This window comes from Epinephelus lanceolatus, chromosome 12 (genome assembly GCF_041903045.1).
Source record: "Epinephelus lanceolatus isolate andai-2023 chromosome 12, ASM4190304v1, whole genome shotgun sequence".
Classification (NCBI taxonomy): Eukaryota; Metazoa; Chordata; class Actinopteri; order Perciformes; family Serranidae; genus Epinephelus; species Epinephelus lanceolatus.
In genome coordinates, this window is record NC_135745.1 from 27,585,608 (window position 1) to 27,824,241 (window position 238,634).

Here is a 238,634-nt window from a genome sequence, read left to right on the forward strand (position 1 = left end):
GACAGTTAGGCTTCAGTCATGGCTCTAAGTCCCTCTTCAGTCTCTGTGCGTCTTTTTCTGTCTGCTGCTTTCTGTCTCCTAAAGCCCTCCTCTGTTTGTGTGCTGTTCTATCTATGGCTCTCTGTGTCTCTTTTCTCCCAGTGCGGCTGTTCCCATGCTTTGGCCCAGCTGAGCCTGAGAAACCGGCTATAACTCAGCAACAGTGTGGCACCTTCAGGGGACACAAAAGTGCATTTCTAGTATATATTTAAAGACTGGATTCTTCATTACTTCATATTGTGCACCAAATGAAGCCCTGACCTAATTTTTATTGTACGTCTGATCTGTAAACTGAGATTGTAAGATACACTTGTGCGCTTCTTTTCACTGTGGCCACTCCAGGCCTCTGAGTACAGATCATCTTACCCCGATGCAACCCCGCAGCCTCAACCATTAGTTTGTTTAAAGTGCTGAATATCGCACAGGCCCTTGGGGGAGAGCAAGAACCCGGCAATGTTGTGTGGCCCCACGCTAACAAGTGTCACAGTGATCCGGGCCGGTCCTCCCCCTGTGTGAATGCCATGTGAGAGGCGGCTCCATCCATGCCCCTGCCACCTCCGCACAAGGCCCTCCATTGACTTCTAACCTGTTGAGGGACCACGGGAGACAAAGAGCGGCGGGGCGGGGCCCGTCCCTCCGACAAGCCTGTGAACAAACGTTAACACGGCTGCAACTGTCCACCCCCTGAATCACTGAATTTATTGACCAACCACAGAGCCCATTCAGGCCTGGAAGGACTGATAAAGGAAGGGGGACAGGGATGCCATGAAGGCCCGGGGAAGAAGCCCATGCTTTGGGGACAGGAGGGAGGAGAGGGGCTTTGTGACCGTCTGGTGGGTCACAGACCTTTTACCAGACGTGGGTGCCTTTGTGTCATCTGTAAAATGAGGCCAACCGTAAGTGAGCATCAGGTTGGCCTTGTGTCCCGACTATAAATCAAGACGAGGGCCTTATGAGTGTCCCACAGCCTTCAGAGAAGCTGTGTCAGACTGATGTCCGCTTGTGGACTTTATGAAGAATAAAGAGAATATGTGTGTACGAACAGACATGTTGAGAAAGCAACTGAAATGACAACTTTTGGCGCTCAGAAGTGTGTAACAGTGGCCGTTACTCTATTCTAAGCAGGTCTGATCACTCTGCGGGGACTGCTGTGGGCAAAGACACAGTAAACAAAGACTGTGTGCACAGGCCCAAATCTTGAAAGTACACGACTCAGACAAAAAAACGTATGGGTAAAAGAGAAAGGAGATGAAGTCCAAAATGTTTGAAATAGCACACGTCTGAGCGCAAGCTTGAGAAAATCTTTTTGGGCGAGTAGCTGGCTGTGAGGAAGAAAGGCTGTGTGTTTTAGCTTCTTTATGTCTCTCCACCACTCTCCATCTGTTGCTCTAACGATACAAAAGGAATACAGCGGAGAGTACACAAAAACCCATATTGCTTTGTGGAGAGGCAACACTATCCACCAAACTACATCGCAAACACAGATCGAAAAGCAAGACATCTCCCAGGCTCTGTATACACATCGGTGTTTACTGAAAAGATGATCCGTGCAAGTCAGAGAGACACACATGAATTCATGATGCCTCCTCATCCTCATCATGAATATTCCCAAAAAGGCTCTTCCCTGATCTGTGGGAGATTCTTTTCTCTTTGGTACAAGCGAGGACCCCCTTCCCTTATTCACAGTCCCCCCTAAATCCACCCATTCACTGCCTATAGGCCCTGATCTCCACATGAAATGATACCCCTCTTTCTCCTCCACTCTCGCGCCTTTAAGCGCCCATATGCCAGGCAGCGAGGAGGCTGGGAAAGCCCATAATTGATCAGTAAGTCTTGGCTGAAAAAGTGTGACCAGGGTCAGCCCCCCACGAAGCACGCAAGAGTGACTTAATACACAGATTTATTGGGAAATGTAATGGGAGTTCTGCAGAGCAAACACAGGGGTACCCGGAAACATTTTATTGAAGTAAGAAAATAAGTACAATTTTGAAAAAACATATTCCCTTGAGAAAAAAAATGCTATTTTTAATAGTAATTAAAGAGGAAATTTAGGCGACTAATTCTCATAGGTTTTCACATTTATTTCATTTTTAACCTTAGCTAGAAAAATATGTATACAACAGCTGTAAACATTTTAAAATATATAAAAATCAAAAGTTAAAATCAACTGTTATAAAATTGTCACAGCAGCAAATGTTTCATTGATTTGTTTTAATTCAATTGCTTTAATTAATTAATCAATTAAAACATTATCTTAGTGATGTTAAATGTTATTTTTCCTCACAAACACTTAATTTATAAAGGCAGTCCTACTTGGGAAAACGAACATAAAGATTTAACGATGCAAACACACACACACACACCGACAGTAAAAACATTTTTTAAAAAGGGACACTGCAGGGAATTTCTGCTTCTCTCTTCCACAGGAAGAATTTCAACTGAAGCGACTCTCAGACAGAAATGCAGCAGTAGAATATTTTCTGCCTTAGAAATTCAACAGTACCAGTTATGTTCATAAAATTGCAAAAGACACAAGTCTCCCGTGTTTCTTTGAATCCATGTGACCTAATGCTGTTTTGCAACTTTTAGATTTTAGCAGCAGCAAATGTTAGTGGAAGACTGAATGTGTTTATTCACAGTGAAGAAGAAAGATTCGTCCAGTGATTTTAGGTCTTAAATGGACCTGACTGAGCAAAACAGTGGCTTAAAGGGATAGTTAGGATTTCTGAAGTGGAGCTGCATGAGGTACTTATCCATAGTCAGTGTATTACATACAGTAAATGGTGGTCGGCATGCTCCAATTTGGAGAATTGAACAGGAGTAGCACCACACAGCAAAACAGATTTTAGCCACATAAAAAAAAGTGTAAGTGGACACTATATCAAGAATATTTCTACCACTTTACCTTGCTGTCAGAAGGCCCCTGTCCTTCGGGACTATGTTTTCTAAACCTTGTGCAACTGTGCCATGTACTGTGTTATGCTGCAGGTCAGCGGTTTATGAAAGCTGTTTGCATTACTTTGTTCCAGCGACTTTGGCTCAGAGGTAGAGTGGGTCGTCAACTAATTGGAAGATCAGCGGCTCAATCCATGGCTCCTCCAGTCCACATGTCGAAGTATCCTTGGGCAAGATACTGAACCCCAAAGTGCTCCCGGTGGCTGTTCTTTCAGAGTGTGGGTGAACGTGAATGGTTACTGAGTAGCAGCACCTGTGTGTGAATGGGTGAATGTGACATGTGGTGTTAAAAAGCTCTTTGAGTGGTCGGAAGACTAGGAAAGCGTTATACAAGTGCAGTCCATTTAACAGCCCGGAAAATCAAAAGCACACACCATTTTTGATATCCTGTAAAAAGGTAAAGTTTTGTTTCTGTCTGATTGCGGAACTTTCTGACCTGACCAGCTGACCTGCAAAGAGGGGTTCTCTAACAGCAAGGTTTATGTAGGGAAAATTTCTAAATATAGTGTACACTTACACTCATATTGATTTTTTTTTTAGGTGGCTAAAATACACGTCGCCCCATCCACAGCAGTACATTGCTTAGCTATTATACTCCAGCCTGCTTCTCCAAACTGTGGGCATGCAGACTGACTTCTACTGCAGGTAATACACTGACTATGGATAAGTACCTCATATAACCACACTTTACAAGATCTGAACTATCCCTTTAATACTGGATCTGTTTGATGTATCTGATCTGTCAGACTGAGACAAAAAATAATGGGTCAGCTAAAAGCTGTTTAAAACAATGCAAAGACTCGTCTGACACTCATATACCTTTCTCAGTGTCCAGTGTTGTAGTTTGATTTTGTATGCCATTGGTAGGACAGTATAACGTAGTTAGTAAGACATCCATTCATCATAAAGGAACAGTTTAAGATTTTGGGAAACATCTTAATGTGTTTTCAAGTCCGAAAGTTGGAAGAAAAGCAGCAGGTGGTTAGCTTAGCTTAGCACAGCTTAACAGCTAACCTGGAGCCTGGTCATCAGTACAAGCTTGCCTGGCAACCAGCAGAGACTTTACCACCTGTAAAACCTCAACATATTGTTTTTACACTTTGGTTTAAGTATGGGATAAACCAAATAAGACAAAATGTGGTGATTATTGATCCTTAGAAAAACTTTACCTTTAAAAAAGAGCAATGCTGGCTGTTTCGCCATTTGTGCTAAGCTAAACTAAGCCAGCCTGTGGCCCTGTTAACATCTGGTATTAACATGTGTCTTGGGTGATCCGATCACAAGTGGACAACTCTATGTCTGTTTAGGCTCGGCGTCAGAATGCACTTCCACATGCGTCTCAACTGACCAATTGTGATCAAATCTCACTTTATCGCTCCATGTGCAAACAAACATCTAAATCATTTCCATTTGCAAAGACGAAATGCATTGTTGTTTTTAGCTGGCAGGAAGTTTATCATGCTTAAATGTCCTGACACACCAAGTTGATGGTCGGCCGTCAGTCAATGTTGGGCCATCGGTGAGCATCTGTGGCCCTCGATATATTATAATATTATGTTGATATATAATATTTCTGCTGATTCAGCAAGTTGAATTGGCGTCGGCTATTGTGGAGCCCGTCGGTGAATGAAATCACTCTGATTGGCAGTTCACCTCAGCGCACAAGTAGAGAAATGGAAGTAAGGAAAGTAAACAAAGAGCTAAAGTCAAGAGGTGCACAGTAAATATGCTTTGTCCTTTCAACACTGGATTGCGTTGTTAATGTGCTAACTGGCTAACCAGCGTCATGATGGTCTTTTGGTTTCCCTTTTCGTATGACGAATACAGATGACCGCTGTCTGCTGGTGTGGAGAGTTATATCTTCTTGTGAAAGCACAGAACATACATGCTGGTTGGCCATCAGCTAAAGTCTTTGTGGCGTCTTAGTGTGCAACTTTTAGCCAAGACACAGACGACGTGAGGTGACGCAGCAGGGGGATTTCGTTGATGCTAGTTCTCTGAAGTCGGTTTGGTGTGTCTCGGCCTGTACACACGCTTCAGCAGCAATTTATTAGTTTGCCTCAAGGAGACAGACTATGGGAGCTTGTGGATGGCTTCAAGGTGAGATGGAGTTCCCCCACTGTTGAGGACCGATAGATGGCTCTTACATTCCCATCACTGCCCCATCCAGCAATGCAAAGGATTACTTCAATCGCAAAGAAAGTCATTCAGTCATCACATTAGTGTCCTGAAAGTGCTGAAAGAGTGTGGCCAGACCAACTCTGAATGTATTCTGACCAATGACATTTCAAGACCCATTAAAGACGCATTCCTACCTGTACTTTTAGCTGGCCACTAACAATCCAATCATCCAAGACATATGTTATTACCAGGTGTAAACAGAGCCTGTAACTGCCAGTGGTATCACTCAAGCAAATAAATGTACCATATTTCCCAAAATGTCTTTAATAGAGGCCTCTGGCTCAAGTTTCAGCAGTGTGACAGCACAGTACGGCTAAAAAAGGTGCAAAGTGTTTGTCCATTCTGATGAGGTGAATCTAAATGGAACTTTATGTTTGCAGTTCACACAGTCAGTCAGACATTGCAGCAGGAGGCCTCACCTTAATGAGGCTCCTGGATTGATCACTGGCGTCCAGCAGGCTCCACGTCCCAAACACATCTGAGCATCGATCACACCTCTGAGCTCAACTCAAGCTACGTCAACATGAAGGCTCGTTGGGGGTTTTAGGTTAAGTCTGTGCAGTAGTTTGCTCGTTGGTCACGTCGGTGTCAGAGGGGGGCAGAGATGTGGGATTGTGAATCACTGGCGTAGGTGACAGTGGAGGGTCTGGGGGGCCAGTCACCGTCCTCCTGCAGCTTCAGGGCCAGGTGCATGTAGCGCACCTTTGGGGGCTTGTTTTTCTGACAGAACAGCCAGGAGAGGAAGGGTGCGCCCCAGCGGTCATTGGTCTCCTGGGAACACGTAAAGTATGAACATCAGAAACTAGTCAGCGGCCGCACACCTCATTCACTATGGAGGCGTGCGGCAAAAGTTTTCTTCACATATTCAAGATAACACAGGGTGAGAAATTGAAATACAAATGGTCATTTAGGGGGTTACGTATTACATCAATATCAAGAGCTTTGCTATATTATTTTAATATAGATAGATAGATAGATAGATCTATTTTTTGTCATATGAATTCTCAACACAAAGACCTTAATGAAATGTAGTGGAATAAAAAATGACATTTCAAATACTGTCTGTTTTTAATACTTAGTTCTATCAAATTTAGTCTCTATTGATTATTTATACAGCAGTCACAACATTTTAAAAAGCCATCAGAGGAAGAAAGAAGCGCAAAAAAAAATAAAGTTAAGAGCTAAGAATGTGTAGAAGTGCTTTCCATAAAGTGAAGCCAGTCATAAACTCAAAAGCATCCCAACCTGAGGCGTGTCAGCAGAGGGCGGTTCTGTGGGGCGATTTACCCCCTGATTGCATCTGAAAACTAGCCTCCACAAGATGATGTCAAGGATCAAAATCTACGGGAGATTTCAGCGTGAAGAGGAGGAGAGGAAACTGGTCATAAAGATTGGGTTAAAGCCACAGAAATGCACAGAGAAATAACTCAAAATGAAACTTAAAAAACACGATTCATTGATTTCATTCATTAGGCAGTGTTGCAGTGATGCACTACTGAGCACCGATTCAGCGGGGGGGAAAAAAATCACTGCATGCAAATCACAGTTTTCTAATTGAAAAAAAAAAGGGAGCGATCAGTCACAGAGAGCTTGATGTCTCTAAAGCGTACCTCCAGCATGAAAGACACAGCCGCATTCACTATGACAATGATGACCAGTGTAACGCGCCAGTCATGGGGAACACACACGATCTGGGTGGAGGCAGAGCAGCAGGATGAGAGCACTCAATGCAATGCAACACACACACACACACACACACACACGCACAAACACACTCCATCAACTTCATGCAGCTTCTCAGCCAGTGTTACACCTCTACTCTGCTTTCATGTTTCTACTTTTTTAATCTACAGCCAGGACATTTGTTTTTTTTTCCTTTTAGAGCAGCCAGTGCAACAACAAATGTAAAAAAATGTATAAAAATAAAGTTTACCTCCAGGAAGCTGTCTATGGCAGGAACAGGATACAGCATGATGAAGAGAAGGAAAGTATACAGGCCGATGCAGGACAGCATGAACGGCCCTGATAAAATTAAACCACAGAATTCAGTGACACCAGATTAAATGGTTATTTTCAACTTGCAAAGACATAACATATATATGGGCAGTGATGGAATGTAATGAAGTACATTTACTCAAGTACTACTGAAGTATAATTTTAAAGTACTTGAGTTTTTCCATTTTATGCTACTTTATTCTGCTACTCAATGACTTCTCAGAGCCAAATATTGTACTTTTCACTCCACTATATTTATTTTAAAGCTTTAGTTACTCAATTTATTTACATTTTATTGCAAAAATCAAAAATTGCAAACAGGTTATATCAATATATCATCACACTTAAGCCACCCAGCAGTTTATAGATTAATTTAAATTAGCCCCACCTTTACCTGCTGCAACATTAAAGTGATGAAGACATGAATGCATCAATTTTTATAATTCAATAAAATAATACATATAATTCTAAAATGGACCATTCTGCAAAATTAGGTGTCTATAGGCATCAGACATTTTGATTTAATGCTTTTTAAGACCTTTACAAGATCATTTTTAACCAAATTTAAAACACATTTTTGGACAAATAATCTTTTTCTTATTCAAATATTGCAGGTAAGTTTAAAGGTGAGTAGTATATAAGTAGTCGTGTAGGTTTTATATAGGAATTTGGTTATTAGGGTGAGTTAGGTTAATCTACATTTTGCCAACAGATGAGTGCAAGTATAAAGTAAAAAGATTTGTATCATCAGAAATGTGGGCTTTCACTTACATGAGCTTGACTCATTTTAACACAAAGAAATTAAAAGATGGATAAATTAAATTACATTAAATGTTTGTGGCAATTAAAACCTCACAAATTCAAATTTAGGCTATTAAATGACTTTTAAGGCCTAATATTTCAGACTTTTTAAGGACCTGCAGACATCCAGATATAGAGTACTTTTACTTTTTGTTTTTTTTTAAGTATATTCAGGTGCTTATACTTATACTTGTACTTCTACTCACCTAAGATTTTGAATGCAGTTCTTTTACTTGTAATGAGTATTTTAACACTGTAATAATTTTAATATTATTGTACTCAAGATCTGATACTTCCTCACCACTGTATATGAGGTAATTATTGCCAGCACAGTAGAGATTGGTATGTTACGTTTGTATGTCATACTCATACTGAAGAGATTTAGAAAAGGGATTGATGCATTTAGGAAAATGAATTATAATTTGGAAAACTGATTTGGAAAATTACAGTTTAGAAAAAACGTCTCGAGGAATTTCATTTGCTTATCTATCAGCTTTCTATATCTCATTCTATTAATTTTTATAGGCACAATAAATAATGTGCCTGGCAAATTTAAACTCAGTCTGTGCTGACAGTAATCTTTCTTCATACGCATCATCGCTCCAACACGACTTAACGAGTCTTACAGTTCTTGTAGCTCGGTTGTCTGAAGGGCTTCCCTTTGGAGAAAACGATGGCCACAGCCAAGTACTGAAAGGAGGAGACGTAGAAGAGGGTGGTGTTCTCATAGTTCCTGATGTTTTTGTGGTCGTGGGGGGTGGTTACATTCACGCTGTGAGAGGGACTGGAGCTGGACACGTTACAGGCACTACAGGGGAAGAGAGGAGGGAAGCAGACAGTTAATGCAAACCTTCCGTCTTTTTGTCTACTGACCAGTTTACATTATATAAAATGTGTTACTGAATACAGCTACAAATTTCCAGACAGATAATTGGCAGTATAAAACTCAGAGTTGTATTTTTAAACTAATTGGAGGGACAAACAATAGATTTTACAGAGATCAGCAGGGACAAAGCTGGAGCGCAAGCTGAGACAAAAGACTGTCTGCAGTGGCATTTACATATATTTACCAACCAGTGATTTACTGATCAGTCATTTAGCAGGAGCTCATTTCAGACGTGTTACTCACTCTGACTGAGGCGTCCATATCTCATACCAGCTCTGCTGTCGTACTAAGAGGAAAGCCAGAACCTGGAAGACCAAGCAGGTGAGGATCTGGGTCAGAACTGAGCAGAGCAGCGGGCCAGAGATCAGACTGGACGGAGGGCGGCGCCACACCAGTTCCTTCCATGCAGGGTTCAGACTCACTGAAAACATAAGTTACTGTGAGTTAATGGAATACATTACCAAAAAAATGATAATTTGCTTGTCAATTAGTCAGCCCGTGTTACGTTGAATTTGTGAAGAAGGCTTTTTCTTGCATGTTTCAGTGGTAAACGAAGAATCCAAAAACTGAGAAAAATTAATTGGAGTCAAAGGAAGTCCTAGTTTCCTATTAATTTTTGAGTCACTCTGATACACCACCTGACCTGGCATCTCAGGAACCTTTAATGAAAGGCGAGTGTGCTGAAGTGAGTGTGGAGAATGGAAGACGCCACAGGGTTACAGTCTTTAACCGCTGCCTGTTTGGTTAGTCTTAGTTTTGATCTTATTTGGAAGCTGCAATACTATTTATATATAAGAAAAAAAAAAAGTTTACAAGCTCTCGCACAACTCCTGCAGTGTAATCCAGGTCTCATTTATCCAGTCGTACGCTCAGACGCATGAATTTCCACTAAAACTTTATAATTTAAAACACTTCAAGACTGCCCAGGCGAGCTACTCGAATGCAGAAGTGTTTCAGATAGTAAGGTTTTAACGAAAATGTAGTAAAGTCACACAATAAAACAAAGAAACTACAGATCAAGGCAGCATTAGACTAGCAGCTTCCATGATCAGCAATGGAAAGTTTCTGTTTTTGTCAGTGGAGTCTGGCTTCGAGGAGAGCATAGGTAAGTTTCCATTTAGATCCCTGCTAGAAGGGGCTGTCTGTTTGGAAGTGCTAAGCATACGACAGGATAAATAAGACTTGGATTATACTGCATGAGTTTTGTGAGAGTTTATAAACGGATGTTTTGCTTATGCTAATCTTTTTACTCCAATTCATCAAGAATTTTCTCCATGTTTGGATTCTTCGTTTATCATAGAGGTACGCAAGAAAAACAATGTTTTCTTCACAAATTTAACGTAACACGGTTTGAGTAATCAAAATACAAATGATCAATTTGTGGGTGAAGTGTTCCTTTATTACTGTGAGTTATCATATTTGATTTCAAACTCAACCACTGATTAAAAGCATTTTACTCTTAGTGCTGCTCACTTGTGAAGGCAATGATGAGAATGATGGTGATGTCGATGAAGAGGAACTGGAAGTCTCCCAAATTGCTGAGAATCTACAATATCAGAGAAGTTGAAAATTAACAGTCACGCAGAAACAGAGGACTGGATCAACAATGTCTCAGTCTATAAGACTCACTGACTTCAGCCCAAATGTAAATCAGTGTGATCACATTACATCACAGTTCATGTATTTTACTATACTTCCCTTTTCCTGCTCATGAGCCCTCTGTATGTCGTGTAGGAACCGTACCAGTGTTTGTAACTGAGGCAAGCTAACAAATGCAAGACCTTAAATAATATGTCAAAAACATATTGCTTTGCCTCATGAAGTTTAAAACACCAAGGACATTAATAAAACACCATGAATTATGTCCATTGTGTTTTTGATGAAGCTTGAATAAAACAATTCTCAAAGGTAAAAAATAAACTGTTACACTAAAATATTTTTCTTTTCCCTTTTAAAGAGTTTTATTCAAGGTAAATCAAATAAGACAATGTTGTTTCTCACCAAGTGTTAAAAGAAAAATATTGGAACTGAACTGTGAAGTGTAACACTGAGAGACAGCAGGGTGTTTACCGAGTACAGCAGGGTGACACTGAGGTACTGGATGATGCTGTACAGAGCCATGAACTTGAACACGCAGAATGATGTGATGAGGGCAGCTCGGCCCTCCCTATGGAGGACAAGAAAATCAGAGATAATCAGAGAGCTCAGTAGAAAACCTTTAAAAGGATCAGTACGCCCCTGGTGGTGACAGACAGAACTGATGTGAAGAAGGTTTAAACAATTTGTAACAAATCTGAAATGTTAAATTCTCTGTTCTGGATGATTCTCTGTTCAGGAATGAGGTGCTACCTGATGAGGTTGGGGACGCAGGAGATGTTGGAGGTGGAGGAGGTGAAGGGTGAAGCAACAGAAGCCTCCAGCTCAGACAGCGAGATCCCACTGTGAGCTCTCTTCAAAGCCTGAAACAGAGAGAGCACTCAGTTAGTATGAACTGGTGTGCTACATGTTTATTTCAGTAACTAGATTTTTTTCTTCTTCTATATTTTAGGTGGAAATATTTTACATTTTTGTAAGGCTCTACTAAATATTGAGAAAGCTTGATTCAAAATTTATAATCAGCTATTTTTTTGTTCTGTATGTCTATTCATTGTGTTTAAATCTGGTATTTCAACACACACTATATTAGTGTGAAATTATATTATAAGTATTATACTATTTGTAGACTTAGATTCCAGTGTGATGTGCTTAAATATTCTGTTTCAATCTAGATTTCTGTTCCAACGCACAAAGGGAGACACGCACTTGTAGTAACAGGACGGTCTAGCAGTCATCATAAATAACATTTATTCATTAAAGAAAATCAATTTAACAGAATCACCTCAAGGGGCCAAAATGTTTTGTCACAATGGGTAAGGTAATATTTTTTACACATTCTATCACTGCACTAAAACTATGTTTTACAATTGGTTTGTTTACCTGTTATTTCTTTTAAAAAATACAATCATGAAATACAAAGCCTGCTACATGGATATTATTGTAGCCGAACTTGTGCCGAACACAAAAAGTCATGTGACTTTGAATATGCTGCTTACATTTGTTCAAACTGACACGAACATCAGGGTGTACCAAAATCGTCGGAGTCTGAAAATACCCTCAGACCCAAAAAGGTTATTGAAAAAAAACCAAACTTATTTAATCAGATAAATCTCTTTATTTGAACTGAGGATTTTATTCAAGGATTTTTTTAAGGTGATGATGTCATAAAATATGATGACAATTATTCAAACCTTCATTCAAAAACCTCAACAGAAGCTTTGAATGTAAATAAAAAGATATTCAATATGCTCTGTGTTTTGGATGCTAAAAACTCAGAGCAATAAAGTTACCTGCAACACATTATGTATAATAAACTCATTACAATCATATTTTCTTAGCATTTTAATTACCCAACAGTATGTGGATTAGGCTTATAAACCAGCTATTAAATTTAATGTATCCAATATTTCAACACTCACAAAAAATTTACTTGATTGTTGGATAGTTGACTATTTTTCAAATGTGATAATAACAGACTTTTTAGTGAAGGATTTGAGCTCTTTCACCTCTGTGTTACATGTATTTATTTTTGTATTTATTCCTGAGAACCAATCAGATACTGCCATGTAAGAGTATTTTACAAAGGCGACATCAGTCTAATATGAGATGGGATTAAGTGTGCTGTTATGTTATGTTTGTGCACATTAGTTAAAAATAACCCAGCACTTACTCCACAGTCATTTGCACCGTCACCACACATCCCGACAGTGTAGCTGGAAGGAAAAAAAAAGGGAGTGAAATTATTTGACAATGATGAAACTGTATAATCAGGTGATCTCCCACAGATTTAAATTAAGCTCATCATCAGATTTAATCAAATGAGAGACTCACTCGATGCCCTGCAGGACCTCCACCAGCTGAGTCTTCTGGTCTGGAGCCATGCGGGCAAACACTGTGGCTCTCAGCATGAGCTGCAGCACCCCCGTGCGGAGAGACAAGGAATTACAGCAACATCCAACAACATGATGCCAGCTTAGTATTACTGGAACTTAAACTGCACCTATTTATCCATAAAATAGCTTTAAACTTTATGCAAACGTAATATTATTCTGAATATGTAGATGTTTATGTGTGTGAAGATGAGCCTGTACCTTTTGGACGAGTTGAGGGAAGTGCTCGGTGATAACAGCGAAGGCTCTGCCACTCACAGCAAAGTGATAGGTCTGCTCCTGCTGAGTCATGTGCTTGTCATATAACCCGTCCTCCAGGTTTATCTCCACAGTCTGAAGGAGAAAGGATCAATCAATATCACTAGAGCACCAGAAAACTACCAACTTATCCTGCACGACTTTTTGAAGATTTAATCGGAAACCTCTCTGTGCTCTAATCTGACTGACACATGTGTAAATGGGTTATCATACAAGTGTGTGTAAAAGCAATAATGTGTGCCTTGTGTTTTTCCTGCAGTGTTCATTCCTTTACTTTACTTTTTGACCCCCCCCCCCCCCCCCGGGTCAGTGTCACACACTGGTTTTTAAAACGACCAGCTTATTAAGTGTCAATATAAAATATTAAAAATGTACAAGATATAAAGTGTTTAAGGAGCAAAAACAAAAAACAGTGCCTAATAGAATAAAAATAGAAATAAGATAAACACAAGAGCTACTAGCAGATTGAGCCTGATAATCAACATTATATTGTAAATGATATAACAAGAAGATATAACAATGATGTAACAACATGACCCCCTCTTCTTTCCAGCGGTGGAGCTGATGAGTTTGAGTTGTTGTTTTACAATGTGAAACTATAAGAAAAACATGCCAGCATCGATAAAACTAATAGATAAGCTCGGAGGCATGCGATTCTGATGGTTGTACAATTTGGAACCGGTTCTTGATTTCCATCCCTAAAAGTTATGGCACTGAATTATGGCCAGGAAAGTGTTCTTAGCAGAACATTTTGATGGCAATGCGAAGTTGACCTCTTGGATTTAAAATGTCATCACATCATTTTGGGTGAAAATCTATCATAATTAGCAAATGAATTTTTGAGTTATGGCCAAAAACATGTCTTGTGATGTCACACTGTCCTTGTCATTTAACCTTTGACAAAGATTTTTGTCAAAATCTAATAATTCATTCTTGAATCCAAGTGGACGTGTTGCCAAAATTGAATTCTCTAAAGGCATTCCTGAGATATCACGCTCATGAGAACGGGACGAAAAGATGAACAACCCGAAAACATAGTGGCCGAGCCACAGCTGTCCCTGGGGCAGAGGCATCCACACCCCCCACAGCCTATCATGATTAGTTAAAATTGTTTTTGAAGCAGTATGTGGCAGCTTTCCCAGGCTGACAAAGTCTCTACCCCTGATAGAAAATACAAGCAGACCACCTATTGTGTTTTTAATACTGATTTATTTATCACTCAGTAGCTCTCAGGCTTTCTGTCTCACCTGACTGTCCTTGTCGGTCTGAGCAGGGTTTTCAGTGTAATGCCATGTGATACTAGCAGGGTGGGAATCCTTAGGAGGCGCCGCATCTGCAATAATGACCCTCTCATGTGAGCGGACCATCCCGCAATCCCGAGCCACCGATATCGCCGTCAACATGTTGTCACCTAACAGAGAATGAAAGAGCAAGAAAGTTGAAATTCACGAGTGTATTCTTTACCAGGAGACACTGCAATGATGATGACACATTAAAACATGTGGAATACGTCACTGAAGTGATTTACCCGTGACCATCAAAGTGCGGATGTTAGCTTGGTGTAGTTCCTGTAAAACCCCGGCAGTCTCCTCTTTTATTTTGTTCTGCATGATGACCAAACCGAGGAACTCCATGTTGGTTTCTATCAGGTCCCTAAATGCAACAAATCAGACATTTTATCATCATAGACACCTTTTATTTGTTACTACTATCGTATAAAATTCACTTTATTGAATCAAAAAATATTTTTTTTGACAGCTAACCTTTCTTGCCTGCTTCTACAGAAGTTAAATATTCCCTACATTTATCTGAAAGACTGTAGAACCATCCACAAACAATCAACTGGTCATGTGAGCTTGTTAAAGGAATAACTTGGATCTAGGCAGCAGTAGACCAGCAGCTCCCGTATTCAGTGAAGTTGTTAATAGCTTCCTTGTGGGAAAGGGTTGTCTATGTCAAGGTAAGGCAGTAAAAATTTAGCGTACATTTAAAGTGACACTGATTTTTTTAAGTGGGTTATGCACATATTGCTGCAGCCCTGCCCACATCAGTACAGTGCTTCAAAACTGGGGCATGTTGACCGGCATTTATTGTAGATAACCCTCTTCAAAAGATCTAACCTGTCCCTTTAATCTAGCAAGATAACCAAACACTTAATTAATATTGGGCCAATTTCCTGATTGCAGTTAAGCCCTTTAACTCAGATTGCACCATATCTTGTGGTTGTGTTGCATTCTGATAGGTTGAGGCTCATGTTGGTCGAAAAACTATCAATACTTCTTCTATGATGTTGCTGTGCGTGCAAAACTATGAGCCAAGCAAACATCTTGCAGTTTGATTATGAGATAACTGACACCATGGCTCATGTTGTAGAGAACTGGAACATTTTCTGCTTCTGTAGCAGCACTGTAAATATTTGGACATGTCATTTGATCCGTGTTTGTCCAGCTATCAGTGGAATGAAGTCCTACAGACATCTATATGGGAAAATACAGGCTGATTTTTGAAAGTTGCAGTATTTGAGAGTCTCTGTCAGTAGCTGCGTGTACAGTGTTATCTATGGAGGGAGGGAGTACCTGCTGAGGTTCTGGACTTTGTGCCAGGAGAGTTTGGACTCCAGCTGTCGATGTGCTAGGGCAATAACCCTGAAGCCCTGCCTGGTGTAGGTCTCCAGAGTCTCTGTGAAGTTCTGTGGGACTGAAGAGAGGGACAGAGCTGTGTCAGTCTGGCCTTTTTTAGAAGAGTGTGGTATTTGTTTAATGAACAGGACAGAGATAAAGACGCTGTACCTAAAGACACTGAAAGATTTTTTAAGATTTATTGTCCACCCACAACCTTTAACCCACAGGAGAAGTGTCAGACCTGTGTGCTGTTTGCAGAGGCTGGCCACAACCTCCGGTGCTCCTTTCAAGAAAGCGTTCATGTGTTTCTCCCCCAGCCTCCTGCCTACCACACTCATCCTCTGCAGGGCTGAGGAGAAGGGGAACTGACGCATGATACCAATCTCACAGGACTGAGGAGCAAAAGACACACGTTGCAGTGTAAAAAAAACTTCAAATCAGTTGTTGTTTCACTTCAGGTTTTGAAGATTGGTTCAACATTTTAAAAAATACGCTCTTTTTCCTTTCTTGTCGAGTCTCAGATGAGAGGATAGTTTTTGAGGATGGTTAGCTTATCTAAGCATAAAGGCTGGAAAAAAGGGGAAACAGCTAACCTGGCTCTATAAAACAATAACAGAATCTGGCAGCCAGCTCCTGGAGTATTTCATAACTTTAACGTTGCCAGGCAACCAGCGGAGACTCCAGGAGGTCGCTGCTCCCGACTAAGAAAAAATAAAAGTGCATTCCCATGGCCTGGTAGTTCCCTGCAGAGTGGACTGCACAGGGAAATCAGCCCTGTTAAGTAAGAGTCCAAACCGTAGAGAGGACACAATGCTCAGTTCAAAGGGAACTGTGAACTATGTAGTGAAGAACTGAACAATCATTCATCAGTTCACAGGAAGTTGACAAGCAATATTACCCATCAGTCATTGCGGCTCGCTGGAACAGCTGTTGTGATGCTGTTTAACCATGCTTTCAACACCACTGAACCCCAAGAGAAATGTTTACTTTGCATTATTGACATCATTTTTTTTTATCTTTTCATGAAAAAAATAAAAATGGACATAAAGAAGGTTTTAATGATATAATAATTCTGAGATCATGCAAAAACTTAAAAATATATTTCTTTACAGCCAAAAACAAATATACTGATCACACAATAATGACAAGGAGAGTTACTGTACCATGTTCTGAGTTAGTGGATTGTTCTGATTGGCTTCAGGGAAGAAGTGCTTTGGAGGTCGCACAACTGTGGGCATTATGGGATTGTGGAGCGCAGTCTCTTTCTCCATGGGCTCCTCTAGGATCTAAACAAAAATTAGATCATGTAAAGTTTTACTGGTGTGACAAAAAAATCAACCTTAGCCCCAGCTTCCTCCTGAAAGGAAGAGGCATTTTCTGCTGGTCATGCTGGCGTATCCATGGCACCAGACTTTAACCATTTTAGCCAAGAAGAATATGTTCTGCCAAGGCAACAAGTGTGTTGCTGCAGTGACAAAGCAGGGCTTGACACTAACTTTTTTCCCAAGGAGCACATGTGCTCCTAAGTTGAAAAAGTAAGGAGCGCACAAAGAACTTTAGGGGCACAATGTAAATTGATCAAATAATGTGTTTTCCGCAATTAACGTGATACAAATAGACATTTACAAACAAAATTATTTAATGAATTTGTATACAAAATGTACAGAAAGGTGAAATCATCAAGTTTTGAAAAAGTATTGCAATTTAATTTTGTCTTTAATGTTATTATCTTATATGTATTATCTTTGCAATATGATTATCTTATATAATGTTATTACTATCCTAAAACATTCTCCAGGTCCTCTGAAACTCTGCAGGACTTATTTCCACCCTGCCCAGCAGCGGTACCGTGGCGAACGGTCCCTAACTGCGGGGAGAACAGAGCAGGCTTCCCCGGAGGTCCGCCGCTTTTCCCGGTCCCTCGTCTCCTCCACACATTGACTTATTTCCATGCTGCCGACAGTGGGACTTATATTCATTGTGCCAACAGTGGCTTGGAAAACCACCCATAACCGTCTCACACAGGGAAGAAGGTTGGTTAGATTATCATATTTTTTTATTGACAAAAATATAGGCTGCTTTGGCTATTTTTTTAATGCGTTCATGTGCCCCTAAATATTTTTTACAGTTCGCACACACCTATTTTTAGTCGCAAATGCGAGTGAAACGCTCACACTGTCGAGCCCTGCAAAGTACGCCAGGTGTAAACATTAAAAGTCTTTGCTTACCCAGCCTGTCGCGTTGAACATTTTGAGGTCTAAAGGGTCTCCGGAGAGCTCGCCCTCTATCTTGGTAAGTGAGTGGCAGGTAGCCATGCACGCCACAAACACAGTGTTCACCAGGGTTTCGTTAGCTGCATCAGACTCAGGGGGAGAAAAGCTGTAAGAGAAGAAGAAAGTCATACACAGTTATGGGGTAGCTCGTGGAGTCAAAGCACAGTCAGGGCAAGGACTCCCAGCCCTGCGCAGCTATATGGATGACATCACCATGCTTCTTCAGACAGCTGCATGCACTTACCAAGCTCCTGAAAAGGCTTAAGGAACTGCTTACCTGGGCCCGGTTAAGAATCAAACCAGCCAAGTCCCGCAGTCTCTCAATCTGGAAGGGGGTCAGGAACGACAACATCTCCTTCCTGGTAAATGGCGAGAAGATCCCTCTAGTGGCAGAACATCCAGTCCGAAGCCTTGGCAGGCTCTACACAGCTGATCTATCCAATAGGCACATGGTTGCCACGGTGACAGCCCAGCTGGTGGATGGCCTGAGGAAGATCAACCAGAGCGACCTTCCAAGGAAATTCAAGGTCTGGTGTTACCAGCACACCCTCTACCAATGGGTGATGTGGCCAGCTTCAGCAGCAACGCGGATGGATGCCAAAGCTAACAATTTCATCCGCAAATGGCTTGGCCTTCCACGGTGCCTGTCCAGTGTGGCACTGTTTGGCAAAAACATGCTCACGCTACCACTGAAATCCATCAGCCTGGGCTACAAACAGGAGAAGGTGAGACTAGTGTTCCAACTCAAAGGCTCACCCGATCCAACCGTTAGAAAGGCCAGGGCTCAGGTCCGAACAGGACGTAAGTGGGATGCAGTGCAAACAGTGGATCAAGCCATTAGCCGATTAAAGCACCAGGAGATTATGGGAGTCTTGCAACCAGGCAGGACTGGTCTTGGCTGGGGTCCCACAGCCAAGATGTGGTCCAGAGCCAACGTGAAGGAGAGACAGGACCTGGTAATCTCTGAGGTGGTGAGGATGGAGGAGGAGTCCTACAAGATCAAGGCAGTTGGCCAGCGTCAGCAAGGGAGGTGGACAACCTGGGAGGCGGTGATAAAGCGATCTGTCACCTGGGCAGACATGTTGAGGATACCACAAGCACGCCTCAGCTTTATGATCAGGGCAACTTATGACACCCTTCCAAGCCCCCAGAACATCAACCTCTGGTATGGTACTGAGGAGAGCTGCCAGCTGTGCGGCTCCCAGAACCCAAGTCTGCAGCACATCCTCTCCAGCTGCAAGTCAGCATTAACGCAGAGCCAGTATAGATGGCGCCATGACCGGGTCCTCCGAAAGATCGCTGAGATCCTGGAAGCACGCAGCCTTGAGGTGAATAAGGACAGCACAGTACCTTCAAAAAGACACATCAATTTTGTTAGACAGGGAGACCAGGGCCTGTCCAACACCGCTAGGGCTTAGTCCCTCATGACTCCTGGAGCGGAGTGGAACCTGATGGCTGACCTCAACCAACTGCTTAGGTTCCCTCAGGAGATCGCCCCAACCTCCTTGTGACCTGACATCGTCATCTGGTCGTCCCTCACCAAGACAGTCTTCATGATCGAGTTGACCATCCCGTGGGAGGATGGAATGGAGGCTGCCTTCTAGAGGAAGAAGGACAAGTATGCAGAGCTGGCAGCTGCATGCTCACAAGCTAGGTGGAGGGCGTTCACATTCCCAGTGGAGGTTGGGAGTAGAGGCTACACAGGAGTATCAGCCCAGGGCCTCTTTAAGTCCTTGGGCATTAGAGGTGCCAAGCAGTGATGCCAAGCAGGCAGACCTAGCACCTACCTGTGCTACATACTGGTACCATAGAAAGTGGCTGATGCTGAATTGGATATATAGTCGTGTGTACTATCTACAAAAGCACTGAGAGGCAAGTGAGACAAAAATATCATGGTGATCCATTTTCTAAGTCTAATCTAAAATGTTTCCAGGCAATGTTTTGCCAGGAGAATGTGTCTAAACTACTTTTTCCCATCAGTGAAAATTGGTGAAAAACGGTTTTTTTTGTCCTATCTAGAACATGGGGCAGTAGACTCACAAGTCAGTCTTCAGAAGCTTTGCTTATCAGAAGGCGGCGATCTCTGATTGACTGGTGGCGAGACTAATGGGGCAGTGGTGCGCTACAGCCTCTTGTGGCCAAAATGAGTATTGCAACAACAGAAACTAATACAAAAAAAATATCTGCCAAAACTTCCTTTCATTTTACAGACACAGACTTCTTTTAGATCACTAATGTGTATAAATTAGCACACATTTTCTGAAAATCAACTGCGAAATGGTTTACAGACAAAATAACTGGACAAGAATATCTGTTTTTGGCGGATCTAACAAAGTAAATATCTGACAAATCATCACATTCACACAAAAATCACATAAAAATCCAACTCTGCCATAAAGCAGTTCTGCTCACTGATTAACTTCCCATATTGACCAAACTTAACCAGAGTTGTTAAAGATATTGTTACGACAGCATGAACATAATGCCAAAGTCTCTGATGACTGATACATTTATAATGTCTCACTGATATATTGTCAAATTGCCCAACCTCAGGTCTTGACCTCTAATTGACTCTAATAATAACTTTATCTACACTCTAAAGCACCTTTAAAAACAGAGTTTACTAAGTGTCTTGACAAAGAAAGCTGGAAACTCAGGGGGCAATATGACAGAAAGCTAAACAGGAGCAAGACAAAATTACTTATAAAAGAACAACAGCAATAAAAAAACGATAAAAGTAATAACAAGATGACAATAGAAAGAGACGCCGTCACATAAAAACGAGTCTATAGAAATGTGTTTGACCTTTGAACAGCCAGAGAGTCCCCACCTGAGGATCTGAGGTTACGTTTCAGAATACTGAGGGGAAAAAAACAGCAGGATTTGCTATTAACAATTTAAGAGCCCTACAACAACATCTGCCAGTCACATCCTCGAAATTTTAGCTTTTCGTCTAGTTTGCGGTTTCTCTCAGGAAACTAATTCAAAGAGGATTACCTGCCATCTTCAGCTCTCTGAACACCCCACAGGTCCAAACCATCTTCAGTCAGGGTACCAGTCTGAGGGAAAACAAAACATATACAGTTAACAAAGCACCAACCTGGACTGTAACAATCATCATCATCACACCTCAGAGCAGGAAATCAATTCTAATACCCCAAACTTCTCAGAGGTAAACCAAATAACATTCAAATTAATGTTAAAATGAAAATGATCAATGCTTGTTAAAGACACTGCGTATTACAGCAATGAAGCAGAAAACAAAAAAATGGCTTCAGAAATCATGTCCCTTACGTCATATACGAGAGTAAGATTAATGAATAGTGTGGTGGCAGAAAGGTCTAGAAATGTCTGACAGTTAAGACTCTGGGGTGAAGTCAAAGAGCAGAGTGACCTGGCAAACATTGTGATGGGGAAACAAGTTCCGGGAAAATGGCAGGAAATCACACACGCATGGAAAGGTAGGTGTGATGTTTGCCTGGAGGAGTATAAGAATGTTTGGTGAACTGCTCTACGGTGCTGTCTCATTGTTGCGGCACTGTCGTCTCACAGCAAGAGGGTTCCTGGTTCGATCCCAGGAGGGAGCCCTTCTGTGCAGAGTTTGCATGTTCTCCCTGTGTCAGCGTGGGTTTTCTCCGGGTACTCCAGCTTCCTCCCACAGTTCAAAGACATGCAGGTTAATTGGTGACTCTAAATTGTCTGTAGGTGTGAATGTGAGTGTGAATGGTTGTCTGTCTCTATGTGTCAGCCCTGTGATAGTCTGGTGACCTGTCCAGGGTGTTCCCCGCCTCTCACCCAATGTCAGCTGGAATAGGCTCCAGCCCCCCGTGACCCCTAACAGGATAAGCGGTTACAAAAATGGATGGATAGATGTTACAGACGAGCAAGAGACCTATGAAATATTCACATTTCACATAAAAAGTGACTTAAACTATTATTCCGTTGCCAAAATTGTTCCCAGTTAATTATCTCTCGATCAGCTAATCAATAAACCGTGCTAGCTCTACTCTGACTGTTCTTTTTGCACTAACAGTAACTTAACTCAGTGCTCACAAGATGTGATATAATGAAAGAAATATATCAAGCTATAGGAAGCTTTTTTAACAAGATATTTCAAAGCCACAGTAACTTGCACAGAATTATAGCTCCAACTATAGCACCAAGTGAATCAATACCATTGCATTACCATATTTAAAAGCATGATGCTTTGTGTTTCGGCCAAATGGCCTCACTGGACAAAGTTACAGCACTGCCTCAAGACATCATGAGTCATTTTAATTTGTGGTTTTAAAGGTCATATAGCTATTAAGTCATTCTCTTCTTGCATGAAGTGGAAGTGGGTTTGGATGCCTCATTACTAATTTTCATGTACTCTGAGTCAGGCTCAGAGAAATGATCGCTGGTGAACACAGACCTGAAATCCAGTGTTGTGCACGGACACACTACAAGAGAGCGCTTATTGAATGTGCTATTATTAAAATATTAAAAAGCTCTACTGTAGTGGCTTAATCATTAAATCATTGCAGGTCTTCGTTGGGGCTTTCGTTCCTTAGGTTCAGTTCCAGCTTATAAACTTAAACACAGGCATTATTTACTCTTGCAACATATGAAGCTGGTTTTATGGCATCTGGCATGCCAACACAACACTTTTACTGCTGAAGCCAATTCATGTGGATAATTGGAGGACTCAGGAAGTTACAGTTTCCAACAACCTCTAATTTTATGCTTCTCAATTGTGCCCGCTGAAGTCCCAACGTCAGCCACATTGACATTTAATTTGAAACCACACATCCAGTTGAAGCATCTGATCAGTCTTGGGGTGACTGAAAGATGATCACAAGATTTCGTTTTATTTTTTTTAAAAAAGGGAAGACTTGGATAAGCTAGTTCATTTTAATCTATGTAAACTGAACTTTGAGTTTGCTCTTGTGAAGTGTGAACATGCACACCACTGCTAGATTCCACCATACAACCTGCATTCTCTGAATTCTTAACAAAAAATCACATTGCAAGAAATGCAAACTGAGGTTAGGACTACCTTATCAAAGCAAACCAGGTTCAGTTGACCACACATGTTGATCCTCTGAGGACTGATGCAAAAGATGCCGACGCGCTTCAGACGACGCTGCGCATACACAATACCAGCTGTCATGGCTGCAGGTAGGGCTGGGGGCACAGTGATGGTGATGATGTCCAGAGATTCAATGATGATTGTTTTAGCTGGAACCTGGATGAGATCGAGGAGGAACCATCAGTAACTGACATACAAGAGGATTTCTAGAGGATGACAGAATCCTAAAGGCTCTTAGAGAAGCTGCATACTTAGTAGGGCCACCCCCTTATAGTCGACCAAACATTAGTCGACCAGAAAGGTCATTAGTCGGCAAGATTTCATTGGTCACTTAGTGGGCGACTAATCGACTAATGGCCCTAAATGACGACTGTTAGTCGACTAGGAAAATTCTTAGTCAGGGGCAGCCCTAATCCTTAATACATCAAATCTGAGCTTCTCCTTTCATGACCCAGAAAAAAAAGACACCTTGTTCATGATGCTGAGGACGATAGTGTAGATGAAGCCGATCCCTGCCACTCCCACCAGACACAACAAGAACAGGTAAGCATCTCGGTACAGCTTGAAGTCTGTGGGTTTAGGATGGAGGATGGAGCGCACGAGTTGGCCTTTCTCTGTACTGAAGCCTGTGGGAACACATGGCATTGGATTATTTTCTTGTCAACACTTGTAGTGTCTGAGTATGTGCAGCTCGAGGGGGGTCAGTCTGTGCCCTACAGCTAAATCATCACAGCTATTTTCAACACCAAGGCTGCAAGCTGTTCTCTTCTCTGTCACCTGTTCGGACCACAACAGCCTCCACAAGTTCTCCAGCGTAGAAGCGGGTCTGGATGACACGGGTTCCACAGAACAGGGTGTGTCTCTTGTGCTCCTCAACATCGTAGCTCCCAGCCGCGTCCTCGCCTGCACTGGGCAGACTTGTCTTGGTAACTGGCACGCTCTCTCCTGAAGATGGATGGACACCAAAATTCCACTGAAAACCACACCTCAAACAAAACAACAGCAGCAGAGTTGTACAACCATAATTAAAATTAATCAAACGAAATGTTACACCAAACCAAGAAAGTTCTCATGGGATGTATCAAATGCTTTCTTTTGCTCACTTTAATGAGTTTTACAGTTTTGTTTTATTCTGTGTGAAGAACTGATGCTCTATTCATATTCATAAGACGTCACATGCAGCACACTGTCGTACAGAAGTAAACATCCAGGCCACTATAGTCTGAGTTTATGGTCTCATCTATACATTTATATACGGTGGAAGACAGTGAAGCAGATAATTACAAGGATGTGGAGAAAGAGAGCCAAATTTTTAATCATGACTTTTTGTGGAGCAACTTCTGTACAGGGGTGTGTGTGGATGTGTGGTCCATGTGTGTGTGTGGTGGGATCGTGACATGAATAGCTTCGCTGAAGCAGATTTAATCCGAAAATTCAGGAAGTCAGAAGGTACTTTTAACTACATCTGTCAGGGCCTCTCCACAAGACTTTCCAAAGTCACATTTATTCCTATATGACTGCTCAGACCTGAGGTCGCATTGCAAAATATCAGACTTGTTTCTTATCTAGGACCACATATCACAGAGTCCCAAGTCAGAATTAAAAGGATTAGATTCCATGTCGTTTGTGCTGTTCACACTGATATGAAGAAAAAAAAAAAAAAAATCTGAGCCAAATATGAGCAAAAAAATATCAGGTTTGGGACACTTGTACCTGCAGTCTGAAGTTAGTAGTTACATGTGTTGGATCATTATTTGTGATGCTGGCTATATCAGTTCATGCAGTAATTATTACTAGTAGCAGCAGTGGAAGTACAAAGACACATTGGCTGGCTATATCAGTTATGAGCACTGGTCAATAGTACAGTGAGGGCAGAATATAATATTTATATAATATTTAATACGACCTGTCAGCATGCTCTCATTCACGATGCAGGCCCCGTGGATGAGCACGGCGTCACAGGGCATGATCATCCCATTTGCTGGAATAATGATGACATCACCGGGCACAAGATCTGTTGACATGGCCTGCTCAATATCTAGAAACAACATTAAGAAGAAAGGAAACTGTGAGACATCAATAATGTGATTCATGTATTACAGAATAGCAGAAAAATAATATGTATTGTACACAACATTAAAAAAGTTAAACACTATAACGTCATCAACATTAGTCACTCCTGAATGATGATGGACAGTTCTGTGACAGTAGTAAAGACAAAGTAAAACATGCCTTTATTTCCTCTGCACACTGACACACAGACCACGCTGTGTGCTGCCACCATGTCGTGCAGCATCACATATTGCTGGAATAAGAGAGACAGTGCATCAAAAAAGTGGGAAACATACTTCTGGAAACACACAAATGGACAGGATGCTGAGAGCAGACATCTCTGGAAAGATTATTAAGATTATTTGGTTGTGCTATAACTGCATGACTCACCTTTTTAATGGTATACAGTGAGGTAGCTATTGAAATCACAGACATGAACACTATGGCTGAAGCGTAATAGTAGTAATCTTCCGCGCTCCACAGAATGACACTGAAGAGCTGGAAGATGTAGAAAGGATTCAAAACCTGATGGAGACAGAGACATACAAGATTAACAGTGATGCTGTTAGTTTGCTCAAAGAAGTGCCAGATGTGATATTACTCAAAGAGCTCTAAACTCACTTCCTTTATGAGGAGCTTGAATAGAGACGGCACTCTTACAGCAATCTCATTCTCCCCGAAAAACAACCTCCTGATGAGAGAAGGAATTTGTAAGTTTAATATGATCACTTGCCTGTGGAGGAAGTACATGTTCTGATGTTCCCTCCACAGTCAACTTTTTTCTATATTAGTAAATGAGATGAGAGACCAATCTGTAGGAAACATGAAATATGCGTATGTACCTGTAGTCCTGCAGTGTTTTAGAAAGCCCAGAGCTGTGTTCAGAGTGGATGCTTGCACAGCTCACCTTCACATCCTCCAAGCCTCTAGAAAAGTTGCACACATTCATTTCTACTGTGCAGAGCAACAGATGTACATGCAAATAATTTAGTTTATTTTAGGGATGCACGAAAATATCAGTATGTCATCGGCATCTGCTGATAAAGGCTTTAAAATAAAAACTGCCATCAGCCTGAAATGAACATGTGAATGACGCTTTAATTGTGCAACTTCAATGAGCTGAAACAGGTCACATTTGTCCTGGTTGTGACTTTTGGCAGGACTGTCTCCTGGAGGAGAGCTTTGTCTAAGCCTGTTAATGAAATTTTGATTTGAAAATGTCCGTCTTTACATCTACATCTGTCCGGACACATATAATATAGGTAATGAGACTTTAAAATAATTCAGTGTATTTTTTGGCTAACTAACTCACATCTTCCCCACAGTAACACAACATCTATACAATCAGCACAGTTTCAAAGTGGACACCCAAGATTAGTGTCACCAATTCAGTATCTGACCAAATGTCTCCTCTTCTGTTCCTGAGTTATGATGTTGAATAATGGTCAGAAAAGCATTGTTGTAGGACATTATGATCATTGACATTATGTCATCACTTCATCAAAATATCCTATAAGACATTTGTGTGAAATGTTGTCATAATAAGCTTATTAATTCTTGAGGTATGGCCAAAAACATGTTTTTGAAAACAGAAGGACTCTTCATCTCCAACATATGGACACTGGATCAAGGATCTTATGTATCATTTACAACTGGAGAAAATCTGTTGTTTAATTAAAGGATCACCTGCACCTGGAAACAATTTTTTATTTTTTTGACAAATATAGAAGCTGAAAAATTGTAATGAATGCTATACGCCCCTTACTTATCATACAAGTTGATTAATTTGTCGGAATTTTTCCCTTTTTTACATATCCACATATTTATTTATTTTTTATACTTTTTTTTTTTAATTTTTTATACATTTTTTTATTTTCATTTTTTTCTTACTTTCTTGTCTATTAGTTTTCCTTTGACTGGTCTGGCTTTCTCTGTTTGTTCCTGGGTTGATGGGTGGGCGGGGTTATCTTTTTGTCCTTACTAATTCTTCATTTGTTTATAATACTCTGTACATCTTTATTGAATTACCAATAAAAATACCTTGTTTGGAAAAAAAAAGCAAGTGGATATTTGCGCCAGGTGTAATGAAATTCCCACCAGGTGTTACCGAGATATCGCATTTACGAGAACGGGACAGAGGGACGGATTGACATACGGACAGACAGAAAAACATAATTCCTCCAGCCACAGCAAAATAAGACATGTTTTACATGTAATCTAAATTAAATTTGTTTCCTGGTTTGCTCAGTAAAATGTACGCAGTTTTGAAAAGCATTGTATTCTATGTCTGCATCTGCCAGTGGGGCCATCATGATAAGAGTAGCCATAACAATTATGTAAATCCCACTATTGTAGAGACTTGGACTAAGTGGAAAAATATGTGCATATATAGGTATCGGTGTCTGCAACTTGCCAAAGTGAGTAAAAAATGTAGAATATTGGAAAGTATCAGATATCAGAAAAAAATTAAATATCATGCATCCCTAGTTTATTAAGCAGAGATAATAAACTATTTCTAAATACAAACACAATGTTTTTTAGTGGGACTCTTACTTATAAAATTCAAAGTTCTGTATGACATCATTCCAGTAGTATTTGGTGCTGTGGTGGGTGAAGTAGAGGATCTAAGAGAGAGGAGAGAGAAGGTCAGATATCGACTGTGTAACAACTATACAGATTAAACCAGCCAATTAAAAGTGTAGACTCCAGACTTAAATATCTTAAAAACCAATCAATTACTCAAAAAGTGATTTATAATAGAATATAAATCTAGAATATTGCCAAGCAACAAATGATGACAAATAAGAAACAGTTTTCCTCTGATGTACCTGAGCGGGCTGTCTCTGGGCAAATTTCCCATGATGCTCCTTGTGCGCAGCACTGATGCCCTGGTCTCCATTTGGCGGCTGAGCCGTGGACTGCAGATCCAAGCTGTCAAAGGGTTTCATCCCTGGTGCTGACATCACATGTACTTTGGCTCGAAACCACTGCCTGAACTCATCCTGTTTAATGATATAAAGAAGTGCATTTTCCCTTGGCTGTGAGATGACACTGAATTCATCATTTGCAGTGTAATTCAGTATGTGTGTGCCAAAGAATTTAACATGTGTCAGGATGATTTATGATCAGCAGCAGAGGGAGCTTAAAAGCCTGTGATGGAGAAATAGATTCATACACATATAGAGGTACAGTAAATCTAATTTGTGTTTGTTTTAGCAGGGGAATACAGCAATTTCCTACTTTACAGATGATGAATTTACATGTGTCTCCTGCATCATATATTTCTCATATGAAAACAGCAAACTAGAAAAAATTGCAATACAAATCCACTGGATAGAAAAAAGAAAGCAATTTCTGCTGTTCTCCTACCCTGGTCCTAAGCAGCAGTGTGTGTGCCTCCCTCAGCGAGGTGTGTGTGCAGGTGCCCTTGACGCCCCACTCAGGCAGCCAGTAGAGTAGGAGCAGCAGGAGACCCCCAGAGCACACAGCACCTACACCCACCAGGATCATCTTCCACAGACAGGGCTGGTAACCCCACACCTCCTGCACAGGCAGATACTCATATTAAAGAAGTATTTCACTGCTGGAAAGATCTTTGCATAAAACTGGGCTGTCTAAGCAGGAGAAAAGCGCCAGTACTTTTGAAATTGATGCTACATGACCAGAGAAAACAGAGACAAAGGGCTGTGGCATTTGCATTTGCTCAAGATGTAGAAAACCTACAACTACCAGAAGGCACTGCACCACAATGGTCCAGTAAACGCCCCTGGTGGTAGCTGACATAGGCAGGTAGGACATTATTTTCTTTAAGGTCAAAAGCAAAGTTTCAACATTTTGCAATTACATAGTCTGGGTGACATGGAGTTAATATCGGAGAGTCTATGTTAAATCACAAGTCTCCACCCCACCTGCATCAGACTTTCAGTGCCCACTAGATTATAAAACTCCACCCTTCGTGCCTGTGACTCTCTTTCTCCCTCCAAACATGCCAGGCAGGACAAGGAGAGGACTGACATGAGTGACACATAGACTTTTCACCTTTATAATGTTTTACTTTGCTAAATGTATTACTTCAAGTTACCAGATTATTTTGTGTTTATTGTTCTACGATTCCTGAGTTTAAACAGTTGTTAAGAAGAAAAAAAGAGAAATTATAGCTGCTGCGCAGCGATGGGTGAGGTCTAGGCATTTTTAGGCAATTCTGAGTAACAAGCAGAAGAATTGGAAGACATTTAGGAATTTAGCAGCACAATCAGCCTTTTTCATCAGCTGAGGCTTGAACTCACAACCTCTGAGACTAAGAATCAATTTCTATCTCACTGAGCTAATTAGTCAGTGATAATTCATGTGTAGCTTCACAAATTGACTAAGCCAGACGTGCAGGTTTAGCAGGCGTCCATGCATGGAAAAGCAGATTTCAAACCACTGTAAAAAAATTCATGAAAAACTGATGTTTAACTAGTTGAGCTATGTGCAAAGTGAGAAGCCTCAGATGGTTTCACACTGAAGTATTGACACTGGATCTTTGTGCACAGTTTGGTTTATTTTCAAGCATGAGAAGGCAGATTTTCCAGCAGAAAAAAGACTTGAAGATGCTGCACAGTGATCAGTCACGCTCAGGCAATTTTAAGCAATAAGCTGGAGCACAAGATGACGTTTACATTACAATGTGGATTCTGCACCAGTTGAGGCTCGAATCCACAACCTCTGGAACCTAAGACAGTCATCCACCGCTCTGAGCTAATTGGCAAGTAGCAACTCAACAGTGGCTTCACAAACTGAGTAAGCCATTCACTGTTGTGTAGGAAAGCAGCCATCCGTGCATGGAAAGGCAGATTTGAAACCACTGTAAAAAATTCAGTTATCGAAAATACACATATTGCATCTAGACAGCATGGAGATGTTGGTAATTTGTTTGTAACAATGATTGATTTGCTCCATAAGTGAAAAACTGATGTTTAAAATTGCCATTTTTACATTGACTCCAATTGTTCACATTAGAGCAAAATTCAAAATGCTGTCAAAAATTCAGTTTTTGAGATAAAAGTCTGAAATTTGCCACACATCATCTACCATGACTCTAGAATTTTGTCATTTTTTCATGAACATTGAAGATTTATTTAGCAAGAATTTGCATGTATATGTTTACAGTACCGTTTACAGTCAAACATTTTGATGCACTGTAGGCTCAATTTTTGATAAATCAAAAATCTCAGTCTGAAGATGCTCTGTTGCAAGTTTGGTGTCAATTGAGCAAAAATTGTGGGAGGAGATAGGTTTAAGAAATTTTACAGTTTTTGAAAAAAAACAGAGTGCTGAACTTCATAATTTTTAATAGGTTTGTGTGTACCAAAGTTTCTTCAGGATTGGGGCTACAGTTTGATGAAAGTTGTGAAGTTGTAGCACGTATGGTTGATTTGTTATGAATTTTCAAAGTTTTGAACTTTAGACGCTTGCTGTAGCGCCACCATCAGGACTATTGGCTTGAGTTTACAGCTGAGGATATCTGGCATGAGACTGGACCTTTGTGCAAAGTTTGGTGAGTTTTCACCCATGGGAAGTATGATTTCCTCGGAAGAAGAAAGAAGAAGAATACCTAGCTGCCCGGACCCTAATTACATAGTGGATGCACCCAAGATGTGAGTTAAAAGATTAATTTACTAATACTATTTTTTATCAGTATTATTGTTTAACACTATACAGAGCTGTAATGTTTTCTTTTAATAATTCCTTTTTACAGAAAAAAACATCTGACAACCACCTGAAAACTGCACATCCACCATGTCTACAATTAAGAAACAGCTCCCTGGATACTGTGTTTGAATGTGCACCCCAACGTCAGATGTTCTGTGAGCCAACAGCAGCGTAACTATGCAGTTTTTTCCGGTCTATGTACACCTATCTAATATAAGTGGTGTCTTTTCTTAAGTTTTTTGGGTCAATCTTGTCAACAAAGAGCTTTTGAAAATGATATTTTTATGTATTATACCTGTATTTGGGGTACTACTACCTCACACACATATTCTTTTGCTTAAGTTTCCTCTTACAGGAAAACTTATAGTTTTTCTTGACAAAAATGAGGAAGTACAATCTGTAGTTCATGCAACTGCCCTAGAGCCAGCAAAAGCCCATCGGATGACGCGAAACACATCATTGAGAGGATCTGAGATATGAGATGAGCAGGGAGATCTGGCTGCTGGTAAGAAGTTTACCACGGATAATTTACACACACTACCCGCATTTTTATGATACAAAGCTGGTTGAAAATCTGCCAAGTCTTCCTTTACCAAAACTTTTTAAAAGCAGACATTTTGATTTGTCACAGTAAAAATTTAAGTGTTCCAGTAAGCCATGGCAGTGTGACAGTGAGTCAGCATGGAGAGTACCTGGACCCTGAAACTGAAGCAGCTAAATGAATTCAGCCATCTTTGCTTTTTATTTTAATCTACACTGATACAAATGACTTATGTCCTCTAAAGGCAACATACTATGATTCTCTAGTTATGTTTTTTGATTGACATCCTCCATTTCCCTCCAAACACGTCAAAATCACACATCAAACTTTAACAACACAAAAGGTGAGCGTTTAATGATACACTGTTCATTAGAAAAGACAATTATATGGTGAAAGAAGCATTAAAATTGGAAGTGATATTTACCATCTCATCCTCCAGACCCTGGTTTATAATCTTCCCCTCTCTCGTCTTCATTCTGTCAGAAGTGCAACAGCTGCAAAGAAAGAGAGATCAACTTCATTAACTTTACTTTACTTGGCTTGGGCTTTCTTATCATAGATGTCGCTGACTCTGTCTGGTCAGCAAAGATGTCGCAACTTCAATATCGGTCAATTCAGTTTTATGACTTCTGAGGCAAAAACAAAGCCCAAACGGGGAGAGGAAGTCAGTGATTCATTTACTTTGTATAGAGCAGGTCATTATTCCTCACTGGAGACGAACAGAAGAAGTGGAGTGTGTTTGTATAGCATTAGACATAAAGACTGAATTAGGGGAAAAAAACATATCTACTTTGTAAATAATGAGCTGGAGAGAAAGAAGATCTCTTGCAAGTAACAACCTGAGTAAACCGCAACACCTACCTACCTTCAAGGCAGCCACGTGAACAGGCACTGTGGTCAAAGCCTCTGGTGATAACAAGAAAACAGACTCAAGATGGAGACTGAAGTACGGCCTCATTTTGGCTTGACTGCACTGACTATATTCAATGTAATGTCCGATCTGTAGGATTTTAACTGAGCATAACCTAACAACTCCATCTATCTGCACAGAGTGAGAACAAGTCATTAAGGTGATATGGTGTTGTGTTAGGCAACAATCCAGCGCAGAAAGGCTGTCATACATGAAAACCTTTGCACTGTGCTCACATGTTTTTGTTCAATAACTGTCACACCTTCAGTAATGTTTGACTCCCAGTCAGAGCGACCTGACTCCTTAATAAGCACCATCATGTATGAGGTAGTTTAGTAAAAAAAACACTTCTAGGGCTTTTCTCCTTTTCTCCCATCATATTAAAACCAGGAGCAGTGTCCCCTCATGAGGGCTGACGGTGGTGGCAGCATCACGTAGTGCTGCTGATGCTTCTCCACCGCAGGTTCAAGGAAATAAGGCAGTAAAACAATTGCAACAAAAATAAAGAGAAACCCTGTTTGAAAACTTGCTGCAGTCTGCACGCCAACCGGGACTTTGGATAAGATTTATTTCCCAGGCAGACAAAGACCTCAAACATAAACCCAAAGCTACGCAGGGCTGGCTTCCAAACAACTATGTTAGAGTCCTAGAGCGGCCAAAGGAGAGTCCAGATTTCAATCCAATCCTGAAATTAAGGCAGGGTCCCCACTACAAATCAGGAACATTTAAAGCTGTGGTGGAGAGGAAAAGGACACTGAACAAACTGTTATCCATGAGGCATAATCCTGTCCACCCTCTCCACCTCCTACTGGACAGACACTGGAGCGCTTTCTCTTTCAGACTGGTCCAGCTTCAAAAGTGAAAAATAGCAAACTGCAGGAAGTTTGTGCAATTTGGATGAATTGGGGGCAAATTTACTGTGAGTATTATATTAGAGATGAGATTTCCTGTTATTTTGAGTCACTTTCATACAATTTTCTGTCTGTATTATGTTATTTTACATATTCAATAAGCGTCTTTTATTGTTGTTATCATTTTATTGTTTTAATAGCTCACGTACTCTAATGCAGGACGAAGCTGTTTAGCAGAGAGTGAAGGCTCTGTGATCATAGCTTGTGTTCTGGTCTTCATTGTGCCTTTATGCTGTGAGATTTTCTTACATTTTAAAGTTAAATAACGTCAGCACAGTGGTGCAGTGGTTAGCACTGTTGCCTCGCAGCAAGAGGGTTCCCGGTTCAAACCCCCCATCCAAAGACATGCAGGTTAATTGGTGACCGTAGGTGTGAATGTGAGTGTGAATGGTTGTCTGTCTCTATGTGTCAGTCTCTATGTGACCTGTCCAGGTGTACCCCTCTCGCCTAGTGACAGGGTCCAGCTCCCCTGTGAACCCCAACAAGATAACCGGTTATGTAACACGAATGAACGAATGAACTAAAAAAAAATAGGAATTTCATTTAGTTTTCTTAACAGAAATGAAAGCAATTCTGAGATATCCCTTAAAGTCATGATGCCGTTGCCCCTGTGAACCTTTGCAACACATGGTGGGGGTCAGGACTCTGAGGTTGGGAACCACTGTGCTGAGGATTTCTTTTCTATTGACACTGATAGATATACTAATATGTGTACTACTGTGTTTTTACTGCTTTTGTGCAATGCCTAAATAGTCTGCTGCTGTAACATAAGACTTTCTCAGAGTTGTGTCAATAAAGTATGCCTACATCTGTCTGTCTATCTATTTCAACTGGATAGCACTTTATACCTAAGTTTACACATTACAGATTCCAGATGAGCAAATTTATCTGCACAGACTCAACTGTAACTGCTGCAAAAGGTGCCTCCACTACATACTGCCTTCAGGGAGCCAGTACAAACACTGTTTTTTGTGCTTAAGGTTCAAGGTTCATTATTTATTGTCACATTACAACACAGGGTGACACAACGAACTGCAGTTATAGTCACTTTATGTAACACAAGCAAAGTTACACAGAACTCATACTGCACTCCTGCAGTGTGTGCTTGTGTATGTAAATTCAGATTAGAGTTTTCACACCTACAAATGTTGTAAGTGTCTGCAAATCCCATTAAACCCTACATAATCAGGGTGTCTACAAATATAACCAAGTTAAAGACTTTTAAGACCTTTTTAATACCACTTTATATTAAATTTACGACCAAACCTGCAATGGAAATACACATCGTGTGTGTGTGACACATGTGTAAGTTCTCTTTTCAAGTAAGCAACAGTTGGGTGAGTTTAAGTATAATGTGCTTATAAAAATGCTATTTCATATTGCAGTTCTTCGGTCCGTCCAGTGATTGTAAATCTGAACTCAACAACTGAAGACCTTTTAAAGCCTTATGTTAAAGAAAACTTAATTCAAGACATTTCAGGACTTTTTAAGGACCTGTAGACACCCTGGTGATTCAAAGCTGTGAAATAGTAAAACACAGAAGGTGGATACTTTTTAAAGACACTGATCAGCTCCTGTGCTGTTGGTATAATGTTAGTAAGGACACGCTTTAAACCCGAAAACCGTTAAGTTAGACGTGTCCCTGCACAGGGGAACACAAACATTTGCACACAGTTAGAACACTGGACCTGATCGCACCAAATAGTAACTGAGGATGAAGCGCAGTTACTCTCACATCACATAGAACAACAATCTATACAAACACCGTGTCAATAACTCATGTGCATTAACTTACCGATGCCTCTCCGCTTCTCTATCAATGCATGACACGTTACATAGTCAGTTAGGTGACTGCAGCGTTGCGTTACCAGTTTGCCCGCGTGCCCTCTGCAGCCGTGCAACACTGTGGATCTTCACGTGTGTCTGAAGACACGCGCCGACACAACACAGATCCACGCTGCGCTGGCACCGGACCGTCCCAAACCGGTCCATTCAGAAGGAAGTGGGGAAAACAGGATGTGAGGTCACTAAAGGACACCGTGTTTGGGCCCCAATTTCTGCACTAAACACTCGGGGAGCTGCAGCGACATGTGCAAGAAGCAGAAGAGAGACAGGCTACATGTAGGCCTATCCTCCATTCTCCTTTTTACTGCCTCTCTGCCTAACAATGCAAGATTTAGTAATGGGCGCCCACTGGTTGGAGAGTACGGGATGTTTAGCTGTGGGACTGGTGTTATTTCAGGTCAGTGGCAGAGAAGAAATAGTGTGTGAGTTGGCTGAGATTTCATCAAGTCCTGGGATAACCTTTTGGGACTTAATCACAGATGTTACAACAAAACTCAAAAGACACAGCTGGTGTGGTTTTAAGGTATTTTTATTTTCATATCAGGAATAAATTTAACCAACAAGTCAGTGTTCTTTCGTGTGTTTTAATAACAATCATGAAATTATTGATTTAAAGTACAAAATAGAACAGATTAAATTACAAGGTGTCTCCTGTCCTACAAACAGCACTATACACATTTTACACACTTGCACACACCAAGTGAGACTTCACCAGGTATTCAGGGGTTTGAAGCCATTTTTCTTTTTCTATTATGTTGTTAAAGATTATTTTTTGGGCTTTTTTTTGCCTTTAAGGACAGAACAGTTTGAGGCATGAAGGGGAGAGAGAGAGGGGGGGTGACATGCAGCAAGGACTGCATACTGAAATTAAACCCGAAGCTGCTGCAGCAAGGATGCTGCCTTGGTGCATGGGGTGCCCGCTCTACCCACTGAGCTACTGAGCGCCTAGGAGCCAATATTCATAGTGGCCAAACAGTGGAATGACAACTTCTGGGTCCGTCACGTGTTGCCATGTGGCCCAAAAAGACTTTTTCCCCTTTGACTTACATGGGGAAAGAGATGTCTGTGAGTTAGTGGATACTAATTTAGTTTACATTAGTGGATACAGAGCCACACAATTGAATTATCTTATCCCCAATCACACTAATGGAGCAGTAAACTGGAGGTCGCAGGCTCAGTCAGCAGATTGCAGAACCAATGTGCCACTGAGTGACTTTCATAGGAATGAACTGGGCCCTATCACCAACGCTGTATCCAGTTCTCTTTATACATCCATGATTTTCACAAGCATAAACTACTATCCCTATTTAATTTTTTGTTAGGCGGCTACCTCTAGTGGCCATTATAATTAATAAAGGAGCAAAGGAGGAGGTCAGCAAATGAAGCATTGGACATAGTGCTAGAGGAGGAGCCCTGTTCATTTCTATGAAAGTACCTTAGTGCCACATGAAGGCAAAAAGTTCAATTTAAATTACTCTGACGTCTGGGGTAAACAACATACACAGAATGAATCAAACCCTGATAGTGTAACGGTTCAAATTTGCAAGGGTTGTGGTTGTGACACTTAAAAAAAAAAAAAAAAAAATTTCCCATACCCTTTTTCCCATAGAGTAACATGGGGGAAGAGACCTCTGAAAACGATAAACAGTTTTTTGAGCGTCACAACGCCACCAAAATGACTCATTTCACTATCACAATTTGATCCATTAGGTCTGATGAAGTCTACAGGAGCCATACAATTACATCATTTTCATCCCCGTGATGAGTCCAACAAGCACTTGACTTTCATCCAGGAGACTGGTCTTCATGTCCCGTGTGAAACCAAAAGTCAACATAGGGTTATTTTAACAACAGTAAACGTATGTCATTCGATATATGTCACAAACTTATTTTAAGGCAAACCACGATGTTTCCTCGAAACCTAACCACGCAGCTTTGGTGCAACTGCAACCGCTTCATAACGTCACCCACAGGTTTTAAACTGCAACCATTAACTGTCACGCGAGCTACTCTGTCATCCACTGGTAGCTGTGATCATTTAGGAAACATTCCTGTGGTTCATTTACAGAGGAATGAACGGAGGACATTCGGGGGTGGAGGACTTGTTATTTCCCAGCATTTTAACAGCTTTCTTTGGCATGCGAGCTGCAAGTCCTTTATCTGGAACAAAAAAAAAAGATTATTTTTACTCAAAAACCATCAAACCAAAACAGCCAAAAGTCAAAGTCAGTTCAATGGCATAGAGTAACAGTCTCGTGCTATTTATGGAGTTAAGAGAAAATAAAAGGAAAAGAAAAACATAATTCTCTGTGTTCATCAACATAACCAACCCTTTCACATCACTAGTGGTCATTTAATCGATTGTTAACACAAAAAAAAAAAACAATAACCAGTGCAGCTCGAAATCTACATTTATATCAGATTTTACTCCCTGCCAAATGATTTGGAAAAATACAACTGCAATGAGACTTTGATACACAAGTTAGACTCAAAGAGTTACCTCCTCTGCCGTGTCCACCTTTGCCTGTGCTTTTCCGCCCACCTTTGTCACCCGCCAGACCTAAGATCGGTCCACGACGTGGCTTGCTGGGGCGTCTTGTACGGTTTGCGCCAGGCATTTTTGCGTAAGTCACAGTCACTTTGCTGCCGTCTATCTCACAGTCCTCCATGGCTTCTTTGACAGCTTTGCAAGCGTCTTCACTATCAAAGTCCACAAAACCGTACCTGGGAAACATGTAATGTGACACAAGTCAGTGTAAAGCAGGCTTCCAGAATAACTAAAAAACATTTAAGTCCCCCTCTAGACATGATTTAAAGTATGTGACAATACTCTGATATGATTCATATTTTGTTTAACATGGTTTTCCGGCATAAAGTGGAAAAAAAAACAGTGACTGGCTTTTGTATTAGTGATGTGCCTAATGTAGTTTGCCCAGGATACATCTGAATCTCAGATTTTGGGGAAGTACACTGACATCACCTCTCGAGTGACAAACTCTGCAAGTCATTTTAGGGGACGTAAACAGAGGAAAAACACATTTTGGAATGGAGCGGGACCTTCAGCTCTTTATAACTATGACAATAAAAGGTTAACTTTGGGCTACCCACCTTTTTGAAACTCCTGTGTCTCTATCTACACTGATTCTTGCACTCACAGTGCCTTCAAAAACACTTTTAAGAGTCTCTGCGGTTGTCTTGTCAGAAAGGCCCATCACAATCAGTGTTGTCTTGACTAAAGAGGGGGAGAAAACATTGATCATGACTCAAACTGACTTTAGAAACACTTGAGATTATTTTGCGATCAAATATTAGATGACAGGGAATACCTACATGAATAATATGACATGAACAATCCCACATACCTTTTTGTGTCTCTGCTTTTGCTTTCATTGCAGCGAACTGTACTCTGATCAGCTTTTTGCCCATCTTTACGTTTTGGGTCGACTCCAAGGCCTTTCTAGCCTCTGCCAAATTTGCAAACGTGACAAATGCAAACCTGCAATGGGTTACAGATATTTCTTGAGATTAGTCGAATACTTTCTTCATTGGGGAAAAACAATAACAAGTAAGCCAGTGTACATGTACGTACCCCCTTGCCTTGCCCTCGTGCTTAGGTAAGCTGATATTTGTGGCATTCTGAAAGAGTTTATTGAGGGTTTTCTTTTTCACATCAGGAGGCAAATTATGCACAAATAAGGATTTATTTGGAGGAGCTGCAGCTGTGAGAAAAAGGAGAAACTTTTTGTCAACGCATGTAATCTACAAATCTAGATTTAAAGAAACAGAGTATTCCTTTAGTTGACTGATGTTAAGATAAAAAAGAGAACAATTCAATAGTTATACTATCATATCAGGTATAGACAGTAAATGAAATATCTAGTGATTTACCTTTAGTGACTGTTGCTCCAATACGGTCCACAGTCAAAATTCTGCCTTGGAGCTGGACTCCTTGTTTTCGCTGCCATAGTCTCCTAGCAATAGTTTTATTCTGAAACTCCACAAAGGCAACACTGTTGAAAAAAGAGGACATTTCATTCAGTATGGATTACAAATATCAAACAAATGCATACTGCTGTTTTTAACAATCATCATACCCATGGCATTACTAAATATAATTAATAACGCTTGTTTTGCATACATTTGTATATTTATGAAGGGAACCCCAAAGGGACAGTTCACCCCAAAATCTAATATACATATTTTTCCTCTTACCTGTAGTGCTATTTATCAGTCTAGATTGTTTTGGTGTGAGTTGCAGAGTGTTGGAGATATCAGCTGTAGAGGTGTCTGCCTTCTCTCCAGTATAGTGGACTAGATGGCATTCAGCTTGTGGTGCTCAATACGCCAAAAACGGCAATCTGAGCACCACAAGCCAAGTGCCATCTAGTTCCATTATATCGGACAGAAGGTAGACATCTCTACGGCTGATATCTTCAAACAATATGCATTTTTGATTTGGAGAACTGTCCGTTTGATGCAGGTTTTTAAAACTCTCACCCTTTCTCTGGCCTCTCGGTTCCACCAAGAAACCTCACGTTGATGGCCTTGCGGAAGATATTGAGAATGTCGTCTTTTGTTGCCAAGTACGGGATGTTCTTCACAAACAAACATTTTCCATCTTTGGCTTCTGAAATCAGGACAGTCCTCAAGTCAGATATTCAATCTTTTTCAATCTCCTTGGACTTTGTAATGTTAAAAACTCTCAGATCATCTCGTCATTAGTCCATTGTTTTAGCAGTTAATAAAGAAAAAAAACATAGAACTTAAATGTGTAATGAAACTGTTATATTCAGCTGAGTTACCCTTTTGGTCCTCAACTGAAGCTTTCACAATCTCCTTAGTTACGACCCTTGCTCTGGCGATCTCCATTGGCTTGCCATCCAGCATTTCTCCATTACACTTCAAGACTTTGGTCAAGTCCATCTCTGAGGCCAAATCTACATATGCAAATTTTCTACAACAGCAAAACATTACCTTTGAGTTAATTTAATATTTTAAGTAGCAGCAACATTCATTCCAAGTAAATGTGACAATCAATGTCAAGTGACAAATTTTAGAAACATTTCCATGACTTTTCAAGGACCCATAATGAAATTTCCATGACCACTCACAATATATAACACAAACAGAACTGTATAGTACTTATATGGTATAGTACAAATGTTAAATGATCATAGGTGGTCCACAGACAGTGAGCAGTAGAGCTACCAGAGTGGAGGAGTGACAGTCAACAGTTTGGCCCATAAGTTAATCTGCTCCGTACCTTCGAACTACCACACTCTACTTTCAGAACAGTTAAAACAAAACTGAAGTGTGCACTGGTGCTTCAAGGGACAACTGAGCGTCCTAACCCATGTCAACATCTCACAAATGTGGTACCATTTAAAAATAGTGTGAGGCACGTGTATGGAAGCGTTGAATCACACTATCACATTATTTATCTTGCCCCACTTGCTTGGCGTTATTTAAACATATCACATTCAAACTCGACTGTAGCAAGCGAACATGCTCTCTGCGGTCATTTTGACTTGACCAGCAGACTTCACTACAAGTCGACTGGCTGTTGATCTGCGGAGCTAAATGGAATGTGAGCTCGCGAGATCAGGATGGTTTCACCAGGCTAGCATGTGACACCATCAGCCGGCTTGAGTCGAGCTCAGACCAGCCAGTCCACACCTCTGCAACTTTTCTCTGCAACATTCTAAAACTGTTTTGTCTCGTAGTGAATCTTTGGTCTGAACTGGGCTTAAGTCTTTGCACTCAAGCGTCAAATCAAGTCAGGCAAGTCACGAATCAAATCCCCAGTCATAACTAACAAGTCCCAAGTCCTAAACTTTGAGTTTCCAGTCTTGAACAAGTCAAAATGTGCTCTTCTCCAAATGTAATGCCATTTTTAGAAGATTTAAGTTGTTAAATCAACTTTATTTAAAGAGTTGCTTAGTTGTTAACCTAACGTTAGCAACAGATTAGATTACTGTGTTAACATTAGCATCTACTGACCGTTCTTTGTGCAACGTCAAATGAAGTTAGAATTTGTTGTGTCTCTGTCTGTAATTTTTGATCTGCAAGTTTAACTTACTCTAATTCGTTTTTTGCTGACCGCTGCTAGGTTTTGTTTGCGAACAAAATTATCTTTGGTAACAATATCATTTTTCTAACTACTGCACAGTAAAACAATTTTGTTTGTTAAATATCATACATTTTAATCTTTGGGCCTGGGGGAAGATATCAAGTATTTAATTCAAGTCACAAGTCCACCACTCATTGGTGTTAATGTCTGAGTCAAGTCTCAAGTCTTTTCAGATTTTGTGAAGTCGAGTTTAAAGTCATGGAATTTGTGACTTGAATATGACTCGAGTCCACACCTTTGTGTGACGGTAAACCAGATGTCACCTAACAGCTACAGGAAATAATTTCACGTTTACGTTACATTACACGGAAGGTTATCCACGGACAATTACTCTAACAATTTAGTTCCTCTAATTCCACGTCCTTTCCGGGGTTTCCATGACCATGAGATCCATGCTAGTGTAGGATGTCCTGCCCACAGCACCCTCACAATAAAAACTAAGTCAAAGAACAAACTCACCTGGACTGATCTACTCTGATGCCATTGACCAGGACACTTTGTGTCATGAGGTACTTTGCTAACGAATCTTCGACTTCTGCACGTTTTTTGGATTTATCCAAGTTGCCAACAAAAAGACAAAAACCTGCAACGAAATAAGACAGTTAAATGTGTGAGGGCACAAATATATCAGGCACCTTACAGAACAAAGCATTTAGCTTTCTGTATTATTTTAAGTTCATACCTGTATTGATACATTTCTTGTTCTCTGGTTGGGGGGTCTCAACAGCAGCATGTTGCTTCTGTTTCCCTTTTACTGCAACTGAAAGAAAATGTTTTAACTATGTCATAAATACAAAACACAAGTCAACTCAAATAGCAGACTGTGCAGGAAATCTTGTCTCCCCTTTTTTGGTCCTACACACCCACTGAACAACAGCATTGAAAGTGTCATACCTTTATTGACGGGCTTGGTTTTCTTGGATGGGGAGGTCTCAGCAGTCGAGTGTTTCTTCTGTTTCCCTTTTACTGCAACTGATAGAAAAGAAGTCAGTACAAATAGCAGATGGTGTGCAGGAAATCTTGTCTCTCCTAACTTTTTTGTTCCTGAACACCCATCATTAAGACTTAATGCTGTTTTTCAAGACATGATATGTAATCTGCCTCACTGATCTTTGTCTTGAAAGTGTCATACCTTCACTGATGACCTTAGTTTTCTTTGATGCGGAGGTCTCAGCAGTAGAGCGTGCCTTCAGTTTCCTTTTTGCTGCAACCAAAAGAAAATGTTATAACTGAGTCGTAACTAAAATTAAGCACAAATGGCAGACGGCATGTAGGGGTCTTGTCTCTCCTTGTTTTTTTTAGTCCTACCAGCCCGTCATTAAGATTCAGATGTAATTTACATTTATCTTTGACATAGAGTGGCATGGTTATGGCCAAAATGATAATCCCAATTATTATGACCAAAACTGAGATCACGATTATTCATTGAATTTGGGGACAAAATATCTTTATTGCACTTGACATTTAAATAAACAGAGAGCTGCTTTCACTTCCATGTTGTACTACATTCCTACGTTTTTGCTTCAGAGTATAAGGTTCTTCTTCACCTGAATTCTGTGCATCGCCTCGAAGTAAGGTGTTTATTTTACACACATCTTTGGCCAAATGGAATGTGAGTGTTGTTATTTCAGTCTGCCTTTGGGAGCTGGGCTGACAGGATGTTATGGATGTCTAAGTTGATGCTGGACAAGCATGAAGATTCTGTGAGGTAACTAGCAACATTAGTCCTCTTGGCCTTCATGCATTCATCGTACTGCAGTTTGTGGTGTTTTTTCAGGTGTTTGAACAAGTTAGTTGTGTTACTTTGCGGCACAGACACAAGTCTAATGCTGTCTAAATCCATAATACTAACAAACAACGTATAATGATCATACACTATGTAAAATAATGGATACAGCCTCGTGTTGTCACCCACTGGTTTGTGGCTAGAAGTGACTGTATCTGGACAAGAAGGAGGATTTGACTCGCGGGCTGTGGTGACACCTCACAGATAGTCAATAGTCATGAATGTTGAAATTAGCTATAGAGACCAAACCACTTTCTGTACCAGGCTGTAAACATGTTAATTTTTGCTTTAAAGTTTGGCATTTTTACATGAACTTAGGTACACCTGGGTACATCTAATTTTTGTTTTGCCTGTCTGCTCTCTGTTCTATATCAGTCTTCTACTCTGAACTGCAGCCACAATGTTCAGGAAAGTTTTTCAAGAGCTGCTGCTGCAGGGTGTGCACACAGCGACATGACAGCTGCCATTTAGCAAGTGCTTAGAGTTTTCTGTAAGTGGAGGATGCATTTTAAATGTCAATATTGCAGTTGATCATGTTTATATAATTGTGGGAAGCCAATATCAAGATTGAATATTTAATAAAAAAAAAAAAAGTGCAGCCCTACTTTGTCTCTGAAATTAATTTCACAAGGATCAGGTAAATTATGTCTCAGATATTACGGAAATGTTTACAGTAGTATTTACAGCGAGCCAATCTTGTCTCAAAATTACCTGTTGAAAGACCATTTATAAGCAGTTTTTATGACATTTTAACAAATTGTGGAAAATGTGAAACCTTGCATTACTTTTTTGGTAAAATCAGAGAGACTGACTTCCTAGTGTCTGAAGGCTGCAGAGCATGAAAAACTCCCTTTCCAAGGACAATTTGGTAGAACATTAAAAGCCACAGCACATACTGCCAATTTTAATTACAGTTTAGAGTTTTAACATTTTGTGCATAGTGCAAGGTGCAATGCTACAGCGCCACAAGGAGGAGACACATCCCCATTACACATCTTTTGCTGCTGTGAAAAGTTGTGATGATTTTGTGTGAGTAGGACAGAGACAGGAATAACTAACTACTTGACACTCTTTGAAAATCCTTACCTGCTTTCTTTTCAACAATCATCTCTTCACCTCCGTTGGTTTCCTTTTCAAGATCATTGTTCTCTCCCTCCTCATTCTCCTTTTCCAGGCTTTCAGTTACTCTGTCCGTACTTTCAGCGACAACGTCCATCTGAGATTCTAAAGAGAAAGCACTATCACTGGCACCGCTCAGATTTTCACTAAGACACTTTTGTGTGGTGTCGTATTTGCAGTACCTCCAGATTCCTGGATCTCTTGCTTCATCTCTCTCTCCGCACTCTCATTGGGAGCGTCTTCTGTGGAGCCAACTGCATCAGCTGAAGAGATATTCTGAGTCATGATTCAATTTAAAGACTAAAAACCAGTAATGCCATTTTCTTTGCAGCCTCCATTCCAGCTTAAAGGTTAATTCAAGTGTTTTTTTAGCCTGTACTCTATGTTTCATGTTTTGCATCTACGGAACTGATGAGAACAGCAATTTCTGAAACTGGTCCAGTACTGAGCAAGTTAGCAGCGGCGAAACAGGCTGCAATGTGACCTCTCAGGACATTTGGCACTATCAATTTACGTCCACTATAAGTGCTTGTTTTTGGCACCGAATGACTCAGATTGTTATTCAAAGTGTCTGACAACATTATGGAAAGGCTCCCTAAAGAGTTAGACCTTTTTGTCAAAGAATAAGACCAGAAACAGCCCCAAAATCGCTATTGCCAAACCCAACAGACTTCATTCAAATTCATTTTAACGTGCATAGAGCCAGCCTATTTTCACATCTAACTGGGCAAATTGATGGTTTGTTTCAATCAAACCAGAGTTAGTGGTTGTTAGAAAAGTGGAAAGATGACACAGACAGTTTTTGTGAATTTTATTTTGTTTCTGTCGACTTTGAACAAAGTGGGATTTACAATGATAAAATTATTGTTAATTTAAATGTAGTCTGGTGGGTTTGGCAATGGTGATCTTGGGGCTGTTTCTTGTTAAACAAAAAGGATATTGTTCCATGACAAAAAAGTCTATCTCTGTAGGGATACTTCCATAATGTTTTCAGACACTGAGAATAACAATCTGAGTTTGTCAGTGGCACAAACAAGCACTTTTAGTGAATGTAAGCTGTAAAATTCCCCATGTGGTGTAAACTGACTGCCAAGTTCCCCATGTGGTTACATTGCAACCTGTTTCATTGCGGCTGACCACAGCAGTCTTTCTCAATACACAAAAACGTGGGAAAATTGGGTCCCGGTTGAAAAATGCCAAAGTCACCCTTTAAGGAAATGGAGCATTGCTTTAAAACTGAACGAAGTGCAGCCACTTTTGGTCTCAACACACATATTTAAATACAGTATAACATTACATCTTAAACTTAAATGACAAGAAACACATTTGATTAGGAACAAATGACAGTAAGTGTAATTCATACATGACTAAAGACATGTAATTTTGAAAATAGAAATAAGAAGCAGAAGAAGAATGTGATGCAACAGTGGGTTTTGATTCTTGTAAACATCCTTACCACTATCCATCATCTGATCACTTCCGTTGGTTTTCTTTGCCGTCTTCTGGTCCCAGGATACAGTCACAGTGGACACATTTCCTTTAACTTCGATGACAGTGTCCATCTGAGAATCTAAAGATGCAGCTTTGTTATTGGCACAGCTCAGACTCTCAATCAGACATCATGTGTATGTGTTTGCAATACCATCTTCATCTTGGTCCTCCTTGGGAGCATCCTCTTCTGTCCCAACTTGTTCTTGTCTTGGAGAGACGGTCTCTGTCTGTCCTTCTGAAACAACCATGAATGATTTAACATTGTCTTTATTACGTCCAAACAGTCATGTTTAGTGTAGATTCTCAGTTGTTTAAAAGAAATGACTTACCAGTTTTAGCGCTGTCCTCTTCTTCTACAACTTCATCTGCGACAGCTTTGCTTCGTCTTTTGCGTGCTTTAGCCTGAAAAAGACAAATACATTTGTTAAGTTATGACCCTGTGTGACTGTGTGTTCGTGTGAGCAAGGCTGCAACCCAACTTTATTTACAATATTAATTGAATTGTCTTTTTGTTTAAGATTTCTCTTTAACATCGCTTAAAACACTGTAATATGCCCATAACCATTTCCCAGAGCCCAAAGTTATATCTTCCTATCACTTGTGTTGTCTGACAAACTACCAAAATATTCAAATTATTAATGTGCTAATACAAGATAAGATTATCCTTTATTCGTCCCACAGTGGGGAAATTTGAAGCTTATCCAAATACAGATATGGCACATGAGCAATGATTGAATGTCCATGGTTTTAGTATGTGTGGTCTACTGTGGGAGCAGTGCTGGTTATAAAGTCTGACAACAGCAGGAAGGACCTGCAGTATCTCTCCTTCAGACTGTCAAGAGTGTCCTGCATGGGGTGGGACATGTTGTCCATAAGGGATGATAGCTTGGCTATCATACTCCTTTCTCCCACCACCTCCACCGGGTCGACGGAGCATCACAGGACAAAGCTGGCCTTATTTAGCAGTCTGTTGAGTCTCTTCCTGTCAGCTGTCAAGATGCTGCTGCCCCAGCAAACCACTCCATAGAAGATGGCTGCTGCCACCACAGAGTCATATAGAAGGTCCTCAGGAGTGTCCCCTGTCCTCCAAAGGACCTGAGTCTCCTTAACAGGTAGAGTCTGCTCTGTCTACTCTCAAACTCCTTAAACTAGGTCTGGTATTATGTCTTGATAACTAAAACTTTCAACTGCTTATCAAAATTGATTTTAAAGTAACTTCTGTCAACTAGTCAACCAGTCGACCAATAAATTAGCCCTACATGAGTGTACATATTTTACCTTTATTTAACCAGATAAGTCAACTGAGAACTATTTTATAATGACGAGTTACGTGTAATACCGTTACTATGAATGAGTACTCACATGCTAAGCAACAGTTAGCTTGTTAGTTTGCAGCTAATACGACCAAACAGCAGTTAGTATGAAACACTCTACTCAGTGCACGTTGGAGCCTGGTTTATTTAAATGTAAAGTAACGTAGTCCTTACGTCTGTCTTTGCCATGGTTCGTGTCGCAGCACCCAAAGCTTACAAGCAGATGTAGCTTCTTGTAGCCGGTGAATGTGAGCACACGTTTTTTCAGCTAAAAACATCCACATGCGGCTGTTTTACACTGCGCATGCGTACTGTACTACGGAGGCCGGCAGGGGTATCAATTTATGCGATTCAGCGACAACAACTTACTTTCGGATTCTCCCCGCCGACACTGGTGTATGGACTTGACTGCTATGAGCACAACTTCGGTAAATATGGGGTCGCAGCGGTTGATTTTAAGCATTATTTGGAGTTTTTTGAAGCAAATAACGGCTCAATTCGGCTTCATTTTGTGACAGCTAGTTAGCTAAGTAGCCAATTAGCTTAACGTTAACTACACGGTTGAGTTGGTCAACTCCCATTTACAGTTATGTGTTTCAGCTCTCCACCAGAGCCGACTTTAATCTCTGTAAATCTGACTTTAAGAATAACTGAGCCTCGTCACGTTGTGTTTTTCCATATAGCACTGTGTTAACTCTTAGCTTCAGTTTTACGTGCGTAATTTTCCTAGTTTATACACATTAAGTCGCGTTGTTGTAGTGAACCTGAGATCATGTCATTACCAACGGCTGTTTCTATATAAGTGACATTAAAGCAGCTGACACTTGACTCAAACAGGTAGAACTGGAACTGGGTTTTGAAGAACTGGCTGTGCAAAGGTTGAGTTGCAGAATCAACACGACGTTTCACCTGGTGCAGATAAGGCATTATCAGGTCAGGTCATCCATACAGGGTGTAAACAGCACCAATATGAGCTGACCATGGAGGATGTGGGACTGATTTGAGGAGTAGTAGGATAAACGTTTCTACAATGGGGAGTCAGAGGAACGGATTCAAGAAGGAGACCTTCATTTTGTCGGTGGATGTGGGAACTACGTCAATCAGATGTCACGTCTATGATAAGGAGGCAACAATCAGAGGATCATGCACTACCAAGGTACCCGTGTTCCTCTTGCTGTCCTTTTGGTTTAAACATTTCTCAAGCGCACCACCCACTTGCATCAGTCTATGTGTGACACAAACACAAACTTACTCAGTTATTTTGAGGCTGATTTTGTGCTTCTTCTTTTGGTTAAACTTTCTCCAGATTGTCCCTCTGTATCCAGAGGTTGGATACGTGGAGATGGACCCAGATGCGCTGTGGAAAGGGTTTATTACTGTGGTCAAGGGAGCTGTGCAAGGTACAGTTGCGTAATTTCCTGTTGCAACATCTATCTACAGCCATTCCACGGAATTTGACTGAATGTGAGTCATTATTCATGAGAATAGGCACATCCTTTGACAAATGCCTATTTGAGAAAATACTGTTAGTACTTTAATTCATGTTTAAATGCCCATTTTGTTTTTTTCAAAGAGAACAAATACAACTTAAGGCTGACAAACATATTCTGAGATGCAACTAATTTATTTACACCTGGCTACTGCTCAGTGAAATCCAAATAGCAGCACTGCAATCACCCTTAATAGGCACACTATACTTGTCAGAAAGGTGTTCATATAAGTCATTGTTTATTTTCGAGGCTTCATCCTGTTTTGTGGTTTTAATGGATTACCTTATGGTGACATATGAAAGGCTGTTTTGTCCACACTACATTAGAAACCCTTTTGTTTCCTGGTATAGGAAAAAAATATCTTTGCATGTCATTTTTAATAGTTGACAAGGCTCAAGTTGTTATATCACCATTCTGTTCAACTCTGTCTTGGTTTTATTAAGAAAATTATTAACTTGGGAAAGTTGTGTCTGTCCTCAAAAAGCATACAGTAAAGTGCTATGTTGGGGCTGCAACTAACTATTGTTTTTGTTGTTGATTCATATGTTGATTATTTTCATAATTAATTGATTAGTTTGGTCTATAAATTGTCAGAAAATGGTGAGGAATGACACGCAAGATGGTGTCCTCTAATGTCTTCTTTTGTCCACAACCCAAAGATATTCAGTTTACTGTCATAGAGAAGTAAAGGCAGCAGAAAATATTCACATTTAAGATTTACAATCATCAAATTAGTTCATGATTGATTAGTAACTAATCGATTAATTGTTGCAGCCCTACCCTACGTGTGAGTCTCCGTTTCAAAAATCTCCTCCTGTTCCTCACCACAACCATGTTAATGTGTGTGCCTGTGCTGCTCATGATGTAGATGCAGAGGTACAAATGCATCAGATAGAAGCCCTGGGCATTTCCACCCAACGAGGCACCTTCACAACATGGGACAGGTAAAATTAATGAATTATATTAATCAAGTTACCTCCAAAGAAACCCGCATGACTTGTAGGCAAACTTGAGAACTGCTGTAGCACACCTGTTTAACCTGCTTTCGTATAGCACAGTCTTTTTCTCCATCCTGTTTCCATCTCAGGTTCATTTTACTTCCTCTCTTTTATTTTGACAGGAGAACTGGGGTTCCTTTCCATAACTTCATCAGCTGGCAGGATCAGAGGTCTGCAGACCTGGTGAAGTCCTGGAACAGATCCTGCACAATGAAAGTGAGTCTTTGACTGCATCTCTGCCTGTCATGTAGTTTTAGTGAGTATGTTTGGAAGTTAAAGGAATACTTCACCGACAAAATGATCACTTGTATATGAATTACTCACCCCGTGTTATGTTAAATTTGTGAATGCCACCATGGGAAAAGTCTTGATGAATTGAAGTCATATAACAACAGCAAAACTGTATTCAAAGATCTGTTTACAAACTCTCACACAACTCATTCACTATAATCCATGTCTCGTTTATTCAGTTGTATGCTCAGTACTTCCCAGACAGTCAGCCCTTTCAGACCGGGAACTAAACTAAAAGTGAAACTTATCCATGCTCTCTTCAAAGCCAGACTCCATTTCAAAAACAGGGATTTTACCTCGCTATCACAGAAACTGCTGGTCTACCGCTGCCTCGATCAGTAGATTGTGTTATTGTCTGACTTTGGTGAATCTGAAATAAATTAGACTTGGCTTATACTGCATGAGTGGTGTGAGAGTTTGTAAAACCATATTTTCATACAGTTTAGGTGGTGTTAAATACTGACCCTTTTCACTTTGTGTGTGTGTGAGAAAAGTTTTAAAGTAATTGATATTCAAAAGACCAGTTTGTCGGTGACGTATTCCTTTAAGAGGCAAGATGAAGGAACTTCTTACTTGAGTGCAGTCTTGGTAAAAATTTAGTTCAACAACAAGCAACTCTATCATGTCCCTTCATACTGTTTTTACAACAACCATAGACAATCCATGGTGCGATGAAGGCGGTCTACTTCGTGACCAGAGAGAAGCGGTCACTTGCAGCAAGTCTTATCGTCTTCTCCACTCAACATGTCACCTTCCGCCTCGTCTGGGTCCTAACACACTGCAAGCAGGTGTGTGTGTGTGTGTGTGGCTGACATTTAAACCATTTCAACTCAAACACCTAGATCAGGCCTCCCAGGTGGAAAAACCAAAGCATACCACTGTACCCAGATGGCAGAGTCTGTATCAGATTATCACCACATCCTTTCACCTTTACTTCTCTTTTCAGCCTTATCATCTTCATTCTTTCAGGTTTGTCAAGCAGTAGCTGAGGGTAACTGCTGCTTTGGAACAATAGACACCTGGCTCCTGTTCAAACTTACAAAAGGTGTGTGTGGTATTTGTTATGTGAAGCTCAGGAATGTATCATTTGTCCAGTCGATTGCATTTTACACTGCCAGACCACCTAACAGGATTAAAAATCCTGGACAAAATGTTCATTGTGTCTCCAATCCTGCTGCATCACTGATTGGCTGAAATGTTTTAGCTAACCCCAGTGGGAGAGGAGGAGTTTTTTTGGGGGGGGGGGGGGGGGTTGGGGGGGGGGGGTGGGGGGCTAATTCAAAAGGACTTTTTTTTTTTGTGGTTTTACATTTTCTGATTGTTTTTATTTATGTCACCGAACCTGTTTTAGGGAAGGTCCATGCCACAGACTACTCTAATGCCAGTGCAACAGGAATTTTCGACTCCTATCAGGTATGGTGTGTGTAGTGTTCATTTACTTTTTATTTCTGTTTTTGGTGTTTGTTTTGTTTTTTCATATCAATGTCATGTGACCTTTTTTCACAGATGTGCTGGAGTGGGTTTCTCTGCTCTCTAGTTTCGCTGCCTCTCTCTATTTTCCCTAAAGTAGAAGATACAGGGTGAGTAACCATTTCTTTCAAATTCCATGTGGCACGTGAGTCATGTCTTAGCCAGTAAAAGTCTTTAAAAGGAATATTTCACCCCCAAATGATCATTTGTATATCAGTTGCTCACCCCACGTGACTTTGAATTCTGGAAAAAACTTTTGATGAGTTGAAGTCATAGGGAGTCATGTTTAACCACAGCAAAATAAAGCAAATATCCTTTACATACATTTACAAATCTCACACAACTTGTTCACGTTGACAGCACTTTACAGATAACAACAATGGCACAACATGGCAATGAAAATAATTTCCTGTCACTGTTATGTGGTGGCTGATCTCGTCCTCTGCCTGGAGGGAAAGGAGCTCCTGGGCATCCTTGTTGTCCAAGTTTGTGAACATTTTCAGCCGCTTTTTTTCTTCTTTGAGTTAGCTGCTAACTTCTAACAGCTACTTTTTAAATCTCCTGCGGTGGGTCACACAAATAACACGTCATTAAAACGTCACACCTGTGCCTCCCATAATCCCGTCCTGCCAGCTGTCCCTTTCATACAGACATTGTTTCGGCACTATTACTACCTCTGATGCTGGCGTAAAGGCGAGACAACTCTGTCCCCCCATTCTGTGAATGTACCTTTTATACAGAATGACACGGTGGAATAAAGACTTGAAATGCCCGCTTTGAACAGGAGTGTAAAAGGTTTCTAAAGTCTCATTTATCCAGTAATATCCTCAGTACTCCCCAAACACATGCATTTTTACTGAAACCTTACTATTTAAAACAAATCTGTGTGCAAGACTGTTCATGTAGAAGTATTTTAAATATTGTTTGGGAAGTACTGACCATACAACTGGATAAATCAGACTTGGATTATACTGCACCAAACAGCTGTGTTGATATAGTTTTGCTGTTGTTAACTGTGGTTGCCTAAGACTTAAGTTCATGGATAATGTTTGCATTTTTTGGATGCTTTGTTCACTGTGGAGGCATGTCCTCACAAAGTCAACATAAGACAGGGTGAGTAATTGATATACAAATGATCTTTTGGAGGAGGAGTATTCCTTTGATATAAAAGCATACATTTATTGCATTTGCCATAAGTGTACTTTACATAGTATTCCACAATTGTTGACTTGTTACCCAGATGTCAGATGTAATGTAACACTTAAAGTCAGTGTGTCTTAATCTGGGAGTCACCCATGTGATTGTGAGATTCATCTAAGCTGCTGCAAGACGATTACTTGAGTCAGAAATGAGGGAAAAAAGTGAATTTTGCGTCACATAACTATCTTTTTTTTTTTTTGTCATCTTTTTTTTTTTTTCTTCGACTTCTCCAAATACTGTAAACTTGTACTTCCTCAGACCTCTAAACCTGAATACATTTCAGGTCAAAAGTGCTTTGTATTAAGGGGTCATAAGCAAAAAAAAAAAAAAAAAAAAAAAAAGTCATGTGTCAGTCACATTATATGAATCACCAGTCTTAAGAGTTGCATTTTAAGCTGCTTTGAAAATGTCTGACTGGATACATCGTTTATTTGTCATTGAAAAAAAACTGACAAAAGCACATTTGTGTTTGCATGAGAGTAAAACAATTCACAGAAAAAAAGACAAATGATGTAAGACAAAATGCCAAGCAGAGTGAATCTGGGGTTGGCTTTCACGTTCTCTGGCGATACTGTCTACAAACAGTTATGGACAATTCTGTCTTAGTATACCTTTAACATAGTGTCAAAATTAATACATATGCCGAAGATTTCCACTCATGAGTGACATGATATTTGTAATCATTGCAATTATGTGATGTTGTGAATAAAGTGTGTGAGATGATGCATTGTCTCTGGTTTCTTCCTCATGATGCATCAGCCATGACTTTGGTTCCACAGACCCGTCCATCTTCGGAGTGTCCATTCCCATCATGTCAGTGGTAAGTAGTCAACAACACACTCTGTTATCTGTGTGATTATGATTTAAAAACATTGATTGCCACATTTATGCCGGCGTGTCCAAGTCACTGTGACTCACACTGTGCTGTAAAAGGGAAAGTAAGCCAAGTTATGTCGTTAATCATCATCAGGGAATGTGTGGCAGGACGAGAACATAACACAAAGTAGAATTCCTGGTGGAAAGATGCCTTGTTTGAATAGTGACACATTGAAGTTTTTTACTCACACAGGGTCTTCCTCTTAGTCAAACTTGGATTATTAGACACAGTAGGTGTTTCCAGTGCTGCTCAGATGAGACTAAACCTGTTCTACCATTTTGTTTTCACAACACATGCCCTCTGTCCCTCTGCCGTAGATGGCGGACCAGCAGGCAGCCATGTTTGGAGAGTGCTGCTTTGACATTGGTGATGTCAAGATCACTATGGGAACAGGCACCTTTATGGACATCAACACCGGGAGCCAACCACATACATCCGTAGCAGGTGAGGCAAGATGCACAAGAATTTTAAGGTTATTCTATCCAGATGTGTCCATACAGCCACATTACAAGTTTCCTCTCTGCAGGTCTGTATCCTCTGGTGGGCTGGAAGATCGGCTCAGAGGTGGTGTATCTGGCGGAGGGCAACGCAGCAGACACAGGCACTGCCATCAAATGGGCACAGGAGCTGGGTGAGCAATAAGTAGTGTACAGTCACTCCGATGGTAACATCTTTTTTTATCTTATTCACAAGAATGTTGGCAGGTAGGTGAAAGGTTTTATGAGGTTGTATTCATCAAAAACAAAATGCAGGAATCAAGTTATCCATGTTTAAAGTAGAACTCATCTTTATACTCTTCAAAGCCAGACTCCATTGACAAAAACGGTCATTTTAACTCACTGAACGTGGGAGCTGCTGGTCTACCACTGCCTTGAACAGTTAATTTGTTCGTCTTATTGTGTCCTGGACCTCATTGTTTTCCAAGTTAGCGGACATTTTCAGCTCCTGTTCTTCTATTTTTGAGTTAGCTGCTAACTGCTATCAGCTACTTTTTTAATGTCCTGCTTTGCTTCACAAAAATAACACGTCATTTAATTGTCACACCTGTGCCTCCCATGATCCCGTCCTGCCAGCTGTGTTCATACAGACATAGTTTCGACACGGTTACTACCTCCGATAATGGCTTAAAGACAAGACGACTCTGTTACCCCATTCTGTGATTGTGCCTTTTATACAGAACAGCGTGGTGGCATAACAACGTGAAGTTCCCACCTTGAACAAGACTGTGAAATTTTCCTTCTTTAAATATTATTGTTTGGGAAGTATTGAGCATACGACTGGGAGTGAGACTTGGATTATACTGCACAAGCTGTGTGAGTTAGTACGTAGACGTTTTGATATGGGTCGCCCATGACTTCAGTTCACCAAGAATATTCTCCATGATGCAATGTAACACGGGGTGAGTAAGTAGTATACAAAAGGTTATTTAGGGGATGAAATATTCCGTGAAAGTTGTCTGTGTGTAAGAAATAATCCTCTTTACTCTGAGCAGCGACTGACAGATTCAGAGGGAGTGTGTTAAACCTGCGTGTGTCGTTGCAGAGCTCTTCTCTGACGTCCAGGAGACCAGCGCCATGGCTTATAGTGTCAGCGACTCAGACGGAGTGTGTTTCGTTCCTTCCTTCAGCGGCCTGCAGGTAGATGTGTACAATGTGCATGTCAGTGTATCTGTGTAAAAAAAAAAAAAAAAAGTATTTACTTTTCTATACAGACGTGCACACAACCATATTCACTGTAGCACATGTAGTTTGAAATGAATGCGGGCATTGATTTACCTTTTTACTTTCTCTGTGTAACATGGTTTTGTGTCTCTTTTTTTTTCTCTGCCCTCCATTGTGATCTGGCCTTTGTAAGTGTGTCCTGAATGTTTAAGTTTATAAGCATGTGATTACAAATCTAATGGTTGCACAAATAGGAGCTATATACAGTAACCACGTAAAACAGTATAGCTGCACTCTTGCTGACCAGAGGCCTGTAAGTTTCACTTGAGGACCATTTTATAGATTTTTTTTTTAACCAGGTCTGTTTTTCACTGAGATATTTGACACGTTTATGTATTTATTTATCATCCAAAGGCTCCTCTGAATGATCCCAAAGCTTGTGCCTCACTCATGGGCCTCAAACCTTCAACCAATAAAAGTCATCTGGTGCGTGCCATTCTGGAGTCTATTGCCTTTAGGTGAGCTGTTCTGTTCAACCTTCCTTACCATCATTCTCATTCATTCTACTGACTACTTACATGCTCATATTGTAATGTGATAAATAACATTCATTTTCATTAGCCACATAAACAGCTTTGTAGGACTATTGTCTTTTTCGGAATAAGGGCAAAAACCAGAATATTTTGTGTGTGTAAACGTAGTCAGTGATATTGTCTCTTGTACTTATTCTTTTTAGGAACAAGCAGCTCTACGAGACGATGCTGAGAGAAACTGACATTCCCATCACCAAGATCAGGTGCGGTTTTCCTAATCCACTAAAGTGTATCTCATTGTAGTAATGTAAACTCGCTGCACACATGAAAAAGAGTCATGTAAGCATTTAGCTCACGTCGTCGTCTCCCAACTCTTTGATATCCCAGCTTACAGTGCAGTATCTGATTTGTAGGATTTTTGGATTTCAGCCAGCAAACTGGACATAACAGAGTGGACTCCTGTGTACCCTGCCTCCACTAATGCAGTTCAGCTTTTATTGGCAATGCATTACAGCTCTATATTTCTCTGATACTGTTACAGTAAAGTGAGTTTCTATGTAATTGAGTGTGCTATCTTTCTTTCTTTCCGTCTCAGGGTGGATGGCGGTGTTTCTGCCAACGACTTCGTCATGCAGCTGACTGCAGACCTGTTTGGCAGGAAGGTAGCCAGACCTCAACACTTGGAAATGTCGTGTTTAGGGGCTGCTTTTGTCGGAGGGCTTGGAACGGGTATGCAGACACGCTCGCACATGACGTGACATGCTTTTCAAATGCTCAACATTTTTGCAGTTCTTCTTGGCCAGTTGTTTGAACCTGTGTGTCCTGGAGATGTTGCTCAACACAAAGAAGAGAAGCAGCTCTGTCAAGCAGTTAGACAAAGACCAGACGCTTAAATGTTACTCTTTACTTTCAATATGATTCCTTGTTTTCCTCTAAAAATATCACAAATCCTTGTCCTGACAGTGGGTTGCATTTGAAAAGTCATGATCAAAAGTCCTATTTTTATTCCTGGCACTGGCAGGAGAAGCAAACTGAAATGCTGCTCTTTGTTATGTAACCTGTTTTCCATTTAATTATTCACATTATGTAATTAGATTATTATACATTAGTCAGTGTTTAATTAAATCAAACACAGACGATGAATTTGTCCGTGTTGTTTTATAACAGGACAGAAGCAGGTGGTGCTGATGACTGAATAATAATGTGAATCATGTGTTTGAGAACCATTAGTTCTTATTGGATCAGCAGCCAGTAGTGTTGGGTGATGTGAAAAAAAAATTCTGCAGCACTTTCAGCCATTGATTAGCGATGGGGGCATAGGCTCATTTGTATCACTCAGAGTGCCACATTCTGAATTTATAGGACTTCTTGTGTCACACAGGCATCTTTTTTTAAGGCTTGGTGTTTATGTTGCTTACCTTCTGTCCTCCACTGTCACTGCAGGCTTCTGGAGGACCAAGGAAGAGCTGAAGAAGCTGCAGAACACAGACGAGGCATTCTTGCCCAAAGGAGTACCCCAGGGCGGTGCTTGCAGCCCAAATCGGGAATACATCCCCGTTGTTCAGAGCTGGGAGAAAGCTCTCCGACGCTCCATGAATTGGTACAAGCCTTGACACTGGATGCACACACCAGGAGATCCAGGGTTTGACCGAACGGGAAGATAGAGACATGGGTTTTGAGTCCTATATGACAGCAGATGATCCTTATGAAACAAAATAACTGTTAAGATGACAACCATCAGCTGTGTCTCTGAACTATTTTAAGGGGAAATTTTTAAGTGACACAAAGAAATTATACGTACATGATTTGGCATCTTTCAACCTTTTGTGTCTAAGTTTCTAATGGGAACAACAATGTTGTCCAGTACTGAGCGACAGGGCTCCAGCTGGTTGCCACATAATCACTTGGGGCATGTTTGCACAGTCAGTGTACGTCCTCTAAAAGTGTTTGGTTTTGCTACTGACAGGCTCAGATTGTTAATATATAGCTGTGTTTCCGCCAAACACTTTCGGTACATACATACCGAAGCGATACATACCCCATACGGACATATACTTAACCTTTCTTTTTTTCACCGCAGACAGTACTCTGCTGCTCCGTCCAGCTCTCGCTGTATTTCCTGTTCAGGAGTGATGGAGAGGAACATCTGCACCTCGCTGATCGTCCATGTAACAGGGTTTCACACTGAAATTTTTTAAAACAAAGACTGGAGTGTTTCTCTGTCGCAACTGATGGGAAATTGAAAAATAGTGGCCGTGTTCATTGGGTCGAGAGAGGGGTTATGAAAAAACAGAACTAAATGGAACAGATTTATTGGTACCACCCACAACTTTTGACACTGGAAATGCAAATGTAACCTTTCTAATGTGTAACCAACTGAACTACACCAGACTGCTTGATGGAAATGAGACAGTCAGACAACAATATAGAAAGTATCCCTACAGAGATAGACTTTTTTGTTAAAGAATAAAGTCCTTTTTGTTTAAACAGAAACCCCTGAAGCCCTGAAATCGCCATCACCTCACCCACCAGACTCCATTTAAATAAACAGTCATTTTAACGTGCATAGAGCCAGCATTGTTTCACATCTAACTGGATGATTCAAGGGTTTATTTTAACAAAACCAGAGTGGATGGTTGTTTGAACAGTTTAAATACAAACTGAGACTGTTTAGTGAGTTATATTTTGTGTCTGTCAACTCTGAATGAAGTGTGTTTTACGATGATAAAATTACCACTTATTTAAATGGAGTCTGGTGGGTTTAGTGATATTGATTGCGCGGCTGTTTATGTTTAAACAAAAAGGATCTTATTCTTTAACCATAAATCTATTTCTGTACTAATGCTTTCCATAATGGTGTCAGACACTTATAATAAAAATCTGAGCCTGTCAGTGGCAAAAACAAGAACTTAAGTGAAGGTAAATTGAGGAAAATGCCCCGAGTGGTTACATTGCAGCCTGTTTTGCCGCTGCTAACTGAAGCCCTCCCGCTTAATAGTGGACCAGTTTAAAAAATGTTGTCTCCATTAGTAACTCAGACACAAAAACATGAGTAAACAGGATCCACCTTTAAAAATATATATATAAAATTAAAGGAAATAACACAGCTTTCTTCTACTGAAAAGAAACACAGCTGAAGGTCATACTCTTTGACATCATGGTACAGCACTGATAACTGATTGAAAGCAGGGTTGTGGGAATGGTCCAGTACAGGTCTGATCCAGGCCAGAGCGCTGTCAGCCTCCTTCACAACCTTGAGTTGTGGTCAACATGCACAAGTTACTGCACCTTTTACTTGATTTCTTCACACCATCGATACCTTATTCTGTATGCTTTCCACATCTCAAGCCACTGGTGCCTCTTCATGTCACAGTCTTTCATCCAGCTGGGATAATATTGGTACTGTTTCCCACATGGGGGCGCTAATGACTGGCTTTACAGCTCTTTAATTTATGAACGCCATAGCAACCACATGTCACATGATAATAAGGATTGAAATCAGTGATACCAGATTGACACATGATCCTCTGTGAGGAAGAAGAACAGCACTTGGCCCTTCTGTTTGTGACACCTCAAGATTTGTAGAGCTCTAAATAGGAAGCAGAATTTCAAGATGTTGTAAAATTGTGCCAGACTCTGAACTAACGCAGTTTAGTATTTGCCTTTTTGACTAACTGTTTCTTTTCGATTTGACAGTATTTTCTTGTTTTCTTTTCAAGGAAAAGTTAGGCCTCTGGAGAAAATCTCCAGTCACACATGTTGCCATTTGGAAATCTGGAGCAGCTTTAATTTTATAATGATAAATTCTGGCTGCACGCTTTACAAAGGACTTAAACTCACCTTCGATCAAAGTACAATAATTAAATGTGATTGAACGTGATGATAATATTGTTTAAATATGACTGGAACAAAAACTAATTATCCATGCTTTTCTCTGTGTGAGAGAATCCCACTGGATTTTAGTATTTTAGCACCTTGTTGTCAGAAATGATTCTCGCCTTTTTGATGCATCTCACAACTCCGCTGGAAATGATTGTGGCTCTGTTTACACCTGGTATTGATATGCGTCTTGGGTGAGTGGATCACAAGCAGACTTCACTAACGCACAGGTGTGAATGCACACAATGAGATCAGATCCCTCAGACCACATTCAGACTCAGACAACTTTATTCATTCGGAGGTGGTCTGGTCCGCATATGGCCACGTTCTTTCACCAGGGTGAGCGCTAATGTGTTCTGGGCCACATGAAGGACTGCCTGCTCAGCTGACGTCCTTGAGTATCAACTCCTCGCCAGTACACGCAGCGCTGAAGGACCGTCTGCTCTCCTGGCAAACGGTCAGTTCAACGTCTGCCCAGTTAGAAGCAGCTTTAAACAGTACTTAGAAACTCACACAAACACTAAAATGGCTCTACTCTTTCTGAGCTGGGTAACGCTGTGTGATGCTAACAGTTAGCCCTGGCACTGTGTGATTATGGGCATACCCTCCTACTTAGCCACAGTGACACATTTAGCTTTCGCAAACAAAATGATGTATGCGTTAACTTGCATATAGAGCAGAAGACTGAGATCTAAATACAAGTGGTCTGTTGAGAGGCATGGGGAGAAGCATCCTAATGCCAGGTTAAAAAAGACTTTGAACTGACTGCTTGTGGTCAGATTGTCCAAGACGCATGTTAATACCAGGTGTAAAGCTCCGTGAGGGGGATTTTTATAGGTATACATGGGGATTCCAACATTTAGCTTTACTGCAATAGCCTTCATTAATCTCAATTTTTGCTATCAAACAAGTCGATCAGGGATCAGGGTTGATTTAAATATTAGCTGGACTGACCTAAAATGAATTAGGATACATAAAAATATGTATTTGAGTGTTATTTCTTATCCATGTTTTGTATCCATCATTTCAGTTATTATGAGTTAGTGTTATTGTTGAATTGTTCTGTGGTGGACAGCCGTGTTGATGTCATATGATACTGTTTTGACTCAAGTCCTTTACCTGACCTGATGAACTCTGATGACGTAATCTGATCGTGTAATGAAAAAACAAGTTACTAAGAAATGTAAACTGTGAATGTAATTCTAAATATATTCTACTTGCTGGCTGTTGCTAAATGTTTTGCCTTTCACAATACTGCAGTATCTTTTTTTTTTCTTTTAAAGGTCTGTTATGCAAAGTGACACTATGCACAAAATGAACACCTCAGAGTGAAATGACATTCCATTTCCAACACTTCATTCAGTTCTTGAATGGCAGATGTCATCCCAAGCTGCTGGGACATAACTTAATTGTGTGATTATGAATTCTGCTACCAAATTGCATGAATGTCAGGAGTATTAAAAGTGTAAATTATCAGCAGTTGCTTGTGGTGATTTGAGTGTCTCCTGCCTCAGTGGGTGTCACCGACACGCTGAGTGAACAGATGCTGCCTAAAGGGTTTTACCTCCACGTGGACTCAGGGGAGATGCCGTTGTCTCATCCCTGGGGAATGATCAGAAACACAGGCTGTTGGATGAGTGTCGGGATTGCTTCCCATTGATGTGACCAACCTCGCTGTGAGGGTTGCTATGGTAGCTTGCGGATGGAGTGACTGAGAACAAACGGGGTGTGTTTTCCTGCTCATGGTGCTGGTATGCTGGTATGGTGAAGGGGGCGCTAATTGAGTGCACGGAAAGGGGGTTTTCCTAAACAATGGGAGGATTGTGTGCCCGTCCCCCCTCAGAGGAAGAGCAGAAGTTTGGTGGACATCACACAGATCCATACCTACCATATCTGCGATGCGTCAACTCCCTTCCTGCACCCAAACGCTTCCTGAAGTCGAGTTGTCAATCTCGGCTTTCTCACTCCAGCATGGGTAGTTTTTTGTGCCAGTGGGCTTGGCTTGCAGTGGGATGCCTTCACAGAGAAAAATGTGCTAGAGTAAGTGAGACAGACAGGACTAGCCCATGAATCAGTGCTGCCGGCTCTCACACTAATCAGTAAAATGGGTGTGTGTGTGTGTGTGTGTTGTGGTATTGTGCCGCATTGTATGAGTTGTGGTGGACCCTGCCTTGCAACAAATTCAATCTGACAGCAGGAACTGGATGCAATGCGACCACTACTCCGGTCCCCCTCCCCCATACGAGCTGAACCCTGCATCAAGGGTCGTTATATAACTCCCTCCTCTCTTTCCTCACTCTCAGTGACACACTGGGATTGTTCGTTGGAGTGTCGGGGGTTGGAAGTTAATCTCTTGTCCTTTTTTTTCTGTCAGTGTCTCAGCCTCTCCCCCTGCTGCCTCAACTCCGCTCTCACTTCAGTTAATTTCGGCACGACATGCATGCATACAGACCGGCAGTGCAGAGGCTTGAAAGCACATTAGCTGTGCGGGTAAAGCGCATTTTATTGATATGACTGTAGAACAATGCTGGGATAAGATAGCATCCTCGCCTTATTTGCCAGGAAAATAAAAAATGTTCTGTTAACTGTGACACATCTGTTTACAGTCATGCACTCTATGTACTCTCTCACTCTCACAGGCACGCACACACATTCGAGTTTCAGTGGTGCTCAATTGCCATAGCAACAAGGATTGGCAAATGCTCCAAATATCTATGCTCAACCAGTCAGTCACAAATAGCATCCTCATGGGCTTCAAATATGCTGATCACCGCCATCTTTGCACTTATATAGTACATATATGAGACTGAAAGTGTGTTATCTTTCTGCAGTGCATGCATTACTGTTGAAATACACACGAGCCCATAAGATTGGTAATTGGTTTGATGACTCAACTCACACGACTGGTACGCAGATGAGCTGTAGTGAACCTATAATAAACCTTGATGATGTGATACCATTAAACAAGAGTGTAGGTTTCGTTTTAACGTTGGTAAGGGGAACAAATATGAAACAGGGTGACTGGGGGTCTACCAGAAAATCTAAGCATTAGACACTTAAAGGAACAGTGTGTAAGATTTGGGGGGATTTTGTGACATCTAGCAGTGAGGATTGCAGCAAACTGCTACTTGTTAGATTTCCTTCATTGTTTGGGAGGTTTTTTATCAGGAGCCGAATTATCCACAGAGGTCTCCTCCTCTCTAAAACAAACAGAGCTGGTGATTAAAACCAGTACAAACTCTAAATGAAGCAGTTTCATGTTACAAATCAGTGTTACTTTAACACTGTTTGACACATCAGAGTTGGTCCACTTGTCCAGCACCTGCGAATGTGTGCTCACCTTATTTCTGATCCAGACGTTGAGGAGGTTTTTACCATGAGACGAATTATGTGCAAAGGTCTTCTCCTCTCCAAAACAAATGGAGCCGGTGATCAGAAACACTGAATAAGGCAGTGTCATGTTACAAATCAATATTTCTCCAACGCTGTTTGGCATGATGGAGACGGGCCACTAGCCTAGCGCCTGCTAATGTGTGCTCACCTTTTTTCTCTGGTAACTTAAGCTCCTGGGGCCAGTTGCACAAAGCACCTCAAGTTTGGATTTTTCCTAAAGCCAAAGTTAAGGCTTCCCTAAAATAAAATCGGTTGCATAAAAGTCTTTTCCTTATGGTTTCCTTAAACTGTACTTAAGGACTCAAGTTCTCCTTATCTTGGTTTTATGCTTAAGGAATTGCTTAAAGTTTGTTAAACCCCTGCATAGTAACCAAAGTAAGGACAAACACATTTGTACCTCTGACTCCATCTTAACCACAACATGGCTGGGTTTATGGAGATAAATGAGAAAAATTAAGGCATCCCGAGAAGATTGTTCTGGGAACAGGAAAACCCGATGGACAAATTTAATGACGACCAGTTGATTTTTCATTACAAATTTGGCCGCAAGTCAGTTTGTGATTGTGACCATCTGGGATTGGTTCACTCAACTTTCTGTTCAGTTTTATGCATTGGGATCTTTTTAGTCAGTTATTGGTGAGGTATTTCATGTAAGCCTTAAGTGTTATACTTAGCAAACTTAAGGAGCTTTGTGCAACCAGCCACAGATTTTTAGGAGGTTTTTACCTGGTGCTGAATTATCCACAGTGGTCTCTTCCCCTCTAAAACAAACAGACCATGTGATTTAAACAGCTAAAAAAAAACCCCGCCAAATTAAGCAGTTTCGCGTTTAAAAGGTTTTCCTGATGCTTTGTTCGTGGATGAGCTCCCAGATGGTGGTTGACACAAACATGCAATTGGCCCTATCTAGAGCCATTTTTGTGGTTTGTCTGTTCTGGGCTACTGTAGAAACATGGCAGCGCAACATTACCCTGGAAATCCAGAGTTCTCGCAAGAGCACAATTTGAATTTGCTCATTGCAAGATGGCCACGGTTGAACACCAGTTGTTTGAAACGGCTTTGGCCACTACAATGAACGAGTTAGACTTGGCCTTTTCTCTAAAACAGGAACAGAAAACGGCGCTCGAATCTTTCCTTTGCAAGAAGGGCGTTTTTGCTGTTTTGCCGACCGGATATGGCATGAGTCTAATCTACCAGTTAGCTCTGCTGGTAGCTAAGCATATATGTCACCCCGTGTATTGTTCTGATTGGTCATAGTGTTATCCAATTGTGTGCAGTGATATTTTCAAACGCATGCTTGGTGCCGCCCCTTGAGTTGGGCCATTTTCATTACTCATAGCCAGACCCTAAATCTTTCTAGATTTGGGTCTGGACTTCCAGGCTAGTGCAACATGGCAATTTCCATAGATAAGGACCCGCTCCCCATGTAGATATAAAAGGCTCATTCTATGGTAATGAAAACACACTATTCTTATTTTCAGCTGATGATACACTAAATAAAATATACGCATTATGTTATATTCCATTTCTGCCAATATGTCCCCCTAAATCCTGCACACTGGACCTTTAATTTCCTGCATTCTGGTGAATTTTTATGCACCAATGTGTGCCTTTCCTGCATCAGTTTGTGGTGTAAATGTCTTTAATGTGGTCAGAACCTTTCATGTTTTATGGAGGGGGCTGGCATGTTCTAAACTTTAAGGATGGCGTCCCTCCCCCCTGAAATCTACACCCACACATGCCATTGAAGGCGAAAAATACCTTTTATCAGGCCCATAGATTGCCTTGAGTTTGGTTTCACACTGAAAATGGGACATTTTATTGCGTTTTCTGAAGGATCCCGCATTCTATTATAAAATGGATATCCATCCTGTTCCCAATCGCATGCGGCCATTATAATATAAATGATGATAAGAAGGATAAATGTGCGCTCTATTTATAATTTCTGCGCGTAACGGTGCGTCTCCGTGCGTCTCTCCGTCATTAGCCAATGTACATCCATCTGGTCGCACTGCATCAGCTGCCACGACGGGGCTTGTGTGGACGTCACTGATTTTTTTTTTCTTCTTCTCTTTCCTCACCTTCCCCTTCTCGGCTTTTTTTTTTTTTTTTGTTCCACCAGAGCATCTCTCTCCTTCGGCTCTCCCTCTCTCTCTACACCGCCCACTCCACTCACCGCCGCCTCGCCGGCTTCTTCGCCTCATTACATCGCCCGCTGCCCTTTTCTGCAATTTTTTTTAAAAGGTAGAAGACACCGCGCATTTTGGGAGCACACAAATATAATATAAATATCACCATGGCGAGCACCGAAGATAAACCGGCCAACAAGGAGAACACGTCAAGCTGGAAGGACTCCTTCTACAACCCGAGGACCGGGGAGCTGCTGGGTCGCACGGCCAGCAGCTGGGGTAAGGATCCCCGTTATACAGCAGTCAGTCAGGAGATGTGCGATGACATTCACGGGGCTTTCACCTCATCTGATGTCTCCTTCTTGTCATTTTCAAAGCATTTAAAGATGTGAATGTATAGCCTTTATATATGTCTATGCATGGATGATTTAAAATGACTGCCATATAGATATTGGATTAGCGGAGGAGCCATCATAGGCCTACATGAAGGTGTAAAGGAGAAGCCTGTACCAAGACGAATGATGCTATCAAAGGTGTGCACTACTCTCTGTTTGCTGCATAGGCAGAAATGACCAATCAGCTGATAATCAATCATAATACCAGAGATTTTTTTCATGTTTCATCTGCATTTATCAGGATTCACAGTGCAGACTCCAGCTGTTAAAAGCCCTCATTACCTAATCAGATTTGAGGAGTGAGCCACAGCATTCCTGAGCTGTATCCATAGCTGATCAGGCCATACATTTTATGTAATGATTCCCCAGTTATTTCCAGAGTGAGGTAGTAACACAGCACCCTCCCTCCAGCAGCCAGCTCCTATAGGCTAGCGCGGGCTGTCAGGCTGCCTGGGCCCCTGTGCTGCTGTGCAGTGGGATGCTCCATTGCAGTTGCATGGCCGCCCACATTAGCATGCCTGTCAAGGTCAAATGGGATTCCCTCTCTCCTCTTTCTCTCCCTTTCACGCACTAGGCAGGTGCATTGTGGGATACTGTTGGAGAGGAATGAGAGGAAGGGGGGATGTACAGCAGGAAGCTGAGGGGTCCATCCCTTTTTTTTTCTCTTGTCAACTTAGAGGGCATCTGTGCTGTGCAGGCTGGATGGTGGTGAACCATTTTGAGTCAGATGTTTCCATGAGCGTGCCTCCTTTTCTTCCCTCTGCATTGTGCCTAAATGAGATGCTCTCAGCACTGCAGCGTCATCCCTAAAGCCTGTGTGATTTGACACTGAGGGGTCTCCTGTGAAAAAATGGCCTCAGATTTGTTAGCAGCACATTTCCCCCCCTTAATCCAAAATGGTTTCTCTCAAAGGGATTGCACACTACAAATGACAATTTCCTCCGGCACGCAGACGAAGAAACTCACAAGGCATTTGTCCGTGTGTAGTTAAAGCTCCTAGTTAATTATGCATGACCCCTCTCTGTCTCTTTCTCTCATTATGTCTTCTTTCTTTTCTATTTCTGCTCCTCTGACTTCCTCCAGCCCTCATCCTGCTGTTCTACCTGGTTTTCTACTGTTTCTTGGCCGGTATGTTCGCCCTGACCATGTGGGTGATGCTGCTCACTCTGGATGACTATGTGCCGAAGTACCGGGACCGCGTTCCCTACCCAGGTTGGTGTCTCTCAGCAGCACAGTGGAGGAACAAGGCTTTCAGCAACTGTAACTGGCAGCATTTCTGTTTGGAGCATTCATTATTCATACTCGCACCAATGAGATGCTGTCACAATAATGTGCAACATTACAGCTGCTTTTTGTATCGATCTATTTTGAAGTCTCTTCCTGTATAATATCAGCCATGGAGCTTGTTTTAGAGAATCCTCTTCGTCAGGCTGTAACTCGAGACAAACCTCGATGATGGCTGTGCATTAGTTTGTCCAGCTGGGAATCATTTACTCTGTTTACTTTATGCCTTTGTTGCAGGGTTGGTGATTCGTCCGAATTCATTGGATATAGCGTTCAACAAATCTGACCACAACAAGTACGACCAGTATGTCAAACACCTGGAGTCCTTCCTGCAAAGTGAGTGCACTTCTCTCAAGAAATTAATATTAAAACATATTGAACACTGGCTGTAATAAAACAAATTCCACTCTCCTTCTCCCAGAGCTTTTTCCAATCATTCTTTCCATTCACCCGAATCTATCTCCGTTGACTTCTCTCTCTCAGGATATAATGATACAGAGCAGGAGAAGAATGAGGACTGCCCCAAAGGAGAGTACTTCCTGCAGGACGACACCGAGGTCATGACAAAGAAAGCTTGCCGCTTCAAGAGGGGCGTTCTGAGTTTGTGCTCCGGCCTCTCTGACAGCACCTTTGGATATGCTGAGGGAAAACCCTGCGTGCTGCTGAAAATGAACAGGGTAACACCCGCTTTCACCGAGCTGAAAATCACTGGAAAAAATTGCTTCACTCCTTTTCAAATCTTTTTATCTCTGTCTGTCTTTCAACCTTTCCTTCCTTCTAATCTCCATTCGTTTACTCGCTTGCTGACAGTTCCCAAAATAAACGATTAATTTGATTAATTTCTAATTTTGGTGCCACACATGCAGCAGCCTAAACCTCTCCTGTTTCCCTCACCTCCTAGATCATTGGCCTGAAGCCTCGTGGGGATCCCTACATCAACTGCACAGTAAAAGTAAACGTCTTTCTCCACACTATACTATACATGTTCTACTTGCTTGTACTGTATGTCTATTTTTTTCATTTCTTTCATAAAAAAAGCCCTGATAACCATAACAGTGTCAATGTTTTCTTTCTGTTGATCTGTCATTTTTTCCCTTCTTTTTGTTTGTGTTTTGTGTCCGATTTCTTTCTGCATGCTGTCACTGACGGCTTTAGGGTAAGATAATATGTAAATTCTCAGGATAAGGCCAGTAACACATTTATGTTATGTAACGAGTCATTACACAGGTGCCTCTAAACCCATCCTAGTGCCATTTCCAAGTCATTTTAATCTAATAGGCGCAATTTTCAGCCACAAATGTCCTCTCGCAGATTAACACAGAGCACATCGTGCCATTTAAATCTCTTCACTAACAAACAGAGGGCCATTGCTTTTCCTTTTTTTCAAGTCCTGTCTCATGTGATCTTGGAAAAATGTCTCACTTGCTATTAATTTAACATAATAAGCATTTCATTTAATGTGAAATTCACACTGACTAACACGTGTTCTTCCATGCAGAGAGAAAGCGCAGTTCAAATGCAGTATTTCCCCAGTGAGGGGCGCATTGATAAGATGTATTTCCCCTACTACGGCAAGAAAGCCCATGTAAGTATTCATCATGGTCAGATGGCAGCAAAGGCACCAGAGGGAAATGCTGGCACTGTACGTCTCTGCAAACCACAAATGCATTACAACACTGTTTGTGACCAACAGACCACTAGACTGGTTATTTTGTAGTGAGTCATCGCAGCATTTACAGCGGCTTTTGTCACCAACCAGGGTTTTTTTGTAGTGAACGTCCAGTGGCTTTATCAGCATCCTGCAGCTCTCTGATGTCTGCCAATCTGCAGAGCACCGCAGATCACTATTTGAGACCAACAAACAAGACCTTTTTTTGTTTGTGAGTCACGACAGCGTATATAGTGGCTTTTAAAGCATCCAACATAGGTGTTTTGTAGCAACCGTCAATGTTTTTCTAGCTATTTTATTAGCGTCCTGTAGACCATAGCAGACCACAAACCTGAGACTGACAAATAAGGAGCCTTTGTTTTTTTTAGGGAGTCGTGGCAGCATTTCCAGTTGCTTTTTAGGCACCAAACATGGGTGTCCTGTAGTGACCCATTGCTGTTTTCCAGCTGCTTTTTTAGCGGCCCATCACAGTTCATCACAAGTGTTTTTTTAAGCATGTGATCCCTGCCAAGCTGCAGACTATTGCAGACCTCGATTTGAGAGACTGTTGGTTTTTTTGGTTGGTCATGGCAGCATTCCTACACCAGACATCAGATGTGGGGGTTTTGTAGCGATCTGTCACTGTTTCTACAGTGGTATTTTAAGCGACCTGTCGCAGTTTTTCCAGCAGCTTTTCAGGCATGAGATGCCTGCCAAGCTGCAGACCACTATTCGAGACCAACAAACAAGACCAGTTGTTTTTTAGCAAGTCACCACAACATTTTTCAGTGGGTGTTTTGTGGCAAACGTTGCTGTTTATCCAATGGCTTTTTTTAGTATCTTGTCATAGTTTTTTGGGCACGAGATGCCTGCTAAGCTGCAAACCACTCTTCAAGACCAAAAAATAACAAAATAATGTTTTTTAGTGACCCTTTGCTGCTTTTCCTGACGGGATTGTGCTCCCCAAATGAGTATTTTAATCCAAAAGCTGATATTTGCCTAACCATAACCAAGTGGTTTTTGTGCCCAAACCTGATCACACATTGACCACAGCGTTGGTGAAACAAAGTGACAGATCTGTGATTTGCAGAAACGTACAATGGCAACATTGATTCTTGAGCCTGGGTTGCAGATCATGTCGGCTTACATCCTCACCTCGATGTATTATTGACAGCCGGCTGTCTCTTTCCTGATGCAGGAGACTTATGTGCAGCCCCTCGTGGCTGTGAAGCTGCTGCTCACCAAGGAGGACTACAACAAGGAGCTGCAGGTGGAGTGCAGAGTAGACGGCTCCGACCTCCGCAACAATGACGAAAGGGATAAGTTCCTGGGCCGCGTTACCTTCAGGATCAAGGTGGTCGAGTAAAGGAGAAGACGGTCGGTAAAAAGGAAACCAGATGCAGAGGCTGCCGACATTTGCTAAGGATTTATGTTTCAATTTTTTTTTTTTTTTAATTTTTTAAAAAGGAAGGAAGGAAGTGTCAAATACGTCACAAAGACAGGATTTTGGGGATGTGGCCAAATAGTTTGATGCAGATATGAAAGCCAGTCACAGATATTGAATGTTTTGCTTTGCTGACACTATTGACCCTTCTTTCCTTCATGATCTCCTCAAAGATCAAAGACGCAGGCTCTGTTCCTGACCCCGTCCATCCTTTCATTCACCTGTTGCACTGCTCATCCTTCACTCAGTTGTTTATGATTTTTATTTTTTTAGTTTCGATGTGATTAGATAACTTATAGCCATTGCAACCAAGCCATGTGGAGCTGTTGTGTAATTGCTGACTTTTTTTTAAAGATGTTTTTTAGATCTTTCTGCTGTCAGGAAGAGAGTGTTGTTCTCATCTCTCCAAACTGTATGAACGACTGTATTATCGCTGGTAACGAGAGAATTTTTATCTTGCTGTGTAGTATATCTGAGAAAGTAGAACATTGCCAGACACATCCAGAGTATTTCACATTATCACATCACAAAGACTTCATAGGAACGTACCTTGATAATCAAGTATAGCCACTGTATCCCTGTATATGAAATGCCAATTCCCTTTCTACATATAAATACATTGTGAACCTTACCATATTTAGGGAATTATAGATAGATCTTTGTGTTGTGGTCCGCGTAGCCACAACCCAGTCTTGTGCCGTCTGTCTGTCCGTCTGCATGTATGTCTGTCTGTCCGTCTTCCTGTTTACTCACCTCTCCACTGCAATAGCCAACAAGTGGGTGAGCTGTCCAGGACTTAGATAAGTTGTCTCGCTCCACCTCGCGGGGGTGCTGCGTAGTGATGGTGGCTGAGGCAACACACACACAGGAAGGTACAGTGTAAAAAAAAAATAGATTTAAAGGCGGAGAGGCGCTGGGAAAGCGTCTGAAAAATAAAAAGTCCACTGTAACTATGTACTGTATATCTCTACGTGATCTGTATATCTATCTGGGTCTCAAAGATTGTTTGTTAGTTTTCTCTCTTCTTCAGCCTGTCTGATCTGATTGTCTGCCAATCTATTACTCTTCAATGTATATATATATACACTATCTACCATATTTACTTAATTCACACTGTATTTTTGTCACACAACACAATGTCTGTGCACTGTAAAGAAATAATTTAAGCAAAGATTTACAGGAAATTATCTTATTCAAAGCTATGTTTACACAGTCTTAAAAGGAACCCACATTTGAAAGACCAACTTGTAACATCTCTTCAGGGTGCCTTAAGACCTGATGAAATAAATTGTGGAATAAAAGTGATTTTGAAGATAAAAAAAAAATACTTCTGTGTGTTTCTTTGAGTCAGTATTATTCAGCTCCTTTTACGTAAAGGAACAGTTCATCCCAATACCACAAGAGGGCATTTATCATTGAGTTAATGAAGCTTTATTAACTGCTTGTATAATGAATTTATGATGTCATGGTCTGGGAATTTAAACATTACAAAGTCCAAGGAGATTCATAGGCTGTAAGTTGAATGTCTGACTTGAGGACTCTCCTGTTTTCAGCAGCCAAAGATGGCTTTTTTGAAGAACATCCTGCACAACACAAACTGTATATTTTTCCTTTTTTTCCCCAAGTATTTTTATTGAGCCAAAGATGAAACGACATATATCATGAAACATGTGTATATTAAATGTGCATTAAGTAAATAAAGGGAATCTAAGTCCAGATACAGGACTTCCCTATTCCCTTATCCATTCCCCTTGTCTCAGTCAGAATGGGATATTGTAGAAGAGCAGGTTACAACTCAGGAACTGTACTTTGTGCAAGGTGTGATATGAGAGGTTGCCAGATTGTGATATCCTCCTGAGACCTGAACTTTTGTTTGGTAGGCATTTTTAATTTCTCCTAGCTATTTGGGATCAGTAGTACCCAATAAGTATAAAAAAATCAACATTGTCAATGATAATTAAGTCCTCAAACGAGACAACACTAAAGTCCCAATGTCTTCAAACGAGTACATCCTAATTAAGAGCATCTTAGCTTGTTGCTAAAAATGGCTACATTTGTTGCCATATCAAACTACAAATATTATTAATCATAAATAAACATGTTTTAACCATAAAGTGTGATCAGGTTTTGTCCACTTTTGGGTCGGGATCAGTATAATTAAGTATAAGGTCAAGTAAACCCAAAATGTGATGTCCTCATATGAGGACACAGGGTCTCTGGAGGATATATTGTGGAGTTATGATATGTAGCATGTGAAATAGAGTATGGTGAATGTGCTAGGAAAGGTAGTATTGGCACAGTCACTACCTGGAGCTCGCATAAACGGAGCCTGGGTTTGTTGAAGGTGGCAGTGCTGTTTGGGCTGAGAAAACCTGTGAGTTAAGCTTCTCTATCTCCTTTAACTTTAGCTTATATTGGAGTTATGCTATGTAGTGTGTGAAATAGGGTATGGTGAATGTGCTAGGAAAGGTAGTATTGGCACGGTCACTACCTGGAGCTCGCATCAGTGGAGCCTGGGTTTGTTGAAGGTGGCGGTGCTGTTTGGGCTGAGAAAGCCATGTGTAAGTAAGGTAAAGGAGGTTGTTGGGTTGGTGCGGGGAGCAGTGAGAGCTGGCATTAGGAGAGTGTCTCTGGGACGCCAGAGAACACTGTCTAGCCTCCTGGAGGTGTCGTGGGACCAACTAGATGAAACACTGGTGAAAGAAGGTTCCCACCTGATGACCCCAAAGACATGCTAGTTATCACTGCTCACTGGTCTGTATAGTTAAGCCTTGCCATAATATCTTATCATAGGGCTTAGGAGGTTATTCACTGAGCGCTGATCCTTTGTCTAGAGCACAAATTTCTTGTGTTTATTTGAACTGGGAGTCTGCCCTTTAGGACATATCTTATCCATTCCAAGTGTAGTGTGCTGGTTTTCCATGACATTACCGATAGCTTTTTTGCCGTAATGATGCAGTAGGAGAGGAATTTTTGTTGGGCAACAGAGAGTTGTTTTAATGCTTGAGATACACCCAGAATGATAAATATAGGTTCTGCCTCTAGTGAAATATTAATGATCTCTGAGATGCTGTTGAAGACATCGGACAAAATGATGCAACTTTAGGGCACAAGACAAAGCTGTGATAAAAGGTTTGCTTCTGAGGTTTGACATTTATCACAAGTTGGTGACACATTTGGATATATGTTGTGTATTTTGGAGTCTGAATAGTGTTTCATATTGTATGAGAAAGTGTCTGGCATTGTTTGAGTGTCATCTGATATTTCTTTTTCCCAGTTGGCTTTGTAACTTTCAGAGGATGGAGAGACTTATGATAGTAGGGTGTCATATTTTTCCTCTTACCTGTAGTGCTGTTTATCAGTCTGGATTGTTTTGGTGTGAGCTGCAGAGTGTTGGATATATCAGCCGTAGAGATGTCTGCCTTCTCTCCAGTATAATGGAGCTAGATGGCACTCGGCTCGTGATGCTCAAAGTGATAAAAAATACATTTGATGAACTCAACAGCAATGACTCTTTCCAGACATCATAACCCAGTTACTCAGGATAAGCTACAGTTTCATCTTTCTTTCTTTCATTGAATTATACCCGTCTGTCATGCATCAGTTCAGAAAAGGACCCCAAATGCAAACAAATCATTCAGGGCTGGAGCCCCAGAGACAGCACAACGTTGTAGCACAAATCTTCAGCCACAGGAGGGAGCCAGAAACAAGACAGGCAGAACAAGCTGTCAGTGGAACATGGTGCTGCCAAAGGGAAACAAACTGAGGGTGTTAGCAAGGCTTTTAATTCCCTTTAATGCAGTTTGTGGTTTCCCTGCCCACACAAATCGATGTCAACAAATCACATAATTCAACGTGCCACTGGTTTCAGCAATATCAGATGACAGCCACTGAGAAATGAGCTCAGTAGGTAGATGCTGAGATTTGTTTTGTCCTTTTCACCTGGCTCAGGTACACTGACTCAGTTGTAATTATTTAGATGCTTACTTAAACTCAGACTATATCCTCATCATTGTGTGGGTAGCTGTACCTGTAACTGAACCCCCCAAAGACAACATAAGCTGTAGAGGTCAGTGTAAAAAAAACGTCTGATCACACCTGTCTGCTCGGATTTCACAGCACCTCCATCCATCCAGCTCCCACAGCGCCCTGAAGCAGTAGCAGCCGCTATGTCCTTCACTGCCAACAGCAGTCTGTACCCGAGTCCTGCTAAGATAATCTCTCTCGGGGTTTAGCTGCAGCACGAATCCACCTTGGTGTCTCCTTAACTCTTATTGTCCTTGAGTTAGACGGCTGTAAACACATAGTGGCAAACAGATATTTTCATCTGTCTGTTTGTTAGACTGAGAAGCAAAGAAAATAAATTGGGAGATGTTGTAAATGTTGAAACTACTTAGGCATGAAAGTCTGAAAAGATCTCTTGTAGTCTGTGTTTTATGTGTTTGTATGTTTCCACTATTTTGCAAAGATTTGCTAAAAAAAAAAAAAAAGAGGAAACATCAGTAGGCTCACTTTTCCCTTTTTCAGCACTCACATCAATCGGCTGATTTTTGGATTGAACTTTAATTCATGCAGCATTTTCTTTCTCAAAAAAAAAAACAAAACAGAAAATAAATAAAAATGTGGTATAATAACATTTCTCAGGTCAGCACTGCAGCTCTTCTTTCTGCTCATACCCGTCGCTTGGCACTAACACTGAGATGCTTCAGTACCTGAGGGGATTTGAAGCTGGTTTAAGCAAAGAAGGCGCAAGGATAACACTGGTTATCGCCTTATCAGCTAAGAGTTGAACTTGCCAATTTGCGGCTGCCTGGAGCACAGCCTGGCTGTAGTCAGCATCCTGAAAGGGATTAATGCAGCTGATATTTTTAGGTTTTACTCCAGAGCCCTCAGCAGCACTTTCTCTGTGGTTATAAATAGCACAGAGAACAAGCAGTAACATGGCACCGTTTGGTACATGTGCTCTTAAACCTCGAGACTACAACAAACATATTGAGACAAACACGTTTTAAAAGACATATTTTAATTCATTCAAATGATTCAAGATTCAAAGAAATCTCTGCTTTACATCTGACATTTCTACAGTAGCAATTCCTTTCATCTTATATTTACAAGTACATGTATCATATATATATATATATATATGTATATATATATATATATATTTATATCTTATTAACATTAACGTAAAAACTCAACTCTGTCCAAGATCTGAAAATTCAAAAAATTAAGCATTAATTACCCTGAGACACGTAAACAAGAATAACAACGATTCTCTTTTGAACTAACCCAAGTCTCTCTACTCAGCTTAACGACCACAACAGTGGAGTGTGTTTCAGGTCTAGTTTGAGTGATTCACACTCATCTCAAACTAAAAAACACAGCCCTGAAGTGTCACCGCGTTTCATGGCCGTGGACGGGGCAACCTGCATGTTCCTGGTCCAGGAATTTATTGTCCAGCTCCTCTAAAGTTTTCTTCCTTCATATGCAGCGATTAACTTCCTGCACTTATCTTTCTCCCAGCATCCCAGGACTAAACCGTCTCCATTTCTCACTAAGTTGAGCCTCATAGCACCAACAGTAGAGGGACTCAGTGAACTGTATCATTTTCTTTAAAATAAATCCTAAATTTCAGATGACTTACATCTTAGCCTTTCTCTCATTGTGCATAGATATAGATATACTTCGTTATTTACAATACATACAATCGCTTTTTATAGTTTTTATAAAACTAATGTGTCGGGGCAGAAGGAAAACCAACTGGATGTAAATGCCGTGATCATCCTTACTGATGAAATTTAGGATCATAACATGCAATATTAGACACTAGATCTATCTCTGCCACAATTGCACTGTAGAAACATTGTGACTGTATGATGGCATCAATAAAGGGCATAGTAATGCTGTAACTTTTACATAATCCATTATAGGTTACTAAAATGTATTTCCACGTGTTTTTGTTCCAATTTGTTTAAAGCTCAGTGTTGAATGCAGCAGGTAATACTACTGCAAACACTGTTAGAAACAGTTTAAGTAATATAGTAATCATGGCACAAAGGCCTTCGACTAACTAATCTAACTGTAGTATCTTCAATGAGTAGGTTGCATAAATTACTCCTAGCTGTAGTTGCAAGTCTACATTGTTAGATATTTGCAAAAGAAGCTGAGAACCATGATGCTCAAATTTCATCATCACATCCTCCATATTTCACCAAACCTTGCCTCCAAAGCTGTGCATCTCTAAACCTTGGGCATCCTTAAAAGAGAAGGGATGATACATGTTTCTCAACAAGACGATCATGCTCGCCTCTTTCCTGATTCATCTTTTACATCAAGGATCAGTCTGACTGAAACAAATCATGGAGGATTATCACTGGTATATCAAACGTGTGGCTTCTCACAGTAAAATGCATGTGCCGGATTTCTTCTCGTCGTCAGGATCTCCGCCGCCCTCTTTCCTGTTGGGATCGTTGAGTTCATCGAACAGTCCAGTGTCAATCATCTCATGCTGCCACTGAATGGGCACAGCGCCTGTGCTAAACTCCTTGAAGAATTTATTGTCATTGGCGTCAAACTCGATGCCCTTGATCTCGGAAAACTCGGCGATATCGTCGGTGTCCTTGGCGTAGACGACGTTGGGCTTGGGCACCCATGGAGGATCAACCAGCCCAGCCTCCAGACGGGGGAAGTTGATGGTCTTGAACCACTCGTGCTTCCTGGGATCCTCCATGTTGTTTCTAAAGAGAAGGTAAAAAAAATAGGCTACTTTCAAAACTACTATGTTAACTTCTTGTTAAATGAAACAAGAAGTGGCCACATGGTTAGTCTAATCTCAGTATCCTAACATCCAATGCACCAGAATGCCAGTAAATATCTACCAGTTAAAGTATTTGAATCCCAAATTATACGTGGAACTGATTTCAGATGTCATTTTGAAAAATATACTATTACATAAAAACCCATTTGACACAGAATGTTGATGAGAAAATCAGATTCACTAAGCCGCTGTTTGTATGTGGGTTGCTTGTGGCTTAAAAGAGTAGTAAACCTCTTACTTCATGCCCAGGCGCTCTTCAATTTTCTTCTTCAGGAACTGCTGGATGATGTCCTTGGTGGCAGCATCAAAGCACCTGTGCTCCCACTTAGGTTCCTCATTGAGAATGCGGCGCTGCACCTCCTCCTTCTCCACCTTCTCCTTCTTGCTCTCGGGGCCTTTGAAAGGCGTGTAACCGGCCACCATCTCGTAGATACTGCAGCCCAGGGCCCACCAGTCCACTGATGTCCTGTACGGAGTTTTGCTCAGGAGCTCAGGGGCCATGTATGCTCCGGTACCAGCCTGGAGGAGAGAGAGGTGGGTAGATTTTCAGTTTTCACATTCACAAAAGGAAAAGGAAAGGACACAAAGAACAGAAAGAGATGTCTTGTGGAAGAAGACATCACTTAAAAACTGGGAGACAAAAGCATCCCCATTGACAAAGTCTTACACAGAACGGCTGCCTGGGTTACTTAATGTTTTCTCTTTCTGGCTTTTTACTCTATATAACTTTCACCTTTCCCTCTGTTCCCCTGCTTCCCTCCCTCCCTCCCTTTGTATGACCTCACCTACAGCCCTAATCCTAATGCTAAGCCTGCTACCTGTCAAGAGTCATGTGTGTCTACACACTGACAGAGTTGTCCAGCCTCTTATATAAAGGCTGGCCATTTCTGGATGCTACAGCCACTAGCGGAAGTACGTAAGATCCAGACAGCACATCACCATGCCTCTAATGTATAATTAATGCACAGACACAGCAAACTGGCACTGAGCCGAGAGCTCGCCCTTTACTACTGTAAGCAAGTCCTGAAGGAACCCTGCTGCAGAAACCTTTCTTAGGAGATCCACAGCTTACACGTGAAGTGTCGTGTTGGTATCATGAGGACAGTGAGCTTTGTTTAACAAGCTCTTAAAACTTTATTTTCTTATTGCATGACAGATGGTACAGGTGGTGCTTCAATAGCTGAATTTTAACATGGGACAAGACATGAACCCTCTGACTGATTAGTGAGGGCATGTTACTCCAACTCCATTGACTAAATCTAAGCAGGTTTGCATGCAAAACTTTTATGTCCCAATACTTTCATTCATGTCCCTTAACATGCAAATCTTTAGATCTTTATTATTTTCAGCTTTTCCTGGTGGCTTTTTGCAACTATGTTCTGTTCATCTGAAATGTGTTGATGAATAAAGACCCTACACCCTCTGGTCAACCACAAGGGGTAAATCTCTTCCAGGTATGATCATACACGTTACAGAAACATCACCCAAATTAATCTGATCTTAGTTTCAAGGATCAGATTCCTTCTTTTGTTTTTTAAGCCTGGTTAAAGTCAACCTGTTGCAAACTGACATGTCTAAACATATTCAGCATAGGTTTTTACCTGGATCTGTCAATCTAATCAGGGACAGACTTGTGTAATGCCCACTAAGAAGATTAGGGGACCAAGCCAGCCCAGTCACTTCAGCTGGCTGAGGAGCATCAGAGTACTGGATAATGAGCTTACTGGACTTTCATGGAGCTGAGGGCTTACTCTTTGCTACCCCAAGTAAGTCCTGTAGAAACCCTCTTGCTAAATTCTCCATCTTTTTTCAAGTCATCCGTAGGTGAGTGCAGGTGAGGTGTAATATACTGGAGGTATTATCAGACAAAAATAGGAAAAAAATTGAAAATAATAATGTTGTGGTCATCCGGTCATTCTTAGATTCTTCTATCAGTAATCAGTAACTTTATTAGCTTGTGATCATGCCCCATCTGTATATTAAGTTTATATAATCTATATAATACGTTTCTACATAATAAATTTCTGTCAGCAGCTGATTTTAAAGCTCAGTGATTTATCTGACAGGCCATCGGGGTGTTCTGTCAATGATAACTTTCTTTGTATATCATTGAGTGATTCTCACACAATTACTAGAACCCCTGCAAGAACTCATTGATGATATGTTATCTGTGTTACTCTTTCTCGTGGCAAGAAGACCCACAAGGCTATAGGCTTTGTAAAGTGTCATGGGGACACACTACAGCACAGCCAAGGCAACTCTCTGAAGGTAACGCCTTCACAGGAATAACTAAATCTCTGCGACCAAGTGGCTGAGGGGAAACCCTCTTTTATTTATTGACTGCTACTTTAACAAGTGCTGGACCTCCAAGGTCTCTGACACAGCCCCTAAACAAAATGGTGGCCTATAAATGGCCAGGCTATAATCTGGCTGCTAAAGGATCAAATGAGTTATATAATGGATTCAAAGACTCATTGCACAGATCTTTAAGCAATCCAGTAATCCCTGTCCGGATTTAAAGTGAAAACCCCACCAGGACAGACAGCCTGTCCAAGCCTGGTACAGTTTTTAGCTCCGGCCTCATCCTCACACAGGTCAACACAGACAGGGTGGAGATGAGGTGATCTCTCTTTCTTTGTATTTTCTTTCTGTTGCAGTTTGTGTAAGAGTAAATTTAGTCATACCATGTAGATGATCACCTGACTAAATGTTTGTTGATTTAAAGATCAGAATCAGGGGAGAGTCCTCATCCGCCCTTTGTTGTGTGCAACTTAAAAGACTTTGAATAATAGATGAAATGGCCCTTTAAGGTAGACATCTCTTGCCATGACGTAAAATCTTAATATTATTCTCATTATCATTGCTGACATCATCCAGCTAAGTCATCTCATGTTAACAGCATCCTAATGGCTTTGAGAGTGCAACATGGGATGGTATCACTGTTGTGTGTACATCTACTCACCATCTGGGTGACGGTTTTCCCTGCAGGAAGCTCTATGGCCAGACCCAAATCTGAAAGTCGGCATTGGCCCTGGCTATCCAGCAACACATTCTCCGGCTTCATGTCACGGTATACGATATCCATCTCATGCAGATGCAGAATGCCAGTGGTGATCTGCGCCGTGTAGTGGATGATGCGCTTCATCTCAATGCCCTTGTCCACGCCCTTGCCATCGTAGCCCATGTTGTAAATGTGGTACCTGAGGTCTCCTCCGTTCATCAGGGTCATAACAAGGCACAGGTGGGTCTTGGTGTCATAAGCGTAGCCCAAGTTGACCAGAAACAAGCTGTTAACCTTCTCCAAGATCTTCTTCTCCAGCAGGGCCATCTTCTCTCCACCCTTCTTCTTCAGTCGCTTTTTACACAATTTCTTGCAGGCGTACATCTGCCCTGTGTTCTTCACCTGAACAGCGCACACCTGGAGAAAGACAGCTTTGTTAAAAAACAGGACTTCTTTATTACTGATGTTCAACAAGTTCTCTGAAATTAACTAGAATCCATTTTACATGGAAACAAAGATTGGTCTATGGGTATCAAGCTGAATATGAACGTTGCATATCCGATAGTGTCATGGGAATGAAAGCTCCTATTGGAAAAATTGTGACAATAAAAATGATATCTGCTTTAGTATAAATTTTAAAAAAAAAAACAGATTTGACTGATACTTTTTATCATCAGTCTTGCTCCATAACACCAATATAGAATCACTATTGAGACTAAAGGCAAGAAAGTTGGTTCAAGAAGTCAGTCAAGCGTGACCCTTTCCAGCTGTGTCTTGGCACCCTATTTGCCACTACATCTTTAACTAAACATTTACTTGTTAAACTCTTTTCACCTCTTATTTTTTCTTTTGAATATAACTTAATTTTTAATTCTGCCCCCTTCTATTTCCTGTATTGTCTTTTCCTTGCATTGTCATTTATTTTAATTGTATAACTGTATTTTCTTTGCATTTTTGATTTTTGCTCAGCACCTTGTATTGTAGATTTGCACAAAAGGTGCTGTATAAATAAATAAATAAAGTTTAAGTTCTGGTATCATTCATTCCCTGTGTACAGATGATCAGGTTCATCCACTGCGTGGCACTGCTTGGTAGATTACATTAGCAGTTTAAAAATGATTGCCCAGTATCAAAGCTATTTGTCGAGTGAAGTTTTTTTTGGCTGCTTTGAAAGAAAACAGTATTTCAAAGTTACAGTAGATTTACACAGGTAATAGTAGCAGCCTTCATTGTCGTTTTAACTAACAATATACTGTTACAAACATTACTGTAATATTTTTTTATGTCTACACTGCTTTCTACACTTCTATCACAGCACTCATCTTAGTAAGTTGCCTTATTTTAGGTTGTATTCTTAAGCTTGTTGCTACAGGAAGAGCTCGACAAAGAAATGAGGTTCCTCAAGGCTCAGTTGTGGGTCCACGGTATGTGCCATGAGGAGATAACAATTTGCTTCTGATGTTCATCAGGTATCTCTTATCAATGTCAAGTCTTTGAGATGACTATTACTAAAAACTCATACTATTTTTCATCTCTGTTTTACACAGTTACTGCTCGTTGATATATTTACACTGCAGTTTCTCTTTCAAAACAGACAACATTGAAACAATGCTCTTAGTTGCTGACATGTTTGTTTGCTTTTTATCTAGTGTCGTGCTTACATCTGAATTAAAAAAGAGATCTTGATCTCAACAAGACAACAAGATCTTCTACAGTATTAGTCAGTATTTGAGCGATTGTAGCACATAGCTAGTTTTATCAACACAAGCCCACTACTTCCTGCATTCTGAATTTGTATTTGTTACTATATGAGACAGAAGCCATGATTTTCTAAAATTCATGAGGCAGGCCTTCATGTCACGTATCTTCATGATCACTTTGAGACAAGGGGAATCCTCATGGTTATGTAAGGTATGATCTCTTGCCCTACAATATCCTTTCTTATGCTTCATAAGACTGAAATGACGCTGTGTCCTAATACTCTACTGTAGCACCATCATTACCATACCAAAAGATGTTGAATGCATTTTTTAAATATATATTTTTTGGTTAATTTTTTGCACATATTATACAAAATCTAATGAAAATACATATTTTTTAAATTGATAACATATCGTATCGAAGGAGTCCTGCAACTAAAAGAAGCATTAAGAGATAAACATATTTCAAAAGGCTTCTATAAAATTTTATGTAGATGTGTGTGTCTGCGCTCTTACCTCCCCGAAGCCTCCTTTGCCAAGAGTTCTAAACTCATAGAAGTATTTGTCACTGATAGGCTGTTTCTCATACTCTTTCCACTGGAGGAATTTATCAAAGTTAGGGCTGGCCTGGTAATCTGTGAAGGGTTTGCCTTGAAGAAATTCTCTTACACCGTCCTGGACTTTGCCTTTCATCACCTCCGAAAAGTTGGCATCTGTCACAGACTTGAGTTTTTCAGCCGGCTCTCCAGATAGAAAGGTCAGGAAGCTCTTGGAGTCGGCCTTGCAATATGTTGTCATTATGTGTTTGCGTGCCTTCTCTTTTGCTGCATTTTCAGCCAGATCCCAGTCCAACAGGTCATCCAGGAAATCAGCGGCAAGCTTAAACTCAGCAGTATTTGACAGGAAGTCACGGAAAAACTTTTTGCCAATAGGCTGCTTTTCACAAAGCGACGTAAAGTCCTTGTCAATGGACGCTCGTACTGAAGCACATTGCTCCGGCTTGGGGAGAGACAAGCTTCGACGGCGCTTTTTCATCTCCTTGTCATCTCCGCCCTGGGCTTTTAGGTAGGCCGTGTTGGCCACCAGGTTATCCAGTCCCCCCATGTCACACATCTTGGCGCCTGTATGTGGTCTGTTCCCCCTAAGTGACTGGGTTCTTCAGTGGCTCCCCACGGATACCCTCAGCGTCTTTCAGAATGAGTGCGTCTGTGTGAGTGCAATTTGCTCCAAAGCCAGCGCACAAATGAGCTCCTTCACTCAACCTACCTGCAAACCTAAGACACACTGACACACCCAGTAATTACTAATTTAGAATTAAATACCAGGGAGGGATTTTGGCTTAAGGATCTTTGTGTGGACTATTCAGGGATGCTGTGCACGGAAAGGGAATCGTAAGCGGGCTCTGTCCTAAGAGGCTTTGTAGACCTCTATATTTATTCATGGTGTTCTGTAGTCTCTAACAGTGGACCAATGGGTTCTTTGACTGTGCAGTAAATTGTAAGACACAGTAAAAGACTCAAAAGAAAGCAGAAAATGTTCTGCAAAGAGCAAGACACCTTTAACAAACTGTCATAGTACTTAACGGAGGTTCCTCTAATAAACGTCGTGAGAAAATAGAGAACAAAGACCTGTTTGGTTCGGCATTTACATGGGTTTTTTGTAGCATGTGAATAGATAATAAGATTGCATTTGGAGCCTTGAGCAGAATACTGATGAATATTTTCACTGAGGCAGTCCATATATTAAACCATGGGTCTACAATCTAACAACCCATCTTCTCTTTTTCCTCCCAGTCTCAACAGAGCAGGTATTTCAGAGAGCTTACTCCTAATCTGCTCTTTCATTCTCATCGTTTACCTTCATTCATCACTGACCACCAACTTACAGTAACAACTCTGAACATTTCAGATATTCTAACATTATTGCTACGTCCCATTAAAATGCACATACGATGTAAAGGCCATCACTACAAGGTAAGCTGCGAGTATATGCTAATTTGGATGCATACAGATGCCAGATTTGGCTGATTTAATGACTACAATACGTTGTAACGTTTGCTCAACTTGTTTCTCTGATAACTTAAGATCCAGATGTCCAGTGACTTGAAATCCTTTATCTGGTTAATATATATAGTGCTGTGCTGCTTTCAGATGCCTTTTACAAGTATTTAACTTTTGAACCCTGAGCAAATTGGTGCAATTTCTTTCAAAAACATGGGAAAAGAAGGTAATGAGCAACTTGGTAAGAAATGTCGGGAAAACAGGGAAAACAGAAAAAAAAGCTAAGGAAACACTATATTTTTAATTATTATTATTAGATATTTAAAATAATGGTATTATTTTTTAAATGATTTTTATGCAATTTTCCCACGGCATCTCCTTGTTTATTTGTTTGTTTTTAATTTTCTCTTTTTACTAATTTCTTGTAATTTTGGGGGGTTATTTCTTCTTCCGTTGCTTAATGCCTTATTCCCATGTCCTTGTAGAAAATCAAGCCAATTTGCTCAGGTTTCAAAGGGTTAAAGAGCTTATTTTCCTAGGTATTTGCAAAATGACCTAATTAGTAAATGGACTTGCACCTACATAGCACCTTTCTAGTCTTCCAACTACTCAAAGCCCTTTTACACTACTTGTCACTTTCACCCATTAACACACTAATTGCCCAGGCTACCGTACTAGGTGTCACCTGCTACTCAGTTAAACATTCACACACGGAGTAATCCAAAATGCTATTTTACACATCACCGAATCGAGTGATTTCACAATAAGCCGCTGTGTAACAGATATGTGAATTAGAGTTATTGAAGAGTAATGCATTTATTCTTTAATTATTTTTTAAAAAGATTATTTACTATATGAGAGCTATATATACAAAAGGACGTTAAAAGCATTGACAAACCATATATAGTAGATCATTTATGTTATTTCTTTTGAGAACTGGGCAGCCAACAAAATATCTTTTTTCTTCTCACTGCTGCTTTTTGGTCACGTATGTTTTAGATTGTAGCATATATTTAGCATTATATTTGTTTTTTAATTTTTTAGCATTATTTTTAACAGTAAAATGTTGTGTTGGAATTGTATAATGTGTGAAGTGTAAAAAATAATGAAATAAATAATGACATGAAATTAGTAACATTAGGTGCTCAGTGGGATGTAGTAGGTGACATTACAAGTAACTGATGCAGTGCTCAGTGGTTACATGACCACACTAACTAGTTTCCCCACCGTCTACCTACCAAGTACAGGTAATCTGCTTCTTTCAGCAACTGAATTGCATTAAACTGACTTAAGAATACCATAAAAACTGCAAGTTGATAATGTTCTTTTTCACTGGTGTTGTTAAAATCAAGAGTTAACACAGACTTGGAGGTTCAGCTCAGTGGTGGCACCAGAGCTTCTTTCTACTAGTCAGTTTATAAAAAGCCTAAGGAATTAACCTCAGTCATGTGACAGAAGTGAGGTTAAACTAAGAACCAGTGATACACCTGATACCTAACAGTGATACTACACTACACACAGGAGAGGAAAGCCAAAAGATTCCAGGCAAACAGGTATGTTTCTGATTGAGCTTGAACATACATTAGCTTTCTACATCAATCTGTAGTCTCATCGTATCACAAGTCTGATATCAGACTGCATAAATATATACATATACTGTATTGTACTGTATACACTATATACATTAAGTTAACATTGGCATTTCACTGTTGCAGCTCTGCACTAAATCAGACAAGTGGTCTTAGCTTTTGAAACAAAACCCTTTCTTTCCTTTGTTTGTGTTGGTAGTAACCCTACACTACAGCTACGGTGGTGTAGGCTAATTCAGTACGATAAACCTCAGATAATATTAGCTCATCCTTTCTCAAATAGTCTCAAGCTGTCAGCGCCCCGCACAAGATCAAGGGCTTTGCTTGCCGTCAGTGAGCTCCGAGCTCAAGACCTTTTGACTTCAATACCAGGAAGACACCAACACCTAGCGACTGGTGTGGAAGTGGAAATTAAAAAAAAAAAACACAGCAATCAATGAAATTAGATCATTATTGGTTGGATTTGCCCCAGAAGGAAAAAAATACTGACAGGTTACATTAAGAAAGGACAAACTATATTGTAACTTCCATTATTTGACTAATATTCCACCAAATTACAATACAAGATTTAATTGGGGGGGTTTTCGAGGAGAGAAGCACCTTGCCATTTAGAGACGTGCCATATTAAATATGTTAAATGTCAGTCATGTTGTAAATGGATCACAGTGCTAGTAAAGCACTTAAGCCTCCTGAGTGGATGAAAAGAGGTCATAGGCTTCATCTTTTACCAGGTCAGGGAAAGCCAAGGGTGCTACGGTGAGAGCTCACACGTCACTCTGTGGGTTTTCCTGTTTCCTCAATGGAGGATCCCAGCTGAGCCGTGTAACTGTCATTGAAGGCCCATCAAAAATTAATTAAGTCATTCAAGAAACGTGTTTGGCACCAGCCTTACTGTTGTAAAATGAAATATGTGATTAAGTGATATGGTAGCAACAAGGGTGATTGAGAGTTATTGAGAAATTGAGCAGAAGCACATACTGTACAGACATGAGAGGCATTTCAGTGACTCTTCTTTTCCACTCTTGACCCTTTCTGGTTTGGACACTTGCTTTTTAAAGCAGCCTGCTGCTCTAACCTTGGGAGGATTAGCCTGGCCTGAGGAGGGAGTAAAGGTTAAGATGGGCAGAGCATACTCATCCTATCTTCCACATGGTTTACTACATGGTCTTTACGTGGTCTGGCTCCATCCTCTTATGGCCTCTCTCAAGCTTTGCAGAAAAAGAGGCAATGGATGTAGAGTATTCCCAGCAGAGCAGGAAGGTGTGAATACAATAAACAGGGATTTTTCTGTGAGTGCTTATCAATCAATACCCACACAACTGCAGTGTCTCTCAAGGTTCCTGTTCTCTCTTAATCAGTATCAAGAGAGGTATGTGGTTATGTCACTTTAAACGAGGTTAAGGAGGAAAGGAAATAAATGTAAATACAAAAAAACAGCATGAAAAGACACAGTAGTTGGATGCAAAGAAACTACAAGCAAGAACACTAATATCCTACTGTGCAGTAGCAATACATTTTCTTCAAGCAGCAAACTCCGGGGCAGAAAAATTAAGCCAACGCTAAATGCCAAAAACTGCAGTTCCCTGAATGGCCACTTGAGGCTGGCTCCAAAAGCGAGTCAATCCCCATAAACCCTCCTGTTGAAATGCTCAGCTTCACAGCAGAAATAAACAGCCTGGTACACAAGACTGTGTTGATCACTATAGCTTTTGTCTTCAGTCATGATAACCGTTTTATTCATTTTATTAAGGCTTTAATTTGATTAGCATTTAAAGTTATGCATAAATAAGGGTGGGGCTGCTTTGAGTGACATGCTGTCTGCGAGGAGTCACCACAGTCTATATGTCAGATTCAACCCCCTCCTCCACAGCTCCAGCATCTCGTCCATATATATTATCACTTCTGGCACCGAAAATCAAAGGCAATGACCAAAATGCCAGACTCAAGGCTTCAAAACAGGGGTCCACAAACCAGTGAGTGACATCACAGAGGCTACGTCCAATATTTTTACACAGTCTATGATTTCCTACAGATCTGAAAATACAGGACACAGGCCAAAAACAGAATGTGGGACCTCCATCTTTTTGTCTTATTCATGCAAAATGAAGGGTTTCAATTGGTTGTAGAGCTCAAGGGCTGCTGCAGGTGTGTAAGCAGAATTTGAATTTAGGGTTAGCCTCTCTGCAGCTGAACAAAGGGAGAGGAAGCAGCCAGATATGGAGTTACTTCCCAGATAAAAAGGTCTCATTGGTGTGCCAGCTTCTATTAGAGAGGGAGACTGACTGACTGTTGATTGCTCATTACAGTGAAGCAGGTCAGGAGTTAAGGACGGTTCGGCCTGGTGGCTTCACGGTGACACTGGAAGACTTCGACCCTTATTCTACAAAGGACTAGAGTAGCTAGAGGGGTGTGATTTGAGCGACTCGCCTCCCTGATCTGACACTCAGTGGTGAGTGAGTAAAAGGCCAGTGATTGCCTCTGTAGCTCTGTCATCAGATCTGAGGTCATATGCTCTAGACCCTCAAGGAAATGAGCTCACCTACAGATAACCATCTGGCAGTGAGCAGGATCAGATAGCAGGTGAGGTTCCTACATAGAGCAGCAACCAAACATGTGGAGAGAGATACCTCATTAAGAGGGCATTGTCCATAATTTCAACCATCATGTCACAAAAATTTGGCAAAGATTTGTGGACTTTGACTCAGGTGGGATCTTGTTCAAAACTTCGTGTAACGTCCCTCCAGACTCAGTAGGGAGGTGCAGACATGCCAGAAAAGTCAGTGACTAAAGTAGTTGCAGATATGAAAGCTTGGGTATGGAAAGAGGAAGGTGACTTCTAGGTGGCCTTATCAAAGATTCATCCTCCTGGCAGAGCCTAGCTATTTTAAAAAAGAGTGGTGAAATGCTCCCCATAGCTGGGGATATTATTCAGAGGTGGTAGAAGTACTTTGAGGACATGAGACTTTGAGACATGCTCTCTGGACACAAGGCAGAACTGAGAGAATCATGGGAGTTGCCAACACAGACTACATACAACCACAATTAGTTTAAAGAGATACAGTAGAGGCCAGGAGCACAGGTGGCCGCCACTCACATCTGCCTAATCCCTGCTCACACTGTCTCAAGCTGACAGTTTTCTGCCTATCAACATTGAAGCTTTAGACATAAGTACAGTAAAAAGTCCCAGTTAATTATTGGATATTTCTGGGAAAACTATCTGAATCCAGTTTTGGTTATGTCTTTAATCAATGCTTTTCAAGCATTTCAAAATTTGCCCTCTAATGTAACACTCTGTTTTCAGTGTAACAGAAAATTCAAATCAAGAACAGAAAATTGTCACTTCAATGCAGCATATTTGCTAACACAAGCAAAGCAAGACACAGGCAGGCAGAGGAGAGGACACTGATGATGTCAATATGAGCTGAGCACAGGATGAACCATGAACACTAGCAGCTAGTGCCCCCTAGGGGACAGTTTGTTTCTGTTTGCACAGACATTATGTATCTTTTGTCTGAATCCAGATCATGAGGTAATTGTAACAGACCTGACAGTATTCAAGGTGATAGATATCACATTTCTGCATTTTAATTTTTTTTGGCATATTTTCTTTTTTTTCTGCTTTGGAGACACCTTTTTGTGCCAGATCAGAACATTGTGTTTATCTGAACTTCATATTGTTTCAGTTTAAACAATTAAAAACCGAAGAGTAGCTTTTTCTGTGTTAAAGTGCTACTCCTCTACTAAAAGATGAATGAGCTTGGGTACCTGGTAAGGATGACAGAAACGTCCCTTCTGCAGTGTTGTGGGCACTGGTTGACAGGAGGGAGCAACATCTCCTGACTTGACTCATAACATGTCGCAATTTCTCAGGAGCTGGAGCAGCTCCTCCTTGTTAAGAATACAAAACTGACCTGGTTCAAAAATGAAAATATGTATAAGTAAAAGGGTCAAAGTTAATAATAACAAAACAAAGCATGCATTATCTCATAAACACTTCACCATTACTTACCATGTTTGTGTCCCTTAAGTACAGCTGTGTCTCATTGTTAAGTGGCCAGTAGTTACTGACTCAGAATTAGTTCATGAATGGTGCCACGGACAGCACGACTGCATATTGTTTATTAAATGTATATTAAATCTGCAACTTACAATATTTTAAAATATGTCTGAATGATTAATCTGATCTACAATGTCCTGTTTGTATTTTTGTTGTTGTTATTAAGGTGTGCTTAGTCAGAAAAGTCATGGCACAATCAACATACAAATGAAAACATCCCCAAATATCCTAAGATATTTTAGGATTATCAACAAAGGTTAAAAAAAAAAACAATAATAGATTTGACACTCTTCAAACTCCTTGCAGGCTGAGGAGTGTGTATAAATGGCATATCGATACAACATTAAGCCTGACACACAGGCACAAGAGTTAATTCAGTGTCTTGTCTGGCTCTGCACAGAAGTCTCCTCTACTACTGCCCACTGCATCGTCCTGCACCGGTGATGCCACAGCACACTTCTTCCTGTCCTCGATCACTTGGCAAGGTACAAGCACGCTGGAATCAGTGCCAGCCTGTGGTTCAGGGTTAGGGTCAGGGTCAACATCACAGGAAGAGCTAGTGTCAAAGCCAGCAACAGGATCAGTGCCAAGGCTTAGATGGGGGATAATGCCATGGTGAGATTCCTCCTCAGAACCAGATGTCTGGTCTGTCTCTGAGCTTTCATCAGGAGATACTTCAATCTTTGCACATGGCTCAGAGACCTGTCTTTCTTGTTGCTCCTTGGTCTTCAGCCTCCTGCGGCTGATCAGCTTCTGCAGCTGCAGCTTGCTGGTGAAGAACATGCTGCGCCAGCCCACCTCAAGCGCCAGAGATGCTTCCTCTGCTGATACTGTGCAGCAGCGCTGCCGCACTGCCTGCTCCCAAAACTCCTGTGAGCCACACAGCTGAGGAGCAGAAGTGGTAAGTATAATGAATTCAACAATAAGGGCTGATTTTGTTGCACTGATATAATGTCCAATCAATTAAAACAATGTATGAATAGAATATTACTTTAGATTTAATCACTGATTATTTATAATGATGTGTTCACATAAGAGCAGATAAAATGTACAATGGTGAAATCTTTCAATAATAGAGTTAATGTTTCTTATCGCTGGATACAGTTTATCTTTCGCAGCATCTCTCTTTGTGTGTCTCTGGAACTCACCTGCCTGAACCTGCGTGACGTTCGTCCAAGCTGACCCACATCCTCTAGTTCCAGATAATTTATTATCCGCAGAAGTATTGAGTCAGACAGGCGCTCTAGATAGTCATAATGGCCTTGGCACAAAGCCTTGGTGTACTGCAAGATTCCACGACCAAAAACCATACTGATCTCACCTGGGAAGAAGCCCATTATTGTACCTGTCATCCATATTGAAACAATCAATTTGCTCTCACATACAATATTCACAAGACTCTATATGAAAATAAAGTGATAAACATTGCATTGCTCACTGGCATGTGAGCAAGCATGTAGAAGCATGATGACCAGCAGCATGCAATATGTGCTCACAGTCCTAAATATGAAGTCCTTACTCTGCAGCCAAGCATCATCCAACAAGTCCTGGTGAGACTCCTTCACCTCCCCAGGCCTGGAGTTCCTGTCTACAGCTCTCGGAGATATCTTCCACCATCTCCATATCACCTGGTAATGGCCATTCAAAGGATCACTGGTGTTAGATATTTTACCAGCAAGCTAAGGAAACTCATAGCTTTCTTTTTTGGTGCATTTTTGTTAAACTCTCAACACCAGAGCAGTTATTTATATTTTAACAAAGAAAAGATTAAGCATGAAAATTTTGATCGTTGATCGATGTATTAAAATCCATGTTACTGAGCATTTCTTTTCCAAGATAATGCATTTACCCTACAGATGTGGCATATCAAGAAGCTGATTAAACAGCATGATTACTACATGGCTGGGCCTTGTGATGGTAACAATGAAAGGCCACTCTAAAACTTGCAATCTGTGGCTGTCCAGCTCAGTTGCATTGGTGTGTGAGTATCTCCTCTGCCATCCTTTCTTGTCTATTGTACCGACATACCCAAGACAAACCTTTTTGTTGCCCCAAGTAGGCGCAGTTTCACAGTAGCCCTAAGAGATTCATTTGGCAGTTCATCCAAACTGCGTCACAACTGCAGACCATGTTGAACCACACCAGCTCAGGACCTCCACATCAAACATCTTCACCTGCAAGATCACCCGAGACCAGCTATCTAAACAGCTGATGCAACAATTTGTTTACACAGCCAAAGAATATCTGCACAAACTGTCAGAAACCTTCTCAGGGAAGCTCATCTGCATGCTCATCTTCCTCACCTAGCTGCAGTTCATTTTTGTAACCAACTTGTGTGGTTGTGAGGACAATTGGATGCACTTCCAAATTCAGGGAAACAACATTGGAGATGTCTTATGGTAGTAAAATGAACCTTCAATTTACAAACAACAACTCTGGTGGACATTCCTGCAGGCTGCATGCCAATGGCACGCTCCCAGTGATCTGGCACAGGAGTATACAATTGAGCTTCTCAAACCATAGTGTCCAATAAGGCCCCTGAGGTCTGCTAGTCTGGGTCTTCTAACTGTTCCAGAGTCCAGGGTAAAGAAAAAGGGTGATCGAGCCTTTTCAGTTCATGCTCTTCCTTTGGAGCAGCCTCCCACTGAACATCAGATCTCTTCAAGTCTCATCTGAAAACTTCCTTTTACAGATTGGCCTCTCCTGAGAGTTGATATGACTTACTGTGTGTATGGGAGTGTATGTATGTATGCAACCATGTGTATATGAATGCATGCTTACATGTATGTAAGTGTTGAAGTTAGTGTAGGCATATGTATATGCTTATGTTTTATTGTCACTTTTGTATTTTCTTCACCTTTAAGTGCTCTACAAATTAGGTTATAATTGTGCTGTGTGATCAAACTGCACATTTTAGAGTGGCCTTTCATTGTGACCATCTCAAGGAGCACCTGTGTGGTAATGATGCTGTTTAATCAGCATCTTGATATGCGACACCTGTCAGGTGGGTGGATTATCTTGGGAAAGTGCTCACTAACACGGATTTTGGAAATCAACCAAGCTTCATGTACATCGTCTTTATTTTAAAGAACTGTTAGCTGAATTCATTTCTGTTGTTAGGGTGGCCAGAGCCTCTTATTTTAAAAATCTCATCATCTCCAACAAGAGAAATCCCAGGGTCATTTTTGACACTATAAGTAGCATTACTGGTGTGCAACAGCCTGCTCTACCTGTGTCCTCTGATGAGGACTGTAGCAATTTTTTAATGTTTTTTGTGAATAAGGTTGCCAGTGTCAAGGCCAGTATAACACCCTCCTCCTCCTCCCTTCCTGATCCTCCCAAACAACAGTCAATTACTGACAATTTCTCACCTGTCTCCTTACAAGACTTAGCAGATCTTGTGTGCACTATGAAGATCTCTTCTAGTCCGCTGGATATCCTGCCCACAACTTTGCTGAAAAATGTTTTCAGCACTATTGGTCCATCTCTGCTCTCCATAATCAATAGCTCACTGGTTTCTGGTCGTGTCCCGTCCCATTTCAAGCAAGCGGTTGTTCAGCCGCTTCTCAAAAAGCTCAATCTGGACTCCGCTGTTCTTAGTAACTACCGGCCCATTTCCAAGTTGCCCTTTGTATCTAAGATTCTAGAAAAAGCAGTTGCAAACCAGTTAGTGACAGCGTTGAACAGTTACAATATCTTAGATAAATTTCAGTCCGGTTATCGTCAGTTACATTCCACAGAAACTGCTCTTCTCAGGGTCTCCAATGACATCATGATGGCCTCCAATGCCGGTAAATCCACTATCCTGGTTCTGCTTGATCTCAGTGCAGCCTTTGACACTGTTGATCACCACATCCTTTAAGACAGGCTGAGGGACAGGGTAGGCATCTCAGGGACCACCCTTCATTGGTTTAAATCCTATCTGTCTGATCGATCCTTTTCTATGGCCGTTGGCCCTCATAAATCAGAGTTTGCCCCCCTTTCTTGTGGGGTGACCCAAGGTTCAGTGCTTGGGCCTATCCTCTTTACGCTATACATGCTCCCTCTCAGAGATGTCATCAGCAATTTTGAAGGTATCTCATACCATATGTATGCAGATGACCTCCAGTTATATTTTTCTTTTAACCCTGATAGGACCGATGGAATTGACTCACTTTACGATTGTATGAATATAATTAAGGACTGGATGGCTACTAACTCCCTTCAGTTGAATGCAGCTAAAACTGAGATTTTAATTATTGCACCTGACGCCTCAGCATCTAAAGTGGCCAGCTGCTTAGGGTCCCTCAGTACAAATGTGCGCCCCAAGTTGAGAAACCTTGGGGTCACATTTGATCAGGCCATGCTCTTCGATGACCACATCAAGATTGTCACTCGCTTCTGCTTTTTCCACCTCAAAAACATTTCCAAACTCAGATCCATGTTAACTTATTCCGAGCTAGAAATGATCATCCATGCTTTTATTTCCTCACGTCTAGATTACTGTAATTGTCTTTTCACCTGTCTCAATAAAACTTCATTAGACCACCTCCAACTAGTCCAGAACGCTGCCACCAGGCTTCTGTCCAGATCTCATAAGTTCACTCACATCCCTCCAGTCCTGGCATCCTTGCACTGGCTCCCTGTTAATTTCAGGATCCAGCACAAGATTCTAACCATCACTTACAGAGCCCTCCATGGTCAAGCACCTGCATACTTGACGGATCTGGTGTCCTTTCACTGTCCTGTCAGGTCACTGCGGTCCGCTGAAGGCCACCTACTTACTGTCCCTCACACAAGATTAAAGACGAAAGGTGATAGAGCCTTTAAGACTGATGCACCGAAATGGTGGAATGCACTACCTCATGAGCTGAGAGCGGCCTCTTCCGTGGACATTTTCAAAAAGCAGTTAAAAACACATATGTTTAGGCATGCGTTCCATTAATTGCCCATTGTATCATCTCTGTATTTCGCTGCACTTTACTTTTTATTTGTTTTTGTGTATTTTGGATTGTTTCTGTTATTGTATTTTTTGTATTTTATCTTGTGAAGCACTTTGTGAGTCCTCTCTGTGAGAAGTGCTATATAAATTAAATTTACTTAACTTACTTAAGTGTTATTTGTTCAGTTACTTTTAATAACGTTAGTTTATTTGGTGTACTTGTACTTATTCTGTTCACACTGCTGTTGAACTTATCCTCGAAAGTTCATAGCAATAACAAAACATATCTAAGTTAACCAGCTAGCAGCAAACACAAGTTGTATTAAAATGTCCGTTGGCTAGCTTTAACTACAGCGGTTTAGCTAGTTAACGTTACCGTTAATTAACGTTAACGTTAGGTAATTTAAGCTAGCACCGCCCGTAGACATTATGACAACTCACCCTCAACCTGCTTGTTAGACAGCAAAAGCTTGTAGCGTTAGTTTTTTAACCCAAAGTAATCACAGATCGAAAATATTACAAAAATACTTACAGCTGACTTGGTGATAACAAAATGATAATAATTCCTGTTGGGTGGAGGAGCGTTTCCAGATATCTCAAACAACGGGTCTGTTAAAAGGGACGCCATGTCAAAGTTTCTGTGTTGTCATGGCAACGGAGGTTTTTCAAGCGGAGAAGACGGTTTGAGGTTCACGTAGCTACAGGGGAAGAAAATTTAATATTTAACTCATTTTAACCACATGGAAATTACATAAATAAAACTGTATGCAATATAATGGTGAACAGGGCATGAAATTATAAGAGCTATATATACTAGCAGGGTCGTAATCGTCTATTAACCTTCATCCTGAATGACTTTTTCACCTCTCACCTTCTGGATTTTCTGTTGTTGACAGAAAGATGGAGTAAACCAGGTGACAACAGTGCCTTCTCTGAGCTCCTCCCTCCCAAATGTTGGTTCTTTAGTTCCCCACCAGCATCTGGTAGAGGAGGGGGCCTTGCCTCTGTGTTCAAGGACAATTTTAGCTGCCGACTCCTTCCCACACATAACTACACCTCCTTTGAGCTACAGTTATTTGTGATGGAGCTTACATGTTCTGTCTTATGTGCCGTTGTGTTCCGCCCACCTAAATATAATAAGAACTTTATTCAAGAGTTCTCAGAATTTTTATCAGAGTCTGCTTCTGTTCATGATCAACTCTTGATCTGTGGAGATTTTAACATTCATGTTTGTTGTCCCTCTGACCAATTTGCTACGGATTTTAAAAACCTCTTAGAGTGTTTTGATTTAATTCAATCAGTCGATCAACCAACTCACCATCTTGGACATATCCTGGATCTGGTTATCTCCCGTGGGCTCTCAATCTCCATTAGAGAAATGTCTGACACTGCGATCTCAGATCACCTGCCCATTATCTTCGAGTTCACAGCCCCTCCTGTAGCCTGTAAACCTCTTGCCCAGTCTTGTCAACGCCGCATTCTCACCTCCTCAACAGCTGGGGAATTTGCCACTGCCTTCATGGGATCACAGCTTCTCAAATCCAGTGATCTGATGCATCTTCTGTCCCCAGACATCATCCTCTCCTCCTTTTACTCCACCTGCTCTAGGATACTGGACTCGATCGCCCCATTACGACATAAATCAGCGAAACTGAGAGCAGACCCTTGGATAAATAACTCTATTCGTGCCTTCAGACAATGCTGCCGGCAGGCTGAACGTCGCTGGAAAAAAGACAAATTACATGTATCCTGGGGCATACTGAGAGATAGCCTCACTGACTATCAAAGGGCTGTGAAAGAGGCTAAATGTCATTATCTGTCCAATGTCATTTCCAGGAACAGTCATCAGCCCAGAGTTTTGTTCAGTACAATCAACAAAGTTGTTAACCCATGCAGCTCTGTCTTGGCTGATGCCTCAATCAGCACTTGTGAGAGTTTTCTTCGCTTTTTTGTTGACAGTTACTACTGTCAGACAACTTGCCAGTACCATTTCAAATGTCGATCTGTCCATTGCTCCGCCACACTCTGCTGTGTTTGAAAAGTTTGAACCAGTCTCCATCTCAACCCTCACAAAAGTGGTGCTACATATGAATCCCACAAACTGCCCCTTGGACATTATTCCTACTAAACTGTTGGTAGAGGTGTTTAATATTGTTGGTCCCTCCTTACTGACTTTTATTAACTCTTCTCTTAGCTCTGGCTCTGTCCTGGCCGCCCTGAAACATGCTGTGGTTTGGCCTCTCCTTAAAAAACCTCAACTCGATCCCTCAATTCTATCAAACTTTAGACCTGTCTCCCATCTGTCCTTTTTGTCCAAAGTTCTAGAAAAAGTTGTTTTCACACAACTACAAGCATTGTTAGAGAACAACAATATTTTTGATAAATTCCAGTCTGGCTTCAGATCTCGTCATAGCACCGAGTCTGCTTTGCTGAAGGTACACAGTGACGTTGCTCTGTCTGTTAATGCCAAATGCCCTATGATCCTAGTACTGCTAGACCTCACAGCAGCCTTCGATACTGTGGACCACGCGATCCTGCTATCTTGCCTTAATGAATATGTTGGCATCAGTGGCACTGCACTTAAGTGGCTTACTTCCTACTTAACTGATCGAAGCTTTTCAGTAATGATTGGTGACCTGTCCTCCTCGAGCACCTCTCTCTCCTGCAGGGTACCACAAGGGTCGATCCTCGGTCCTACTCTTTTCTCTCTTTACATGCTGCCACTTGGTTCAATTATAGCGAAGCACGATCTGTCGTTCCACTGCTACGCGGAAGACCTCCAAATTTATTTACCGTTGGGCCTAACGGGAAGCGGGGCACATAGGAGTTTGACTAATGCTATTGCTGACATTAAGCAGTGGTTGTCATCCAACTTCCTACATCTTAATGAAGACAAGACAGAGTGTATTGTGTTTGGGAAAACAGAAATGTCTAATTTCACAGCAATGAAACTCAGTCCAACGGTCAGAAATCTCTGGGTTATGTTTGACAGTAACTTCAAGTTCGACAAACAAATTGACACTGTGGTTAAAGCTTTTTTCAATTGCACCTTCTGGCCAAGGTGAAGCCATTCCTAAATCGTGCTGACCTTGAAAAAGCTATTCATGCCCTCATTAGCTCAAGGCTAGATTATTGTAATGCACTTTATGTTGGCACTTCCCAGTCATCCATCAGTCGTTTGCAATTCGTGCAAAATGCAGCAGCCCGTCTTTTAACGAACACTCCTAGACGCGAGCACATCACTCCTGTCCTTTACTCTCTTCATTGGCTTCCTGTCCATTTTAGAATCGATTTTAAGATTTTAACATTCGTTTTTTAAGCTCTAAACGGACTTGCTCCACCCTATTTATCCGACCTTCTCACACCACAAGTCAGAAACAGAACCCTAAGGTCGTCAAACCAGGGTCTGTTGGAGGTCCCAAGGTCCAATTACAAACATTGGGGTGACAGGGCTTTCTCGGTGGCCGCACCCAGACTGTGGAACAAGCTCCCCCCCCGACATGCGCACCATCACTGACCTAGGTCTTTTTAAATCAAAACTTAAAACCTTTCTTTTTAAGACGGCTTTTAACACTTAAGATTGTTATGACATGTTTATTTTGTGTTTTTTTATTGTTGTCCTTTACTGTTGTTCCTTTGCTGTTTTATTTTATTTTATTGTAAAGCACTTTGGTCACCCTCTGGGCTGTTTTAAAGGGCTATACAAATAAACTTTATTATTATTATTGTTATTATTATTATTACTATTTAATATTGGGAGGACCATTTTTAATGTGGACCTCCTGGGGGGAATTCTTCCTAGGATTTTTTCCCCAGAAACTTAACCACTAAACTGACTTTTTGAAAGCATTTTGAAACAAAAATCTGAGATGATAAAACGATAAACGATTTACAACCCCTGATCCAAAAAAGTTGGGATGCTGAATAAAACTTATAATTATCTTGCAAAACCTTTTTGACCTATATTCAATTGAATACATAGAAAGACAAGATATTTCATGATAAAACTCATTCATTCATTTATTTTCTGTAACCACTTATCCTGTTGGGGGGGGGGGGGGGGGGGGGGGACCATTGACGTTCACATTCATATTCACATCTATGGTCAATTTTAGTCTGACTGCAGGCATACCAGTCTGATACCCACACTCTTAAACAATGAAGCCACATTTGTGGATGCCATCTAGATGGGAGCATGTTTCTCCAGAACCTGTACGTACCTTTCAGCATTCATGGTGCCTTTACAGATGTTCAAGTTAGCCATGATACAATGGGCTCTAACACTCCCCCATACCATCACATATGCTGGCTTTTTAACTTTGAGCTGTTAACAATCTAGATGGCCTTTTTCCTCTTTAGTCCGGACACAACATCCATTATTTCGAAAAACAAAATGAAATGTGGACTCGTCAGCCCACAGCACTAGCGTACTCAAGTCACCTCTCTGTCGGGATAATCAAAAGATATATATACACACATCCTAACTGTAGTTAAAAATCTTTTAATTTATTTATACATATATTTATATATGTACACAGTTACTTACCTATTCTTGTAAAGACAAGAAACACATTGTCAAATTCATTGTTAGTCATTGGTGGCACAATTGAGACACTAGTTCTCCAGAGTCCCAGGCTGAACCGGTAATGTAATAATCCCTAAATTAATCTGTTCTGTCCCTCGCCTTACTCTAAAGCAAACTGAAGGGAGACCAATTATTTCTCCTCACCCTGCTCTTCACTCCATAAGCTTTTAAATCAGAAGGCAAAGAGGAAGACAGATCTTAAGGGAGTGTAGTGAATATAACATAACTAACATTTCATAAATATTTTGCTTTAAAATGTACTTTTTTTTTGTCTAGGCAGGGTGTGGTAAACCTGTCATTCCCTGTCAAGAGGACAAGTCACCCGCAACCATGTGAATAACTTCACTTGTTTTGAGGCAACCCAATTTGGGTCACACCCACAACCCTGAAGCATTCTTAACAGTCTTTCCTTTTGTCTTTACCATATTCATAAAATACAGTGAATATCTGAAAGCAGGAGAGGCTACTTAGAGTATATTAAACCATTTTACCAATATGTATAGATTAGGTAGGGCGACAAGACATAGAAATACACATCTTAAAGCCTGCACTTCTGGTCTCTTTCCTACATTTGTGCTCTAGTAGACATGTCTGTCCCTTCACCTGGTGAGCTGAAACATCTGCTGGCCTCATATTCAAGGAGCTGCCCTTCGTTTCAACCCAAATTTAGCTCCTACCCTTTCTTTACACCATTTCACAGATATTGGCAATATTAATAAAAGGTGGTCCAGGACCAACGTTGTATCCAATCCACCTGCTTGGGATGTCACTCTGATTTAAAAAGACGTGGGTTTGGTTGCTTGGGGTTATAGGCAAATTGTAAGTTAATAAATGACATTTTGCACCTTGGTGCCAGTATAGTTGCAATTATGCTAACGTAACAAAAAGAAATCCCTTTTGAGAATGAAATACCTGCATCATCATGGTTGCTTCAAACCACAGGAATGGATTTGGATGGAACCCTGTTTATATTCTTAAAGTCTATACCCTTACCTATGTAGATAGTTTGTAGTGGGGGGTTTTCCCACAAGGTATGTGGATACTCACCTTTGTTAACTCAGTCCTTGTTATACATAACATGTACTTAATTGTGATTACAAATGATGATATGCACAGAGCTTACAGTCATAAACAAAAAATAAAAAGCATATAATGTATATAGTCCAAACAGTACATTTCCCCCTATAACAGTCCCTTAGTCTTCAATGTAGTCCTTTGTACTCCTCCATAGTGTTGTAAACTTCTTTTATGAAAAACAAAACAAAAAGTCTTTTTAAAAAAAATGTACTGCCACTAATTGCATGACGGAACGGGTGCGTTGAATATGTGCTGCATGCTGCCCTCTGCTGGCAAGGAGTGGAAGTTGTGCTACAGGAAAGGGTTGGTTGAACCGCCTGAAGGGAATGACCCGGCCGGAGCTCCCGCCTGAAATAAGAGAGAGTCAGAATTAGGGCACCAACAGCTAACAGTCTGAGATAATAATCCCTTTAAATCAAATGTTATTAAATACAATGTTTTCAATGAAATCAATCGGTACAATTGTTTTCTTGAATGGAAAGTTTACCCCTAATTAAAAAATACATATTTTTACTCTTACCTGTAGAGCTTTTTGTCACACTAGATTGTTTGGTGTGAGTTGCAGAGTGATGGGGATATCAGCTGTAGAGATGTCAACCTTCTCTCTTATATAATGAAACTAGATGGCACTCAGCTTGTGGTTCTAAAAGTGCCAAAAGATCACATTTGGAAATCTAAACAGCAATGTCTCTTACCAGAAATCATGACCTGGTTACTCAAGATAATCCACAGACCTTGTTGTCAGCGGTTTCATGTAGGAACTATCTTCTTCCTACCGAACTACACCTGCCAACCATATCGCCGCAGAGAAGGAAGTGTGCATCTACTCAGGGACAAAAGGGTCCTGCTTATTGACAGCCCGAGATGTAAACATTTATGGTGTCCTCCTCAGTTGAGCTGTAATGTTAGCTAGCTCAGTGGTGCTAGGTGAGCTAGCAGAAGATACATGCTTCCTTCTGCGTAGTGATACACTTGGCAGGCATAGTTCAGTAGAACGAAAATAGTTCCTAAATGAAGCTGCTCACAACAAGGTCTGTGGTTTATCTTGAGTAACCAGGTCATGATTTCTGCAAAAAGACATTGCTGTTGAGTTTTTCAAATTTATTTTTTGCACTTTGAGCATCAAGCTGAGTGCCATCTAGTTCCATTATATTTAATAGACGGCAGACATCTCTACGGCCCTTATTTAGATTGATAAATAACACTACAGATAAGAGGAAAACCACGTATTTTTGATTTTGGGTGAACTGTCCCTTTAAACCGAGAAAGCCCCCATACTTCATCCTTTATTTCCTCCACAAAGTTGGGAAAAACAAAAGACAATGCATGCTCACCATGAATGGGTTATTGGACATGCCAGGGCCAGCCATGGGCTGCCCAAAGGGCGTCATGGAGGGCTTGTTCTGACCGTAGACTGGGAAAGCAGGGCCTAGGGGTGATACAGGGAAAGGGATTTACAACAGGTCGAGTCTGCTCTCTCCAGCAGTTAGGCAATGTGTAATAATAATATTTCATTGCAACTGTTATATCAACAAGCCATAAAGAGCAGGCTATAAAGAGTCAAAGATAAACAGTTGTTTTCCACTGAACTACATTATGAGTTAATTTTTAAAAGCTCTAGGGATCTGAGACTGTAAAGAGGAGGAAAAAAATCAACAAGATAGCCAAGCCCAGCGTGTCAGATTGCATTCAGGCGTGAACAGAGCCTTATGAGTGATGTCAGATTTGTTAATTGTGTTTGTGGTCCAGAGCTGTGCACGGAGCAGAACCCTAAAGCTTTGTAACCTAAATGCAACCTTAAATCAATGTACAGTAGCTGCCATGGACAAGTCACACTTAATTTGCTGCAGCAAAACTTATACACAATTCCAAATGCAGATGGCCATCATGTAGATAAAGATAACAAAATCATGCTGAGTGTGACCTAAATCACTGACAGGTACTGCACAGGTGGACCAGGGTGAGAGGACAGAGGGATGTGGGAAGCCACTAACCATTAGACTGAGGGTGGTAGGCCCCAGGTTGAGAGTAAGGGATGGGAGCCTGGCCAGGGAATTGCTGCTGGAAGTTTCCGCTGAAACTGGTCGGGAGGCAGTAGGAAGACGCATTCCCAAAGCCGGCGGGCATGCTCATAGAGCCAGTGCCAAAAGATGCTACGAGACACACACAGCATGTGTGTACACGAATGTACACGCACACCCACAACACACACAAGGAGGAGTAAATTCTATATACTTTTGCAAATCACAGAGCTACTTGGCAATGTAACTGGGTTACATCAAAGTAACACAAATTTCTAAGACGAAAATGTGTCTCATTAAATACACTAAACTTTAAATACACACACACACACACACACACCTGCAGCTGGAGCTCTACCATTGGTCTGGAAAGGGTTGGTGGCCATCTCCGGGGCAACGGCTGCAGCAACGAAGGGATTTGTAGATGGGACGGCTGGAAGACATTCAGGAGGCAGTTGCAAAATCAGTCTTCAAGCTATGTTTGAAAATGTACAGCTCTGAAAATGGATTTTCATTCTGTATGCGTCACTGTAGTAGTAATCACTGTTAGCACCTCCAAAGCCAGGCTGCATGCTGGGTAACACAGGCTGATTCTGGGCTGGTGATGAACCAAGCACAGGTCCAAATAAGTTCCTGTAAAGGAAATGTTCAGATTAAATATTTTTACATGTGTTTAACACATTCAGTACACATGACAGGCTTTAATTAACCTTTCAAGCTGATTCACTGACACTGTGAACATTTTGTTGGCTATTTCTTAAAGCAGTTTAGCTGTGAGATGAATTCTTAACATTCCCTCTGGGATTTGGCAGGCTTGTTCTGGGATTGCTGCAGTCTAAAATACCTGATTTCACAGCACAGCATGTTTTTTTTTTTAAATATTGCAATGCTTGTCGCAATGTTTTTAGGCGTTTGCAATGAAACCTCTCTCAGCATGTGCAACAGATGTGGATGCAATAGCTTCTGTCATTCTTATTTATCTTGTCTGTTGACCACACATTTCAGCCATTGTCTGGCTGTGTGTTGCAGCAGAAGAGTGTTTGTCAGTTGATGTTGTTTGAGTTCCACCACAATGTGCCACATGGTGTAAAACAGTTTATCCTCCCTTTCATGCAGAAGACCAGTAAACTGCCTTACACGGTCTTCAGCAGTAATTTCTGTTGGTAACTGAGATGTTCATGTTGCACATGCCTATGTCTTCACAACCAGAAACAAGGAAGAAAGTTTGGTTTGTACAGGAGATTATGAAAAGTTGCAGAGAAAATTGCAAGGTCACGCAGAATTCACAGGGACTGGTTGTATTTGCATCAGTTGTTGCCATCACCACATCGCATCATCCTGGAGGGGCTGTCTTATAGACTTTTCTGAGTGGAAAATGTTGACTAGAATTTAGTTGGGATTTAAATTCAAGATTCAAGATTCAAGAGACTTTATCGTCAGTTCTACAGTTATGTAACAGACATACAGAGAATCAAAACAGCGTTTTACTCTGAACTGACTCACGGCTCAGACAGTGCAAAAGGATAAGTCTAAATAAGGAAGTCAAAGAGAATAGAAGACATGATACAAAAATAAAAATAAATAAAAGCAATCAAGTAGTGCAAAGATGTAAAGATGTAAATGCAATCAATCTATGCATTCTCCTAGTGTTTAAGTCATCATCAATTACTCAACCACACTAACTTAATCAAATTCATGTAGTATCTGTCCAGGCTATCCAGGTGTACAGAGGCACTCTTCATAGACAGTTAACTGTTTGTGGTGAATATTTATTAGCAGTGTGTGTGTGTCTCTCACCCTGGCACATTACTGGCCGTGGTGGCAGAGGAGCTGAGCTCGTTGTCCAACTCAGCCAGAGCAGCATAGCGATCCTCTCTGCTGCTCCCTGGCTGGGACTGGGCGGGGACGGCACTAGACATTGACGGAATTGGCACACCTCCCCCTTTTGACAAATTTTGGGGAAGAAAAAGATACTCAAAGACCAAGTGCCACATTCATACACACAGATACTCAAAAATAATAGACAAAGAATTAACTAAATGATTGAAGGAAAAGCGTGCTGTATTGTAACAGGTTTAGGGCTAAATGTCCACTGGGTGTCTCCCTTCAAAGCACTTCTGTAATAATGTATTGGTGTGTTTCAAACATGGCTTACAACTTAGCATGTCTTAAATTGAAAAATCTTTAAATCTTATCCAAGAGAAAAAGGGCTTGCCCAGTGGACACACTGGGTAAGAAATGAACGAGTGAAATACTGAGATGAGGGTGAGTGTGTGGATAGGGTGGAGGAATGAAAATGGTGAGTGGGGTACCTGATGAAAAGGACTGTGAGGGGGGTGACGTGCTCAGATGGGATGGAATTGCAGTGTTTCCAAATGCCTCAAAGTTGGCAAAGTTGGTATCTGAATTACCCTGAGGTGCTGCAGCCATACACAAGGAAAAAATGAATACAAATATGAATGAATGTGGAAATAAAAACAATGGCAGGGCAAAGCATGGGGTGATGACAAACCAAATCTGTGCTGAGTGTCTGAGTGAAATGTTTGACCTTCTGGTTCCTTTGAGAGAAAGCTTTCTTACCCGACTGGCTGGGAAAATGTGCAAAGTTGGCAAAGTTGGTGGAGCTGGAAGTTTGAGTGGGTGGAGCAGCAAAAATGTCTCCTCCCAGGTCAGAGAGCAAGTCAAACTTCTTCTCCTGAGCAACGCTGTGAGCCTGGGAACGACTAAGCGCTGGAGACTAGACAGTAACCAAAAAAGGACAAGTTAAAACTTTTTTCCAGCCGAATTCCAAATGATGTGCACTCACAGGCTCAGTGTCTATTTCTGTTACCTGGCGGAGTGGGGTCTTGTTGAGCTGCAGTGTCTTGAGGGGTTGGACTTCTGGGGTACTACCAGTGCTGCTGGCCGAGGAGCCAGAAACAGAGGCCTGGACACTTGCTACTGCCCTTGCCTGATCTGGAGGAACATACCTAAATAATGTAGAGATATTTTTTAAAAAAAAAAAAAGAGGAAAAAACAGAAGCAGTTTTTTGTAACTGTGACCCACCTAAGCACCATATGAATACAAATGGAAACTTGCTTCATAAAGCACAGTTGCACCCTTTCCAATGACAATGAACCAAGAGAGTAAAGTGACACATAGACAAAGAAAGTCCAAGACAATGACTGGCATGCTATCAACCTAAAACACATGGTTAACCAAATCCATAACTGCCAAATGTTTTGGGGTTTTTTTTTTTTGGCAGAGGCAGCACTTAACTCTTAGCACTCTAGACTTTTTAGCACTCAGTTTAGCATTTCACTGCCTTTCCAGATAGAAAGCTGTATGCACACAAATGGTTAAGGTAAACTATGCAGGAATTGTCAGCTACTGTATGTAAACAGTATCAGCAGCAAAAGCGAGAGCCAATCCCAGATTCACTTTCATTTTAGAAACGAGCTTTGTTTGCTTGGAGTTTTGCCTCGCTATATTTGCATTTTTTCAGCACGGTGTTCACAGTTTTTGTAGCTTCTTCTTGGATGCGTGCCGCTTACAGTGTGGCACCTGGTCACTATGCTATATAGCAAAAGGAGAGGAAAATAAGAAAATACAGGCAGAGCAAAGGGTATCTGCAGATAAATACACCGCCACATGATTCTGGCGAGTAATAAGAAACATTGACGCTACAAACAGAGGCCTTAAAAACGCTGTTGGCCGTGTTTTAGTTTGAAAACTACAGGCTTGTGATTTAGTCTGGATGAGTGAGAATTTGGAAATTACTGCACAGACACAAGTGTTTGATTCCTGATGGGTCTTATCAGTCACAGCCTGTAAAGTCAAAACATTATAGCTAGCTCTATGTACTTCTTTTTCCATTGCAGTGGCTTTCTCCGGCAATGGATAAAGCTCCTGGTGCCACTCCGATATGTCGCCGTATTTGCTTTAAAATGGACTCCCAATCTATTTCCCACTGCCTTGACTGCCTTATACTCATCATGTTACTTTTAGTAACAGTTCCACCTCATCGTTGGTCCAAGCAAAGAAATCTTACTTTATACTGTTTCTGTAGTATTTTCTGTAATTAAGCAACCAACCACAAAGTAGACAATCTTCCCTTGAACCACCAGCACACACATGCATGTATAAGGTCATGTGACAGACCAAGAGTACAGAGATCGTTTTTGTTTCAAAACGCCATTTTAAATCAAGTGTTTGTGTGGATGTGTCCTTAGAGGGATTACTTTTGCAGGAGTATATACAATGTTTTGTTTCCTGCATAGTATACCTTTAATGCATTTATACAATGTGCATCCAAAGGGTGAACAGCTGAAATGAGAATGGCCATGGAAGTTGGTTTGTGATCTTTTAGCAACAGGTTTTATTCTTCCCCTAACAAAGAAAAAAAGAAATCAGACGTTAATATTACCATCTTTTCTTTTCGTATTTTTCCTGAAGGAACTCTTTTACTTTCTGTGGTTCTCGGAAATCTGGAACAACTAATGTCCTGTCGTCATAGAGGCCCAACCAGATGTGTTTACAGACCTACAGGGGGGGCAGAGGAATGAGGAGAGTGGGAGGTAAGGAGGGGAACGGGGTGGGGGTGGGGTGGTGGCAAAGAACGGAGAGAGGTGAGAGAGAGAGAGTAAAGGGAAGGGGGGAGGGGATGACGAGAAATGGGAGAAAAAGTGGGGGGAAAGGAATGCCAATAAAGTTGACTGTGCAAGGTTCAGAAAAATGCCAAGATGCTTCTGACTCACAGACAAAACGACTGTAAAAACAGTGTTTAACAATGTGAAATATGGTGCTGACTCCTTTGTTGTAAAGTGTGCACGATACCTCGTTGCTGTGTTTCTGTAGAAACTCAATTTCCTGATGTGTGAATGTGGTCATAGAGATGGACTTCACTCTGTGTGGGGGGTTCAGTCCTCGCCTGTGGGTGGAGGAGGTATATGTTGGCATAAGAACAAGAGAAGCAGGATGCAACCCAGTGTTGTTCACGTGACATGAGATGAGCAAACAACAACCACACATGCACTGATATATTTTCTGTGCACATGTATGAACATTTGACAGACATTTAACAGCAAACATGAGCATTTACTGCTGATTAAACATTTTTAAGACCATAGACTGACTGGTTTTTGGGTTAAATCCCAAGGAATGTCTCAGTAAATATGAATTCCCGAACATCAAAATAAAAGGCACAAGTTAAAAGGGATAGTTCAGATCTTTTGAAGTGAGGCTATATGAGGTATTTATCCATGGTCAGTGTATTACACACAGCAGATGTCTGCTGGCATGTCCCCAGTTTAGAGAAGCAGGCTGGAGTCCAACACGGAAGCTAAGCAATGTACTGCTGTAGTTTTCACTGCTTTACGTTAACATCAGACAGCAATTTCTGATGGAGAAATGAAGCCTTTATATTACTCTCTTCAAAGCCAGGCTCCATTGAGAAATACAGTGATTTAACATCGCTGAACACAGGAGAAGCTGGTCTACTGCTGCCTTGATCAGTTAGTTTGTTTGTGTTATTGTGTAAGTTTGGTGTTTTAAAGGGTTAGCTCAGATTCACCAAAGTCATATAATACCACAAACTAACTGACCAAGGCAGAAGTAAACCAGCAGCTCCCGTGTTCGGCAAGCCAAAATTGCTGTTTTTGTCAATGTAGTCTGGTGGCTTTGACAAGAGCATAGATGGGGATGTTAACTCTAAGATATTTTTAGATGGGACCATTTTTAGATGGCTAAAATACATTTCGCTGCTGCCCCATCTACAGCAGAACATTGCTTAACTTCCGTATCAGCACTCGAGTCACTTCCAGAAAGGGGAGGCATGCCGACAGACATTTACCGTAGGTAATACACTGATGCTGGATAAGTACACCATACAACCCCACATCAAAAAATCCAAAGTATCCCTTTATTTCAGAGATATTTGTGACTGTTCATTTGATTAGAAATGACCAGGACCTAATTAGAAATGGCTGAGATTGTGCTCGATGTTATAGACTTACAACAGATGCCATAACAATGTTTACAGCGTCAGTAAAGCTGTAAACCCAAATACATTTCTTCATGTTTCATTGCTTCAAAACATAAAATCACAGTGAATTTTGAAATGAATCCACAGAAAACATACTTGAGTATTAAAGTTAAATGGATCACCACAAACTGGCCAAGCACAATTCCACAAACTACTTAAGCGTATAAGTATTTGCAGTTTGTGACATATTAAATTCACATTGTAACAGCAGCCAGCTGTTTTTAAACACCACATAATGAGCCACATTGAAATCACCTGTGTGTAACCAAGGTGTGACAAGTGACATAAGGGTAAATACACTTTAAAGAGGTGGAAGGTGCAACAGTTAGTTGGGCGGTTTTCTGGCAAAAGCTTAATTGTGAAGACACAGGACCTTAACAGACAAATCTGTGACAAGATTACTGAAGGACTGCTTGTTCATATTGCACAGAAGCACATGTTTTTGCCTTTAACCTTACAGTCTCAACACTGAAAAGGAAATTAATTACACAAACACTTCTGAGTATAGTTAGGTCAATCATAAAATCTTTTTTTAAATGGCTGGAAATTTGCCTGGAGCAAGCAGCAGTTCTCAACATACGAGGGTATGTGCAGGAGGGATAACAGCGAGAAGGGGCACCATGGGGCCTTAGACAACCCCAGATGAGCTGTGCGAAAACAACTGTTGCTTCACCAGCTGCAGCTTTGTGGCAGGTTGGCAAATACAAAACCGCTGTTAAAAATAAAAAAAAAATCACTTGACATCCTGGGCTAGTGTTTGCCACAGGGGATGTGGGCTCTATAGTTTAATGAGACCAAAACACATCCTACCATCACCACCACAAATCTTGTGATGGCAGCATCATGCTCTGGGGATGCTGCCGCAGGCTGTGGAGGGCTTGTGGGGGTTGAGGATAAAATGATGTCAGACACTCAAGACACATCCTGGAGGAAAACAATGCAGTCTGTAACAGGAGTGGCTGAAAACCAAGAACCAAACCAGAATTCTATGGCAGGATTTGAAAATTGCTGTTCACTGCAACTTGATGGAGGTTTACCAGTTGTGCAAAGGAGAATGAAGACAAAAGGCAGTGTTCAAATGTGCAAAGCTGATACAGACCCATCCACATCGACTCAAGGTTTTAACTGCTGCCACAGACGCCTTTACTAACTCTGATTTCAAGAGAGTGAATATGTTATGTTTAAATTTGTACTTAAATGTCAAACTTCTACCATTTCAACTAAATTAAGTGTCACTTATTATGAAAAATAAGGGTGTTTACATGTATTAGAAATTCAAATATTATGCTTATTAAGATTTTTCAAGATTATTTTAACCAAAATTGGACAAATCATCTGTTTTCATTCAAGCACTGCAGGTAAGTAGCATAGATGTGAGGAGTGAGATTAATCTACATTTTGTCAACAGGTAAGTGTAAGTCTAAAGTAAAAATACAGCATTAGTTTCAGTGGTAGGTTTAAAGATTCCTAACATTATAAATATGAACTTTCTCATGTAGACAAGCTTGACTCGTTTTGACAAGAAGAAATTAAAATATGGATAAATTAGATAAATTGTTTTGGGCAATTAAGACCTCACAAATTCAATTTTAAAGGTCCAGTGTGTAGGATTTAGGGGCATCTATCAGCAGAAATTAAATATCATTTTCATAACTTTGTCTTCATTAGTGTATTATCACTTAAAATTAAGAACTGTTGTGCTTTTGTACCCTACAACAGGGCTTTATATCTACATATGGAGCAAGTCCTCTTTCAAACCAAGCCAAACACTGGCACTAGTTAGTGATATTTGCATTTTTGCTTTGGCCACTGTAGTTCTCCTACATGCTTGGCACACGGGAGAAGTTTAGTTCTGCAAACTCATCGCTACATGCCACTAAATCTTAGACGCTGGACCTTTAAAACTATTTAATTACTTTTAAAGGTCCAGTGTATAGGATTTAGAGGGATATATTGGCAGAAACAAAATACAATAAGTATGTTTTCTTTAGTGTATAATCACCTGAGAATAAGAATAATTGTGGGTTGTTTTTTTTTTTTTTTTTACCATGGCATGAGCTGTTTATGTACACAGGGAATGGGTCCCTGTTTATGGAGACTGTCGTGTTTACCGCCATATTACAGTAGCCCAGAATGCACAAACCAAACACTGGCTCTTGATTGGGCCATTCGCGTAGTTAGAAGCCTATCTGCGACAAGCAGCATTAGAACAACACTGATTTATAACATGAAGCTGCTTTATTCTGTGTTTCTACAAATTTAAATCACTGGGTCCGTTTGTTTTGGAGAGGAAGAGACCTCTGAATAATTCAGCTCCCGGTAAAACTCCCCTGAACGTCTAGATCTCAAGCTATCAGAGAATAAAGGTGAGCACACATGAACATGAGGTGGTCAAACCACTAGTCTTCGACATGCCAAACAGCGTGGGAGAAATACTGATTTGTAACATGAAAATGCTTTATTCACTGTTTTTACTGGTCTAAATCAACAGTCCCATTGTTTCAAAGAGCAGGAGACCTCTGTGGATAATTCAGCTCCCAGTAAAAACCTACTGAACGTCTGAATCAGTAAAAAAGATGAGCACTTTAAGTTATCAGAAATGGTGGGTGAGTCGTCAGTCTCAAACAGCATGTTGAGAGAAACACTGATTTGTAATGTAAACCTTATTTATCAAGTGTTTTTTCTGGTTTCAATCACTTGGTCTGTTTATTTTGGAGAGGAGGAGACCACTGTGGGTAATTCAGCTCCCAGTAAAACCCTCTGGGACAATAAACAATGTTGAAATTCTACCAGGGAGAAGTTTCAGTTGGTTGCAATGAGCAGTCCTCATCGACATGTGCCACTAAATCCCCCTAAATCTTACACACTGGACCTTTAAGGCCTAAATATTATTATATATTTTAAGACAGTTTAAGACTTCTGAAGGACCTGCAGACACCCTAATACTGTCCATGCATTAGTCCAAGCAGTTAGTTATAGTAATTTCCCCAATTTCACTTTTCCTACCTGATGTGCTACTCTGTGCAGTATGGTTATTAGGGATGCACGATACAGTGTTTTTTGCTGATATATGACACATTATTTGGCAGATAACTGACACCGATATATCCCCCACCTAATTTTAGGGATCATCAAGTCTCTTCTGTAGTGTAATTAACATGATATTATGCATGCATACTCTTATCGTGATAGCCCATCAGCAGATGGAGATATGAGATACAATGCTTTTCAGTGTATGTGATATTCATTCATTCTGCAATACCAGTGCATCCCAAGTTATTATGGATCTGTGCACTGAGTCATACAACTGGTAAGAATAACACACTACATGATCATATCAGTGTCATTACAGGTTAAATGTTGATTAGTTATATGCATACTATTACATAACACAATACACTCACAACTAGCTCACAATAAAGGGGTAAATATTGTACTATAATGCACTGCAACACCATAGGTGACAAGGAAAACACTTAATAAACTATCAGCAAGATAAGCAGATATGTTTGCCTCCCTAAAAGGGAGTGGACAGTAATAGATATTGCATGAATCAGATTCATTGCCTAAATCCCGGTTTGGATTTCACAACACTTCTTCTTGAGGAAAAAGATGTTTCACCAGTCAGCAGCTAAGGACGACCCACTGCCCCACTTCTGCTTTCAACTACTTCCCAAGGTGAGACCCACCCTGCTCCTTCTTATCTGGAGGTGTGTGTATGTGTTTGTTTGCGACATGTCGGAGGTCCAGCTAAACTTCAACCAGAGGAGGCTCCCCTGTGACGTGTTTCTAAACAAGGTGGTCAATATTTAACTGAGGTATATATGAAGCTTTAGGCGTGCTAACCTTGACCACACAGGCAGTAATAAACCACTGAGACCCGCACACACTCAGCCGACATGTGAAGTAAAGCTGGAAGCGAACCAAACCGCCGTCACTAACCGGCCCAGCCCAACGGCCGCGGGCGGAACCGACGTTACCTGTCCTGACTTCAACGCTAGCTAACAAGCTAACGGTTCCGCCGAGTCAGTTACGGACCGGGCATGTCCATGACCGACAGCGGTGCCTTGTCTTCACCTGGTGGAGGCTGTAAACAATACAAATGGCTCTTTAGGGTCAAAAGGAAACTCACAAGATGCCGGAGCAGGTGGTGCAGACGAAGGAGCCCACTGTCATGTTGACATAGGTCGGGCCGCGCTGGTCGCAGTCGAAGCATTTCCTATTCGCGGGCAGGCTAGTCATTTCCCGGAGCATCTTCAGATGAGTCTCCTCCTGCTTTCGCTTCGCACTCGTCGCCATGGCCGAAAACAGCGGGTCGGTATCACCGTGGAGGAAGTTTGGTCAGGGGACCCGAGACAGGGCGGGTGTCTTCGGGGTAGACTCGTCGCGTGTGACTGTGGCGGCCGGGTAGACACCTTTCTCCGGTCTAGCGGGGAGACTGGGCGACTGACAAACTACTTCTTCTGCAGGGAGCAAGTGTGAGACAGAGCGGCCTCACACGCACAGGCGCCATCTGTTGGTTTGGAATGGTGCCTCGTGTTTTCATTGAAAGTAACACTCTTCATTTGGGAATATTTCACACAGAAATATTGAAAAAAGGTGCTGTGAAAACACACTTGCACAGTTTGCAGTGTTTGACCCAACCACACTTTCATAAGAACATCACACAAATAAACTTAAGCATCATTTTAATTAAAAACACCAACAGCATTTCTATATAACATACAAATGTAAAACATAAAGTGCCTGTATTTACAATATTTTTCAAAATAAACTCTTCTTAATAAACATCTCAGTGTCTCTTTCAGACATGACACCACTTTACTGCATGTTTTAAAATTCAAGTCTTTGGTCCCTGCCTTGGCACCCTTCAGACAACAGGTGCTCATTGAATATCTAGTGATGAGACATCCCCTGTCTCCAGTTTTGGCCTGGTGTAAGGCCTCCCTGACAGTGATAACACTGTTCTCTTTCATAGCCATCCACCGCCTGCTCCGCTTTTCTTGGTGGCTTTGCAGGAAACTGCTGGACACGCTGAAGAACTGCTCAGTGAACTGCATTGTTGCAGACATTGCTGTTAAGACAGGATCAGATTATTGTATTGTCAGTGGGGGGTAGTGCTCCCATGCAGAGACAAATGACTTTTAGTCAGTGTCTTGCGAGGCGCTTGTTTTGGCTTCTTCTGAATTTGGCGGTGGAATAAAAGTAGAAGGCACTTGGAAAAGCACAGTCTCCTCCAAATGTGAAACCATGATCCAACAAAAACTGGTGAAGTCTGTTGATTATTAGCGCTACAGAAGGTAAAATCAAAATACTTGGAACATCATTTAGTCACTGAAATGGAGTCTCTCAACAGAACAGGAATGAAGCATTAGAGCTTGAAACTCAAAATCCAAATCACAGATTTGTCTGTTAATGTCGTTTCATAATTGTTTGAGATATCTGGACTGCATTGAAAACAGCTTCCAACTTCAATGGTGGAGGCAGCAAGCAGGAGATGGTGGTGGCCTTATTTTGACTTTGGTCTCTTCCTGTTGCTGCTTAAAGGGTCTGCAACTTCCACGGGCTGGAGGAAGAAAGAGAGAACTGTTCAGACAAATCAACACACCACATTTGGAGCTACTGAAAATTAAAAGTGATTGTTTTCGTCAGGTCATAACTGACTGCTTGACTGGAGTAGAAATCATGATTGATCCAGACATTTCAAAGGTAGTTATAATAAATTTTTAAAGGAATAGTTCGCCCTTAAAATGTTATGTTGAACTTGTAAAGAAAACTGTTTTTCTCGCATGCCTCCTTGGTGAAAGAAGAATCCAAAAATGGAGAAACTTCATGTAAAGGAAGTAAGTTAAAGGAGGCTCAAAATAAATCAAAATATCTGTTTAAAAACTCTCACACAACTCATGCAGTATAATCCAAGTCTGATTTATCCAGTCGTATGCTCAGTATCTCCCAAACAGACAGCCTTTTCCGACGGGGAACTGAATGGGAAGTGTAACTTATCTATGCTCTCTTCAAAGCCAGACTCCATCCACAAAAACAGTAATTTAACCTCTTTATTCTTTATTCAGATCCCCATTAGCTTCCACAAGGTAGTTGCTAGTCTTCCTGGGGTCCAATCACAAAACAACATTAAATATAAATTAATTTGAAATCACACAGTATCAATGAGACGATAACATTCAACATCAGTCCAAAATTAAGACAAAAAAAGGAGTAAAAGAGCAAAATTGTCACAAACTCACTGTACCAAATAAAAAAATAAAATAACATTAACAAAAATGTTTCAGAACAGAACTGCCATAACCAAATTTTCACGTGATTCATCAATTTTAGTGTTATTTTAAGTGCCAAACACTTGATTTCCTGCATTGTGGTCAATGTTTTTGCACCAAGTTATGCATTTTCTGCACCTGATCGAGGCAGCGGTACACCAGCAGCTCCTGTGAGGTAAAATAACTGTTTTGGATAACAGATTTTTGAACTGGATAAATGAGACTTGGATTGTACTTCATGAGTTGTGTAAGACTTCTTGAACAGATATTTTGATACAGTTTTGCTGTTGTTAAACACAGACCCCTATAATTTCAATTTTTCAAGAATTTTCTCAGTTTTCTGATTCTTGATTCACCTTAGGCGAGAAAACTGACATTTTCTTTATGAATTCAACGAAACACAGGGTGAGTTATTGCTATACAAATGATCATTATTGCTTTCCTCTAATTAATCGAGCTCTGAATCATTGTAATAAGCTTTAAATATGCCATAAACTGAAATATATTTTTGTGGATGATTGTGTTATGCTCACCCGCTCCCTCTTCCTAGTAACTCTAAAGAAGTCCTCCATGCGAGTCTGCCTGCTGTGTCCTGCTGCTCTCTCCTTTTCCCTCTCCTCCCGTTTACCTTCCCGCATCTGACGGAACTTCTCCATCCGACGACGGATTCTGTCCTCCCTAAAACCATATCAGCATGTACACAGTTAAAACTGTCTCTGAAAGAGACAGAGGAGCATGTGAAATGTGAAAGCTGAAGCAAAAACTACACACTTAACGTATGTGGCGCGACAGAAGAACCCGACCAGGGCTTCCTCATCTGGCTCAGTCCAGGTGAGTTCAGGAGCTACTGTCTGCGGTGCATCCAAGAATATCGTCCGTGCTTCTTTGTACTTCCAGAAATGTGGCACAGGGTGGGTCTGAGGGGCAGCAGATACGAGGGTGTTATCAGATCTTACACTTTTTTGTAAAGCAACATACGGAGTGAAGACCAAAGACCACTGGTTGTCCATTTAGTACCTCTCTGTTGACATGCAGAACCACGTTCTCAATAGTGCGATGCTTCTGGATCAGTGTCAGAGCTCTCTTAGGACCCAAACCTGCTATCTTGTCACAGTAGTCACAGCCCAGCAAAATACACAGGTCGACAAACTGGTGGAAGGAAATGGCAAAAGAAGGAAAGTTCGAGATATTATTTGCACGAAGTGATATCACAAATACCAACTGAAATATTCAGTACTTTCAAAGACAATGTTAGAGTTTCAGTCTCACCTCCTTGTGACTAATTTGGAGTCTCTCTAGCAGCTTGGGTAAAGAATATTCAATGACTTCACTGTGAAGAAAAAGAGATTATATCAGTTCACAAACCTTCCAGTCCCTCCTTTATTTAAAGTGATCATTTGGATTGTTGTAAATAAAGTAACATGAGGAAATCACTGGTAGTGGTATCAGTGCAACATGACTTGAGGCTACAAATCCCGTAACTGGAGATCTGTCAGCCAGCCAGTTGCTTGTCAGACAGGAATTAGACAGCCACAGAAACATTTTAAGCAACAGCACAACATGAAAAAAAGATGCAACTATCAACAACAGAAGAAAACATGTTTGGTGTATTTCCAGGTTTTGACCTCACTCCAGGTGAAGCTCATTTGCAAAGTGATTTCCCTGGTAACATATAATGGCCTGCATGCAGCTAATTTCTGTCCAACAGGTCACTGCTGTTGTGACCTGCTAGATATAATAAGAAGCTTATAGTTAGTCTTCTTTTGAGAGTTTACTGTGGCTTAAATTATCTCTGTCAGCTCGGCCCAGTTTGCTGCTGCTCATTTTTATCTGGAGAGTCACCAGCTGACAGGATGATGTTTGACCACAGATTTCACAGCCTCGGGTGGTGCCAATGCATCAGTATTATCACAGATGAGCAATTTAAAGGACAGTTCACCCCTATTTCTCTCTACTAACTAAACCCACCAGCTGTATCACTGCTCAGAGGAGAGGCTAGTGACAGCGTGAGATGTAAACATTAATGGTGTCCTTCTCTGCCAAGCTGTAACGTTAGCTAGCTCAGTGGTGCTAGGTGAGCTAGCAGCAGATGCATGCTTCCTTCTGCGCAGTGAGACACTTGGCAGGTGTAGTTCAGTAGAAAGAAAATAGTTCCCACGTGAAACTGCTCACAACAAGGTCTGTGGATTATCTTGAGTAACCAGGTCTTGATTCTTGGAAAGAGACATTGCTGTTGAGTTTATCAAATGTATTTTTGGCGCTTTGAGCACCACAAGCTGAGTGCCATGTAGTTCCATTATATTGGAGAGAAGGCAGACATCTCTACGGCTGATATCTACAACCTCTTCTTAAGAGTATTTAAATGCACCAGCCCCAGAAAACTATAGAAGAAGAGAGTAAAACATAACATAAGAAAACTCCAGCACAATCCTTACAGCAACACATAAATTGCAATATTCTTACCTGTCCTTCTTGGCGTTCAGCTGGCAAATGAGAATACTGGCTCCAAACGGCAGTGTGTCCATGTCCTCTGATGACACGGCGTCCACAGTTCCGTCTCTCACCAGGTGGGCGCACATGGCCTCAGCATCCCCTGGAGCCTGGAGCATAAGACAGAGAGAAAGAAAGGGGGATCAAAATGAAAATGCAGGAAGTGAATGTTCGATATGAACAAAAAACAAACAAACTTGGACCTGGATGACAGGTACACCCAGAAGCTTCAGGAGCTGGAGACAATCTTTGGTCTGGGATGATGCTGCAAGGAGCACAAAAGAGTTCACTTCAGAAGACTTGACGTTCAAATATTTCTCCTGAATGTATAACTTCAAAACCTGTGCCTGTTATCAATCTGTGTAGATGTACCTATGCCTGTGCGGTTGTGAGACTTCCAACCAGCTGCCTCAGCTCGCTTCTCAAGCTGCAGGTAAAACAGGAGCTTCAGTTAGCATGTGTGGGAGTCATCTGCATCACACTACAAGTGTTAGATGTCTTTATCGTATTCCACTGGCTCATTGAATTCCCTTTCACATCCTTGTTTAAGATATTTCCTTCAGTCAACACATGTAAGGAGAGCAGTTCTACCATCATTAAGAACACATGGGGGAAGCAGTCAGATAAGTCTCCCTGACCTGTGACTGTCGCACACACACCAGGAGGGTATGTTCGGTGTCAAGTTGAGTCAAAAGATACAGAGGTGTCACTTACAACAGCTGTCTTTTCCCCAGGAGGCTTCCCGTCAAACACAAAGACAGGCTTAATGTCATGTTCCAGGAAGGTGAGTGTGCGGAAGAAGAGACCTGTCAGGGGGCTGCGGAGAAGAAATAGGAGGACATTACACACAAATACTCTGGCCAAAGGATTGAAACCCTTGTAAACATATCATTTGTAACTGAACTTTATGGCTGTAGTGGGTGTAGTGATTGTAATATTTTTGCTCATATGCAAATAAGATGATAAAGATATTAGAAACACTGTCAAATATAACTCAGTCCAATGCACCACCAACACAAAGTCCAGCCTCATTAGTCAACAGAAGTTATTGCAGGTTATTACATTGGACTGCCGCATTTTACTGGTGTTCCTTATTTTCTGGACATTGACTGAACTGGGTTGGAAATGGGGAATCAATATATGTAATACGCTGGTCGGAAAAAAAGAGGAGCACATGAGAAAAAAAATATACTGTTGCTCCACTTCAGCGAAACAGATCAGATCATCAGTCATTGAGGAGCTCACCTTAGTGAAGGCGTCGCTGCACGGAACTGGTTCACAACAATAGAGGTATCCAGTGCGATCACTTTTCCTGTGGGGTGTAACAGAGCACCGGCATCATCAGCACCATATGATACAATTTCCATGCAGATAATTTTTTTTGTTGTAAAAGTAATACAAAAAAAGTCAATAGCATCTATAACAAAATTGTGCATTTATTCTAGAACTTTAAGTCAATTATTGTATAACTATAATTGTTAAATTAAATTAATGATTTAGTATATGGACACTGGGTTAAGGATGTTATGCATCATTTAACACTGGAGAAAATCTGTTGTTTTATTAAAGGATCAACTGCACGCTTCTTTCTCACGTGGCAACCATTTTTAAGCTGAAAAATTGTAATGAAATGCGCTACACTCCTCTACTTGTGTCACACAAGTTAATTTATTTGTCGTCATTTTTCCTTCCCTTTTTTTCCAATTTGCTTATTTCTTGTTCTTGTGTATTGGATTTACTTTCACTGGTCTGGCTTTCTCTGTTTGTTCCTGGGTTTGTGGGTGGGTGGGTCTTTTATTTTGTACTTGTTGGTGTTATGTTCGTTTGTTGATGCTCTGTGCATCTTAATGAATTATTAATAAAAATACCTTGTTGATGATTGGTGGGTAATATGTATGTGTATTTAACCCTTTGACACCTGAGCAAACAGCAAATTGGCTTAATTTCTCTTAAAAACATGGAAAGAATGCAATGAGCAACGAAAGAAAAAAATGACCCCAACAAAAAGCAAGAAACTAGTGAAGAGAGAAAACAAAAACAAGAATATTAGTTTAAAAAAAAGAAAGAAAGTAAGAAATAATGGATGAAATAAAGTTAAAATGACCTGGAGAGAGTGCTGAAAATTCTAATAAAAAATATTATCAAAGTAATAGAAAATATTATAATAATAATAATAATAACAACATTATTATACAAATAAATATATAGAGAGAGAATATATAGAGGATATTTATAATATTATAAAATTATAATAAATCTGTAATAATAATAATAATAATTATTATTATTAAAAGTTTCTTCCCTAGCTTTTTCTCATTTTCCATAATTTTTAAATCTCTATTTTTCTTTTTTTGCAATTTTTCCCCCATGTTTTTTTTTTTTTTTTTTTTGGTTAAAGAAACCAAATTGGTCAAAGCTCAAGGGTTTAAATACTTGCGAAAGGTGTCTGAAAGCAGCACAAGAAAACTGTTGCTCCAGATTTTTAATGTTCAAAGGTACAAAAGCAGCAGTAAACACAGATGGTTAGACCAGTTAATACACACTGTCACTGAACACTTGTTACAGGTTACTAACACAGATATCCATCAGTGAATACTTGTGGTTAGTTTTAATGCTTTAGCAGTGGTGCTATTCATATTAATTTACTTGAGTACAAGTAGTAATACAGCAGGGTGATTACTAGTTGTAGACCTATTGTTATAGTCAAATACTAATGTACACAATAAGCATGGTCAGGAAAATTAGTAGCAAAGTACTCATTATGCAGAATGGCTTTTATCAATATCTTAATATTACGCAAAATTTTAAAAATCTGACTGAAATAATTCAGCAAACGTTAGTGTTACTTTTAAAGATGCTTGACATGTAGTGTTAGAAACAGTTGACGTCAAAGTTAGCTAAGCTAACTAGCAGTCAGGTGACTGTATGCTAACGTTAGCTGTTAGCATTCGCTGTTTATTATGACACAGACTGACCGTGCTCGTGAAACAAATAGATTGATGTAAAGATCAGGGATGTTATTACCTGTGTAGTCACTGATGTCCTTATGAAATATAGCACCAGGAGCATGGAGTCGGATCAGATCTGCCAGTTTGGTGATCCCCATTGTGTCACCATCAGGTTTCCAGCACCACTGTTCCTCTGTTTACTTCCGGTATTAGACGAGCCACAAACTACTCCATTCTGGTTTGATCCAAATTAGCGTTAACTGTCATGTGATGAGGATCTCTGTTCGTACAACTGGACTTGAGCTGTAGTTAAATGATATCGCTCTAAGATGATGCCCAGTTAAAATTCCTGAAACATCTTCCTGCTGCTGCACACCTGCTAACACACCAGCAGGGTTCAGCATTGCACACAAACAGCCTGGCTCTGGAGGAAATTCACATCTGTCATTTATTACAGCAAAAAAATATTAACAAACAATGAATGTATTCATATATTACAAAGAAATTAAGATATATTAACTTAAACTCCAGCTTTAAGGATTAAATTCAGTGCTTAACAGAAAAAAATGGTAACTGCAACATGTTGATGCCGCTGTGATATGTGATGAATACACCTCCATTAATTACATTATTTAAAATAATGACATCAATATTTTATATACATATCCATCTATAATGATCATACAGATAGTAGCTCTAGGATGTATACCACAGTGCATGATGAATAAAAGCACACAGTCCATGCTTTTAGTCTTGTAGGTAGCTTAGTGGAAAACATGAGTGGTCAGATTCTCTGGAAAAATGAGCTAACTGTAGAAACAGCATGGGAAACATTATCACTGCACAGATTATACCCTTAGTAGCCTAACCTTAGTTTTGTTGACACTTCATCCAGCTTTTAACGTAATCAATAGGCATGTGACTGCCAAAGAGGTAAAAAAACATGAAGGACAAACTACAGCTTTTACAACAATAGGCTATTCAAGTACCGTATACAACTGTTTTGGGGTAATGCTCAAGCGAAAACAGGGCATTCAGGGTAAATGTTATGGCATCTCCAGATTTACTCATCTTACTTTGACACTTTAAGAATGATGGTTTTTGACAAAACTGACGAACCTCAATGTCAAACAGACAAGTCAGTTCTGAGGCTTGGTCCTGTAACAATAGTCCCAGCTCGGGGTTTGGTTCCCAAAACATTTGTTGCGTAAGTAAATCCTTGTCTCCCCTCAAATCAGTCTTCTCCTTAAGCTAAAAAGTCACATTTACAAATCTTGTTTACTCTCAAAAAGATGAATAAGCATCCGTGTAACATCTGCTGTTGCTGTGCAATGGATTTATCAAGCTTTAAAGGTGCAATCAGTAATATTTTCCAGTATAACCAGAGTATATCAGAAAGGGTTTGCAGTTCTTGCCAATTTCACATTATCTGTGTCACGTTCGGTTTCTCTTGAACACAGGTGAACATCAGTGCAGCATTAGAGACGTGGAGAAAGCCTCAGACTCAAACTTAAAGGTTAAGTGTGTAATATTTAAGGGGATTTAGTGGCGTCTCACAGTGAGGATTGCAGATTGCAACCAGCTTAAACTTCTCCCAGCTAAAATTCCTTCAGTGTTCATTGTTCAGAAGGCTTTTTACTACAAGCCAAATTATCTGGAGAGGTCTCCTCCCCTTCAAAACAAATGGACCCAGTGATTTAAACCAGTAAAAACACAGAATAAAGCAGTTTCACATTACAAAGATATAGCTGACACTTTTTTTTCTGATCCAGACATTCAGGAGATTTTTATCAGGAGCCAAATTATCCGCAGAGGCCTGCTCTTCTCCAAAATACACCGACCAGGGATCTCATTTATGAAACGGTGCATAGGATCCACACTAAAAATGTATGCACAAACAAAAGCCAAACAGTATTCAACAGTTCCGACTGTAAGGCTTCCACCTCATCATCTGCATTGCCAATTTCCCATCTCCAAAATGTTTGTAAGCATGGGTCAAAGTTTCTCTCATCAATCTGTTTCTATAGATCAGAACTTTTGCGTGGGAAGTGGCATACACTTGTTTCAGGCCTCTTTGTGCGCATACATGTTTATAAATGAGATCCCAGGTGATTTAAACCGGTAAAAACACTGAATAAGGGCTGTGTCCACACCCAGTGTCTTTTTTCAGAGTGCTCTGCCTTTTTTTTGCAGCCACTCCAAGCACCTCTAGTTGAAAATCTCTGACCTCTTCAAAAAGGTACGGGTGACATGACATCACTGCTGCTTCTTTAGCTAGGCTGCCGTTGCCTACTGTCACAAGAAAGACAGAAAAGCTTGTTTTTTGGGAGCAGATCAGCTGGCGGACTCTGGATGTTGCTGGTGGTGAGCGTTGTGCTTTTATCACCATTTGCTTTGTAAGCTCGTTGTTGACTGTGTAGTCAATCCTGTTAATGTAGCATTATGTTAGCTACCTAGCTAATGTTAGTGTCAAGATATTGCTGTCATAAAAACATACCCATAACCCAGTGCTTTTTTATGAAGCACTGGGACAAAGCGTTCCCCAGCGACCTGCCACTGCTATTCTGCTGAAGACAAACACTACGTGGACAGACGCCCTAAAGCAGTTTCATGTTATCCAAAAGGGTCATTCTATGACAATGAAAACCCAAACTGACTATACACTTCAGAAAACATACTTATTATATAATATTTCTGCCAAAATATCCCCCTAAATCCTACACACTGGACCTTTAAACGCTGATTTAGAGTTGACATTTTATTTGTTGGACAGCAGCCTATATTGTAGCTAGTTTTACCTAAATGAGGTAACCTCTGTTTGCTGTTGCTGCAACATGGCAGACCTCGGCTCGCCACATCAAAGCAGTTGCAAACATTTTGCAAACATCCACCTGTAGAGTCATTGTGCTTTGTCTTGCTAGTTGTTGAATGGAACACACAGATGAATCTTTGAATGTGAGATACTCTAAATTTCTAGTGGTGTTGTACCCCACAAAAGCAAGTTGATGGTCAGATTTTAAGGTGTGAATACCAGCCAGTGTGAAATTTAGCAACATTTGGTTGCTTCAAGTTTTATCTCTACAGTGCTTAGTTTGAAATTGTATGTCTAATCCTACTGTAGGATTTGCTATAGAGTCTCAGAACACTGTGGTGGACATTTGCCAGTGCTGTTGTTGTTTTCTGTGGCTGCAAAGACTTGTATTGTATTTTAATGGTTGCACCTTTAACAAGGACTTGCTTTGGCTTCCAGTGTTTTGGGAGACGCTTGTCAAATCTTAGCGACGGAACCAGATCCAGGTGTTAATAAGCCAGAATGCCACCGTAGCAGAGTACAGGATCACCTCTCGCTTGGAACGTTCTTTGTTTTCCTCCTCCAGCAGCTGCAGGCGCCGGTTCAGCTTCACAATCTGAATGGGCACAAAAACATTTTCTCTCAACTTTCAAAAGGTGAGGTATGTACAGTAGGATTACCACTATCTGGTTTTCAATTTAAGTTTTAAGTATGCAAGACAATGTCAAAAGCAGCTGTACATTGCTTATCTCCCATAGTGGTACTCCTGCCTACTTCTCCAAACTGGGGGCATGCCAACAGTGTACAACAAGTGTCTGTAACTTACTGTGGATGAGTATCTCATACAACCCCTCTTCAAGAGACCATATACAACCATATACAATTAACAACAGACATAAATTTGTTTTTGTTTGTTTACATGTATCTCAAAATGCCAGTTGCATCTAATCACTGGCTGCGTGCTGCTCTGCCAGCATCCTTTGTAAACAGCCTGATATGTGATACATAAGCTTGTTGTGTCAGCATGCCTTCACTGCATCCTGTCAGCTGAAAACTGTAAACCTACAAACAGGAGAAAACACTCGCAACAGGCACAATATACACACCCAAAGCAGCGGAGAAGAATTAGAATCACTTTTCAGCGACATAGGCAGTCACTTAGGCGTGTGAGGCATATTACCTGTCGTCGTAGTGATGAAGCGTCCACCAAGCCAGACTCATCAGGGTTTATTTCCAGGGCCAGGTCCAGGTGTGTCCTGTGGACATCAACACATCTCAATTTAGAGAAATGACAACAGTGCTGAAAACCAGTCCAGCTCAAAGACCGTCTGCATGGCTACAGAAAGCAGTCCTGACAGGGAGCATATTTCCACCCAAACTAGGATTTGGACAAGAGCATAATGCTGATGACAAAGACATGTGTCCCCTTCATAAACCAGACAACTTTAAGTACTGCCACTGAAACAGTGTTTCCTGCTCATATAAAGTACAGAGGGAATGATGTAAGAAAAGGCTGTGAAACAACATTACTTATTATTGACAGGAGAAAAATGAAAACAAAAGTCCTACTTTCATAAGTTTTCTCAGAAATTCACCACCATTTCTTTGTTCTAAGAAACTGTGTGAATTGAGTAACTTCCGAGAAATACAGGGACAAAGAAAAGAGAAATCACCTGCGGTGGCTTTCGTCCAGCACATCGAGGACCTGCTGGTATGCCCGCCGTGTTGTCGACTGAATATAAGAGAGGAACCCCGCAGCTGTAAACAGGTTGATGTTCGCATCCTCAGGGGAACAGAGGGGTGGGCACAACCGGACTGGGGGGGCAGAAGGGGAAGGGGTTACACTGGCAGAGAGGCAAGTGGAGAGAAACAGTGAAGAAATGAGATATTTTTAAACAAACCAAGAGTGAAATAAGAAAAGTAGATAACATTCAGAATGAAAATACAACAGTGGTGAAACAGTGTTGTAACAAATAGGTCAACTGTGGATGTGTGCTTACCTTACATCACCTCTGACAATCTGACTGCTGTGGCGGCCAGATATGTTCTCACTCGCACTGCGTTCTCTTCGAGACCGACCGTGAAAGTGGCCCTATGAATGATACAAGAATTTGAAATAATAATCTTCAAATCATCGGCTTCCCACTCCAATTTCACAGCCTTACACCTTTCTCCACCTAATCTAATAAATGCCCAAAATGTTATTGCATCAACAAACCTACAGCTGTAACTATGAGTGATAGACATAAATAAGTGCCATGTTATTTTGATACTGCGTGTTTAACTCAAGGCTGCTATCTTTATATTACTTTACAATGCACTGGATAGCATAATAACGCACCACTATTGGGATCAGTGTCATGTTCTGTAAAAAAAAATCAATTCATTTTAATGAGAAATAAAAGGGACACAGAATAGAAATCTTGATATGACTCTTATCACCTGGCTGGGATTGCTCTGTGATGTGGTAGTCTGTTCAGTTTCAAGGGAATCCAGTGGCTGTTCTGAGAGTGTGAGGACACGCGGTGGGGCCTTCATGTTCAGGAGGTCCATGGGAGGGACAGACTGAATCAGGTCCAAGTCTCGGGGACGAGAAAATTGAGCGTCTCCATCATCACCTGCGCAGGAAGTAAGGAGATGGACAGTTAAATAAACTGTGCACCTGCCTCAACTTCAGCTTTCTATGCACTGTTTTGTGTGTGTGCACCTTGTTACTGATGCCCTGTCTGCTGCCCTCACCTGCTACAATAATCCTCTCCGGCACATGCATCAGAGTTGCGTGAATGGGCAGGGGTTGCTGAAGTGGCAGAGATCCCATTTGGTTTCCTGAAGCCACCTTAAGGGTCTCTGGGATCCGCATGCGCTGGCTGATGCCCTCTGTGTACTCCAAGTCATAATGGATGCGGTTCATCTCAGCCACCTCTGCAGAGGGGGAGGTGAAAGTTGGCCCACTCATCCAGCCTGTAGACACGCCAAATGGAAGGAAATGGAAAAACACTTAAAATACACAACAGATATTTAAGCCATACTTCAGATATCACAGACATGGATGTGACACACATGGATGGATAAGTGAACCAAGGGCCCAAAGTGTCAGTGGGTCCCCTGGCCTTCCCTTGCAAAATGTTAAACTGAACACATGATGAACCAGGGGCATAAATATAGACAGTGCAGGCAGTGTGGTTGCACTGGAGTCCGTGGGGTGGAGGGGCCCAATTGCCACCTGGAAATACGCCCGTGTTCAAAGAAGAACTAACCCTTAAAAAGGCAAACCCAGCTCCATCATGGTTTTCTGTTTTTGTAAAATAGTATCCATCTATAAACACACTATATGCTTATTCTACATAAACTATACAAAAAAATCTATGTAGTCAAACTAAAAAAATCCTATTTTCTTTGGTAGTTTTTGTCATATACAGATAAATAATTATGACTGCTGGGTAATATGTATGTTGATGTTGTCCAATATCAAGTCTCTGTTTAATCATGTAACGAGACCATATGATTTACAGCAGGTAGTTTAGGTGCAAAATCACTGAAGACTGAAAAGCTGGGCACATCTGCAAGCAGCTATAACATAAAAGCGGCATGAAGACACACTGTTGGTTAAAAATATTTATGTGTCTAAAACTCTGTGTGCGTGTGTGTGCTTCATAACTAGTAACTAGGGCGTACTAGGACCCATCATATAGCATGCACTAGGGCCCATCATAACTACCTTACGCCACTGTGATGAACACATTGACATGTACCGACCAGGAAGAGACTAATGTAAATGACCACAAAGACACACAAAACAACCACAAGGAGACACAGAATGACCACAAAGAGATGCAAAATGACCACAAAGAGATACAAAACAACCACTAAGAGACACAAAATAATCACAAGAAGACAAAGTGACCACAAGGAGACACAAAATGATCACACAGAGATGCAAAACCACCACAAATGTGTGTGTGTTGCTTCTGTTTAGGAGAGGTGGTGGGGCCCTTTGCATATCTGTGCCCAGGAGCCCGCTGTGTTATAATCCGCCCATGGGGATACAGCTTCAACAATCACAACCACACTCATATCTGTTGCCCTGGATGTTTGCCATCTCTTTAATGTGAGTGCCAGTGGTCTGCCTGCAATGCCATCCTAGTTTTCTGATAATAGCTTAAAGTGGTATGAATAAACCTCATTTAAAATTATAAAAAAAATGAGAAATTAGTCCTTCCTAATTGCCTAAATTGTGAGGACTACTGCCTAAAACATGTCCTGTAGCCCGTGTTAAATGTCATGTCCCGTAGAGGAACCCACCGCCATGGTGGAGGAAAGGGGGTGTATCAGCCAAAGCTACTAAATAATAAATTAAAGATAACATTTCACGTTGTGTTGCGTGAAATTACATAACGCTGACATGAGGTGTAGCTGTTGCCGACACATGGTTTCAATGTCACTGAATGAAAATCCACGTATGACGCCATGTCTAGCATGTAGCTAATAACTAGCTAATGTCACTTGCATGTTTAGCATTAGCTAATGTTATCTTTATCACAACACGTTAGCTAAGCAGCGCGTCACAGCCGTTGACAGTCCGCAGTAACAGGCTGGCTAACCACAAATACTCATTACTTCAATTAGCTTTAGCTTCTCTGACGACTTACCGTTATGGTTTTAGCACCAGGGTTAAAATGTCATGTGTCAAAATGCTGTTCGCTGAGTAATATTAACAGCATCTACCAGGACCAACGACGAGAGACACCGACAGACACTAGCCAGTGTGTGGAGCCGTCAATAATACACCGAGTGTGTCCGCCGGGGCGGGGCCTATGGAGTTTACAGCGTCACTCTAAGCGAGCCGCAGCAGCAGGCGGCACCCGGATTAGAAAACGAGCGCACACAATTATCACCCTCAAATTAGTTGGTTCACATACAATGTTTATGTAATTGGCATAATTAATACAAAACCATACAATTCAGTTATTTAGATTTGTCTGCCACTAACACAGACGTCAATTAGTGTATTCCAGCTTTTAATTCAATACAACCATCATTACTATTTTCCTGATATTTAGACACACACAATTTCATAACACACAATGAAATCAAGAATGATCGGAAAATACTCCTTTTTTGTCATATAAAGTTTTTTTTTTACACAATTGGGACTTAGTTCTGTGTCTACAAACAAACAAAAATGGCTTCAGAAATCTAAAGGTTCACTTAAGGAAATGGTAACAATCTTGGACTTGCTTCAGCCCCATTTAAAGTTCTGTGAATACAATTTACAGTCATCAGTGTTTGATTGGCTAATGTCATATGGTGTGACAAATAAAAAGCTAAGAAAAAAGAAAGAAAGAAAGAAACATAGCTGCAACATAAGATGTAGCCTACAGTAAAAGGATTTGCTCAGACAACTCACTACTTTCCCTATCACTTGTAGTGATTTGTGTGGATATTTGTTCACTCTTTCACAGTTTAAACAATGTGCATACACATGAATCACCACCTGTACATTTATTGACAGCCAGAGTAAGATGACATCTGCTGAACCTGTGCTGAAATTTAACCTTTTGCATTTTTGGATGATGACAGTGACTTTAGGTTTGTATGAGTGACAGTAACTGCAGCCTCTAAAAGGTCTTTGTGCTTTGACTGTAATTCAGAACCACTGGTTGAGAGGGTATTTGCGGTCTCTTGAGACTTGAATAAAGAAATACACGTCACATGTTGCTATTTTGTATTTATTGTATGGCAGATTTTTAAAGACAAACCTACGGGTTTAAAGGCATAGTTTCTTTAAATAAATACCTAAATTACACCATTTATCATAGCCAGAAACTGTAATAACAGCAATTATCATTGGCATTTTAAATTTGTGACCGTCCTTGGACACATCATGTGCGATAAACACTTCTCTCATTATGGAAAAAAAGAAAAAACATAACCAAACCTGAGCTTAAAGCAGTGGTATTTCATCAAAATCACTTTATTCTACATCTCATTCAAAATTTGGCCAAAAATAAACTGATGCACTACCTAACCAGCATGCATTTTGAACTCCAGTATTTCAGCTTTAAAACATAAAAAGGTAAGTCTTAAAAACCTAATAACTAATTTATGGTGGTAGGAGGGACATACATTTCCTGCCAGTCACTCAGGGAAAGGAAAGATAGGAAGGAAGGAAAAATATTTGTAGCTTCCGGACGGACAATCGAAAATAGAATATAAATAAAGAGAAGTCCCATCCCAGCTATACCCCTCCTCTGACAAGTAAAGAACAGTCCCTTATACAAGTTGGCCTGTAAATGGATAGGCACAGCTTTTACGGTTTGATTTAATTAAACATAAATTTGTTCAGACATATTCAGTGTTGAAAGGAATTAAAGGGCCTTAAAACTCGACTTTGACACATTATATTTGACACACGACACTATACAATGAGCTTAAATGTAGGTAGATGTATTTTTTATAACGTTTCTGAGCTTAGAAATACAACTCCCACAATTCCACAGCCTTCAAACCCACTGCGCATGCGTCCTCCGGCTGGGCCATTATTTTGTCCTCCTCAAGCTTCAAATGAACAACAGGCTAAGCGTTCCTTGAAATGAATTAAATATTAATAGACGGACGGAGCATTTTATCTTCGTGTTCATCACCGCCGACACAAATGGAGTCCCTCGGTCAGTAGCTCGGTGTGTCGCCGGTCTCTTCAGTCCTCCGTTGGACTTGGAGGCCGAAAACAGAGCGCGGAGTGACAGCCCCGTTAAAGCCAGTAGATTGGGTGTTTATCTAGTTGGCTAGCCACCTAGCTAGCTTCCTAGACAGCTAAGAGGGGAGGAAAAAAACCCGAAAGGACCATTTGATAACCTCGGAAAGAGAGAGCTGTGGCTGTCCCTGTCCTTTCCAAGCGGCAGAGGGGATGGCACACCTTCGAGACATGCAAAACCAGGTACAGAAATCATCTTTTCACCACCAACTGTCACCTCCCCTCCTCTTGTCCAAGACAAGGCGAACCCCCATGACTGTCAGGCTTTCTATGAATAGGTGGGTGGGGGTCTGAGCCATCAGTGCAACGCCATAAAACCTAACTTACATGCACACATTTGTATAGTTATTTTTAATTTCGTTGTCATTGTCACCAGCAAAAGCTGATAAAACATGTAATCAGAAACTCTAGATTTCATGACAGTATACAGCAATATTTTAGAAGTCTCCATAAATCTTAAACATGTAGTTGCCACATCACATTTTTTTTAAATTAATGACTTCGCAACGTGCTTCCTACTCAATTCATCACTTATTTCCTGCTGTTATGGAGAGAGACAGCCTCTGAACTTTCAAGTGTCATGCCTCTTGAATTACACGCTGGCACAAAGTTCATTCTAGAGTCCAGGTAATTATATGAGCCGTGACTGAATAGATAGGTATTGACACTGATAAGAAAGGTTAATCATCCATCATCTTTTTTATATATCAGAGCAGTGCATGAGGACAGTATATGTGCCAACAGATAGATGTAACTCCTCCTGTCATGTCCAATTAACCTTTGCAACAGAGCATTCGTATGTGAAACAAGTTGGTAGCTTTGTGCTTCAAGGGCTTGGCAAGAGTGGCACACACACACTCCTATGCACATAAATAAGCCTCTACCATGGATAATTCAATGCTGTCTTTGCTGTCACTGGAACAGAATACCCGGTTGGACCCCGAGGAGTACTTCACCAAGCAGGAGCGGATTGGGAAGGGTTCCTTCGGAGAGGTCTACAAAGGCATCAACAACCGCACAAAGGAGGTGGTGGCGATTAAGATTATAGATTTGGAGGAGGCAGAGGACGAGATCGAAGACATTCAGCAGGAGATCACAGTGCTGAGCCAGTGTGACAGCCCTTTTGTTACCAAGTATTATGGATCATACCTGAAGGTGAGATGATAACACAGATAATGAGGCAAAACATAGGCAGATTAATTCCAGTCATCTGCGTGAAGATGCTTAAAGACACAGACACACAGTGCCATATAGGCAAAGTCAGTCGCTAGAAGAAGAGTTGGCATTGTACTTTCCTGCAAACCATGGATACGTATGGATACATATCATATCAATGTTTCTAAAGTGACGCAGTTATGATAATATGTATGTTAGCTAAATCTGTCATCGAGAGGTAGAGAGGATGGGTAATGGCATGACAGCTAGGTGACATGGCTGCCAAACTGCAGAACAATGCAAACCACTGTTCAAGACCAACAAACGACAAAACTGTGTGTTTTTTTAGCGAGATATAGGTGGCATTTCCAGCCGCGATTGTGCCACCAAAACCAGCTGTTTTTTTTAGCAAGACATCTGCAGCATTTCTAGTGGCAATTGAGCAACCAAAGCTGGGTGTTTTTTAGCTAGACATAGGTGGCATTTCCAGCAATGATTGTGCCACCAAAATGGTGTGTTTTTACTGAGACATTTACGGTATTTTCTGCCGTGATTGTGCCACCAACACTGAGTGTCTATTAGCGAGACATCAGCAGCATATCCAGTTGCAAGTGAGCCACCAAAGCAGTTTTTAACAAGACATTGGCAGTATTTCAAGTGGTGATTGTGCCACCAAAACTATTGTCTTTCTTCATTTTTTTAGCAAGACATTAGTGGCATTTTCAGTGGCCTTTCAGAGCCACCAAAACTAGGTGTTTTTGTGAGATCAGCGGCATTTCCAGCAGCCATTGAGACACCAAAACTGGGTGTTTTTTAGCAAGACACTGGTGGCATTCCAGTAGCGATTGCGCCACCAAATTAATGTGTTTTTTTATCAAGACATATGCAATATTATATTTCCAAAACTATTGTCTCTTTTTTATCTAGCGTGACATGGGTTGCATTTCCAGCAGTGATTAATGGACCACCTAAATGGAGTTTTTTTAGTGAGACATTTGCAGCATATCCAGCAGCAATTGGGCCACCAAAACTGTTTTAGTAAGACATTGGCGGTATTCCCTGTAGTGATTGAGCCACCAGAACTGGGTGTTCTTCAGTGAGACATTGGCGATATGTCAAGCTGTGATTGTGCCACCAAAACTATTGTCTTTTCTTTATTTAGCTGGACATTGGTGGCATTTTCAGTGGCAATCACCAAAACTAGTTTTTTTTAGTGAGACATCAGCAGCATTTCCGGTGACAGTTGAGCCACCAAAGCTGGGTGTTTTCTTGACGGCATTTCCAGCTGTGATTGTGGCAAAAAGAACATGTATTTTAAGCCAGAACATGATAACCAATTGATTCCTGTGCCTAAACATAACGACAGCATTGTTAAAATGTAAAGAAACATGAAGCTTCGACATATCCACTACATAATAAGGTACAAGTGGTACATCTGTGATTTGCAGAAACATACAGTGCCAGCATTCATTCTGGTAAAAGGGTTGTTTTTAAAGCTTAAACTTGAAACATCTTTCATCAAGTGTTTTTTCCTCTCAGGGGACCAAGCTGTGGATTATCATGGAGTATTTAGGTGGAGGATCTGCTCTGGATCTGGTAAGAAGATTTATATTTTTGTACGGCTTACAAAGTTTTACACAGATCTTAAGAAGTGGCACTTTTTATACACGAGAAGCAAAACTTGACCCATTCTTGGCCCTCTCTCCCAACTCACACCTTTTTCTGATTTATTTTGTTCCTCCTCTCAGCTCCGTCCAGGGCCTCTTGAAGAGACTTACATTGCTACTATACTGAGGGAAATACTGAAGGGGCTGGAGTATCTGCACTCTGAAAGGAAGATCCACAGAGATATCAAAGGTAATAAGCTCTCTCTCTTCATACACTGGAGAAACAAACTCCCTCTTTTTCATTCAGCCTCTTATAGATAGGACTTAATATCATTCCACCGTGTTGTCCTGGTACAAAGCCAGATATCATACTCATAATTCAGAGCTACTTCGCAGCACAGTGGTGTATTGTTTAAAGAGACTATAAAATACTTTGATAAGGGAGCTGCCAGGTAACAACATGTATATCCAGTCTCAACCAGATGCTGGACAGAATAAGTCCACACACTGAAATATGTCACCAAGCTGCATAAATGCATTAACACCATCTGTGAAATTTCACAGCATACTGTAGGTGCTAAATTTATATCTGTGCATGGAGCACATTTTTTTCCTGCTGCAGCTGATGTTGTGCTTTTACATTTTGGGGAAGTACTAGAGAGTCAAAACAACAGTGACACCAAGATGAGTAATTAAAGCGTCACTTCAATATTTTTTAACCTCGTTTTTGCATCTAAGTTACTAATGGGAACATCAGTTTTTTAAAGTGGGCCAGTGTTAAGTGAGAGGGCTGCAGCCAGCAGCCGCATATAATTTTGGTAATCAAGCACTGTCAATGTACGTCCACTAAAAGTGCTTGTTTTTGCCACCGACAGGCTCAGATTGTTATTATCAGTTTCTGACAACATTATGGAAAGGACTGGCCCCAAGTAAGATGCTTCAACACTGCGGTTCTCATATCTCAAATGAGACCCAATCGTTCAGGTTGATGACGTGTTTACTGAGCATTACTTGTTTTTGTATTTTCACCGTCTTTCTTCTTCTGTCCCTTTCCTCTAGCTGCCAACGTGCTCTTGTCGGAACAAGGGGATGTGAAGCTTGCAGATTTCGGGGTGGCGGGACAGCTGACAGACACCCAGATTAAGAGGAACACATTTGTCGGCACACCTTTCTGGATGGCTCCAGAGGTTATCAAACAGTCCGCCTACGACTTCAAGGTGAGGCCAGAGTTTGTGGACCGGACAAGAGACACGCTGTGTTACTGCTTTGAGTGAACGCTCTCTTTAGGTTTGTTTGCTTGTTTTATTCTTCTCACTTTTGGGTGACAAGGTGTTTCACTTTTGGTAGAACATCGAGCTCATGGAGAGATAATTTTCTGTTATTGGTGGAGGCACTGATAAGTAGACACTACATGACATTTTTAGCATGGGAAGAATAATTTGATCCATATCATTTTAGTTAAGGGAGTATTTCTCCCTTAAACATTTTCCAGTGTCTGTATATGTAGTTAACACACCTTACTAACACATGTCACTCTCCCTCTTAGGCTGATATTTGGTCCCTGGGAATCACTGCCATTGAGTTGGCTAAAGGGGAACCTCCCAACTCTGACCTCCACCCCATGAGGGTCCTTTTCCTCATCCCGAAAAACACTCCACCCACACTTGAGGGACCCTACAGCAAGCCCTTCAAAGAGTTTGTGGAGGCTTGTCTAAACAAAGACCCTCGTTTTGTAAGTAATACACCTGCAGCATCCATCAGCGTTGGAGCAGACCTCAAATGGGATCAGACGTGCTTGTTTGTGGCTGAATAAGATCAGAAATTTGGAAAAGAATTCCAGATTGGCACTGCTGCTCTGAATGTCAGACTTTGATTACTTATCCTAACAAATATGTTTTGATTGGATTAGCACATCATGTTCTTAATAGGAATTATAATTTGTGCTGTGCTTTCTGAAATATTCAAACCCAGTCCAAATCACACTTTTGTTATGCACCAAAAAAAAACCAAAGTAATTAAATGATGGAGTCGATACTGACTCTTTTAGCTTTTTAACTTTTAGCATATTATAGCTAGACAACTGATCTCACCTGATACAGAGTCAATAAATGTTGAAGGGTCTGTATGGAATATTCATGGCATTAATATAACAGTAAACATCTATTTGCTATGTAAAGATATAATGGAGTAACAGCGTTCTGAGCAGCAAATGAAGTCACACTACCTCTGTATGTGCTGTAATTGGAGTTTCTCTGTTCTTTGTCGTGGTCAACAGTCCAGCCTCACGTGCCTGTTAGTGCACATGAGCCCCTATGTGTCTATCCCATACAGCGGTTACTGCTGATACGGGGACAGCATTGTCGCGGAAGTCAGTGCTCTGGTTTTACCCCAGGTTAACTATGTAGCTCTGTCTGCCATTGTTAGCACTGCTTTATGAGTTAGCATCATTAGCTTCTAGCTGCCGATTCAGCCACATCCATGTTGAGAACCATGTGCAGACTATCCCACCCCGGACTAAATCATGAAGTGCATCTCCAGCTATCTATTTTTATGCACATTTTCAATTACCCCACAGTGGAAACGGCAACAATTTGATATACATTGCGAATATATTGCAAATAAAGTTTTACGCTTTCAGGTGGGTGGAAGAATTGGTGTATCGATAAAAGGTAAATGTGATTAAGTGTAATGAAAATGGATACTGTAGATAAATGATGAAGTAATCTTACTGCCATTTTATAGGCCACTACAAGCTCTCTTTGCCTTCTCTGGATGGCCTTTAACACACTTACGTACACAGAGCTGTTACCAGAGCTGTTCCAAGAGCACATAGCTGTAATATCAGATGTTCAAACTCTCGATTTCCATTGACCTGTGTGTTCTCTCCATTATTATACATCCACTGTTTCCTTCATTTGAGGTTCTTCTTCTCCTCCTACTGTTTATCTTGATGAACCAACTCTCAAAATTAGCGTAACAGAAGTGGATGGAAAAGCACAAAAATTTGCGTTTTCTTTTGCTGATTTTCTGAAAATGTGGGTAAAAATTTGTGCTACATCTGGATGGAAACACAACTATAGAAATGCTCTGAATGTTACATACAGCTCCTTTAATATTTTCTCTTCTTCTGTCTTTTTAACATGTCTGCACAGAGGCCAACAGCCAAAGAGCTCCTAAAGCACAAGTTCATCACACGCTACACCAAGAAGACGGCCTATCTGACAGAGCTGATTGACCGCTACCGCCGCTGGAAGTCAGAGGGCCACGGGGAGGAATCCAGCTCTGACGACTCAGATATGTGAGTCTCAAGAATACACATTCATACATTAAAGGATTTACATTTTCCAAAGGATTTATTCACATTCACATTTTTAAACATCTCTTTCTCTCCTCTTATTTTTTGTTCCTTCATTCTTCTCTTTCCATCCGCCCTTCAGGGACGCTGATGGTGATGTGGACACGTTACCCACGTGGACCTTCCCCACAGTCAGACCCACCTCCATGACCAAGTTACAGAAGGGCTACACACACACAGATTCAGAGGTGAGACACAGGCAGCACGCAGACACAGAGTCAGATCTTCTGGGTTTTTGTTTTTTTCTCTGACACCATTTTGTCTCTTCGCAGTCAGGAGATTCGGTGAAAAGGCAACCCAAGTCACAATGCTTGTCTGCTTTAGTAACACCCATCTTCAGAGAGGTAGGCAGAACTGTTGGGAAGGGGGATTTTGTAACTTTGAGCACAGCACAACATGAGCATGTCTTAATCCAGAGTAGTTAATACTGTCTAAAAGAGTGGCTTTTTAACACATCTTCAAATGATACTTTTTGACTGTTAAGCCCAAGACAAAATTAAACAAGGTTCTCTGGAAACACCTGTGCAGATTCTCTCAGTGACAGTATGGGCTGATGGGCTAGCAAAGCTGGAATCTAGTCCTTGCCTTAACCCTAAAATTAAACCCACAGGGTACCTCACGCCAAACTGCAACTTCAGAGCTAATTCTTTAATTTTTTTGATCACTTACAAAGACACATTTTTGTTTCTTGTACTGCTGACACAGCTGCAACTACAAAAAAACACACTTCCCTGCAAATTTTCAAATGACTATAGGCTGATTGCTGATAAATTCTCAAATTTGCCATCATAATGTTGCACTGGAAAGGTGCTGAAGCATATTGACACGAACTCTGGTGTGGTTCATATGTAGTGAGAATGTGTTCCAACCTGGATCTGAACCAACTGCAGTCCCATGACACATTGTTTGGGTTAAACATGAGCATGTTAAAGTCCTGGAGGATTATTAATGTGCGCCTCCTCCTGTACTGCCTTAATATGCACATTCAGCACATCCAATGCATCAAAACATTGTTTTCTAGTTGGAGCCGCGCCTCGTTTTCAAACTGTATGGTTTGACTAAAATGAACAATGACAGCAATATAGTCCACGATGACCAGCGCTAAAATCAACCTGCGTAGTTGTCCCTCCATTGTGACATTAGAAAGTGTCACATTTATCTTGCAAGTGTACTCTTCTTCAACGTTTTGTTTACTTCCTGGTTTTTTCCTGCATGGAAATTCTGAGAGAGCAGCATTCACTTTTCAGGCATTTTATCTGGTCCGCTTGTAAATGCTGCCGTGAGAACACGAACCAACTCTAGGCAATTATGCAACTTTATAATAAAACTAGTCCCTGATTCAGACCAAAGCAAGACAACTCTAGGTCTGAAAGCACCCTTATTCTTGGGATTACAAGGCAGGCTATAAATTTCCAAGTATACTCATTTTAGGAAAACATGGGTAGTATATACTGTATGCTGCCACACTTGTGTGTTATTCAACTCAAATCAACTCAGCTCAAATGTATTTATAAAGCACACACAAGTGCTGTACAAAAGGAATAGGACGCTAAAAACGCATACACGAGAGGCAACATAACTGCCAGGTGCACAGCTCAAACATACAGACACAGACACACATCACAAGAAGCCACAGCCTAGTTTACCTAATTTTCAAGCTTTAGAAATGAAAACACCCCATACTTTGCCACTCAGTCCAACTTCTTACTTTCATCAAACCAAAAATATTCGGGATATTTGTTCTACATTCTTACAGAGTTGCATCAAGGTCATCATATAAGGTATGAATGGGCAGTCATGGGCTGAAATTGTCACAGTGCTCGTTGAAGCATTTACTGTTGCATCCTGCAAAACCGCGCCCATCTGGGTGAAATACCAAGTGTTTGGGGAGTCCCATATGCACAGAGCACTGTCATGAGGTTGTTATAGTGCACCACTGAACCAACAAAAGCACTGTAGTGACTACTATCAATGAAAAAAGCCACCAAGAGGCTGAGTAGGCTTTTTACTGTGACTTGTTCAATAGAGTCCATGCTGAAGTCCAAAGTTGTCTTTTTATGATGATTGATGATGATCGATGAAAGCAAAATGAGATGAAACAAAATATCACTGGTGTGATTGCATAATTGGGTTATGTGATAGTGGTCAACAGAAAATATCCGAGCCATGCTTATTGTTGCCTTGAGTAACAGTATGATGTCAATATGTCAACAAGTTGAAATATCGAGTGTCACATTGTGAATTTTTCATATGATATTAAAAAACCTGAGTAATCTGCTTATTATAATGTTGTAATCTGTTAACAGTAGAGTTGAAATTAGGCTTCAAGCAGCCTTCTTCTTTGGTTGAAGCCTCACATTGGATATTGGTATTTTCAGTTGAAGGAGAAACGGCGGGCGAGCGGCGGGGGCGTAGGAGCCATTGAGGAGCTGGAAAATGCCTTCAACCTGGCCGAGGAGTCCTGTCCGGGCATCTCCGACCGCCTTGTCACACACATGATGGAGCGAGTGTGCAGGTGATACACCAGCCCAGTATCACGACTTCATTATGCAGCAGAAATCATTCATTGATCTGATTTAATCTATTTCATGTTTTTCTTCCAGGTTTTCTTTAAATGGTAACACAACCCCATCTTCGCGGTGAAACCCCAGCTGGATGTAACTTCACCCTGCTCCCTTTTCTGTCTCCCAGACCCCACCCAACGCCTCAGATAAGGACCACAGAGACCCCCCCTCCTCACCACCACCCCTCGTATCTTTGCACCCTTCCTAGTCCTGTCCCCCAAGAGATCTTTTAATTAGTTATAATTAAATATTTTTACAGTTTTTCTTTAAGAGCGGAGAGTATTTAAAACAAAAAAGCCATGACATTTAGAGCGTTGCGTATACCTGTTAGATTGAGAAGAAAAAAAACTATAATAAAGTCTATGGAAAATGTCTCTTTGTCTTCAGTGTCTTGTTTGACGTTCATCTGCTCGATGCTCAGACTTTTTATCTGTTCAGACATGTTACAGCTCAGTCTAGGCAGGGACATTTTACTGTGAAGTGCACTGGTCAGTAGTGGAGCATTCATCATATACCAATAGAAATAATACATGTTTATATTAATGTCAGCTGAATGACCAGTTAAAGAGAGAGTTCACCCCAAAATCAAAAATACATAGTTTTCGTCTTACCTGTAGAGCTGTTAGCAGTATAGATTGTTTTGGTGTGAGCTGGCGAGTGTTGGAGATATCAGCCGTAGAGATGTCTGCCTTAAATATAATGTCGCAAATATAATGGCACTCAGCTTGTGGTGCTCAAAGTGCCAAAAATATACATTTGAAAAACTCAACAGCAATGTCTCTTTCCAGAAATCATGACCTGGTGACTCAAGACAGACACAGACCTTGTTGTGAGCAGTTTCATGTAGGAACTATTTTCTTTTTACCGAGGTCTGTGGATTATCTTGAATAACCAGGTAATGATTTCTGGAAAGAGACACTGCTGTTGAGTTTTTTTTAAATGTTTTTTTGGCACTTTGAGCACCACAAGCTGAGTTCCATCTAGTTCCATTATATTGGAGAGAAGGCAGACATCTCTACAGCTGATATCTCCAACACTCGGCATCTCACACCAAAATAATTTAAACTGATTAATAGCACCACACGTAAGAGGAAAAATAAGTATTTTTTACCTTGGGGTGAACTGTCCCTTTATTTCCTTTGATGAATTATTACTCATGTTCTTGTTTCCAAAAAAAAAAAAAAGATAGTAAGCACATGGGTTTTGGTAATTAACCTCCATACACTGCACTGTAATTATTGAGGCCCTGTTAGTGAGGGCAGGTTCACAGTGGTTTTGTCAGAAGCAATTAATCTCACTGAGGTGAAACACAAAGAGAGCAGAGAGCATCGGCAAGGAGAAGCTTCAGGCTGTAACTCAGCAAAGTAGATAACAATAAATGAATAAGAGGCTGAAACCACATTAGAGATTAATAAAGTTTAATAAAACTTTTATTACAATATACGCATCAAGAACAATATTTGGTGCTTTAATATTGGATAAAAACAGCACAAAGAGGAATGTCAAGAACTCACATCTTGGCTGGTGAGGGAAACGTTGGCTACGCTGACCTCATCGGGTCACTTTTAATCTCCGTGGTCATGGAAACCACAAAGTACTCAGCAGTTGGGATAGGTAACAGTTTATACCTCTTAAATCTCACTGCGTCAATGAAAACACAAAACACTTAACGCTCCCTGGCACATGACTTCACTTCACAGAGTAATTACTTCTAGTTGACTGAAAGCACCAAACAGAGGCGTGGCACCTCATCTGCACGTCCTTCATTTGTCAGGTCTGTAGGAAGACTGTAAGAAGTCGAGGGTCACAGTTTATTTACTTGATATCAAACTCAAAAGGAGCTTAACAACACTTCAATGCCGTTGCACTGAAAGATACTGATCTGAGAACAGCACCAATTTGGACAGGAGAGGAAAGACGCTGACCCCAGCACAGCACTAAAGGGAAAATTCACCTGAAAATTTGACCAGACGGGGTCGAGAGTTGCATGCACGTACTATGATTAACACTGAGCAGGGTGGACCCTATTTAATGGAACGCTTGTGTGGTCATTTCTTAACCAGAGGGAATCATGATTTCTCTTGACAAAAAGAATATTAATGGCATATCAATGGCGAAAACAAAGCTACTTCTGCTACTAGTTTCCACCACAGTTGACACTCTTTCATTGAGCGAAGGTTAGCGCGTGCTTTGAGAGATATTTAAGAACTAAAAGCACTTAATACAAGCAGCAGTACTTTGGTTTTCTAAAGAGCAAATTAAAAAAGTAAGGGAACAAAAAATGGAAAAACTAACAGTCTGTATCAAAGATATATGCCACCATTTTAAAGATGGGTCGCATGACTTCATTTGAGTAACTGACAAAATAAAAAATTAAGAAATAGAACCGTGTGAAAATACATAAACATAACACTGTCTGAATATACTTGACTGGATGTATAAAAAAAAATTACTCCAGATCCCGTGTAGGATAGGGATAAAAATAGTGGCAAGCAGATAGCCTTTACACGTTCTCTGCTATCATCCGTCTCTCTCAAGTCAAGCTCGAGCAGTGGCTCAAATACCTGCGAGGAAAAGAAAAGATAAAGTTAGAAAAGACCAGCAGCTGCAGATAACAAAGCATCACGTAGGTATTAAGTTACAAATGATGAGGAAATACAGAGCAGCGTCTGCAGGGTGTCTGCATTACAGTGAGTGTTATGTGTATCCTTGGGTTTTCCTCCTACCAAAGACTTTTCACGCATGGGGGCCCCCTTCCTCTCCGTCTCCCTGCTTCTGCATCTGGGCCTGCATCTTGGCGATCATCTCCTGCATTCGCCTCAACTGTGACACAGAGAATCAGCATGTAAGACAGGGAAACAGCCGCACGTAAAACAAAGCTCATTCACTTATGTCTCACTCCCATTGAATAGTTTGATTCGACTCAGTTTTGGTACCAGGTCCTTTTCAGCACTTTGAGTGGTCAGAAGATTAGAAAGGTGCTGTACAAGTGCAGTCCTTTTCCATTTACCCCCTCAGTTGAGTTGTGATTCTCATAGTAACTGCTGTGACATGATCTTCAGCAGAACACTCGCTTAATCCTTTCATTGGCTACCAAACACGAAGGTCTGCACTTCGTCTATTGTACTTTGTGTGTGGAGGAGTTTTGCAGGCTACAATTTTTACTATTGACAGTAGCTTCGTTATTTAAAAATGGCAGGTTGGTGCCATATAGAGAACTGGATACAGCGTTGGAGGAAAGTTAAGTGGCACACGGAGCAAAAAAAATTGGACTTCCGTGTGTAAAATGACTTGAATCTTCTGCTCTGCATTTGCATCGTTGGGCCCATAGAGCAGGCACGCTAGAGACTTTTACCAGCAGCTAACTTCTGGTATATCCCACCGCTAACTGGAATGAGGATACAATGATTTAAAGGTGTAGCTCTTCTAAACTTCCAAATATGTGTCAGACCCAATGGATGAAATCTGGATAGTGAAAAGAGTCATTTCAGAGGTTGTGATGCTTGAAAAATGTATCCACTGATTTACAGACGTCTCTTTCACAATGTAAGTCTATGTGGCAAAGTCTTGTGGGCCGGATGGCATCATACGATCAATCTGTAAGTTTTAATCCCATGATTTGGCCCCTTGATTTCAAGACCCAGTGCTGTTCCCGAGGGCTTGGTTTGTGCACAATGTCCAATGTTGTGCAGTGTCTTAACTCCACCCTCTAGTATCGGCTCAGCATGCTTGAAACATCACTGGAGGTGATACCAATATAAGCACCTGGTACCATGCACAACTTTTACTAATGGAAAACCCCACAAGAGCAAGTCACGTTTAATAAAGCCGCGTCATACCATGCAATGGAAATGCAACAACAGACTGTAGGGATTCTGAGGTGTCTTGCTTAATGTATTATCATTAATATCTTTATGCCTGTTATAAATAATTAACTACTAACAACTGCTCCCACATGGAAAACTTCGAGAAACCAACTGTGAACATGAATCATTTAACAGTTTAATACTTGTGTTAAAGATTATAATACTAGAGAGACAGTAGCTATAACAGTCTGATAGTTCCCAGCTTTTAAATTGTAAATTGTAGGACAATGAATCATCTTTAAAGGAATAGTTCAGCAATTTTGATATACACTCTTACTGGCTGTCTTGCCAAGAGGAAGATAAGAAGACCAATACCACTCTTCTGTTTGTTTCCTAAATATATATAAAGCTACATCCAGCAGACAATTAGCTTAGTTTAGCACAAAGACTGGGAACAGGGAGAAACAGCTACCCTGGCTCTGTCCACAGTCTAAAGCTCCCAAAAATAGTTCCCCCTGCTTCCAGTGCTGATGCTAGGCTAACTGCCTGCTGGCTCTCGCCTCATATTTAGTGTATAGATATGAGTGGTGTCAATGTTCTAAAGAAAGCATCTTTCCCAAAATGTCAAACTATTCCTGAAAGACATCTGGATAATGGAGGAGGATGAACCACGATTTAACAAGCCCAAAGTAGCGTAGTGTCTGAAATATCTTACCTCAGCCTCCTTCTCCTGCAGGATCATATCCTTGTCCATTTCCTCCGGCTCTGGTCCCTTTCTGCATCAACACAGTTACAGTTACATTTGATGTCACACACTACAGAGTCAAGTTATAATATTGCTGCAGAATGTATGCCAATTAACAAAGTAATAGTAAGTTAAATGCACAGTCAGAGAGGTTATGAATGTAAAATCACTTAGAGTGACGATTCATATAAAGCATTATATTAAGTCAGTAGAAAGGTTTGTGTCTGTGTGCATGCCTGAAAGTGCACATTGAACCATTTTAAGTAGCATGAGTCAAAACTGACAAAAGCAACACTGAGAAGGTGAAGAAGGGGTCAGTGGGTTAGTTTGTCTTTGCAGAAGAGAAAAGTGGGCACCTACAACAAGTAACTACAAAGAGATGAAAGCAGGAAGATTCAAGGGAGAAGCAGAGAGTGCGAGAGTCAGGGGAACAGCGTTACCTCCCCCAAATGATAAAAAAAAAACAAAAAACGGGTACCTCCAACAGTTCACTCATGGGATTGGACAAATCAAGACCAGACAGCCATCATTGGACAGATGGCGAGGCAATGTGAAGACAGTAAAACCACTGCCTTATCCTGGGCTGGCTTTAGAGGAGAGTCTAAAAGAATCTTTGTGGTCTACGTTGAGGGTTAAATGAGTATATGTCCACACTATGTTAAATGACACACACAGTAATCCTGTTTATAACCTCTACAGATACTCAGACTACACATGCCATTTAGCTACCAACTAGCCATGTAAACCACAACCCCCTACAGCCTACAGCATTAAATTCACTTCTGCCTTGTGACCACGGCCTAACTGATGTAATGGACATGCAAAATGATGAGTTAGAGCTACTGTACTACAGAATGATACCAGTTTAACAACATTATACAGTATGAATCAGCAACAGAAGAATAACTGGAGGTACATGACCCATTATACAGAAATTAATCTAGTAACTCTGCTTCTATATACATGGCTCTGGATGTTTCTTTTACTGAACATCTGCGGTGTCTGTTGTGTGCCCGACTATGGCATTTCTGTTGTATCATTTATATATGTATAATCAATGGTTTTGCTGTTTGAGGTGGGGGAGGTGCAGAAAAGCAAGCTGACAGACAAGTACGTACGCAGGAGACAGAGGCAGAACGTAACCATGGGAGGACAACCTGCCACCCCGTTTGAGGCGGTCCGAGCGGAAGTTCTCGTAGTGAAGGTCCTGGGTCACTTCCTGAAGATCCTGCATGTGGGTTCTGTGTGGATGTGGAAAAGTCACCAAACAATAAAGACTGTTGCACAGACATTTTTTGAAAACTGCAGATGGTGACTTCACTGGTTGCTCAAACTCCTGTCTGCTCATATTTATCCACATAAATCTAATTAGTAGTAGTATTAGTCTACACACATTACCACTAATATTTTAAAGAACAAGGAAAAGAAGAGGGTTTTAGCCTCTTCGCCACTCACATCAGCATAATCCGCAGCTTGAGGAAATCGTTGTGCTCTGGATTCTCCACCTCCACCACTCCCCAGGGGTACAGGCGGCCCCTCACCTTCTTCCCTTTGGCCTCAATCTGCTGGTTGGATCCCACAACTGCAAATGGGATGCTGGCCTGGAAGAGAGTAGTAGTTCATGTGTCTGTAGTCGTGGTTCATACGTGATTAAAACACTTCAGTAAGATGACTTGAACTCATGCTCACTCATTGCTTCATATCCATTCAGGGATGAAAAGCTTTGCAGAGAGCGGAGAGTTTACCTTGAGGATTCTTGTCTGCTCTTTGAAGTCCTCGTCCTCATCTGACTCAGCATCAGGAAGGTGGTAAATCTTGATGCCATGTTCATCGATCTCATCCAGAATCTTATCAAGAAGACAAAACACGGGTGAGTATCATCTTTTATAACTGCTATGTACTTTACGTGATGTAGATGGCAGCCGCTATTCCCTCTTTAGTTAGGACGGAAAGGAAGACAACATTTTTGCCACTCAAAATCCACTGTAACTAGTCTGCCTCTCACTGTAGTTTGTCTATCTTTTGATTTTAGACACTGTTTCTATAGGTACAAACTGAACTTCATACACTGGATGGCTGCAGCAGTGACAATGAGCACATGATAGCTTGTGTTTATTTCAGGAACTGGAAGAGATCCCGAACAATGGGTGACTGTTGTCCTCACCCTGCGCTTGAGCCTCTCCCTCTCTCTGAGGGTGAGCGTGTCTGCCTTGGCGATGACAGGAACCACGTTGACCTTATTGTGAATGGCCTTCATAAACTGAACATCCAGGGGTTTCAGGCTGGCAGGACAGGAAACAGACGGGCACGGGGTCAAAGAGAGACAAAAGAATTCAAGCAGGTATTTATGAAAAGTATAGAGTGAAGAGGGCATAAAAATATGGCTAGCAAAATAGAAAGTAACTTTTACTGACTGAAAAGCCCTGTGAGTGTGCAAGTATGTACTCACCCGTGGCCAAGCGGGGAGATGAAATAGAAGCAGCAGTGAACTCTATTGTCAACGATGTGTCTACGATTTAGACCGCTCTCGTCATGGAGGTAGCGCTCAAACTGGTCATCAATGTAGCTGATGATGGTGCTGAAACTGGATAAAAAAAACATTTTGTATCACTGTTATATAAGGAATCATCTGTACTGGTAGCACACACACTAAACCCTAATATTCTAAGCCCACATAAACATTCCCAACTGTCTAACATTACTGACTCATCACTGTTCAAGATCAAAGGACTCATAATGGGAATTTAGACCTAAAAAAAACCTCATCTCCTCCTCAGAATATGCCCCAGAAAGATGTCTTACCAGTCTTGGCTGTTGATGGCATCTCCGTATCCTGGTGTGTCTACCACAGTGAGACGGAGCTTCACTCCTCGTTCCTCAATTTCTACTGTTGACGCCTCAATCTGAACCGTCCTTTCTATCTTTTCTGTTAGAGGGGAGAAAAAAGTGCAACTCATTACAACTTGTAAAGACAAAGTAATGTGTTTTTTAATACACACAGGTTTCACAAAGTGCTTTAAAACAAGGATCATTAGGTGCACATGTGTTTAACCTGCTGCTCCAGGGATGACTCTCTCAGGGTATAGGTCAGTGAGGAACAGGCTGTTGATCAAGGTGGATTTTCCAAGTCCGGATTCACCTTTTGACAACAGAGAAAAATGAAACAATCAGTCAACATCAGTGTGAGAAGCAAAAATCAAAATGAATTAAGGTTACAAAATTACTAAAAATTACTAAAGCAGTCAGGTTCAGTTTTGTTGAACAAAACAAAGGAGATCCTCACTGTGCTGCAGGAAACAAGACATCTGTCTGTGATGCTCAAGAGGCCGCGCACCACACGGAAATGCATGATACTAAATCTGACTTCAGCATTAATCTTTCCCAGAACGCTGTCAGGTGGCTGATTAAACAACCCTAGTGCTCTGGAAAGAGTGGAAGTGTTTATAATCAGTCAGCAGCACTCAGGTGAGCACGAGTCAGGAAGAAGACCACTGGATAGTTTCACTCTCACAAATATTAGCAGCAAAAACTGAGAACCTGGACATCCTCTTTTAGCTCGACTCTGAATCTCTAGAATCTAAACTGTACACTGATGACTATTTTTATTTTTATGTCTCTGCTGACATCACCTGATTATGAATAAACTAAACCACAAATCAGACAAAATCTCAATTGGCTATTCCTGAAACTGGCTCCGTATACCAACAATGGGTCTTTGGCTGCTGTAAGCATAAGACAGTTGGACAGACAATTAAACATCCACAGTTTGAGTGATGAAGTTTAAAAATAAAAGCTAATGGCCTGATTCCAAGACAAGGACTAATCCTTGTGCCAGACTAAAAATATCTTGCCACTGATTTTTTGCAGACTCACTGAGCACTGTTTTAGTTGAGCAGACAGTGTGCCTAATTTCTGTCTGAGATAGCCATAAAACTACAGTATACTATACTCCATCATAACACAATACTGAAGCAGCACTTTGGCTTAAGGCTACAGTTCATAACTTTTCTAAAAATAACTTTTTATCATATTTGCTGACACTGTCACTACATCCTGAGAGAAGCAGATGAGATAGATAATCTGTGGAAAAAAAAATTATGTTCCTTTGCCTCTTCATAGTGCTTCTAATGTCGTTTGCTTGAGTCCAGTGTGACTGTTGGAAAACAACCAGTCAGAGCAGAGGAGTCTCTAACGCAGCTGTCAGTCATGTTAATCACTGCTTGTGAGCCATGATCAAACTGTCAAACTAGGCAGCACTGATCAAATATAAATCAAGTTTTTGTTACTGCATTGCTTATATCTCACCTCAGATGTTTTCAGAAACATATTCTAGCGTACCGTTTAGCTGTAACTTGAAAAAGTTTGTGATATAGCCATGATCATGTTGGAAACAGTCTACTCAAAACCAAGCACTGCCCACGGATTGGAGCAAACTTTTCTTATACTTTATACTTTTATTAACATATTTTTGTGTACTGTTTAGCTGTAAAATAAGAAAGTGTACTCCAGCCAGTGGGCAGTGCTTGGTTTTGAGTAGACTGTTTCCAACATTTTTCAAGGTACAACTAAACAGTACACTAAAATATGTTTCTGAAAACATCTGAGGCGAGAAATAGGCAATGCAGTAACAGAATCTTAATTCATACTTGATCAGCACTGCCTAGTTTGACCGCAATTCAAGAGCAGTAATTGACATGATTGACAGCTGCATTTGAGACTCCTCGGCTCTGATTGGTTGTTCAGCCATGGTGGATTCTTGCAAATGCCATTAAAAGCACTACAAGGAGGAGGAGGAGGAGGAGGAACATTATTTATGTGCACACACTGTTCATGTCATATTCAACTGCATGGATATAGTGACAGTTTCAGCAAAAAAGGTTATTCTTATTCAAGTTACTAACTATAGCTTTAGGCAACAGCAGTGAACCAAATGTAAGAAACTATACGTTAGAAAGTCTGTTCCTTACATTTCATGGTCACAGATGCTGCCTGAGACATAAACAACCTAAAGCTTGTGTGCTTTACCCAGGAATGCTGCTACTGTGATTCCCACAAGAGCCATGATGAAAAAAATTACAGAAGTCTTCACTACATCCTGACAATTTTCCATAAAGTCTTCTATGGAAAACCCAAATCGACATATGCATTACATACACTATAGTTTAAGGGGCATGCAGAAGAGGAGCTTTAGAGGGAAAAAGTGCCCGTGTTTTACTGTAAGCAATAAAATGTGATGTGAACACTAAGCAGAAATGATGAATTTCCATGGTAAGCATATTTTTTCTATCTGTGGGGGAGAACTGCAGCCATCTACAAGTACAGGAAAATACTGATTTATTTAAGAGCCAAAGTCACACAGAAGGTTAAATAAGCACTCAATGAGTATTCTTGCACTAGAGGGACCAACAGGCCCTGTCCACTGTGTGAATCAATCCCTCGAGGCCCGCTGGCTACATTCCTCTCTGGTTTATTTTAAAGCAAAAGGATGAGCAGCGTTCAGGGGAGCATCTACCCTCCCCCCTTACCAACAAGCAGGGAGGTTCGCACAGTCACAGTGTTCACATCAAGAGTTTACACTGCCAATGACGCCAGCTGAGCAACTACACTGATGTGACATCTGCCATTTTGTTCAGACCAAAAGCATTCATGCACACTGACAGACACCTAAGCATTACTGACGACAAAACAACTTGCTTACTCTCAGCATACGAACTAAAGGAACTGCAGGGGTGAAAGAGTAAAACGCTTATGTGGGGAGGCCATTATGAGAAGATAGCATATGACAGAAACAACTTCATATCGCGCAGGCTAACCGCCAAGATCCCATCATAAATTTATCACAAAAACAACCTCATATAAGCCAAAACACATTCCTCAAATGTCCATGTTTACTCTAGCTGCCTTGTGTGAAGCCTGTTATCACTGAGATACACTATCATTTTCCAAACTAAATAAAACCAGCGTTGCATGATGAGAAGAAGGAAAGGACAAAAAGAGAAAAGGCCTGAAAAGCAGAGACGACACACTCACCTACAACCATCAATGTAAATTCAAATCCTTTTTTTACAGACTTGCGATGAACCTGATTAGGCAGGTTGGCAAATCCAACGTACCCCGGGGTCTCAGGGTTGTTGAACTGGCCCTGCTGTGGAACAAAAGCAAAGACAGGAGAGTCATCATCTTAAGAAAAACTTATGATGAAAGAATGTAGCTTTGCACATAAAAAATCTCACTTGAGTTGAAACAATTGTTTGTCACAAATCAGGTTTAACTTTGACATGCTTTGGCTATCATTATAGTGATAATATGACAGCTGATTATAAGTGCTTGAGCAGAAACCACTGAGGAGACATCTGTTCCCAAACCGCCAGGACATTTAGGAGCCCTCTGCATTCTATTTGCAAAATACCTTCCACTCATCATTCCAGAGTTTATAGCCCTTTACTACACAGAGCTAGTCAGACCAACAAGAAGTAGGTCAAAAGCAACAATTCTACACAATGACAATGTCAAATTGAACACAAAAAGGTACACGTTCCCTTTTTAGCTTGCTCATTTTGGCCACACGGTCTTGCAATATTTATGAGCCCTCCCTTCTCCATGCTTTCAGCAAAGGTCACGACAGATAAGCCTGATAAGCAGTATGTTCTGGCTCTGCCTTCGGGCCTTTCAGCACGCATAAAGCTACATCAGTGAGTCACAAGGATGGCGGGCAGCACACTGAGCATATGTCTGAGTGACCCACCCAGCATCCAAACGGTGGTATTTGTGCTTTGAACAACTACAAAGTGCAGAAAATAATGTGAGAGAAAGTGGCAAGGCACAAAATGTTCCACTGAAATGACACATGTGACTGCTCAGCTAAAAAAAAAAAGGTCTGGATTGAGTTATGTATTTAATGTTTGTATTCATAACACAACCAAACCACCTAGGATAAGGTTTTAAGGGCACATTACTCATATCTTACTTTCGTATCATGATTACTGCACAGACATTAATCTAAGAGGACAGTCACTGAAGCAGAAGCAGGAATCTGGTATCATGCATACTGTGGCGGCACAGATGTGTTATCTTGGTTTCTGTTTTCTGAGACTCACCTTCATTTTGTCAGCCTGAGACATTTTTGCTCCTTGTTAAACCTGAAAGAAAGGACAGACCATATCACATAAGGAGAAACTTACAAAAACAACTGAAACACTCTCAAACTTTGCGGCACTTCTTCTGGCTTCTATGGAGCTTATTCAAATGCATACTCACAGGCCTGATTGTGAGACTGTGTGAGAGACAGGAAGTCTGATTCCTGCTCAGAAAGGTTTGTGAGAGCACTGTGTCTCACCACAAAAAAACTGCAGTTCCTGCTATGATAGCAGCATTACAGCTGCGTCCCACTACAGCACTATGATCTGAGAATTAAGCCATACTTATGCTATTAATCCCAACTGGTATCATATGTTTACTACTTGGATGCTAGTTACTGTGTTGTAGTTAAGTCAGTGTGCTATATTAAAAACTGTAAAAGAGATGAAACCGTCCAAAATGGGCACTCAATGGATGGAAACGACTGTCTCTGTCACCGAGTCAATACAAACTCAATACAAACTCAAATTTAACCGGCAGATGAGACAAGAGTCTGTGTCCAAGCTAGTTTACAAGCTAGTTTGAGCTAATTTAAGAAGCTCTGACTAATTAGATTTACCATAGAAATATCTAAAGCTAGCTAAAACTACATTATCAATTGATTTCCCATACATGTAACGTTAGCTAGAATAGTTAGCTACCGTCATTAGAATGCGTTGGTTAATTAGCAGCAGCTATCATAACGGTAACAACCAAGTGGGTGTGACTGATGCCGAAATCTGCCGTTAAAACACATATTTTAACGGTAATTCTTGTCTTGTAAACGTGTCAAAAATCAAAGCTAGTTACCAAGCTAACCGCCCCTGGTAGCCGTTCATTAAAGTGGTGTTAGACGAGCTTAGCGTAACGTTAAAACTACTAACTAACGTTAGCCGAGTAGCTTCTCCTCCCGCAGGATGTTAACTTTAGCTAATGTTAGCGCCGTCGGTTTGACCGCGACACCGTTAACACAGCACCGACACAACTTAGTGATGAATAAGAGATGAATTAGAGGAGTAAGCGGTGTTACCTTACAGTCTGTCCGCTGAGTTTTACAGTGCAGATAGAGGGACGAGCCGACGATGAACAGTAGACTTGGCGGACACCTCAAATTCTTCAGATTCCGGTGCAGCAGCTTCCTTTAGCACACAGACCACAATGCACTGGGCGAGAGGAGAGGAGAGGAGACAGCAGGCCAACACTACACATCAACACTCTCCACACACCGAGCCTGCTTACACACTGTACTTATAATATAAGCTCTTATCAGCTAATTAAAATTAAAACTAATTACTATCTGTAGGAGCAAAATTTGTCATGACCATATATAGACATGTAATATTCCCCTTCCTGTCAGTGTGTAGGGCTTTATTGTACCTGAAGTGAACTGAGTCCTTGGAGAGTTTCATTTGTGTGTGACAAACTTGCTTTGTAGCTGTTCCCATGACAGTTATCAGTAAACTGGAGGCCTTGTATTTGCTGTCCCTATTCCATGTTTTAATCACATCATGTAACTGAATCTGAATTCCATAGAGGCCACTCCAGGTGTCGGAGCAATGACCTTTCAGCTGAAATAAGATTGACTCTGTTATAAGTGTTATTATTCTGTTTCATCACTTTATAAAATAACACAGAAGACAACTTGATCGTTTCAACCATAAAATGTGACCAGGTGTTGAATCTTGTCCACTTTTGTTTCAGGATTAGCTGCAGACTGACTTGGCAGAGATGGCTGCCATCTTGTTTTTACATGGATTACTGTATTGTGCTCTCACCAGAGGTGGGTAGTGTAGCCAAAAATTGTACTCAAGTAAGAGTACTGATACTTTAGAACAATATTATTCAAGTAAAAGTAAAAAGTAGTCATCCAAATAATTACTTGAGTAAGAGTAAAAGAGTATTTGGTGAAAAAACTACTCAAATACTGAGTAACTGTTTGAGTAATGTCTGATTTATTTGTAAAATAAGAACATGAATGTAATCAATCAATCAAAAATAATAATCTGCAAATTCATGTATTTTACAGATACCCCTTTAACTAAAACAAAAATAAATTAAATCTTTACAAACATAACATATACAGTACAGGCCAAAAGTTTGGACACACCTTCTCATTCAATGCGTTTTCTTTATTTTCATGACTATTTACATTGTAGATTCTCACTGAAGGCATCAAAACTATGAATGAACACATGTGGAGTTATGTACTTAACAAAAAAAGGTGAAATAACTGAAAACATGTTTTATATTCTAGTTTCTTCAAAATAGCCACCCTTTGCTCTGATTACTGCTTTGCACACTCTTGGCATTCTCTCCATGAGCTTCAAGAGGTAGTCACCTGAAATGGTTTTCCAACAGTCTTGAAGGAGTTCCCAGAGGTGTTTAGCACTTGTTGGCCCCTTTGCCTTCACTCTGCGGTCCAGCTCACCCCAAACCATCTGGATTGGGTTCAGGTCCGGTGACTGTGGAGGCCAGATCATCTGCCGCAGCACTCCATCACTCTCCTTCTTGGTCAAATAGCCCTTACACAGCCTGGAGGTGTGTTTGGGGTCATTGTCCTGTTGAAAAATAAATGATCGTCCAACTAAACGCAAACCGGATGGGATGGCATGTCGCTGCAGGATGCTGTGGTAGCCATGCTGGTTCAGTGTGCCTTCAATTTTGAATAAATCCCCAACAGTGTCACCAGCAAAACACCCCCACACCATCACACCTCCTCCTCCATGCTTCACAGTGGGAACCAGGCATGTGGAATCCATCCGTTCACCTTTTCTGCGTCTCACAAAGACATGGCGGTTGGAACCAAAGATCTCAAATTTGGACTCATCAGACCAAAGCACAGATTTCCACTGGTCTAATGTCCATTCCTTGTGTTTCTTGGCTCAAACAAGTCTCTTCTGCTTGTTGCCTCTCCTTAGCAGTGGTTTCCTAGTGTGATACACCCTAATGTGAGAATACTGAGTCACCTTTTGTTTATTCCTGGTCCAAACCTGTTGTTCACACGAGTGTATCATTTTACACATACTTTATTAGTGCCGGCAATAACCAGTTCAATGTTTAATGTAATTTCAAATTTTATTGTTGAAGACAATGCTAATGTAGGGGGAAGGAAAAGAAGGCGGAACCAAAGTGCAGGTATTGTTGCACCGCGGTGCCTAAGGTGAGGGACCCCTCCCTCTTCCCTCAGACTGAGATCCGGAGGAGAAGATGGTGGTTCGCTCTTTCACTCACTGACTCCGTGATTCTGTTTTCCAGGGTTCCTTCTAGGAGAGTTGAGGGCAGTGAACCACAACAAAAATCATTTGTTACTCTAGTTCCACACATTGAAACTCGTAACAAACTGTGGGGGCTCGTCCGGGATCTCTCCTCATCATAACCATCGGAGGAGCAGATCCAGAGATACCAGAACTGCGCGACCAAGGTGACAAGACGCTGCTGCAGGCCAGGAGTCAACCGGTGGGTGTCCAAGGAGATAGGGGATCTTCACCTCGCTTAGGAGCCGCACTGCTGATCCTGAGGCCAGTGCACGCTAGTCACCGGTGAGCCACATTGCTGATCCTGAGGCCAGTGCACGCTACACCGCTGATCCTGTGGTCATCGCACACCAGCATCAGGGGGTCTCACCTGTGATCGGGAGGTCAACACGCACACACACCCTATTTACCAAGTCACTACACTGCTGATTTACTGAACTAACAAACTGCAAGGTGACATCAGGACCACACACCATGTCAGCAGTTCGCAAAGAATTAGTATGGAGTATCAAGAAACAACTACTCAGACTCTCGAACAACGACATCTATCAGGTTGCAAAAGACATTGCAACCGATAGCCAACTCGAAGGAGAGCTGAATCCGAATGATGAAGAAAGCTGCATGGAGTATGTCGTCTCCTACATGCAGTCTGACACCTTACTAGGACTTGAGGATGAAGGTGTGGGTCAGTTGTTGGTTTTAAATGATTTGATATGTAAAGTAGTGAATGCTAATGCTCCTGTTAATTTTCCAGTCAGTGCATTGGGTGATGATAACACACATGTTACACCTAGTCACAGTCCGTCCACTACAGTTCCAAACTCTGCATCACAATCTCATTCTAACTCTAACAGCACAGTTATGCAACCACAACCCCACCCTAACACTCATACCAATACCACGATACAGTCAGTAGAAGGACTGAGACAAGTGTATGAAGAGCTGGGTGAGAAACTCAGACGATGTGAGTCTACAGCGACCCCACCAACCACAACTTACCCCCACCAAGGTGAGTCAGAGTCACACTGTATGCCACAGATGATCTCAGAGAGGCCAGTGGTTCTGAAGGACCTCTCCTACCTGCAGCGCAGAGACTTCAAAGTACATGGTGGTCAGGTTGGAGATCAGAACTCTGATTTAAATTACAACAACATCAGTAAACAAATCATCGAGGGAGTGAAAGAGGGCTTCGCAGAGGCAGAGGTGGTCAGAGGGGTGTTGAGGGTCATCAAGCCAGGGGCCTTTAAGGATATGCTTGTAAACAAAGATTCTATTACAGTGTCTGAACTCAAAGGCTTCCTCAGGTCCCACCTTGGCGAGAAAGCAACGACTGAGATGTTCCAGGAATTGATGTGCGCCAGGCAATCAGACCAAGAATCACCCCAGCAGTTTCTGTACCGCATGACTGGGCTCAAACAGAAACTCCTTTTCCAGTCCCGGCAGGCCAGTACAGACATTTCATATGATCCTAAGACCATCCAAGAAGTCTTCCTCCATACTATCTATCAGGGCTTGGGGACAAAACATACTGACCTCCAGCAGAGATTGAGGCCTCTAATCTCAAACAGCCAAGTCACAGATGAGGAAATCCTTAGCCAGGTCATGAAAATAATAAGCGACGAGAATGAGCACCAGCGCAGACTTGGCCAACCCCCCCGACAAAAGACAACACAAGCGCACAGTGCCAAAATTGAGAAGAGAGATTGTCACAACAATGACAAGTCACGGGATACAGCAGCAGACAATAAAAATCTCCAGACAATACAACAGCTCAGTGCTCAGGTGGAGACCCTGACACACATGGTGGCTTCTTTGATTGATCAGCGGACAGCAAACACTCAGGTGTCTCACCCTCTAACTATGCCAGTCCCTATGCCAGCCCACATACAGTCACACTCTCCCTCTCAGCCACCCCCCAGCAGACCTGCCCAACCACAGTTGAGACAACCTGCAGTCCAGGTGAGAGGTAGAACAGCTCGTTGTCCGAAATGTATTGAGCAGAATTTACAGGAGTGTAGCCACTGCTTCGTGTGTGGAGAGGCAGGACACAGAGCAGTGGGATGTTTGAAACGAGTCAAGGTGCAGGGAAACGGGAATCGGTCTCTGTGGAGGGACACCCAGAGACCGGTGAGCAGCTTCAGTCCCAAGCAGTAGGCCACATCCCCAATCAAATAACACGACACCCCAAGCAAAACAAACAACAAAAGCCACACACACTTACCGGCCAGAGCACCACCACCTGCAAGGCACCCCTAGTTGGAAAGAAAAGTCTGCTGAAATGTTTGATTGGCGGTTATCCAGCAACAGTCCTGTTTGATTCAGGCTCGCAAGTGAGCATAATTGACCAAGAATGGACTGACACTCACATCCCCAATTATACAGTGAGACCCCTTTCTGACCTCTTAGGGGAAGAACTTGGCGTCTATGCAGTCACTGGCCATACCGTCCCATACAGTGGATGGGTTGAGCTCACAGTCAATCTCGCCGGGAATGACGACCCCAATCTCACCATACAGGCCCCTTTCCTAGTCAGCCAGCTGCCACTGCCTCAGCCCCTTCTAGGAGCCAATGTACTGGAGGAGATCATCAGAAGGAAGGAGTCCTCTGGTGAGGCAGTTGCAATGATTATCAGCCTTCTCCGCAGTGCATTTGGAATAGAGGAAGAACAGGTGGAGGCCATTGTGAGTTTCATCCAGGTGCCACCTAGGACATACTGTGATCCAGTCACAATAAGGGTGGGCAAAGACCATACTATCATTCCCCCTGTTAGAACAGCTCATGTGTGGTGTAGGGTACCCCAGTTACCTGTTGGAACCCCTGTTCCAACAGGTAAGTATGAAATGTATAGGGTATATGTGGTCCGGGTAGGTATGAAATGTATAATGCATGAGTGATTCAACAGGTAGGTATGAAATGTGTGGACGTATGTATGGTGTATATGGTGATTCAGGTCTCTTCAGGTGAGTATGGAATGTATGTAATTGTCTTTCATGGCGTCTCATCCACAGTGGGCTGGGTACACGACAGGTAGGTATGGGTATGGGGCGATGGATGGGGGTTGGTAGGGGTGGAAATATGGCAGACAGAGATGCTGGTAAGTACACTGTACTGGCTGGATTCCAACTGCACTCACCGTGGGACGTGGTTGGTAAGCTGGTTGACCCAGGGATGGATAAGTAAACACATAACCTGGCCGTCTGTCTCTGGTGGACTGTCTCAGAGAGATCTGATGTTCAGGTTGCCGTGTGGGGACATTGTTCTCTTGATGGACAGTGTGCAGTTCCTCTTGAATGGGTGTAGGTTGAAGCTGCTCCATGTCATGTTCATCCTCGCTGGATGCCACCTGTTCCTCACCTCTGACACTCTCTCTGTCCTGTTCAGGTACTGCGTGAGTTGTTTCCCCCAGGTAGGTCTCATTCTGTTTGGATCTGTTTTGGAAGTCAGGAGCAACATGTGGATCAGGTAAGTGACTCTCAGCTCTTGGTTTCTCCACCGGTATTCGCAACCAGTAACGAGGCACGCCTTCCTCTTCCTCAGAGTCACTTATATCTGGGCTCTGTGTCTCATGTGTGGGTTTTGGGGTGTCTGAAGCTCTCTTAGTTCTCTTTTGTGACTCAGCTGTGTTGGTGGTCGGATTCTGGAGAGTCTCTACCGGTAGGTCGTTCACTTGTAACAGTAGGTTCCTGTGCAGAGTGCGAACTGGTCGACCTCCCGCCTCAGGGCTTACTTTGTAGACAGGGTTTTCCCCAACCTGTTCTCTCACAATGTAGATAAGCTGCTCCCAGTATGGTCTAAGCTTTCCAGGGCCCCCTCGTTCACTGAGATTGCGTACAAGGACTCTGTCCCCAGGCTGAAGAACCACACCTCTGCTCCTTTTATCGTAGTATGTCTTTCCTTTTGAGCTGGACTGCCTCTGACCCCCTTGTTCTATACGAACCTGCGGAGGAAAGCGCCGCCTTAGGACAGCTGAGTGTTGGAGAAGGCCTCTTGGAAATCAATAACACCCGACGGCCTTATGTTAAAGTGCCCATCTCCAATCACTCAAAACATGAGGTCACCCTGCCAAAGAGAACCTCCCTGGGAACCATCCAACATGTCATCAAGGTTCTTGAGACCGATGCACCAGAGTCACATCAGGCTGATTCCACACCAAGGAAGGTAGCAACAGTCGAGGTTAATGGCATCACTTCTCCCAGCACCTCTCCACCCGAGTCCTGGCTTCCTCCTGTTGATATCAGTCACCTGAACCCTGAACAACAACAGTCGGTGAAGGAAGTGCTCTACGAGGAATGTGGAGCATTCTCCCGTAATAGTGACGACATAGGATGTATTCCCTCCCTACAGATGGAGATCAGGACTAAGGATGACATTCCAGTTCAGAGGGCCTACGCATCCATCCCAAAACCACTCTACAGAGAAGTTAAGGAGTACATCCAGGAGCTGTTGGTTAAAGGGTGGATTGTGAAGTTCCAGTCACCTTATGCAGCTCCTGTCATCTGTGTAAGAAAGAAAGATGGGTCCTTACGCCTGTGTGTTGACTACCGGCTCCTCAACAACAAAACTGTGCAGGACCGTCACCCTCTTCCTAGAATCCAGGACCTCGCTGACTCCCTGGGAGGATATGCCTGGTTTTCGATCCTGGATCAGGGAAAGGCTTACCATCAAGGCTTTATTGCCGAAGGATCAAGGTACCTGACTGCATTCATAACCCCATGGGGGCTCTACGAGTGGGTCCGGATGCCGTTCGGATTGTTGAACACTCCAGCAGCTTTTCAAAGGAGCATGGAAGGGATGCTCGACACGCTGAGAGATGAGTGCTGCATTCCCTATCTCGACGATGTGTTGTGCTTCTCCAGGTCCTTTGATGAGCACGTGCAGGTGTTACGCAGAGTCCTCCAAGCCCTGCAACGACACAGGGTAAAGCTGAAGCCGGAGAAATGTGAGCTCTTCCGCAAAGAGGTCCGATATGTTGGCTGGTTGGTGTCAGCGGAAGGGGTAAAAATGGACCCCAAAGACCTTGAAGCAGTGCGGGCACTGAAACACAAGACACCACAGACAGTTGGGGACGTCAGGCAGTTGCTTGGGTTCCTGAGTTACTACCGAACATACATGCAGGACTTTTCACGCATAGCAAAGCCCCTGTACAACTTGCGCCAATCAAAGCCCGACGCCCCTCAGCCCAAGCCGCCACGAGGAAAAACAAAATGCCACCAGCAGTCCTCCCGAACCCCGGTAGAGTGGACTATACAACACCAACAGATCCTTGAACAGCTTGTGGACCGGCTGACCAAGCCCCCAGTGCTGGCATACCCTGATTTTGACCGCCCCTTCACACTCCACACAGATGCCTCCCAAAAAGGTCTCGGTGCAGTACTTTATCAGAACTAGGATGGGAAGATGAGGGTGATTGGATACGGGTCACGCACACTAACACCAGCGGAACAGAATTATCACCTACACAGCGGAAAGCTTGAATTCCTGGCGTTGAAGTGGGCGATATGTGAAAAGTTCCGGGATTATCTGTTCTACGCCCCGCATTTCACAGTCTTCACTGACAATAATCCGCTCACATACAGTACAGGCCAAAAGTTTGGACACACCTTCTCATTCAATGCGTTTTCTTTATTTTCATGACTATTTACATTGTAGATTCTCACTGAAGGCATCAAAACTATGAATGAACACATGTGGAGTTATGTACTTAACAAAAAAAGGTGAAATAACTGAAAACATGTTTTATATTCTAGTTTCTTCAAAATAGCCACACTTTGCTCTGATTACTGCTTTGCACACTCTTGGCATTCTCTCCATGAGCTTCAAGAGGTAGTCACCTGAAATGGTTTTCCAACAGTCTTGAAGGAGTTCCCAGAGGTGTTTAGCACTTGTTGGCCCCTTTGCCTTCACTCTGCGGTCCAGCTCACCCCAAACTATCTCGATTAGGTTCAGGTCCAGTGACTGTGGAGGCCAGGTCATCTGCCGCAGCACTCCATCACTCTCCTTCTTGGTCAAATAGCCCTTACACAGCCTGGAGGTGTGTTTGGGGTCATTGTCCTGTTCGTCCAACTAAACGCAAACCGGATGGGATGGCATGTCGCTGCAGGATGCTGTGGTAGCCATGCTGGTTCAGTGTGCCTTCAATTTTGAATAAATCCCCAACAGTGTCACCAGCAAAACACCCCCACACCATCACACCTCCTCCTCCATGCTTCACAGTGGGAACCAGGCATGTGGAATCCATCCGTTCACCTTTTCTGCGTCTCACAAAGACACGGCGGTTGGAACCAAAGATCTCAAATTTGGACTCATCAGACCAAAGCATAGATTTCCACTGGTCTAATGTCCATTCCTTGTGTTTCTTGGCCCAAACAAATCTCTTCTGCTTGTTGCCTCTCCTTAGCAGTGGTTTCCTAGCAGCTATTTGACCATGAAGGCCTGATTGGCGCAGTCTCCTCTTAACAGTTGTTCTAGAGATGGGTCTGCTGCTAGAACTCTGTGTGGCATTCATCTGGTCTCTGATCTGAGCTGCTGTTAACTTGCCATTTCTGAGGCTGGTGACTCGGATGAACTTATCCTCAGAAGCAGAGGTGACTCTTGGTCTTCCTTTCCTGGGTCGGTCCTCATGTGTGCCAGTTTCGTTGTAGCGCTTGATGGTTTTTGCGACTCCACTTGGGGACACATTTAAAGTTTTTGCAATTTTCCGGACTGACTGACCTTCATTTCTTAAAGTAATGATGGCCACTCGGTTTTCTTTAGTTAGCTGATTGGTTCTTGCCATAATATGAATTTTAACAGTTGTCCAATAGGGCTGTCGGCTGTGTATTAACCTGACTTCTGCACAACACAACTGATGGTCCCAACCCCATTGATAAAGCAAGAAATTCCACTAATTAACCCTGATAAGGCACACCTGTGAAGTGGAAACCATTTCAGGTGACTACCTCTTGAAGCTCATGGAGAGAATGCCAAGAGTGTGCAAAGCAGTAATCAGAGCAAAGGGTGGCTATTTTGAAGAAACTAGAATATAAAACATGTTTTCAGTTATTTCACCTTTTTTTGTTAAGTACATAACTCCACATGTGTTCATTCATAGTTTTGATGCCTTCAGTGAGAATCTACAATGTAAATAGTCATGAAAATAAAGAAAACGCATTGAATGAGAAGGTGTGTCCAAACTTTTGGCCTGTACTGTATGTGAGCGGATTATTGTCAGTGAAGACTGTGAAATGCGGGGCGTAGAACAGATAATCCCGGAACTTTTCACATATCGCCCACTTCAACGCCAGGAATTCAAGCTTTCCGCTGTGTAGGTGATAATTCTGTTCCGCTGGTGTTAGTGTGCGTGACCCGTATCCAATCACCCTCATCTTCCCATCCTAGTTCTGATAAAGTACTGCACCGAGACCTTTTTGGGAGGCATCTGTGTGGAGTGTGAAGGGGCGGTCAAAATCAGGGTATGCCAGCACTGGGGGCTTGGTCAGCCGGTCCACAAGCTGTTCAAGGATCTGTTGGTGTTGTATAGTCCACTCTACCGGGGTTCGGGAGGACTGCTGGTGGCATTTTGTTTTTCCTCGTGGCGGCTTGGGCTGAGGGGCGTCGGGCTTTGATTGGCGCAAGTTGTACAGGGGCTTTGCTATGCGTGAAAAGTCCTGCATGTATGTTCGGTAGTAACTCAGGAACCCAAGCAACTGCCTGACGTCCCCAACTGTCTGTGGTGTCTTGTGTTTCAGTGCCCGCACTGCTTCAAGGTCTTTGGGGTCCATTTTTACCCCTTCCGCTGACACCAACCAGCCAACATATCGGACCTCTTTGCGGAAGAGCTCACATTTCTCCGGCTTCAGCTTTACCCTGTGTCGTTGCAGGGCTTGGAGGACTCTGCGTAACACCTGCACGTGCTCATCAAAGGACCTGGAGAAGCACAACACATCGTCGAGATAGGGAATGCAGCACTCATCTCTCAGCGTGTCGAGCATCCCTTCCATGCTCCTTTGAAAAGCTGCTGGAGTGTTCAACAATCCGAACGGCATCCGGACCCACTCGTAGAGCCCCCATGGGGTTATGAATGCAGTCAGGTACCTTGATCCTTCGGCAATAAAGCCTTGATGGTAAGCCTTTCCCTGATCCAGGATCGAAAACCAGGCATATCCTCCCAGGGAGTCAGCGAGGTCCTGGATTCTAGGAAGAGGGTGACGGTCCTGCACAGTTTTGTTGTTGAGGAGCCGGTAGTCAACACACAGGCGTAAGGACCCATCTTTCTTTCTTACACAGATGACAGGAGCTGCATAAGGTGACTGGAACTTCACAATCCACCCTTTAACCAACAGCTCCTGGATGTACTCCTTAACTTCTCTGTAGAGTGGTTTTGGGATGGATGCGTAGGCCCTCTGAACTGGAATGTCATCCTTAGTCCTGATCTCCATCTGTAGGGAGGGAATACATCCTATGTCGTCACTATTACGGGAGAATGCTCCACATTCCTCGTAGAGCACTTCCTTCACCGACTGTTGTTGTTCAGGGTTCAGGTGACTGATATCAACAGGAGGAAGCCAGGACTCGGGTGGAGAGGTGCTGGGAGAAGTGATGCCATTAACCTCGACTGTTGCTACCTTCCTTGGTGTGGAATCAGCCTGATGTGACTCTGGTGCATCGGTCTCAAGAACCTTGATGACATGTTGGATGGTTCCCAGGGAGGTTCTCTTTGGCAGGGTGACCTCATGTTTTGAGTGATTGGAGATGGGCACTTTAACATAAGGCCGTCGGGTGTTATTGATTTCCAAGAGGCCTTCTCCAACACTCAGCTGTCCTAAGGCGGCGCTTTCCTCCGCAGGTTCGTATAGAACAAGGGGGTCAGAGGCAGTCCAGCTCAAAAGGAAAGACATACTACGATAAAAGGAGCAGAGGTGTGGTTCTTCAGCCTGGGGACAGAGTCCTTGTACGCAATCTCAGTGAACGAGGGGGCCCTGGAAAGCTTAGACCATACTGGGAGCAGCTTATCTACATTGTGAGAGAACAGGTTGGGGAAAACCCTGTCTACAAAGTAAGCCCTGAGGCGGGAGGTCGACCAGTTCGCACTCTGCACAGGAACCTACTGTTACAAGTGAACGACCTACCGGTAGAGACTCTCCAGAATCCGACCACCAACACAGCTGAGTCACAAAAGAGAACTAAGAGAGCTTCAGACACCCCAAAACCCACACATGAGACACAGAGCCCAGATATAAGTGACTCTGAGGAAGAGGAAGGCGTGCCTCGTTACTGGTTGCGAATACCGGTGGAGAAACCAAGAGCTGAGAGTCACTTACCTGATCCACATGTTGCTCCTGACTTCCAAAACAGATCCAAACAGAATGAGACCTACCTGGGGGAAACAACTCACGCAGTACCTGAACAGGACAGAGAGAGTGTCAGAGGTGAGGAACAGGTGGCATCCAGCGAGGATGAACATGACATGGAGCAGCTTCAACCTACACCCATTCAAGAGGAACTGCACACTGTCCATCAAGAGAACAATGTCCCCACACGGCAACGTGAACATCAGATCTCTCTGAGACAGTCCACCAGAGACAGACGGCCAGGTTATGTGTTTACTTATCCATCCCTGGGTCAACCAGCTTACCAACCACGTCCCACGGTGAGTGCAGTTGGAATCCAGCCAGTACAGTGTACTTACCAGCATCTCTGTCTGCCATATTTCCACCCCTACCAACCCCCATCCATCGCCCCATACCCATACCTACCTGTCGTGTACCCAGCCCACTGTGGATGAGACGCCATGAAAGACAATTACATACATTCCATACTCACCTGAAGAGACCTGAATCACCATATACACCATACATACGTCCACACATTTCATACCTACCTGTTGAATCACTCATGCATTATACATTTCATACCTACCCGGACCACATATACCCTATACATTTCATACTTACCTGTTGGAACACATACACCATACACTGTATACTCACCTGATGAGATCTGAAACACACACACTATACATTTCACACTTTATGGATCTTAAAGGGATACACTCATTGAGAGTTTGGATGTGTTTTGTTGAAAAAAAAAAGAAAATGTATGTAATGTTCAGAGTGAAATTATTCAGAATATCTTGTGTCAGGAGCCACTTTTATTTGTTGGGGAGTGTGTGATACACCCTAATGTGAGAATACTGAGTCACCTTTTGTTTATTCCTGGTCCAAACCTGTTGTTCACACGAGTGTATCATTTTACACATACTTTATTAGTGCCGGCAATAACCAGTTCAATGTTTAATGTAATTTCAAATTTTATTGTTGAAGACAATGCTAATGTAGGGGGAAGGAAAAGAAGGCGGAACCAAAGTGCAGGTATTGTTGCACCGCGGTGCCTAAGGTGAGGGACCCCCTCTTCCCTCAGACTGAGATCCGGGGGAGAAGATGGTGGTTTGCTCTTTCACTCACTGACTCCGTGATTCTGTTTTCCAGGGTTCCTTCTAGGAGAGTTGAGAGCAGTGAACCACAACAAAAATCATTTGTTACTCTAGTTCCACACATTGAAACTCGTAACACTAGCAGCTATTTGACCATGAAGGCCTGATTCGCGCAGTCTCCTCTTAACAATTGTTCTAGAGATGGTGGTCTGCTGCTGGTCTGCTGCTAGAACTCTGTGTGGCATTCATCTGGTCTCTGATCTGAGCTGCTGTTAACTTGCGATTTCTGAGGCTGGTGACTCGGATGAACTTATCCTCAGAAGCAGAGGTGACTCTTGGTCTTCCTTTCCTGGGTCGGTCCTCATGTGTGCCAGTTTCGTTGTAGCGCTTGATGGTTTTTGCGACTCCACTTGGGGACACATTTAAAGTTTTTGCAATTTTCCGGACTGACTGACCTTCATTTCTTAAAGTAATGATGGCCACTGGTTTTTCTTTAGTTAGCTGATTGGTTCTTGCCATAATATGAATTTCAACAGTTGTCCAATAGGGCTGTCGGCTGTGTATTAACCTGACTTCTGCACAACACAACTGATGGTCCCAACCCCATTGATAAAGCAAGAAATTCCACTAATTAACCCTGATAAGGCACACCTGTGAAGTGGAAACCATTTCAGGTGACTACCTCTTGAAGCTCATGGAGAGAATGCCAAGAGTGTGCAAAGCAGTAATCAGAGCAAAGGGTGGCTATTTTGAAGAAACTAGAATATAAAACATGTTTTCAGTTATTTCACCTTTTTTTGTTAAGTACATAACTCCACATGTGTTCATTCATAGTTTTGATGCCTTCAGTGAGAATCTACAATGTAAATAGTCATGAAAATAAAGAAAACGCATTGAATGAGAAGGTGTGTCCAAACTTTTGGCCTGTACTGTATATATATATATATATATATAAATATATATATATATATATATATATATATTATTATGTACTCAGAGGTGGGTAGAGTAGCCAAATATTGTACTCAAGTAAGAGTATTGTTACTTTAAAACAATATAACTCAAGTAAAAGTAAAAAGTATTTTGCATTAAAAATACTCTTAAAACTACAATTTATCCAAAAAGTTACTCAAGTAAATGTAATTGAGTAAATGTAACTAGTTACGACCCACCTCTGGCTCTCACTACCAATAGATGGCACAAAAAAGTGTCCACGAACGAGGACAACAGGTCTAAGTTAAGCAGAATTAATTATACAGCCAAGTAAACCCAAAATGTGACGTCCCCCTAAGAGGACACAGGGTCTCAGGAGGATATAATCTTGTCTATGATACAGCCCACATGGAGCATTTAGAGGCCCTCTCCATCAGTCAACCCCTGGTACATGCAGATCTGATGTAGTTATGGTGCTGTCCTGCAACATGTGATAAATATTGTAGTCCCATAAAATGTTTTTCAAATAACTTTTCTTCTCTATAAAAATCTTTACATGCAATGATGCAGGAAATGTTTAGGAAGTGCTTTTCCATTTAAAGTTATTAGCAGGTTATCAGATTTGAATTAGCATTAGCAACAGGTGGCCGAAGGAGGGCGCCAATGCTCCCTTAATAGGGCTGGAGTACTACAGTAACAACAAGCAAGCCTTTTCACCTTTAATTTTAAAGCCTTTTTTTAAACTAACATTATGTAGCTAAATATAGCATGTTATAATGCATTAAGCTCAACGACTAGCCTATAGAGTGTGAGCGTGAAGTTCAAGTGAGTGCAACTTCTTGTGTTTTTACCGTTAACCATCAGTGAGGTAACGTTAATTTATGTGACGCGAAGAAGAAAGTCAGATACTCAGTGTTAGCTACTAATTTGAACATATTATGTTTTAAATAACCGATCTGACAGCTACTCTACATGGACAAAAAAGACAGGTAAGCCGGTTTTCTTCGGCTGACAAGTCTAGTTATTGTTTCTCAAAGGGATATTTTCCAATTTAAGCTCATTTGAAAGCGGTCAGGAACTTTTTTTCTGGTGCAGAGTCAACGTTAGCTAGAAGCTAAGTGGTAACTTGTTACAAGCTAGGTTAGCTTGCTAACTGGCTATAATTGTTAGCTACCGGTAGCCCCGTTTCTCCTGGCTAGTTTGTCGGGGTTTTGTACAGTTTCATTAACACATTTCAACATGTATAAAACATACAGAGCACCTGAAGGTGAGTGAGAATATAAATTGTGCATTTTTGATGTGTAAGTGTGGCTCGTTGGTCTAGGGGTATGATTCTCGCTTTGGGTGCGAGAGGTCCCGGGTTCAAATCCCGGACGAGCCCTTCTTTTGCTAAGTGTATCCACTATAGTATGAAATAATTTCCTGCAGTCTTGTCGTACGGTTACATTTGATTTGTTGAAACATAGTTTTATTAAAAGTGATTGCTGAAATCGGTATGAAGTATAGAGCATTGTTTTACTGGTCTCTAGTGGACTTTGGCAGTACTACAGTAAGGATTTTGTGTTGTTCCTTTGTTCATATGTAGATCTACATCAGCTGTGTGTGTTATTTTCTGTACGTGGTGCCTTTTCATCTACATGAAACAGGCAATACAGTCTCATTAGATCAAATTGTAGCTCCAGTATGGACGCCCATATTGTCATACAACAGATATATAGCTCACTGGCCACTTTATTAGGCACGTGTTCAAGAAACCAGTTTGAGATGATTTGAGCTTTGTGACATGGTGCATTATCCTGCTGGAAGTAGCCATCAGAAGATGGGTGCACTGTGGTCATAAAGGGATTGGCACGGTAAGCAAGAATACTCAGGTAGGCTGTGGTGTTTAAACCATGCTCAGTTGGTACTAAGGGGCCCAAAGTGTGCCAAGAAAATATCCCCCACACCATTACACCACCAGCAGCAGCCTGAACTGTTGATACAAGGCAGGATGGATCCATGCTTTCATGTTGTTGACACCAAATTCTGACCCTACCATCTGAATCCAGACTCATCAGACCAGGCAACGTTCATCTATTGTCCACTTTTGGTGAGCCTGTGTGAATTGTAGCCTCAGTTTCCTATTGTTAGCTGACAGGAGTGGCACCTGGCGTGGTCCTCTGCTGCTGTAGCCCATCTGCTTCAAGGTTGGACGTGTTGTTGGTTCAGAGATGATGACCTCTGGCATCAACAAGGCATTTTCACTCAGAGAACTGCCGCTCACTGGATAGTTTCTCTCTTTTGGACCATCCTCTGTAAACATTAGAGATGGTTGTGTGTGAAAATCCCAGTAGATCAGCAGTTTCTGAAATACTCAGACCAGCCCGTCTGGCACCAACAACCATGCCACATTCAAAGTCACTTAAGTCACCTTTCTTCTCCATTCTGATGCTCAGTTTGAACTTCAGCAAGTCGTCTTGACCATGTCTACATGCCTAAATGTACTGAGTTGCTGTGAATGGCTGATTATGTATTTGTGCTAACAAGCTGTTGAACAGGTGTACCTAATAAATTGGCTGGTGATGAGATGAGACAAGATGTTAGCAGTTTAGATACAGGATGGATGAAAAACGAGTACATGCACAGATGCTCTTTGGCTTCTTTCAGTTCCTCTTTCTCTAGACTCTACATCACCTGTGTAATGACATTTAGGGGAGACTTATAATCAGATTTCCAAGAGCTAAAAAGCACGTGCTTACAAATGAACACAGTCAAATGATCTGGGTCTATATCACCTGCCTTACTCAGTCTGTGAACAGTCCCACTCCAGCGTTGCAGGAGGAGCATCAGACAACTCACAGATATGCTCACTTAATGCCTTTCTGTCTTCACCCAGTTGGGGCTTATCTGAGCTTGCTGTTGCGACAGCATCTCTGCTCGCCTCCCTCCAGCCTGGCTCAGGACAGCCACTGCTCTGCTTAACACAAGTCCAGGAGATATCTCGGTAAATACCAGTCTCTTTCCCTTTCTGTTACAGCAAGCATATCATCGCCACGGGGGCTACACTATTTCCATTATTTCCATAAGCCTCTTAGTGGCGCCATGCTCTGTCATTTGCAGAGTGGCTTCGTACTAGGAAGTGTGTGAGTTTTTATAGAAGTGCCTCTTTCCTGTACCCGCCCTGTTACATGGCAAAGAGTTTCTGTTCTGCTGTGAATGAGAATGGAAGTTGCTGATAATTCACAGTTTTTTAAATGGATACTGTAATCCCATTCCTTAGGGAAAAGAAGCAATAGATAAAAGTAAAGGACCATACCAGTGTCTCTGCATGTCTTTTCAGGAGCTGTGTTGTTCCCACTTTCTTGGCAGCCACGTTTCCTTTAATTTTGTAAAGCTACATTATAAAATCAAGTGCGAGAAACTTGCCGACACCAACAACATACTCTGCTTTTATTTTCTTCTTCTTCTTCTTATTATTATTATTATTATTATATATTTGATGTAAATGTAGAGTTAGTAATGGTTTAATAAAAAGAAAAATGGCAGAAGATAAGTTGTGAGTGCTCCTCCTTTTATGTGAATTAAATGGACTAGCTTTTGGCTTAAAGCACCGTAAAGGACTTTAAGAGATCCAATAAAAGGCACAGGTAAAGCCCGTCCCTGTTACTTCCTGTTTTACAACAATATGGTCACACAAAAAGAAGAGATGTGATTGGATTAGGATACATGTCCAGAAATTTTCTAGTGCTATGCACATAAATGGAAACAACGTATTCTCACTGAAGTATAAGGAAAACATTCTGATAAGTAAATATTACAGTATGCTTTGAAAAATACATGAATTTTAGTAAAAATCCCACAAGTACAAAACACTGTTATGGTCCTTCAAGAATGAGAAGAGAATAGAATGATTATTATATTATTGTTTTTTAAACATTTACGACCTCACCACCTTACACAAGGCCATACTCAAAGGTTTGTGGTGTCACTAAATGCTTCACTAATGTTTTACAAAACATGTATTGTAGAACAGTGGTTCCCAGCTGGTGGGTCATAGTCCAAAAGTGTGTCGTGGGTCCATTCTCAATGGACCTTAAGTATGACACTGAATATATTTAACTACATGGACCTTGAACTAATGACTATGGGGAAATCTGGATCAGTTGGGAACCACTGTTGTAGACCACGGTAGAATTAAACTACTCAGGTACTGTACTTTAGTACAAATGTGAGACACTTGTACTTTACTTGTCTTTTTGTTTCATGCCACTTTATACTTATACTCCACTACATCTCAGAGGGAATTATTGTACCTTTTACTTTACTATATTTATTTTACAGCTTTTACTAGTTACTTCACAAACTGAGGTGTTGGAACACGAAGAGCTTCTAAAATGTGATGCTTTGTCGTAAATTAAACTAACCAACTTTCTTTCTTTTTTTTTTTTTTTTAATTAATTTTCAATTATTTATTATTCATTTTGAGGTTTGTGATATTGGTTGGACAAAATAAGCATTGTGGAGGTGTCACTTTGAGCTGTGGGTAATTATGACTGCATAGCTCACCATTTTGTGAATTTTTACAAACTAAAAAATCAATCAAATAATGAAGAAACTTATCAGCAGATTAATCTATAATTAAAATAATCATTAGTTAATAGTTTAAAATGAGCACATTAAAGCCAAATATAACAATAAAATCTTGCTTTTATACTAATGCATGAGTAATAATAATCTTATGATATAATATTTAATAGTATAACATTTTTCTGCATTGAGTAATTCTTACTTTTAAGTACATTTTCCTGATCGTACTTATGAACTCTACTTAAGTAACATTTTCAGTGCAGGACTTAAGCTTGCAACAGAGTATTTGTAGTACTTTTACTTAAGCAAAGGATCTAAATACTTCCTCCAGCACTGATTGTAGATCCTTGATAATAATAATAATACTTGAGTATTGACTTGAGTTAGCCGGGCATCATTGGCTACCACTCAAGTAACTTTTTATGAAATAGTTAAGTAATTTAAAAGGCAAAGCAGGCAGACAATTTACACCAAACAAATTGATTCCTCACTTTAATTACTCTAATCTTCAAGTCATCCTCTAAATACCTGAAGGTATCATTGGATTTTTTTTTCTCAATGTCACAGCAAATAACCTCTCCCCAGTGATCAAGCAAAGACTGAGCTTCTCTCCTCCCTAATTATTGGCCTCAGGTTGCCTCTTTTAACGAGATAATTAATCCAAATACCTACTTTAAATGGTATTCTTCTCTGAGCTTCACTGGTATCAAATCACTTTAATTTGATGTTCTGCCGTAGTTCAGTGCAGAGCGCTGTTAGTTGTATTGTGTAGAAACAACACAGAAATATGATTATGTATATAGATCACATTCAATCCAAATGTTAGTCATGACTTCAGAGATATTTCAGTCTCCTCATGCAACATATTTACATTTATAAAAATGCTTTATAGCTGTAAAAAGAAATTCTAGCCCCTGGTTCAGTTTCTTCCTCCCTCCATCACCACACCATCATCACCCCCTTAACCAGTCTGTCATTTAAAGTAAGCAGCCGCCTGCTTAGCCGGCACCTTTCACTTTTCAAGCAGGACTTAATTTACTGCAGGACATTTTAAATCTCCTCCCTCTGTGGCTCTGAGTCGCTGACAAATGCCTGGTTGCAAATGTATCTCATTGACTGCTGACTCGGTTGTATTACAAGCCGGCTGATAGGGGCTGCCACAGTAATGTGGCCCTCAGGTTTATCCTCAGATGTTGGAGGAAGTGTATTAATTTAGTTTAGATGGGGCCTTATGAAAAGTGTACTGGCAGGCAGAGACGAGCAGATCTCTCCCCCCCACTCTCTCTCCCAACCTCTCGGGATTGAAGCTATCTACCACAGAGCCAAAGCATATTCCGCCATCAACGTGTCAGGAGGAAAGCTATTAAAACCGCTTTACTTTTCCTAAGTATCATGAGAATAAGTACAAGATTTAGTGAAATCCCCCCCAGAGCACTGGAAATCTTGGGGATTTTCCCCCTGAAATGTTTCCTAATGGGCTGCTCAGAAGTGTCAGAAACTCTTGTTAGACTTCAATGTAGTTTTGGGATTCAGTGCATTTATTTGGAGCTGAAGTGACAAAATTTGAAGTATGAGTGCATCTGAACTTTCCCCATAATCAGACGGAAACCCATTCACCAGTTCACTATCATATAATAGGAACAGTACATAATGATAATAATTCCAAGGTACACTTTACATTTTTTCTTCATCTTCTTATTTCAGAATAATGTACAATAATCAGCAAGCACCAATGAGTCAACATACAAACATACGAGTACACTGAGTATTACCATACAGACAAACAAACAGGGGGAAAAAAATACAAAAGTGACAACAAAGCTGTAAATAATAATGTCATGATATGTTCTTAATTTACTGTGTACCTATATTCATAAAAGCTAATGGCCAGAAATTGTTTAAGTCCATGACTGATCACCTCTTGAAGTTTTCCAAGCAAGAATATAACAAAAACCACAGGTATTAAAAATGTAACTGGTCCAGGAACAGCCTAAACATTAGAAGAGATTCATTTTCCCGAAGTGGAAGTATGTGTTTCTTAGGAAAATATGTAAAAGTAATTAATAGTCTGCATACTTTTTTTTAATCAAATTGAAAATCTGGCATATCATTTAATGAATAGAAACAACTGATTCAGTAAAGAATTAGTTATAATTAATTGATTTCCAGAAACTTTTCACTCCATTCAAATGACTGATTTTCATGAAATGAAACTGTATTTATAATGAGAGCATTTTAAAATAAGTCATGCTGAGGTCTACTATGATGAGCAGCAAAGCACAGCAAACTCATCTGGTGAACCAAACAGGAATTAGACATGAGCTGTGAAAGTAATTATAATGTTTACAATGATATAGGACTGCAACTAACAATCATTTTAATGCCAGTTAAACTTTTGATTATTTTTGGACTATAAAATGTCCAAAAATGGAGAAAAACGCTTTGGTGAAAAAAGTATGAAAACATGAAACATATGTGTTGTGTCATGGTGATTTGGCCCCGTCCTTGTATTCACTGTCACTCACCACTAATGTGTGGCGTCTGTTTCCTGGTACAAGGAGTGTAAATAAATAAATTCGTTGTAGGACAGTGGAGACTAACAAGAGTGTTTTTCATTCACCAAAATATAGACTGACCTGGAAGTACAATTTTTGTTCATCAAATGCCCGTTACAGTTTTTCGAAGCCCACGGTGACGTCTTTATATTGTTTATTTTGTTTAACTGCCACTTCAAATCCTAAACATACAGTTTACTATCACAAAAGATAAAGGAAAGTGGAAAATCATAACAGTTGAGAAGCTGGACCCAGGTATTATCCGGCTTTAAAAGATGTGATTAAATATGATCATATTCTTCTGATGAACGAACCAACTAGGAATCGTCAAAAATTACATGTCCTACCAACCCACTCACCAGAAAAAACGTTGGCATTTTTGTACATTTCTGCAACCCATGGATATGTAACATTTGTACATTATTATGTAGCGGATATGTTGACTTTCACATTTATTAATGTTTCAGTGACGCTGTGGTTAACACATGGTTATGTTTAGGCACAAAAACCACTTGGTCATGGTTTAGTGGTTTAGTGATCAAATTTTTAGTTAGTTTCTTTGCAAAGTCCTAATAATAAATCACATATACATAGCCACGTGTCATCCATATGTGTCCATATGTTTTACAAATCTTGCAGTTGTTAAGACTCCGGGAGAAGAGAAAAGGAAGAGAAGGAAAAAAAAATACATATCGGGATAAATAAGACAAGAAAATGAGTAGCTATAATAGTAACTATCACAAATAACTGAACCGCTTGTACACAAATACTGTATGTGTATTCACGTGCCTCCACATATTCATATGAAGCACAAACGTGTATGCACATATCACCACGTTCGGCATAGCGAGCCACAGAATAATGACCAACCTGATTCATATAGGTAAATTTGTCTGACCCTCTCCATTGCCTTGGCCAGAGCTTTTATGTTATTTACTATGGCCCTATTTGACCAGGCAATAGAGGGTTACAAACATTAGGAAATTATCATGTTTTGGCTTAAAATACCTGGTTCTGGTGACACAGTCATGGCTGGAAATGCTGCCGATTTCTCACAAAAGAACACCCAGTTTTGTTGCTGGTCTCAAACAACGGTCTGCAGCTTGGCAGCCATCTCACCATCCCCTCCACCTCCAGTGTCAAAGTCAGCTCATATACGTGCAATCTGAACTACGTCACTTTAGAAACAGTTATATGATAGGTATGAAATGTACATAATGTATCCGTGGTTTGCAGAAATGTACAATGCCACTGTTTTATTCTGGCGACTAGGCTCGTCCTGCAGCAGCTTCTCCTTCCAAGCTTACAGCAGCTTATGTGAAGTAGGGCCTTTTGTTCAGGCCTTTTCAACAATGGAAGATGATATGCATATGAAATCTATCCAGAATGACATCAACTTTAATAGCATTATTGGACTCTGCTGAGGAGCTGCCATTAAACCCAATATAACCCAAGTCAGATAATGCAGCAGCATCAGTGAACAATACAGTTGTCAAGCACTTAAGCCATTCAGAGAAAGAAGAAAATTAATTTCACAAGATACAAAATACGCAATCATCTCTTCCAGTAATTATTCAGTTGATCAATACAGTAAATTAGTAGGAAACATCAGTGGGGGTTTTTTCTCTGGCATGGCCTCAGCTTGATAGATTCTTTTCTTGTCAGGCGTTGGCACACTCCCCTGGCTGGAGCGCCCGGCCTGCCTCTCTGTGTCCTCTTTCATTTCCTTTTCACCCCCAGGTCTTTCTGTACCTGTCAATTTCTTTCTACAGTGTGACTCTTTAATCCACCTGAGTGCATGGAGGACAGTTTTGACATAAGAAGAAAAGATAGACTCCTAAGGAGAGGACCAGTATCTTTAGAGCTCGGGGGATAACCGGATTACGACAGCCATTTTGTGCTGCTGGCAGTTTTGCTTATTACCCTTTTTTTCTCCCCCTCATCTCTCCAGAGTTGAAATGCTGCCCTTTCTTAGAAGTCACACCAAACACTGACTAGTACACAAAAACACATACTCTTTGTGTTTTTTCACAACTGAAGCAGCTGAAAGCTTTGAGGAGAGTAAAACTAAATCTCGACAGATGATAGTAACAGTTTGAAAGAGACAGATTTCTCCATACTGCCCTTCAGGTACTCTCATGTTGACAGGTTTTCTTCTCACCATCGAAAACTCTCTAAACATGGTTCCACTGTGGAAGTAATCATTGTCTCTGTGTGGCGGTGGGTGCCTCCTGTGTGTGAAGGCCTGAACCTACAGCACAGTAGATAACAGCACAGCCATGAGGAGACAGATCAACTGTCTGACCCCTGCTGCCAATCACTTTATCCCTCCAGCCCGGCTGCTCTGAGGAAACCCGGAGGAAAAAACACTCTCTGAAAACGTCTTATCAGCTCTACCACCAATGCGGTGTGCACCACTGGATCTTTTATGTCCATTTATTTTGCCTTTCAAGAGGCCTGCAGTGCCTTTGATTGTGGGAGGTAAATGAAATAAAGGCCTCCTCCTCACTGGTACCCTGATATCTAAGTTTATCACTGCTACCAAAACCTAAACCCAGAGCTTCAACCCACCACCACAGGTCTGTCTATGGGGAAACACATCATGCTTCTGTCATGGTAATAATCCCTTTTTTGCAGAAGCCATTTTGGGTGCCTTTGAGACGGCATGGAAGCTTCCACCCAGAAAGATGGTATTGAATTCCTCCTTTTAAAATGAGCTTCCTGAGCATATATCTTATACAGTAATCCCCCCGTTGTTACCTATAAGCTCCTACATCTTCTTCTGAGAAGCAGTGTACATGTACACTGAATATAATTTATAGGTAAAGGGACCAAAATGAAAGTACATATTTCCCTCTCACCTGTAGTGCTATTTATTAATCTAGATTGTTTTGGTTTGAGTTGCAGAGTGTTGGAGATATCAGCTGTAGAGATGTCTGCTTTCTCTCCAATATAATGGAACAAGATGGTGGTGCTCAAAGTGCCAAAAAATAAATTTGAAAAAATCAACAGCAATGTCTCCTTACAGAAGCTACTGCTCAGCTGAGAGCGCTATTAATGTTTGAATCTCGCACTGTCACAAGCACCAGCCTCTCGTCTGTGAGTAGACGCACGCTTCCTTCTGTGTGTTGCTATGGATGGTGGGTGTAGTTTGGTAAAAAGAAAATAGTTCCTACATGAAACTTCTTCAATGCTAGAAATTTAGTAATCGAAATTCCACGGTCTTTGATACCTAATTTGATACCATGGCAAAAAACCTAAAACAAATCAATAACTGCCATGTACTGCCAAGTTTATTTTTTTACATTTTACTGTTAAATACAAGTCTGTGTAGGTTCATGAGATTTTGGGGGCAAGGAAAGATATGTTAACATATAGCCTATAGAGTACATTAACATATTTCTTCTCCATTGTTATTGTTGTTATTGTTTTGTGGTGGTTGGCCTTTGTGGGAGGCTGTTTAACCCGCCCCTTTTTCACTGTGATTGGATAGCCAAGTAAAAAGTGACAGTGATGAGCACAGGGTTTTAGTTATAGTTGAATGTTTTTCAACTCTTGGCAACCAGAACAAAATGGCATGTGTGCAGCGCTCAGCACAGAATAGACGCTTAGCGCCTTTTCAAGCTGCTGGCATCTGTAGCACAATGTAAAACACGGCGATCCCATTGCAAAGAATTAACTAAATACACCTCAAGAAAAAAAACAGTTTTCTTTTCAGCAAGTTGGGGCGGAGCTGCTGCAGCTGCACCTGTTGCCATTTTCCTTGTGTTCTTCTTCCGTTCTTCTTCTTTCTGTGGAAGTTAATGGCAGAGAACGCGTGTTGGCGTATATATTATGTCATTAGGTCCAGAAGAATTCTATCTCCAGTACCATCATGTTTTCAGAAATTTGGCATCAACTTATTAACAAAGTATTGGCCCTCTTGACATCCCCATTTAAGAGAAGGCAGACATCTCTACAGCTATCTCCAACACTCGGCAACTCACATTAAGAACATTGAGGCTGTTTAATAGCACCACAGGTAAGAGGACAAATATCTATTTCTGATTTTGGGCTGAACTGTCCCTTTAAGTTATTGCCCAGACTTTTCTCCATCAATGTCATTTCAATAACAGAGGAGATGGCTAAAGCGTCTATCTGATAAGATAAGGTATAGTAATTATGAAAACTGTAACAACCAACGGAGTCACTCAGGGCCAGTGAATTATGGCTGTGATTAATATTGATTTTGTAGAGTATGGAGGAGGGAGAGATGAGCCGCTTGTACACATATTGATATATAAGAAACCTGCATGGCATCATGGGAAAGAATTTAAATGAGGGATTGTGTTAGTTTTGAGGACAGGATTTTTAAAAAGTAGGAGCACAAATTGGGAGTGGTTTTGCAACAAAGATGGAGGCAAGTTTGGAGTAGAGTCTTTATGCACTCACTTATGGCCGATTTCTTTTAATTTGGATTAATGCATGGCCGTATGTAGGGTCATTGCAGGTATATTCTGTGGGTAATTTGACAACTTTGGTGTAGTTACATTCTGCAATAAAAACATTGACAGTTTGTAGTCTGATTGTGCAACTTTACTACTGATTTTCCACCAGGATTCAGTATTTATGCCCAAGTGCATGGCGCAAGGCTGTTTAGGGCGTGTAGACCACTTTTGCTGGTCAAATGGTGCATAAACTTGGTGCAAAGTAAGGTGCAAGGGACAGAGGGCATTTAGTCCCTTAATTAATCACATATGTATTCTGGATGTGACATGAATTTCCCTTTAAAAGCCAATACACCTGCATCTGGTGGATTTACATGGCGGTATGCCGTAAGAGCAGTAATGTCACTGTAGCAAATACTGTGGGACAGTCAACCAGCAAAACTAAAAACCGTTGTTGTAAACGTGACAGAGGAAACAGCACTAAACTTTTAGCTTCTGAAATAATCAATGAAGTTACTCAGCTCCTCGTGTGTAAATGCACACAGCGTCTCTCTTAATGGGGAGTCAGACAGCAGCTCTGCTCTCTGCCATGTTCACATTTTAGAGAATGTAATTAATATTTTCCTCCGTAATGAGGTATTATTTCAACCCCCTGCAACCCATCCACACTTCCCTGTGTGTGAGACATGCAGAGTGTACACACATTGTGAGTACGCCTATGTAGACGCATCTTACTATCTGAATAATGCACCCTTTAAATAGCAGAAAAATACTGTGTCATTCTGACTTTAGAGCAGGTTTTTGTTGGTCAATGGCACGTTCCCTTTTTGCTGTATCAAAATACAACAAACAACAATGTGTCTGACCACACCTCATGTTGAGACCTGCACACCCATGGGCGCACAGATGGTTACAATTACATGTGTCTGTCTGAAAGTAGCAATGACAGTTGTGTTGCGCTGTGCGCTGCTTTGTGCTGGATGTAGGATAGAGCCCTTAGACTAGTAACCTCTTTATTTTGCTGGTTTGTTATTGCCTAATTATTTAGTTGAAAGTTTTTTGGAAAGGATCCTGCAACCCAACCAATTAGTGGTCATCATTATATATGGTAGGAACCTTTGTTTGTCTGGTCAGGTGTTCCACCTTGAAAGAAAAACAGTTGTTGACCACTGAAGCAGCTTGTTGCTGCTTGAGTTACACATGTGGATGTTTTTGAGTATTATTGGAAACATGTTCGAGTTTAATGGACACAGACAAGTTTGTGATGGAAAAATAACAGACAGTGTACAACTTGCAAGTTTGACTCAGACTTTGATTCATCAGACACGATAACAATCAGTGCGTCAGTGAAGTCATTCTTGTGCAGCATCTCAGGATGGATTTTTGTTGAAAGAATGACTGCGTTCCAATAAATCTTGCAGTAAATTCACCACAAGAAATCAAAGTAATAACCAAATGTATGGACTTTCATTCAGGGGGTGTGAGGGGTGTTTGGGGGCCACTCACCCATGGCCTTGGTATTTCTAAAGTTCTGGCTACACCCCTGGTTTTATAAGATGGCTTCTCATGACTTTGAGGAGTATATAGCAACTTTCTTTGAGATCTTCTGAAATAGAAATTCATCACTGAGCAAATGAGCAACATGCTACGAGGAACTTAAATATTTTACTTCCATAGCTCGTACAAAACCCTCTAATTTCTAGCTTTCTGCGTGTGTCATGCAGCAGATTACTCTCCTCACTGGCCCCCTGCCTGCCTGCACTTGTGTCTGTAGACATTTGGAGAAACTAAGGGGGAAGGAGGGAGTCCCTCAGAAATGTTGTACAGTCACTTTTTCTGAAGGGATTACAGTGCTCTCTCTCATTCTCATTGGCTTGGTCCGCCGTGACAGTAGCGTGGTGATGAGCGGTTGACATGCCCAGCATCATCCATAACAAGCTTCCAACTTGGTCCTGTGTGACTCCCATTCATGCGCCCAGGCTTTGCGCTTTATGTACTTTTCTGTTTCACTTTGTGCAAATGCTTCAGTCAATTTGGAGTTACGGTTTCTAGTCTTTTCCAAAGAGAGAGGGATAATATTTCTTAGCAGACCACTTTTCCTTTACGCACGAGAGGAGCATGAGCTTCTTGGAGAGGTAACTCAGTTTACAGTAGGAATAATTAATGTGTCAGCGTCTGAGATGGCAAAACCTTTAGATCACATCAAAAGACCCATGAATGCTTTCATGGTGTGGTCCAGAGGCCAGAGGAGAAAAATGGCCCAGGAAAATCCAAAGATGCACAACTCTGAAATCAGCAAGAGACTCGGCGCCGAGTGGAAGCTGCTCTCCGACTCTGAGAAACGTCCGTACATCGACGAGGCCAAGAGGCTGCGGGCTCAGCACATGAAGGAACACCCGGACTACAAGTACAGACCCCGGCGCAAGCCCAAGAGTCTCCTTAAGAGGGACCGTTTCGTTTTCCCGCTGCCGTCTTTACTCGGGGACGCAACGGAGCATTTGAAGGGATTTTCCATGGACTCCTTTCTCGTTCCCGGGGATAAAGCCAGAGCTCTCCTCGCTCCTGTCTCCTCCTCCTCTTCCTCCTTCTCGCTGCTGGAACCGGTGGCGCAGTTCAGCACCGGAGCTGTCCAGCGCATGGCGGAGATCCCGCACGCACTGGCCGCCGGCGCTCTGCCCTACAGCGCGCACACGTTTGGATACCAGACTGGAGGGATGGGGGGTCTGGCTTGCCACGGACAGCACACCCACACCCACACTCACCCGTCACCCTCCGGGCCTGGGTACGTGGTGCCGTGTAACTGTAGCGCCTGGTCCGCTGCCACTTTACAGCCTCAGGTAGCTTATATTCTGTTCCCTGGAGGGATGACGAAGAACGGCGTGGACTCGTACACTTCAGCCAGCTCCAGTGTGTAACGGACCGGATACACCCAAGACGCGCAGTCATTACGGGAAAACTTTGCGCACAGGACCTCCCCATGTAATATGACACAAGGCTAAAAAATGGACAGCACTACATGTCCTCATCCTACAAATATCACAGCAAACCTGATTATTAAAGGCTGTGTTTCTGCAGATTTTAAAAAAAATTTACGCACCAAAAACGCACTACAAGTCCCTTTATTACTCGTTATCACATGTAAATGCAGAGTAAATATTTGGGGCATAATGTGAAGATGTTATTTTGTTACTCTTTTGTCAAAAACATAAAAATAAATGCAGGAGGTCCACGCCTAACTTTTCTAAATAACTGATATAACTCAACAGGCGAACTGACCTTTGAGTCCACATTACTGCCAGTCAGATAATCATAAAGCTCCTGTGGTTTTGAGAGGGCAGAGAAAGTCTGCAAGAGCTAGTGTTTGTTTTTGACATGATTATTTACACAGGCCCAAAAACACTTAAAATTAAATTTCTAACTTTGGATTCATCATTTTTAGGGTGAAGTCATGTAATTTGTCACATCAGGTAAAATTGGACAAGCAAGGTTTTTACATCTTGGGCTCTTTAGATATTAGCTGCCAGTCACCAAAGATGTTTTTGTTGCTACAAATGTGCTTTACATGAAACAATGATTTTGATTGGTCTGAGATAACTACAGTGGGCAGGGCAAAAAATTAGGCAAGCCATGCAGCATGTTAATTTTTTTTTCTTGGTTATAAGAATACTGCAGCTAAATCCATGAGGGCATAACACAAAATAGTCACAGGATGTCACATTTTATGAACTGTTTGACATAAAAACATTTTCAAAATACACTGAACCTTTTATGGGAAATGATTTTGAGTGAGTATTTAATGTTTCAGGTAAAATAGGACAAAAAATAAGCTAAAATGGGACATTTTTCTGAAGTGAAATCAGCATGTTTGTAAGCTACCAGGTGCCATAAAACATGAGTTACTATGCTATACTGTTTCATCATAACTTTGTCACTTAAAAATGATTTTTTAAATGAAATGTTTGGTTTAATTTCAGATTTGATAAAGTAATGACTGAAATGACAAATTGATTTAACCATTTAAAAAACAAACCAAGATTCTCAGTCATTCAGGTCATGGTAATCTCAGATGCTATATCGTAGGCGAGTGGACTTGCTTGAGTTTCTTGAGGATGTTTCACCCCTCATCTAAGAGGCTTCTGCGGTTCAGAACTGAGAGGTGAAACGTCTTCAAGAAACTCAAGCAAGTTCACTTGCCTACGATATAGCACTTAAGATTACCTTAAAAGACGTTTCATTTTACCTGAACATGTCATCTGAGTGAGGTAGGGGTTGTTGATGTGTTTAAAGGTCCAAAGTTTCTTAAGTATTTTACCTGGCAACGTTTTTTCTTAATAGAAATATAGCAGAGATCCATAAAAAGCTCACTTATATAGTCTTCTGATTTTTTTCTTGGTTTTCTTGGTAATCTACCAAATAGTGTCCCACATTACCTGACTTCACCTGCAGTTTGACAGTTTGTCCCCCAGTATATCTGTCTCAATATGCAGGCCTGGTTTTTGATTTGAAGTGGAAATAATAAATGTTTCCCAAAAGTATTGTCTAATAATTTGATTTTTTTTTCTTTGGGGTCCGTTTCTTTCAGAAAAATGTGTAAAAAATGTCTAACTATTTTATATAAGCAGCTACATCCATTTTGGATATAAGTCAGTTGCTGTTCAGTGAACAATGTTGATGTGAAATTGAATCATTTTATTGATAATATAGTCTGGGATGATCCACACCATCACCATTTGTCTTGAATATTTTTTAATGTCTGCTGATTATCAGTGTCATTCCTAAATGTTTTTTGTTAGATGTTATTTTATGTCTGATATCAGTTGTAATAATAACAACTGGGGAAAGTGCAGTAAGTGTTCATGTTCCTGACCACCTGAGCGCTCTTATCTCAACAAGCTGACCAATAAGGTGTCCAACAAAGGCTCACACAAAAGACAAACAAATATGAATATAATGCAAAATAAAAAACAGAAATCCATTCAACTGAGGAACAAAACAAAATTAAAGTCCCATCGTGTTTGGTGACTCCTGTATGAGTTTCGTTGTGTGTTTGTGTGAGGGAGCGAGAGCAAGGCTCGTGATAAGAGAAGAATAGAAACTTCTCTCCTCCCCAGGTGTTGACAGAGTGATAAGGTGATAAGTTGAATCATGGAAATCGTATGAGGCACTGTTTGTTTCAGAGTTAGTAAGAGGGAATGAGTCTGTGGCCTCCCTGTGGATGTGAAAAATGCTTTACTTAACTGGTTTCTTTTGTCATTTTAAAGGAATACATCATCATTATTTGCCCCGGGATATGTTGAATTTGTGAAGAAAAATTTGTTTTTCTTGCATGTCTCCATGGTGAACAGAGATTTTTAAAAAAGCAAACATTTGTCATGAATAGAAGTAATCATGGTCTGCATTTAAAGGTCCAGTGTGTAAGATTTAGAGGTATATATTATGGTGTATTATATCACCTGAAGAATTGTATATCTGCTACCTTAGAATAAGCCATTTAAAGCTACATTAGGGGTGCGTTCCAAACCACATACTCTTTCTTTTTACTTTTAGTACGCACTGCAGCCGCCCTTAAAAAGTACGTACTGTTGCATGCAGTATGCACACAATCGGGACATACTACTGTCTTCTAACATCACACCCTGAACCATGACCCGCTTTAATATCCGTTATCATGGAGATAAAACAAATAGCACTTACCATATTTGCCAGAGATGGAGATCAACCCGCAGAGCTCTGCTGTTGTTACTAGTTTAACTTTCTTCTTTCTTCTTCCGAGGAAATCATACTTCCCATAGGGGAAAACTCACCAAACTTTGCACAAAGGTCCAGTCTCATGCCAGATATCCTCAGCTGTAAACTCAAGCCAATTGTCCTGATGGTGGCGCTACAGCAAGCGTCTAAAGTTCAAAACTTTGAAAATTCATAACAAATCAACCATACGTGCTACAACTTCACAACTTTCTTCAAACTGTAGCCCCAATACTGAAGAAACTTTGGTACACACAAACCTATTAAAAATTATGAAGTTCATTACTCTGTTTTTTTTTTTTTTTTTTTTTTTCAAAAACTGTAAAACTTCTTATGGTAGATGATGTGTGGCAAATTTCAGACTTTTATCTCAAAAACTGAATTTTTGACAGCATTTTGAATTTTGCTCTAATGTGAACAATTGGAGTCAATGTAAAAATGGCAATTTTAAACATCAGTTTTTCACTTATGGAGCAAATCAATCATTGTTACAAACAAATTACCAACATCTCCATGCTGTCTAGATGTAATATGTGTATTTTCAGATTTTTGTCTTAATAACTGAATTTTTTACAGTGGTTTCAAATCTGCCTTTCCATGCACGGATGGTTGCTTTCCTACACAACAGTGAATGGCTTACTCAGTTTGTGAAGCCACTGTTGAGTTGCTACTTGCCAATTAGCTCAGAGCGGTTGATGACGGTCTTAGGTTCCAGAGGTTGCTCAGAATTGCCTAAAAATGCCCGGACCTGACCCATCGCTGCGCAGCAGCTATAATTTTTAGTTATGTCCTGTTGTTGATTGTAATATTTATGATTCATTTTTTCGCTTTAACAATTCATATTTCCCTTATTACTGTTCGATTGGTCATTAGTTACTCGAATGCGCTGTCATCTGTCATTGCGGCTTCTGACAGCTGTCAATCTGTTTGTCTCATCTCTTTGTGGTTCAGTCGATGTGAAGAGGATTATGGGTCAGAACAGCCCGAAAATCTAACTGGATGTAATAGAACATCCTGGTATTTTGGGCATACCGCATTTCACATATTATGTATTTGGACATACTAAAACTTGTTCTGGCATACTATATAGTATAGTAGTATGGAGATTGGAATGCACAGATGGAGTGGGTCCTCTTCAATGTTCATGTTGTTCCGCCATGTTTCTATAGTAGCCCAAAACGAACAAACCAAACACTGGCTCTAGAGAGGGCTCATTCGCATTTTCGCATCAGCCACCGTAGTCCTCCTACACACATGGCACATGGAAGAGGTTTCTAGCTGGTTAGATGCCGCTAAATCCTTCACACTAGACCTTTAACAACAGCAAAGCTATATCAAAACAGCCTGTTGACAAACTCTCATACAAATCATGCAGAATAATCCATGTCTCATTTATCCAGTCGTATGCACTGTACTTCCCAAACACATGTATTTTGCTAAAATGTTACAGTATAAGTGTCTTCCATCGAGGCGTAGTGCACCCTGAGCGTGCCCAGGTGCACTACTCGTCAGTGTGTGAGACTGTTTGTACTGAATCTTGATGTTTTAGTGAAAATGTATGTGTTTGGGAGATACTGAGCATACGACTGCACAAATGAGACTAGATTATACTGCATGAGTTGTGTGAGAGTTGGATGTTTTGATTACAGTTTGGCTGTTGTTGTAAGTGGTCCCTGTTTACCCCAATTCATGAAGAATCTCCGCCTTTTTTCAAATCTCTGTTTGCCGTGGAGGACAACAAAGGTTTCGTCATGAAATCAACATAACACAGTGAGGTATTGACATATAGAAATGGTAATTTTGTGTGTAAGTTACTCCTTTAAAGACACACCTGAGGCCTGATTTGAACTCACATTCTGACCTTGTCATAATTGAGATTCTCTGCTTGTCATGTGTGTTATTTCCTTCTGTTTGTCTTGCTTCCTCCCGAGTGTTCCTTTGTGCTCTATCTGATTGAGTTACTCTCTCAGTTCTGCCTCATCTCTGTGTGTCTGAATGTTTGTCTTTCTGCAGTGCTGCATAATGTTTCAGTGTGTCAGGGTGTTGGCATTGCAAATGACTGCATAATTCAGTCTCTGACCAACTGTCGGCGGTTTACCTGAAGCCCTGTGGAGTCGGTGATTCAGTTTCCCGTATTTACATTTAAACAGTTAGTTCTCATTTAGGTGCCAGGTGTGCCTATCACCACTGTGTCCACACCTCTCAGCACAAGGCAGCCCAACCCATGCTGCTGTATCACCCACTGGACGAAACCCAACCGCCTCCGCCCATTGCCACCATCACTACAAAGTGCCACTCTGCCCATTTTCATACTCTGCCAGTGCTCTACACACCTGCTCACCTTTGGCACCTTTACTTAAACCAGCGACATATGCAGCTAAACTTCAAGTATTAGCCTCTTTGTCTCATTATACTGGGAACAAACCATCCTGCACACATCTCCCAGTATATTTCCTAACTTCTGACGGAGGAAACAACAATGGCGCCTTCAGTTCTACAGAACGGTGGATTCGTTTTGGGGCTGATCGGTGCAGCAGCCCTCATTGCAGCTACTGCCATGAATAATTGGAGTGTCAAGGACAGGCAGGGGGACGTGGTAACGTCTGTTTACACCTACAAGGGCCTGTGGCAGGACTGTGAGACCGCCTCATCGGGGTTCACAGAGTGTCGCCCGCTCTACGGCCTCCTGGGCTTCTCAGGTAGGAAAACTCTCCTATATTTGAATGTGCAGAGCTTCTGCAGTGACTGCTTACATCCAAACTAGTTTCAATCCATCACTTTTCTCATTATCAAACACAAACTGTGTCCACAATTATTCAGTTTCACTGTCAGGGCCACTGATAGATGATTTAGATACCGAGCTTTCTCTGATTACAAGAACAAAGATGCAGTGAGTGAGAAAGTTTAAGGACGTTGTTCAGTACTCCAGTTAGCAGGAAGTTGTCTCACTACTTGTAAAGATCCGTGAGGGCCTAACTAGTTCTTCTCAAATGACAGGGCAGGAAGTTTTTAAAGTACAGAGATGAGTCGTATTCAGTTTCACAAGGTCTAGGATGATGTGCAAGTACTCTAAAAAAAGGTACAAGATTCCTTATAAGTAAAAACAAAACAAAACTGGAATGGTCCGTGGTCCTTAAAAGTGTATAAATATGACATTGTCATACAGCATAGAAATATGTCTTTTTTACTTTAAATTAAAGCCAAATTAAGGAGAATTTGTGAAGGTAAAATGAGGATTTTAAAGGGTTAATAAAAGAGATTAAAACACTTTGATTTTGTGGGGAAAAAAGAAATGTGTGATGACTTTATCGCTACTGAAAGGATAAATCGGATAATTTAACAATGGAAAACCAAAAACAAAAAGCTTCTCCTCATAACTAGTAGTGTAAATATTATTTTTTAAACAGGCAATGTTTTAAAATCACTTTTCCCCCCTTTGTTTCTGCCGTCCTCATTCTAACTCTTGTTCTGGCATCGAGCCCACTCCTATCAGTATTTTCATTAGCAGCAGTGCATGCTGGTCACTATAATGGACAGGCAGGCCGAGACTTAGTCAACACAGTTATCAGAAACAGAACAAACAACAAGCAAAGGGCAGGTTCCTACAACACACCTAGAATACAGGTCTCATTATCAGATTAAATACATCTGCTAACATCATCCTCTGGTAACGTTACTAAGATTTAAGTCTAAAGGCAAAATATAATTGTTATTGTCAGATTCATGATGTGTATGTCCCTCGTGATGCAGATTATTATGCAATGTAGAGTTTCTTGGTAGAGTGAGACACATTATAAAATGTCAGATTCAGTATAATATATCTGTGAGCATGTGTTTTCTGTCCACCAGGCACCTTCCAGGCTGTGCGAGCCCTGATGATAGTGAGCGTGGTGCTAGGTGTCATCGGGACGCTGATATCAGTTTTCTCCCTCACCTGCCTCACAATGAACAGCATGGCAGACACCACCAAGGCCAAGATGAGCCTCGCTGCTGGCATCATGTTCGTCATCGCTGGTAGGGTCACAAATAACAAAAATATGAGGGCGTTTTTTTTTACTTTGACATCTCTGGTTCTTAAAGGGACAGTTCACTCCAAAATCCAAGATACATATTTTTTCCTCTTATCTGCAGTGATTGTTTTGGTGTGAGTTTCCAAGTGTTTCCGAGCAACCATATCACTGCACAGGAGGAAGCGTGCATCTACTGCTAGCTCACCTAGCACAACTGAGCTAACTAAAGTTACACCTCAGCTGATGAGGATGCCATTAATGTTAACATCTCACACCATCATGGGAAGGAGCCTCTTGTCTGTGACTAGATGCAGGCTTCTGTCTCCATGGTGATTCGGTTGGTGGGTGTAGTTCGGTAAGAAGAAAATAGCTCGCAACAAGGTCTGTTGATTGGCTTGAGTAACCAGGTCATGATTTCTGTAAAGAGACATTGCTGTTGAGTTTTTCAAATGAATTCTTTGGCACTTTGAGCACCACAAGCCGAGTGCCATTTACTCTCATTATAATGGAAAGTAGGCAGATATTTTTCGGCTGATATCTTTAACGCTCAACAACTCCCACCAAAACAATCTAGACTGATAAACAGCTCTACAGGTAGAAGAAAAATATGTGTTTTAAATTTTGGGGTGTACTGTCCCTTTAAGGAGTTGCACATATTCTCTCTATAAAGTAAATATATCACTACGTTCCTGTCCGTAATCTTCCCTCAGGTTTGTGTGGCATCGCAGGAGCTTCTATCTACGCCAATCAGATCGTGACCACTTTCAGGATGTCTGCCTACAACAACTATGGAGGAGGATACAACATGGGTGGAGGGATGGGAGGAGGAATGGGTGGAGGGATGGGAGGAATGGGAGGAATGGGAGGAGGAATTCCCAGGTAGGTTAGCAAGATGATTGTTCTGCTTGTGTTCTTATATTCTCCGTGTTGTTCCCACGCTGGATCTACATCTTGTGTTGTTTGTCTTAACAGATACACATTCGGCCCTGCGCTGTTTGTAGCCTGGATTGGAGGCGGCGTCCTGCTTATTGGTGGCATCCTGAAGTCACTGGCTTTCAGGGAAATGGCGAAAGATGAAAAACCACAGTGAGTTCACTTGCAGATTTATAGTGATAAAACTGACATTTTCACTGGCATTCTGCTCATACACTGATATTTGTGGACTTGTTTTGGAAGACACACTATCCCAGTAGAGATGCCTTTACACCATGTCTTTCCTCTTGCTTTTCAGTTACCCCGGGGTCGCCTACAAGCCTCAGCCCCGCACCAAATCTGAGCTCAGCGATCACCACTCAGAGGGCAAGAAAACCCATGATTATGTGTAACTTCAGCACGTAACCTAAGCACTACAAGTTTTTGTTTGTGTATGCTTGTAGGTGTTCACATGCAGCAGGCTTTGTGGGATGTTTTTTGTTTTTCAGTTGCCTCATATACGCACTAAATACTACATCTATTCTTTATGTAAACAACAGACAAACAACAGAAACAGCAGTCCAACAGAAATGAGTTGTGGCTAAATATGTAGTTTTCACATACACATCTCCGTGGTTACTGGATATTTATAAGTGCTGTATGTAATTGAAGTCTTTTTTACTTGAGTTTTGTGAAATCATTTAGTTTTTATTTTAATAAAACACTGATTTGTGAAATATGTGTTTGAATACTCTGAAAATATAAATGCTGAATTAGATCATAACATGCACAACTGATTATTCACATATACATACAGTGTTGGGAAGGTTATTTTTAAATGTAATAGGTTATATATTAGAAAGTAATATAACTATTTTAATTACTTAATCAAAGTAATGTAACTTTTCTGACAAATGTTTTAAACTGAGCAGTAAAGCTGAAAAATGTCTCTGCCAAAAGAAGTTATTCCTGCACAGCTGAAAGATGCCAAACAACAGGATGAATGCTTTAATCTACATATCAACTTTTTACCAAAGAGAATATTTTTGGATGTAACCCCTTCATTACCAACGTTTTGATAAGTAACTGTAATTTAATTATATATATTTTTTCCCAGTAACTGTAACTGACTACATGTATTGTGTAATTTAATTACATGTAAATAGTGTCTCTGCAGCACCTTTATTCAGTGAGGTAAGTCCAATTAAGATCTCATTTTCAAAGATATATTTGGGGGCTTTCTCTCTTTATAAGAGAGGACATATACAGCGTGAAGGGTGGAGAAAGTGGGGGATGGCATGCAGCTAAGGGCTGTGGGTTAGAATCAAACCTGTGACCACCAGGCACCTGCTCTACCTAGTGGGCACCCTTGGTATCTTGCTCAAGGATACTTATACCTGCGTAATGACCTGCTGTATTGTAACAACTTCCACCTGCATGTTTTCCTGTTGACATGCAAGGTACCATCAGATGTTGCACTGCTGCCCTTTGTTTATAAAACTGATAGCTGTATGATAAAACAACAGGAGAAACTAGAGACCAGTGTGCCAGGCCAGTGTGTCTCTTCAAGTGATACATTATACACAGTATTCCTGTAATCTATCCTGCAATCTCATGCTTTATCTTCCTGCACTGGAAATGGACAATGAGACAGATTCTGGTTCCTCTCCCTTTCAGCAGTACACATACTTAAGTACAAATTCATGTACTTTACTTTCCATTTTATGCAACTTTACTCTTCTACTCCACTGCATCTCAGAGGTGAATATTGAACTTTTCTCTCAGGATCCAAATACTTTTTCTACCACTGCCTTTCAGCAAATACCTGATAAGGAAACATAGGGACAGCAAAGTCTGGACTGTAATTATGTGAGGAAATTGTAAAAGTGGTGAGCATAAATAAATATAGTTTTTACCACTGAAAAGGGAAAAGTGTTTTACCCACAAATATAGATATTGGCATCCTATATAAGCTCTAGAGATATAGTTTAAGGTAAGTTTTGACACTTTAGAGCTATATTACAAGTTCGATTGACCAAACTTACTAGTCCTGTTTTCTTACTCCTTTTGTACACCAACAGGCAAGAGCCTTTTCTCATTTCACTCCTTTCCTCGCCTCCTCTCCTCACATCTTAGTCCCTCCCACCTGAGACGCGGCCAGGGAGAGACACAAGAAAAGAGGAGGCAACTGGTATTTAACAAAACTAGACATCTGTGCTTTGGAGTCGTCGTTTTAAAGTGATGATTTATATTAAAAATGGCGTGTGACACACAGCTGCACCTTCAGCTGTCTGTCACACTTCTGTTACATGCCACGGTTGCTGAAAAGACTCCCGTAGTGGATACACCTGTGCATCCTAACTCACAGCTCCTCCGGCAAGCCTCCTCTTTCTGTGGGATGCATTTTAGGAATTGAGACATCCTTATAGATGGCGCCCTGAGATACATTTTGAGGGTGTATATCATCATGCTAACATGTCTCCTCGCTTCCCTCACTGGCTTCCTTTCCTCACATCTTAGTCCCACCCATGAGAGAAGCAAGCGAAGGAGGTGAAATGCGAGGACGGAGGAGCCAAAGCTGCCAAATGAGAAAATCCTCAGTTCCATAATATCAGTTACTTATGACATGCTGCTCTAGTGTATAACTTGTCAGACTGAAAACCTTATTCTGTAAATTACACTTGACCATGTAACTCTGTCCCTTATATGTGACACTACAAGTTAAAGGCTGTGAGACTAAACTGTGCAAATATGAAATCATGTCATGGTGTAGACTTTATACATGCCCAAATGCAAAAGAAAATATCTCACCAGGACCCTTGGGTGGCTCAGTAGTCATGTCACTTATAAAAAGACTTACAGGTAGGATGCACCTGTGTTTCCTCTCTCTAAGCTCCTCCAGAAGCCTCTCTCCTCATGTCCTCAAGGTGCCTTTAGAGGAAGGAAGATCCTCCATCATGACATAGGGGGAACAATTTGTGGGTCACAGGAGGGAAGATGAGGTGAGGAAGCACAAGTTAGCATGATGAAAAGCACCCTAAGTCACAGGCAGGAGGAAAGAGGAGAGAGGAGATGAGGAGCACAGGTTGCCCACCTGTCCCAGCTCTGAGCTGCAATGCCGTTTCAGACCAGTAGATGTCAACATATTGATGTATGTGGTTTCATATTGGTATGAGCTCAGCCTGAGATCATCTGCAGCACAGCAACAAAGATGATTTCACACACATTGATTTTCCATTAGAACCCCCCCCCCCCCCCAAAAAAAAAAACTATTGACAGAAAAAAACCATCAGAGTTTGTTTATTGTTGCATATTTAAACTGTCACCTCACTCGCTCGAAAACAATCATCCAAAATAAATCCAGTTTCTCCTCAAAGCAGACGATACCGAAACACACAGATTTACATCAGACGTCACATCCCAGCATTGGTTTACTGTGACGTCTTCACTGACGTGTGCTCCGGCAAAGACGTCGCATCTGGAGAGAAACTAGGATTCACTCTTACTACAAACCCCATCAGTCACAATGTTGAGCATTATAAAAAAATAATAATCATACAAGAATATCCGACAGACGAGAGGGGGAACGTAAACTCCCACAGGTAGACAACAAAACAGTTCTTGATGTGCATTATTGTTTTTCAAACCTAATGGATCCACTCTGAGCCACAATTATCTGTAATGTTCATCGTTATATCGGCCGTGCTGCCCGTCTGGGAAATTGATTTTTCAGATACAAAAACAGTCAAATAGTGATTTAACAACCATGTATCAAGGCCAAGTTGTGTACAAATTGGTAAAGAACTAAAAGAGTCGGTCCATCCAAATTATAAAAAAATCATTTTCTCAGCAGACCCCTGTGGTTCGTAGCCGTGCAGATAGTTTTTGTTTAATTGGCTCAAGTTTTTAAAAGATCTTCAAGAGGTCTCTTTGGATTTCTGTCGCAGCCTAAATACAACAGAGGTGTTTTTGCTTGTGGTGCTCAAATGTGATTTACAGCTACCTCTTGTTGCAGTCGTTGCAAATGCAAACCTTTGACAGTGACAACATTTACATGCACACTTATATTCCACTATTATTCTGAATATGGCTTGAATTTGATGCAGGTCATGTGAACACCATATTCTGTTTGGATTTTCTGAATTTAGCATTTTCCGATTAAGACGTGTGGGATATCTTTGGACATGTATACAGTGCGTTCAGAATCTGGGTCTTATTTGTGCTTTTTACCGCAGTTAACGTCACACGGCCTCTTGCCTGTTTACGCTCAGCTCTGCGTTGTCAGGAATACGCTGTACACAAACCAACTTGCCAACAGTTTGCAAGGCTGTGGAGTAGAGATGCACGCCTAAGAGAAAAGCCCACCTTGCTGGTCAGACGGAGAAACGCACCTACTTTTAAACGGTCTGAAAGACATGGATATCAACAGGTTGTCATATACACGCAAAAATCACAATGTCAACCTTAAAGAACGTAGTTGAAGGAATGAGAGAAGCAGGATATGCAGGTTGATCAAGTCCTCCATCAGTGAAAAGCCGTTCCACTTTTCCATTTTTTGACATGATAATTGACATGTTAGGGCATGTTAATCGGAGTATGCACAGCTACGTGTTAACAGGAATACTAGTAGAATATTCATTTTCATTAGCCATGTAAACTGCTTAGTAGGAATATATTGGTTTTTTTTGGAATAAGTGGAAATCCGAAAAGTTTTGTGCATGTAACGTAGTCAGTGTGTTAATCTACAGAGACTAGGACACAGTTGCTGTTGACTTCTTTAAATGTCATGTATCAGTGCTGCGAGTGCCACAAACAAAACTCCATTAACCTGCAGGTGGACGCAGAAATCTCAGGCACATAAAACACAAAGTGTCTGCATGGCGACACACCGCCAGAGGTATCGTAATTTGGGTGAGCAGACCCTTCAACTAAAGACTAAAAACAAAAACATACACGTTGTCTATATCCGGTCTAATTTCTCACTCAGGAACTCCTCCACGCTGTCTGTGTTCCACTTGAGGATGCTGAGTTCTTCAGCGATGTTCCCGTTATCGTCCAAAAGCTTTAGTACAGGATCTGAGCCTCTCACGTACTGCAGTGTGGGAGTGGGAATGAGAGAAAAAGAGGAGGGGTGTTAGGAAGACAGGTTTGCCCTCGGTAAAGATATTCAGAGAAATGTTTGTGAGTCATCTGATTGACATAAGCTGATATTTTTGAAGATTAATGTGTCTAATTATGAGATCAAATCAGCTGTCACGCTGGCACACAGTTCATCGTGCCCACCTTGATCTGAAGACCCTTGAACATCTTCGGCTTTTCGCTCCTGACAAAAGCTGAGGAGATAAAACAGCAGTGAGACAAATGTCTGGTAATGAATCAGTCAATTAGCCTTTCTATTTTCGTACGGAGGTCTGTAATTACTGACAACTGCAAAGCCTCCTGGGAATGCAGTGTTAACAGCAGCCGAGACAGTTGCGAACACAGGACAGCTACAGCTGAAGTAAACAAACGGCAGCCATATGGCGCAGACAGGGCTCCAGACGTCTACCCCCACACTGAGGCGAGCTGCAGTAACTCCATCAACGTAACCTGACTCTGAATTAACCAAATGTTACACTGAGCAGAGATGGGAGGTCCACTCCCAAGACACAAAAGGATAAAAAAACTTCAAAAGCTTGTTTGAAAATCAGCCCTCAGGCATTTTAGACCACCTACTGCAGAAAGTGATTTCAGGCGGATTTATTTCACACATTAACACTGACAATTACACAAAGCACGAGCTCAGCTGCTGGACAGAGCAAAAACAGTGCAATAAATAAGAGTAGGGCTGGACGATATGGCCTATAAATAATATCGTGATATTTTTAGGTCATATCGCGATACACAGTATATCTCTCAATATTTTGAAATCTCATCTAAACTACTGTTGACCACTAAAATTCTAAACTACTAAATAAACTACTGTTATAATTAAGTTATGTAAAAGTACTGTTATAGTAAAGTTAAATAAAGTACTGTTACAATTACCGGTAAGTTAAATAAAGTACTGTTTTAGTAAAGTTTAATGAAATACTGTTGCAATAAAGGTAAATAAAACACTGTCAAAGTAAAGTGAAATACAGTTCAGTTATAATGAAATTAAATAAAGTAAGAGTAGTTATAATAAATTTAAACAAAGTACAGTTCTAAAAAATTAAAATGAGTTTTTGTTATATAGTAGAGTTACGTTAAATTTGAACAAAGTATTGTTTAACAAAGTAAAAAAAAGTTAAGTAAATTAGGCACTGTTTAAATAAAGTTAAATTGCTGTTTTAGTAAAGTTAAATGATGTACTGTTAGTTAAAGTACTAGTAGTTATAATAAATTTAAATAAAGAAAGGTTATAATAAATTAAAATGAGTTATTGTTATATAGTACAGTTACAATAAATTTAAACAAAATCTTGTATATCAAAATATAATAAAATTAAATTAAGTACTGTTATAATTAAGCTAAACAAAGTACTGTAATAATAATGTTAAGTATTGTTATAATAAAGTTAAATGAAGTACAGTTATAATAATGTTAAATAAAACAGTTATAATAAAGTCAATTATTATCATAATGTAATAATTAATCAAAGTGAAACCACTGGGGCTTTAACGTTGAAGCACTCGGCTCGGCTCGGCTCAGCCCAAAGTGTTGATGTTTTTGCTGTGAACTTGAAGCTTCCAGGCAACAGCTAGCTGTTAGCAGAAAGTTAAACCGTTACAGCGGCACTGTTTAACATGAGAATTTATTCACTGGGAGATTGAAACAAATTAACAGCTCTCCAGTTCATATATTGATAATATTTGTAAGTCACACTGGTGCTCCATGGTAGAAAAATCAGCTAAATGGTCGTGGTATGGAGCCCTGCAGATACAAATAAACACACCTCTGCTAAGTACAAGGAGACAGTAGTCTAGATGGAAATGGAGTGTGTGTTACGTATTATATTTGACCATTTCATTTTTCATTTTTCTGAGTCTGACGTCAGTGGCTTAAAAAAAAAAAAAAAGACATGACAATTTAAACTTGATGTTTGCAATATAGTCGTTTCATATATCCCACATGGAGCAAGCCGTGATACATTGAGTAAAACTGATTTATGGCCCTGCCCTATATCAGAGTAAAATGTCGTAGCAGAGAACTCACCTTGGACTTGAGGGAACCTCCCCAATTTTCATCCACACACCTCGAGGATGGCTCCAGCATAGAGCTGTGTGCAGAGAGACACAATGTAAGGCAGTCCATCCACGAGGAGTTTTTTTTCCCCCCACACACATCAATGCCCACACACAGAGACAGAACAAGCTGTGGCCCTGCTGGTGGTAGGACGCGTGGCCTGGAGGAGTAATTTGATTCAGGCAGACTTATTCATAAACGTGTCCAGGCGACTCCTTGGGGGTCATTAAACTGTGAGGCTGTGCATATGGAGCAGGGCTGATGGATGATGGTTTGTGCAGGGCTCACTTGTAATCAAACCTCCAGCACCAATATACAATAAGTTAGAGGAAATTGGAGTGTCACGGCAGTATTTCAAGACCACGCTCTGCTCACCGTTTCAGGGAGGAGAGTGGTAAATGGCCTGGTTGGCTGGTTCACATGGCAAATTAAATTACGCATGCAAAGCTAAGATCCTCTCTTCTTCCTCCCTTCGCCCTGTCTTTCTGTAAACAATCCAGCGCAGCTGAAATTAAATTTCTGCGCTTTTCATTTTACCACACATCGCAGATCAGAGATGAGTCACGACTCTGTTGATAGCAGGAAACTAAGAAACAAATGATAGGCCGCTCTAACTGGACTCACTGGAGCATCTTAGCATTTCAAAATGCTGTCAGCCTCTATCAGGGGCTTCAAAAGCGAAAGCAAGCGTGAAAAATAATACTTTCTCAATTACTCTCCATGTTTTCTCTTTATCTTACTTCTAAGTGCTCGAACAACCCGTCAGGCAGAGACACAATATGCTCACTGTAGCCTAAAAATTAAAATGATGATATTTATACATGATGTCGTATTGTCGAAAAAAGAATTAGCCAACAGACACAACTAAAGGTTAACAAGAAGAAAAATAAACAAGTCCTGGTCAAATATAATCAACATGTTTTGTCATTTTAAAGGGAAATCAATATCAATCAAAAATAGATATTTCCTTCATAACTCCAGTGCTTTTTATCAACCGAATCACCATGCAGAAGGAAGCGTGCATCTACTCATGGACGAGAGGCACATGCTTGAGACAGTATGAGATTTAAACATTAATGGCGTCCTTGTTGACTGAGCTGTTACGTTAGCTAGCTCAGTGGTGCTAGATGAGCTAGGATCCATACCAAAAATGGACATACGGACAAAAGCCAAAAATTACGTGTGCCAAAAATTATTTAACAATAGCTACAATCAGGCTTCTACCTCACCATCTGCGTCGCCAATTTCCCGTCTCCAAAATGTTCGTAAGCATGGGTCAAAGTCTCTCCCATCAAGTCTCTTTTTATAGATCATAACTTATCCGTGGGAAGTGGGGCACGCCTCTTTCGGCCCTGGCTTTGTAGGTACGCAATGTTTATAAATGAGACCCAAAAATATGTATCTTTGATCTAGGTGTGAACTGTGCCTTTAAGTTTGACTAGGATATGCGACATAAAACCAAAGAGAAGACGACAACATTAAAAGATGTCGGTTTGCTCTCCCTTAATTGGGGATTATTCTGGATGATTCGACAGCAAGTTCTTCAAAAAGACCACGTAATTACTCTGTAAGCCTCCCAACTCGTAAAACAACAATTTTGGTGCCAGTCACGATGAAAGGATAAGGCTGGCGATATTATATTTTCTCTTATTGTTGACATGAAAACATCTAAACTAACAATGAGTTGGTCTGTCTCTCAGTACTTTCTGAAATCCCCAGCCTGTGGGCAGGCGGCCCTCAGCACCAAACCAACTGGTTCCTACTAAAGATGCAAATCTGGGGGGGGAAAAAAAAAAAAAAAAAAAAAAAAAAACAGGCCACAAATAAAGAGTTTCATCTTTTAAACAAGGCTAAATAAGCAGGGCACTGTAGCTTAGGACCCATTTAAAGTAATTTGTGGCCAAATTTAGAACTTATTTTTGAGATAAATCATCTTTTTCTTATTCAGACATTGCCTTTATGTGGTCACCTGCAGAGATAGGTTTCAGAAAGGAATATGGTTATTAGAGTGAGTCAGATTAATCTACATTTTGCTGACAGGTAAGTGCAAATCTAAAGTAAAAAGACAGTATTAGGTTCAGTGATAGGTTCAAAGATTTGTAACACCAGAAATGTGGACTTTTACCCCAAAAAGTTTGAATCATTTTGACAAAAAGACATCAAAAGAAATTCAGAATTAAGAATATTTGATGACCTTTAAAGCCTAATATTTTCAAAAGTTTAACTGAAGACATAAAGACACCCTGCAGGAGGAACTAGTGCATTTGTTAGGGACTCTTTTCAGCCACGGAGCTCTTGTGCCAGGCCACACAGGCAATACTTGCAAGTAGGATAAGTTTATTGTCAGTTTCGGACTTTTCACATGATTTATTAACAATAAGAAAAATATAGTGTCGCCAAATCCACCCGGTTAAGCTTGAAAGGCCTGAAATCAAGGCTCCTTGTGTTTTTTCTATCTGTACTAGCCTGAGAGACTCTCAGGAAGATTTTCTTGCTCTACAGAGACATACTGTGTAGTGGCACCCAGGGGAGCTGAGGCGCTGCTATGCACGGGGTGCTCTGCAGAGGAGAACACATTTGAAAATGAGTAACTGAAATGCCCTCCATGCGCAGTGAATCTTACTAATCGACAAGGCTGCGCAATAAGCCATTTCTCAGAGGGTTTAATGACACGGCACTGATGTCAATTGCGAGACTGAAAGAATTCTTAAGGCAGATAATTGTTACTGTCTGAGGAGAAAATGTGCTTAGTGACACTGTCGTTTCTGCCGGTACCCTCAGTGCAGCTGGAGACAGCCGATTGCTCTTCTAAGTGACATTTTCACTCAAATCGTGAGGAGGAAGAGGACTAATCTTTCCTCTAAGTGTCTGTCTGAAACAGAGTTATCATCAAGAGGTGTAATGAGGTGTGCACTACACTTTCCCAAGGTGCTGTTGCTAGGATACCACACACGCTCTAGGGGCTTTGCTTAATCAAAGAAGAATTACATTGTTTTTCCACCATCACTTGACTCAGTGTTTATCCGTCAGAGCCCAGCAGGGACTCCTTTTGAATTTGCTGTAATCACCGGAGCAATGAGCGCACAGTAACACCTCCTCGCTGGTTACTGAGAGGCTGTTACTGCAAAACTTGATATTTCCACCCCATGGGGAGTGTCAGGCTGGGGTTAAGGAGCCTCAACTTTGAAAATCAGAGGGAAACACTGAGACAGACAGCTACTGACAGGGTTTGTGTGTGGCAGCTCAGATCTGATGCACAGCTGCAAACAGTGTCAACAGACCCAGTGACAGGGAGGCTAAAACCAGGCCGTTTTTAGTAGCAGGTCAAAAGCTGGAGGTTGTGATCCTGTCAATAAATGTGACACACTCTGACAAGCAGGTCCTCGAGTGCTACTACTGAGGAGCCCGTCATCTGTGAAGCTCAGTAAAATGCATCATCAACTTTGTCATGACTCAGTCGTACAGCTCAAATGGACAATGAGCACCTTCCATTTGACCATTTTACTGCATGCACACTTGTTAACCTTGTTTCTAGTTACACTTCATTCTCATTGCTGTCTTTGTAACACCCTCCTCGCTGTGACTGACTCCAGACAGGCAATTACTTTCTGTTTGCCTGTTCCCTGGAGCTCTGTTGTTCCCTTTACCTTGCGCGCTTCCATCTGGGCCTCCTGCTGGCAGCACTGCCGGCAATCGGGCTGGAGCTTGGTGAGGCTGAACTCCCCGAGCAGGTCACAGGAGCTGCACAGCAGGTTGCTGGAGAAGCCCAGCTCCCTGCATGCCTCAGATGACAGATCGGCACCGTATGCCGACAGCTGGAAAAAGGAAGAAGGGAGATGACAATCACAATGAGAGGAAAAAAATAAAAGGCAAAGTAAATTGCATGTGCAGATGTGTGAGGATAAAAAAGCATTATGTTACTGATAAAAAAGTCTGAGATTGTCGAATAAAATCCTGAAACAAAGACAGATGAGAACCATGTGACTTGTATGTAATGCTGGGAATAATTCTAAATTGAAGTTAAGCTCAGGACAGCACTCCAATTTGAATTTTTTATAGACACACGGACGTGTAAGGCAAGACACCCTTCTTTCTAGTGTATTTGGGCAATGTCATTGCTTTACTACATAAAGGATTCAGCACCCAGTCTTAAAGGTATAGTTGTGAGTGAGCATGATGTGTCTTATTTTTAATAATTGTAAATAATAAAGACAACTTCAGTGTACTGTAGAACCAATTATTCTTTTTCTGCCTACAGGACATCAGTGCTAAACTGCAATATCATCATCTGTGAGCTACAAAATGTGTACTGAATTAATCATAAGTATAATCCCTTAGTAACAGCTTAAGATTACTTAAGTAATGGGACCGACAGACAAAAAGGACAAAGCATTAATTTGATTTGTGATGAGGACAGGAACTGTAATCAAGAAATGTTTTGCATTTTCATTTTATGATATATGATTTAGAAAAATGATTTATTAAATAAGAAGAAGAGACTCAGTTAACCTGCTGACTGACTTGTCATCCATCATTATAAATAATTTCAGCACAGTTCATTGGTACAAGAGATTTGATTGTCTGGTAGGAATGTGGATAAACAGGCAGGCTAATTAATAAGATGTCCATCCTCTTTGCTGCTTGAAACTAAGAGCAGAACTGTAGTAAAAATGCTCCAGTGTCATTATGAATAAGACAGGACTTTGCTTGTTTTGTCAGATTTTCCTTGACAAACAAAAGACTACCTGACAGACTTTAGAAATCTGCTTTCGCTTTCAGCATTCAGAAAACCAGCGTCCTCTCAGGTTTGATTTCACCATAAAAAGGTCCCCTATTTGGCTTTATCTGTGTGGAAACATCCACTCTCTCCTTGTCAATATGTTTACCTTATAATTTAAGCTTGAAATAAAGTGGCTACAGGCGTTTAGGGCTCATTTTACTGAGCAGGGAACAGATTCTGTCAGGAAAAGGCACATACAGAAAACCGGAAGTCAATTTATAATTGTCTTTTTCTTCCAAAACACACGGTTCGACATACCAATTGGTTAAAAAAATTGTAAAATACAATGAATTAACTGAAAGACAGTGAGGATGCTTCACTTCCCCATCAGGGCTCATAGGTTTTGAGGATAAGCCACGTCATTTTGGAGCTCCGGGCTCAGCAGGATGCGGCTCATAAAACTGAACATGACACCTGACAGCTTCGCCAACCGCTTATATTTACTATATATCACTACTACAAGTGGCGAAAAATGCTAATTCTCATTGTTAATAAACTCACCGTTTGTATAAGCGAGAGAAGCCACAGGAGATACACCTCTCCCGACATTTTAGAGCCTGCTTTGTTAGCAGAAACTACTGTGAGGACCCCTTTATTTACTGGAGGGCTGCCCCGTCGCGCCTGACCGTTAAACTTCATTTCTGAAATTTTTGTTTTTTTTAATTCGTCGGCCCTTACTCACACAACATCGGTAATAGAAGTCAAATTAATATGTCTAAAATTATTTGAGTACTTTATGAGAATTTAATCGTATCGTATGTTTCTTACGTTTAGGTATATTCCGAGGTCGACTCAAAATTTCTTCTTCGCCTCTGATTTTATCGCGGTCCGAAAACAAGTGCGCCATCTTTCGTCCAAGTTCAGGCATTTTGTGAAAATTGTCCAATCCGGTTTGAAGAGACAGAGATTTTCGACGAATAGAAAGCGTTAGCCTTGTGGTGGACTGTTGATACATCCAATGGTCTGAGTGGTAGTAATATACTGTCCGTGGTGCGGTGGTGGACACACACTGGATGGGACAGGACAGCGCTACATGGGGGACGCAGGCGACCGCGGCTGGTACCTCCGCTCCTACACCCCGGAGAGAGCAATTCACACTCTGGAGAAATCTCTAGAGCTTTACGACGCACCGCTATTGGGACATGAGTTGATGAAATAACCCAGCCGAGCATGCACACATCGCATTTGAGGTAACCAGAGGATTTGAACACTGGGAGATATCCACACACACACACACACACACACACACACACACACACACACACACACACACACACACATAGAGGGAGAGAGGGCCATGCTCAGACACTCAGCCGCTTCGTAACCACCGTCGTCGCTCTCTGTGTGTGTTTTCAGTGTCTCCTCCTCTGAGCATGGACTGACCAAATCCCTCTCTGGATGATTTGATGGGGCTGCTCAGAGTCATGATGCCGCCCAAGTTGCAGCTTCTGGCGCTGCTGGCGTTCGCAGTGGCCATGTTCTTCCTGGAGAACCAGATCCAGAAGCTGGAGGAGTCCCGCGGGAAGCTCGGTAAGTTCAAGGGGCTGCAGCCCGATCTCGATCCTATCACAACACCCCGGCTGGGTGTGCAGGCTGGGTGTGAGGCTGGGTGTGAGGTCTCTCATGGGTCACTGTAGATCTGTGCAATTGGGTCAGTGTGTAGAGAGAGCCGCACTTCATCATGTACATGGTTCAGACAATGGCACACAGTCATGCAATCCTTAATTATCTGGGAGCTGATCTACTGAACTTTGCATGCTCAGTGTGAATATTTGCATGATTTTAATCCCTACAAATATTGTTTGCCTTTGATCCTAATGTGTGCAATGCATTGTGAGACTGAGGAGGTGCTGCTAACTTCAGCCTGTTGCCCCTGTGACAGTGAGTGAGTGTGTGTTCGTATACTTCATGCTTCAGAACAGTTGTTTTCCTTATTGTTAAGTCTGACAGTTATTTTCTGGATGCAATGCAATGTCAGAAAATATTTAAAATTGCCTATCAGAGTTTTCTAAAGCCCAAGATGATGTGTTTGTCTTTGCAACCAGCAGCAAATGTTTACATCTGAGAAGCTGGAATTGAAGCATGTTTGTCATTTCTGCTTGAAAACTGTGCAAAATAGTTGCATAGTTGCACAGCTAATTTGGAAATATAGGACATGCAGTACTGGAGCTGGTGATTCTGGAGTCAGACTGAAAGGTGGGATGGTCAGTGATGAACACACAGTGTACTGCAAGGCTCTTAGGACTAACAGGAATCCTCTTTTAGCCTCTTTTAGCTCAAAGCAAGTGTAAGTTATATTCGGCATGCATGGGGACGCCACCACCCTGCTGCAAATCCTCTGCTGCCCCTTTCCCAAGCTCTCTCCACTGATTGAAACGTGGCCGGCGCTGCGTTCAAAATCTCATTGCAAGCTCCCATCAGGGGCTCACTCCCAATAAAGATCTGGGACATTGCAGGATTATCTCTCTGGTGCCTCCACTGTGGGGATTTTTTTTTAAGGAACAGCAGAGCAGTGCAGACAATCCGAGGGTGCAGCCAGAGTACCTCAGGGGTTCAAACACCACCTCTCGTATGGTTTGATGAGAGTGGGAGCCTGGCACCGAAGAGAGGCAGCTAACGTTTTCGCGGCAGACATTTTGACACAGCAAAGCACAGGTGTGATCAATAATGTTAAAAATGACTGCAGTGAATTCCATTTAGGTGAGGCACTTCCAGTGTCCTCGTGTTGTGCATGCTGGTTCATTCAAATTGCTTACAGGGACACTTAATGGGGCAAAGACATGGTTACTTTTATTAGTAACACCTGTGCTATGACAAGTGGGAACGTCTGCTGTGGAAAGGCCTATTACATTTTAACTAGCGCTTGTTTTAAAAAAAGCCCTGCACACCCACACAAGTGTCATTCTGGCAAATGACACCTCTGCTCAGGGTGATGTTGGGTGTATCCATGCTGGGAAATATGAGATCAGCAAGGTCTATATATTTATAAGGGTGATAAAGGTGCAGGAGAGCCGGGGAGCTGCCAGTCGAGCACAATCTGTACAGACCCACACGGTTATGAGAAGAGGTCTAATTAGCCAAATAAGTGAAAACACCTGTGTGTGTGTGAATCATGCCTGTAACTAGTGATTATTGTCATTATTGATCCATATGTTGAGTCTTTGTTAGTCAGAGCTGTCCCAGAGCTGTGGGTGAAGTCTTCAGGTAGCTTTATTTATCCCCGACCAGCTATCTAAAACCCAAACTAAATAGATTAAATTAGAGTTGCAGTTATTAGTTGATTAATCGATAAGTCCATCAACAGAAAATTAACAGGCAACTACTCTGATCAATGATTTAATTAAGTTTATTTTCAACCTAAATGCCCAGTATTTGATCACTCCAATGTTTCAAATGGGAAAATTTGCTGTTTCTTCTTTTATTTATAGTGGTAACCATTGAATAGTAGACTGTCGGTCAAATTAAACATGACATTTGATGACATCACTTAGGCTTTTAGGAAAATTACGATGGTTTGCAGAGCTAACAATTAATTAAGGAAATAATCAGCAGAATGATCTGTAAGGAAAATAATCATTAGTCACAGCCTTGATTAGCCCTTGGTGCCATAAAACAGATATAAATATACAATGTTGATGGTCAAAATCGTTCCATATTACAGGCAAACAACCTGGGGATGGCTAGCTACTGGGGAAGACAAAAAATGCTACCCTCTTCCTGTCTTGATTGCTCAATAGTTAACACACTTCCTTTTTGTTGTAAATCGTGCTATCATTTTGATATCATTTTCTCTGTGGCAGACAGAATTGCGTTGTGAAAATGTTAGGGAACCAGTCTAAATGCTGACGGTGTCATTTTTGTATAGCTGATACATTGTGCAATCAACATTTACTTTATAATGATGAGTTATTATATAAACTTGTGTATTTCCACTTTTATTATCTGTCATTCAATTGGCTAATCTTTTAAGCCTTTTACATTTTTGCTTGATTTAGTTATCAGGTTGGTTAGTTATTCATTTTATGCTGACTGACTAATCCGTTCACAAACAACCTTTCAGCACTAGCTAGGGTCTTTGATAGTTGATGTCATGCTGCTTTTACTGGAATTACATCTGACAGGATTAGTCAATTTATCGATGGGTCATTTGGAGAAAATTCATCTGAAACAATTTAAATAACCAAGTCATGGTTTTAGTCATGAATAAAATCAACAGTTCCCTTGTTCAAGCTTCTCAAATGTGGATATTTGCTGCTCTTCTTTGTCTTCCAAGTTTGTTTTCCTGGGGATTGTAGGTAGGCAAGTAGACAGACTTTGTCAGATGAGTCAAAAATGAGGCTGTGTTGGGAAGTTTCCAGACCAGGCTGCGAATAAAACAGTCAAAGGAATGCTTCACCCTGCAAATGACCATTTGTGTACACCCTGTGCAGCCCAGGAGAAGAGAAAGTTCTAGGATGGAGTGCTAGATTTAAAGATTTCATCTAGCTGTAGCGTCCTCGAGCAAAACGCAAAATCTTTATCAATTCAGAGATCCAGTGATGCATCTCTGGAGCTGAGCTTGACCTCTGGCCTCCCTGTGGATATGAACAAGATTTTAGTTTAATGTTTTTTTTTTTTTTGTTTTGTTTGTTTGTTTTTTTGTCATTTTATTTTTCGGTGGTGCAGTGGTTAGCATTGTTGCCTTACAGCAAGAGGGTTCCTGGTTCGAACCCAGGGTGAGGGAGCCCTTCTGTGCAGAGTTTGCATGTTCTCCCTGTGTCAGCGTGGGTTTTCTCTGGGTACTCCGGCTTCCTCCCACAGTCTGGTGACTCTAAATTGACCGTAGGTGTCAATGTGAGTGTGAATGTAGTCTGGTGACCTGTCCAGGGTGTACCTCGCCTCTCGCCCATTGGCAGCTGGGATAGGTTCCACCCCCCCGTGACCACCAACAGGATAAGCGGTTACGGAAAATGAATTAATGAATGAATTTCCAGTACTTCACCCACAACATGACAATTTTTATATGAATTACTCACCCCTTGTTATGTTGAATTAGGCAAGAAAACGTTGTTTTTCGGTGAACAAAAAATTCTTGATGATTTGAAGTAAAGGGGCCATGTTAAACAACAGCAAAACTATAACAAAATGTCCATTTACAGGCACAACTTATTTATCCAGTCGTATCCTCAGTACTTCCCAAACGTGAATTTTTGCTAAGACATTAGTGTTTAAAACACTTCTGCATAACAGTCTCACTCCCAGATGAGTAGTGCACCTGTGCTATTTTGTGGAAAAGTGTTTTAAATAGTAAAGATGTTATGAAAATGCATGTGTTTGGGAAGTACTTAGCATACGACTGGATAAATGAGATTTGAATTATACAGCAAGAGTTGTTTGAGAGTTTGTAAACGGATGTGTTGATATAGTTTTGCTGTTGTTAAATGCGATCCCCTATGACTTAGTCAAGAATTTTCTCCATTTTGGATTCTTCGCTCACAGCAGAGGCATGCGAGAAAAACAAACTCTTTCTTTCAATGTAACACAGGGTGAGTAATTGATATACAAATAAGCCATTTGGCAGGTGAAGTACTCCTTTAACAATCACTTAAGTAGATAAAGTATCCCAGCTGAGTTTTCACATGTTGGAACAATCAGGAGTGCTGGTGGTATGGATGGCTATATCGGCCTGTGACATGGTTTACTGCTGCTGTTAAGGGCTATACTTTACACCCAGTGAAAATCCAAACTCTCCCAGGCTGCACGCACACAGAGAAATACACACACTCTCCCGATGCTGAAACAGAACCTGAGAGGCCTTTCCCCCAACTGCCCACTGCCACGAGAATCTGCTGACTCGGCAAAAAGTGCTCTGATGGATGACTGGACTGAGCAGACGTCTGTATACTGGAGCTCTGAATTATGTGCTGCATAGCCAAATAGTTGTGACTGAGGCTTTCAGAGGCACGATGCTGACAGACAGCCGCAGGGCCGGTCACATTACCAGGTACGCCTGCTGCAGGTCCGTCTGTGCAACAATTAAAACCAGGCTAACGACCACAACAAGGACAGGTGGTGTCCACACCCAAATCACACCTCCTCAAATGACTTTTGCGTAATAAAAACACAAGAACCTCTACATGTCACCTTCCTGCATCATGTTTTCACATGTTCACAATTAACTTCGTGCAGGTAGAAATGACCAGCGCCCTCTCCTCGCAGCGTGGGATCCTATTGCCTGACACACAGGTTGAATCATTTCCCCCATTAGACATCTCCCGCAGGGTAGACAAGCTGTGATTTGCTTCCAAGCTAATCGTCGTCCCAAGGTTTCCCTGAGAAGTCTCCTGCATTACAATCATGCCGTGATGCAGCTGTGTGTCCTGCTGTGGGCCTAATCCATTATCCTGACGGTGTTTCTCTCCGGCTGCTCACCAGCAATGCTGCCGGCTGGGTCAACAGTAACGCAGACTTACTGAGCAGGCATGGATGGATGGAAATAATAAAGTTTCTTTAATAAAGAGCCACGCGCAGGGATTCAGGGCTGCTTCCCCTGTCAGGGATGCCATTAAGTCCCTCTCAGTTCAGGCAATTTCATATGCTCACCTTGGAGAATTTCACAGTATTATTCTGAAGTCTGAGACGGACATTTCAGCGTTATGTTTCATTGATGTCAAACAGGAGACAAGTGCCTGAATTTGACTCAGCTGTGATTAAATCTTCTCCAGCTGTGGAAAATTTGATCAGTCAGTGTGCACTTTATAAACAGCACCTTGAAGGCCCTAACCAGAAGATAACCGGGTTCTTAAAAACACTTGAAAAGAATTGTCACATCAAAGTAAAAGCATGAAAATGTCCTTGTTAATAATTTGCATTTGCCAAAAAAGTAAATGTCTTAATGCAGGGGATCATGTGGCAGCCCAGTCGCCAGAATAAAAGGTTGGCTTTGTATGTTTCTGCAAACCATATATAGCTATGCTACATTTGTATGTTTCATATGCATCATATCAACATTTTTAAAGTAAAATAGTTCAACTTATATGTGTATAAGCTCAGTTTCTCATCAGGAGGAGGAAATGGTGAATTGCATTAGACCTTGGGGTATTTTTAACAACACATTGGGACATTTACAGCTGTGTTTTTTGGGACCAAACCAGGTGGGGGTTTTGTTTTTTGTTTTTTTTTTTTTTGTTAGGGAACAGCTTGCCATTTTTTATAGAACAGCTAGAGAGATATAGGAAAGGGGGGTTAAAGAATGGGGATGACACGCAGCAAAGAATTCGAATCTAGGCCGCTGATAAGGACTCAGTATATATGGGGTGCACACTCCACCTGGTGAGCTAGAGGTTAGGGACATTTCCAGCTGTGTTTGCTAATATAAAACAAGGTATTTTTAACAAGACAACAGGACATTTCCAGCCATATGTTTAGTGACAGAATTAGGTATTTTTAATGAGATGCTGGGACATTTCCAGCCATATTTTTAGTGACAGAATTAGGTATTTGTAGCAAGACACCAGGACATTTCCATCCATATCTTTGGTGACAGAATTAGGTTTTTTTAATGAGATGTTGGGACATTTGCAGCCATGTTTTTAGTGTCAAAACCGGGTGTTTTTTACAAGACGTTGGGACACTTCCAGCTGTGTTTTTGGTGACAAAATTGGGTATTTTTAATGAGATATTGGGACGTTTTGAGATGTGTTTTTTGCAGACAAATTGGGTATTTTTAGTGAGATATTTGGACATTTCCAGCCATGTTTTGTGGCGACAAAATTGGTTATTTTTAATAAAATATTGGGACATTACCAGCCGTGTTTCTGGTGACAAAATTGGGTATTTTTATTGAGATATTGGGACATTTCCAACTCTGTTTGTAGTGACAAAATCGGGTGCTTTTAATGAGATGTCGGGACATTTCCAGCCCTGTTTGTGGCAACAAAATTGGGTATTTTTAATGAGATGCTGGGACATTTGCAGCTGTGTTTTTTGTGACCAAACCGGGTATTTTAAGCCAAAATATGATGTTTTCCTAACCCTGTTCAAGTGGTTTTGTGCCTAAACCTGACCCCATGTTCACCACAGAGTTGTCACAACATAAAATTGTCTGTCATAAAATTTGTCTGTACAAATTAATTCACCACTGATCGATTTTTAACTGCAAAACTGACACTTGTGATGAAGTCAAACTCAGGGCTGTAAGATGAAAGATAATATCTCTTCACAACAAGTTCAGTAAAGCCAATAATATAAAACCAGTGTGGCATATTGTGGGTAATATTTTGATAACAGCGCCATGAATTTCAGCAGGGGTTTTGAAACAACATTTTTTTTAATGACTCCCGTGTTTTCTGGCTGAAAGCATGTTCATTACGCAGTTGAGTGCATCATTATTTGTGTAACATCTGTCTCTGCTACCTGCTTTTATAGATTCAAGCCATGCTGAACTTATTTCCTCAGGGAGAATATTCATAAACACGAAGGAAACCTCAGTTTTCATTCTAGGAATCCCAGCTTTTTGGCAGCATGTCTGCCCCTTTTTGATGCTTAAAAATCAGTTGAAAATAAAATTTGTAGCCGTAGGTGGCAGGTTAATTCAAGAGGGCATCTATGGTATGTTGAGAGCAGCCTAAATAGAAGCGTTGTGTATAAAACTGTCACCTCATGGCCCTTGTAACTGACGCAAACCACCTCTTCACCTCTGTGCCCTGCAGGCCATGTGAGGGCTCTGTGTCACCCAACGGGAGAGATATTTAGAGACTTTTTGTCCCCCCTCAGCATCATCGCCTTTTTATCTGCTGGCTGTTATTCAGCCTGATTAAAGGAATTCAATTTCCATCTGTTGCGTGGTGATATTTAGTTCCAGACACAAGCGGCTCTGTGATGAGCTCTGAGAGAGAAGAGAGATGCTGTTGAATGCAGAAGAAGGAAGGAGATGCATGCCTTCATTGTCAAAGTGTTTGCAAAGCTGACGCAAGACTTTTAAGCATTCATTTGTCACCGCAGCCCATCGCTCCCAGCCTGGGGTTTGAATTTGACTTTTGATTGTCATGCCAGGCACTCGCAGCCTCCAGCCCACCCTCACACTCCGCCACCACAGGACCTGGGGATCTGGTCAGGAATTTGCTCTTGAAAGGACGCTGGTCAGGCATCACTGGTCTGTCCTCATGCACACGCTGCATAGACTTTGATTGGATGACTTTATACCTCCGAGCTGCCCTGCTGCTGCCCAGACCCCGCTGCTGCGCATCATTCATCCTGTCACCGATAAGACCTCGAGCTGCTGTTTGAAATTTTACTTTATTGATGATCCAAGCATCTACCTGACTCCTTTCACTCCTACACATTCGTCAAGTGTGTGTCAACTGTGACTCACTCAAAGGGCCACAACACCAAACGGTGGCTTCCTTTTTGAAGCTAATTGGTGCGGTCGGTAGCACTTAACGAGAGCCCCGTGTCTTCTCTCCAGCTGCAGGTGCAAACCTCAAGCTCCTAAATTTGTAACCTTCTACATGTCTTCCTCCTGTTGTTCTCTTATCCTTCCTGTGGACACGGCACTCAGATTCCCTTTGAACTCTTCCTGACACCCCACATCTCTGTTTTTAGCTTCCCTGAGGGTTATAAAGGGCGCATGAGTCATTTGCTTTCACTCTGCACGTCGGCATCTGCTACCATGAGCAGCCGGTAGCGTCTATCGCCTGGACCTGCCTGCTCAGTCACTCTCTGAAACATGCCATTTGAGTGGCTAATGGAGGGGAGCCCACAGCGGAGACGGGCGTAGGTGTCAGGGATGGATCTGCTGTGGGAGGAAGGGAGGCTGAGTGCTAATGGTCATACTGGGCTCTTGCTGTATTGTTAGAAGCAGGCTTTGATTGGGGCCGAGGATTTATGGCCCCTGGCGCGCACTTTGTCTGACAGGGAATGTGTTCCCTGCAAAGTGGCGCGCGCGGCAGCAACCCGGAGCCAGCACGGCGCTCGCTGCTGTAGCAGGATGACAGACAGGCTAAACGGGGCGTTATGGACGGTTTCACACCCTGGATGTAATTGGAGGCCGTTCTAGAAGAACACCCCGCTCCAACACCCACCCATCACTCCCCTCAGCTGGCCTCTCACCAATTCCCTCCCCGCCCACCACTCAACCTCTTCACACAGACACACTTTCTCCTCCTCACAGTCCCGTCCGTCTTCATTTCTCCCTGTGTCACTGTTGGGCAGAGGTGTCAGTTCACTCAACTCAAAGAAATGGCTTTCAAATATCATGTGGCACCACAGCCCTCAGGCCAGAGTAGATTGACTGAACTCGAGGGGGCAAGTGGAGCTCTGACTGATGGCTGATGAGTTATTATTTAGTTGTAATAAATCAGATGCAGGTCAGCAAACAGTCCTGCAGAGATGCTCAGAGTGAACATCGATCCTGAGTGCTGTGCTGGTGTGACTTTTACTTCAGAAATAATCTGTTTTTCATTCACCGCACTCTATTTTAATGATGATAAAAGCTACAAGATAAAATTTAGGCTCCCTTAGGCTCACACCTTGCCATACCTAGTGAAAGCCTGTGGGATTTTTGGACAGATAACAGGTGGTTATCTGTGGTTGTAAACACATGACAGCAAGTGTCAGTTTCCTCTCTGCTGCAGATTGTTTCAGCTCCTCTTCTGACAGGAGAAATGGCGAACGCCTAATAAACCTCTCACATGGTAATAACTTATAATGACAGTACTCTCATACAGCTCCTCCTGGATCAATAGTTGTAAACAACTTCTTTATTTGCGTGCTGAGTCGCCTTTGTGATATTCAAATCCCCCTTGTGTTTTACTAACCCCATTGGATGAACGCCTGAAAGGAGAATATCCGCCGCTGGCTTCGGAAACAAGGTGCTATCAAAGGAGGAGGAAGTATGGAGGGTGGAAGGAGGGGGGGTGGGGGGGGTGGGGAATGAAAGAGATGATTTAATTTTCATTGCGACACAGAAATATTTAAAGCCCTAGCTTGTGAAAATCATAAGCCCCGACACAAAAAAAGGGAGGAACGAAGAAAGCACGCCTGCAGCATTTTTACAACCAATTTCATCAGAGCACGGAGGGATAAAGGAGGAAGGAAGGTGGTCGAGCAGCGCTGCCCTTCTTCTTCCTCAGCCCCTGGTTCAACTTTGCTCCTGTTAGTTTTAGAGTTGGTTTAAAGCTGCCTTTATCTTGTTTTCCTGTTACACCAGGCGTCCTCAGAGACCAATATGGTGCTACTACACCGCTTCCCCTCCCCGCCAGACTTCTTCAGCTCTTTTCTACCTGTCTGCTCCTCCCCTTCTCTCTTTCCTTCCATTGTCTCCATCTTTTTCTTGTCTCTTTGCATGTGTCTCTCCTCGCTGTGCTGAATGGTGTGGGGAGCATTGCCAAACAGCCTGAAATTCAACTTGAAGTTCATTAGACAGAATACAAATAAGAGCACGGCAAACAGCTGTGTTGTGTGTGTGAACAAGACCTTATTAATGGAATATCTGGGTCACTGAATATTCAGCTCGTTCACTTCGACCGTCCCCTGCTGAGTGAGGATCAGTAGATTTATGTGTGTCTACATCTCTGTCTCTTTCTCTGTGGTGTTCATATTTTTTCTTTCAGTAATGCTGCACGCAAGGTTGATTGATTAACCACTTTTTTATTAGACTAGTGTCTGTATCCATCCTGCCCTGTCTCTCACTAATATTAACGGCGTGCCAGTCCCATACACTGGATTAGTATTGCTGCAGATTCTGACCTTATTAAACAGATTGAGCTTCAGTCAGACAAGATTTATTGAACAATAAATACTGTCTCTTTGTTGGTCTTGTTAAAAAATGTAAATAGAGTTTTATAAACCCTCTAGAACAACATAATTAAAATTTGCACAAGCATCAAGATAATGTTTCTGTATTAATGTCTTTTCTCATTAGGTTTGCAACAAACAATTATTTTCATCATTGATTAGTCCACCAATTACTTTGGGGATGAATCCATTAATCTTTTACCCCATTAAATGTTAGAAAATAGTGAAAATACCTTCCATAGTTTGCAAGAGCCCATGGTAATGTCTTTTCAATTTAAAGTGATTGAGTGCTATATTTTTTCATACATTTATATCAACCTAATGAAACTGGTCTGTGATATAATTTTATATAACAAAGATTATTATTGTAGAAACTGACAACTTTTCCTCCTAACATTTTCAAGTGATATTAATGTTGGTGCCACTGTCACAAACACAACCAGGTTGCTTTCCATTTTCCTCAGAGCCTAGCATCTGCCAACAACACAGAACACACTGCATTTTTTTTCCATGGTTACTTCAGTTGTTCCGTCGTCCGCCATTTCCGTTACTGGGGATATGAACTACACAACACTTGCATTGATATTTTCTGGTAACTGGGGATGGCTACCAATAGCTACCAAGGAAAACAAGAATACTATCTTCTTCCTGTTTGGTTGTGCAATGGTTGACGCATTTCCTTTGTGCCACAAATCGAGTCCTAATTTCCGTGTCAGTGGCACACAGAATTGCATGGTGAAAGTGAGGCTTACAGGGAATCAGTGTAAATGCCAATGGTGTCATTATTTTTTAGTCATTACATTGTGCAATCAACATATACTTCAAAACTTGTCCATCTCCATTTCAGTATTGTAATATAATCACTAAATATCTGTGGTAATCTCAGCAACACTTCACTTTGATTGATATTGTAGCATTTTGTTAAATTGATGAAAGTGCACATTTTTGCCAAGCGGCATCCTCCGGAGCTGAAAAATTAAGTCAACATGGATGTGGCAAAAAACTGCAGTTCACTGAATTCCCACTTGAGGCTGGCTCCAGAAGCCAGTCAGTCCCAATAAACCTCCATGTTAAAGTGCCCCAACCTTACAGCAGAAATAAGCATGTTTACAGCCTGGTACAAAATACAGTTTTGGTCTCTAAAGCTAATTTCCCCCTTCATGACCACTGTACAGGGAGTGAATTTTTATATAACTCACCCATTTACATTATAAGGCTTAAAGTTACGCATAATTAAGGCTGTCTGCCGATACTGTCCTTGGTTTCTCAGTCAGATCCACCCCTCGCTCCCCAAATATGGTCACTTCTGGCTCCAAAAAACCAAGATGGTGATGGCTGAAATGCCGAACTGGCTTCAAAATCGGAGTCCGCAAACCATTGGGTGACGTCATGGTAGCTACGTCCATTATTTTTACAGTCTGACTCCACTCATAATTTGGAATATAAATTAATGATTATTTTTCAAAGAAGAAAATAAATCTCTACCAATTACAGGTAGGGCCATCTTCATGTGGCGGTCTTTATACCAAAACCCTCCACCTTTTGTTACCCACAATGCAACTAGTAGACCGGCAACAGTTAGTTCAGAGATTCAGGTGTGTTATGCTAGTAGTTGCTAATGTAGCTTTGAGCTGCTAGCCTCAAGCAGAGATGAGGAGTGGGCTCAGACAAACATCTGATGGGCTCACTTCTTTCTAACTCCACCAACTGATTTTTTTTTTTGTAGTTAGTTGTAGTTGTCAAACCAAAGCGGACGCTGACTCATGTGACATTTCTTCTTCATCACAAAACTTTTTACATAGACAGTGGCAGGGCTCACCACTTATGACTGAGCATGGCTGCCATTTTTAGTCACCTTAGATTAGAAGATACTATGCAGTGAGGCTTGTGACATACGAGAATGTTTTAAAAGCTTTATGACATTAATTAACCAAAATTTGTTGTAGTTTGTGTTTCATTTAATACAGAAGTTTAATCCTAATTGTTATCAGTTAACGTATTTCTGCAATTCCTGCTATAGAAAATATTTTGTGTAGCCCCCATTGATCTGTAGGATGTGCTACTTTGAACTTGTGAACTTGATGTGTCACTTATCTAGATGTATGTTTGCAGTTTTATTTTCCATCCAACTCAAAGATGCTGGGATATCTCTCCCAAGACTTAAAAAATTTCATTTTTGTTTTTCGTTCTGGCTCATCGGGTTCTTTGTCATTTGAATCAATTTGCACATCAGTTTGTGATATTGACGGGTGAGTCGAACTTTTTACCCCACAGTTAACTTAATTAGCTTCGCCATTATCTCTAAAACAGATGCCTGCCTACGCGCAAGTAAATGCACCGCACACATCAGCATCGTCTGGTTTGTGCAGACGTAAACAACAATATTTAGGTATCACCAATGTAACAAATATTAAGTTAATTTATTTTAAGGTGGAAGTCCTCTTTTAATATTGCCGTGAAAACATCATATAAAACTTTTTTTTAATCATTTGGAGCTTTCCCCATCTGAGTCCAGTGCTCAGACAGTAAAAGAGGTGTTAGTGAGTGAATAAATCTAACTGAAACAAAAAGATTTTGAAAAGTGAAGGTGATCATTTTAGCACCACTTGAAGATGTAATGTGTATTTAGAGCCACGTGTGACTGCACAAACAGCTGAATGATCCAAATCACTTCCACAGTGTCATCGGATTCATTTCAGCATCAGTATCTAGAGAGTAAAAGTGGGGCCTGCTCATCCTGCCACAGCAATGCACTGATGGCGAACACTGTGCAACATCCTCACTGGATAGATGGCCTGCAGACGCTAAATATAATGAGATGAAATAAGAGAAGCAGTGAACTAAGAGATGAAAGACGCACAGATAAGCCTGCAGAGATGCGGTGATAACAAGTTGAACTGGTGTCGTTGCAGAGATGTTCTGTATAACGCTGTAGCACGTTTCTGTGTGGGACGGATCCTCTGCGGTGTTCACCTGTCCCTCCCACTCGTCATTAAAACTATGAATAGCTGTCGTCTGCTCTGTCTTAATAGAGTATGGAGTTCTCCCCGGACTCCCATACATGCATTATTAATTATCTGTTGCAGGGCCGAGAGACGAAGAGGGAAAGAGAACATCAGATATCTGGGTTGTTGCTTGCAACCAGATCTGCGCTGTTATGCAAACATTGTTTGTTGTTATATTAGGATATGAGGGCTCTGAGCAAAACAGAGTTGTGTTTCATTGTGAATCTATATGCATACAGCTGCTTTAATTTGGGCAAGTTTCTCTCACTTGACGCTCTCACAGATTTGACTGCGGCGTTTGTGAGGCTGTGAACATTTAGCGGTGACGGGGACATTCCTGCTGCGGTTTCTTTTCCCCGAACAAATGCATTTGATGGCACTTCTCTTGACAAGAGTTGCCCAGATATTTTCTCCTTCCTTTGAAGCGCAAGTGCCTCTGAAAATGTTGGCTAATTCCCACTGCTTAGTCATTGACAATCTGTGCCAAGATGAGATCTGTTCCAATCAATCGCGCCCCCCCAACCCCCCCTCCCCCACCACAACCTGTCAGACCCGCCTTTACTTAACAAGGCAGGGGAATGATGGGATCTGCCATCTGTGTAAATTGCTCCATAATCTCATCTGACTGGCTGTTTCTGATGAAGCAGACAGAACGTGGCCCCCTTTACTCTCTCTGTTTTCCCAGACATTATTGGCTCACCTGTCAGACAGCACTACCGGCTTCGATCGCACACACAAGACATATTAGGGGAGAAAAGTGGCAGGTTGAACCATGACGATTATCATCTCCATCTATTCTGAATTGTTATCATTAGTGTAGGGACATGGCCTGCATTTAGACTAGAAATTATAAATGGGCCACATGTGGCTGGATCTTATTTAGTGTACCCTTGAGTTTAGTCGAAACAGCTTGTTTTTCATCTGTAGTTCATGAACTTCACAGAGCAAAAAAAATACCCCATCTTGCACTTTTAGCTTGGGCTGCACCATGTGCACAAAAAAGGTTCTCTTACACCTAGAACATTTTTAAGCTTGTGATTGTGATGTGGATAATATTTAGATTAATGGCGCAGATCTACTTTTAGCAGTGTTGTAGTCAAGACTACCTAAACTGAGACCAAATCATGACCAAGGCCAGTGTGAGTCCCACACCACATGACACACTTACAATGAAGTTGGAACATGCAAACCTTAGGCCCTCCTCAAATTGATTTTAAAGATCCACATTTCTATAAAAACAACCACAGAAAACAACTGAAGATTGACCTCTTTTAGTTGCCATAGGGATGTCCACAGGTGGTTATCCCCTGAGAATATTTTTGAGCAGTAACATGTTTAGGTCTGAAGGTTCATTTTGCTGTTCTGAAGTTTACTGCGCTGTGCACCAACTGGATCTGATGGGAGCTAGCTAGCTTTGTCGTTAATGTGGCAATTACTGCTTGTAAGGCTGTTAACACTGTTATCTCTGCTAGCACCGTTGGCATTGTCAGCACTGTTCGTCATGCTAACATAGTTAACAATGCTAAAGGGGATTTGCTGCTCAAAGTAATGCTGCTTATTCACTAGAGCTAACTGGGGAGAGACTGGAGGGTGGCTGCCGAGTTTCTGCACCAGTGGTAATTGGCCAAATAAGCGGCACCACCAGTTAGCTCCTAGCTGACCCAGGTGGTGCGCGGTGCAGAGCAACCAAGGCTAGCAAATCAGTGAAGACCAAAGGGTGGTCAGTGGGTGCTGTTTCCACATGTTAACATGACTAACTGCCTGTCAGCAAAGTCAGCAGAAAATAAAAGGCAAAACATTTACATCACGAAACATTAAAATGGATAGCGCTTTGAAATGTGGCACTAAAGCTCACTGAGTCAATGGGCCTCTTGTATTTCTCGTCATTTTGCATTTTTTTCCCTTAAAATAATTAATAGGCGTCTACCATCGAAAGGAAAATTAATCGAAACTGACACCCCTAATTGCCGAATATACAGTGCAAGTGTGTGTATATTATTGTTCCATCAGAAATACTTTGATAAAATAATCATAAAGGCATTACAGAGGTGAATTGTATGTATGAATTTTCCTTTGTTTTCTATGAGCAAAGAAACGCTAACTCTAAGAAGCTGAAATCAACTAAACCATCTTTATTTGACAATTTAGTGACATCCCCACAGCTGTGGTCTTGACCAGTCTTGCAATAAAATCCTGAGTCTTATTTATATGCAACCGCGACAAGGCTGAGTAGAATGAAACTTATAGAGTCAGTGGGGTCCAAAGAAGGTCATTTCTGAAGTTTCTAGTGTTAACATCCTCCTCCTCTGTGACACTCAATGGAGTAATTATGGTCTCAAGACCCATACCCCAAACCACTTAACCACTTTAAACTGTCTGCACAGTGCTGTCTGTCAGCGTCGACAAGGCCGAGTTCTGTCTCCTCTCTGTGTGAGGAATGCTTTGTCGGCGATCTCTGACAAAAACACTCTTGTTTTTAACATGCTACTTCGTCAGGGAGGGAAAAAGCCATTTCCAGGCTTTTCAGGATAAACGACCGTTATGTGGATTGTTTGTGCTGAGTTGAACTCCCGGGCCCTGCAGCAGCAGCATCTCTCCGGAGGCTGGAGTGCTTCCATCATGCACCTCCCATTGTAGGTGGAAATCCGGCTCATGACCTTAGCAGCACACTGCCCGCCCCCACCTCCCACCGTATTTTCCTCACCTTTCCTGCTCTCCGCTGTGCCCTCTAGTAAAAGCAGAACTACCGTGAAAGTCATAACAATGAAAAACTCTTCAGCCTGTATTTATGGAGCCTCACAAAGCAGTGGTGCCAAGTCCGGGACAGGAAATATCACATCACTGTGAAACTTGTTATTTACGAGAAACTGCAATGTAGCCAGACATTTTATTCCACTACTTCACCTCGCCGGGTGCATCTGTTGATTTGAATTTCAATAGTGGAGCCTTTCAGTTGCTTATATTGCTGTCTGACTTTAATACATTGTTCAGCAGCGTTTCCAGCATTCCCAATCAGGCTTTCCTCTTTTTTATGATAAACCTAAAGGACAACAAGTCCCCAGATCTTCCTACAGACAAGACAGCTCTGTATGTTTCTGTGCTTTGCTGTTTGTCAGTGAGTGCCAGTCATTCAGGGGCCCTAAATATCCCAGCTTCCCTGGAATTGGTGATTTGATTCTAGCACATTTGTTAGGTAAATTTGCTAAAGCTGCAACTAATGACTTTTTTCATTACTGAATAATAAATCAGTCTTTTTATTTTGAGACTAAGACATAATTGTCAAAAAGTAATTAAAATAGGCATAACATTTCTCACATTTGAGAAGTGTGAACCAGCAAATATAACCCTTTGTTTGATTAAACAGCTTGAGCAGTTATTGATATGAATATTTTTAAACTTTAATTTTGAGACCGTTGTCTTGTATTGAATTGTAAGGGAATATTTTCACCTGGTCTTTTTGGGTTCCTGTGTCAAAACCAGGTTTTAAGATTTTTATTGTGTCTAAATTGGGGAAATATTGTGGCTTTGGGATCCGATAGACCAGATTGGTACAGACACTGACCTTATTTAATGGACTAGGTATCAACTGAACATGACCAGTCCACATTGAATACAGGTTTTTTAACAGTAACATCCATTTAGGCCAATGACTCAGTTTTTAGTGCCACAGTAAATTGGTACAACAGTTTTAAATGTGGGAAAAGAGATGCGCACCACGTCATGTGACGAGGAACAACCAATCACAGCCGACAGATATCTTTCCCTTCTTCCATAAATATCACTCTGATAAATATGGAGAAGTTGACCATTTTGTTGCAGGGTTACCCTGATAAATATGGAGAAGTTGACCATTTTGTTGCAGGGTTACCCGGAGCTTCACATTTGTCCCATGTACAATATTTTTGGCCTAATACACACTTACAAAACAACGCTTCAAATCAGCTCTGCACTCTGGATTTCTGCTAAGCAGGCTATGATTTGCTGCTGGTTATGGTTGCAACGCAACCTCGAATGCATCCTGCCTCTGCACCCTTGAAAGTAGGCAGTAGGTTTTTCCATCATCAGGGTACTACTCAGTCATATCTGAGTCTCTAAAGTAGACTGTGTAATAGAGATGGACGGCATGACAGCTCCACAAAAAGTGAAGCCAAAACATCTTGATCACCCTCTGGTGGCTGGTTGCAGTATATGACATAAACCCTGCTCCCTCCATGTTAGTGGATGGGACATGGGCCAAACTAAACGATCAAAGTACACTTCAAATACATTTTTTCCAACATAGGTATTGTCATTTTAGATAGTTTTTATAATGCTGATGTTCGTTCAAGTGTTCGTTTCGTGATAAGTTTGTTTTAATTGGTTATTTGATACTGTAAAAAAGAGGTGTTGGTGTGCCCGTGATCAATGGCACTGCTTGGGATTCCTTCAGACGGAGGCGACTAGATACAGCGGAGATCGCTACTGCACACCAGTGCTTGATGGCAGAGGCCATATCTGGGATATTTTGGCTTCCTTTTTGTACAGTGGGAAGAAGTGAAGATGCGTTGTCCATCTTTATATACAGTCTATGGTCTCTGTGTATAAATAATGAAGCTGCCACGAACAGTCAGCCATCTTTACTGTACTTAAAGCAAACTTGGAGGTGACAGGATGCATACACAATGCACAGAGGGGTCAATGGGGCCCCAACAGCAAACTTTTACCCTGGGCCCCCTAATGGGTTAATGCCGCCCTGCCCCAGCTGTTACAAACAGAGATCAAATTGTCTGGCCTCATTTTCGTCAGTGTCCATGTTACTCAGACCTGGTCCTTGTCTCCCTTGTTTCTTCTTCTTTCTTCTCCCCCCTAACCCCCCACCTCTCTGCTCTTCCCCAGCTGTACTGTGGAGGACAGAGCAGAGTGAATGAGACCTTTCATGGAGTGTCAATGTCATACTTGTGTGTCAAAGCCAGTGGGAAAAAATGCCTCAGTTTTGGCAATTTACCCATTTTTTCAAAAAGTCCACCTAAACAACTGCACTCAAATGTCTCTCCGTCTTATCTTCCTCTAAAGAAATAGCCTATATGAAATACTGCATGTAGCATAAAAGTATTGGCGTCTAGTTTAAAGGAAGTTTTATGTTCCCCTGTGCGTGGTTGTGTCTCTGTTTCTGCTTTCATACTGAGCTTGTTTGAAAGCTCCGAAGGCGTTTTGAATGTACCGAACACCTTCACAATCACTTAATGAAAGCGCTCGTTTATCCGTCTCCTTTTTCCCAGCTCTCTGCAGCTGCCAGCAGCGTTGAGAAGCTGCACAACAGATTCCTCTTGCAGCATGTTTCATATTCCTTGTCATCACTTAAATAGCAATGATAATGCAGGTTCTGCTCTGTTCAATCAGGTCTGAATCTCCCCATCAGACTGACTTCATTCCTGTTTCCTCCGATAATCCACTCTCTGCTGAATGGATCCAGAGACTGAATTAGAATAATTAGAAATTCATAAGTGTGGGGTTCAGACAAATGTTCTTGAGTGCTGCAGTGGTGACATAACCGTCCCCCCTAAACCTGGCACCGCAAAACAGCAGCGTGCATCCAAGTCTATATAGAGGGAAGAGAGAGAAACGGCACCAGCAGCAGCAGACTAACTCGATTTTTATACAGCAGCAACCTAGATCTCCTCCCTGTCATCCTTCATTGATTTTGCAATCCAGCGGCATCCGAGCAGAACCATACAAGCCGTACACCTCAGTCTGCCGCTGATAGCCAATCTCTATTACCCACCTAGCCCAAGGCTTCGGTTCGAAGGGCTAACCCTCTCAGGGGAAGCAGACAGAGGGAGAGAGCTCCAACTGGCGGATCGGAGCGATGATAGATTTATGTGCTGCTAGGAGAAAGGATCATCTTCTCTCCCCCACTTTTATTATCCCATCAGATCTGACGTGATAGCAATAATACATGACGGCCTGTCACATTTTGCAGATCTGGCGGCGAGTATGAATGATGATTTCAAATGCTTGCGTCTAATCAGCCACGAAATTGCTTCAGTAAATATGTTCGACTACCAGCGCTCTGTCTTCCTCCTGTCTCTCACTTTGAATGAAACTCAGAGTAATAGGCTTGTAGTTGTCACAATGTTTAAGACCCGTGTTGGCTTCACGGTTCATAATTAGCTTTTAATGCACAGAGACGGCTTGAGGGGAGGAAACTGACGGAAATGTGGAATGAAAGGAGGCCTGCTGTGTGGCCATAGTAATTCAGGCTTTTGTTCTCTAATTAAATGACCTCAGAAGGGAGCGCTAAGCTTAAGTTTGTGTGTGTGTGGCGCCCTCTGATATGGAGGTCTGTGCCAAGTGTATTCAGCCTCGCAATGAATAGGGCGTCGACTACAAAGCCTAAGAAGCCCTGTCCATGCCCGCTTCGCCTCCTTGTTGGTTGTTGGCAATTTGCCACAAAACACCATGTCTTTAACAAGTGGTTTCTGGGCCCCTTTGCGTAGTTCAGGGCGTTGTAGTTGGGGACACAGTAGCCCCTGGTCTTTTCTCACTCTCCCCCACCTTGTCTGAGAAAATCTGAGATGCTGCCAGCCTTCCTTGCAAGCTAGAGCTAAATTTGTGTGTTTATGCCACAGCAAAGCAAAAAAAAAAGCTTATATGGTGATGCATGTTCTCCTGTTTGGCCATGAAGATGTCAGCAGTTCAAAATGGCTTAAAGTCCCCCTCTGCTAAAAAATTTGTTTATCTTCTCTTTATGTTCCCTAAAATCGCAGACCTTGACTGTTGTGACTCTGTGCAAAGTTTGTCACAAAAGATTCAAACATACCACGGGCAAGCAAGATTAGGTGCATCACTAATAGGGAAGCCAATTACTGTTTAAGGGCCCTGACACACCCAGCCAATGGTCGGCCGTCAGTCAATGTTGGGCTTTTGGTGAGCTTCTGTTGCCCTAGTTTTTCAGCTTGTCCTGCACCATTGGCACTAGTCGGCCCTTATCTGCTGTCTTCTCGCTGATTCAGCGTGTTGAATCGGCATTGCAGCCAGCAAAGCCCATTGGTGAATGAAATCCTTCTGACTGGCAGTTCAGCTCATTGCAGAAGAAGAGAAACAGAACTGAGGAAAGTAAACAAACGACTAAAGTCACAATGGCGTGAGATCGAAACAAACCTGTTATGGTGAGATTGTTTCTTTTTAGCCGTGGAGCTCTTTTGTAGAAATGGTTCTGTCAACTGGCTAACTAGCGTTTCAATCCCTCCTGTCAGTTTTCCGGTTTCCCTTTTGATTGACAAATACAGACTGCCGCCACTTGCTTGTATGGAGAGTTATGTCCTCTCAGGCAGGTGCGGAACATACATATTAGTTGGCCGTTGGTTGTAGTCTTTCTGGTGTGTTCAAGTGCAATGTTTTGACTGAGATACAAGTGACATGAGGCAACCCAACAGTTGGCCTTCATTGCAACTAGTTCTTTGTCCATCTAGTGTGTCAGCACCTTTGATGGGAAACAAATCAACGGTGAAACAGACGTCAACACAACACCAGCAAAGCAACCTAACACTTGCAGCGCAGAGTGGACTCATCAGTACAGAAAACAGAGAAGAGTTAGCATTAGCATAGTGAAAGTTTTGACAGCAAACATGGTAGAGTGCAGTTTTTGGATGTAAACCGGACCTATGTCAGTTACAAGCTAACAAACAACATAAATAAACAAATAAAAGATGCTAACTTATATACTTAAATAAGACCATGTTAAACTAAATATTAATGAATTAATTAGTTTTCATACACACTTTAAAATGTGTCTAGAGGGGTGGTTTATATCTGTAGCAACAGAATTTATAGTTGAAAGTGTCAAGTCACTCAATTAAAACATATTTTCTCACTTCTCTAATGGTATGTAGCTAGCTTTTGTCTTATTTGTCCAGTTTGTTTATGCGATATCTTGTTCTGAATCTGCTGCCAGCACAATGGAGATGTATGGAATTTAATCTGTGGTGCTCAGAGCACTAAATAAATACATTTAAAAAGCTCAACAGCAAGATCTCTTTCAGAAACAATGTCCCTGTTAGTCCGGATAATCCACAGACCTCGCTGTCAACAGTTTTCACTGAGTATTTCTTTAATGGATAGTAGTTCCAGTGAAAACTGTTGACAGCGAGGTCTGTGGATTATCCAGAGTAACAGGGACTCTCTCTCTGAAAAAAAAAAACACACTGCTGTTGATTTATTTTTATGTTTTATGTGTTGCTCATGGCAGTGGAAAATGTCAACTGAAACTCCATTCGCCTCAGATGTCAAAAAACCTGGGCAAACCATTAGAGCCAAGTGAGAAAATACTGCAACAGTTTTCTTTTTAACCAGTTAAAGCCCCTGAAACTCAGTCTGAATCCAAAGTATTCATATAAAACATAACCCATGACTAAAAAGGCAACATTCAAAAGTTAAACCTGCATTAACAGATTTTCTTTGGGGTACTAAAACATGCTGCACATTGACAGAAGTCGATATGGTTAAAGGGTTAGCAAATAGTTGTCTGTTTATACATCCAGTCGATACGGACTAACATTAACATTCATTTTGAAGTCGGTCCAGTTGGTTCATTTCCAGCTCACTACAGTATCCATTCAAGTTTTTTTTTTTTTTTACCCTGACTCAAGCATACAGCAATTGATGATTATATTGAAGCTGATGAAACATATTCAAAATGTTTGACCCCTTTGCAGCCACTTTTTGACGACACTCGTTGTCAAATCTTCAATAACTTTCTTCTCATTTTGTAGATATTAAAAATGCTCCCACTCTGCCAATTTAAGCCTCTTTTTTGGCGAGTACAAGGCTGGAGTATAACTGCCCTCTGACATTTTTACAGTTATATTTTTCAATATTTCTGATAAATGGTACAACTCTCTATCACATAAAACAAACCGACGCACACACACCTTGTTTGGACTTGCGACAGGAGAATTTAACTGCTAACACAAACAATGTGACTCGTGAGATTGGTTTCACAGCGCAACAGTGCAAGAATCAGGATACCATAGATATCATAGCTTCTGTAATTCTTATGGTTATGAAACTGTGACATAATGTAACTGAGGTTATGGCAAAACAAGTTAATCCAGACATCCCGCCTTTAGAGTCAACAAAAACATGAAATTTGTGGGTCGAGTTGTAGTTTTTTGGGGTGTGTTGTCACTATGATCACCCCAATTTACATTACACCTGGTCATTTGCCCCATTAGTGAGTGACAAAATATTGATTAAGAGAAGCTTTTGGTAAGTAAGGAAGAAAAATAGATGGAAGTATTGCATATTCATTAAGTTCATCAGGACTATGCAGAAGTGGTTTGATCAAATTTGATTGACAGTGGTTTGCCAACACAAGCAATCCAGCAACTGTCATCAGTAGGGGTGCATGATAATGGACTTTTTGCAGATATCCGATATGCCGATTTTTATCTACTTATTTGGCCTATTACTGATACCGATATCTATATATCCCTTTTTTTCGCTATCTAGTTTTTGTGATTATCAGATCGCTTCAGTTGTGGAATTAATATCATGTTATGCGTGTATACTCTTATTGTGATGGCCCACCAGCAGATGGAGACATGAAATACAATACTTTTCAATGTATGTAATGTTTATTCAATGTGCAAAATAAGAAAAAGCATGTTGGCTGACTCTAATAGTTCATTTTAGAGCCGACATTGGCCGATACTGATGATGTACGGATATCATCAGCATGTTGGGCGATTGCGATAGTTCTTTTAAGGCCAACATCAGGCAATACCGATGATGTGCCGATATTATTGTGCATCCCTAGTTGTCAGATTTAGATTCAAATGTTGCTAAATCCTGATTGGTGCACAGAGATACATCACATCACCTTTTTTTAAAAAAAACAGTGTGAATAGCACAGTTCACAAAGTTCACAAATCATGTGAACTTCGCTAGATTACTTTCACGGTCAATAAATCTGTTATTTTCTTAATTACTCAATTAGTTGTATATTTTTGGTCTATTAAATGTCAGAAAATGGAAAGTGATGATCAGTGTTTCCCAAAGCCCAAGATGATGCCCTCAAAGGTCTTGTTTTATCTCATAGAGATTCATAGACATTTACTCTCATAGAGGAGTGAAGAAACCAGAAAATATTCACATTTAAGAAGCTGGAACCAGATAATTTTGACTTTTTCTTTTCAAAGAAAAGTTGATAACTACTTGATAAATTGATTAATCAGCACAGCTTTTCAAACTTTGGCAGAAAGTGTTCTGTTCCTATAAGACCCTATCAGTCATAGGAAGATGTGGATTGAGAAAATATGTGTTCAGGGCCTTAAGATCTACGCATCATACTAAAGGCACCTAATATTTATGACTTGCATTGTCACGGGTTGCACTCCCACTCTATTTTTTGTCACTGTCTTGCTCTGTCTCCGTTCACTGTACACCGTCATAAAAATAATCCTAAAAGGAAATTTGAGCCCAGGTGATAAAGTTCCAACATAGCAACTGTTATTGCTGTTGTTGTTGGCTAATGCGTGCTTTGGAAGGACGCGTGAATGAATGTCTCTATTACAGTTGTCCTGCATGCTGACAGCCTTCGGCCATTACGGCCACCTGGCGCTTCTCCACACCATCGGCCACAGAGCAGCAGTTGCGGCACGGCTCCGTCCGTAACCAGATCCAGCTTTGATGAGTGGAACATTAACAGCTGCTCAGGAGGAGGGTGTAAGAGAGGGTGCAGTGAGAGTATTTCTGTGTGTGTGTGTTGTTGTGTGCATGCCCACGTGTGTTCACACAGATGAAGGAGAGGGCGGCGGAATCACAGTTGACATCTTAATTGGCCGTCGGTGCCAGATGCCAGCCTTTAAAGCTGGCCAGGCCAGGCCAGGCTGTAACAGTGTCTCAGCAGCCAGGCAGGGCTTTAGGCAGGGCTTTAGGAGCCCACTGGCTCCACTCAGTGCTCCCACGGGTATTAGGTGCTCCAGTGTTGTGCGGCCTCCCCTCTCCTCACTCACACACACTCACATAAACACCCTTCTTCTTCTCGCTCCATCCTTCCTGCGGAGCACTCTGAGGCATTGTCAACACCAGTCAATCTGAGGCGAATTCAGACTAAGAAAAGCCCGAGGGCAACAAAGGCCCTGGGCTTCTTTGTGTTGAACCCATTCACACCGAGGCACTGAGGTCTGGCTTTTCTGCCGCTTCATGCAGTGTTTGAATAAAGATCCCTCCGCCCTCCTTATTTATAGTGTATTGATGTCCTGTAAATGTCCAGTTAGCTATCAAATAACTGTAGCCATACCGTCTAACAACCAACCTCTAACCTCTAAGCCCGTCACCCCTCGCTCTTCACCTTTTCACCCTCGTTACATGATGCCTCCCTCAGTAGAAGAGGAAACCATGTTGGAGAAATCAATTCACACCATCTAGAGTCTGTCTGAAACACCCGGAGATGTACTTGGCCGTAAGATGGTACATTTATTTGATCTAAAACGGGAGCACACAGACACTTCACTCTGTGGTTAAATAAGGTGAGTGAAAGTAAAGGTAGGGGACTGATATTAAAGTGGAATCTGTAGCGCAGCGTGAAATAGGCTGCTCACAAAATTATTAACTAATATTCCTGTTTGACATTATTCTTGATCCTCGGTGTGAAACAGGAAAAGAGTTTTTAGCTATCTGCTCTCAGAAAGATGTTCGAATGAAATCCATTTTTAATGAAGTTACAGTTCAGTCTCTTCTGAAAAGCACAGTACAATATATTTAGGTTGTAGCTCATCTTAAGTGGATCAGGTTTACATTTAATTCTAGATTTGTAGCAGAGATGTCAAATATGCATCAGCTGGGTGCTGTTTGAACATAGTCATGAGATGTGTTAAACATTGACCCATATGTAAACAAAGATCTCGGGATGTGTGGGAGTTGGAGATGGTGGTGGTTTTGCTTAGACACCCACATGTTTAACTCCTTGTATTTTTCCTTCTTGCTCCCTGTCTGCACTGTGCATGTGTTTACAATTGTTTTTTATTCACTTATTCTGCTCCAAAGAGAGGTCAGATTCAGAGAAGCGCTGGAGAAAAATTCCTTGATGTGGTTGGAGTTTGTGCAAATCAGTTGTTGGACAAAATATTTGCACTGTACATTTTTGCAAACCATAGATATGTATATGTATTTGTATGTTGTATGTTGTTATGTAGCAGATACATTGACACCTTATGTTTCTTTTCATTTCAGCAAGGCTGTGGTCATGTTTCTGCACAAAATCCAATTGGTTATGGTTAAGAAAAGATCACCAATTTTGGTTGCACAATCACAGCTGGAAATGCAGCAATAATTTGCTAAAAAAAAAACACCCACTTTTGGTTGCACAATCACAGCTGAAAAGGCAGCAATGACTCGCTGAAAAATAGCCACAGTCAGTGGCACAAATGCAGCTGGGAACGCAGCAATGACTTGCTTAAAACACCCATGTTCAGCGGCACAATCGCAGCTGGAATTGCAACAACTTGCTTAATACACCCACTTTAAGTGACCAATCACAGCTGGAAAGGCAGCAGTAAATTGCTAAAAACACCCACTTTTGGTGGCACAATCACAGCTGGAAATGCAGCATTGACTCACGAAAACCACCCACATTCAGCAGCACAATCACAGCTGGAAAGGCAGCAACAACTTATCAAAAACACCCATGTGTGGTGGCACAATCACAGCTGGAAACATAAAAATTACTCGCTTAAAACACCCCTGTTCAGCGGCACAATCGCAGCTGGAATTGCAGCAACGACTTACCTCAAACACCCACTTTCAGTGACCTATTGCAGCTAAAAAGGCAGCAATGTCTCACTAAAAAACAGCCAGTGTTGGTCTCTAACAGTGGTCTGCAGCTTGGTAGGTGGCTTAGGTGTCACGCCATCCACCATCCCATCCACCTCAAGATTACTAAATCAGTTCATTTACATGTAATCTGAACTTTGTCACCTCAGAAACGTACATAATAGAAAACACACAAATGTTACATATCTGTGGTTTGCGGAAACGTAAATGCCAACATTTTTCTCTAGAACTCACCGATGGACTTTTTTTTTTTGCTTCACTGCTACTATTGTGCAGTATTAAACTGTATCCAACTTTCTGTCGTCCCTTTCCAGAACGAGCCATCGCTAGACACGAGGTACGAGAGATTGAGCAGCGACACACGCAAGACGGCTTGAGGGAACGGGATTCATCGGCCTCGTCGCCATCAGAGGGCGAAGACGACCTTGTCATCATCTACAACCGCGTGCCCAAGACGGCCAGCACCTCCTTCACCAACATCGCCTACGACCTGTGCGGGAAGAACCACTACCATGTCCTGCACATCAACACCACCAAGAACAACCCGGTCATGTCCATACAGGACCAGGTCAGAGCTGCTCTCTTGATGTTCCTACATTGTTGTCACTATGAGCATTTCATTCATTGTAATAATACTGATTATTTGGTTCAGGTGCGGTTTGTTAAGAATGTGACTGAGTGGAGGGAAATGAAGCCGGCTTTCTACCACGGACATGTCTCCTTCCTGGACTTCACCAAGTAAATGCATTTTCTTGTAATATAATGTCAATACTGTAAAAACAGTTTGTTCACCCTGCTGTGGCTTTGTGCAGGTGACTCCACCTTGTGGTCATTTACAGCTTTTCACTTACGCAGTGTAGTGTAATGATCTGAATGTAGCACAAAGATTACTGATCCTCTGAGCTCAGTATGTTCCAACCAAAAACAGCACTGTGTCTGTCTCAAGATTTAATCTCAATAGTTGGACTGCCTGTTGAGTGCCTCAACTCATCTACTGTCATTTCTCTCAGGTTTGGAGTGAAGAGGAAACCCATCTACATAAATGTGATCCGTGACCCCATTGAAAGGCTGGTGTCGTACTATTACTTTCTGCGTTTCGGGGATGACTACCGGCCGGGCTTAAGACGCAGGAAACAAGGAGACAAGAAGGTTAAAACACGTCAATAATCTCTCTCTTACATTTAAAGGACAGGTTCACAGTAACCTCAGTCTGTCTTTAAGATATAGTCAGGTGCCCATATGAACACTGAACCAATAATTAAGCGATGTATTATAAGTTAATAGGAGGCTTCAGCAGTCTGAGTTAGTGAAATCAAGTGGTATCTTCCGAGTATCGTATGTAAGACATATTTAAATCCTTGCACTGACTCTGTGTTTCAGACGTTCGATGAATGTGTATCAGCCGGCGGCTCAGACTGTGCCCCTGAGAAGCTCTGGCTCCAGATTCCTTTTTTCTGTGGACACTACTCTGAATGCTGGTAAGTGTTCAAACACCTAACGCTGTACCCTGTTGAGATGAGACTGAGTCAGAATTATAATCTCAATGTTCTCTTGTATTTTTGTACTGATATTTTGAGACGACAGGAAGAAGGCTTGATTAAGCTCGTCTTTAGTCATGTTTTACTGTTTTTTCTCAACGCTGGTGATGATCTATATTTTCTAACAGTCAACAAATCCCATACTAAAGACCGAAACCAATGATGGATTGAACCCTAACAAGTACTGCCGGTGTAGCCAAAGCCTGATTAACATATCCCTCTGTGCCATAGAGCTCTGTGTTGTCCAAAAAGTAAAACATATCAGTAAGCCAAACCGATGCACTTAGTGACATTCTCCTTCATTAGAATGGGCGCAGAAGTTTATTGTAGTCAGTCCTGCATCCACCATTCTGGTGCATCAGTCACTCACTAGAGCACTCACTCTTACCTGTAGCTATGTATAAACCTAGATTGTTTTGATGCGAGTTGCCGAGTGTTGGAGATATCAGCCGTAGAGATGTCTGCCTTCTCTTCAGTGTAATGGAACTAGATGGCACTCAGCTTGTGGTGTTTAAAGTGCCCAAAAACAAATATTTAAAATTCTTAACAGCAATGTCTCTTTCCAGAAATCATGACCTGGTTACTCAAGGTTACGCACAGACCTTGTTGTGAGCAGCTTCATGTAGGAACTGTTTTCTTTCTACTGAACTACACTTGCCAACTGTATCACTTGCAGAAGGAAGAGTGTATCTACTGCTAGCTCACCCAGCACCACTTAGCTGGGTAACGTTACAGCTCAGCCGAGGCGGATGCTATTGTTTGCATCTTGTGCACGAGCCTCTTGTCCATAGTAGATGCATGCTTCCGCCTGCAGGGTGATACCAGGACTACAGGAATTGTGTCGGGTTTTGAAGCTAATTTTTGTAGCAGCCAAACAGTAAAATTACATCTGTCAAGTGATGCCACATGGCCCAGAAAGATTTTTGCATGCTTCCTCCTGGCAATGATCTGGTTGGCGGGTGTAGTTAAGTAAAAACAAAAATAATTCCTACATGAAACTGCTCACAACAAGGTCTGTGGATTATCGTAGGTAACTGGGTCATGATTTCTGGAAAGAGACATTGATGTTGAGTTTTTCAAATGTACTTTTTTGGCACTTTGAGCACCACAAGCCGAGTAGCATCTAGTTCCAATATACTGAAAAGAAGACAGACATCTCTATGGCTGATATCTCCAACATTCTGCAACTCACACCAAAGCAATCTAGATCCACAGTTTTCCCCTGGGGATCAATAAAGTATTTCTGATTCTGATTCTGATAAATAGCACTACAGTTAAGAGGAGAAATATGTCCTTTTGATTGTGGAGCAAACTGTCCCTTTAAGTATAAATGATGAGGCTAAAGGGGTTTATTACCACTGATAGGGCAGAGTGAGACAAACTCATTGTAAGTTTTGGTCTTTTCAGTGGGATTTGTTGAAAATAACAAAACATAGAATATTGCCATCCTTATCCTTTTATTATCCCCAGCAGCTCTGATAGTTCAGGAAGGCTGCTGTATCAGTTTTGTTTCATAATGCACCGCACTAAACCTCATAGTCCTTTTCCATCACTTCTGCTCCACTCATCATCTCAAGGTCTCTGATAGCTCTTTCAGCCTTGATCCGTTTTCTCTACTTGATGATCTGTATCAATCTCTCTGGCTCTGCCCTCACTTATCCCTCTTACCCTCCTTAATCTCTCCTTGACTCTGCCCTCCATCTTTTAACCATCTACCCTCCTGAAGCAGGGTACCAGCTGAGGGTCTGTAAGACCGAGCTTACTGTGGTGCACTAGCAGCATATTAAAGTAGTGGAAGGCACCTTGGAAACATTAAATAAATACTGAAGACAAAAAGGTGAATCGCTGCCAGTCCTCTGATGCTGTGTTTAAAGAGGCTTTGCCAAAAAGTTACTTTATAGGTTTAAACAATCCACTTCCTCCCTTATTATTTAATTTCCTGTACATGACAACCCCTGCCACCGACTTCATTTTTATTTCCAATCCTTCCTGCCTTTCTCATCCTCCCTGGACTCCATTCACATCTCACTCAATCTTCTCCTGTCACTGTCTTTGTTCCTCTCTGCTCACTCTCCTCCTCCCCCGCGTTTCTATCCTTTGCAGATGTTGTGATCGTTTTACATCCAGCAGAATCGCTGCTATTCCATCAGAATACAAATAAAACCCAACCGCATACAATGAACATGATCTCTGTGCAGGAACGTGGGCAGCCAGTGGGCTCTGGAGCAGGCGAAATACAACCTGGTGAATGAATACATGCTGGTTGGAGTAACAGAGGAGCTGGAGGACTTTGTCATGATGCTGGAGGCGGCGCTGCCACGCTTCTTCAAAGGAGCTACTGAGCTGTACAAAACAGGTGCCGTGTCTGCTAAATAGTCAGAACCCATTTGCTGTTCCCTTGCATATTTTTCTTTCCCTCACTAATATTGGCTCTCTCACGTTGCAATGCTAAAGTGTGCTGCGGTTGCATATTAGCAGCCTGAATTGCTCCTCTGAGAATTGAATTGTGATCAATATGCACTCATGCCTCTCGCTGATGTAGGTACAGATTAGTTACAACGAGTGCAGCCAGAATGAATAATGGAGAGCACAGAACAATTAAATCTGACAGTGATATAGATGTACTATGACTCAAATGTATGGTTCATCATTTTGAGCAGCAGAAACACCCAAGTACTCAAGCTAATCAGGTATTTATTTAATGAATTTGAAGTCTGTCAGAAGACATGTGGTGACATGTGTCAGAAGACATGTGGTGTCTTTCCTAACCCCAAACAAAAACTATATTTAAAAAAAAAAAAGATCTTTGTATTTGGACTTGTTTTTTGCTGACTCATGTACATGTGGAAATACACTTACCTGCTTTCTTGCTGAGAGTTAAATGAGAAGATTGATACCACTCTCAGGTCTGTTAGCTTAGCTTAGCATAATTGGAAATGGGGGCGGGTGGGGGGGATAGCCTGGCTCCATACAAAGGTAACAAAATCTGCCTACGAGCACTTATAAAGCTCACTAATTGCATTAGTTGCTGCTCCAGGCCAAAAATAGTCCAACAAATAATGCAATACTGTTGCTGATACTGCAGTTAATGTGAGGAAAACATACTGTGTTACTGTTCAGGACTCCAGCTTAAGTCAGGGTGTCTAAAGGTCCTTTAAAAGTAAAATGTTTTAAATTCTATGTTATAACAATAAGGTCTTGAAAGTCATTAAATAGTCTTGAATTTGTGAGGAAAAACAACATCTTTTCATTTCTTTTTTTGAAAATAAGCAAAGCCTTTCAATGTAAAAGTCCACATTTCTAATGTTACAAATCTTTTAACAACTATAATACTGTCAGTTTACTAAATACCTGTACTTACCTGTTGGCAAAATGTAGATTAACTCAACTCACTCTAATAACCATATTCCTACATAACACTTACCTCTGCACAAGACCACATGTATACTACCTGCCTGCAATGCTTAGCTGCAGTGCGTAAATAAGTAAAACATGATTTGTCCAAAAAAAAAAAGTATTAAATTTGATTTAAAGGTGTCTTGAGCGGGTCTTGAAAAGCAATAAATTAATTAATTATTAATTATACCTGTAGACACCCTGTAAGTCCAACATTATTTTAAGTTACTTGTAATAACATGCATAATGTAACTGGAGGTGCAGTGTTTGAGGGTTACAGGAGGCGGTGCTAAGAATAAAGGGATGGTGTCCACTCAGGTTCTCTTTGGGTGCGCTCGACCTGACAGAGGTCCGCTGCGAGGGTCAGGACAGAGGAATGTCGTATGCTGTAAAGCCCTCTGAGGCAAATTGTGATTTGTGAAAGTGGGCTTTATAAATAAAATTGATTGATTGACAGACCTTTTGATGGGTTCGATTCTGACCCACAGCCCTTTGCTGCGTGTCATCCTCCATCTCTCTCCCACCTTTCCTGTTTGTTTTTAAATGTACTATCAATAAAACAGCAAAAACACCCCAAAAAATAAAAAATAAAAAAGGAGATCTTTTCAGTAATTGTAGAATCGTAATTCTCTTCCCATTCATATCTTTATGTTTCATGTGAATTCCAACACAAGGCCAACTGTGGACGCCCTAATGAAACAAATCAGTAATCCCCATGTTCTATGGTAGTGCGCTGGCTATTGAGCCTTTTGGCAAGTGCAGACAAGACTTAACAGCACAAGTGTTTTACATGACTTGTCCTCTTTTTAACCTCCTTAACCGAGATGCAAAAGACTTGGAGACCCTGACCAATCAGAGCAGACTTGTCTTTTTTGGGGGGGGGGTATTAAAGATACAGGCACTAAAACCTAGTGTTTCAGACAGAGAGTGAATACAGGTGCTCCAGCACAGACAGTATGAGGAGAATAAAGTGGGGATTTTTTACGTTAAAGCATGTAAATGTTCTGGTAAAAACCCAAAATACAAATATGAACCTGAAAATGAGCATAATAGGTCGTCTTTAAACATAATAGATCTTGTGAATCACTGAGTTTATGCGCCTGGATTTTTTTAATCCTCCTCTCTTTTTATCACAGGGAAGAAATCCCACCTGAGGAAGACCAGTGAGAAGAAGCCGCCCACCAAGGAGTCGATCACCAAGCTGCAGCAGTCGGCCATCTGGAAGATGGAGAACGAGTTCTACGAGTTTGCACTGGAGCAGTTCCAGTTTGTCAGGGCGCATGCTGTCAGAGAAAAGGACGGGGAGCTCTACCTGTTGGCACAAAACTTCTTCTATGAGAAAATCTACCCTAAAAACTAAAGAGGCACGTCTGTGGAAGGGATTGGAGAGAATGCTTTGTGCAGGCTTGTGTGTGCCCAGTCTGAGATGAGGAAGAGAGGAGGACTTAAAGACGACAGGTGACTGTGTGGCTGCTTGGTACGTGTGATTAAGGACATGACGTGGAGCTGCAGAACAATCTGGTCGCAGCTCTGTTATACACGTCTGTGCCAGCCAACTGGACAGGGAGCTCATGTTTCGTCAGCAGGTTGTGTTCCCAGCAGCGCCGGGCCTCCACTCCCCTTCACTTCCATGTCAAATGTCGTCAGTGCAGAGGACTTCTGCTGGCACATGTACGGAGACGGCCTGTCCAACAGCCGGTCAGACCTCAGCTCCCGATCCAGACAAAACATTTCATTGGCTCTGTACTGTTTGGTTGTGTTTGATTGTATTTTAACTCTTTACTATGGTTGTCTTTTGTATGTAAAGACGATGGCATTTTCCATGGTGACACAACATCCCCATGCCTCACCACTACTACTACTAACTTAAAGAGATTTTAAGTGTACGAAACTGACTACTGTGCTGTATTATTGGACTCCAATGAGAACTTTTGAGGTTTTTATGAAATAAAAATCCTGTGACCATGGACTATTTCCTGGGACAAGTGCGTACGTTTTATACTGTACTTGATGTATTTCGTTGGATGTAAATGTGCAGCTTTGCCCAGAGGCTTTTCCTCCGTTATGAAGAAACACATGAAATTATTGAAGTGTGTACGAACACTAAGGTGGAGATGCTGCTGCTGCTGCTGCTGCTGTAAATATTTACTACTTTTTCAGCCCGATTCATTCACAGATTTGCTATAGTATAATATTAACCCATTTATACTGTTAACCTTTTAAAGTTACAGTGTGCATTTTATCAGTTTGTACATTTCTTTCATCTCTTTTATTACTTTTTAGGCTGCATTTAATTTCTTTTAATCATTTTCTTTTCATTGTAAAACCAGGTGAACATGTATGTCCACTAATATGTCTGTAATGTGCCGACATTTTTGGGAAGTGTGTTTATTTGCTTTCTTGCCAGGAGTGAAATCAGGAGATAACCACTGTAATATCGGCCCCTTAGATCACTGGTTCCCAACCTGGGAGTCCCGACCCCCACAAGGGGTTCACGGGTGGGTCGTGAGGCCTTCTTGATTTTAAGCAGAGTATCAACATACAGTTGTTCTTGTGGTGCAGGAATGACGTCATGTACTTTACATAAAGTTACGTTATTAATGTAAAGTTGCTGGGGTTAAGTTTAGTCAAGTTTTTGTGGTTCAAATTAGTGCCCTACAAATGACATAATGTGCCCCATCAATGATGTTATGTACTTGCGAATTAGTGCCCCGCGAATTACGTTCATACCTAACATTAAGTTGTGTCATTAGCGTAAAGTTACAGGGGTGAGGTTTACTCAAGTTATTGTGGTTCAGTTTAAGAAAACAAACATCATGAAAACGCACCTTAAGATGACTCGCAGATAACTCAAATTATTCAAGGTTCTTAACACCTGTCTCCTGAGGAAAGTCATGTGCCAAGCTGCCTCCTTATGGAAACTGCTCTGGACCGCTTTACTCCCACCAGCGCATTGGTCACATGATCACAGCTTTCCAAAATACTTGGTTTACTCACGAATTACTGGCTCATGATTACACGGAATATGTATGAATTATTTTTGCATACTTCCTACAAAAGAACGTGTAAACTGTGCATGAGCACATCCTGTTCCAAGGGGTATAAGAAAATTCTTTCTATATATATTTCATTTATTTCTGTAAAGAAAACTAAATAAAACTACTATCTTTAAGTTTAGATTAATATTCAAGCTTTAAACTTTACAGGGTAAGGGCACAGTTAAGGCCTGGCGTCATTTATAAACATTGCGTACGCACAAAACGAGGCCTGAAAGAGGTGTACGCCACTTCCTGTGGAAACATTGTGATCTATAAAAACAGACTTGATGGGAGAAACTTTGACCCATGCTTACAAACATTTTGGTGATGGGAAAATGGCGGTGCAGATGGTGAGGTGGAAGCCTGATAGTAGAAATTGTCGATTATTTTTTACCGCACGCCATTTTAGGCTTTTGTCCATACGTACATTTTTAGCATGGATCCAACGCACTGTTTTATAAATGAGAGCCCAGAACAGAGCATTTACTGTCGGCTTAACAGCCTCATCCTGCATTAGAAAACTACACCGTTAAAACAACGAAAGCTCATAGAAAAGTGGGCAAGCATCGAGGTGAAGAAAAGACTGAATTTGTTAAAAAAAAAAAGAAGCCTACTAATTACATTTGATTGTTAAAAATGTAAATTTAAAAAAAAATGAATAAAACAGACAGCAAATTATATAAAAAGTTCCTAACATATCAGTAACAATCATCTCTGATGTAACATTGACAGGAAATAATGCAGTTGTTGTGTCCATTCATCCAGTTAATTGTAGAGTTTATCAGTTGTTCTGCACTGTTTTGATATTCATTGAATATCATTTAAAATATCCATCAAATTTGTCGTTTAGTCAAGGGTCATCAGTTTACTCTGATAGAAAAGGAGTCCCTGAAAGAAAAGGTTGGGAACCACTGTCCTAGATATAAAGCTACAGCCATTAGCACTTAGCTTAGCTTAACAGGGGTAAACAGCTAGCCTGTCATTTTCCCATGCCCCCTCTTCACCACTGCAAACTTGTTTTTTCACATCAGTTTTTGTACATATTAAACTAACAACATGTACCTAGTTAATTAGCAAGCCCTATAGTCTTTATGCTAAGCTAACGTGGCTGCAGCATTACGTTAAATGAACTGATGACAGAGTGGCAAGAAGGCAAATTCCCCAAAATGTCCAACTGTTCCTTTAAACCTCTGCTGTTTTCTTTGCAGTTCTCCACATAAAAGACCGTAATAACTTTGCTAAATTGCTTGTGTAGATGTCATCTCTCGTTTTCTTGGAGGTTGAGTTTATTGCGGTTTTAATTGCCTTTTACTGGCCGATTAAAGTCTCTGTCTCCCCTTCATAAATTGCTAACTAACAGTTGGAAGAGTTTAACGTGACATAATGTTGCCCTACCCCCCTACCCTCAGCTAATCCACCTGGAGGAGCTGCACAGACTTTTTCTACTGGTGGTACTGCCACATCACAGCTCCTGAGGTATTCAGATACACAGATGAATAGGTACTCATTGTTATCTGAGGACATACTGTAGTTTGCCGCTCAGTTTTTGTGTGCCTTCTCTGCACCCGGCTCTCCTTGTGTTGCAGCTTTTGTCAGATGGAACATAAAGACAATATGGCTGTCATGGCTGTTTCCATCTTTTGATTGCCAAAAGAAATACATGGAACATTTTTTAAAAACTACCAGCGGTGCGTGTGTGTTCTTTGACTTGATGTAAATGTTTGTGCATCATCCTCATCGTCAGGTACAACAGAGCAGGGGAGTGGTAAAGACAGATAAAGCTGCTGCTGTGAAAATTAAAGCTGGATTATTTCAGGGCTGGAATCCTGCAGAGGGAGATAAAGAGCTGCCAGGTCTGCTGCTGCCTCTCACTGTGTGTTTATCCATTTTAACATCCTTTCCATCTCCTCCTAGAGTTTTTTTTTTTTCTCAGTATTTGATATGGTGATTGCAGAGAGTTAAATATGTTGGCACTATTACAATTTATTCTTAAAGCACAGAGGGTTGTCATGCCAACCTGGATCTATATATTCAATATTCTCTCTGTGGAAGCCGCTATCTTGCTGCTGAAGAAAATAACACAAGAGCACTGGCAGAGGAATATGTTTGTGTGAGGTCACTAGAGGCCAGAGAAAGTTTGAATGACCCAGTGCTGCCGCTCAGTGTTACTCATCCCTGCTCTCAGATAATCCCTGGACAGTCATCAACTATTGGACTCATCCCCATTAATCTCAGATCATTTTCCAGTTACAGCTTCCTGGTTTTGGCCCTCTGACCCAGATAAACATGGAGGGTGTCTCCCCCCTCCGTTGGAGCCTCAGTTAAAGCTGACCGAGAGCATTTTACATTAAGTTAAGGACTCAGCATTAAAGGGAGAGTTCACCCCAAAATCAAAAACACATTTTTCTTTTTAAATAATAATAATTAATTTAATAATCTATATTGACAGAGTTCTCAATCTCAATTTGAGCCTGGACCAGGTTTGTGCCAAAAATGTGTGCTGATTGGTCACATCGGATAGGGCTTGGACCGTGGGGGGAAAAAAAATCAAGGCACTTTTTTGGCAGGGAAATATGGTGTGGAGAGTCGGAGATCCACCGTACTGGTCCATTTTCTGCTGGAGAGTAGCTTGTGCCGCCACACAGCCAGGCGTTTTTTGGGGGGTCTGGCTTGGTTGGGCTCAGACTCAGTGTGGTACTTGATGATCCCAGACGGGCCACTTTCGGGCTTCATGTCACACAGGTCGGTTCAGTTCTGGTTGTAATCTTTTTTTTTTTTTTTTTTTTTAAAGATATATTTTGGGGCATTTTAGCCTTTAATTGATAGGACAGTCAAGCGTGAAAGAGGGAGAGAGAGAGGGAGTGACATGCAGCAAAGGGCCACAGGCTGGAGTCAAACCCGGGCCGCTGCGGCAACAGCCTTGTACATGGGACGCCTGCGCTGTCCGCTAAGTCACCGACACCCCGTTCTGATAGATAGATAGATTCCTTTATTGTCATTGTATAGAATACAACAAAATTCAAAACCCAAGGCAGAGAATGGAGCTCATTTAAAAAGTAATAAATAGTAAAAAAAAAAAAAAAAAAGATAAAATACATACATACATACTACACACACAACCATACACATACATAGTCACTCAGTCATACAAAAAGTGCCAACATATATATAATATAATAGAACTAGATGGCAGCTGACAAGGGACAAAAGTGACAGCAGTACAGGACCACTGATCTAACCTATTTAAACGTTTGTTTCGATCTCATGCCCTCTTGAACCCGGTTTGTTTACTTTCCTCACTTCTGTTTCTCTTCTCATGCGCTGAGCTGAACTGCCAGTCAAAGGGATTTCTCTCACCGATTGGCTTCACTGTCTTCATTGCCTATTCAACAAGCCAAATCGGCCAAAAGGCAGTTGTCAAGGGCCGACTAGTGCAAGCACTGCAGGACACACTGCAAAAACTAGGGTGTGCAACATTGACCAATGGCTGACTGTTGACAAGGTCTGTGGATTATCTTGAGTAACCGGGTCATGATTTCTGGAAAGAGACATTGCTGTTGAGTTTTTCAAATGTATTTTTTGGCACTTTGAGCACCACAAGCTGAGTGCCATCTACTTCCATTATATTGGAGAGAAGGCAGACATCTCTATGGCTGATATCTCCAACACTCAGCAACTCACACTTAAACAATCTTGACTGATAAATAGCACAACAGGTAAGAGAACATAATATGTATTTTTGATTTGGGAGTGAACTGTCCCTTTAACCTCTTTTGAGTCCTTTCTCAGAGGTGACTGCTGTAAAAAAGTGTATGTAAACACACCTTGCTGCAGCAGTTATTTGTTAACTGTTTAGTCTTTTCAAGATGATTTGTCCAATATGTGGCCACCACTGTGTCATTTGTGGTCAGGTTGAAAATGTTATGTCTGTGATAGGCAGTGCTCCTGATTGTGTTGAAGTGTTGGATTTCATAAACCTCCAAAGTATTTTCCACAGCCCACTGAGATCAACCTTCTCCATATATAAAATCTGAGAAGAGTCTGATTCTTTCAGAGTGTATAAAACCAGTATAAGACTGTGGATCTTTTCCATTTGTATGGGAATGTCAGGATTTTAAATAGGCCGAGTCAAATTCAACTAGTGGCCCACCACTCAACTTGTTTTGCTACTGTTCCCTCACATGCATGTCTGAGCTTCACTTTGCAGAACGATGCATGTGCAGAGTTTGACACACAAGGCTGTTTTCACATCCATGTGCCGGAGGGGCGGAAGTTCAACATGTGCACTGAAGAGCATGATTTTGTGACATCATAATTAGCTCGGAGCCAGTCGTGGTCTAAAATGCAACTTATACAAATGTGATGTGGAAACACTGAGAAAGGCCTTTTCAGTGAAGTATATACACTGCTCAAACCCATGTCGCTCATCAACCGACTGAGGGCTCAAAATCACACCGAAAATCAAAGTAAAAAATTTTAATCACAAGCTGATCCAACTTGCATGAATTTTATCACTGCAACTCATAATGTGACTTAGTGGTGTGTATTGCCCCTGAGTGCCTGTATGCACTCCCCACAACTTCTGGGCATGCTCCTGATGAGTCAGTGGATGGTGTCCTGGGGGATCTCCTCCTATCAGGGCATCAGTGAGCTCCTGGACTGTCTGTGGTGGTACTTTGCAGCATTGGATGCACAGATACATAATGTCCCATAGGTGCTCAATTGGATTTAGGTCAGGGGAACGAGAGGGCCAGTCAATGGCATCAATGCCTTTGTCATCCAGGAACTGCCTACACACTCTGGCCACTTGAGGCCGGGCATTGTCCTGCACCAGGAGGAACCCAGGGCCCGCTGCACCAGGAGGAACCCAGGGCCCACTGCACCAGGAGGAACCCAGGGCCCACTGCAACAGGAGGAACACAGGGCCTGCTGCACCAGGAGGAACCCAGGGCCCGCTGCACCGAGAGGAACCCAGGGCCCACCGCACCAGGAGGAACCCAGGGCCCGCTGCACCAGCATAAGGTCTGACAATTGCTTTGAGGATTTCATCCCGGTACCTAACAGCAGTCAGGGTACGGCCTGTGTGACCCTCCAAGGATATGCCTCCCCAGTCCATCTGGAACCACCGCCAACCTGGTCATGCTGGATGATGTCACAGGCAGCATAACGTTCCCCATGGCGTCTCCAGACTCTTTCACACCTGTCACATGTGCTCAGTGTGACCTGCTTTCATCTGTGGAGAGAACAGGGCACCAATGACGGACCTGCCAATTCAGATGTTCCCTGGTGAATGCCAATCGAGCTGCATGGTGCTGGGCTGTGA

The 238,634-nt window shown here is 41.4% G+C and overlaps 15 protein-coding genes, 1 long non-coding RNA gene and 1 other non-coding gene across 29 annotated transcripts; 8 read left to right on the forward strand and 9 right to left on the reverse strand.

The window, feature by feature from the left end:
* Positions 1-1,922: 1,922 nt before the first annotated feature.
* On the reverse strand, positions 1,923-35,339 carry LOC117272029 (polyamine-transporting ATPase 13A3-like). Of its 4 annotated transcripts, none has more exons than XM_033650705.2 (32): positions 34,970-35,339; positions 31,778-31,847; positions 28,488-28,661; positions 27,947-28,120; positions 27,672-27,742; positions 25,961-26,044; positions 25,740-25,809; positions 25,509-25,643; positions 25,299-25,371; positions 24,973-25,104; positions 23,844-24,011; positions 23,535-23,692; positions 23,034-23,222; positions 20,993-21,054; positions 17,951-18,101; positions 16,886-17,008; positions 15,964-16,114; positions 15,678-15,798; positions 14,630-14,754; positions 14,349-14,512; positions 13,045-13,176; positions 12,785-12,864; positions 12,624-12,666; positions 11,207-11,316; positions 10,928-11,024; positions 10,331-10,403; positions 9,101-9,278; positions 8,598-8,779; positions 7,109-7,197; positions 6,786-6,866; positions 6,421-6,516; positions 1,923-5,946 (listed from the first exon to the last, which is right to left on the reverse strand). In XM_033650705.2, exons 2-32 carry the CDS (start codon positions 31,826-31,828, stop codon positions 5,764-5,766), a joined length of 3,720 nt encoding a protein of 1,239 aa, XP_033506596.1. In that variant the 5' UTR covers positions 31,829-31,847; positions 34,970-35,339; the 3' UTR covers positions 1,923-5,763. The 4 variants fall into 4 exon arrangements, with proteins under 4 accessions (XP_033506596.1, XP_078029321.1, XP_033506597.1 ...); XM_078173195.1 differs by lacking the exon at positions 34,970-35,339 and adding an exon at positions 32,219-32,243; XM_033650706.2 differs by lacking the exon at positions 6,421-6,516 and having other exon boundaries at positions 34,970-35,338.
* A 193-nt stretch (positions 35,340-35,532) lies between these two features.
* Positions 35,533-48,211, reverse strand: LOC117271835 (nucleolin-like). Of its 4 annotated transcripts, none has more exons than XM_078173198.1 (18): positions 48,111-48,211; positions 45,875-45,947; positions 45,697-45,780; positions 45,511-45,624; positions 44,237-44,317; positions 44,022-44,159; positions 42,282-42,359; positions 42,044-42,121; positions 41,832-41,909; positions 41,609-41,732; positions 39,822-39,973; positions 39,517-39,646; positions 38,908-39,029; positions 38,609-38,738; positions 38,382-38,515; positions 38,128-38,251; positions 37,520-37,743; positions 35,533-37,179 (listed from the first exon to the last, which is right to left on the reverse strand). In XM_078173198.1, exons 4-18 carry the CDS (start codon positions 45,614-45,616, stop codon positions 37,082-37,084), a joined length of 1,797 nt encoding a protein of 598 aa, XP_078029324.1. In that variant the 5' UTR covers positions 45,617-45,624; positions 45,697-45,780; positions 45,875-45,947; positions 48,111-48,211; the 3' UTR covers positions 35,533-37,081. The 4 variants fall into 4 exon arrangements, with proteins under 4 accessions (XP_078029324.1, XP_078029323.1, XP_033506178.1 ...); XM_078173197.1 differs by lacking the exon at positions 48,111-48,211 and adding an exon at positions 47,033-47,161 and having other exon boundaries at positions 45,697-45,777; XM_033650287.2 differs by lacking the exon at positions 48,111-48,211 and adding an exon at positions 47,033-47,161 and having other exon boundaries at positions 42,282-42,353.
* On the forward strand, positions 47,159-60,733 carry gk5 (glycerol kinase 5). 3 transcript variants are annotated; one of them, XM_033650288.2, is made up of 17 exons: positions 47,159-47,286; positions 47,696-48,014; positions 48,165-48,258; positions 49,217-49,292; positions 49,469-49,562; positions 50,294-50,425; positions 50,607-50,682; positions 50,989-51,050; positions 51,144-51,217; positions 53,067-53,127; positions 53,502-53,628; positions 53,711-53,815; positions 54,727-54,821; positions 55,260-55,363; positions 55,582-55,641; positions 55,974-56,107; positions 56,822-60,733. In XM_033650288.2, the coding sequence occupies exons 2-17, from the start codon at positions 47,889-47,891 to the stop codon at positions 56,989-56,991; spliced, it is 1,590 nt and encodes a 529-aa protein (XP_033506179.1). In that variant the 5' UTR covers positions 47,159-47,286; positions 47,696-47,888; the 3' UTR covers positions 56,992-60,733. The 3 variants fall into 3 exon arrangements, with proteins under 3 accessions (XP_033506179.1, XP_033506181.1, XP_033506180.1); XM_033650290.2 differs by having other exon boundaries at positions 47,215-47,286; positions 47,676-48,014; XM_033650289.2 differs by lacking the exon at positions 47,159-47,286 and having other exon boundaries at positions 47,312-48,014.
* Positions 60,734-64,682: 3,949 nt separating this feature from the next.
* On the forward strand, positions 64,683-70,875 carry atp1b3a (ATPase Na+/K+ transporting subunit beta 3a). Its single transcript, XM_033650339.2, has 7 exons — positions 64,683-65,058; positions 66,258-66,386; positions 66,696-66,794; positions 66,942-67,135; positions 67,360-67,410; positions 67,957-68,043; positions 69,305-70,875. Exons 1-7 carry the CDS (start codon positions 64,947-64,949, stop codon positions 69,470-69,472), a joined length of 840 nt encoding a protein of 279 aa, XP_033506230.1. The 5' UTR covers positions 64,683-64,946; the 3' UTR covers positions 69,473-70,875.
* A 3,678-nt stretch (positions 70,876-74,553) lies between these two features.
* On the reverse strand, positions 74,554-82,369 carry grk7a (G protein-coupled receptor kinase 7a). Its single transcript, XM_033650336.2, has 4 exons — positions 81,585-82,369; positions 79,330-79,785; positions 76,606-76,886; positions 74,554-76,287 (listed from the first exon to the last, which is right to left on the reverse strand). Exons 1-4 carry the CDS (start codon positions 82,179-82,181, stop codon positions 75,948-75,950), a joined length of 1,674 nt encoding a protein of 557 aa, XP_033506227.1. The 5' UTR covers positions 82,182-82,369; the 3' UTR covers positions 74,554-75,947.
* A 6,391-nt stretch (positions 82,370-88,760) lies between these two features.
* On the reverse strand, positions 88,761-94,270 carry fbxo36b (F-box protein 36b). The gene is made up of 4 exons (XM_033650337.2): positions 94,168-94,270; positions 90,234-90,342; positions 89,863-90,035; positions 88,761-89,599 (listed from the first exon to the last, which is right to left on the reverse strand). The coding sequence occupies exons 1-4, from the start codon at positions 94,261-94,263 to the stop codon at positions 89,084-89,086; spliced, it is 894 nt and encodes a 297-aa protein (XP_033506228.1). The 5' UTR covers positions 94,264-94,270; the 3' UTR covers positions 88,761-89,083.
* Positions 94,271-97,989: 3,719 nt separating this feature from the next.
* Positions 97,990-111,799, reverse strand: agfg1b (ArfGAP with FG repeats 1b). 2 transcript variants are annotated; one of them, XM_033650764.2, is made up of 12 exons: positions 111,474-111,799; positions 106,135-106,228; positions 105,725-105,840; positions 104,149-104,287; positions 103,899-104,055; positions 103,631-103,738; positions 103,116-103,260; positions 101,872-101,951; positions 101,659-101,751; positions 101,292-101,450; positions 100,632-100,726; positions 97,990-99,645 (listed from the first exon to the last, which is right to left on the reverse strand). In XM_033650764.2, the coding sequence occupies exons 1-12, from the start codon at positions 111,638-111,640 to the stop codon at positions 99,589-99,591; spliced, it is 1,410 nt and encodes a 469-aa protein (XP_033506655.1). In that variant the 5' UTR covers positions 111,641-111,799; the 3' UTR covers positions 97,990-99,588. The 2 variants fall into 2 exon arrangements, with proteins under 2 accessions (XP_033506655.1, XP_033506656.1); XM_033650765.2 differs by lacking the exon at positions 103,631-103,738.
* A 216-nt stretch (positions 111,800-112,015) lies between these two features.
* Positions 112,016-119,413, reverse strand: LOC117272051 (putative flap endonuclease 1 homolog). Of its 2 annotated transcripts, XM_033650766.2 has the most exons (11): positions 119,131-119,412; positions 117,352-117,418; positions 116,821-116,923; positions 116,479-116,533; positions 116,310-116,371; positions 116,080-116,216; positions 114,886-114,946; positions 114,634-114,765; positions 114,388-114,533; positions 114,150-114,294; positions 112,016-112,907 (listed from the first exon to the last, which is right to left on the reverse strand). In XM_033650766.2, the coding sequence occupies exons 1-11, from the start codon at positions 119,210-119,212 to the stop codon at positions 112,851-112,853; spliced, it is 1,047 nt and encodes a 348-aa protein (XP_033506657.2). In that variant the 5' UTR covers positions 119,213-119,412; the 3' UTR covers positions 112,016-112,850. The 2 variants fall into 2 exon arrangements, with proteins under 2 accessions (XP_033506657.2, XP_033506658.2); XM_033650767.2 differs by lacking the exons at positions 116,310-116,371; positions 116,479-116,533 and having other exon boundaries at positions 119,131-119,413.
* A 71-nt stretch (positions 119,414-119,484) lies between these two features.
* Positions 119,485-126,632, reverse strand: LOC117272530 (mitochondrial fission factor homolog A-like). Of its 2 annotated transcripts, none has more exons than XM_033651506.2 (7): positions 126,495-126,632; positions 124,585-124,806; positions 124,288-124,463; positions 123,846-123,937; positions 123,519-123,689; positions 123,026-123,101; positions 119,485-122,461 (listed from the first exon to the last, which is right to left on the reverse strand). In XM_033651506.2, exons 2-7 carry the CDS (start codon positions 124,799-124,801, stop codon positions 122,330-122,332), a joined length of 864 nt encoding a protein of 287 aa, XP_033507397.1. In that variant the 5' UTR covers positions 124,802-124,806; positions 126,495-126,632; the 3' UTR covers positions 119,485-122,329. The 2 variants fall into 2 exon arrangements, with proteins under 2 accessions (XP_033507397.1, XP_033507396.1); XM_033651505.2 differs by having other exon boundaries at positions 124,285-124,463.
* Positions 126,633-128,360: 1,728 nt separating this feature from the next.
* Positions 128,361-137,652, forward strand: stk25b (serine/threonine kinase 25b). Its single transcript, XM_033649486.2, has 11 exons — positions 128,361-128,782; positions 129,524-129,754; positions 131,294-131,350; positions 131,503-131,611; positions 132,421-132,578; positions 132,908-133,093; positions 134,514-134,659; positions 134,799-134,904; positions 134,989-135,060; positions 137,095-137,231; positions 137,320-137,652. Exons 1-11 carry the CDS (start codon positions 128,753-128,755, stop codon positions 137,357-137,359), a joined length of 1,272 nt encoding a protein of 423 aa, XP_033505377.1. The 5' UTR covers positions 128,361-128,752; the 3' UTR covers positions 137,360-137,652.
* A 1,029-nt stretch (positions 137,653-138,681) lies between these two features.
* On the reverse strand, positions 138,682-150,114 carry septin2 (septin 2). 2 transcript variants are annotated; one of them, XM_033651036.2, is made up of 13 exons: positions 149,978-150,114; positions 148,929-148,970; positions 147,862-147,976; positions 144,884-144,970; positions 144,634-144,757; positions 144,281-144,415; positions 143,996-144,113; positions 143,577-143,678; positions 143,287-143,432; positions 142,989-143,072; positions 141,802-141,862; positions 140,007-140,103; positions 138,682-139,844 (listed from the first exon to the last, which is right to left on the reverse strand). In XM_033651036.2, exons 2-12 carry the CDS (start codon positions 148,950-148,952, stop codon positions 140,017-140,019), a joined length of 1,083 nt encoding a protein of 360 aa, XP_033506927.1. In that variant the 5' UTR covers positions 148,953-148,970; positions 149,978-150,114; the 3' UTR covers positions 138,682-139,844; positions 140,007-140,016. The 2 variants fall into 2 exon arrangements, with proteins under 2 accessions (XP_033506927.1, XP_033506926.1); XM_033651035.2 differs by having other exon boundaries at positions 142,950-143,072.
* A 14,125-nt stretch (positions 150,115-164,239) lies between these two features.
* Positions 164,240-168,243, forward strand: LOC144465096 (uncharacterized). Its single transcript, XR_013492445.1, has 3 exons — positions 164,240-164,534; positions 166,421-166,528; positions 166,865-168,243. It is a non-coding gene; the product is annotated as an uncharacterized LOC144465096 (long non-coding RNA).
* On the forward strand, positions 164,855-164,926 carry trnap-ugg (transfer RNA proline (anticodon UGG)). Its single transcript has one exon. It is a non-coding gene; the product is annotated as a tRNA-Pro (tRNA).
* A 7,880-nt stretch (positions 168,244-176,123) lies between the features above and the next one.
* LOC117271755 (transcription factor Sox-14) lies at positions 176,124-179,265 on the forward strand. The gene has a single exon (XM_078173199.1). It carries the CDS (start codon positions 177,085-177,087, stop codon positions 178,006-178,008), a length of 924 nt encoding a protein of 307 aa, XP_078029325.1. The 5' UTR covers positions 176,124-177,084; the 3' UTR covers positions 178,009-179,265.
* Positions 179,266-180,299: 1,034 nt separating this feature from the next.
* On the forward strand, positions 180,300-186,635 carry cldn18 (claudin 18). Its single transcript, XM_033650119.2, has 5 exons — positions 180,300-183,537; positions 184,688-184,852; positions 185,559-185,727; positions 185,821-185,934; positions 186,080-186,635. Exons 1-5 carry the CDS (start codon positions 183,318-183,320, stop codon positions 186,171-186,173), a joined length of 762 nt encoding a protein of 253 aa, XP_033506010.1. The 5' UTR covers positions 180,300-183,317; the 3' UTR covers positions 186,174-186,635.
* A 2,409-nt stretch (positions 186,636-189,044) lies between these two features.
* Positions 189,045-198,347, reverse strand: selenof (selenoprotein F). The gene is made up of 5 exons (XM_033649487.2): positions 198,248-198,347; positions 196,614-196,781; positions 192,937-193,000; positions 191,044-191,093; positions 189,045-190,852 (listed from the first exon to the last, which is right to left on the reverse strand). The coding sequence occupies exons 1-5, from the start codon at positions 198,293-198,295 to the stop codon at positions 190,721-190,723; spliced, it is 462 nt and encodes a 153-aa protein (XP_033505378.1). The 5' UTR covers positions 198,296-198,347; the 3' UTR covers positions 189,045-190,720.
* Positions 198,348-198,724: 377 nt separating this feature from the next.
* On the forward strand, positions 198,725-233,879 carry hs2st1a (heparan sulfate 2-O-sulfotransferase 1a). Its single transcript, XM_033651318.2, has 8 exons — positions 198,725-198,936; positions 199,103-199,276; positions 225,654-225,907; positions 225,992-226,077; positions 226,350-226,488; positions 226,720-226,817; positions 229,076-229,233; positions 231,410-233,879. Exons 2-8 carry the CDS (start codon positions 199,153-199,155, stop codon positions 231,631-231,633), a joined length of 1,083 nt encoding a protein of 360 aa, XP_033507209.1. The 5' UTR covers positions 198,725-198,936; positions 199,103-199,152; the 3' UTR covers positions 231,634-233,879.
* Positions 233,880-238,634: the final 4,755 nt, after the last annotated feature.

Coding starts and splice junctions, on each gene's coding strand:
- LOC117271755 (XM_078173199.1), top strand. CDS start 177,085: ATGTACTTTTCTGTTTCACTTTGTGCAAATGCTTCAGTCAATTTGGAG.
- LOC117272029 (XM_033650705.2), bottom strand. CDS start 31,828: ATGAAGACGAGAGAGGGGAAGATTATAAACCAGGGTCTGGAGGATGAG. Junction 23,223..23,534: donor TCCTCAGCATCATGAACAAG/GTGTCTTTTTTT, acceptor GATCTCATCCAG/GTTCCAGCTAAAACAATCAT. Junction 5,947..6,420: donor CCTCTGCTGACACGCCTCAG/GTTGGGATGCTT, acceptor ACGTGTTCCCAG/GAGACCAATGACCGCTGGGG.
- stk25b (XM_033649486.2), top strand. CDS start 128,753: ATGGCACACCTTCGAGACATGCAAAACCAG. Junction 129,755..131,293: donor ATTATGGATCATACCTGAAG/GTGAGATGATAA, acceptor TTTTCCTCTCAG/GGGACCAAGCTGTGGATTAT. Junction 131,612..132,420: donor GATCCACAGAGATATCAAAG/GTAATAAGCTCT, acceptor CCTTTCCTCTAG/CTGCCAACGTGCTCTTGTCG.
- atp1b3a (XM_033650339.2), top strand. CDS start 64,947: ATGGCGAGCACCGAAGATAAACCGGCCAACAAGGAGAACACGTCAAGC. Junction 67,136..67,359: donor TGCTGCTGAAAATGAACAGG/GTAACACCCGCT, acceptor CTCACCTCCTAG/ATCATTGGCCTGAAGCCTCG. Junction 68,044..69,304: donor ACTACGGCAAGAAAGCCCAT/GTAAGTATTCAT, acceptor TTCCTGATGCAG/GAGACTTATGTGCAGCCCCT.
- LOC117272530 (XM_033651505.2), bottom strand. CDS start 124,801: ATGAGTGGGCCAACTTTCACCTCCCCCTCTGCAGAGGTGGCTGAGATG. Junction 123,938..124,284: donor AGAGCAATCCCAGCCAGGTG/ATAAGAGTCATA, acceptor TATCATTCATAG/GGCCACTTTCACGGTCGGTC. Junction 122,462..123,025: donor CTTCATCACTACGACGACAG/GTAATATGCCTC, acceptor GTGCCCATTCAG/ATTGTGAAGCTGAACCGGCG.
- agfg1b (XM_033650764.2), bottom strand. CDS start 111,640: ATGGCGACGAGTGCGAAGCGAAAGCAGGAGGAGACTCATCTGAAGATG. Junction 106,229..111,473: donor ACCACCTGCTCCGGCATCTT/GTGAGTTTCCTT, acceptor CTCCACCCACAG/GCGAGGACTGAACCCCCCAC. Junction 105,841..106,134: donor TACAGAAACACAGCAACGAG/GTATCGTGCACA, acceptor CCCCCCCTGTAG/GTCTGTAAACACATCTGGTT.
- cldn18 (XM_033650119.2), top strand. CDS start 183,318: ATGGCGCCTTCAGTTCTACAGAACGGTGGATTCGTTTTGGGGCTGATC. Junction 184,853..185,558: donor CATCATGTTCGTCATCGCTG/GTAGGGTCACAA, acceptor ATCTTCCCTCAG/GTTTGTGTGGCATCGCAGGA. Junction 185,728..185,820: donor ATGGGAGGAGGAATTCCCAG/GTAGGTTAGCAA, acceptor TTGTCTTAACAG/ATACACATTCGGCCCTGCGC.
- hs2st1a (XM_033651318.2), top strand. CDS start 199,153: ATGGGGCTGCTCAGAGTCATGATGCCGCCCAAGTTGCAGCTTCTGGCG. Junction 226,078..226,349: donor TCCTTCCTGGACTTCACCAA/GTAAATGCATTT, acceptor CATTTCTCTCAG/GTTTGGAGTGAAGAGGAAAC. Junction 226,818..229,075: donor GGACACTACTCTGAATGCTG/GTAAGTGTTCAA, acceptor ATCTCTGTGCAG/GAACGTGGGCAGCCAGTGGG.
- LOC117272051 (XM_033650766.2), bottom strand. CDS start 119,212: ATGGGGATCACCAAACTGGCAGATCTGATCCGACTCCATGCTCCTGGT. Junction 116,217..116,309: donor TGGGTGTACCTGTCATCCAG/GTCCAAGTTTGT, acceptor CTTATGCTCCAG/GCTCCAGGGGATGCTGAGGC. Junction 112,908..114,149: donor TTACTAGGAAGAGGGAGCGG/GTGAGCATAACA, acceptor TTCTTCCTCCAG/CCCGTGGAAGTTGCAGACCC.
- gk5 (XM_033650288.2), top strand. CDS start 47,889: ATGGGGAGTCAGAGGAACGGATTCAAGAAGGAGACCTTCATTTTGTCG. Junction 53,629..53,710: donor ACCACATACATCCGTAGCAG/GTGAGGCAAGAT, acceptor TCCTCTCTGCAG/GTCTGTATCCTCTGGTGGGC. Junction 53,816..54,726: donor CAAATGGGCACAGGAGCTGG/GTGAGCAATAAG, acceptor GTGTCGTTGCAG/AGCTCTTCTCTGACGTCCAG.
- septin2 (XM_033651035.2), bottom strand. CDS start 148,952: ATGTCTCAGGCTGACAAAATGAAG. Junction 144,416..144,633: donor GCCATCAACAGCCAAGACTG/GTAAGACATCTT, acceptor TTTTTTATCCAG/TTTCAGCACCATCATCAGCT. Junction 143,433..143,576: donor AGCAGACAAGAATCCTCAAG/GTAAACTCTCCG, acceptor ACTCTCTTCCAG/GCCAGCATCCCATTTGCAGT.
- LOC117271835 (XM_078173196.1), bottom strand. Junction 45,625..45,696: donor GGAGGACCAAGATGAAGATG/GTATTGCAAACA, acceptor CTGCATCTTTAG/ATTCTCAGATGGACACTGTC. Junction 39,974..41,608: donor ATCAGAGTAGATCAGTCCAG/GTGAGTTTGTTC, acceptor TTGCTGTTGTAG/AAAATTTGCATATGTAGATT.
- fbxo36b (XM_033650337.2), bottom strand. CDS start 94,263: ATGGCGTCCCTTTTAACAGACCCGTTGTTTGAGATATCTGGAAACGCT. Junction 90,343..94,167: donor TTGTTATCACCAAGTCAGCT/GTAAGTATTTTT, acceptor GGCCATTACCAG/GTGATATGGAGATGGTGGAA. Junction 90,036..90,233: donor GGATGATGCTTGGCTGCAGA/GTAAGGACTTCA, acceptor GCTTCTTCCCAG/GTGAGATCAGTATGGTTTTT.
- grk7a (XM_033650336.2), bottom strand. CDS start 82,181: ATGTGTGACATGGGGGGACTGGATAACCTGGTGGCCAACACGGCCTAC. Junction 79,786..81,584: donor GCAAAGGAGGCTTCGGGGAG/GTAAGAGCGCAG, acceptor GTCTTTCTCCAG/GTGTGCGCTGTTCAGGTGAA. Junction 76,288..76,605: donor GAAGAGCGCCTGGGCATGAA/GTAAGAGGTTTA, acceptor CCTTCTCTTTAG/AAACAACATGGAGGATCCCA.